Consider the following 288,358-nt stretch of genomic DNA (forward strand, 5'->3'; position numbering starts at 1 on the left):
AGGACTATGTCCTGAGGTAACCCTGTTGTGGCATGCACAGATGACAGTGGCCAGGGATGATAGAACAATTTTTGAGAGAGGTGTTGAGAGCCTTTGAACCAAACTGTAAACCCTGTATAGGACAGAAACCACTTCAAGCCAGGGGGTGCTGCAGTACCCCCCGTACCCCAAGTTCCAGCACCTATGGCAGGGACCAGCAACTGTCTACAGTAAAAGTGATGAAGGTGGCTAAATGGGGCACGAGGAAATTATTAGAAGCAGATATTTGCAAAGACCAGTTTGTTGATGAAATCCAACCTGTGAGGATGGAGAATAATGCAAAAGATTATTCATTAATCTGGACATGACCATCCAGATTAGAATTGAAAAACAGAAAGATTTAAAAAATCTAACACAACCACACAGCCTTAATTCTGTCCTTTATGGTAATGGGAACATCATGCTGCCTTACCTGCCCCTATCAATAATGTGTCTTTCTTTATGCCCATCACAATTCCAGATCAGGGCCCCTATTAATGCAGTCCTACAGGACCCTCGGTGCAGCAGCTTTGACACAAGGATTGTCAACTCCTGGAGCCAGGGACTGTCTCTTTATTAGGCTTTGTAGAGTACAAAGGGTTCAGGAGTAATTGCAGCTAGCTGGCAGACATCATGCAGGGCACATAGAGCTGCCTCTCCTCTTCGTTTCAGCCACACAATCACCATTCAAATGGCTAACAACTAGAGCTGTGCACTGAACGGAAATTTTGTTGTGTGAAGGATTTTGAAATGTTAAAATTTTTGAGTCATTTGAAACATTTTGAAAGATTCAAAATGTTCAGTTTTCAGTCTGTAATTCTTTGAAAATTGACCCAAACCCATTTCATTTTGGATTGATCAAACGGCTTCATTTTGATTTTGATTTGCTATTAGTATCTTCTTTGTCCTCCTGTACCCTCAGGTGCCTAGACATCCACCAGTTTCTGCCATTTATTTCAGACTCGTGCTGGTCTGTTCAGGCTTCTGAGTGTCATGTTGATGAGTTTGGTTTCTTTCTCTAGGGTTCTGTGTTATGGTTCTCTAGGTTACCCGCATTTTCCTGGTGGTGTCCATATTATCGCTTTCCATGGAAGTCGTGTTGGTGGCATCCTTAAAGTGTGTCCTAAACAAGTCCATTATTGTTGTCTTACCCCACTCCCACAAGAGCGAGACGATAAGGTGCTGGCATCCCTAGGGGGCAGAGTTAAGGTTGTGTTGTGTGTTAAGCAGCAGCTTAACTGAGCACTTCCTGTGTTTGGTGAGCCTGTGGCTTGCTTTTTCCTGCCACACTACCATCCCTTCTGGGGAGATCTTACCTGAACATTTCTTGGTTTGGTACTGTTTGAGCATGCGGCTCTGAAGTCCCACGGTTCAGAAGGGGATAGAGAGGAGGCAGCCCTATTGTGCCGCTGCAACCATCTTCGCACCATCTCAGTGAAGTTGTTAATGAATTCAGGCTGGTAGAGGGCTGTGGTTTCACACCCACTCACCTATGTATCATCTATGCAAGCACAGGTGGGCAGATGTTACAGGTGAACACACGCATTCACCCTCTGACACACTGCATTGCAACATGGAAGAAGAACCCTGGCACAAGTTTAGGGCTATTGTAACCCACTAGTGAGCATGTGTTACAGGCCCTGGGTTATACTAGCATCAACGAACTGGTGAGCATGCCCCAGACCTTAGGCTGCAGGTGAGCACAAATAGTCTGTAAGGGGCCATGAGGATTCCTGAAGCCAGCTTGATCCCTACCTTTTTTCAGCACTGTTTCAAACACACTGTCCCATTTCTGGCAGCAGTTGTTGGGAGTGATGGAGCCAGTTCAGGTTTGTGGAGTTCCCCAGCCTTGCACAGAACCAGCAGGGAACTACCTAATTTGCCATTAGTCCCCACATAGAGCTAAGGAGGATTCATAGTGGGACCTGTGACGTTAGCGCTGACAGCAGCATGGCTCCCCCTGGGATAAGAGATCCACATAGGAGACAATAATAGAATATGTCATTGTGCATGGCACCACAGTAGAACAGCTGTAATTGAACTGACATTGATAACTACCTGCTGTATGGCTTGGCAGAGGTCTCAGGTATGTAAATACAGACATCCTTGCTTTGTGCTGATGCCGAACAGCAGGTGTACAGACATTGATGGGGGAGGCTGGATCAAGTGCCTCCAATGCTTCCTTTTGGAGCGGGGAACCACATTAGAATATGGGCAATTTACCTGGGGGCAGTGAAACAGAGAGCTTCGTGCTCCACAAAGTCCTCTCTGTCCCTTCACCCCAGAGTCTCACTACGCCATGCTTATACTCAGGCCCTCTCTGAGGTCCAGAGAGGCCCAGGCCACTTCAAGCTTTGGAGGCCCTAGCCATAATAAAAATAAAAAATGATGACACATGAAAACAAAATAAGGTACCAAAAAAAGTGACAGGTTTCAGAGTAACAGCCGTGTTAGTCTGTATTCGCAAAAAGAAAAGGAGGACTTGTGGCACCTTAGAGACTAACCAATTTATTTGAGCATAAGCTTTCGTGAGCTACAGCTCACTTCATGATGAAGTATGCATCTGATGAAGTGAGCTGTAGCTCACGAAAGCTTATGCTCAAATAAGTTGGTTAGTCTCTAAGGTGCCACAAGTACTCCTTTTCTTTTTGCAAAAAAAGTGAGACTTTTTTATTTAACAAATGCTTTTCTAGCCTTTTTCTGGGCAAATGCACTAATTATTGGGGAAAAATCTAGCTTTTGTGCAATGTCACAGTTGATATTAAGCATGGCAAGCCCATTCAAAAGCTCATAGTTGAACAGTGATAGCTCTTTACCTGCTTAAATTTGCAGCTCTAAGCTGAAAGAGTGTGTCACATTTTGGTCCGATAGGGATGCGCATAAAAACAAGTTTAGAAACGTGTCAAATGCCAAAAAATTAATAAGTGTCTAAATTTGAGGCCCCCTTTGAGCTTGAGGCCCGGGCCAAGTGGCCCTCCTGCCCCTCCACCCCCCGATTGGCCCTGTCTATACTACAGCTCTGACCTCATCAGCAGCACACAGTTATCTGACAGAGACATCAGCACTCTAACATGGAGGTTTGTTTGCAATGTCACTAAGACAGCATAGTTATGAGTTAGTATCAGGAAACTGCACTACAGTCTAGGTCATATTAGGGTTATGACTTGCATTACAGAAGCTCCTAACAGCCCTGTTATGTTCATAGCGTGCATACAAAGTGTTAAGAAACCCCCCCACCCCCAAATACCCTTCCTGGAAGGTTGCAACATAACTTTATTTCTAAGAATCCAGAACTCTTCCCCACAACAACAAAACACAGAGAGAAAACAGGCTGTTCTCCAAGGCAGAGAGGCACCACTCACCCCACCTTGCTCCAGATCGCACACTTCACAACAGAGCCCCCTTGCCTGCAAGCAGGGCCAGGAAACCCCTTAAAATGTAAAGTGAGAGCCTGTAATTGTAACACAGTTTTCATTACACCACAGGTCTTAACTGAGATCAGGACCCAACGTGCTAGGCACTGTACATACATGTAGTGAGAGAGAGTCCCTGCCCCAGAGCACATACACTCTAAATATCCGAGACACACAAAAGGGTGGGGGAAAGGAAGTATTATTACCACCATTTATGGAGAACTGATCAACAGAAGATCAAGTGATTGCCCAAAGTCAAACAGGAACTCTCTGTGGTAGTAGGGCTGACTTTAATGGCTGAGCTTCCTAGACAGAGAGTCTGGGTAAGGCACTGTGAAGTTCTTGTTGTTATGCAACACCTGTGCATAGCAGAAAGTGCTACCATGCTGATCTGATACTGTTCGACCCCACTTTGCACAGGTGTCAATGAAGACACAAGGTGCAATGCAGGGGACAGGAACACAGGGCTGCAGAGAGCCTGAAAGAGCAGTTGAAAAAAGCACAGTGCCTGACCCTAAAAGAAACCTGAGGAGAGGTCAGTGATGCAGGCTGAAAATAGTACCCTTGGTGCTGTGAACAAAAGAAGCTGTTTCCATCTATTTGATTCCTTCTGCATTCAGAGACACAGGGCTTTGTACATTCTTTGTAAATAGACAAAACTGCTTCCAAGAAAATACATCACTGTCACCGATTTCTCCTCCTAACTGGAAAACCCTACTAGGTCCCCCTCCCTCCTCCATGTTGGTTAGTTATTCAGGTCAAAGGGGCAACACTGGTTTCTCACAGTGTGATCAGACACAAGTGACACATTGCAGTCATTAGAGTAGCAGCTGTGTTAGTCTGTATCCGCAAAAAGAACAGGAGGGCTTGTGGCACCTTAGAGACTAACAAATTTATTTGAGCATAAGCTTTTGTGAGCTACAGCTTGCTTCATCAGATGCATTCGGTGGACTGCATCCGATAAAGTAAGCTGTAGCTCACAAAAGCTTATGCTCAAATAAATGTTAGTCTCTAAGGTGCCACAAGTCCTCCTTTTCACATTGCAGTCATGTTACAATGGAGGCTGCTACACAGAATGAGATATACATGAACAAACAACATTTCCGCTGCAGTACAAAGGCACAGGAAGCCTATAATTCTGGAAACATTAGCAATGTGTTCTCTACCTCTCCCTGCTATGCACATTATATGATGCTTCTCCACCACAGACAGATGACAAACCAGCCACGTGGCTCTCCAGTTGCTACCTAGCTCTGGAGATGGGTCAAAGCCATTAAAACTGAAGTGCAAGGGTGTTTGGTTCTAGTGTTTTCATTTAATCTGCTATGAAGAGAAAGGTATAAGATAGTTATAATGACTTCTAAGCCAGTTTAATGAATTGGGGGGCCTAATTCATGATTTTTGAATATTTGAAATTGGCAACACTGTCTCAGCTGGTGTAAATTGGTGTGCCTTCATTAAAGTCAATTAAGTTATGCCAATTTGCATCAACTGAGAATCCATCCCCATATCTATTATGCAAGCTATGCGAGGATAGTCAATGCTCATGTTTCTGGCTATAAACTATTTTGGATTTTTCCTTGGTACTGCATTGCACGAGTGATATGAATTGTGTGTGTGTGTGTGGGGGGGGGGGAATTGTGTATCAGGTTTTCTAAAGCCTGGAGATCCCTGGGGACAGGATATCAAGAGATGCTCCAGCTGAGCTGACCCGATATTAGCCACCAACACCACACGCACGACTGCATGCTCCATTGCAGGGCGTGCAGGAGGGCAGCCTGCGGCCTCCAGCTTTCCAAAATCGGATCTTTAATATCCCTAGGGAAATGTGTTTATTAGTTTAAAAAAATGCACCATTGCAACGGTGCTTGAGGAGGGTTGTGCTGTAGTAACCCAGACACGCACAGAGATCTATTCAATTAACACGGCCACTCCAATGCCCCCAGCAGTCTCGCCCCACACCCTCGAGAGAGGCCAGCCTGCCGCAGCTCCCCGCCCCAGAGCAGGCTCCAGCGATCTCTGCAGCGCCCCCCGGGCCCTCGCACGCTGCAATACGCACGAGCCTGGAATCTCCAGGCGGCCCTCAGCTGGGGCTGTCCGTGGCGGTGCCTGATCAAAATACGCCCAGACCATCGACATGGGGCCAGGTTTCCCCAGGGAGCGCTGAGGAGGAGTAAAGGAGTGTGTTAACCACTGCGGGGGGGAGCCAAGGCCACCGGGGTGAGACGGCGCGGGATAGAGACAGGCAGTAGGAACGGCAGCCCCAGAGGAGACCCCCGACTCGCGGGCAGAGAGCAGCAAGCTGGGGCCTATGCGAGTGACGGGCGCAGGCGCAGAGCAGAGCAGCAGGACGGTTCGGTCCGGGCCGCAGAGAGCGCCATGGCGGAGTACGCAGGTAACGGGGTCGCGAGCGCCTGCCCGGGGGCTTCTGAGGTCTAGGGCCCCAGGGGGCCTCTCCTAGCCCGAGTGCGGCCCCCGGGCCGAGAGGAGGCAGCGCCCCGCCCCCCCCCCGCGGCCCGGAGGAGGCAGGGTCCCCGCTGCAGGCGGGCGGAGGGGGGCCCTGTCCGCCCCTGTGCCTGGCCTCGCCGGGGCTCCGGGCCGGGGTCCCGAGGCGCGGCTCCCGTCACCCGCCCCGCCGTGCTGGCACCGTGGCTCGGCCTCGCAGAGCCGGCGAGAGGGTCTCCCTTTGCTCGAGGGCTGTGGTGAGTTCTGGAGCCCGGACTCCGCGGTGCCTCCCTTGCCGTGGGCTCTCCCGTGATCTGTAACGGGGGGCGGGGCAGATTCCTGTTTTCTGCAACGATCCACTGTGGGGCCACGTTAGAGGCTTTCCCCAGAACGGACGAGTGAAGTGCAAGTGTGGCCCACAGCTTGGCGAGGGGTTGGTCTCTGTGGAGAACACAGCAATGTGCTCCGGCAGATTATCCTTACACAGAGAAGCGCAGCGTGAGGGGCTTGGAATGAGGCCTCTGTTGCCATTTCTCTGCTGATCCATTTGACTGATTTCTCTAGATAGAAATACTTTCCCATCTTTGGATCATCCCTTCATCTAGTTCTTTTCTTATCCCCTTCACGTCCTTAGGGTCTGTAGATCTCCCTTATTCCACTCCTTGGCTTTCTATGGGTTTTTTTTTTAAAACAAAAAACTACAAATAACTGTGCACACCTCTCATAAAAACTAGTCTGGGCTAAATTTGACAGTCACACAGCAGTAGCTCTGTTTCCTGTTTATGTATTACATCCAATTTCTTTGCTATTGCTGGACCATGCTTGTAACTTGGCTGCTCTTTAGGGTGGTAAGGCAGTGTTGGTATGGCCCTCTGCACTGAACAAATATGTAGAAAATTATGTTTTAATGATAACAGACATATAATTCATTTCAGTGGATGATATGTTAATCCTGCTGCTGAGGTGCAAGCATAGATGGATGCCATGAAAAATGATTAAATGTGCAGCTGTTTTGATGACTGATTTGATTTGATCTTTCTCCTTAAGATTGTGATAGGGAGACAGTACTGTCACCTGAAGTCCAATGGTGGGTTAATTATTTGTGTGGTAGTTCAGTGTGCTCTCAACATAATTTTTTTTAGTACTGCAATGATTATCTGTAACTTACAATGGAAAAATTAAAATGCATTTGCTATTTTTTCCATGCTGTCATTCTCTTCTACGTATCTCAGTCTTCTCTCTCTCCTTTCAGAGTCAGGTAGATAAGATTGGCACTTCATGCTAAGAACATAAGAATGGCCATACTGGGTCAGACCAGTGATCCATCTAGCCCAGTATTCTGTCTTCTGATGGTGGCTAGTGCCAGATGCTTCAGAGGGAATGAACAGAACAGGGCAATTTCAAGTGATACATCGCTTGTCATCCAGTCCCAGCTTCTGGCACTTGAGGGTTTAGGGACCCCATGGGATTGTGTCCCTGACCATCTTGGCTAATAGCCATTGATGGACCTATCCTCCATGAACTTCTCTAATTCTTTTTTTAATCTCTCCTCTTATGAAAGCTGTTTCATACTCCTAATAATTTTTTTGCCTTTCTCTGCACCTTTCCCACTTCTGATATATCTTTTTTTTGAAATGGGGTGACTGGAACTGCAGGCAGTATTCAAGATTGGGCATACTTTGGGTTTACATAGTGACATAATTATATTTTCTGTCTCCTTATCTATCCCTTTCCTAATGGTTCCTAACATTCTGTTAGCTTGTTTGACTGCCACTGCATTGTGTGGGCATTTTCAGAGAACTATGCATGATGACTCTAAGATCTTTCTTGAGTGGTAACAGCTAATTTAGATTCCATTATTTTGTATGTATAGTTGGAATTATTTTATCCAGTGTGCATTTATCAGCATTGAATTTCATCTGCCATTTTGTCACCCAGTTTTGTGAGATCCCTTTGTAACTCTTTGCAGTCAGCTTTGGACTTAACTGTCTTGAGTAATTTTGTATCGTTTGCATATCTTGCCGCCTCACTGTTCGTCCCCTGTTCCAGATCACTTATGAATGTGTTGGAACATCACAGATCCTTGGGGGACCCTGCTATTTACCCTTCTCAACTTGTAAAAACTGATAATTTAGTCCTATCTCTTTTTTTTAACCAGTTAGTGATCCATGAAAGAACCTTCCCTCTCATTCCATGACAGCTTAGTTTGCTTAAGAGCCTTTGGGACCTTGTCAACAGCTTTCTGAAAGCCAAAGTACACTGTATCCACTGGAAGAAGAAAAAGAGTACTTGTGGCACCTTAGAGACTAACAAATTTATTTGAGCATAAGCTTTCGTGAGCTACAGCTCACTTCATCGTATTCACTGGATCACCCTTGTGTGCATATTTGTTGACTTCCTCAAAGAATTTTGATAGGTTGCTGGTTTTGGTAATTAAATATTCATGGTAAATAGGACCAATGGCCTGTGATGGGATATTAGATGGGGTGGGATCTGAGTTACCCAGGAAAGAATTTTCTGTAGTATCTGGCTGGTGAATCTTGCCCATATGCTCAGGGTTTAGCTGATCACCATATTTGGGGTCGTGAAGGAATTTTCCTCCAGGGCAGATTGGAAGAGGCCCTGGAGGTTTTTCGCCTTCCTCTGTAGCGTGGGGCACGGGTAACTTGCTGGAGGATTCTCTGCTCCTTGAAGTCTTTAAACCACGATTTGAGGACTTCAATAGCTCAGATATAGGTGAGAGGTTTTTCGCAGGAGTGGTGGGTGAAATTCTGTGGCCTGTGTTGTGCAGGAGGTCAGACTAGATGATCACAATGGTCCCTTCTGACCTAAATCTCTATGAATCTGTGACATGATTTCCTTTTATAAAAGCCATGTTGATTTTTCCCCACCATATTATGTTCATCTGTGTGTCTGATAATTCTATTCTTTACTAGTTTCAACCAGTTTCCCTGGTCCTGAAGTTAGGCTTATGGGCCTGTAATTGCCAGGATCGCCTCTGGAGCCTTTTTAAAAAATTGGTGTTATATTAACTATCCTCCAGTCATCTGGTACAGAGGCTTAAGTCGACCTATGTTAGATTGACTTAACAGCCACTGCAGTAGTTACTGCAGTGGCAGATGTCCATGGTACCCTCCTGTCCGCAGTGCTTGTCCTCACCAGATCACTTCCACCGACTGAAGAGGGGCAGCATATGTGTGTGTGTGGGGGCAGGGACAGCTCCACACTGGGAGCCCAGCTGTTCTCCAGGGCTTCTCGCCTCCACCCTCCTAGCCGGGAGCTGGGGGCATTGGGCAGCCACCCAGGGCCTCTCGCCTCCAGCAGGTAGATCCTCACCGGGAGTCCATTTGGTTTCCATGCTCCCGGTGGGGAGCTGGGACCCTGGGGGGCAGCAGGGCTCCTGGCGAGGAGTTGACAGCAGCCTGATTGGGGAGGCCAGGTGTTGAATGACAGCCGACAGCCCATATATAAGGAATGCAATATTGCCCTAACTACACTGACATAAGCCCTATGCCTCTCAGTGTAGTAGGGTACTTACATCAGCTGGAGTAAGGCTGTAATGTAGGCACTGATATAGTTAGGTCGACGTAAGCTGCCTTATGTCGACCTAACTCTGTAGTGTGGACCATGTCTAATTCTTTCAGTAGAATTATTCATAAAAGGTAAAGAAATGTGGGGGTGGAGTTTTATTGCACCTGACAAAACAGAAGTACCTGTAATCCAATGGTTTGAGGCGCTAGTGGCATGTTCTCTTTTTGGAGGGTTATGCTGGTTATGAAAACTACAGTTTCTTCTGTGTATAGATAGTACCAAAACTCTATTCATGCATGTTTTCTTTTTTGTTCTTCCTCACCCACTCAACATGGAGAAGCATAACTTCCTCCTAGCGTTGCTTCTCTCCTAACTAAGCACCTTGGATAATGTGTGTGCCATTGAAATAGCCTATATTTTTGGTGTTGGGGAAGGTAACGCTGGGCAGCTCTCTGTATTCTGTGATCTGAAACCTGCATTGAGTATATGCTTTACTCTTTCTCCTGCTTAGTACAGAGTCTGGCCGCATGTCTGTGCAGATGCACAATTAAAATGTTAGGAGTTCGAGAGCTCAGAGAAATGGAGTGTGTGATGGGGGTCGATCCTTGTCTGGAAACTAAACACTTTGAGTCTTGGTGGTAGATATTCCCTCTGGGAGAATGGAGACAGGGACACCTATGGTCAGGATCAGCCAAAGAACACAAGTACTGCCCCCAGAAATCACTCATCTTCCAGGGATTGAAGAATTAAAAAAACAAAACAAAAAAAAATACACTTCCCCCAACAATGCCAAAAAAAGAGGGGGAGGGCTCCTTGTGGAATGCCAGATAAGCCATTCTGCTACTGACTGGGCTAAAACTGAACCTGCTCCCTGAAACTTGTCACTTGTACTTCCCGGGTTCACTTTTAATTTTTTCTTGCAGTGGTTTGGGTGTCAGTGTGTGCATTACTAGGAATTGTAGGCCCTATGTGTTTTGGGTGCTAAACTGTGTATGAGGACCGATTTAAGGACTGTTCTTAAACACGCGCTAGCCTCTATGGCCTGAGACAAAACCTTCTGTTAAAAGAAAAACCAGTGCTACGCAGAGATCTAATTTAGAACATGGTCCTGACAAGGCTTTTATTCCAGCCAAACTGTAGTAAAAAGAAACTGTATTGTAGGTAAGCTGTATAGGAAGGGATCTTATAGTGAGCCCCTGAAGTGACTTGATATAGTGAACACAGGGCAGGGAGTTAGTGACACGATCAGGACTTTGGGCAAGTAACTTAGTCTCATTTTCCCCATCTGTAAAATGGGGAGAATGTGCGCTGTATGAGAATGGATTGATGTTCATAATATGTTTTGAACATGTAAATCTGTATGTAAGTGCTTGATTGTGCAGTTCTGGCATGAATATATGTAAACTTTGCAGAATTAACTTGGGAGATCTCATTTACTCGAGACACCTCGTGCCTCTAAATTCCAGGGAGAGGTTTGGGTTTCTAAAAAGCTGAATAGTTGACCAGCTTCTTGCTGGTACATGAGTGATCTCTTGCTGTAAAGCCTTTCAGCTGTCAGACTGGGTGTCAGCTTGACTACCATGCTGGGAGGGAATGAATCACTTAAGTATTGCCTTCTCTCTGGACCAACACCTGCTTAACAGCAACCCTAATGAGGGCTGAATAAGATTACCACTGAGCACTTCCTTGGGTGTTCAGTGGGGATAATCAGAGCTGACTTTCACTAGTTGGGGTAAGTAGAGCCCTAATGTAATTGGGAGTGGCACACTCTCTCTGCAGAAGAGAGGGGATATAAAATGGGTATCCATGGACAAATATATAGGGACTATAGGTTAATGAATACCTTACAACTAAAGTTATGATGAATTAAGCCTTTTCTGCTTTAGACTATCCAGGAATAGATCACAGGCTCCTCAAATGTATTTATTCTAGTAGCTTTTTGAATACTTCATTGCAAATACTTAAAATTCGAGCAGTGCTGGTTACTTGTGGCTGGTTAGATAATTCATAATATTGTTCTTGTTCCTGACTCCCTGAATGTGCAAGTACTTATGCATGTGAATCTTAAAATTGTTCCTGTTAAGTTAGACCTTGGTGGTTTGAGTAACAGAATCATAGAAACGTAGAGTTGGAAAGCACCTCAAGAAGTCAAGTCCATGTCCCTGCGCTGAGGCAGGACCAAGTAAACCTAGACCATCTCTGATAGGTGTTTGTATAACATGCGCTGCCCTCCTCACTGTACTCCATATCTGACAGAAGCATGGAGCTTGCACAACTCTGCACTATTGTTAAGTGTTGCACATGATTCTCTGGTATTTGCAGAGCTGTAAGAATAATCGAATCAGCGGGGAACATGAGAGTTTCTTGGAGGATAGGCTGCTGTGGGATGTAGTGAGAACCAGTTCAAAGTTACTGGTGCCATTTACAGAGCAGCTGAAGATGGTGGAGTGCTATTTCTAGGTCTGAGAAACAAGCACTGACTGGTGGGATCGCATCGTAATGCAGGCTTGGGGTGACGAGCAGTGGCTGCAGAACTTTCAGATGTGCAAGGCCGCATTCCTGGATCTGTATACCAAGCTCATCCCAGCTCTGCAGCGTAGGGCACTGAAATGAGAGCTGCACTGACAGAGAAGAAGCAAGTGGTGATCGCACTGTGGAAATTTGCACTGCCAGATTGCTTCTGGTAGCAATGAGAAATCATTTTGGAGTTGAAAAATCCACTGTCGGGGCCATTGTCCTGAAAGTGTTCAGGGCCATTAATAGTCACTTGCTACATGGGACTGTGACTTGTGGCAATGTGCAGAACACAGTGGATGGATTTGCAGCATTGTGGTGACAGACGGTGCACACATCCCTATTTTGGCACCAGACCACTTTGCCACAGAGTACATAACAGTGCTCCCTTCCTACGGTTATGCAAGCATTGGTGGATCACAAGGAATGCTTCACCGACATCAGTGTTGGCTGGTTAGAGAAGGTGCATGACATTCACATCTTTAAGAGCACAGGACTGTTCAGAAAGCTACAAGGAAGGACTTTCTTTCCCAACTAGCAGATTACCATAGGTGATGATGAAATGCCAGTAGTGATCCTAGTAGACTCAGCTTATCCCTTGTTCCCTGGCTCATGAAGCCATACACCAGCCACCTTGAGAACACCAAGGAAAGATGTAACTACTGGTTCAGCAGGTGCAGAATGACAGTTGAATGCGCTTTGGTAGATTGAAGGGATGTTGGTATTTACTCTCAAGATTGGATTTCAGTGAGAAAAATATCCCAGTGGTTATAGCCAGGGCCCTATCAAATTCTTGGCCATGAAAAACGTGTTACAGACCGTGAAATCTAGTTTCCCCTCCTGAAATCTGGTCTTTTGTGTGCTTTTACCCTATACTACACAGATTTCACGGTGGAGACCAGCATTTCTCAAATTGGGGGTTCTGACCTAAAAGGGAATTGCAGGGGGGTGTCACAAGGTTATTTTAGTGGGGTCACGGTATTGCCACCCTTACTTCTGTGCTGCCTTCAGAGCTGGGCAACCGGAGAGCGGTGGCCGTTGGCCAGGCGCCCAGCTCTGAAGGCAGTGCCCTGCCAGCAGCAGCGCAGAAGTAAGGGTGGCAATGCCATATCATGCCATCCTTACTTCTGTGGTGCTGCTGGCAGCAGTTCTGCCTTCAGAGCTGAGCTCCTGGCCTGCAACTGGCGCTCTCCAGCTGCCCACCTCTGAAGGCAGCAGCACTCCCAGTAGCAGCACAGAAGTAAGGGTAGCAGTATTGCAGATCCCTCCCTACAATAACCTTGGGACCCCCCCCCAACTCCTTTTTGGGTCAGGACCCCTACAATTACACCTCCTTGAAATTTCAGATTTAAATAGGTGAAATCATGAAATTTACAGTTTTTAAAATCCTATGACTATGAAATTGATCAAAATGGACAGTGAATTTGGTAGGTCCCAGTTAGAGCTGCCTGGTGTCCTGGATAATGTGTGTGAAGCAAAGGGGGAAAAGTTGCTGCTGGGGCAAAGGGTCGAGATGGAGTAGCTGTCTGCAGTGTTTGAGCAGCCAGATACAAGGAACTTATACGGCTCAGGGAGGCTTTGAAAGAGCATTTAAGCAGCAAGCCACAGTAATGAGTTGTGGTGTACTGTGCTCTACCTGGCCCTGCTGTTTTGGGGCCTGTTAAGAATTGTGTGGCACTTGGTGTACATCTGTGAATATACCACTGTCAGTGCACCTATGATATCAAATGCTATACATTTGATATTACACTGTTTGCCACTGATCCTATGAGTTGTTACACTGTACAGTAACAAGTGGGTGATTTCAAAACTGCTTGGCACTCTGCAGCATATATTTGTGAACTAATAAAAATGAATTATTTTCCAAATAATAGAATTTTATTCAGTAATAGAACCAGTGCAAAGAAAAGTCTGTGGAATTTAAAAGCAAATACATTAAAAACTTATGTTCTGTTCCATTAATTTATTAACAATGTGAAAGAACATTCATGGCCATTTTATATCCACATACAGCAACTGTGGCATTCACAGATCAGTGTATGTGAAGCGTTGGTTGTCCTTTAATGTCACCCAGGTGGAATGTTGGGTAGGGAAGAGGCCCCTGAAAACACCTGGTATGTAGGGGTGTGTGCGTGCACATTGCAATTAGGTTCTCCATGGCCTGCAAAGCAGGTGAGCCCAGGATTGTTGAACCTGTAGGTCCACAAGAGTCTGCAGCATCTGTTTGCTGCCAGTGAAGCCCCATTATGTCCTGGTACATATCCCTCTCCTTTTCGTACTGGGACCCCTGGGCCTTTCTCTTGTCCACTCTTTTTCCTTCTCTGGGGTATCTGCAACGTTCACCTTCCAAACTCTTTGCTCATGGTGTGACACAGCTTGGAGACTCTCCCTGAACATATCTTCTTTTTCCTCCATATTTGGCTTAGATGTTCAATGGGTGTGTAGGGGGAAACCCTTAAGGCTGCAATGGCAAAAGCTGCAGATAAAACACAGAGCTATAGTTCCAATGGAAAATGAAAGCTAAGATTCAGAACTCTTTCCTTGTTCCCGCGATGTTTTAAACAAGACAGGTTTATTGACACTTCTGCTTTGGAGTGCTTGGGCAAGCCACTGCTCTCAGGACCAGCCATGGTGAGTATGGCTCTCCAGTGGTGAGGAAAACAAGGAGGCAAATGCTTGGTTGTATGAAACTAAGAGTATAGGGTATTGGTACTGAATACTAGCACCACATTCTGCAGGCAGTGATGATTTTAGCTGATATTTCACTCCTGAAAGTAACAAAGGCACAGAAAGCACAAGTGCTGGTGGTGTCCCAAAGTTGCCCAGGCCTGTATGCTGCTAGTCTGTGTGCTGCAATGGTGCCTGCTGAGGTTAGCACTGACTAGTGTGGGAGAAGTGTCCTATGGTAGAGGAAGAAATAAGGCTGCCATCCTAGAAATGTTTGGGAGAGGATTGCAGAGTACCTCTGTCATAAATATAAAGGGAAGGGTAACCACCTTTCTGTATACAGTGCTATAAAATCCCTCCTGGCCAGAGGCAAGACCCTTTCACCTGTAAAGGGTTAAGAAGTTAAGGTACCCTCACTGGCACCTGACCCAAAATGACCAATGAGGGGACAAGATACTTTCAAATCTGGAGTGGGGGTGGGCGGGGATGGGAAACAAAGGGTTCTGTCTGTGTGATGCTTTTGTTGGGAACAGATCAGAAATGCAAGCCTTCCAACTCCTGTTAAATTAGTAAGTAATCTAGCTAGAAAATGCGTTAGATTTCCTTTTGTTTAATGGCTGGTAAAATAAGCTGTGCTGGAGGGAATGTATATTCCTGTTTTTGTGACTTTTTGTAACTTAAGGTTTTGCCTAAAGGGATTCTCTGTGTTTTGAATCTGATTACCCTGTAAGGTATTTACTGTCCTGATTTTACAGAGGTGATTCTTTTACCTTTTCTTTAATTAAAATTCTTCTTTTAAGAACCTGATTGATTTTTCATTGTTCTTAAGATCCAAGGGTTTGGGTCTGTGTTCACCTGTACCAATTGGTGAGGATTCTTATCAAGCCTTCCCCAGGAAAGGTGGTGTAGGGCTTGGGGGCATATTTTGGGGGAAGACGTCTCCAAGTGGACTCTTTCTCTGTTCTTTGTTTAAAACTCTTGATGGTGGCAGCGTACTGTTCAAGGACAAGGCAAAGTTTGTACCTTGAGGAAGTTTTTAACCTAAGCTGGTAAGAATAATCTTATGGGGTCTTTCATGCAGGTCCCCACATCTGTACCCCAGAGTTCAGAGTGGGGAAGGAACCTTGACAACCTCCATGGAAGTTTCATCAAGATCTCTCAGGAGGATTCAAGGGACATCTCTGTACATAGACAAAATGCTCTGCATAGCGCCCCCCCCTTATCTAACTTTACAGGGGAATGAAAAACAAATAACAGCGCTACCTCTTTGTTGTACCACTACCTCTTCTAGTACTAGTAAATTAATGAAAAGTCAATGGCTGTGTCCTGTTAAGTTGGGGGTGTCATCACTGTAATGTACACACTTACACAGTGTTCCTTTCCCTGTATCAGGCTCGCCCGTTCTCGACTGACTGGAGTGCGGTGGAGTCTCAAACAGGTCCTAACTTGTGGCATAGCAGGACCCCCATGTTGCATGTCCCCCATCATCTTTGCTGCTCATGCCAGGGCCTCATGGCTTGGGCTCCCTGAAAGTATCTGTGGTGGTGTGCCGGGTGATGGTGGGATCTCTGCCAAATATGGCTTGTAGCTCTTTGTAAAAATGACAGGTCTGCGGCTCAGCACCGGATTGACTGTTGACCTCCCTAGCCTTCTGATATGCCTGATTGTAGTTCCTTCCCTTTCACGTGGCACTGTTGCTGGTCCCTGTTGTACCCCATCTCCTGAGCAATCTGCTCGTAGATGTCCATGTTTCTACGGTTGGTCCATAGCCGTGCTTGCAAAGCTGCTTCTCTCCACAGGCCCAGGAGATCCAATATCTCCTGTTTACTCCAAGCGGAAGTGCGCCTGGAGCACATAGCCAGCCTGATCAGCTGAGGAGTTTTATGCAACAATGGAGAGCTGCTGGGTGTGCCTGCCAACTGGAACAATCAAGAAAAGGCACTTCAGAAATTCACAGGGCTTTAAAGGGGAAGGGGGGACCTTCTGGTCTCCATGACTTGTGGGCAGTGGAGTTCACAATTGTGACCAGAGCAGTCAGTGTCAGTCATTGTGGGACAGCTGCTGAAGGACTGTTAGGGTCAAGCTAAGTAAAGCAGTGTTTATACTCACACTGTGTGGACCTCAGTACACTGACCATGGCTCAGCGCCCCTTATGGAGTTGGTGTTACTATGTTACTATAACAAGATGCTTACATGGGTAGGAGACAAATTTTAAGTGTAGACACATGTGCAGCTAGGTTGATGCAAGGTGGCTTATGTTGACCTAACTTTGTAGTGTAGACCAGGCCTCAATCTTGTTTGTTGCAAATTAAGCCCATTACTACTTGTCCTACCTCAAGTGGATATGGAGAACACCCTTTTATAACAACCCTTAATGTATTTGAAGATTATCAGGTGCTCTCTTAGCTTTCTTTTCTCAAGACTAAACATGCCCAGTTTTTTCAACCTTTTCTTATAGGTCAGATTTTTCTGGACCTTTCATAATTTTTGTTGCTCTCCTCTGGACTCACCAATTTGTCCTCTTTCCTAAAGTGTGGCGCCCATAATTGGACACAGTACTCAGCTGAGGCTCAACCATGCTGAGAAGAGAGGAACAATTACCTCCTGTGTTTTCCACATGACACTCCTGTTAGTGGACCCCAGAATTTTAGCTTTTTTTCTCAGCTTCATCACGTTCATATTTGTGGTCTACTATAACCCCCAGATCTTTTTCAGCAGTACACTTAGCCTGTTGTTCCCATTTTGTAGTTGTGCATTCGATCTTTTTTCTTCCTAAGTGTAGGACTGTACACTTGTCATTATTGAATTTAATTTAGTTGATTTCAGACCAATTCTCCAATTTGCCAACATCATTCTTCAAAATACTTGCAACTCCTCCCATCTTGGTATCATCAAATTTGATAAGTGTACTCTCTGCTCAATCATCCATGTCATTAATGAAATAGAGTGATACTGGACCTGGGACATACCCCGTGGGTCGCCACTAGATACATCCCCCAAATTTGACAGAGAACCATTGATAACTACTCTTTGAGTACGGTTTTTCAGCTAGTTGTGATTCCCCTTATAGTTATTTCATCTAGACCACATTTCCCCTGTTTGCTTGTGAGACTGTCATGTATGACTGTCAAAACCCTTACAAAAATCAAGATATATCACATCTACTGCTTCTCCCAATCCACCAGGCCAGTAACCTTGTCAAAGAAGGCAGTTAGATTAATTTGGGAATAATTTGTTCTTGACAAATCCATGCTGGCTATTCCCATAACCCCATTATCCTCTTGGTGCTTAAATGTTGTTCATGGGAGCAAGTAGAAAGAATGTGAGCATGATTGGCGTGGATTCACTAATGAGCATGAGCGACTGTGGAAAACCATTTGTATTTGCTTAGCTCTGATGTGTTGGGTGGCTCAGACCCTGAGGGTATTGCAGGAACTCTAGGGTAGGAGACTCGAACGCGTTGCCTGGAGATCATAGAAAGGAACAGTGAATTGTTGAGTGCAGTGAGAATGTCAAGGCAGTTTTTTGTGCGCCTCTGACTCGGTTGTAAAGTTAAACTTAGTTATCCTAACAGCTGTGAAGGTTTCAGAGGAGTCACTGTTCCTGGAATGACTAACAAGACTGGCTGACAAGCCAGATGAGAGTGACTGTAAGGATTGCAATCTGTAAAGATGACAGTGCACCATCTTAGCCAAGGAGTCAATGAAAGATGAGTCAGAGGTGAATGAGATCAGCAGGTCTGGAAGAAGCAGAATGCCATTGTGAGAAGGGGAAGCACAGACAATGAAATGTTGGTGTATGGCAGTTAATAACTTGCTGTCAGTACCTGGCAATCTACTCCTCTTGGTCAAGAGCAGATAACTGTAGTTTCCTTGAGGAAAAAGAGAAAATCGGGTGGGGATTTGGTGTGCTTGCTGTGTCCCTGCCTCAGACTATTGCTTAAGAGTCTAGGCAGAGTTGGACACTTCTAAAATACTCTTGTAACTAGATAAGAAATTGTGTGTCAAAGATCACAAGAAAATAAGTATTTCACCTTTTAGTAAAAGAAAGGTGATATGGCTAAGATGACCGAAGTCCCCATGGGACACTCTCATAGCTGCATCGGACTTGGGTGGGTGGGGAACAAGGTGGAAAAGACTACTTGTTACTATTAACAGCTGATCCACCAGCCAGGGAAGGTGGAATCCATGCCCAAGACTAATGCATAGTTCTAATTCCTTTGGTCAGAGCTCTTTTATGTTTTGAATCTTGGTGTCTCAATAAAGCAACCCAATATAGTCTCACTACCCCTCAGGGTCGTATGTTAGCATTTATCTCTAGGACTTCACAGCCCTACCCAGCTGAGGTTTCTCTCCAGCCAGCTCCTGCTCCCTGTAGGTGTCTTGTCATGCTTTCCACTTGACAGGTACAGAGACCGCCCCCTTCCTCTGGCTGCTTCTCTGCCTGAGAGAGAGAAGCCTTATGAGATTGCCTTTAGGCACATAACTAGGAGCAAACACGTGACCTACAACTACAGCTCTCAGCCTTAAAGGGCACAACGGCTGTACCATGTGCTTCAATACACTGCAGTCCATTGGCGGAAATAGTGATGTTTGCGTATACTTTATATAACGGTTAAGCTTGTAACGTGCTTTGGGGGGTACATGAGGACAAAAATTGCTATATAAGTAGCAATAAGATTCATGTTGTGCATATGATATGGAGCAGTTTAGAAGGATTCAGGGAGAGCTGCAGAGCACTGACTTGCCACAATGGTTTTACTGCCTGCTATCGTACCATATGTTTGCATGGATAGGAATGAAAAGTGAGTGTCTGAGCAGGGAGAAGAGCAGTGACTTAGCTGCTCCACTCCCTGTGAGCTGTGCTACCAGCTCACTTCTGTGAACACTTACCCTGGGGAGGAGCTAACTAATACTTAGCTTCTATAATGACGTTCATCTGAGGATCTCAACAGGCTTGACAAAGGTTAACAGCCCTTCTGCACCTCTGTCATATAGGTAAGTATTATCTTATTAACTAACTATGGCCCATGGACACAGCTGGAAGCAGGAATAAAAACTTGGGAGTCAGATTTCTATTTCTTGGCTCTAACCACTAGAAAATACTGACATGTAAAACAAACAACTTAGTAATTGCGAGGCCTGAAAATAAGCTTATTAGTTTTACTGATAAAATAACCCCCACCTCCCTGCTCTCTGCTGGACAGTACTCTCTCTCCTCTCCACCACACCCTCCCAGGATCAGCACCCCATGCTTTCTCCAGGAATAATCTAAAACGCTGATGATGTGCTGTCTGCTGGGATGGAGATGAATGGGCTGCCTCCTCTTTCATCACTATTAAAATGCACCCTCCCGCTGGTGGCCTGGGGAGAATGTTGCGTATGAGTCTGGAATCTGTTCCCAGCTGTTGCTGGAGGAGCAGGTACCCAAACATGGCTGGGAACGTCTTAATCTTCATTATGACCTCACTCTGTTTTGGCAGGAAACCATGTTCTTTGTGGGCGTGTTTTGGCTTTTTCATGCAGCCCCATCTTCCCTCCTCATCCCCGCTCCCCTAGCCAGGAAATCCCATCCTTCTCTTCTAGTTTTAGCCAAGGGAATGTGTTTATCTTGTTTATCTTCTCAGCTTCTTTGTCCCACTAGTCCCCCTACAACTACAGTTTCTATTCCTGCCTGGCTCAGCTCAGCCCTTCTTCCCTCTGACACAAAGAGAGAACCATGCAGCTTAGTGTTTGAAGGAAGAAGGATCTTTAGGACAAGCCGTTATAAACCAAGAACGTGTTTACTCTGCATGATCATTAGAACCCCTTGCACTTCTCTAAGAGGAGGGGCTTGTCCTGTTGTCCTTGGTCACATGTTTCCTTTGCCCTTTTGTGCCTTGGCTGCTTGCCATCCCCTTCAGCTGTGCTGTATAAATGTAGTTATGAAGCACTGTGGGATGAAAGGTGCTGTATAAATACTCTCATTAGCCCTGTGGAGAGATCTGCTGCCTGTGCCTTCCTTTTTCCCTTTACCAGCACTGCACCTTGTGTGTATTGTTTCAGCAAGATACTGACAAGGAGTCAGAACCAGGACTAGTACTCTAATCCTACCATTTGACTTGCTATGTGATCTTGGGTAAGTCTCAAAATCCTCTTTCTCTATCCATTTCCCCTATCAGTAAACTGAAAATATATCCTCCTTTCTAAAGTACTTTGAGATCCTTGGATGACAAATTCTATCTAGAGCTATGTATTCTAGCTTGAGCTGCTTAGATTGCTCACTGGGGCTGCTGCTGATCTGTTGAAGGGAGGAGTGCAACTTAGTATTCTGGTTGGCCACCCTCTCCATTCAGATGCCTTCTCAAAACATGCTGCTTTCACATGGTTTTATTATGATAATCCAAGGAAGGCAATCCTATATTTATGTATAAACACTGTCATTTTGAGATTGTCCCATATCTGATCCATCAGTGTATTTTGTCTGATCTGAATGTGTGTGTCTGGCTTAGACTGTCTCTGCCTGAAGGATTTACAGTCTTTCTCATTGTAGTATAGTGTGCATGCTGTCATCATTCAGAGTTTAGCTACACATGGCTTGAATTTCATGTTGCATGATTGGGATCTCTGCTGTCAGAATGCTGCATTAGAAGATGCATACTACGTTTGGGGTTGGGGGACTTTTTAATGGACCCATGTGTGTGGAGAGGAGATGGTACATGGATGGGCTCAAGATGAGTGTTTCAGCAATGTGTCCAAATGCCACAAAGGCATCTTTCTCTGACCTCCACCCCAGCTTTCGCTTTTCTAAGATCTTAAGAAGTTGCTGAGAGAAACTGAGTTTCACTGTTGCTTTTTACCTCCTCCCCAAGGGCTTTCTTTGCAGTACCTGAATCTGTGTGAAATTGACTCTGGGTTTGCAGCTGCTGAGCAAAGGAATGACGAGCAGGACTGCAGAGCAGACTTGGTAGAATTCTCGCACTTTAGGTGCAGACAGGAAAGCAAGAAGCAACCTGGCAAAGGAGAGATTCCCATGATCCCATCCTCAGTTCAGATGTGAAGCTCTTTTCAATCATCACAGTCCCTCTCACATGCCGTCAGCCTTATGCTGAACCACTTTTCCAGATGTGCCTATTAGACAGATGTGATTTCCCCTTGGGAAGCAAAATTAGATTCTGTTCCTTGTCTTCCATTACTTCCCACACAACCCCTGTGCGGTGATCTTTGTAAAGTGTACTTGCTGACACCACCTTCCAAATCTCTTTGGACAGTTTCAGCTGAGCATACACATTAGTAGGAAAACCAACTGCTCTAGTCTTTCCCCATGGAATCCTTTGCTTTCCCTCTAGCCTCCCACACTGCACGAAGGGACTGGGTTTTTTTACGACTTTGTTAGAATTTGAGCCAGTGACACAGATAACAGCTGGCCTTTGGGAAAGAGAAGCATTGACCAGGAAGTTAGTCCAAATCCATCTCCTTGTCGATGCAGGCTTGCCTCCCTATTGTACATTTTTTTAATGTTTTATCTAATGTTATGTACTAGTTGGTGGTGTTTCCATATTTCCCCGGGAGACTGTAGTGCAGCCTGAGATCTCAGTGTGAGGAACTCCTAATACTAAACCATGTTAAAACAATGCCATGATTGTCAGTGTACAGTAGATCGGGAGCAAATAAGTGACTCGGTGTATAAGGAGAATTGGTGTTGGCCTCTCTAGCACATTACTCTAATCCCAACTATTTTTCTTTTTTCTTTTTAAAGCTTTATCTTCACGTTACAGAACAGTGTTGGGAATCCTGCTCACCTGAGGAGCTGCAGGAAAAAGTTCTAGGAGTGCTTCTGATTGCTGCTATCCCTAGGTCCCTGCCTGCCAGCCGCTATGTACTGTCTTCAGTGGTTACTGCCTGTCCTCCTCATTCCTAAGCCCCTCAACCCGGCTTTATGGTTCAGTCACTCAATGTTCATGGGCTTCTATCTGCTGAGTTTCCTTCTGGAGCGGAAGCCATGCACAATCTGTGCCTTGGTCTTCCTGGCAGCCTTGTTTCTAATCTGCTACAGCTGCTGGGGGAACTGCTTCTTGTATCACTGCAGTGGCTCCCAGCTGCCTGAGTCTGCTCATGATCCCAGTATAGTTGGTACCTAAAAGTTCCTCCAGCTTGCTGCCAGCTCTGGTTTTGCTTTTAAAGAGGGGAGTGGGGGGTTGGGGGGAGGGCGGGCTTGCTAGGCATGTGACTGGACTACAAGCAGCCTGTTTTCTATAACGTGTGTGGACTACTGCGGCAAATTCCTGACCAGCCCTCCCACTTTGCATATGATATTTGATGTCAGTTGTTTACTGTGTGAATTCTGGCACTGCTACCTGCTTTTAGAAGCAGAAGAGTTTTATGTTTTCCCTTCCCTTATTTCTGGGAATGTACACTGGCCCTCCCCTCTGAGAAGTGGTAGAAGAAGGACCTGCCCAGCTGTTGCGTGGTGGTCATCTGTGTTCGTCTCTCAATTGTCTGTATAAGGCCACAGCTGTCTCTGTGGGAGCCTTGGCCCACCAATTCTGCTGAAGCAGTTAGAAGAGTTTCCATGTTGCTGTTTGCGGGGAAGCTAGTTGTCTTTGCACTGCTGTTCAAGGGGACTTGCAACAGCTAACAGATGCCCTTAGCTGAAAGCTGCTGGAGCCAGAGACTGCGGAGTCATCTCCTCCTGCTCATCATGCCAAATTGAAAACTGTGCACAGCGCCAAGTGTTTTCTGAACTACTTGCATTCTCCCAGGTCATAACTGAAAAAACTTTGAGTTGTCATGATGCTGCTTTTAAAGCGCTTCTCACAGGCATCAAAGCCTGCCTCTCTCTGCTGGATTTCCAGTTTGAGGTCTTGACTCTTTGGATACAAAGCATGCTCTGCTGTGGTGTTTGGGGTTATTTTAATTTCACTGTTAGTTTAAAACTGTCAGCGTTCCTAGCTGAAATGATGAGGAGAGAACAGGGAGGGAGGATTCAAAGTTTTTTAGTAAGCATGATGTGGGGTGGTTCAAAATAGCAAATGGTTGTATCCATTTAACTGACAGTGTTTGCAGGCCGGGGCTGTCTGTGCATTTTCTTTTGTCCTAAGCAAACCAGCCACTGGGAATGTGCAATGGAGGGAGGGAGCAATAAATGGATAGTGAGCAGTCCTGGGATCTCTGTTCTCTCCTGGCAGGCTGGTTTTGGGGAGCCTAAGGGAGGTTTCCCTAGTGGCACTTGCTGTACTGCTTTCTTTCCTGCTCATCTGTTCCAATGCATAGCAGAAGCTCCCAGAGGGAATGGTGTTCCTTGCTGTGGCAAATGTTTGCTTGTGAGAAACTTAACCAGTTCTTGAAATACACTGGGTCTATAAACTTTCAAAGTTATGTTCCTGTCTCCACACAAGCATCTACTGGAGAACAGCAGAAATGGTTGCTGTTCTCTCACAGGACGTTAGAACTAAAACCAGCTGTGAAACTTCCAGACCATTGTATTGTTTGTTCACTGCACAGCTGTTAATGTTCAATAAAGCTTTATAAACTTTGGTCTATGGACTTGTGCCAGTTGTGATTCATTCACTACCCCTGGACTAAGGCATCTGAATGAGTAATGTTTTCTGACCTTTTCTGCCCCACTCCACATTCTGTTCGCAAAACCTCCAAAAAAGTGGTTCAGGAGTCTACGCCAAGGTTTGTCGTATGACACACAGCTCCCCAAACACTGGTGCTTTCCATTGATTGATGTTGATTCAGGTTGTAGGGTTTAAACTGTTTTACACGTGGCTTTGGGACCTCATCCAAGTTGCAGCCCTGAACTCTGTGTGCGTATGTTTGCTTTGACCTGCCCTTAGAGCTTGAAATCTAATATTCAGGATATGGGCACATTAGCAAAAGTGAGACCTGTAATTCATGACATGCAGCACCACTGGTGGAAGTTGTAGTGAAGAGAGGTCTCTGGTACCTTCACTTGAAGAGTTTGATGACAAGTGGAGGCAATGCCTGAAACTGCCATCCCCGAGTACTTTCTGCATCATAGCGTCCATAGCTGTTACCGCCCCTGGAGCTGTGCTGGGGGTGAAGTGATAAGGGCCAATTTTGCCAATGTAGACTCAAGGTCAGTCAGCACTGTGGAGGCAACACAGCTTCCAGCAAGAGGGGTCAAAAAGTGTGGTGAGTGAGTGTGTTGGCACTCTCTCTTTAAAATATGATTCATTCCCCCACCAGGCTTGTCCAAAGGTACAGTGTGGGGCTTTGAGTTATAGAGGTCTGGAGTCATAGTGCGGTAGTGTAGACTAGCCCTACATCAGTGCAGCTGCAGCACATCTGGTGAAGATACACTCTCCCCTTGGCATAGTTACTCCACCTCCATGAGAGGCAGAAACTATGGTGTCGGGCCAACATAGTTATGATGCTCTCCCATCAACAGTGTGGTGGAGACACTGCTTTAAGTCTGTATAACTTACATCGCTCGGGGGGGGAAGAGGTGGCTTTTTAAAACCCAGAGCCAGGTAAGTTACATCTACTTAAGTGGTAGTGTAGACAGGCCCATAGCAAAAGCTGAAATGAAACTAACTTTCAAAACTTCAGTCTCTTCAAAAATGTAAAGGGAATGACATGAGTGAAATATACCTGGCCTCAGACATTCTGAAATTAATTGCAAAGCACTGAGATCCCTTCCTTTTCACCGGTTTAAAAGAGTCCATAGAAATTATACTTGCCCAACTTACTTAAAAAAAAAAAAATCTCAAAAGCAAGAGTGAGAACACTTCAGCAGTGAGTGCCTGAGTAAGGAGAGTTGTCTTCCAACTAAAAGTCCACAAGCATGGCAGGGAGATCTTAAAGTTGGTCATACAGCAGAGAGTAATGGACTTTGAGACAGGAGCCATGATGGCTCAGGGGATAAGGTAGAATAGTAGAGATGCTCTCAACAATGTGTTTGTTTCAGTTCAGGTCAGTAGACTTATGAGCTGAGAGAAGTTCTGTGAGCTGTATGACATGAGCTGTTGGTTCTTACCCAGGTTGCAAAAGGAAAAGTGTCCGTATCTCACATCCTTCACATTTGATACTGTTGTTGACAGCAGTCTCATCAAATAGGACAGGGAGACTGAAGTACTTTTGCTTCCTAAAGTGTGATCCCTTCCAGTTGAAAATCAAGGTATGTTGGCAAAGCACCAAGAAGGATTTTTCAAAATTGCTCACCTGTACCTGTCCGGTTACCAGAGGATTGCAGTTCTTGGAACCACCAGTCTGACTCCTTTATAGTAATAACTTCACCTACATGAAGCTAAGCTGCAAGGCTGCAGCATGATTATGCCAGCACTACCAATTTAAAGTATCCTCCTGACTAACACAAGGTACCGGGGCCCCTTCTCATTGGTGAGGTAAAAGAACCCTGCCACCATCACCTGTTCCATATGCAGATACTCCAAGGGGGCATAGTGCATCTGTCCTCTGATTGCAGGACTGCGCTGTTGCATTCTCCTGCCATAATCTTATGCTAGCTCACTTATATCTAACTGGCCAAATGAAGACATAACACTGTTGCCCCGGGAGTTGTGTTCTGCTTAGTGAGTAAATCTTGATAGGAAACAGGCCTAGTACTAGTGAAATGCCTGCCGTTAGGCAGTTATGATGTGAAGTGAATGAAAACCAATGCTTTTGCTCTGGAAATAATAATTCTAGCTGTGATTGCATTAGACCATGTAACTTTTTAAAAAAAAATACTTGGATGGTCTTTGCTAACTATGGCCAGTTTCACTCTGGGACTTACTTAAATATTTGTAACGTTAAAGCCTTCTCTTGCACTCGAACATGCACAATCTTAAGGGCACACAGGATTTGGCCATTGTTTTGCCATAGCTCACTGCACAGCTGGTTCACAATAGTTCCTTCATACAATTTTGAATACAATAGCAGGTGAGACAGCTGTGAATTTCTTCATTCTAAGACTAGATCAGACTTGAATCAAATATTTAAAAATTAGGTTCTGACCATGCAGCACTATAGATCTGTGTGTGCATGAGTTGGGGTGATGCTAAAATTATACTTTGAGTCCCAACCCAAAGCTGTTTACAGTTATATATTCCTCCCTCAGGTACTTACAGGGTCCCCATTACCATAGTATCTCAGTCCTTTACAGTCTGTAGCGTACTTAGCCTCACCACATCCCTGTGAGGGTGTAGGGAAGTATTATCCTTTTTTACAGATGGGACACCAAAGCACTAAGGCCCAGATCCTCAAAGATATTTAAATACCTAAATATCTGAGGATTTGGGCCTAAGTCAAGGTCAAGAAAATCTATAGCACAGCAGAGAATTAAACCGGTGTCTTCAGAGTCCCATGCCCTAACCACTAGTCAGACCCTCTTTCCTCACTGTAGACCACCACCAAAGTCCAGCCCTGGGTGGAAGGTCTACCAACCAGCCCACCACACTGTATAGAACAGTGAGGCTTGAGATATGGAGGATACCAACTCAAACCCCTAAACCATAGGGTCTTTCCTTTCTATACACAGCTGACCAGATCTGTGTAAGGGTTCTTCTGAATCCAGTAGCACTGATCTAATTTAAGATGCCTATAAGAAACCATTTTATTCAGAGGGACAAGCTATTTTCCATATTCTCTTAAGAACTCCTTAGCTGCCAGTGAATGCCATATGCCAGGGAGAGCTGAAATGATAGTGAAATGATAGACAAGGTAAGTCTCCCTCTGTCTCTCTGCCATATACTTGTATATATTGTCCATGTACACATGCATGCACATGCTCTCCCCGCAAAAAAAACCCAAAAACCCACTAGGCTAGCCCTGGAGACATGGATTGAGAGTTTATGGTTATAGTACCATTCTAACATTGCAGTACACAACTGGGCCACTGTGTGGCAAACATTTTCTTTAATATTTGTATTTTGGATTATTATCCTTGTAGCCTTTAATTTTAATGTAAAGTTAATTTAATAATGTATTAAAACACTGTGGGTTTGGCTGTGGTTGCTACGGTTTCAAGGTCAGAATGAAAGTCATATTAGCTACTTGCTTCAGATTTAGAGTCCCTGGGATCACAAAGACCAAGGATAGTGACCACACACAGATTTCACAAGTACAAAGTCTAGTCTGTTTTACAAGTTTATTAAATCTTCAATTAAAGTTATGATTACCCAAGCATAGAGAAAAGGAGTACTTGTGGCACCTTAGAGACTAACCAGTGAAGTGAGCTGTAGCTCACGAAAGCTTATGCTCAAATAAATTGGTTAGTCTCTAAGGTGCCACAAGTCCTCCTTTTCTTTTTCCAAGCATAGAGGAATTCTATGAAAACCTATGCACAAGTTACAAATCTAGTCATACTCACATCCTTAAGGATGTTCTAAGGTCTGATGGCTGCCTTGCCAATTGATCATCAGGAGGGGAATGGGTCCTGCTGAAGTTTTCCCATAGGGAACTCCATTTTCCCCTTCTGGGTACCCTCTTTTTCTAATGTGATTCTGAATATACCTCATTAGCATTTATGCATACAGTGCACTCTGCAGTTAGGGCATGTGTAGAAAAATGTGACTATGGATATCTTGTAAGCAAAAAATTACTCTTTAATTTTCATAATACCACGACAACTTGCACTATGACCTTGTGCAAGTCTGTGCCCCAATTCGCCACTATCTGTAAAACAGGGATAATTTATCTTACAGGAGCCTTGTCTGGCTTATTTCACCCCTTGGACACCATCTGGAGTTCCATGGATGGAAGGAGCTATAGCAGAGCAAGTGGTTTAGGACTTGCAATGTAAGGGTATGTCTACACTACGAAATTAGGTCGAATTTATAGAAGTCGGTTTTTTAGAAATCGTTTTTATATATTCGGGTGTGTGTGTCCCCACAGAAAATGCTCTAAGTGCATTTAGTGCATTAACTCGGCGGAGTGCTTCCACAGTACCGAGGCTAGAGTCGACTTCCGGAGCGTTGCACTGTGGGTAGCTATCCCACAGTTCCCGCAGTCTCCACTGCCCATTGGAATTCTGGGTTGAGATCCCAATGCCTGATGGGGCTAAAACATTGTCGTGGGTGGTTCTGGGTACATATCGTCAGGCCCCAGTTCCCTCCCTCCCTCCGTGAAAGCAGCAGTAGACAATTGTTTTGTGCCTTTTTTCTTGAGTTAGCTGTGCAGACGCCATACCACGGCAAGAATGGAGCCCGCTCAGCTCACTGTCACCGTATGTCTCCTGGGTGCTGGCAGACATGGTACTGCATTGCTACACAGCAGCAGCAACCCATTGCCTTGTGGCAGCAGATGATACAATAGGACTGGTAGCCGTCATCATCGTGTCCAAGGTGCTCCTGGCCACATCGGCCAGGAGCGCCTGGGCAGACATGGGTGCAGGGACTACATTAGAAGTGACTTGACCAGGTCATTCTCTTTAGTCCTGCAGTCAGTCCTATTGAACCATCTGATGGTGAGCAGGCAGGCGATACGGATTACTAGCAGTCCTATTGTACCATCTTCTGCCAACCAGCCATGAGATGTGGATGGCTTGCAGTCCTTCTGTAGTGTCTGCTGCCAGCCAAAGATGTAAAAGATAGATGGAGTGGCTCAAAAGAAGAAATAGACCAGATTTGTTTTGTACTCATTTGCTTCCCCCCTGCCGCCGTCTAGGGGACTCATTCCTCTAGGTCACACTGGAATCACTCACAGAGAAGGTGCAGCGAGGTAAATCTAGCCATGTATCAATCAGAGGCCAGACCAACCTGCTTGTTCCAATAAGAACAATTACTTAGGTGCACCATTTCTTATTGGAACCCTCCTTGAAGTCCTGCCTGAAATACTCCTTAATGTAAAGCCACCTCCTTTGTTGATTTTAATTCCCTGTAAGCCATGTCGTCAGTCACCCCTCCCAGTCAGAGGAACAACTGACAATCGTTCCGTGCCTTTTTTCTGTGCGGATGCCATACCAAGGCAAGCATAGAGGCCGCTCAGCTCACTTTGGCAATTAGGAGCACATTAAACACCACACGCATTATCCAGCAGTATATGCAGCACCAGAACCTGGCAGAGCGATACCGGGCGAGGAGGCGACGTCAGCGCGATCACATAAGTGATCAGGACATGGACACAGAGTTCTCTGAAAGCATGGGCCCTGCCAATGCATGCATCATGGTGCTAACGGGGCAGGTTCATGCGGTGGAACGCCGATTCTGGGCTCAAAACAAGCACAGACTGGTGGGACCGCATAGTGTTGTGGGTCTGGGACGATTCCCAGTGGCTGCGAAACTTTCGCATGCGTAAGGGCACTTTCATAGAACTTTGACTTGCTTTCCCCTGCCCTGAAGGACATGAATGCCAAGATGAGAGCAGACCTCACAGTTGAGAAATGAGTGGCGATAGCCCTGTGGAAGCTTGCAACGCGAGACAGTTTGTGGAGTAAGGAAATTGATTTTAAGAGCCCTTTAAGTCGAAAAAAAGAGCTTCATCATGTGGATGGGTGCAGGTTTACATCGATTTAACGCTGCTAAATTTGACCTAAAGTCCTAGTGTAGACCAGGGCTAAGACTTGACATGTGCTCCAGCAGCCTGCTAAGCACACAGTGAATAGAGAATCTTGAACCATTCCTTTACCCCCAAAGACACTGGCGTGAACTTCATAGAGAAGCTGTGAGTTTTCCCTATGCTCTTCTTCCTAATCTCCACCAGCCACGTTGCTTTCAATTTGATTGGGGGATTATATTGACAAGCTAATCTGCCCTTTGGCTCTGCTTGCAGTTGTGACTGGGGGTGCAGGAAATAGAGAATGGCAGGCAGCCACTTTGACTTGGGGCCAAAGTCCCAGGGGAGGAAAGAAACAGGAAGACTCTGGAAGGGGCAGTCTATAAGAGCATTGCTAGTTCACTTGCTTTCACTTTTCTGTTTTCGCTATGTTCTTCCAATGCGGAAAGCTAGTTTTGAAAGTGTAGCACAGTGGTGCGGCTTTGCTCATCCTGTTCCTATGGTGAGAGCCTGGTGAATGGACAGATCAAAACAATCCTAACTGCTCTGCTCTCCTAGTAGTGACTATATTGATATTCCCCAGAAAGGGAAATCCAGACTGCTTTCACATGACAAGGCTCTAAGGGGCATTGCTAACAGTTGAGTTAAAAATGGGTCTTAATGGCAGGTAGGCCAATGAGTTAAGTGTTCTGGAATGGAGGTTGCAGCTGGAGAGAGATGACTTCGTGATTGAAGCAATTGCTTTACACTGTGCCCTGGTGTGAAGTCAGACCTCCATTTGATTCAATGGAGTGACAAAGATATAACAGAGCAAAACTTAGATTGTATTTCTTTTTCCCTTCCAGCCAGTTAAATTCTCTCTGTATTGCCCCCTGTACTTGTATCTTGCTGTGACTTTTGTGGTCTTGGGGGTCAGGATCAAGGTGAGAGGAGCTTGCATGGCACCTGGCTAGGTTGATGCTTCAGCCTCCATCTCCTCCACTCCAACGAGGATGAAATTCAGCATTAATTTTTTTAGAACAAACTGATTAATTGTCTACTAGATCTTCTCCTTGAAATCTGTCCCTTTTAAGTAGGAGTGTTGCGGAGTCCTGCTTACTGCATCTGCTAAGAGTATTATCATGTTCAGCTCCTCCGTGAGAACCACTCATCCTGGCAGTCTCTTCTCTGAAATTGCTCAGCAGACTGGAAAGCTCAGCTGACATCTGCCCCCAAATACAAGTATTTTAAAGATAAATGGACTTGTGCTGAAAGGGGGAAAAAATCCAACTCTGAAATCCCAGGGTGTTATTCCAAAGCATCAGGGGCCACTAGGGGTGTGTGGTTATGGAAACATGAATTTCCCATTCTTGTGCTTTGCTCAGCAAAGCTGGCATCTCTACCACCAGAGAGACTGTTTCTCGTTAGTGAGTTATGACTAGCATCCTACCAAATTCATGGTCCATTATGGTCAATTTCACAGTCACAGGATTTTAAAAATCATAAATTTCATGATTTCAGATATTTAAATCTGAAATTTCATGGTGTTGTAACTGTAGGAGTCCTGACTCAAAAAAGGGTTGCAAGGTTATTGTAGGGGCATTGTGGTATTGCCACCCTTACTTCTATGCTGCCGGTGTTGCTTTCAGAGCTGGGGGCCCACCTAGTAGCCACCGCTCTCCGGCCACCGAGCTCGGAAAGCAGCACAGAAGTAAGGGTGGCAATACGGTGAACTCCCTACAATAACCTTGCGACCCTCCTCGCAACCCCCTTTTGGGTTGGGACGCCCAGTTTGAGAAACACTGGTCTCCCCTGTGAAATGTGTGTAGTATAGGGTAAAAGTACACCCCAGATCAGATTTCACAGGGGAGACCAGATTTCACGGTTTGAGGCATTTTTCATGGCCGTGAATTTGGTAGGGCCCTAGCTATGACAGTGACAACCTTTTGGCCTCCTGAGAAAGGCAGGTTTCATTCCTTGTCAGGCTATGCTCACGGCTCCCTATTTGTCCTTTACTAATAAGCAGAAAAGAGATGCACAGCGGGCACTGGAAAGATACCTTCAAAAAGAGCTGAGGTGCTGTAACTTAGTAAATGGAACGGAACTGAACTCAGGAATGCGGGCTCCATGTTCCTGCTAACCAGGCTTGCAGCACAGCCATTGTGTTAACCAGTCTTTTAAAAATGCTTTCCTGCTACTGCTACAAAAGTCAAAAGGCATCCCAGAATCCTCAGTGCAATCCGTGATGCTTTCCTGGATATCCCCAGCCAAGCAAGTAGCACGGAGTATGTCATAAATATAAAGGGAAGGGTAAACCCCTTTGAAATCCCTCCTGGCCAGGGGAAAGCTCCTCTCACCTGTAAAGGGTTAAGAAGCTAAAGGTAACCTCGCTGGCACCTGACCAAAATGACCAATGAGGAGACAAGATACTTTCAAAAGCTGGGAGGAGGGAGAGAAACAAAGGGTTTGTGTGTCTGTCTGTAGTCGTCTTGGCCGGGGACAGAACAGGAATGGAGTCTTAGAACTTTTAGTAAGTAATCTAGCTAGGTATGTGTTAGATTATGATTTCTTTAAATGGCTGAGAAAAGAATTGTGCTGAATAGAATAACTATTTCTGTCTGTGTATCTTTTTTGTAACTTAAGGTTTTGCCTAGAGGGGTTCTCTATGTTTTTGAATCTAATTACCCTGTAAGATATATACCATCCTGATTTTACAGGGGGGATTTCTTTATTTCTATTTACTTCTATTTTTTATTAAAAGTCTTCTTGTAAAACACTGAATGCTTTTTCATTGTTCTCAGATCCAAGGGTTTGGGTCTGTGGTCACCTATGCAAATTGGTGAGGCTTTTTATCCAACATTTCCCAGGAAAGGGGGAGTGCAAGTGTTGGGAGGATTGTTCATTGTTCTTAAGATCCAAGGGTCTGGGTCTGTAGTCACCTAGGCAAATTGGTGAGGCTTTTTACCAAACCTTGTCCAGGAAGTGGGGTGCAAGGTTTTGGGAAGTATTTTGGGGGGAAGGACGCGTCCAAACAGCTCTTCCCCAGTAACCAGTATTAGTTTGGTGGTGGTAGCGGCCATTCCAAGGATAACGGGGGTAATATTTGTTACCTTGGGGAAGTTTTGACCTAAGCTGGTAAAGATAAGCTTAGGAGGTTTTTCATGCAGGTCCCCACATCTGTACCCTAGAGTTCAGAGTGGGGGAGGAACCTTGACAGAGTATCTCGTGAGTGGGGTGAGAATTGCACAAGTATTAGCTGAAGAGTACTCTGTACATCCTGCCTTAGGAAAGGTGGGACCACTCAGTGAAGAAACCTGGGCGGAACTCAAGTTCCTTTTTTGCTCTGCCGGTCACCTCTAAGGGTAGTATTTACACAGAGCTTTGGGGGAACTGAATCAGGGAATTAGAACTTTTGCCCGTCTACGAATCAGGCTCAGTAGTATCAAACTGCTGATTTTATGAACTCAACTGTGCCACTTCTAATGCCATCCTTCCAAGAGTCAAGCACGAGTGGTAGATTGTAGAGGGAGGTTTCAAGTGGTCAGGCATCTCCTATGTATGTGGCTGGCTTACGCATTAGCCTGTAATGTAGTTAGTGCAAACTGTCAACTGGTTACGGGGCTTCTCCTGTCTGGTGCGCTTTCGCTCCTCTCAGCACCGCTGCCTCGCTGCCACTGGCTAGGAGTTCAGAATGTAGAGCGTGGGAGCGATATTTTGACTTTCCTCTGCCCTCATTCTCCCTGTATTTGTGTAACTCTCAAATCCCATGCCTAGATTACAAAGAGATCAGGGGAGAAGCAAGTGCATGAAACAAACAGTGAGATTAATTCCTTTAGGAGCCTACAGTGTGTAATCCCCCAAGGCGCATCTGCCAGTCCGAGTGAGGCTTAGCCAAAGCAAGTCTGGCAGCTATGAGGAATTCCTGCTGGGATCTCTCTAGCTGGGGGGAGGGGAAGGCAGAGTGGGGTGACTGGCTGCAGCTTGACAGAAGGATGCTGTGGGCCTGATTTACACCCACCTATGCTTCATACAGGGTTTCAACAGTATCCCAGCCCGCTTGGTGATACACGCAACAGCGTCTCTTCTCCAGACTGCCCAGAGTCCAGCAATTCCATATGTTGTCCTACCAGCATAGCCATGGTTTCTGCCCCGCCCAAATCCAGCAGTCCTATGTGAGCCCTCCGCAGACCTCTCAGTATCTCCCTTTACCTGGTAGGAGTGCCTTGCAGCAGAGAGAAGCAAATCCTCTGGGCTCCCGTGACTCTCCCCTTGAGAGATGGGCTGGATTGTGAGGCAAAGAATAGGTCTCCTTTGATTCTTGATGTTGGTACATTTCCAGAGGGTGGGGTTGGGGCACATCTCCCCTGCCTGAGGGGGTGGCAGAACAGGACTCCTGGCTTCCTATCTGTACCAGCCTCTGGGATGGGCTAGGGGAGGTGTCACGCCGAATGGGAAGCAAAATAAACTGCTTGGCTCCCTTTCAGTGCAGCAGCAACTTGGTCTAATTTCCTCTCCTCCTGGTCTGCTGCTGGAGTGGGGATTCTGGGATAGGTCATGCAGGTACCCTGGGGGCACTACTGGGGGAATCCAAGAAGGGAGTGCCCTCGGTCTAGCAGCCAGGTGCACCCAACAGAGGGCTGACGCTTCCAAGGAGCAGAGGAGGCCTTAATGTTTTTGGATGGATTGCAAAGTGGTCTTTTGCAGATTCCCAATCCCCAACGGCACTAGTTCCTGCCCACCCTGCTCATGTCCCAGTGGACATGGCTGGCCTAGGGAGAAGTTAGGTTTGGGATGTATCCCAAGGCATCATCTCCCTACCGGACTCATTTTCCTTTAGAAATGGGAGCGTTGGAGAGAGGTTGTGGCTGCGTTGCTCCTAGGATATTAGAGAGACAAACTCTCTCACCAACAAGAGTTGGCCCAATAAAAGATATTCCCCCACCCCCCTTGTTGCTCTAGAGCTGGAGAGAGTCTGTTCAGTCCCTGCCCGCCTCCTGCTGCAACAGTGGAGCCCAGGCAGCAGACTCCATTCAGTCCTAGCAAGCAGCTCACCAGTTAGGTTTTCAAGGCACTTTACAAGGGAAAGATGTAACAAAGAGCCCAGGGTTTCCTCCAGCGGTGCCCCCTCCAGCTCCTCGGTGCCCAGGGAGCATGTGGACAGCCGCTTGGTGGACAGCTTCATGTCAGTTTGAGCGCAGAGAAAATTTCTGCTATGGAAACACGCACAGACTGGCATCCCCGTAGCATGGCCCCTGTCCTCTTAGGAGCTGGGGGGGTTACTGAAACAATCCCAGGAATTCTTGGGGAGCATTTGTGGAGGTATCACTCTGAATTTTGGCCTGCAGCTTTTGCCTCAATATTATGAGCCAGGCCCCTTTGCTTCCCCCCCCGCCAACCCCATACAAGCATCACTAGCAGATATCTCGTGGAGGTGAGAGGTAACTAGAAGTGTGTGAGTACAACTGGCAGCCACATTTTGGTCATGTTCCCTGCTGCTGCTAGTGCCAGGTCACGTCAGGCGCTGCAGCCGGAGCGGGGAGGAGGTTGCTGTGACAGCAACATTTACTTTTTCACAGTGTGAGAAATTTCAGGATGACTCTGCTGCTGGCCGAGCCCCCTGGCGCAGCTCCTTCCCCAAACTAGGAGAGGCAGGTGATTGCGAATGAGGAACCTAGTTCCTCCGTGCAGATCTTGGCTCAAAGAAGTGGGGTTATGTCATCTCCTGTGTGACACTTGCTGGGCTGAGTCTACACGGATGGTGGCGTGTGGAGGATAGACCCTGTGGGCCCCCCAGCATGGGTATAAATAGCAGTGTAGAGGGTGAGGCACTGCTTAGGTGAGTGAAAATGCTCCAGAACTTTGTGGTATACACCTTACATGGCTCTCTCCCCTGTCAAGCAGGGCCACTCCTGGCTACAGTGCTATTTGTCGCAGTGTAGTGTCCCGCTGCCTGGCCTTTGCCAAAGCCTTCCTCAGCCACATGTAGCTGTACCCTGCAGTGAGCATGGACGCAGCCCGCTCTTCAGTGTGGTGCGTAGCTATGTGCATGCTACACACCGCCAGTGGAGACAAGGCCTTAGAAGCAGCTTCAAGCCCAAAAGGCATTCTAGGCAGCACCCTCTGGTAAGAAGAGCCATGCTTCTTGATAAAATAACACTTGATTGTTCATATGCTCCATTAGGCTGGGACACTTCCTCATTCACTAGAAACAGAGGAGAGACTCCCTGGGCCCCCGGATTATTCTCTACTCAGCGGCACTGCACTCTGCCTAGTGTCCTTAACTGTATCAGTCCCCAGGCCAGATTCTCAGGAGAACTCAGCACGCCCCTTGTCACCAGAACAGGTGGCCAGACTTTCAGATGAGCCCAGCACAGCAGGTGCTGAACGCTCTTGAAGAATCTAGCCCCAGTTGAGGATGCGGTGAAGCACTTGTGCTGGCTATCCAGTTCAGATTAAGAACTGGGGCCTTTTGTTTTGTAAATGGCACCTGCAGAAGGCATAGGTTTAAAAAAGCAGCCTTCACCTCACCTAGTGAAGTGAGCCTAAACACTAGTTCGTATCCAGGGAGGTTGTGGAATCCCTCTCATTGGAGGCTTTTAAGAACATGTTGGACAAACCCAGCAGGCCTGGTCTAGGTTTACTTGGTCTTGCCTCAGTGCAGGGAGCTGGACTAGATGGTCTCAAGCTCCCTACCAGCCCCACCTGTCTAGGATTCCATAATGTAGTAAGAGGGCAAATGGAAATGGTTGGTGGTCGTTTTGCCCCACCCAGGGGTGAATCAATGTATGTAATTAACCAGTCATTCATTTAGCATTTCCTCCTTCTTTGGTGTTTGTTAGATCTGAGATATAAATATTTTCTCTAGACAGCGGTGGAGCAGGGAGTCTCATCGATGCTTATGCCCAGATTTACAGAAGTGCACAGCAGCAACAGAAACTCTTCCTGACGCTTGAGGCCCATTAGAGCTGCTGAAGGCTGTTGAAAGCCTGACTGGTAGTGTGAGAGCAATATTGGCTGCTGCCCTTGTGCTACAGCTCTGATGATGCTTGTTAACAGGCACAGTTAAAAGCTTCCAAAGCAAAATCCTATAACCACACCTAGTGAATTAGACGGCAAAAAGCCTCCTATTTAACAGTCTAAATGTCCTGGCTATGTGCCCCACATTCTCCCTGTAGTCACACAGCCCCTGTGCATAACCATTCCAAAAGGGAAAACTGAGGCCAGAAATCCTCTTTAGCTTTTGAGTAGAAACAAAGCTGCTAGTTAAGGAATCAGCCTGGATGTCAGAGGCTTACAGAAGACGGTTGCTGCTGAGAAATATTCCCTTTCATTTCATGAATTGCTTTAACGGGAGGTATACTACAAAACATTAAACATTTAAAAAGACAAGACTGTCTCACTTACCAAACATAACAGATCAGAGAAGCAGATGGCAGGAGACAGGCCGCCGACGCTCAGAAAATTCATATTTGCAAACATACTAATTCCTCTATTGTTCACCCCTGGGCCTTGTCATCAGGCATCAGTCTGCCCTTAAATGGACTTTTCCTATGGGTGGGCCTGGTATCAATTGTCCAATCTGTTTGATGCCAATCAGATCCCTTTTAATTACCCTAATTAAGCAGGCCTGTCACTTATCAGATTGCTGATCAAGTGGATTCATGATCGCATGCCTTCCCGCTACACACACACACACCCCCCCCACTAACAGCTAGTCTTTTTGCAATAAGGCTTTTGCCAGTTTCTACTTTTTGATTCACTTTCAAAAATCAAAGGAGCCTGGACTGACGTGGAGAAGACAGGCTGGCCACCCAGGGTGGAGCTGACCGTGTGTCTGCCAACCAGGCACCAAACTGCCTTCCTCATAACACCATTTTAAAAAGATTACTGTTTTTATGAATAAGCTGGTTTCTGATTACACTTTTTTCCCTCACCCCAGGAAATGAGCAATGGATGGTCAGTAACAGGAACATAAGAGTGGCTGGAACAGATTGAATGCTGGGCCATCGAGTACAGTACCCACCTCAAAACCCATAGTCCATTAGGCTAGGTGTGCAATGTGCATCAGAGGTGAAATGAGTCTGTGTGTGCCTTCTAGCTGGGGGCGGGGGAGGGCTCAAAACTCTTAGACACTGGGGTCAGAATTAGTATCACCATATTATAATTGGTGATGCAGAGTCACAGGCTAAGTAACCTGCCCAGGATCACAGAGTGAATTAGTGGCGGAGCCAGGTCTCCTAATGCCCAGTCCCCTGCTCTAATCATTAGAGAAAACTTCTCTTCACTTGTTTAGTTCTATTCTTTATTAGTGCTGATAAAATTACCCAGCCACTTTCTAAACCCTGCCCCAGTGGTTGACACAGACACCCTTCGTTGCAGCAGCCCTGGAATAGACACTGTGGTCTAAATGCAGCACTAAATTTGCAGCGTCCTAGCACAGTCCTAGGGGCTTGACAGACAGGGGTTCAGTGACGCACGCACCTTCCTTTTTGTGTTGCAATGTTGTCCCTGGGTGGGGTTGGGGTGAGAGAAGGATGGTGTGTGAAGGGAGTGGGGCAGGGGTGTGTGTGGGAAGGGTCGGGGGAGAGGCCACTGTCTCTGGGAGGTGGCTAATCCCTGTGATTGGAACTGGACTCTCCCACAGCCTGAGTGAGTAGTCTACCCATAGGGGACAAAAGAATGATTCACATTTAAGCCAGCACCCTCTTCAAAACCCTTCCTCTCACGGGGTGGGATAGAACCAGGATATCCAACAGCTCAGCTACGGAGCCTAACCACTATGCTACCTAGGGGTTCTCACACTCAGAATGTGCTTTGGCCTTTTAATAGTTTATTAAAGCGAAACAGAATCAACAGGCCAGAAGGAAACCACTCTTCCAAGCCCTTCTCATCAGGCACAAAGAAGACTTGAACCAGGGTACTAACAGCCCAGGGGAGGGCCCTAACCACTGGGTGACAGAGTGCTTCTGACATTTAACATCTCAATTTGGCGAGTTAGTTAAGTAGAGCAGCTTCAACAAGAAAGCCTGAGGGAGCCCCACCTCAGAAAAACCTCAAAGTGCAGCAATTAAACCATTCACTTGAGCTGTAAGAGAACACTGCTTAAATCCCAGCTCCGCAAAGAGCAGGGGGTGTGACCCAAATGCTCCTATAGTCTAGGTGAGTACCCAAAATGCTGGACTATAGTGGGATTCTTACACTCTCTGTGGCCCAATGAATGTGTAATTTTTTTTTTTATTAAAGAGGAACAGCTTCAATAAGAGATGAACACCCAATATCAGCATACCCTTGCTGTTAGTGATTTGGGTATTCACGTGAAAGAGTGCAGACCCTTAGTCACAGCCCTTCTCACCAAGCATAGGAGGAACTGAACCAGGATTTCCGCCCCCATCTCCCAAACCTTACCAAGGGCTAGAGAGGAGGCAGGGCCTAGGCTGAAGGGAATGGCAGTTAGTGTCAATTCTACCTTGTTCAGCATTGTCCCTGGCTGCAGACCAGTAGGAGGGAAGGTGGCAGGGGTGCTGGGATGTGCAAGGGGTGGTAATTCCCAGGTCATAGCCCAGCTCTTGCCAGAAAATGTCAGCAGCTCCCGTCTGCCAGCCCCCATATCTCCCTGCTCCCAGCACTGCTGGCATCTCTCTTCCTGCCACAAAAATTGCCTTCCACTGGTCTCCCCTCTTGCTCTCTCCACTGTCTCTAGCTCCTGTCTCTCCTGTCCCTAGTGGCTGGGTTCCAACTCTTGGTCGTTCTGCAGTAACATTCCCCGCACACCCTCCCTCCTCCCCCCCCGGCCACCCTCGTGAGGCAGGATCCAAACTGCTATTTCTCTTGCTAGAGCCACAAGATTTGCTTCCTTGTGGGAAAACAATTTCTTGTCTTGTAAATGGCTCCTGGTTTTTGACTGACTAGGCAAGTCGCCAACAGCTGTAATTGACTCAGAAGGAGCCCAGGTAGTTAGCCCAGAAACTCCATAGAAAGAAGCCTCCAACAGCTTCCCATCCTTCCCCCCTAAGCCTTGACTGTCCAGCCCCACTTCCCCTACAGCTGCCACGCCGTCCCTTTCCATGAACTACCCAGTGAGGAGAGGCTTATAAACAAGAGACCCCTGTACTAGCTGTTATAATGTGCAATGATTGTTGCGGAAATATTTCTGTGAGCCATTAAACTGTTACAATGGAAGCTGCAGGGAATCCCTGGCTGCCTTTCCAGGGTGAGAATTTTACCAGGGATAGAATCTCAGGGCCCGGGCCCAGCAAGAATAACCTCACCCACAAAGTAAAAGGAGAGCTTTTTCAGTGGCTGGGTTCTGTTCAGCCCAATGTGGGAGACCACTGAGAAAGGAAGACGCATTTATGGATCTGGTTAAAGCCTCCAGCTGCCCCACTGGCTTCCTTGGGGCCAGGGAGGGGGAGAGGTAGAGGGGCAGTTCTTTTACTTTGTGGGTGAGGTTATTCTTGCTGGGCCCGGGCCCTGCAATTCTATCCCTGGCAAGAGCAGCATGATCCAGTGCCTTGACTGTATTTTGGGTGCCACCGAGCAAAGGCAGGGCCGCAGCATAAGGAGAAAAGGGGAAGCTGCGATTCTTTGTACAAAAATGGGATGGTTGTTTCAGACAGTTCCTCAGGCCCGAGGGCTCTAGCTCAGGGGAGAGAAAGCTCCGACATGTTTCCATTGGCGGCCATGCCTGCCTGGGGGATTTCTCGACGTCCAGGTGCAGTGGTACAGGCCCCTCATGGAGTGGCGATCAGATCCCAGCCCTTCCGCACTGTGGCCACTGACTGCACTGGGAGCAAAGCAGGCCTAGTACTGCTAGCGGCTCTCATGAGGGTTACCCCAGTTTGAAGCCGGGGAGAACTGCACCAGTGCAAACAGCAGCTTGGCCTGTCGGCACTAGGGCTTCACACTGGTGCAGTTGCAGTGATGGCTGTGACTGGCTCAGACTGGTGCCCTGGGGAAGTGGAAACTAGCTCGTGAGACATAGAGCCTTTCAAATCCACCGCCATCTCCACAGCTTATCCCTGCAAGCACCACTGGGAGGAGGGGCCGAGGACTGGACAGGCCGCAGAGCCTGGACTTCCATCTTATCACCAGATGCTCCTCCTGAACACGGGTAAGGTGGGTAGAGTATGGGTCAGCTTGGGTTGCCACTGCCCAGGCTCCCCCAGCTCTGGGGCTGGAAAGGAGGGTCTCAGAATCAGGTCCCCAGGCGCCTCTCACTAGCCTGAAATTCACATGGGGGGGGAAAAGAAAATATCAAATCTGCTAAAGGAAAAGCAACAAATAACCGACCTGGCAGCCATTCAGCGATTGCAGGGCTCCGAAAATAAAGGCAGGAGCCTGAAGCTAACCACCCTCCCTGATGGCCCTGGCACAAGTGCGGGGATCTTGGTGTCCATAGCACAGAGGAGGCTGCGTGCTGCAAACACAAGGGAGACTGGCAGGGAAGCGGGATCGGAGCAAAGAGTTAGAATCTTGTTTTATTCACACAAAAAAGGCTGCAGTGACTGGAAGAAGCCTGTACAGTGCTAAGGAACTCATCATGAAAAGCCTTCTCTTGGCACAGGGGTTGGTCCCAATCCCAGCCATTAGCATAGGTGTGTTCGATTTAATTATAATGCTAGTGGAATGCCTCAACTCGTCAGAGGAGTTTCCCCAATGTGTGGTCCTACTTCCCCTGCTAGATGTATTGGTGTGGCTGAGAAGGGACTGCAGAGAACAGGGTGCCAGCTAAGCACGTGGCAGGCACCAGAAAAGGTCTGTACAAGTCCCCCCATGGGAAACATCGCCGGCTGAACGGGAGGCAAAAGGTTGTGCTAGCTGGTGGGAGTGAAACCTGGACTGCCCAGCGAGGCAAGAGAGTGGAGCCTGTTGGTGGGTAAAAGATCCCACAGATTAACACAAACATCTAATCTTAAAGGACACCAGATGAGAGGGGAGCAAAGGCAAACAGAAGGGAAGTCTAGGCAGTAGGGTGACGAGCACCCACCCCCTGGAGCAACCATCGCTGGGCTTGCTGCCTCATTATCTTGTCAGAAGGTAATTGGATCCCAGGGTTTATTGTACAATAGCGCAGATTAGCTCACCGGCCATCCTGGCCCAGGGTAATCTTGTTACAGGATTACACAGCCACGTGTGAGTCCCGCCCAATTGGCTGATGGATACACAAGGATCACTCCTAGAGGGGGGAATGGCAGAGGGGAACTTTCTCTGCAACATCTTGGCAGACCTGTAGTTTTCACAAGAGTCTGATGCATCAGGAGCGTCCAGGGTCTCAGGCCCAGAGCACGCGGCTGCGAATGGACTGCTCTGCACCGAGTACCACCAGCCTTTTCTGCCCTGCACAGACCACAAGCAAGGCTGCGAGTCAGTCACGGCTTCTGTGATTTTACGTGACCTCTGCAACTCCAGCCCCGGGGGGCGGGGCTTGGGCTTCTGTGATTTATTGTTCACTGCCTGCATCTCGTCCCTGACTTTTACTAAAAATACCCCTCACAAAAAATCTTAGCTTTGGTGATGATCAGTCCCTGGCCACCAGGGGGCAGCAGGGGAGCAAACCGTGAGCACTGTATCGATGACACCTGGGCCCCTAACCAAATGGGGATTTTCACAACAAAGCAGAGCTCAGGACATGCCTTCTCTTATAGGTAGGGTTGCCAATTCCTGTATTCTCGTATTCCTGGAGGTTTTAGCACATGACAATTTTAAATTAAATGTTAATCTTTAAATCCTGGACACTCTAGGCCAACCCTGGAGGGTTGGCAACCCTAAATTCATAGGCCTTAGGTCACCCCTTCCAGTGCATGCAAGAGGCACATGCACCAACCGTTTGCAACAGCGCAAATCCAGGGGATGGCTCAGGCGCAAATCCAGGGGATGGCTCAGGGTATAAAGATCAGAGCTGAAATACCTTGAATCGCTAGCAATGTAAATGCCATCAGGGCTCATCCAGCTCCGCCTTCCCTGGCATTACTGTAAATTGCACTAGACTGATGAAGCAGTTGCATGTGGAGATTAAGGATCATCCAAACCAGGGTCAACTGCAAAGTTCATCTGTTTGGAGCAGTACCTGCAAACTGATAAATTTTGCCGTTGATCCCGGTTTCTAAAGTCAATGTCTCCAGCCCCCTTTTCCATGCCAGGAAAATTCACATGCAGCTGTGATCAGGCTAGTGTGACTCTTATTATCTGGCAGGACAAAGCCACTAGATGCATGAGTTACTGTAGCAAGCTAAGTAGCACAGATCTGCTTGTGTACACCTTGTGTACATTAACATACATGTGACTTGCTGTCTTCAGTCAGCAGTCTTGTTGGGGTGCTACAGGGAGCAGCAGCTGGAGGTTAGCTGCAAACCAATCATTCCCTCATCTGCATTCTATTGTGACATGGCCAGCAGGACGGCCTGTGCTCACCCACTGAAGAAGTAACGCAGATGGGAAGAGATGCTAAAATAAGCAGCAAGAGCCTCTGGCATGGAGCACATCAAGCATGTTGTTTATTTTAAAGGAAAACCAGCTCCATCCAAATGTGTCGGGGGAGGGAAGATTCCCCTATCAAGATCCAGCTTCTTTCCAAAGCTTCAATATACACCCATGTCCCCATTATCAGCTGGAAGAACTATAAATCAGTGAGGGATGTGATTATCTGCAGGCTGTGCATCCAGGATGAAGCAGCTACTAGTGTTAAGGTCCAGCTCCAACCTGCATTAACATTTAGATGACACAAAAAGAAACCCAGTTTTGTAGGAGCAGTGCTAGTCAGCCCTCTCCTTTTTCCTGTAGAGCAGCAAAAGGAATTGAGATTCAGTTTGCTGGTAGATCCAGCTGCTTTAATATTTGTACATAATAACCCAGCTCCACTGCTAGTAGACTCCAGGGACTTCACATTACCCTACGCACGGAGCTTGTCTATTATATGATAGAGCAGAGTTAATTTTTGCATGCCTTCTGGAAGCCCATTCCTAGCAGGGCAGAGGGATTCACTAAGGCTGTCCACTCCCCCAGGGGTTCATTTGCAAGGAAGGAGTTCTTGTCTCAGCAGACTGTGATGGATTCCAGAGGGCTGAGTGTCGCTGGCTAGAGACATGCTGTTGAGAAGGGCACTGGCTAATAGTCTGATGGGCCGTGGTAGTATAATGCCTGGTAGAACTTGCTTCCTTGAAAATTTAAGCTGATGGATTGTGGGGGGGGGGGGGGGAATGGAGGTTACCTAAAGAGAGCGCTATTGTGGGCCAGAGGCCAGCTACCCAAGTAGTGTAGAACATCCTAGCTCCATTAAGGTCAATAATAGATATACCAATGAGTGCCAGCTAAAGTCTGGCCCGAGATCTGTAAGAGGTGCTCAGATATTACAGGGCGGCGCTCATGTTTGTTACAGGACGTGCAGTGGCATGGAAGGCTCCCCACTAGTGCACACACAAAAAGCCGATCTTTTCATTCATACACAAGATACAACGCTTTTTTAGTGAGGTCTGTGTGTTTAATCAGACAAACTGCAAAGTATTTACACCAATATCAGAGTTTCAAAGAACCCCCGTGTCCCCCTCCACAAATCTGGGGACTTGAGGTTTTTCCAAAAAGTTTTATTATTTAAAAAAAAAAAAAGGAGGGGGGGAAGAACTAGATAGTTAGACACTCAAAAGGCAGTGGGGTGGGGAGCAGGGAAGAGAGGCAGATTACTTTGTTCTCTGCATAGTCAGCAGCCGGAGATTTTACAAAACACTGTTAACAAGTTACAATAGCAGAAGAATACCTTCTACGGTGTTATTTATTTCCCTGAATCAATGCAAAAGAGCATCAGACTCATTAGGTAAAGAGATTCCTCTTCAGTTTATTGGCTTAAAAAGTAAAATTGGCAAAACACACTGGTGCGAGAGGACAGTCTCCCCATCCTGCTGTCTCCAGGGTATTAGTGGGTTCCAACGCCAGTATCCAGCCCTGAGACATGAGAGGACCTAGGGTTTGTCATGTCCACACATAGGAGGGTTACCCTGCTCTACCATACTCGAGATCATGCACAGTGGAGAAGGGTTTACTCTGAACCTGGGACAAAAAAAGAATTGAAGGAATCCTGCTCTATTCTTCTTCAAAGCTCGCCAAAGACAGGGAACAACAGCATCCCGTGTTCACTTACATTATTGATAGTCATTATTGCTACACCAGCTGTGGTAAAATCAGACAGAGCTGGAAACAACCAGTATTCAAGTCATTCCGTTCCCCCATCTTTCTTTGAAAAACGTACATATTGAAAAAAAGTCTTTTCGGGCTGTACAGCTGCCGTTGCCTCCCCTCCCCAGCTCCCGCCAGCCTGCTGGGTTTCAGCATATTCCAATTTTTGTTTCTGGAGCAACGATTTCTTCTTGGTGGTAGGTGTGTAAAGTTATATCAATTATACAAGCATCACTGGCACAACACACGCTTAATGTCCCCTCCCCCACATACACTTTCTCTGCATGTTAGAAACCTTACCAAAAATGGGGACGGGAACCTGATCTCGCTAGAAATGAGGATTTCTCCCCAACTGCTCAACGTCGGCAAAAAGACACAGAACCTGACAAAGGGAGCGCGAGTCCTGGCTCATGAATGCAGCAATCTCGCCACAGCAACTTTTATGCTGTGCAGAAAAACTAAAAGGTCCAAGTCCAAAATTCATTTAAAAGACTACAGAAGATTAACCTTCTTCCAACCAAGAAAGGTAGGAACTTTTCTTGGAGAGGAGTGGAAACTCAGCTTTTTCGAGAGAGAAGGAGAGAACCAGGTTTAATAAATTAAGAGTGAGATGCAGGGCTGGGTTTGCGTTTTCATCAGTCCCATTTTCCCTGAGCTCCTAGGGGGGAAAAAAAAGAAAAAAAAATGCCTAAAAGGAAGATTCTTGTTTGGGTCACAGCATTTCTGGGAGAAAAGGAACCACCCCTTCCACCATGCCCAGGTTTGGAAGAGAATGGCCGTAAAGCTAAATTTCTAGCTGCATTTAAGGGGACAGGTTGGGAAGTCACAATGATCTCATCCCTCTGCACCTGCTTCTCCCCTGCTGGACTGGGAGGGTTTTATTCTGAGAGGCCAAGGCTGGGGCCACTTCAGTTAATGGGAGTTGTGCCCTGGATTTCCGTGGGGCCTGTACATGGCTGCAAGAGCTCAGGAGAAGGCGGCTTCCAAAAGAGTCTATAAGCCAGGGTGGAGTCACACGCCACCTAATTTTCTGACCCTAATGATTTTTAATCACAAAGTCATACCAGCAATACAGACCAGATACGTGAGTTAAAGATGATCTATAAATACCAGCACGGTTAGACTATCTCCCAAGGTTGCTTGCATTGTAGTATGACCAGCAGAGGTAGAGGGGACTGAAGGACAGATCCCATTGAAGCCAACAGGAGTTTTGGCACAGATGGCTGCGGAAGGAGGATTTAGCTCACATGCAGCCAGTCATCTCCATGAATGCCCCATGACACTTCTCTCACCCCACTAGCTTCACCTGGGGGATTCACCACTGCTGCTAAGACATTTCTGCAACTTGCGACTGTGATACACAAGGACCTGGCACATGGTGGTGGTTTGGCTCAATTGCCCTAAAGATGGGGAACAATCCCAACATTGGAAAAGCATTAGGGTCATGGAGGAAGAAAATGTATGGAAAAATACCAAACCCCATTTTGCTGCAGACCCCATCCTACAGGCTGGGGTGGTCGGGGGGGGGGGGGCGGCACATCAGAATCAAATCACTTGCTTCCACTTCCAATGTCATGCGTAGCTGGGCCTCCTGCTTTTCAAGGTTTTTTTTTATCCCATGTGCTTCTGAGATTTCACTCTCCCCAGCTGGCATTTCTGCAGGGGAAGGATTTGTGCCTGCCCAGCACTCCTTACCACCCCCCCAGAAAAGAAGAAGTTCTCCTCCGCATCAAGAATGGGCATCTGAGCCAGACCAAACCCAGCCTTGGGCAGAATGGATCATTTCGAGCCATGATGCCAGCCTACAATTCTGGAGTCACTCTCAGCCAGCGTGCCAAAGCGCCCCACAGGGCAGATGCCACCTAAAGGAAGCAATTAGGAGAGCACCTGTTTGGGACAGCTAAACTCTTTGAATAATGCATGGACTAAGTGGGCCACACGTTGGGCTTAGAGCACGGTCCCTCAGTTGCCAAAGGGATTTGGTCCGTGGGGATTTTTGGCACACTGAAGAGCATCCAAAAATACAGACAAAAACAAGCGAGTGATGACAATAACCAAAGCCTTGCGGGCAAATGGCAAAGAATTCCAGTTACATCCAATTGCAGACACGAGCGTTACCTTAGAAAAAACACATGCAACTAATTCAACAGGCGAGTCGAGGGCTATGTACAAAACCAGGCTATTTTACAGCTCGTTAGACATTCTCCCTTTTAAGAAGCCATTACCCCACAGAAAGCTGCTGGGCTTCCCCAGTTGAACAGCGTAACTTTGCTACAAAGAGGCAATTGAAATAGGGCTTCGGTGGCTGCTTGGGTTTTCTAGTTTGTTTAAAGAATCACCCATTATGAGGGGAAGGCAGGAGCGAGATCGGTCATTGAAAACGGTCAAACTCAGAAGCATTTCCAGCCCCTGTATGTGGCATAGGAGAGGGCAGTCCTGCGGCCCCCTTCTGCCACCCCACCGAGCACCCTCCCTTCGAGAGGTTGGCCAAGCGCATCTCGGTCCTGCTCCAAGGACGGGCCCACACCACATGGGGCTTTATGACTGGAACTCATTTAGAACGAGGAAATCCTTAAGGAGAGAGCAGATGGGACCTCGCCTGGCGTATTTGGAGACCTGGGCCGAAGACCAGCCAGCTGTCTTGGCCAAGGATGGGGCAGTGTCTCTCGCATTCTCTCCTGTCTTTGGCACAGCACCTGCCCATTAATGACACTTTGCCCACATGGGCACCATTTGCTATTCCACCCACCTCCCCGTCTCTCTCATTCGGACATTCCAGGTCCACCTCAAAGAGGGCTAAAAGCAGCGTGGAGCCTTTCTTCTGCAGCCAAATGAGAAGTGGGCCTGCTGTTCCTTTGGCAGGGCTTTGGCCTCACCTCCAAAACGGGGGTGCACACTGCCAGCACGCAGCTGCATTAGGGCACCTTACTAACAGGGAGGGAGCCCCATGACATTCTGGAGTTCACGAGAGTTGAGGTTTCCTCCCTCCTTCCACCACTGAAGAGAGTGGTCCTTTTGCTTAGCACAGTCACTGAAAGGCCAGGCTCATTCTCCATTTTAACACTTCCCGCTGTAGATCTCAGCACAGCAGTCCTCCCTTGTCCATTTGGGACCAGTATCTGAGACACAGATCATTCATTTGCAGTGTTGTCCTAGAGTGCAACTAATGACCTGCATTCAAGTGCTGGGCCAGCCCAGCTCTTACTGCCCTGCATACAATCCATCCATCTGCCTGTCAGCTAAAAGCAGATGGAGAGTTATCTCTTGACCCGTGGCTACTGTAATCTCTCCTGCACCATGACTAACTTGGCTGTAAATAGCCTATTAGCTTCTCTGTCAGGGTAAGGGTCACCAGAAAACTCCCCTTGACAGCAGCTTGAGCTAGAACTGGTGTCTGAATCTGCCTTCCACCAGATCTCTCCACCTGAGGAGACAGCAGGAGAGAAGAGATGATCAGCAGTGATCTGGCAAGAAGGGATTCCTTAGAGATTTTAACAACTATATACACACAGGGCAAAGCTTGCAAACTTAAGTCTGCTGTTTATTCACAAGCCTGATGAAAAAATACAACCAGCCACTTGTGTGTTAGCTGCTGTCAAGGCAGCCTCTGCTACCTGGCTGCATAAATACAAGCATGGAAGCCACACATGCACCATCAGAGAGCGTTAACTGGGAGCAACAAGCTGTTTGCTGAAGAAAGTACATAGGATCCAATCCCACAGAGTGCTGAGCAACCTGAGCTCCCAAGGATTTCAGTGGGAAGTGAGGGCTCTTAGCACCTCACGGAATCAGGCCCTTCCTCCTCCCTTTCCCCACCAAGGCTTAGAATAGAGATTTTGCAGGATTTCTGCATTCAGGGGCCCAAGGCCAGCTTGCAGCAAGGGCACAACTAGGCCAGACACCAATACACAATGAGGCAAGGAGGTTGCTTCCCTACCTTACCATGCTGCACACAGAGCAGGTACAAAGATCTCACCAGGATTCCAGAAGATCTCAGCTCTAGCTGCTGAAGAATGGGGTTGAGTAGAAGCCCTGAACTAGTGATCTTCCCCATGGGAGCCCTTTCCCAGACCCTCACCTGCACCCAGAGAAAACAGCCATGGAAGCTGGGCTAAAGCAGGAGACTCCACAGTTTTAACTTTTAGGCAGGGTCTGGAGTTTAGGTGATGCCCCCTGTAGCTCAAGACCTATTATGGAGTGAAGATGGAGGGGAAGGCCCCTCTGCTCTCAGGCAGAATGGAGACTTCACCTCTACCCCAAATGCATCCATAAGTAGTTCTTGAAACCATGCCCCCATGGAATGGGTGATGCTCTCCCAAGCTCAGCAGCCTGCGGAGGATAAGACAATGGGGCATGGCCAGGGCCCCAATTCCCTAGGTAAGCCAGCTCCACATCAGGCCTTGATTCAGACAAAAAGAGCCCTTTGCTGGGCAGAGGCTTTCCTGACTGTGGCAGAGCTGGCATGAACACCAAAGTGTCCCAAGAGTGACCGACCCTGCTTCTCTGGCACTATAAACCTTGGAGTAAACTAAGATGCAACTGAATGAGTGGAATGAGGAGAGGTAGGGAGGGTCTGGCTAGGTGTTCTCCACATGTGCTGCTTAGGGTGGTGGCTGGAAGACCAGGGGTACTTCATTGAAGAATACCCCTCAAACAATAGGGGGTTGGCAGCAAGGGTAGGAAGAAGGAGGGGTATCCTGCCCCATTGGCATTTGCCTTAGTGTGTCTCTAAGAAGTAGTCATCTAGATTAAAGGTTCCCTTTGCTGGGTCAGATGAGACTGGAAGACAGAAACCTGCAGCTCATGATCTAACATGGTCCTGAAACAAGTCAGAAGTCACTAGCACCATGAGCAGCAACACTGAACCCCAATGCAGCTGCATGTGCAACTCAGCCATGAAGTCCTTCTAGCTCTCCAGTAGAACCTCGCCCAGGGAGAAAAAGTCACCTCAAGAGCCTCCAGGTCTATATGGCACAGTCAGCATCCCTGATCCAAACTCACTTGTGCCTGGGACCTGCAGCAAGGCAAGGGGGCTGGGGCTGGTGTCTCAATGCCACAGCCTTGCACACCAGCAGGATGGGGCAGTGGAGACTGAGTCATGCGAGCACTGAAATGTGAATGTCCTCTCTGGAAGAGTCTCTCAGTCTGAAACCACAAACACTCCTGTACCGAACTGCAGACAAGTCTGCTCTGGGAACAGGCGTAGGGAGCAGAGAGGTATGGGGGAACCTTGTGCTGGTTTAAAAGAAAAAAGAGAAAGGCTGGAAGCTGCATGATCGGAGATTGAAAGGTGTCCATCTGTAGCACTAGCATCCAGTCCCAGCAGATCCAAGCGTTCCAGTGAGGAAGTCTAGGTCATTGTTAGACAGAGGTTGTCTAATGCCTTTCATTGCACTTCAGAACTACTAGGAGGAAGACCCCTGAAGGTCCCTCCAGCTTCTGCACAAACCTTCCCTCCTGGGTTTCTTCTGGAAAGGCTCCTTCTCCAACCCCCAGTCACTGCACACAGCCAATTCCCTTCAGACTCATCTCCAGGTCAAATGACCACACTTTGTTAAACACAGACCATAAATCAGTAATTAGTGATCAGGAGAACCCAGCCCCCCTCCACCTTGCGGGGCTAAAAAGCACCTAGTGCCACCCTCTGGGAGAAGGGCTAGTCACCAGAACCAGACTCTGCAAGGAGTTCCTGAGATGCCGCGTGTCTTGTGACATGTGCGTGGACACACCAGGAGGAGAGCAAGGTCTTTGGCACCAGGAGCCATCCCCAGGTCTATAGGTTCTCGCCTGGCTGGTACTGGGGCTCTGTCGACGTGAAGTAGTCCTCCAAGAAAGCCTGCAGGTACTCGAAGGTGGGCCTTTCCTCTGGGTCCTTCCTCCAACACTGGCACATCAGATCGTGCAGCGATTCGGGGCACTCTGGAGGACAGGGCATCCGGTAGCCACGTTCCACCTGGTCCAGCACTTCCCGGTTAACCATACCTGATAGCCAAGAGAGGGAATAGTGAGACATACCAAGGCTAGCTGACTTGACTAAAATCATGTAGCTAGTCTGTGACAGAGCTAGGAACTGAACCTTGATCTTCTGCTAGCTAGATCTTCCTCAGCCCTAAATACAGCCAGTCACTCACTCCAAGCATGAATGGGAGGAGAACTTGATCCAAGGCAGGCGGTGTGGGGCTTGACTCAAGGCTCAGAGAACGTCTTCTTCCAAGTACAAGATCCCCTCAGGTCTTTCCCACCATGGGGAAGGCCTCATTATCCACCCCCATCCCTAATCAGTGGCAGAAACCCCACAGCAAGTTTCTCCATTGAGGAGAGGAGCCTAGGAGTCACCATGGCAACTTAGACAGAACACTACTCCATAGATCAGCTGGGATCTGCCACAGCCGGAGCGGATATCAGAGCCTGCAGTGGCCAGCGACTGCATAGGACCTCTTGGTGTCTACAGTCGGTACCTACTCTTACCTGGGTATGGCACTCTGCCCTTAGTGGTCAGCTCAGTCAAGAGGATTCCAAAGGACCAGACATCTGACTTGATCGTAAACCTGCCATACAAAGCAGCTTCCGGGGCTGTCCACTTAATGGGGAACTTGGCACCTAAGCAACAGAGATAGAAAATAAGATTCAGATGCAATCACCCTGTATGTCCACTAGAGGAGCCTACACGTGGAGAACGGAGGGATAGTGATACCACAATGGGTGTGAGCTGAGAGCTACTCTAGGTGGGAGGTTTCACCAGCCGGACTTGCAGACCTCCATTCAGAGGACTAGGCTACAGAACTAGCACTGGAGAAAAGTAATGTCTGCCCCATCTGCAGTCCGTGGCACTAGTGATTGTGATTGCTTCCCCTCTCACCCCTTACAGGGACAGCAAGTACCTTATTAAGTTTCATACCTAGGCGGGGACAGAGCCTGCATCAGGAGTAAGTCTGAGCATAAGATGGGGTCCCAAGTCCCATCCCCTTCACTTTTCAATAGCACCAGCAGGGAAGGGTGGGTAGAAGCAGGTGAACGGGAGTTAAAGTGCTGGTTTAAAAGTACACAATATGGAGCAGCAGGGTCACACCATACACATCCGAGTACAGGAGTGAGACTGCAGACTCCTGAGGAGTGCTGGATCAAGAGCCCTGCACAGCTGTGTCCCTCAACACCTGCAGTCTGAGCTGTAGCTGTGCAGACTCCCTCACCGGCTTGGGACAAGGGATACTTCAGCCTTCATGCCCTGTTTAAGTACTTGGCACCTCTGCAGAGGCCACCCGTGCCAATGGGGCAATCTGCAGGGAACCAGACAGGCCCACAAACAGTGGCTGGAAGGAAACAATTTTGAGTCATTCCTGAGCTGGGCTGGGCTGGACTTGAACCTAGGAGCACATACCAATGGCTTGTGCCACCTTGCGCTCACCTGCCCTGCTCTGCAATGCTAAGCAGTTTGGGCCTCACTCATTTCCATTTTCCACAGCTTCCTTTGACACCCGCACATAAAGGCAATGCGCACCCTCCCACTCCCCATACCTTGCCTGGCTGTGTATTCGTTGTCCTCAATCAGCCGGGCCAAGCCGAAGTCGGCTACCTTGCACACCAGGTTTTCCCCCACCAGGATGTTGGCAGCTCGGAGATCCCGATGGACGTAGTTCATCCTCTCCACATATGCCATTCCAGATGCGATCTGTAGCCCACACATGGGACAGTGCGCAGAGAACGTTAGATGCTACAGGACACAGTTTGCCCAAACACTAGACCTCACAACTGTGCTCATGTGAATGCAGAGCTGCTTGCAGCTGCACTCTGGGCATGGTAAACAGTTGGCACTCCAGCAGCATCCTGGGAGGCTCTGGCTGAGGTGGAATGGAGGTGGTAAAGTGGCAACCCAACATCAGCCCGGGGGCTGGGCCACACTGAGCTGATAGGACTTGGAAGGGTCTTGGAGTTATTTTGCAACACTTCGTCAGGCCAATGCAGGTTTGTGGCCATACATAAGACACCGATGGGGGAGAAACAAAAGCCTGGCAGTGATGAGGGATTTTCTTCTCCGAGATTCTATGTGAAATACCGCACAGAGCCCCAGACTGGGGTCCTTTTCTATAGCAGCCTTTTCTATAGCAGGTCAGGGCAGTAAAACCTGATAGGACCGGTCCAGTGGCAGGAGCCAAGCTAGGGACGATAGCTGCTTTTTGTTTCTGTGTATGCACCATAGACTCAGGGCTACAGATCTAGCACAGGATCCCTCACAGTTTTCCGGAGTACATCTCTAATTTGGTGACCCTCCAGAGCCCTATAAATCTGCTTAGGGCAGGCTGCTATTGACCTTTCACCACGGAGGTTGCCATAACACCAACAGCTGCTGGCAAAGACCCCAGAAGGTAGGCGATCCAAAGTCTAGCACTTTATGGCTCTGGCTGTGCCCTGACCAGCCAGTTCCCAGGCCTCGCTTGAGAGCGCAATTGTGGCAGAGAAACAGAAAGGAGATAAGGGCAAGTGGGACAGAGGCCCTCCCATTCTGAACAGATTCTTCCTCTCTTCCCCGCCCACCCTGCCCCCATGGGATTGCTGGCTTTGGATCAGGTTATCCCCAAATTCAGAGGACAAGGACATCTGAGGCAGCGCCTCAAACTCTGGAGGGCATTTCACTTTGGTGCTAGTAGATTCCTGTTGGCCTTGGATCACACTCATGAAGGCTAGTATGATGGTCCTGTCCTCTCTGGCAGCTGGAGCCCCACACCCTACCCAGACCAGGCCCGAAGTCCAAGGGCCACAGCAGCCAAGAAGATAAAAGGGAAATTCAAACTGCAGCTCTCCATTGAGCCAGACCCACCTGAGCTGCCATGTCCACCAGCTGGGGCAGCCGCAGATACTTGCCCATCTCCCCCTTCAGGAAATCCAGTAAGCTCCCTAGGGTGGAAAGGCACAACCATCAGCTGCAGTTAGGAAGGAGCAGACACCAGACTCTCGGCCACTTGATGGTGTTTGAGCAGAATAGCAAAGAGGTGTCCTCATGCAGCTGCCCTTGGAGTTAGGAGATGATGGGAAGGGGGTGGGGTGAGGAGTCTTGTGCTAAGCCAACCTGTAGCCACCTGGGATTTCATTGCTCTACATCCACTTGGAACACCATGGCAACAGTAAGGGCAGAATCCAAATTCTCCTGCTCCAAAAAGCACAGTCCCCTGCCTGCTGAGCTGAAGACCAATCTGTTAGCGGGATGGGGCCTATGACACATTGAGCAGCTCCGGTTCCATCCAGGAGAGGGCAGCAGAGTGGGAACATTGTGAGGCAGGAAGTTCCAGCCCAGAACTGGGTGTGGTTATTCCTCTCTTCACAACCTGTGCCCTCCCCCTCCTCAGTCAGCTCCCAAGCAGGCCGTTTCCTTACCCCTCTGCGCTCTAGTGGGCCCCAGCTCCCTTAACTCTATCCCTTCTAGTCGGGAACACTGCATATTGCCCATGGCAGATGCCGCCGGTAAATCTCCAACACGCCTCCTATGGAGGAATGGGTAAGACTGCTCAGCTGGCTAGGTCTCCACCTCCGCCCACTAGGATCCGGCTTTCCATGTATGGGAGCACTATGGAATCAGTCTTAGGGGAGAGATTCCTTCCAGCTCCCTCAGGTGGCTGCATCTTGCTGCTGCCGGTGGCCAGTGCAGCTTGCCCTACGCGCTTCTCTCTGCTCACACAGTAGGTTCAGTTTCAAATAGGAAGCAGTTCCTCAGTTATCAGAGCCTATGACTGCCCCAGCCCTATCCCCTGGGTGCCAGGCACTGACCTTTGCTCATGTACTCCGTTACAATGTAAATGGGCTCCTCTGACACCACCGCATACAGCTGAACCAGCTTCTCATGTCGGAGTTTCTTCATCACCTGGGCCTCCTGCAGAAATGCCTCTGGAGACATGGTGCCGGGTTTCAGAGTCTTTATGGCCACCCGGGTGGTGCCATTCCAGGTCCCTGGAGCAGAAGCCAGAGACAGTTTATGAAGCAGCCCCTGGCGGATTAGGCGCTGCCTTTACAGGCGCTCACCTAGCACCCCGCCTTCAGGGGCGTGGTGCCCAGCACCCAGTCACCCCAGCACAGCCGGATTATGCCATGACACACTATCAACAGGATGTGCAGGGATGATGCTGCACCAGGCGTGGAAGCCCAAGTGCATGAGCCTGACTAGCACAGGGAGAGCTGCGGACTTCACCGCGCCCCACCCGACTTCCAACACATCAGCATTCCTTGGCCAATGCTCAGTGCACTGGCCACAATCCACGGGTCTCTGCCGGTGCTAGAAGTTATTCCCTCCCATCCCATTTATACGGCCTATTTGGTGGGCAGAGATGCTCCCTCAGAGTGCCCTGGGGGGCACTTTCAGCGCTGGGGAAGCTTTGCATCACTCCAATGGTGGGAGACACCAGCCAGGAAGGAGAGATTACTCAAATCGCTGCAAGGAATAACGAAGGCTGAAATGCCTATTCTCTCATCCAGCCCTGGCTGTCAGAAATCCAGCTGGCTCATTAAGAAGTCAAGATGAGCAGACACTCCATGGCCCAGGCACCTGCTGCCGCTGCCGTAGGCGTGTGTGTTTGGAGGAATCCTTACCCATCCACACTTCTCCAAAGCAGCCTTGCCCCAGTTTCACCTCCAGTCGCAGAGACTCCCTGGGGATTTCCCAAGCATCCTTAGCAAGTCCTTGAGTTTGGGGCTTGGCAGTTGGGCACACGTTTGTGAGACGGTGGCACAAGCCATCAGCATGTTCTGGCAAGGGGGAAGATAGACAGGCATCGGGGGAGTTTAGATAGACGGCATCTTCACCAGAAGTCCTGCCAGCCTCAAAAGCTGCAGAGTCTGTTCTGATCATCATCCCTTTCCTTCTTACTTAAAATCCCATTATTTGGCTCTTCTCCATTTTATTTCAGTGGGAAGGGTGCCTGGGACCCTTTTGCCTAAAGTGCTACAATCCATGTGGAAGACAACATCCCCTGCCCACTTCAAATGGGGCCTGCCATTCACTGCTTACCTGCTAGGCATTTAGGCCATAGGTCTCTAGGGGGTTGTTCTCTGCATTGCAGATGGGAGGGAGAAAACGGTCTTCCTTCCTTGATAATTTCCCTCCTAACATCTAGTATCCGTCTCCCCTGCTGAGATGCGCCATCTCCTTAGGAGACAAGGGCTAGAGAGGAGGGAGCCTCACGTTTACTCATTCTATCTAAAATCACCAAGTCTCCTGGCATCCTGTATGTTTTCAGGGAAGTGGAAACAGACCTTTGGCTTCTCTTTTTGATTGCTCGACCTGCCAAAATGAAGGCCCAGGCCTCTCACCCCTACCACAATGCAGCCCTGGGGCTTTCTACACTGGGGATTTTTTTATTGGCAAAGTTACCCATCATTGCTAACAATGGTGCAGCTGCGTCAGTGGTAGCTTGGAAGGAAGCACTAAGATAGAAGAGATCAGCAGCCCGGTCTAAAAAACCTGATCAGAGCAAGTCTAGAGTGACACAGTGTTGAATACCAGAAGCTGCAGGAGCCTTGTCCACACCAGGGTCCCACCACTGCAGCCACTTAGGGAGCTGCACCAATCTTCTCCCCCCTCCCCATTGCCAAGAGGGAGGCAGACAGAGCCTCAATTCACATGCAAGGCGTACATCTCTGTGCCTCCGTACACCCCCCTCGGATGTCTCTATCTCCTTCTCCCACTCTCAATGCTGTGCTTTTACCAGGCTGTTCCACAGGTCCCATACACTCGCCCTAACCTCCAGCAGCCTCTCTCCCCTCCTTCAAACCCAACTCTTGGGGCAATACACCCTCTCCTCCATCACTACTAACCCACAGGCCCTGGTTTTCCTGAGTGGCTGTCCCAGGCCTGGCTACACTTTACTTTGCATAGGCCATAAAGGAATGCAGGGCAGGGAATGGGTTCAGCTGCATTCTGTACAAATGCAGGGCGCAAATACTGATCTCTCGACACCTACTGGAGTAATACGCCACCAGCTGCTGCAGGTTGTTGAACTGCGTGCGAGAGGTGATGTAGAAGCCACCACTGTCCAGCTTGCGGATCTTGTAGTGTTTCACGTTGAGCCCCTTGGCGTTGTCAAAGTCAGAGACCGAGAGGCAGTAGGCACCTGTGGGGAGAGCAAGTGCACCTCAGTCCTCCTGCCCTGGTTATGCCCAGGCCCTTGAGGGAACACTCCAAGAGCAGCGGGAAAATGACTGAGTAGGGTACATTAAAAGCGCATGTCTCCTTCCTCTGAGGTTTATAGAAAGGGAATGGTGGGGTCGGGGCCTGGGCAGGGGCACTCATGCTCTTTAGAGATGTAACTCGGTTGATGTGTCATTCTAAGACTGGGACAAGTTGAATAACTCTAAGGTAGCCAGTGTGACAGAGTAAGACAAGGGGAGAACCAATGCAAACAACTATTGGTTGCACGTTGCTTTCTCCCTGGTGCTGTACAGCCGCAGGGCATGGGAATACACACAGCCTTGCGTACAGTCCCATCCCGCTGGGAAGCCTTGATCCTGTGTCCCTGGAAGAGATTCTGGACATGCCAGTGCAACAGGACGGCAACTTCACAGCAGGACCATGGGGAGGGTTGGGGGAAATCGAAGTGTAGAGGCATCATGTCCTTTGAACAAAGCAGCAGGCAAGGCCAACTCCAGTTATGTTTGCTGAAGCAGTGAGGCTGTCAAGCGCCATAAGCTAACCAGTGTGGGATCAAGAGAATACTTGGAGATGGGAGACCACCACAGAACACCTAGACACTAAGGCAGTAATGCTGGTGATTTACTGCCCTGTCAGTGCCAAGCCAGTGTCCCAGCGTGGTGCTAGGATGCACTGTGGGGCTTGTCAGAGATGTCATGGATGAAACATAAGACCTGGCATTACGCCATCACAGGAGGTCCAACGGCAGTATAAGATGGGGTTATTCACCCTCAGTGTCTTGGGAGAAGTGTCAATTCGTGTGTTTACATTCCACCTCCCTAAATTCCCCCCTGCAGTTTCTCCTGGATACTGTTCCCTCACTTCCAGCAGTACTATACAGCAGTTTAGGAAAGGTGTTCCCAGATAGCACATTCCACCCCAGAGTTCCACAAGATCACACGTATCCATCACACCTACTCATATAGGTGTACCCCTGACTACTTCTCTGGCCCATACAGCACGTAATCTTTGTGGATTGGCTTAACAAGGCAGCAAAATGAGACTGGAGGGGAAGAAACGTGAAATGAGTAGCACCAAAATGAGGAGTACACAAAAGGGCAGGCACAAAAACCAGCCACTTCCCTTGAAATGGGGACATTGCTCTTCAGTGGAACGTACAGGGAGATGCACACTATTTTGGTGAGGTGTCTAGGATCAGCTGGCCCTGCCATCACCTCCCTGTGGGGAAGTGAGAGTAAGAGGAAAAAGGTGCCTCCCTGTGTGATTCCTGGATGCGGTATGAATAGGAAGAGACCCTGCTGGCTTACAGGAGCAAAGCTGCGAGGGGAAACAGCTGGCAAAAGGGAACATGACCTCTGGAGTCTTGCTAGGGCTGGTTGGGTTGGCAACAGGGCAAGCAGCCATGTGAGAGGAGCAAAGATGAATGCACGACTGGGGAAGGCTCCAGATAACAACAAAAGCAACAAAGGAGGAATCTGCCTCGGCAGGAACCAGCCGAGTCCCAATCACCAAAGAGGGGAATAGCTGGATTGTGGGAGCTGGAAGGGTGGGGAGGAGAGCGAGCAACCGGAGGGCTCCAAGCCCCCCCTTTCTGAGAGGAAGTAAGAATGTGCTGCGCTGCCATAGTACCTCAGATGGGTCATTGCTAGATACGAGCGTGACAGACCCCTCAGGCTAAAAATCATGTTTAAAGCCAATCTCAATTTTCTTCATCAGCTTCTCAAAGGAAGGGCCCAGATTAATTCCCAAACCCCAACCCCCTCCAGTTTTGGAGGGCATTGGATTCTGGAGCTCAGTGGGGGCTCCAGCTCAGCTCTTCATGCACCGGCCCAGCACTGCCATGTTTAGGCTGCCAACGCTTCAGGGGATGGCTGGTGCTTTATTCATATAAACTGTTTTCACTGGAATAAAAAAAAAAGAAAAAGAAAAAGATCATGCTGATTCTAAGAATTATTGAAGTGTTTTCAGGAGCTCCCAGACCTCCATTTGGGGTGAAAATTTGACCAGTGTCCTGTTCATTAACAGAAGCACCAACCCAAGTGTTCAAAAATGATGACTCAGCCCCCCCCCTGCAAGCCATAACATTTTTAAAAATAAAAAGAACCAAAAATCTATATGCCTTCTGATTCTTGAACCTTTGGGGGTGGGTGGACAGGTGGAATGGAGAGGAATCACATTTTCCAGTTTTTCTCCACAACCAGGAAGGGCTAATAAAACCACAAATGTTTAAACAAAATAACAACACCACATGACTCCAGGAGCTGGAGCTTCATTGTGAGTCTTGCAAGGGTGGGGCCTCAGGGCAGAGCAGGGGTGGAGTATCCACCCAGACAGGAGGAAGTCAGTGCCTGCGTTTCTTCTCACGCACTCCTACAAACAAGCCTGTGAATTAATCAAGCTATTATGGCTCCTATGGCCTGAGAGGGGAGAGTGTGCACGTGTTATTTCTATTTTTAAATGTCAGGGGGAAACGGGGGCTCCACCAGCACCCAGAATAGATGCGGGCACTCTAAGCAGGCAAGCAGGGTCAGTCCTGGTGAGGGAGCGGTTTGGACTCATTTCAGGGCAGAGAGGCCTCCACACACAAAAATAAAATTGGCAACTTGCATGACCTAGTGAGCTACTGGCAACCTGCTCAACAGACTTGTGCCATTGTGGAGCATCGAAAATCCGCCTCAATACAATCCAAACCAAGACGACTCTCAAGCAGTGAAATGTTCCAGGCTTCCTCTTTTTATTGGTTTAAATGGATTTTTTGCAGCAAGAGTCAGACAGACAGACTCCCTAGAGCAGGGGTGGGCAAACTACGGCCCACGGGCCGGATCCGGCCCCTCAGGGCTTTGGATCTGGCCTGTGGGATTGCCCCCCATGGTCCCTGGGGCTCCCGGAGCGGAGCGGCAAAGCATGGGGCCCCGGCAGGCAGATAGGGAGCCTGCCCTGGCCCTGGTGCGCGCCGCTGCCACCCTGGAGCCGCTTTAGGTAAGTGGCGCCGGGTTGGAGCCCGAACCCCTCCTGCACCCTGCCCCCCCAACTCCCTGCCCTAAGCCCCCTGCTGCACCCTGCACCCCAACCCCCTGCCCTGAGTCCCCGCTGCACCCCTCCTGCACCCCAACTCTCTGCCCTGAGCCCCATCACACCCTGCACCCTAACCACCTGCCCTGAGCCCCCTCCTCTGCCCCAATCCCTTGCCTGCACACTGCACCCCTTCTCACACCCCGCACTCCCTCCTGCACCCCAACCCCCTGCCCCGGACCTGCATACGATTTCCCCACCCAGATGTGGCCCGCAGCCCAAAAAGTTTGCCCACCCCTGCCCTAGAGCCCTGGCCTAATCCTTATTTGGGTGGTGACCCTCTGTTCACATAGGTTCACCCGGTCGTTGAAGTGGGGGAAGTTAGTCTGAACTTCCCCTCCTGAACATGCTTTCCTGGAACTTGGGAGATGCAGAGCCAGGAACTGAGCTGCTGCAGACATCTCATGTGACCTTGATCAACTCCCTGGGCCTCAGTTCTGACTCTGCAAAATGGGGATAATCTCCCTTCTTCTAATTCTTTAAAGGCTAAAGCCTTCCCATGTTGTTTGTACAGTGCCTGCCACACAGCCCTTGTGCAAGGCTTGGGCAAGATCTCGAGGCACTACAAGCATGATGACTGCGTAGCATTGCCACCTTCCACCCCAGAGATGAGTGCACAACGGAGGAGGGGGAAGGGAGCCTGCTACACATAGGCTGACTTGGGCTACGCCGCGAAGAAAAGCCATGGAGATGTTGCAGCTCTGGCAGGAGATCGGGCTTTGAAGCCTAGGGATGGGGGTAGCTCCAGCCCACGTCTACACAGTTAATTTTTAATTCAGTGACCTGACCCCCCACGAGCCAGAGTCTGACCCAGGCTCCGAGACTCTCTGTGTAGACTCTCGCTGAGCTAGCTGCAGCAGCACAAGCAGCAATGAGCAGTGGCACGGGCTAGCTGCGAGGGGGACAAACCCGCTCCGGACCCCATGGGTACGAACTCAGGGCAGCTCGCCCGTGTTTCCACGGCTACACTACTTCTCGCGCACTAGCTCAATGAGAGCCAGGGTGAGCATGTCGACGCGCCCAGCTCCAAGCACGGACGGAGCCTACACCTGAAGCACATGGGACTCCATCTAGATGGGAGGTTGCTACGTAAGTTACTATATACCCCTTTTATACCAGTCCTAAACTTCACCATCCCACCCACCATCTTCAGAACATCTCACGTCAGCATGCAGAGAGCTGTTTGGGGCCTTGGATTGCACGCTCCAAACCAGCTTGGAGACAGCACCAGAATCCACTCATGTCAGAGACACAACATTCAGCCCCCCCTCCCCAGTTATCTTAACTAAATACCCCACCCCCAAGTCTCAATCTCTGTCTGACTCAGAGCAATTATGCTGCTTGCACTGAGTGCACCCAGGTCAGAGCAAAGCTGATGAAATCTTAGCAAGCACAAGCATGCAGGGCAGATGTAATTCACAGCCAGGCTCTCTGCCGATGCAGAGGCCACTGCTGCCCGGATATAGGCTAGCCTGCTCCGCCCCGCAGCCAGGTCCTCACACAGTCTCCATGAAGCAGCTCAAGCTCAACAGCCCCTGGCACAATAGGAAGGAGGGAACGGCAGAGTTCCCCGTTGCTATTGGTTACCCAGCTATTCCCAGCTCAGTGACCCAGTTTCTGCACAGTTCTCCTGGAGGGGAAAAAAAATAAAAGAGGCGAGCACAAGATCGGAGACTGTTTACACCAGACTTTTCAATCCCACCCAGCTCTCAGCCAATCGGCTGGGGAAAGAGTCGGGGGAACCGCCCATTGGAACAGGCTGGCTGAGCAGGGACAAATTAAAAGCGCAAGGGTTAAAAGCAAGGTGGTCACCGATTAAGGGTCACCTTGATACAGGACAAGGATTCTGGGTGTACTGCAGACAGGCTGCCCATCCAGGCATAGGATAGGGGGCACTTTAGGGGTTGTGCGCACAGAGAAGTGGGGGCCTCTCAGCAACTCCAGCTAGCATCTCCCCATTCTATCTTTGTGAGAGGAAGCGCAGAGCCTGGGGAGACGCCTGGACCCAGCAGACTGGCCACCCCACTGCCTTGTGCCTCCAGATCCTGACAGGAGCACCGTATAGGGATGGTTCTCCAAGACTTAACCACCCCATAGGCCTTCATCATGGACCTAAGCGCCTGCCGGGGATCCAATTACCTTTGGTGGTTTCACTCTCCCTGACCAGGAAGGTTCCTCGGGGGTTCTCAGAATTGAGCAGGAGCCGCTCCGACTCCCGGCGAGTGATCTTGCCAAAATACCACCTGGAAGAGCAAGCAACAGATCAGCACAAGGAAAACCCCCTGGATTTAGACCCTCTTCATTAGTGCTACCACGTTTTAAAGAGGGATGCCCCAACATCCCCTCCCCCACAGCACTGATTGCTAGAACCAAGGGTTGCATTAACAGCCAGAGGCATTCGTCAGAGTTCTCAAATCCCAACAGCCAGGGATCTATTCGGAAAGATATAATTAGGTAAACAGCAAAAGCCTCTCCCCTCCCACCCCTCCAGAGCAATTCTGTGTCATAGGCAGTCACTTGTCTTTTTTAATTCAGGCGTCCCCCAGGCATCCCAGCCTAGTGTTACTCCAAGAACTCTGCCCCCCGCCAGATGTGGAGCAGAAAGCGGGTGTTATTTTCACAGCACAGTGCAGGCTGCATGAGTGCCTGCAGCAGTGTTCAGATGGGAGTCTGTGTGATTTGGGGTTAGCCCTGTCTAGCCTTCCAGCATGGTGTGTGCAACCCGTCAGGGTAGATTTACATAAAAATTAGTGGTGCAGCCAATTGCACATGCCTAATTTGCACAGACCACGAGCGTGATTGCATACACAAATAGGGCCACTGCGGGTGCAAATGTGCCTATTGGCATGCTGCCCCTAATTTGCATAAGCAAATTAGTCAACATCTTGCATATGCAATTAAATGCCTATTTGGTCTAGGAAAAAAAAAAATCAGATTCTTTAGGGCCACATCTACTACACAGGCCATCCCTGGGCAGTTGCTCAAGACGGGTTTCACTGTATATGGCACAAAAACATATCTAGTCTTAACATTTGGCTTTGAGCATGTCTGAGGAAAACAACAAAATGTTTAACAGAGTGGCAACCTCAGAAAGCCCAAAGGCCTTTAGGAGGCTACAAAACATGTCGGAAAAAAATATACTTGGCAGGCTGTTTGCATTGTTCTTTTAAACCGTCTAAAAAGATTTCAATTACTCTTCAGCCTGGATGGAGTCTGAGGGTGCGACATAGTTACTGGGGATGTAGCCCGTTTGTCCTGTCGTGAGGGAGTGAGCCAGCCACCAGTCTCCTTCCCTGGAAGAGAAATAAAGAGAGACAGACATTCAAAAAGAGGAACTTCTCTAGCATCTGTCAACCAAGAGTGGACTCCCTGGGCTGGAGGTATTGCCAACAGGCAACCCAGCCCTTTCAGGGAGGTCACTGGCACCAGGGTTATTTCCAAGCTAGTTCTTCTGGATTGTTTTGCTTAGGTCACTGTTGGGTGCCCACAGCTTTACTGAACTGGGAGATGTTCAGAGACCCAAAGCTACAATCAGATTGGATTGAAACTGGATTTAGAGTCAACAGGGCAAGGGACAAGCTCTCGAAGGTTCAGGGCGAGTTAGTTCAGGTTGGGGGCTGGGGGCTGTGAGCCCTACTATATGTCCACCTTCCCATGTTTCCTGTGGTCATTAGTAGGGTTGCCGAGTCTCCAGGATTGTCCTGGAGTCTCCAGGAATTAAAGATGAATCTTTTTAATTAAAGATTGTTGTGTGATGAAACCTCCAGGAATACATCCAACCAAAACTGGCAACCCTACATTACAGATGAGCAGAGGAATTTGTTAGGCCACAGAAAGCATCACTCTTTGCTCTCAATATTATTTTTACCATCAACTACAACTGCTCCCCATGACAGTCACTAGAAATTCACCTTGAAGTACCCTCTCCAAGGGACCATTAGAACCCCTGGGGGCAATAGCCAAGCTGGCAGGGGAACTAATAACAGAGCTTTGCTCACAAAGGGCTGAGTCTAAGGTGCCGAGCACCTGCAATTCCCATCAACACGGGCGGGGGGGGGGGGGAGAGGATTTACAGTTGCTCAGCACCTTGATTTGGCCCTTGTTCTTTTGGGCTTGGATTTACTGCACGAAGCAAGAGGCAGAGTGCAGAACCCTCAACAGGCAGAGCTTTGGAAAGGGGTCTGTCCCTCCACAGCCACAAGAATCTAAGCATTTGCTTAGATATAGTCACTGACCATCATGACAGCCATGGCACCAAGTGCTCTAGGAAATATATTGGCAACAAGGGTCAAATTGCTCCGGTATCAGGGCACCCCAAGTTAATTCAGAAATGCCATTTGACCAGAGATTCCAGTGCGGATACCACGTTGATCCCATAAGGCATGCGATGGCCACGGTCACTGTGCGATCACTCTCACATACACACTCCACAGGTAATAGCCTTTTAAATAAGGAAACTCCTTACTTAAAAAGGCACATCAGATACCCATTGAAAATACCTTTGGAGCCATCTGAATTTGAACCAATTCTGTCTGAAGTGTGAAGCATTGGAAATCCCAGAGAGCAGAAAGAACAGGGAAGCAGAGAAGGAAAAGAAAAAGAAAAAGAAAAAAGCAGAATGACTGTGATAATAAAAAAAAAGTGTGCCAGAAAAGACGGCCAAACAAAGGAGACTTGTTTGTTATATGCAAATCACATAAAAGCAACAAGGAGGAAGAGAGGAAAAAAGGGGAGGGACAGAGCGTGAAAAATAAATGATTGAGGCATGAACGTCACTTAGCAGGGCTTGAATGGCACTGCCATTTATTTTGGCGGCAAAACTCCTTTTGAATTCAGTGGGGAAAGGACGGTCATGATTGGCGTCAGGTTTCATGTAATCTCTCCCTATCAGTGATCCTGTATGAGGCGCTTACATGATTTGGTGAGGGGCTCTTCCAGCAGAAGTGGATCCAGGCACAGGTGCCGACTCTGTTCTGTGGGGAGAACCCACGGAAAAAATAGAGGGTGCTCAGCACCCACCAGCCACAGCTGTTTGGCACAAGATTGGCAGCTTGGGGAAGGGCAGAGAACAGCAAGCTGGGGCCAGGAAAAAGCGGAGCGAGGGCAGGGATGGAGCAGGGGATGTGGCCTCGTGGGAGGGGCCGGAGCAACCCTGGGGAAAAGTAAAAGTCGGTGCCTATGGATCCATGCTTAAGTATTGGGCTGCACGGGGAGCTCAGAGCTATTGCGGTGTTATCCCAGGAGTCACCTTAAGAAGCTGTCTCGGAGCTCAGTTATTCATGTGGCCGTGCACAAGTTGCTGGTGCAGCCCTGGTGAGATGCAGTACCCTAAGCTTTATGTGAAGTGAGCAAGAGGGAAGAGGTGAGGAGCAGGCTCCTGCTCCATGTGGTACGCGCTCCTCTCTCTCTAAAGAACTAACCCTGAAAGCACTCCAAATGTCAAGGTGGTTTGGAATGTCTTTATCTTGCAGAATTTCACAAGTGAAGCCACGGCTGCTGGGTAGGCAAACCCTCCATGTGGATTTGAGAATACATTTCCTCAGAACAGAGGTGTCTCAGACTCCACCAAGCTGTTTCATAGACTGCGATGACAGCACGAACTCCCCCAAAAGACCACCTCCCTGCACTTTGAAAGGAACGAGCGTGTGTACCCTTAACACAGTGTATACACAGATCAGATGGCACATGGCAGCCTTGGAAAATGGACAGGAAAATTTTCCAATCCAGACACAAAGCTCAAATGTTCCTAACTGCATGAGCAAAAGTGCATCATTTGCCCATGGGATTATGCATAGCCATTTACATGTACAATTACTGCTACAGTGCACACAGGCTTAGTGACTAGATGTAGAAGTTGTTAAAATCTATTTTAAAAAGTGTACTTGCTCATCTGCACCAGGAGGATTGATCCAGTGTATATGCCCACAAAAGTGTTACTTGCCCCAAGTACAATTTTACAAGGCTGGAATTTGAGAAGAGTCTATACAGATTGTTCTGGTTCATCACTTTAGGGTCTAAGCACATCTAGGGGCTCTGAGATGGATAACGGGATAGTCAAGCCCACCATCTTGTCACAATAAAGTACGGCTGTCACTTCCATTAGCAGCGATCTCTTGGGATAAGCAGACTGGTGAAGTGAGAAAACAAATCCAGGGCAACGACTTTGTCGCACCAGTTCCCAGATTTTCACTGGGGTGTCTCGGGGGATTCTTGTAAGTGGGTCACAAGCAGAAAGGAGTGCCCGAAGACTGGGGAAGTTTTGTTCTATGGGAGATGGCAGTCATATATTACAGAGACTGTTCTATCAGAGTCAGATGGGAGAGAGGAAGGAAGAGCCTGCGTCTAATTTACTGTGACTGCAGGATAAACAAATCTACAAAGAACTCTGCAGATTCCTGATAAGGGTCTTGAGATACTTTACCAGAGGATTCATATTTTCAGAACAAATAAATAAATATTTAGTTTCAAATAAATGGATAACTTCAGGGTTTTTTTAAAGGCACATTTTAAGAGATGGTCTGAGCTTAACAAAAAGACACCCAACCACACATCTTCCAAATCTGAACTCTCTGCCTCAAACCCTGGGGAAATTCAGATCCCCTGCTAGTCCCTCCCTGCACAATGGCCTAACCCAAAACCTGGATCCAGATCCCTCAGCCTTTGGTAGCTCAGGCCATCTCATGACCCATTTTACAGGTGTTTTCACTCTGTATAATGGGGAAATATTGTGCACCTGCAGATGCACCAATACTGCCCCATTAGCAAGCACATCTATTTAGAAGGCCAATGTAGTGCACGCTGCCCAATGAGATCTTGGGCAAGTCACTTTCTCTCTGTGCCCCACCTGCAAAATGGGGAGATTAGCACTGCCCTGTCTCTCAGGGGTGTGGCATACACATACACTGAAGGTTGTGAGGGGCTTGGATAACACTGGAATGGGGGCCAAATAAGTAACTAAGATAGATACCAACAGTGCATTCTGGGAAACTCAGGTCAACTATGCCATCCTGCCTCAGCAGAGGCTACAGTGCCAGAGGAGATGCATGTAGAGCAAGACAGGGGACAATGCACTTTGGGAGCTCTTTCTAAAGAGAGCTGGGAGACCCAGGCAAACTGCTTACACACCCGTGATCGGGATCCTGTCTCCGCTGCAACACTAGGATGTTGGCAGATGGTGGCATCCTACCAAACTGTTGCCTAAGTAGGTAGGTATGCTGCCAGTGGGCCACTCTGAAGAGAGATCCCTCTCCATGGAAAGGCATGGGGAATAGCTCAAGGGATTCCACAGCTCCCCCTGTGCTAAGCTGATGCGCCAGCCATGGGTCCGTGCTGTACTGAATCCATTACAGAGGGGACAGACACTGGGGAACAAGGATGAACAAGAGCTGGCTGAAAAGAGAAACTGAGACGGGAAATTCTGAGCTTTCAAAATCTGGTTTCATCCCACATTGGGACAAACAAACCAACCCACCCCAAAATCTGATTTTTAACTCCCCATGAAACAAAAATATCCCAAAATGTTTAATTTCGATAAAGGTTGAAATGTGTTTTTTATTGTTTCAATTATATGATAGTTTGAGTAAAAATGTTTAAATCTAAATAAAATATTTAGATAATGTTTTTTGACAGGGAAACTAACAAAAAAAAACCAACACATTTTGCAAGAGCGATTCGATTTCATCGACTCGGCATTTTCCAATGGAGAACTGTTCCGTCAGATAAATTTTTGACCAGCTCTAACAAATGAGCAGGGTAAACCTCAATCTTTCCAGCCTAGCCAATGTGACAGGAAAGTCCAGCTTTGCTGTCTGTCTGTCATGGAGACAATGATGTCAAGTGATTCTAGCTGTATCAAGGTTCCTTAACTGGGCCCCTGTCCCAGGTTACGCCTTGGGTATGCTGCAGCCAAGATTCCTAGAAGTGACTTCTCCTCATGAAGGCCTCAATATCTGAGGCAGATCAGAGGCGTGACTTTTCAGGAAGTGCTGAGCTCCCACCCTCTGAAAACTTTACGAACGTCTTCCTCCCCCCTCCCTCCAAAAATGGAGGCAGCCAAAGTCCCTAGCCACTTTTGTAAATCTTGACCTGTTAATTTAAGCTGCCTTGTAACCAGGTTAGGGATGACAGTGTCATCAGTTATAGCCATGGTACAGAATGGGGCCTGAGTCTCAGAGACCTGCAGCTGAACTGTGAGGTGCTGGCGATCCTGATCGGTAGTTTTGGTTCAGCTCACTATACAGTTAGATTGGAAGCTCCTTGGGGCAGGGGCTCTGTTTGTTGTGTGTTTGTACAGCACCTAGCACAACAGGTCCATGGACAGGGCTCCTAGGTGCTATGAGAACACAAATTATTCTGGCAGTTCTGAACCGGGGCGGATTTCTAACCACATCAAGTTTGGGAGATCCAATTATTCATATGGGGGTGGGGGTGGGGGGTTGTTTGGGGGCCATCTCTACAGTGCGGATCATGAGCATTTTAAAATGGTCCAGTCAGCCCTGACATTAGCCTCTCATTGGGGTGTGAGAAGTGGAGTGGGGCAGCTCTCGTTACCAAGTTGCTGTGCTATTCCCCAGTGACTTTGACGGACCCGCACACCTTTTATATGAGCTTTGGCTATAGGCCACCAAAGCTCAGGAGGCAGAGGAGAGGCCTTGCCACTTACCACCTTCCCAGCTTTGCAAAGGTGTAGTCACCTCCTGGCTCGCCACCCGAGTCCCTCCTCTTTAACCGAAGGATGGGAGACACTTGGCTGTTTCATTCCACAGAGGTCTACGCAATAGTTCTCTCTCACTCCAAGCCTATGGCTCCTTCTCAAGTTTAACTGAGTCGAAACAAGATCAGCGACTCCAGAAGAAAAGTGCTGAAGACACTGAGCTCTGTGTGGTTTCGAAGCAAACCCATAAACCAACTCAGATTGACTCAAAACCAGGCGTGGGCGGGAGTTTGTAACCTACCTCAACCAGAAGCATTTCCTGAGAGGTTACATGACTCTAGTTCCAATACCAAAGGGCCTGGATGTATCGCTAGGCAGGATTTTCCATCTGCCACATATTTCTCTAATGATACTTCGCAAAAGGAAAACAAAATGACTAGGTTTTGGGCTAACTGCATTCAGAACATGTGGCTAGAATGCCAGCTCCACTGCATGGTCAGCGAGAACGCATGACAAGGTGGGTGGTTATCCCAGGAATGTCTGCACATCTCAGTGTGTTAGGCAGAAGATTAAGTGTTTTCAATCATTCAACACGTGTAGGTTAGTCACTCCCAGGGGTGAAAGTGAGCCAGTACGGGCCGATACTGTGTACCGGTAAGAACCAGCACCACATTAAAGTGCTGCCCTTTTGCCTCCCCTGTCGGCGGCCCTGCTGGTAGGAGGCGGAGGGGGGAGGGAAGGGGCAGCGATGTTAAAGCTTTAACGTCGCTGCCCCTTCCCCCACCCTGTCAGCAGCCCTGCCAGTAGTGTCCGTACTGGCAGGGCCGCCTACAGGGGAGGCAAAAGTGGCAGGGACATTAAAGCGTTGCCACGGCAAAGGGCCATGCAGCGCTTTAACGTCCCTGCCCCTTTTGCCCCCTGGCCACCGACGGGCGGGGGGGGCCCCAAAGGGAGCACCTACCCTGGGGCCGGCGATTTAAAAGGGCCCAGGGCTCCAGATGCTGCTACTGCGGCAGCAGCATCCGGAGCCCTGGGCCCTTTAAATCAACACGGGAGCCCTGGGCAGCATGGGCCAGGCAGCCCCTTCCGCTGGAGGCCCTGCCCCTTCTGGGGGCCAGAGCCACCCCAGCCCTGTACTGGTAAGTGTCCTCAGTTACTTTCACCCCTGGTCACTCCCCTAACAGCACTGCATGAAGCTGCTTTCTAAAGATGGTTTTTTCCTCTGATAAAGTGAAGGTCACAGCAATGCGGTTACACTGGATACTGTGGGGTATGTAGCTTGAAACGGAGATCTTTTCTCCTGCATAGTGCACCTTAGGATTTCCAAGCACTCTACCTGGCCTGCAGAGATAGCCATTTTGTTCTCAGAGTCCCTGCAGCATGTACAAAGGAGACACACATACTTTGGAATAGTGAGCAAATGTAATTCAGATGGAAAGCAGAGTTGCCTTTTGTGCACGGGAGTAGGGGGAACCTCTCACAGACATTTGCACAATCCAAAATCCCCAATAGGCAGATTCCTCCTTTTAGGGTACTCATTAGAAACCAAAGCTAGCATTAGTACAAAATTAAGATTCCAAAAGTCAAACGTTCAAAAAGGGGTCAGGAAACTCCCAAAGTTGAGGTTTCTTCTGCAACACTGAACTTAGCCACTTCACACATTAGAGAGAGATTTTATGGCTTGAGTTAATAACCAAAAACACACAGGAGTTGGGAACTGAAAAATTCCATTTGGGCAACACCACACAAGTAACATAGCAGTAGAAACCTCACAGTCAGGGAATTATTGGACCTGCCAGTGCTTGATGTTGCAATCTTTAAGTGTTTCCTTCACATTTTAAATTTCCTTAGTTTTAAGAAAGTGGCAGGGGAAAGTGTAAGAACCCGGACAGATGCGTCTCCCACAGCACAACCTTTGCCAGAAGAGCATGCACATTCCTTGAAGCATGGCTATTTGGTCGGCGCACCGTAAGAGCTCTGAAACGTATCTACTGATAAGCTTGTCTGTGCATGCACACTTATTAAAAAGCACACACTTGGTTCCAACGAAGAACAAATTCAACACCTCTCCTTCTGCAGCCCTTTGCACTATCCTACTTCCAACTGCATGTGACATGCAGTGTAAAGAGCTGGCAAGAATGCCACTGGGGGAGCTGAGGAGATGAAGGGGTGCAGCACCAGGAATTTCAGAGAGGCAGGGTGGAAGCAGTCCCCACTCTGTCCTGCCTGCCTCCCCCATTGCCATTAGAAAGATTGGTGCACTGGTGGCTTGGATGAATGGGAGAAACAAAAAAGGGGGAGAGAAAACAAACAGGTAGGAAGTGCTTTGTTGGGAAGGGATGGGGGAAGAAGGTGCCAGACCTGGATGAGAAGAGGGGACTGAATTCAGACCACCGCAGTATTGGCACACAGATCTAGGCAGGGCTATTCAGTAGATAGAAGATGAACCTATAAAAGCTCCACTGGGGGGAAAAACAAAACAAAGGGATCCAAGTGCAACTGTGACCAGGGACCATAAATGGACCACGAAGCAACCCCCTCCCCAGCTGCCCTTTAGCCCACCCGGGAAGGAAGTTGGCTTTAAACAAAAAAGTAAAAACAGATACACACCTGACATCCACTTTTCTCCTAAATGAAAGCATGTTGTGCAGGAGAGAAAGAGACAGGGCTTAGATTAGAGGTACCGCACAGGCGCTGGTGCTGCTGAACTGGGAAAGAAGTGTGCGTGGAGAGATCTCACAAGGCAATCAAAAAGGATTTGAGATCCTGTGGCCTCAGTTGAGGCTGTCAGCCAGAAGCAGGGAAGCACAATAAACCCCCGAGAGGTGTGATTTATTTAAAGACTGGGGAGGCTGATGCCACTAGGCAGAGGAGAGATTTGGCAGCCAAGGGGCACCACGAGTAACAGGACAATACTTCCCAATGGGGGTTTGTTTTGGGGAGTGGTGGTGGTGGGGCAGATTCACCCTAGAGAGAACCCTCTGGTTCACCCTAGAGCCTGGCCCCAACACTAGGTCAAACTAAAGGTGATCCTGACGATGCATCTTTCAATAAGAACCTCTAGGTCTGGCTCACCCCAGGAAGCATCTAACCTTTCGCTCTGCCACAGACACCTTAGATGCTCCGAGCAGCCAGAGAAACAACCAACAATCCCTCTCCACAGCGTCAACAGCAGAGGGCCGTTTCCTAGCTTACGGAGGGGAACTGTGAAGTGATCCGAGCACAGAACTCGGAGCCAGGGACTCCCGAGTCAGATGCCTGCTCCCTCTGTGGCCCTGGGCACGTCACTTAACCTCTGTGTGTCTCGCTTTGAGGGGACTGCAGTGACTTTAGTGATAGTTCTAAGGGGAGACGCCACTTGCATTCAACCAGGGGGCCCTTTGCATGCTCGCTGCTCACCTCCCGGTGCTTCCCAGCACCCTTTTGCTGGTCCCCTCCTGGACCTTCCCAGAGCTCAGACTGCCTGAACATCTCACAGCTCAAGATAGGCCTCCTCTAGCTCCAGAACACCAACCCCGCCCTAGCACTGCGGAGAGCAGGCCAGATGCAGGACCCAGCTCTAGTAAGAGAGGGGGACTAACTCAGTAACCCCCAGGATTTCCCAAATGCCTCATTCTGCTGCCCAGCTCCCGCAGCGCAGGCTGCCTGGGTAAATGCAGTTCCCTTGGCACCTAAACCCCGGAAGGCGTCACATCAAGACACAGAGGGCTTCACAATCTTCCCAGTGGATCCTCCGGCAGGGCGAGCAGGTGTCTGTTACCCACTTCCATGGGAGATCCTCTGCATGGACCGTAGAATGCCTGTCAAACCATCTGAGGTGCATTCACTGCCTCTGCCCCGAGATACACATCACATCCAGTCCTCAAGGGGTGGGCAGGACGCTGGGGACTGAGACCCAGCGGCACCATTATGTCACAGAGCAGGGGAGAACCCACCACATGACTCCAGTCACAGGTATGCTCCTTAGAGCAGGTCAGCTTCCCTTCACTACCTCCTTGAAGGGAGGGACTGGAGCCTCTCTAGCGCTCTGGGCAGCGCTGCAGGGAACCATACCAGCCCTCCCCAGTCCTGGGACGGAGGGCTAGGGAGGTAAGAAGGGAGGCTGCTTGAATGGGGCAAGTTGGAGGATCCCACTAGCTGCCCCTCACCACCTAGTGCTGCATGGGCTGCTCCATGGCCCCGAAGCTCCCTATCTGGCAGCAGCCCCAGAGGCAGAGACAGCAGCTCGTGGTACTCTTGATAAATCCCCTGGGTCTAGCTCAGGGGCCCTTCGCTGGCACAGGAGGCACAGCCCACCCCTCTGCAGCTGGACAGGCAGACAGCCACACTACCAGGCTTTGGGAAGGGAAGGATCCCAGAGGAACCACGTGCAAACCCCAGGCAACAGACATGACCAGTCGGGGCTTAAACATAGAAGAAAGAGGAGAAGCAAGAGGGAGAAGAGCAGTTTTGAGGCAGGAATGTTACCAGCGGGGCTCCCCTGAGCAGGAAGGGTCGGAACCTCTCCAAGGGAGATGCCAGCCCAAGCAGCAGAGGTGTCCCCAGCCCAGCGAGCAGGCAGACGCACTTACGTGTTGTTGACAATTTGGAGGCGCTCCCCTTTCTTGAAGGAAAGGTCTGTTTCCGTCCGTGACTCGTAGTCGTAGAGGGCCACAAAGGTGGTGACTCCGCCTGAAACAGACCCAAACTCATCCTGTTAGCCACACTCCCGCTCCAGGAAGCATTTGCTCCCCCATGGCAATTAGCCATGAGCCGTGCTCGGCACAGCCTCTGCTTTCCTCATGGCATTTGCAAGGCTGGATTCTCCACTGCAGCCTTCCTCACAGCTGGCAAAAATGGCACCGACCCATCATACGGCCCCCACCAGCCTAAGGCTCAGGGTCCAGCACTCCCGCGAGACAGTTCTTCCTCATCTAGCACATGGCTCCCTTCTAACAGCCTCCCTCCCCCAGAACCTCCAGCTGCTCCTCCCGCTCTGGCAGGTCAGAGCTGACGTCATACTGACCAGCTAAAGCCCCCGAGCGCTGCGGGGACGTGACTGTGTCGGACGTATTGAAGCCTCCGAAGAGCTTTGGCTCAGCAGCCATGCTCCCGAAGGAGCGGGTGGGGGTCCGATGGGGGTCGGGGACAGGCGTCTTGCTGGGTGTTTGAGAGGAAGGGTAGCCGCCATGGTGGGCATTCTCAGCAGATTCCAGGCTGCGTCTCCTCTGGCTGGGGTCTTTGGGTTTGCTCTTGCTGCTCCCCATGGTCCAAAACTGGAGGAGAAGACAGTGGGGTTAAGCAGATCCCTGTGGTCTGGGTGACACAAACGTCTACCCGCTAGGGTCTGGACGGACTCCTCCAGACCCCTTGTGTACTGGCCAACCAACCACTGTTCAGCTGGCAAACCTCCCATCACGACCACCCGGGGATGGGCTCCACCTCATTATATTCAGGTACAGTCTCCCACTTCTCTGTATTAGCTAGTGAAATAGACTCAATGCACTTAGTAAGCGATATTTCAAGTACCAAAGAGAAGCACACTCAATAGCATTGCAGTAGAATGAATTATGCAGAGCACGTGCCTTTCACAAGTAACCAACTAGACAGACTAGCCTAGCCACAAAGATCAGGTCCAGAGTCCAGAAGCGTTCCGACTCCTCTGTACTACATGGAGATCATTCTCCACCCAGCACTGCCAAGCAGCCATCTCTAGGGGGGATGATGCATCAGCAAACACAGAAGAACGCTACAGAAGATCCAATTTCACACTGCAGCAAGCACTTCGACTAAGCTGAACGTACTTACCAGAGTTCAAATTTGGCCCGTGCAATAATAGGACTAGGCACCCCAGGAATTCTATGGGAAATTTAAGGCCTACAAGCAATCAGGACCTCAGGTAGAGGATCCGAAGACCATCTGCCCTAGCTCAGCTAAGGGAAAAAACAAGTGCTGGGCTCCAACATTAGACAGCTCTGAACTCTGCTGCTCCCCTCGGACCACCCCCACTCAGCGTGAAGTGTTCAGACACCAACTCCCTTGTGGGCCCACTTTCCCGAGTGCATCCCCTCACACACACGCCCAGCAGAGGGCCTGCGGGTCCCATCATGGTTGTGCATTACTCTTTGGGAAAACTGGACATTGGGAGCAGATTCAGAATGGTCAGCTGATGTCTAAGGTTCACCATTTCCTTTGGGGGCAGGTAGGATAGCCAGCGCCCACTGCTCATAGGGTACCAGACAGGCACTGGGGAGGTGCGTCTCTAAATCCTAGAGCCATTCAAGATGTGCTACCACCATTGGCTTCCAAAATAAGCCTTTTCCATAATCCTCCTTTGACTTTCCTCTCCCACAAAAAGAAAAGGAGGACTAGTGGCACCTTAGAGACGAACCAATTTAGTTGAACATAAGCTTTTGATGAAGTGAGCTGTAGCTCACGAAAGTTTATGCTCAAACAAATTGGTTCGTCTCTAAGGTGCCACTAGTCCTCCTTTTCTTTTTGCGAATACAGACTAACACAGCTGCTACCCTGAAACCTCTCCCACAAAGGTCGTCTGAACAGCAAGGAAGTTTCCGTTTCAGAGAGGCAGCCCAGCATTCTGAAAGCAGGACTCACAAGACCACGGGGGCGTCACTGACACTTCACCAGGACGACAGCCACCCCACATTGCAACAGCCGCCTTGTGATCCGACAAGAACGTTACGTGGGACACAGCAGAGGGAAGTAATCGCATCCAGCAGGAGACTGTTGCATACAAACACTACATTCAGTGTCCCTATTAGGGGACAGGCAGGAGCAGGCTGGAACAATTTGTATGATGGGGGTGCTGAGAGCCATGGAACCAAACTGTAAACCCTGTATATGATGGAAACCACTTCAAGCCAGGGGGTGTGGAGCACCCCCAGCGCTTTTTGTTCCAGCACCTATGGGCAGGAAGAGAGGAGTCAGATCATCTTACACAAGTTATAACCACATCAGAAGTTCAGACACAAGTGCTGGATCATCACTGGAAAGATGGGATTTTAAACATCCCGAAAGATTGTGGGAGACACCCTACTACCCATAAGTAGCCCATGGGATGCAACAGTTGAGTATTAACACACACACTGCATGCAGATGTGGTTGCCCCATCTCAAAGATATATTGGAATTGGAAAAGGTTCAGAAAAGGGCAACAAAAATGATTAGGGGTATGGAACAGCTGCCATATGAGGAGAGATTAACAAGACTGGTACTTTTCAGCTTGGAAAAGAGAGACAACTGGGGGGGGGGATATGCTTGAGGTCTATAAAATCATGACTGGTGTGGAGAAAGTAAATAAGGAAGAGTTATTTAATCCTTCTCATAGCACAAGAACTAGGGGTCACCAAATAAAATTGATAAGCAGTAGGTTTAAAACAAACAAAAGGAAATATTTTTTTCACACAATGCACAGTCAACCTGTGGAACTCCTCGCCAGAGGATGTTGTGAAGGCCAAGACTATAACAGGGTTCAAAAAAGAACTAGATGAATTCATGGAGGATAGGTCCATCAATGGCTATTAGCTAGGATGGGCAGGGATGGTATCCCTAGCCTCTGTTTGCCAGAAGCTGGGTATGGGCAACAAGGAACGGATCACTTGATGATTACCTGTTCTGTTCATTCCCTCTGGGGCACCTGTCATTGGCCACTGTCAGAAGACAGGATACTAGGCTAGATGGACCTTTGGTCTGACCCAGTATGGCCATTCTTATATTCTTATGCAACACACACAGAGTTCCGATTCTGAGCATTTTAGGTAGTTAGTAGCTAAGCTCCGTGTGTGTGTGATATATTTATATATATATATATATAAATAATATTGTGTGTGATATTATATATATATATATATATATATATATATATAAATAAATACAACATTTTTCAACTCAAGATCACATTCTATAAATACGTTCTAAATAGCGATATACATGAAAGAAGGGAATTATTTTGGTCTCTGAAGATGGCAGGATACATAGCAATGTCCTGAAGCTACAGAAGGAAGTATTTAGGCTAGTTCATTTTGGGGGAGAGGGGCAGTTCTTAATAAGTTGAGCAGTTGTGCAAGGGCCAGAGAAGATGGCAGATACACGTGTGGGGCAGAAATCTGAGAGCAGGTTAGATGAAGCAGTGCAGGAGGAAGTTGCAAGGGATTCTGCAAAATGCACGGGGCCAGGTTGGAAGCCCAGAATGATCTTTTCTGAGCAAACTTCTCTCTGACAGAAGCTTAAAGGGTGTGAGCCAACAAGTTCAAGTCTACACTGTGATGGTCATGTCAAGACAGAGAAATTAGATAAAAACAAAAATACTCTGGCTGGAAGGTTGCAACGTAACACTACTTTATTCCTTAGAATTCAGAAATAACGCTCAAGAACCTAAACAGAGAAAACGGGCTACTCCCTCAAGGTAGCCACGCACAACTCAGTGCACCTTGCTTTAAAACAGACTGATGCCAATCAGCTGCACCTTTGCAGTCACATGCTTTGCTACAGAGCTCCCTAACCTGCAAGCAGGGTCAGGAACCCTGTCCATCTCCCTTCTCTTAAAGTGACAGCTTGCAATTCCAGCACTGTCTGGAATACACCACACACCTATACAGAGCCAAGGAGGTTCTGAGACAGTGTTCCAGTTGAGGAACCTCATCTCCACTTATGATTTCTGCAAAGTGGGATCAGATAGGCGTGGGTGTATGGGCCTTTGCTTTAGGGAGCTACCTACCCCTTAAATGGAAAATCCTTCCTCCTAATGGAATGAGTTCTGCTTCTGTAAGCCCCATGTCTTTATTATTAGATCTTGTCTTCAAAATAAACTCCTTTGTTTCTGAAAAAGCTGAGGTCGTCTGCTCACTTCCAACCTCTAGATCCAGGGAGCATAATTGTTTTTCTACAAAACCAAAAACCACTCACTTACACATTATTAACCTTTACTATCCTGAATAGCTCCATTGAAATCAATGGAGCTACTCCAATGGAGCTACTCAGGGTAGTAAAGTGGAGCGTACATGTAAACATTTGCAGGATCGGGGCCCTCATCCATAGCTAAAGAACCAGGAGTCAGGAGACCAGAGTTTTCTTTTGGACTCGGACACTGGGAGACCTTGGGCAGGTCACTTCTCCTCAGTTTTTCCTCCCCATCTGGGAAGTGAGGGTAGTATTTCTTTACTTCAAACATTAAGCTGTGCAAAGTGCTTGGACCCCTCAGGCTGAAGGCACAACAGGAACACAAAACAGAATCCTTGGGCAGGCCAAGAGACTTCCGTGGCAATGGCATCTCACAAGGGAGGCAAAGTCATGGCTTGCCTGTGCATGGAGGAAAAACAGGAGCCAGAGACCAAGGGAATAAGGGTCTTTTAAAAATAAATCATGCAGAAGAGCAATACAGAAAATATGATCTAGGAGACTGCTGTTCCTCATACTCTGGAATACTTGTTAATAACAATCGGACAGGGAAAGACAGAAACATTCCCTCTTGCCCCCAGTTCAGCCTTTTATTTTTTCCTACCTTTGTCTCAGGTGATTCAGGTCTCCCGCCACGTGTTCCCGTTACTAGATTCTGCCCTGCTAAATTCCATCTATGCGCAAAGGGAGGAGACGACACGCGCAATGCAGGACAGGGACTAACCACACGGCTCGTTTTCCACCATTACATGGGCAGTCACAGTACCCAAGTCAGCTCAGAATTTCCCCTGGAAACAACACTTCCCCAAACGGAAAAAGACAGAGTCTCGTAACATGGTCTGTGCATAAGAGCAGGGATTTTTCCTAATCATTCTGAGTCACTTTCTTTTGGCCTGGTGAGCGAGCAGGCGAGCATCTGAAAGACAGACATAATGGGCCTAACTTAACCGTGCCGTAATGCAATGCAGTGTCCCCTTTTCAGAGTCCCATAAGAGCCTAGTGTCAGAGTATTTCACTAGGACTTCCCCAGATCAGTGTGTAGTGGGAGGAGAAGACAGACAATGGGCCAAATTCTCTCTTCCTCTGCTGAAATCACTTACACTAGCTGTGAACTTGGTCCAGAGAGAATGACTCCTGGGAAAGACAATGGGCAACGGGTGTAGGAGGTGGGACTGACACTGTACTGCTCACACAGCAATTGGGTCCCCACAGGCGCTCATGGGTACATCACCACCACAACTCATTGAAATGGGTTTCAGAAAAGGGCCAGGCTTTTTACATGAGTAAGATCCGCCCCTGCAGTTGCACTAGTTAAAATACAGTTGAACAAGACCAATCATCCCCTTGCTTCAGGAGCCAACCCCCCACCTTGCGTCAGAGAACTGGTGTATGGGGGGTGGGGCGTGGAGAGGGGAAAGAGGCAGGTCTTCGTCTAAAGCACCCAGCAATGGCCACTCCGACACGTTAGACCCACGGTTACTTGTCACCTCTTGAGACACTTTCTGATCTGCTTAGGCCCCAAACAGGCAGCAGGAGTTTTGATGCCCTTGTTTCAGACTCCTGGGGGTGTTTCTCCTCCACCCCATCCATTCACAAGTGGGGCACACTACAGCAACCTTACTCTCAAGAGAGTCCTTGTCTATCTTCAGGGACTTCATTGGGAGAGAGTCCCCCCGAACTTTCCCTTCCCACACCCACTTTGAACCACTGCCCCCACGTCACGAGCCCCGCCAGCAGGCTCCAGCTGAGAAAGCCGCCATGCTGGGCTGGCGTACCTTGGAGCCTATGTCAGGAAGTTGCCTAGGAGAGCAAGAAGCTAGCTGCAGCACACTAGCCAGTGTGGAAGGGTATCCGGCGTCTCCAAGTCAGGGACTATCCAGGCCAAGAGTCTAGGACACAAATTAGCCTCTAGAGGGAGGGCTCCACCCCGAGCACCTTTCACAAGTGCACAGTTTGTGCCTTGGCTTAGAGTCCTAAGTGCTGGAAACCCCCATCCCTCCACGGGTTTACCCCTTTGAAAAAGGGGTCCCACAGACTCGTGCTGAACCACAGCCGGCACTGCTTTGATGAGGCCTAATTTGGCCTCGCACTCATGTGGGCTTCTAGGGCTTTGGCTGCAGAGACAGGACGCACAGACCAAAAAAGGAAGTGTCGTAGGGCTCTGCCTTTCGTTCTACTGCTCGGCTGGAGAGAGGGAAACAACGGCACATACGGGGCCACTGGCCAGGAGGCACAGAAGAAAAGTCAGTCAGACAGCAGGCTCAGAGTGGGGCAGAATTCAGTGGTGTGGTGGGGGAGAGGTGAACAGCTCAGACCTGTCCTGGGTCCTTCTTCCTTTACTTACACTACATACTTCCCAAGGTCTCCTCTGCCCCGTGTTCGATCCCATCCCCCATGCCACCAGCTCAACTCCCCTTACAGCTAGCCCACCCTCCCATCCCCCATTCCTCTCCTCCCAAGAAACCTCCACCAGTTACACTCTGTAGGATCACAGCATAGATAGGGAAGGGCCATCAGATCAAAGTACCAGCAGCAACTGATACAGTGAGCCTCAACATTCCTTGGATGCCCACTGGCTTCTAAGCAGGCCCAGTGCCCACTGTAAGGTAGTGCCCCAACGTCACTCTTCCCTGCTGGAGATGCTGCCAAAAACATTTTTCTTCCTTCCCTCCCTGTGCGAAATAGAAGTCATGCTGAGTCATCGAATCAACCTTTGGAGAAAGAGCTGTGCCTCTGAAAGAGCGAGAGGCAACACCCACCCTCCAGCTAATGGTGGCCCACCAAGAGCTGGCTGTGGGCAATCAGTAGCCACACTGGCAGAAACCTGACTGCCAATAGCTGGAGGTAGCCACGCTTCCACGCTCAGGCAAAGACAGGGTTAAAATTCCAACCTCTGCCTACAATCCAGGAGGAAGCAGCAGCAGTGTTGTGAAAGCCAGCTGTACAAGGAGATCTCCAGCCACCCCCTTCTGATAAAACCAGGAGGGTCAATGCCTATTCGTTAGTCTAGCAAAGGAATTTGTATTGCTAAAAAGAGTGGCACAGGGGAGGCCTGGGGGAAAGGAGTTATTAATGACCTGTCAGGGAATGTGCTGTGTGCAAAGGTCTCGGAGTTAAGGAGAGATCAGACGCACTCTGCCAGGCGGGGGAGAGAAAGAATGAGCCACGAAAGAGAAGGGAGTAAAGACAGGCTGCAGGGAGGAAGGAGAGAATACAGTTGAATCTACTGCCTGTTAGCCTAGAGCCTCCCGGAGGCTGGCTCCTCCGCTCCCTCCCACAGCTAGTTCCAGCTCTTCCAGCCTTGTTAAATGAGTTACTGGGCTTAAAGGAAGCTACCAAGCTGAGAAGCTTGTAATATCAGCCCCAGCAGGAAACACATATTGGACACTTCCCTGGAGAGCCTTTAGTCCTAGCCACAAGATCAGAACTGTGCCAACTTCAGTGTGGTTGCAGCTAAACATGGCTGCTTTCACCTCATGAGAGAGGCCTTTTGCCTTGTGAGTATGGCAGGAGACAAACATCTGCACAGCACCACGGTCTCTGCACTGGTACCAGTAGTTTTCCAGGCTCCCACTACGCTACGAAGGAGATCTGCTTGGAACATGGGTCCAAGCTTCAGGTGCAAGAAGGAAGCTGCCTAAATCATCATCCCCAAAGCCGTTACTACAGCCTACCTGTATTGTGGTAGCACCTTGGAGTCCCAATCCTGACGCGAAGCCCAGTGCACACTGCACCGTACCACATATGAACAAAAAAGATGGTTCCTACCCCAGAGAATTACAGCCTGTCTCATATGGGTTCCAAACCACGTGCAGAGCCATACAACAAGGACACAGAGAAGCAGATTGTGTGGGGAGAGAGGGAACAAAGTGTTGTCACTTTTCAGGAGAGGGACCAGAATCTGTTGACTTGTACATTTCCTGCCTCTCACGCCCATCCTCCCCCAAAACAAAAACCCTCTTGCTTTTCACATCATTTCCCCCAGTTTAAAAAAACAAAACAAACAATGGTAGCGCTACATTGTCATGGGGAAAAACGTATTTGTGGTTCCAGTTCACATCTGGTTTGTGAGCAATTAGGATCTCACAGAATCTTTAATGTGAAAGCCCCCCATCCCCTCTCCATACAAAGGTGAAGTGCAAAAGCAGCCAGCATTCGCAAACGCTTGCTCCTGGCTGATTAGACACGGTAGAATAAGGCAGGCTTTTCCGCAGCTGGATTAGCACAGAAGGCAAGTTCAGGCCTGCTGGAGCTCTCTGATGATTTCAGCTCAAGGGAAGAAATCACAATGGATGAGTTTGAGGCCATTGGTGGGATGAGTTTAAGGCCTCAGCTGTGTCTCCAACAGGCCAGTTAGAACTAAAAGCATCATGCCCAGTTTAGCACAGTCAGTTATGTCTGCTCTGGAAGCACCAGCTGATATGAAGACAAACCAAACCAATAGCTGCACTTTTCTCCACACAGCTTCCATAGGGCAGCAGCCCATTGCACTCGGCACCGAACCACACATATTACTCTGGCAGGACCGGGTTATGTGCGTCATTCCCACGCACGCTGCACTGTACCTGACCTGGGACCTAGCTAAAGTCCACCCCGCTAAAGGTGCCTATTGCCTCGGGATCTAAGTGCCTCTAAGTAGAAGATTTCGCTTTCACTTTGTGATCTGTTCAACAGTCACTGCAGAACTCTCAGACCCTCTTCTCCCCTCTGCCCAAAAAGGAAAAGGGTCTTACCTCAATGTGTCCAGCTACAGCCTTTCTACAGGGGTGGAGTGGCTGTATGTGAAGTCACCTCAGCTCTTCAGGAATCTGAGACACAAATAAAGTGAAAGGTTACCACAGAGTTCTCAACATGCTGCTCACTGCATGCCCCATAGGCAGTGATGCTTCCTGGGCACCTTCCCAGCACAGATAGCCCCAAGCTTGCAGCTTTCAGTACTCCAGCTTGAGATCAGTTTCACACCTCCTCCCTTCACCCCCGCCCTCCCATGAAGGGGGCTTCCCATCAGCCTCCCCATCTGGCCAAGAGGAGCTTATGGGAAGGGCTAATCAAAGCCAGGGAGGCTGTGATCTCCACCCTCCTCACCTTCCCCAAGAACTTTCTAGCTTGGTGGGTCTCTGAAGTCCACAACAGCCAGCCAACTTCTGCCTCTCTGATCAGTCATGTGTAAAGAGGGGACGATTCTCCGCTCCACTTCATCAAGATCAACAGGGTAAGGAAGGGGAGGTTGTCTGTGGCAGCCCAGGGCTACCCAACGCAAGCGTCTGCCTGAATGGGTGTCTGCATTGTCACCAGTGTAAGAAACTGCTCCCTGCATGAGCCAGGTGGGCCAGCGCAGTACCCAGAGCTGCTGGGTCTCTTCAGAGGAACTGTGGGTTTCATCTCAGAGCGTTTAGACACAGATCCGACCCCACCCCGCAACTAGCCTACACAGAGCAGCCTGAGCAGCCCTGTGCACGGATGCAGGTTTCCTACTGGGCAGGCTGGGCAAGGACATCATAGTGCTTGTGAGAGATGCCGCAAGTCCTGCCCCCAGAGAGAGCACAGGTAGCAGCAGAGCAGATAGGCCCAATATGCCATCCCAAACCCCTGGGTGAACTGGAGGCTCAGGTCTTAACTGGTTTCTACCACCTAGCTTCCATTTGTTGACCATGCTCAGGCTCTTGGACCCCTTTCGGCTGAATTTATTCTAGTTTGAAAGCAAATCCTTTCAGAAGTGTCACCAGTACTCTCACAGACATGGTGTGTGTCCAATCTCATCATTTCCACAAAGGTCACTCCCTGGAGTAGTCATTAGTTGGAATTCCACTTTCAGGGAGTTATTCCTCTAATCCTCACCCCCCAACAGGGGCACAAAGAGTTAAAAAAATAAATAAATCCACAAGTCACTCATTTTGTACTTCTATAGCAGCTTTCAGAAGATCTCAAAGCACCACACACCTCTTCAATCCACAGGAGAGGAGGGGGGATATACAGAGAATATTTAAGCTACCCTGAAATGCAGCCACTTCTGGGGTGAACACAGCAGCTATAACAATGCTCAACAATTTAAAACTTAGTGGAGGTACAACACCACTACCTATATGAAAATTTAGGGGAAACTCAGACTATAACTACTGAATTTGGGGTTTAGCTAGGGCAACATCTTTACTCAAAGTGCTATGGGATCTTTTGCCATGAGAAAATGGCCAGGCCCATGATTTCACATTTCATCCAAATGACAAAACCTGTATAAAAAAAAAACTAGTGTAGACAAAGCCAGGAAGTGCCATTTATGTTAGCAATGGCGAGTGCACTAGAATAGATCAGTCACTGGTGTATTTAACTTGGCTCAGAGCTGGGCTCAATACCAGTGGCTGCCTGTATGTTTTACCTGGGAACTCCCACTAGCAGAGCTGCACAGGTCAAAGGTTTTAGAAAGAATCAGTGTAGACAAGGACCAAATGAGAGCACACAGTGATCCTGAGCATCTAAGATTGCCTTTGAGATCTTCCATAAAAGACCTGACCCAGCCCCCGCTTAGCTGGAGAATTAAAAGGATCCCAAGACAAGGGGGTATGGCAAAGGCTAAAGTCGGGGGATTTTTGTTTTTGTTTTTTAATATTCTGTTGCACTGGGGTGGATATGAAAAAAAAAAAGGATTTTATTGCCAGGATCTATGCAGACCCAGCCAACCAAACATCTCCTCCCAGTCCCACTGGGGTATTTTGGCTGGCAGTTTGAGTACGTTGGTTAACATGCTGCAGATGCTCTACAGTGCAGTTTGATATCTCTCCCTCCTCCCTGCTAATAAGTTTTGACACTATTTTTAGTGAGGTTGATTAGGATAACAAGCAGCATTTGATTGACAGCTCTCTAAGACAAGAACAGTTTGTAATTTGTACTTGACTAATATTTGCTAGAAATAATTGCACAGCAGGATGCATGGATTTCAAGTTAGTGTCTCAACTCAGGATTGCAGTACATACAAATAAGATTCCCTTCCCACATCCATACTCCACTGCAGTTGACAGGTCTTCGGAGGCTGCATCCCTTGGCTCTGTCTGATTCCGTTAGAGCCACAGTGAAGTTCTGGAAAGGGAAACTTCCTAGTTGCACTTTTTTTGGCTGATGCTTAGTATTTTATTTTTAAAGACAGTATTACAGTTTCACTGTATTTAGCAAGATGGTTGACTAGTCTGAATCACATTACAAAAAACCCTCATGGCTTGAGCTGATCAGCGTGTCGGATCTGATGACGTGCCACCAGTGAATGAGGTGATATTAAAAAAATTCCACCAAGACACCGAAGAAAAAGCATCCATGGGAAAAGAGATGGATTACAGGTCTGGTCGGGAAGATAGGCAAGGTAGTAACAATTCAGGCACTGGACTAGGACTCTAAAGATTTGGAGTGAAGTCCTAGCGCCACTGAAGTCAGTTGGGCCAGGATTTCATCCTGGGTTCTATACCCATCTCTGCCACTGACCTGCTGTGTGACCTCTTGCAAGTTACTTCCCCTCAGTTTCATACCCTCCTACCCTGCGTCTCTTGTCTGGATTGGTAACTCTTTGGGGCAGGGGCTGCCCCACACCAAGTCCATTCAGTGCCTCTAGGTGCTCCTGTGGTACACAATATTACTAAGGGTGAGAGGACGGCAAAGGAAGGAAAAAAGTTACAGTAGAGAATATTGAAAACCCTAGACGAGCTGAACAACACCTCCCACCCCAGCACTGCTGAAGCCTCTACATGAGTACATAAGTATTGCCTACACTAGCTTTCCATGGTCTCTCTTTGTTTGGCATCAGCCACAGTGGGAAGTGTTTGCGAAGTTTGTCTAGCATAGACCAGGCTAATCATGTTCTGGAAGCGGACATCCTTAGTGCCTCTAACTCCTGGGTTAGGTGGGCTCACTCCAGGGCAGATGGTAACACCTTTTCAGAATTTCCCTCTTACTAGCATTGCACTGTCCACTCTTTACAGGTCAGGTTGGAGGTGTGGAAACAAATTTTTGCACCATCCTGTCTGGGGATTTCGAGAAATTATGGACTCTTCTTTAGGCTCAGAGGAAGCCAGTGTACAGAATATTGCTTTGTGTATCTATGGTGCCAAGTGACAAAAGCCCATCCCAAGATCTCAAAGCACTGGAAAAAGTTCCCCCTCCCCCTTTTTTTAAAAAACAGAAGGGGAAACAGAGGCAGTGAAATTACTTGCCCAAGGTCACACACTACATCAATGGCAGAGTTGGGTTCAGATCAGCACCCACGGCCCTTGAATTCAGCCCAGCAGCTGTCCACTAGACCATGCCACAGATGTAAACTGGTCTATGTTGAACTTGAAAGACCTCCATTCTAATTAGGGATGGTTGATAGGCAGAGCAATACTAACAAATAATGCACGCACGTCCCTAGCACCTTCCACCCAAGGATCTTAAGCACTTCAAACTAGCGGATTAGTCACCACCACCAGGTTTAAGCACGATCCACATTTTACACAGAAATCTACTGAGGCACAGACAGGTTAAGAGACTTGCCCAATATCACAGTAAAGCAGTGATGGCGCCGGGATTAGAACAGGCAGTAGCCCAACTTGAGTCTCATGCTCTAACCAGACAGACAACCATGCTACCATCCTGCCTGGCATTAAGACATCAGAGCCTGCTCTGCCCATCTTTACTCTGCCAAACAGTGGCAGCTTGCAATCCCCTATTCAAGAGGCTTAAAACAGCCAGCTCCCATAGACACTGTTGGAGGAGCAGGAGGGAAGCGAGATACCAAGTAGCGAAGGAGTTCATGATCCATGAGAATTGCCCTTTCCTTGGAGCTCTGTAGCATTTTCCAGCAGCCAAGAGGAACATTTCCCTAACGTCCAGTTCCAGGTTTTCACCACAGCTCTTCCCTCCATCCACTACCCTCCGCCCACCCCAAGCTGTGGCACTGATTAAGACCAAACAGGGGGGAGGGAGCTGGAGGGGGAAGCAATGGATAAGCTGAGACATGCAATTCCTGCCCTCAGGAGACAGACCAAGACAGATCTTAGCAAATGGCCTCCACGCCCCCCCCAAAAAAAGCAATTAAAAACAAGGCACTCCACTGCGTAGTTCAGCTTGGTTCAGATCATGGTGCTTAGACAGCACTTCCTCCTGCCCTCCCCCTGGCTTCATCCATGGCAAATCTGGAAGGCTGTGGGGTTGTTAATTGAATGAGCCACAGGACGTGAAAAGAAAGCGTTGGCATATGGAGAGTAAAAATTAACTGTCTGGGAACGCCTCCAGACCTGGCCAGCGCTGCTTCCACTCCTTTGGATCGGCCAGCCCAGAGGCCCCGGAGCGGCTGGCGTTTCGGTTTGTGCTCTGCATCCCATCTGCAAGCCCATCACCGCATTTGTTCTAGAGAGATTCCGTACACGTGGCATGGAGCTTCCCGCCAAGGAGATGGACGCACTGAGCTGTATTGTGCGCTCCCCTCCGACAGGCTATGGGAGCAATGGTTATAGCCCCAGGAAGGAGAAATGGTGGAGAGGGTGAGAAAAAGAGCACTTTGAAGTGAAGATCTCACTAGCAAATCCATGGCCATTAGCTAGGTGTGTTGTGGTAGCACTTAGGAGCCTCAGTCATGGTCCAGGACCTGCACAAACATGAACAAGGCAGTCTCCACCCCAGAGAGCTTGCAAGAGACCCCAGGTGGATGCAGACACAGCGGAACCTAGAAGTTCTGGTGTGCAGCATGCGGATAACGGTCACCAGTGGGGTCAAAGCTTCCTGCTCCAAAGCAGTACCCCTGCCACCTGAACCTAGGGGAATCTCCACTAGCTGGTAACAGAATGGGGCCTATGGCACAGTCAAGAGGGCAGCAGTCTGCACTCACACACTACAGCATGTATTCATCATGGGGCGAGAGGCTGGCTAGGTGCCTACGGGTCTCATCTGGTGCCTCCTACAGAGCCCACAGGGAAGAGAGAATTTCCCGTACAAGTTGAGAGCCACCCCACGGTGGAGCAATGAAAGGGAGAGTCTCCCAGCAGTTTATACTGACCCAGGATCTCCTGCCCTGAATTTCCCCTGGAGCTGCTACTCCACGAGTTTAAAAGGGGCAAGAGAATGACCCCAGTGACTTACATCTCCCTTGGCAGAGTGACACTTCACCAGCTGCAGCCCGAGGAAATCCAGCTGCATTGAAGCCAGCCTGTCTCCTTGAGAAAGACTCGCCCGCCCACCACTCCCAAGTAGAGAGGCTCCTTGTACCCAAATATCTCAAGGCCAGAGTGCTATCAGTGTGGCTTTTACAGCTTTCCAGACTGGTGGTGGAGGGGAAACAGTCTCCTTTCCAGAAGGGCTAAGGAGGAGAGAGAGAGAGACAGACAGACCATGTTACCAGACCAAGATCTGGAGATACCACATTCTTGTTTCTCTTACAGGAAAGCAGAGGCCTTGGGAAATAGTGTCATCAAAGCAAAAGTCCCAAAGCACTAGGAATGGTGGGGATTAGGCCCCATAAAGGATGGGATCATGCTCCTCCCTTTGGGGTACTGTACCTAGAGCAGCTAAGCTTACTGTACCTAAGAGGCCGGGGGCGTGAATCCTAGCACTAAAAGAACAGGAGGACTTGTGGCACCTTAGAGACTAACCAATTTATTTGAGCATGAGCTTTCGTGAGCTACAGCATCCGATGAAGTGAGCTGTAGCTCACGAAAGCTCATGCTCAAATAAATTGGTTAGTCTCTAAGGTGCCACAAGTCCTCCTGTTCTTTTTGCGAATACAGACTAACACGGCTGTTACTCTGAATCCTAGCACTAGTATGCGGATCCTATGCATAACATGAAAACCCTCTCCCCTCATTACTGGCAAGTGCAACCTGTGCCTTCAGCCTATGCAGAACTGAAGCTTTCTGCTAACCAAAAGTCCATGTTTCTAGCCCCCAAGGGTTGCCAGAGACACTTTATATATGGGAGCCAGGTGTGAACGGATGTAGCATTGCCTTCCTGAATCAGCAGATAAGCAGCTCTAGTGCCTCTACTGCAGCCTGGGAAAGCTCTGAGCAGCAGCAGAGTGAAACCTTACCAATGTCTTGCTGTTGTCATGGCTGCTATTCAGAAGAACCCTGTAGGCAAAGGGTCAGTTCCACTTGAAACTAAACACCCAGCAGTAGCTAAAGCAGGCACTGGAGATGACCTCTAAAATGCCACGGCATTAGCAAAGACACCGCCTATTACAGCAGCCAGGGAGTGCGAAATAGAGATGGAGAAACCCTCTGCCCTCCCCAGGGCTGAGGAGATCAGGGAATGAGACCACCCTCAACCTTTCCAGTTGTTGGGAGACAGTGGGCGGAGAGGAAGTTTTTGAGTTAGCACACACTTGCTAGCCCCGAAGAGGATGGAGCCCCCAGTCAGGGTCCAGGGCCAGCACCCTGGTAAGAACTGCAGCATCTCCAGAGGTGAAAGTAAGCCGGAATGCCCCGGCACAGCGTACCGGTAAGAGCCCGTGCGCCGTACCGGGACCGCCTTTCCCAGAGGGCAGTTTAAAGCCCTGGGGTAGCAGCGGTGGCAGCGGCGCTGTGGCGGGGATTTAAAGGGCCCCAGAGCTCCAGCCCCCACTACCCTCCCCCACCGGGTCCCTTTAAATCCCCGCCTGAGCCCTGCTTCCCGAGCCCTGGGGTAGCAGTGGCAGGGATTTAAATGGCCCTGGAGCTCCAGCCTCCGCTACCCCAAGGCTTGGGCAGTAGGGCTCAGGCGGGGATTTAAAGGGCTCAGGGCTCCAGCAGAGCCCCAGGCCCTTTAAAGCTGTGCCAGAGCCCAGAGGTACCGGTGGCAGCCGGGAGCCCCCAGGGCTTCTCAGTGATTTAAAGGGCCCAGGGCGCCGCCGCGGTAGTGGCAGCCTGAGCCCTGGGCCCTTTAAATCGCCCCCGAGCCCCGGGGCTCCCAGCCGCCTCTGCAGCGGGTAGCTTGGGGGTGATTTAAAGGGCCCCGGGCTCCCAGCCACCACTACCACAGCTGGAGCCCTGGCCCTTTAAATCAAGATTTAAAGGGCCTGGGGATTTAAGGCCCTGCCTCTTCCGGTTGAGGCCACGCCCCCTGCTCAGGACTCCGGCATACCGGTAAGTCCTCTAACTTACTTTCACCCCTGAGGATCTCCCTCTTGCCCACAGCTTTTTTGTGAGGGGATGGAGAGAAAAGAGAGACTTCTCACAAAGGCAGAGATTGCCTCTGGATAGAGCTGGCTGGGAATTTGACAAACTCCTCTTCACTGAAAAGTGTCAATTCTTCCACACTGAAATTGACCCTGTTTCACAAACAAACCATCAGGTGACTTGGAAACTTTTTGGAAAGGAAAACGTCAAAATGGGAGGCTTTGACAGCTTGGTTTTCTAGTGAATGACTTCATTTTGAAACTTCAGTAAATTAGACTAAAAAATAAAAGCAGAGATGTTTTTATTGATCCAAATTAAAAGCTTATTTTTGGATTTTCAGTGTGAGGTTGAGAGTTTGTGTCTCAAATTTGAATGGTTTCAGATATCTCAAGATGTTCACAGGATGGGAAAATAATTTCTAGCCCAGCTCTACCCCTGTACAGTAGGCTCTGGCTAATAGGAGCAGCTTCAGCTCTTTGGTTAACTGATGTCTGGGAAGTTTTGAGCACTGATCAGCTGGCTGTAATGCTAAAGTCACATGCTGGAATACTAAAATTCGAGCAGTTACATCCCCCTGTCGCCACATCCCTGGGATGGGAGATGCGGAAAGAGAACAGAGTGCGTGACTACTAGTTAGGCCCTGTTCAGAGCCTAATTCTGAAGGCAAGTACAGACAGTCAAACTGAGACAGGCTTTCCCTTCAATGGTTTGCAATACCAGAGGTTAATAAATGCCTCTGCCGCATGCCAGACTAAGAAGGGAGTTTTTAGGCTGGCAAGAGGGACAGAGGGGACTATGGCTATATTACACTACAAGTGCTATGTAGACATTTCCTACACCGCAGAAGGAGGTTTTTACGGTCACTGTCAGTAATCCAGCTCCCTCAGTGGCCATGGCTAGATGAGTGGAAGAATTCTTCCATTGATCTAGCCACATCTACGCTGGGGTCCCGGGGTAGCATAGCTCTGGCTCTCTGGGGTGTGAATTTCCCCACCCCAAGGAATGCCATAGCTAGGTTGATCTAAATTTTAAGTGTAGTCCAGGTCTCCATGGAAGAGCGAGTGAAAGTACAAGTCTTACAAGTCAGAGTCTGAGGCAACAGATTGGGGGCAGGGCGGGGGGAATGGTATTTCTCACCCACACTCTCAGCATGCAAGAACTATGCAAGAGAGAGTTCCAAATGTTGCTTGGCTGATCTCTTCTGTTCCATCCCTAAATCTTGAACTTTTGCCTGTTTGGGTCTCAGTCTTCGCAGAAGAGGCCAGAAGAGAGAATTGCCTGGAGCAACTCTAGCCTGTCAAAGTGGACAGTGTGTAATTAAAGGGCAGGATTTCCGATTACAGGTTGGCATGGTGCCAATCCCCCCAGTGTAGCTCTTACAACATCCAAGGCAGTGGCTCCAAGGCAAGAGACATTTTTAGGTCTTCTGGTCTTGCAGGCCATTTGTTAGGGGGAAGTGTTGCAACTGGAAACTTGCTATCCTGTTCCAGAATGCAGTTGGGGTTAACAGCTTTCAGCATCAGTCCCTAACATTTCAGGGTCTCTCACCTGCCATGAAGACATCCGAGTGCTTGGAGTCAAAGACATTGGATGGTTCTCAACTAAATGCTTGTATCTAAGCTGCTGCCAAGACCTTTGGGCAAGTTTAGATCCACACTTTGCAGCCCATAACCAGGGGAAGGGCCACACCAGCCCCATCACAGTAAGAGACAAAACCGCATGATAGGTCAAAGGGTTCTCATGCCAGAGTCATCTGTAGAGTGGGTTGTTCCCAACCTCTCGTGCATCATCATGATGGCTAGCTCAGTCCAACAGGAAGGATAGGCCAATAGTTAATTTGCTGCCTGGGTCTTGGAGACCTGGTTCAATTACCTGCTCCACGACAGACTTCCGACGTAGCCTTGGACAAGTCATTTAGTCTCGGTGTCTCAGTTTCCCAAAATGGGGAGGACTAGCACTGCCCTGCCTCCCAGGGGTATTGTGGGGATAACCGCATTATAGATTGTGAGGCCCTCAGTTACTTTGATGATAGAGGCCACGCAAGTACCATAAATAGAAGATCACATTGCCTCACTAGGCACACGGGGCTGATGAGACTCCACTCTGACCTTGTCAACTGACTGGCAGGGATGCAAATCTGTGCCAAGAAACATTACAAACCACGTCATGATGTTCACAGCATGGCCAACCCCAGGCATTCAAAAAATTCATGAGTCAGGCCCCAAAATACCACAAGGTGTTTAGAGGAAAAATTGCTTCTTTCTCTTTGCACGCTACAGACTCAGACCCGAAGGCACTCAGGGCACATACCAGCTTTTCTCCAAAACCATAACGGGCTAGAAACTTTATTTTTCAAATGCAAGGTGATTCGGGGAGACTCTGCTGACTCCAGGAGCTAGGGCTTAAAGAACACACCAAACATTACAAGGCTCACAAAGCCGCAAAGGTGGGCCACAGGGAGTTAAACAGCCAGCTTCCTTATGAACCCCACCATTCCCTGTGCTGCTGCCTGGAGCGAGAGCTCTGCTTTCGGTAATGTTCAGCAGTTACCCAGCGAAGATGCGAGTGAAGGAACTCCATTCATTAGTCATTCCTGGCAATGCAGCTTTCCTCCCCCATCCCTCTTAATCCAGCTAAAATTTCTCCAAGATAAAAGAAATAGACAGGGTGGGGGAATATGGTAAATTACGCTCCTGGAGCTGTCTCACCTCCCACAAGACCCAGACTAGTGTATTAAAGACCCAGACCCCACCCACCAGTCCTGTCAGCTCCTGTTAAATTTAAAACCATCTTAATGAAAGCTACATAGCCAAACCTAGCAGGGGCCAATGGGTTATGGAAAGGGATAATTAAAATTAAACAAGCAAATTCACTCTATCCCCTTCCCCACAGAGGGAGAAAGAGGGGCATTCAGAAATGGGAAGGAATTAAATGCCTTAAAAAAATAAGACTGAAGATTGAATCAAGAGTTTTGGATGCTTTATCTGACTAAGCAAACCATGAGCACAAACACACACAAATCTGCATAATCAGGCAGCAACAGATTGGAATCTTCCTCTATTGCATGAGCAGGTGTCGTCTTTGTAGGTTCTGGGCCAATCCTGGCAGTTATTTTGGCTTGTCAAGTAAGTTATGAAACTACTTGCCTAGGCAGGCAGGGTTCCATGTAAGTTATCTGTAAACACCCAGCACTGACTGCAATTGGCAGAGACCCAAGTGAAAACAAGAGGCAGGGAAACATGCACTATCCTAGTCTGGAGGAGGGTTCCTTTCCCAGCAGGAATTTGTGGAATGAGAGTCTCAAAGCATGGGCCAGGTGCGTAAGACTCAGAGGGAGAGGAAAGGGCTTTGAGGGGCTCATAGGAATTTTATTGTATGCAATATTGCCAAGCCCATACAAGCAAAGATTATTAGCTCAGACCCTAAAGGTCATGACATTTAAAAAACCTGGGGGATGCTTTCTGCTTTTTGAGCCCTTAGGGGTTAGAATCCTAGTAGGGACGGCAAGGGGCATCTAGTCTAACCCCCTGCCAAGTTGCAGGATTTGTTGTGTCTAAACCATTCAAGACAGATGGCTATTCAGCCTCTTTTTGAAAACCTCCAGTGAAGGAGCTTCCATAACTTCCCTAGGCAGTTTGTTCCAGGGTTATGTTTTGAGCTTTACTCCACAACCATGCAGGCTAGAATTTTTAGGGGTTTGGGGGCGGGGGGGAAGAGGCAGGAATACAAGATTCTCATATCCCATGACTCCAGGAGCTGGGTGTTTTTTGTTGGTTTGTTTGTTTGTGTTTAAGAGCTCTGGGTGGCTGGGGCTTGCACAGAAGGGCTGTGCACACCTGGGAAGCAAGGATAAAGGGGACAGCTGGAGCCCCGCCATCGCATTCCCTCCCCGCCCCCCCAAAAAAACCACAGTTGGGAGAGAGGGGAAGAAATATCTTCAGCCTCTCACTCGAGGTAGGGGGCAGCATCGCTTCCTGTCACAGTGTCAGGGCAGCTGACGCAGGCCCAGGTTACAGTGACAGCCGTCTGTCACTGCCTCTGTTTCTTTCCCCCCTGGCTCCCAGCCCTGGGAAGGGATCTGGCAGCTGCAGATACAGGGGAGGGACCAATCGGCTCTCTTGCTGAGCCACAACGTCTGCTTGCAAAAATCCCAGACGTTGCCTCTTATTTGAAAAAGCCACCCAGCCAGAGGATCAAAAAAGAGGCAATGTCCAGGAAAACCCATATGTACAGTAACCCTACCCAATCCCTTTATGTCTGAAAAAAATCAAGCCCCTTTACAAGGAACCTGAAGTTGGGTCCCCAAAGTAATTTTTGAAAATTTAGGCCAGGGGTTATAAACCCCACAAGTGCCAAGGAGGGTCACGTAACCAGGGAAGCTGCTGTACTGTGCACAGCTGTTTGGAGAGCTCACAACTACTACACTCGGAGCAGAACGCTCGGCGAGAGAACTTGTCAGGATTGGCGAACACCGAGCACACACCCTGGCACGCCTGTGCCTTTCTCCTATGTTAAACACAGCGTTACATACCATCTTGATATTTGAGACATAATCTTGAGTGACGAGTGGCTGATTCCCACCTCAGACACCTGACTCACCAGCTTTTTAAAAACAGGCCTTGCCCAGACTTGCCGATTCCTCCTTGTACTTCATGCTGCAATCAGCCATAGGGGTCAAAAAAAAGATAGTGGGTAAATACAACTGACCCCAAAACTCTGGGGCAGAGGGGAACCACTCCCTACCCCCAGATTATTCCCAGTGGTGGAGAAAGCCAGACGGACATTAATGCTACCCCAGCTCTGTCAACACACCTTTGTAACGGGCCCATCCCCATCCCTGGGCAGAGCTAGCCAGTCTTGCTACACTGGAGATCCAGTTACATTAGGAAAATTATGTGCTGCGGACAATGGTTGTCAGCCACCGACACCCTGCTTACCCATCCCCTCAGGCGGGTGCTGAAAGCAGCCTCTAAATTGCTACTGTAGACATAACCAATCCCTTCTCAGAGAGCATTCACCGCCGCCGCCACACAAAGTCCATTGAAGAGCGCACAGAGATCGAGCCTATCCACGCTAGCCCCTGCAAGGAGAGCCTTTGCTAATGAACAGTCAACATCAAGCTACTTTTCTAGCACAGGCAGGGCATGAAGCCACTGGGGTTGGCTTGAGGCAGAGAACCACTGTGCACTAAGGAAGCCTTCCCTTTCATGTTGGTCTTACTCAGGGATTTGAATTCAGATCTGTAGAAGCAGAAGGCTAGTGTATCAGCCTTGTTTATCCAGTCCCACTCAAGGAGAGAAACTGATATTCTGCAGTCCTTTATAGTCACCACACAAATCATGGTTCTTCCCTCTGACCCGCAGCGACCGTTTGCCTCCTTTGTCTTTTGGTAGGCTTGCCCGAGCTCCTTAACTTTCACGCAGCACTGCTGTGTCTCCCTGCTATAGCCTCTGTCCAACACGCCCCGAGAGATTTTGGCAAATATATTTGCATTTCTTCTTTTGGATCAGAGTTCTGCCTGCATGGATTCTTCTCCCCATACAGCGATCAGATCCAGGGTCTCCCTTGAGCTCCAGCATGGACCGAGTTTGCAATTCTGGGACTGCATGGTCACCTATGCTGCTGAGTTCGCCATGCTGACCAAACAGGAAATGAAATTCAAAAGTTCCCGGGGCTTTTCCTGTGCACCTGGCTAGTGCATTGGAGTCAAAAGTGCTGTCCAGAGTGGTCACAATGGAGGACTCTGGGATAGCTCCCGGAGGCCAATACCATCGATTTGCGTCCACACTACCCCAAATTCGACCCAGCAAGGTCGATTTTAGTGCTACTCCCCTCGTCAGGGAGATGTACAGAAGTTGATTTTAAGAGCCCTTTAGGTCAATGGAACGGGGTTGGTTCTGTGGACAGGGTCATTTTTAAATGACCTAACGCAGCTAAATTTGACCTAACCCCATAGTGTAGACCAGGCCTCAGTCAATAGTCACCCTCGCCTTTAGAAGCAGCCCTCTTGCCACTGTTAAGTGCATACATGCAGATTAGAGATCACAGGAGATTCCATGACAGCTAGAAAACAAGCCTTCCTGGAATTGCTTCCAACATACCCAAGTACCTCCAACCCTCACTTAGAGTAGTCACAGAGTCTCTCCCCCTCCTCATAAGGGCCACCATACTGGTCGGACCAATGGTCCTTCTAGCTCAGTATCCTGCCTTCTGACAAAGGCTCATGCCAGATGTTTCAGAGGGAATGAACAGAACAGGGCAATGGAGTGACCCATCCTATCATCCAGTCCCAGTTTTGGCAGTCAGAGGCTAGAGACGCTCAGACTGTGGGATTGAATCCCTGAGCATCTTGGCTAGTAGCCATTGATGGACCTATCCTCCGTGAACTTATCTAATTCTCTTTTGAGCCCTTTGGCCTTCATAACACCCCATGGCAATGAGTTTCACAGTTTGACTGTGTGTTGCAAGGAGAAGTACTTCCTTATGTTTGTTTTAAGACTGCTGCCTATTAATTTCACCAAGTGACCCCTGGTTCTTGTGTTATGTGAAGGGGTAAATAACATTTCCCTATTCACTTTCTCTGCACCAGTCATGGTTTTATAGACCTCTATCATATTTCCCCCCCCACCCCAACCCCCTTAGTTATCACTTTTCCAAGCTGAACAGTCTCTGTCTTTTTAATCTCTCCTCACAGGGAAGCTGTCCCATACCAGTAAGTCATTTGTTGCCCTTCTCTGTACCTTTAATAATTCCAATATATTTTTCTGAGATGGGGCAACCAGAAACACATGCAATATTCATGATATGGGTGTACCATGGATTTACACAGTGGCATTATGATATTTTGTGTCTTATTAGCTATCCCTTTCCCAATGGTTCCTAACATGGTTAGCTTGTTTGACTGCCACTGTACATTGTGGATAGTTCTCTGAAAATATCCACTCAATGACTCCAAGATCTCTTTATTGAGCTGTAACAGTTAAATTAGACACCATCAGTTTGTATGTATAGTTGGAATTACGTTTTCCCAATGTGTATTACTTTGCACTTATCAACATTGAATTTCATCTGCCGTTTTGTCGCCCAGTCTCCCACTTTAGTGAGATCCCTTTGTAACTCTTCACAGTCAGCTTTGGACATGGCTATCTTGAATAACTTTGCCACCTCACGGTTCATAAATGGTCTGGAAAAGGGGTGAATATGGTGAACAGCACTGGTCCCAGTACAGATCCTTTGGGGACTTTGCTATTTACCTCTCCATTGTGAAAACTGACCATTTATTCCTGCCCTTTGTTTCCAGTCTTTAACTGGATGGTGATTAGTGAGAGGACTTCCCCTCTTATCCCATGACTGCTTAGTTTGCTTAAGAGCCTTTGGTGAGGAACCTTGTAAGGCTTTCTGAAAGTTCAGGTATGCTATATCCCCTGGACCACCCTTATCCACATGCTTGATGATTCCCTGAAAGAATTCTAATAGATTGGTGACGCATAATTTCCCTTTACAAAAGCCATATTGACTCTTCCGACACATCATGTTCATCTGTGTGCCTGATAAATCTGTTTTTCACTGTAGTTTCAGTCAATTTGTTTAGCACTGAAGTTAGGCTTACCAGCTTGTAACTACCAGGATCGCCTCTGGAGCCTTAAAAAAAAAAACAAAAACAAAAAACCCCCCACAATATTACATTAGCTATCCTCCAATCATCTGGTACAGAGACTGATTTAAGTGATAGGTTACAGCAGTTGTGCAATTTCATATGTGAGTTCCTTCAGAACTCTTGGGTGAATCCCACCTGGTCCTGGTGACTTATTACTGTTGAATTTCTCTCCTTTCAACAGAGTTCAGAGAGATGGATGGAACACTGGTGCTAAAGAGCAATGAAATAGTGGAAGCTAGGCCCTTGTGCCACTCAATGGCTCTTTGTGTGCACTTAACAAGGGGCTTGAAGATGGAAGATTTGATGCAATGGTTTTTGAAGGGGGAAGAGAGGCCCCTAAGGTCTCTATGTGCCAAGGTGCCAAGACTGAGCCCCTCATACTCTGTAGAGGATCAAGTCAGTGATCACTAAAGGGAATCCAAGGAGCTGGCTGTTGCCTAGACAGAGCTGCCTCCTTGCTCCCGCGTTTGCAGGGAAAGAAGCCATGAACTCTGCCCGATTTCAGTTCTACCAGGTCAGGCAACACTAACGCATTTTCCCAGCAAACTGCCAGGCTACACTGAAACGGCCCCCTGGGTGTTTCCCAGAGACTGTGTTTCCCTCCAGAGGGCTGTGTGCTGGCAAAGCAGTCTATGTGTAACACTGACAGACCCCAGTTGTCGGCGGGTGGGATCGAACCTAGGACCTCTGGAGCTATATGCATGAGCCTCTACTACATGAGCTAAAAGCCATACGGCCCTTAGCTGAGGCTATAGAGCAGACTCACTCTCTAAGTGGTCTCATGGGCCAGAACACCACACCCAGCATGTGTGTGGGTTACATATGCGAAGTGCACGCAGCCATGCAAGTTCTTTGCAGACACCAGCTAATCTAACCCACACAACACCCACATACGTGAGCCAGACACAACTAGATACCACCTAGGTGAGGAAGGTTAAGAGTAGGTGACGAGATAGAGGGAGGAGAGAGAAGAGGCTTTGCAGGGTGAGACAGTTACTAGGCATGGATTTTTGGAGGGTAGGAAAGGTGGGGAGTGGGAATTTCCCCCATCATCAAGCCAAGCAGTCTTTGGGCTTGAACCAGGAAGGCTGTAAAGTCACAAGCTTTGCTCAGAGTTCCAGGTCTGGACACACAACTGAACAATTTCAGCACAAAGCCAGGTGAAACTCAGCCACTTTGGCCAAGCCAGGAGTCGTTTTAGGGGTCTGAAGTGAAACCTGCCAGCCTGCCCAGTGATCCACAAGGATCTGAGTTTCACCTGCCTCATGACATTTTAAAGCAGACCCAGTTTCCTGCATTTCACTATGAAAACATTTTGCAGGGCTCTCTGCAAAGCCCAGCTGCCTGGGAACAGCTGACGGGCCAGCAAAGCTATCTTTAAAGAGCATCATCTCAGGAGACAGGCTTTAACAGCCAGGAGTGGGAAGCTATAAACCTGTCTAAGAGCAGCTCTGGAATGCCAGGAACAGAAGCGGCCCATTCAGACCACCAGAGAGCACAGACGCCGGAGGAAAAGCAGTGGGCCCGGGCCCTGCACTCAGGATCCTCTAATATGTAGCTACGTTTAGAAAAACCTCCATTTTGTTCTTGTTTCTCTTCTAGCCATTTCCTTTCCCCAGTTTTTGCCTTCCTAATAATGAGCTCCCATTCCCCATGTCTTCACGCCTCCAGGGCCTACCCAGCTCCTGTCACACCTCAAGCAGATGGTGCATGCCAGTAATGCCAGGGGTGCCACAAGTTTTCCAGGAAGAACAAGTGTGTGACTGGAAAACATACACAAACCTAGAGGAAAAGCAGGAAATGTGACCTGGGACCTTTAGCCCCAATGACATGTTGGTTACTGCAGGTCATTAGTCTAGTGCCTGAGGGGAGGGTTGAGGGCAGATGGCTTTAGAGCCTTTGTAACTGAGATTTTCATACCCAGTTGGTGGTGATTTGGACAGAGGAGGTGTCTCACCTCTGCTTCAAGTTCCAACCCTGTCACATTAGGTGAAAGAGCTAGAGAAGCATCAGTGGGCTCGAAACAGTCTCTGATCTGGCTAGGCAAGGATTCCCCCAGTGCAAGAGCTGCAGTGGACAGCCTTCCAAGGATGTCCTTGCAAGCCTTGGCCTAGGGAACTGCAGCACTGTTGAGATTCTGAGCAGCTGAGTCCTTAGGGCAGTCCAGGAGTAGTCCACACCGCACACAGGACACCCCTATTTCTCAGATACCAATGGGCACTCTTGTTGGCAGGGTTAGAGGCCACAGGTAGGCTAGGTTCTGGATTTGGGGCTTTCCTCTCCACTAGGCAGTCCTTATAGGGCAGGGCGAAGGTGCACAGATGGGTTGTGTCTGGGGAGGGAGCCCTCCCAACACCTGTTCAAAGAGAAAACCACAGATCTCAGGACTCAGATTTTGGCACTCTGTTCCCTTTAGAAAAGTGGTTCTCAAGCTTATTTGATCAGGCTCCCCTGTGGCTGCAGTCATTCAGCCCCTCCCCCCAAAGTACATATACCCCCACCCAGCTCTGAAGGCAGTGCCATGCCAGCGCCCCGTTGCCACCCTTACTTCTGCGCTGCTGCTGCCACCCTGGGGCAGATACCCTCCCGGTGAGGGACGGTGGGGCTCTGGCTGTCCCATGTATCCTGGCCTCCCAGGTGTGCAAAGTCCTTCTGTATAAACCCCGGACACCCAGAGCTCCTAAAAAAAAACCAAACCATGCACACACCTTATGCCTCCCTGGACACATTCCAGTGCCTCCCTTGAGAGGCCCACCCCATAGTCTGAGAACAGCTGTTTTAGAAGAAGGAATCTCCTGGTCACCATTCACACCAGACAGAGCACACTTCCTTGGTGAGGCGCCCCATCCCCCTCTCCCCAGAGTGGAGAAGCGGCACAGATAGCAGACCCAGGTTTTGGCACTTTCCACTAGCAGGCCCATGAGCTTTCCCAGCCCTTGTGGAAACACGCCCATCAGCAGGCTCTGGAACCATGCCCAGGGCACCTTTAGAAAGTCTGTCCACTCAAGGTCGAGAGAGGAAAGAAGAACATCAGTGCAAGCTTTGAGTTGAATACTGGTCCTCATGGCACATGGGGAAACTGCTGAAGCCCCAATGAGTTGTTACTGTATTTTACATGCTTGAGTGAGGTCACAGACATTCACCTGAAGTGGGGAGAGGGCTGGGGAGCAAATCCAGATGCAAGTTCCAAGCAAAGTGAGTTCAGTCATCTCAGCCCAGCCCAGAGCAGACACCCCATACCCCCCCAAACTTCACCAGCCAAAATGGGGTTATGCAAGATCCAGGGACCTTTCCTTCCTGCCACTTCTCCAGTCCTTCAGGTCAGGGGGCCACCTGCAAGAAAGACAGCACAGGGAAGTGTGCACTGCAGCTCAGTCAGCTGCACCACCAGGCCTGGGGATTTCAAAATAAAACAGAAGCACTTCCAGTTTCTGGCCATGGCAGTCTCTTCTCTGTCAGCGGCACTAGTATGCCAAGCAAGAATCTCACATGTGTGTGAAAAGCCAAGAGAAGTAACTCCATTCAATGCAACCCACATCATTTTGCTGGTGTCCACTGATGATGATTAGCATAACAATCATCTCACTGCACTCTAGTGCTCCCCCCATCTGTATCCAGGTGCTGTCTCATCTTAGGCGCAGGCTGTCAGCTCTTTGGGGGCAGAAACGGTCTTTTTGTTCTGTGCTAGGTACCGTACAGACACAAGGGGGTTCCGATCCCCAGTTAATGCCTCTTGGTGGTACTGTAACAATATTCCCTCCCTAGGAAGGGTGTTCAATTGCAGAGACCTCTTCTGCCCCTTTGCTCCTCCCAGGGAGCTGTGTGAACTGCGAAGCCTGAGAGCTTATAGCAGCCAGCCACACATTGAAATCAAACCCTGAATCACCTTGATCCAACACACGAGCGTAACTCTCTGTCGCTAGTAAAAAGTGACCTCATTTACTCCGTGCAGGCAGACCAGCTTCTCTCTAATTCACCAGTTCAAGCCTTCTTATCCCTCTCCTTTCATTTTAATGAAGCTTTTGTTGAGTGGAATGCATTCAGAGGGCAGGAAAGAGCTCCTTGAAGGCTGCACTTGATATTTTGAGGCCCTCATAGACAAGCTCTGTGGAGGAATCCTGCTGTGAGCAAATCTGGAGCATCTCCTCTTGCTGAAGGGCCGGACAATAGGGCTTTCTTTCCCCTTGTTTACCGCAGAAGATTAAAAGAAAAGCCGGGGAGGGGGGAAACCCACTCTGTCCTTCCCCTCCTCCCAGCATGCGGGCTTTGATCTCTGAGCTGGAATACAGAATTGAAAGGCAGGCCATAACGCTACTAATGTACACCGCTCAGCTAAACCCAGATTTCATTCATGCCACCTTAGAGATCCCCTCTCCCCCATTAATGGTAGCCATCATTGCTGCTTTCTTGGCAAGGGTTCCCATAACTCCTCCTCCACCCCCTAAGGGAACCCCCATCAAGCAGGCTTGGCACAGCCCCATTTACACTCACTCTCAGGAAGGCAGAGAGACTAGAGCACAAGCCAGTTCGCCTGGCCTGGCAAGCCAACCAAAAGCAGCATGGTGAGCTCACCCCGTGCAGTTGCACCCCAGGAAAATTCTGACCAGCTCACTTCCAGCAAGTCAGAGTCATTAAGAGATGGAAGAGCCCTAATGGAGCAAGCTAGCCTCTTCCTTGAAGGGGGCATCTCCACTAGCAAGTTGATGCTTAGCCAGCTGAAATAAATAAGTCTCATGTACTTCTAGCATGCTGCATGTTTAAAGCCCTTCGCAAACAAACGGTCTTCGCAGCCCTCCTGTGAGGCAGGTGAATACGGCACCATCCTCCTTTCACAGATGGAGGAAGAGGTTTGTGGCCTGGCTTAGGACCGGGCTGAGCACCTGCAGAGACTCACCATGGACCATATTGAGCCAGCAGCAGCGTTGGAACAAGAAGCCCGACTCTCCATGCCCCGGCCTTGTGCTCTGAACACTGGACTATGCTCCCTCACAGAATGCCACCTCGAAGCTCCAGCCATCCCTGAACCTGGGGGTCTTTCGAGGTTCACTCCATTAGGTTTTTATGGCACACCCATCGCTATGGCACCCGATTCCCTTCGGCCCCCACCCGTTTCCATGGGGAACCCGCTGGGTGACCAAAGCCCTAGTTGAACTAACAATATTCCCCCTCCCACAAAGCCTATGGAATCTACAGGGAGGATCCAAGGGGCCTGTGCTCCTTAGTGCAAAAGCAATTTAGCCGCTTGCTCCTTGGGCATTTCATGGTTCTCTTTGCTAGAGCCCTGTGCACAAATTCATCTCTCCCTTTGCTCCAGCCTCGGAAGAGTCCAATGCTTGATTCCCTTCCCCCCACCCCCGAATCCGCTTTCTCTCTTCCCCTCTCAGGAGTCAGGGTCAGAAAGGCTGGAGGGGCCTGCGAGGTGCTGCTGAGAGCCGGATCAGGAATGGATCCGCTCTTGGAGTTCACCTTGCCCTGCTGCATAGGCAAATGGAGCTCGACTGTCAATGGTAAATTAAAGCTCTCAATGCACAGAGGGACACTTTGCTGACTAGCCCTGCTTGGCAGCTGGCACCTTCTGTTTCACTTCGGTTTGCTGTGAGGAGCAGCTGTGCTGCTGCACCCATTCCTGCGCCTCTAGCAGGGTTCCCTTGCCCTCGTGTTGTATTTCCGCTGGTGACTCGCCCTTCCTCACCCCGCGGCCGCCAGCGACAAGGCGTATCACTCCTGTTTGGAGCCCGCTCTCGCTCTGCTCATGTCAGCACAAAGCTGCTCAGAGCTCCCTTTGATTCCTGCTAGTTGGCACCTGCGATGTGAGATCTTGACCCTATGAACAGAAAACGTTCTCCACGCCCTAGTGGGGAATCTGGTAGGGTTCAGAAGTCGCCTGTCTCTGCGGTGACCTCTATTTGGATCGGTCACCTGCTAATGGCGAATGCAGCGCTCTTATAGTGCGGTGCATGTGCAGCGTAGCACCTTTGAGATTCTTTGCGTGCTTTCTGCTGATGGGTGGCCTTGTAATCCTTATACAGAGGGGGAAACTGAGGCAGCGAGGTCACTTATCTGGGCCAAGGCCACACAGCAGGAGAGGCAAATAGAGACGTGACTTGCATTAAACCCACATGACACAGAGGATAGAGTGCTCCGAGAACAACTTCCCTATAGAATGGAATAGCCAATAACCGTATGTCCTTTTGGGATCATCTTTATCTCCGCTATCAGGTTTTGAAGAGTAAGTCCTATAGATCCCTATTGTCTTAATCCCTATTAAAGTCTATAGGGCCCTTCCATAAGGGATCAGCACACTTGTGATGTGTGTGCTCCCCCATCTCTGCATGCATGCCTCTAAGAGCTGGAGTTGCCAGCAGAGGATTTTGAAGCCTGCAGGAGTTCCTCTCCTTGTCAGACTGGCCTGGCTGGTTTCTGGTATTGGAATGCTTGGGCAGTGACATGGCCGGGTTCTTCCTCCCCCTCAAAGGATTCTCCTGCCTGGCTGAGCTGGTATCCTTGCTCTGGCACAAGGCTTTCAAGAATACGAAGTGGCTCCAATGATCTCTGGTGTGTCATTCCCTCTTGGCGCTTCACCTCTGCTCAAACAGGTAGAGAGCAGCACTTTGGCTGCCCACGGGTAATACTGTGGCCGAGTCACTTCCGCCCTCATTCGGAGTGTGTGCTCTCCACAGCTCTCAGGTGTAGGAAGGCATCTCAGACTGAAAGCAGATGCTTCCCCTGTAGGTTCCTGTCACTAACTCTGGGAGAGAGCTTGCCAGCATGTGGGTCTCAGCTCTGTCGAAGCAGCTGCAAGTGGAATTTGCTTCTCTCCTACAGCTGGGAACTAGTTAGCACTGGAAGGAAGTTTCTGCCTCAGGAACAGAAATCCACGCCGCTCCGCCTAGAAATCAGACTCCCGTTGCTAGGTTGCTAAGGTCAAGCTATAGTGTTGCATCTCCATGGGCCACATCACCACCCTAAGAATGGGATGGCTACATTTGGTTCTAGGCCCTGGCAAGCTGCCAATATTGCCCCTTACCCTGGGCAAAACTGGACTCTAGATGGACCATTGGTCTCGTCTGACCCACTATGGCCGTTCTTATCTACATCTAGTGCCTGATTCTTCAGTGTCTCTTCTATCCTATACATCCCTAGCCTCCAGAACACATCAGAGGAGCCAATATCATACCCAAGTGTAATTAACAGACAATTCTGGCAACTGATATGGGTGCAGTGAAGATTTGAATGGCAATGCAGTGCAGCACAGAGACCACCTAGTACCCTTAAGTGGCCACTGACTCTTTGCATAGTGATAGCAGAGAGAACACAGATCTTCCTGCTTCAAGAGGACAGGCCTCTGCCACTGAAACAAGGAGGAGAATCTCCACTAGCTGGTGGTAGTGTGAGGTCTATGGTAGAGCTTCACATATCCAGTTCAGACCCCTGTACAGGGCAGTGGTACACAGGCATAAACCAGCCAGTTTCAAATCAATATTGTACATGCAGAGAGAGAGAGAGAAAGGGAATCAGATCTAGGTGTTTGCAGGGGTGCTGGAACTAGGGGTGTTGCCGCATCCCCTGACTGGAAAAATACAGAGTTTACAGTTTGGTTCAATGGCTCTCAGCACCCCCACCGTACAAATTGTTCCAGCACCACTGGGTGTTTGTGTACAAAACTACATAAGCCAAGAATCCCCTGGCTGCAGACTTCAAGGGGGTTCCAGGCACGCAAGTGGCTGGGTAAGAGTGAACATCTTGCCCCTGATCTCATGGTAATATGGAGGTAACATTACAACACAGACAACACAATGATTGCCTATTTCAAGGCTGGAGCTAGTGAAATCAATTTGAGGAGCAGCATGAGCCAGTAGGTAGGGCAAGGAGACCCAAGTTTTATTCCCAGTACTGCCACCAGCCAGCTGTTCAACCTTCGGCCTGTCTCAGATGCTGCTTCTACGTTGCTTGTCTTGTTGATTTGGACAGTACGCTCTTTGGGATTGTCACATATGTATTTGTACAGCACCAAGCATAGAAGACCTGATCTTAGCTGGGGCCTATAGTCTCTGTTTTGCATTGTGTTTGTTGCCTGTATTTCCCCACATGTGCAGTATTTACTCCCTCAGACTCTGTATCAGGGAGAGATCTTTTCATATATTGCAACAATAGCACAGACGGACTTATCTGAGCTAGGTTTTCCGGCCCTGGTGGCGGTTTGTTTGTTAAGAGACAGCACAAGCTCAGGTGCATAGGCCATCCTGGCCCACCAGCACCTGCATCTCTAGCAGATCATGGTTGCTCCTAAGATGAGCAAATCAACATCCTGGTTGCATCAGATTCCTCGGAGCTGCTCTGGCTTAGAGAGCCTTGGGAGGCAAGAAGGCAGCGAAGGCTGTACCAGAGCGTGACCAGGCCAACCTCAGAGTAAGAGACAGTTGGACAAGCTGAGAGTTCGTTTCTTTTCCACCCCACCCCTCCTCCAAGATAGGTCAGCTCCATGAATTTCCCAAACACAAGACACTCAGGGCTACCGTGCCAGCCACAGCCATGAGTCAGCCAGTAGATGCTGTGGCAGGACCTACAGGAGATCCAGAGGTTCCAGCAGCACAGGGCTGCCTGGAACTGAAGAGAGGGAAGGGTTTCTCTGAGTGAAGTGAACAATCACTTAACCAGGACAGCTTTCACCAAACTGGCAATGGCAGCAGCTTGCTACATAGGGGCTGGCAACATGCTGGAACCTGTGGGGAGATGAGAGTTGCAGTGACAGGCTACAGACATGGCCTCTCTCCCTGACAGTCCCGGTATTTACGGCTTTCTGCACTAATCGGGACATGCTGTGACACGCTCACTGGCTAACAGGGCACCGGCGTGGGTGAGGAGTTTGTTAGACCACTCCCTCCATTGTGTCTCCTTCCATTTCTGCTGCCTTCGTTCATGGTGTCCTTTGTGCCCAGCACAGCCACACCTGCACCTCTTGGGCTTCCAAAAAACCCCTGCTGACCCATGAAGCTGTGCAAGGAGAAGGGCCACCGCCCATCCTGTTTGCTATGGCAAAGCAGGCACCGCAGGGCCGGGACTGGCTCTTTGATCTCTGTGCAGCACCATGCACGTCCTCTGCAGCCACTCTCCAGCCTGGAAGCTCTACTGTGCTCTCTGAAGAGAGAAAACTCCCTCCCCCCATGCACACCTCACAATATCAGCCAGTCTCCCAAGGGTTAATACTGCTGCCTCAGTTCTTCCCCCCCCAGTCTGCAGCTGAATGACAATGGGTCCTGGCAGGCCAGGAGTTGAGCTGCTCAAGCACTTGGAGGGAGGGCTGTGAATGCATTAAGATTCCCATCCCTCCTAGATTATGCCCTGGTATTCCTGATGAGCTCTAATGAGAGCACTTTGCCGCTAGCACTGCTGAAGGTGAACAAGGGCACCCAGGACTGTTTTGGTGCAGGGCAGACAAAGAGCAGCGTTCACTGGCGTTTCTCAAATACCTACAACAAACATTAACGCCAGTGAGGCTTCCCAGTCAGACTGCTAAAGTGCAGTTAAAATGAACCCTTATGGAGAAGTCTATACAAGGGCATAGGATTTTTAAGCCAGCCTATAATCGGGATCCAGTTTCCTCTCAGAGTCCACAGGATGGTTCTGGCTCATTTCTGTAGAGCCCTATTGGGTCAATCTCAATCCCCATCACAAATCAAGGGGATTTCTCCTTAAGGGAAGGGCCTAACTTATTGCAATCCCCTTCAAGGCTCAGGGATGGGAGGAGGGGTGCAACATGAAAGGCAGACAGAGACGTCTACTCAGCCACTGCAAACAGGGTCAAACCTGCCCTCCTTACGTGGCTGTTAGTACCCAACTCCGCAGCAAGAACAGTGCCAGATCTGCACCAGACTTTACAGAGAGGCAGCCGGGCAGCACAGCCTGGGAGATGCACGCTCTGAATCTCAGGAGCCGGCCGAGAAGCATACAGCTATTTCCCCTCATGCAGCAGGGTCCCCTGCCATAGGAAGAGGTCACAGAGCTTCCCCAGCATTACTTCTTCCCATCTCCCAAGGCTCAGCAAGTCGGCCCCCTCTAGACCTCTGCCAGGACATGCCTTCTTCTTTGACTCCACGCACTGCTCTGAAGTCACATGCCTTGGCAGCTGCGCCACCTGTGCTCGTCTCACCCAACGATCAGACATTTATCAAACCAGAGTGGCAGCGAGAGGGCCCCCTCCCGGGCCCTGTATTTCCACTCTGCCTGCTTTAGAACTCAATTGCCCATGACATTGGAGCATGAACCTAATCCCGCTTACAAGGGCTCTCCTAGCCCCACACACTCGCTCAGCCCCCTCCAGGCTGGACATCAGCCACCAGCACAGACCTTTGTCTGGTCAAACCGGTCTGAGGCTCTGCTGGGGGGAAGAGGTGGGAGGAGGAGAAGCAGCCTGTCCATATAAATCAGATTGGCTCCAGAGAGGTGTAGTAGAACAAGGCTACAAGCAGCAAGCAGGCTGTACCCACAGGAAACCCTCAGTCCCACTTGCTTGGGGCTGTCATTTGCCATCAGAGGCTTCCATAGCTTCTGCCGCGTCAGAGGGTTGCACAGAGGATCCTGGTGCAAGGCTGGAATAGGCAGAGGAGGACAACACTGCATATGGCTGTGTTCTAGCCCCAGTCACCTCAGTACCACTATCCACCCTCACTCATTCTTTGCTGTAGTCCCAGGTCTCATGAGTAGAACAGATTCCATCCCCCGCACAGACGTCATGGAAGCACCCTATGCAATGCCAAGCATTTCTAGAGCTTCGTCAGTAGGCATCGAAGTACTTCTGAGATGGCAGGTACTAACCGTATTTCACAGATGGGGAAATGAGACACAAAGTGAAGTTAAGTGACTTGGCCACAGTCACAAACACAAGCAGTGACATAGCCAGGAATTAGAAGCGAGGTCTCCTGGTCCAGTGTCCCATCTTCCTACAATCATTTTCTGGGGGAAGTGAGATTCAAGCCCACCAGTAGGAATTCTACAACAGACAAATGCTCAAGGGCTGTAGCTGTTTCTATAAAGTCAATTGGTTTCCTGCCGATTAGAGTTTTTCCTGTTGCATTTCCCTGACACACAGCCAGCCAGGGCTCAAAGCACCCAGTACTCAGACTTTAAGGTCAGAAGGGACCATCATGATCATCTAGTCTGACCTTCTGCACGTTGCAGACCACAGAACCTTGCCCACCCACTCCTATAACAGACCCCTAACCTCTGGCTGAGTTACTGAAATCCTCAAATCATGGTTTATAGACTTCAAGTTACACAGAATCCACTATTTACACCTGTGCCACATGCTGCAGAGGAAGGAGGAAAACCCCAGGGCCGAACATGAGAGAACGGGAATAAAGCAGGACAGGGACAGAGGCATATGGGTTTCACTTCTAATGCATGTTTCATGTTGTACAGGCCCAGTTTCATGCTGGCCCGCATGAGGAGAGGGCATAGCCACGCACAGCAGAACGGAGAATGATTCCACAGTTTGCAGACGTCGAGGACACATTTCTGCACTCCCCACGTTTTGATTCACAAGAGTTTCAGAGTCTGACAAATGCAAAGTAAAACTCATTTGCAGCTGCCTCAGTTCATTGCTTCTACATTCCAGCCACAGACCAGCAGTCATGCAGTGTCAGTGAGAAACCACAAGCTGAGAAGGAGACATGCAGTGTGGAAGCTATTTCTGTAGCGTGCAGTCAGGTTTTCGCCCATTTGTTTGCACAGCACAGCAAGCCTCGGGCCAGTAAAGTTTACAGTCACGGAAATGAGACCATAATAGGTCAAACATGAGACAGGGCTGAGAAATTTAGAGCCAGCCTCCAGAATTTTCCTACAGTACTAGAGGAAAATCAGGGAGTAAATATTGCACAACTGAAGTCACAAGCAAGAAGAGAAAATGACCCAGCAAAACCTAAGCGGGAGACAAACTCAGTATCACAAGAGATCAGAACTTTCACCTTTGTCAACCCCAAAACAAGCTCCTCCCCAAGGATATCTGAGCACTAGCATGCCTCTTATTGAGAGAAGAGCTGACATTTTCCTTTGCAGTTCCCCTTGGACAGGACACCAGGAGCCAGCTACCATACTTGCCTTGGGGAGAACCATTTACATTACGGAATTTGTAACCTGCAAGGTTAGGGCATAGAAGCAAGTTGGACTAATCTTTACTGAACAAGTCCCTGGAGCTAACCAACCTGCCCATAACATACATGGCACCAGGGAAAGGAACATCTTCCCTCCCCTCAAAATAACATCAGGGCCCCATCTTCAGTTCAGTTAGGATTTAGAACCCCTCAAGCCCCAGAATCTCCGTCTGCCTCCTATCCCAATTCATCCCAGAGTGGGAATAGCAGCAAGAACTAGTCGGCTAAGACTGGTCATACAGGAGCAATGCTAATTACAGCTATCTCAGTGCATCTTGTCATGAAACCAAGAGAGATCTGAGCTGAGACATTCAGACCCTCAGACTTCAAGGGGCGGGTTTCAAATTGGAGACCCGGTGTTTTCTCCTCCAGATGCTCTATGGCATTGTGTTTCCTCTCCATATGCTGTTGCCCCACAGCAACCCCGTCCTCAACTGGTCCGAAGAAACAACCTCAAACAATCGTCACGGACGGCTATTCCAGTTCCAGGCTTCCTCAGTTTCTGGCCTCTCACTTGGGATAGGTCTCAGGCTCCCCAAGACCAGTGGTGAAGAGGAAGGAGCACCAATGTCCTGCATGCAGGATTAGTTTAACCAGACTCCCGTTTGGAGCAGAAGTCTCCCCAAGCACGATGTTTTGTAGGTCCCTCCACAGGATAGCTGGTCACCTAAATGCCTGATCCTGCAGGGCACTGGGACCCTCCCAACTAGGGGCTCTGCTCCCATTGACTTCAGTGGAAGCTGAGGGTGCTAAGCAGCTTGGCTCCCTGGGGCATTGGGACCCCATTCTGCAGAGGACTCAATAAAAATGGACACCTGCTTTTCTCTTTCTAGAATCACAGTTCACTGCATTGGCCCCATCACATGGGGTGGCCATATCCCTGCTTTACGCTAAGCCAGAAACACAGTAACATTTGCAGCATCACACCCTGGGAGCCAGGAATCTGCCTGGTTTAATTAAAGAGATTTGGCAAATGGAACAAGAGCCAGACAGGAAGCAAGCACAGGCCAGCTGGTTCTCCCAAAGGGGATATTCATCCTTAGCCTTTATCTGCAAAGCACTTCACAAACATTAATGAATTAAGTCTCACCATGCCTCTGGATCATCCCCATATTACTCATGGGGAAGCTGAAGGCAAAGAGGTTATAAATGGCCTCAAGGGAATTTGGTGGCAGAGGTGGATTTACACCCCAGGAGTTTCTGTTTCCCAGCCTTGTGCTCAGACCATGCTCTCTCAAAATACCTCCCAGAATGTGTTTTCAAACCACATTTTGAACATTAGAATCTGCAGCCCAGTCAGTTTGCGGCACAGAGTAAAGGCCCGATCCTGAAATAAGATCTTCACCACATCGGCTGCATCTGTGCAGTCTCAGCTGAAGGTAACGGAGCTCTGCCTATTGCAGGATTAGGGCCTTGATGTAGGTCTGGGCATCTAGGTAAAACCCCTGGGAAAATGCGGTGAAGAGCAGCAACTAGATGACATGCAGCTGCATTTCAGAGTTGAATCTCAACTAATTTCTCCCTCCCACACAAAAGAAAGAAATCTACATGTGATTTTACTACAGTGCCCCAGGCTTACTCTTCTCTTCTAGGGAGACCTTGGAGGCTTCTAGTTATTTTGTGGTTCTGTGCCATTTAAAAAAATTAAAGACAAGAGTAATTATTTTTGTAAAGTTTGGTTTAAATAGCACCACATGCTTTAAAATTTTTGCTCCCAGGCAGACTTTTGCTAGCAAATTTCAGCCTGGAGGGATTTTTGTTTTGTTTAGCTAAATGACCCAAAGTTATAAGTCTCAGAAAACAGGGCTTTATTGGAATGGAAACATTGACAATTTTAACTAGAGCAGCATGAATAGCATTAGCAGAGACAGTTATTTCCATGTTAAGTGATTTAAGCTCATATTTCATTTACAAGCATCAACTTAAATGAATCTGCCTCTTCCCTGTTAAAAACAAACAAACACAAACAACACAGCAACTTGGGTGGAGGTACCTCATGTGCTTTCTTCACTGAGCATGGAGGGGAAGGTTGGGGTGGCAAAACGGGCAAGGCGGGGCAGGGAAGAACTTGTTTCACTCTGGGATGTTCTGCACCCGAGTAAGTGAAATGCATCGGAAGAATATCCAACTGGGTTCTATGAAACGAGACACCGCATGTTGAGGAAGTGAGGTCATATGGGAAATTGTTCCATGAGATAAAAAGGAACATGTTAAAAATCAGGCCATAAGACAGACAGTACAGGAAACAATAGTGCTTTAGATAGGCTTTCAAACATCCCCAGAATGCCAAAAATACAGACCTTTATAGAAACGACACTGCCTTTTTGTGTTAAGCACTCAGAGGAAGCAGACTAAGGAACTGAAGTCGTCCACTTCAGTCTATGGTTCGCCCCAAACTCAAAACATTATTTGCATTTGTGGGTAGTTAAGAGAGACTTGGGCCCAGTGGTTCTATTCTAGATCATGTTCAGAGAGTTTTACCAATGACTTCAAAGTCCAGGCTTAATCCCATCATTAGCCCTAGCTCCCACCAGGAACAGTGCAATCAGAGACTGGGCAGCTCTCAGCCATCCCCCTCCAGCCACACTTCTGCCAATACACAAATGGGCAGCAACAGCCACAGCTTCTCCAGCTCCAGCTGCCATGGAGCAGGTTTCATTCTGCTATTCAGAGGCTGCTCAATCAAGTCCAACTGGGGAGCCACTGTGGTAAGTGGACAAGTGCCCACTAAGGCCTGGTCGGGCCCACCTGGAAACAAGCGAGGCTTCAGGCATCAAGTGCTGCCGTGGCAGCGACAACAGCATCACTTTCACATGCTATTACATTTCAACACGTGTCCACCAGCAAAGGCCACCACACGCTTTAGTACAAGAGAGGTGACTGTGCCTATTAAACGCAGATTTCGTTTCACACGCTTAGACCTTTGAACATACACCCCTTCCTGTGTAACCAGGCTACAGAAATTAACGACGCCGCTCCTCTGGTTTGTCTCACCAGCCACGCTTCCCATGCACATTGGTCATTTCTAACTGATACCCCCTTTCTAGGTCTCAAAAGAGAAACTTTAACCTCCAGGTGTGTATCTAGGTACTTGCTGGGCCCCCACCACCAGCATACCTGGGCAGCTCATCAAGTTTTAGAGCTGCTTTTGAGGCAACTCTCCTGATTCTGCACAGCACCCTGGCATTTTGCAAGCCCACCATGCCTGCCTAGTGTAAGGCAATCCATGGGCAGGGCATACCATATCTTTCTCTTAAGTCCGGCACATGGCCACACACAAATCAGCCTCCTAAAATGTCAGGCTGATCCACTATTTCAGCAGCAGCCACAGACTAAGTGGAACTGCAAGAGAAATTCCCTTACCTGCCTCCCTTGCTCACAACTTGGAAGCAGATTCCAACTCCAACCGCCTACAGTTCAAAGCGGTTTGGCTCAGGCCATCTTTTTGTTTAACATCCATAATCATTAAAGGCCTGAGTGCAGAGTGGCCAAAACTCTCATCAGGCTGGATCCTCAGTTGGTGAAAAATGGTATAGCTCCATTGACTTCAATGTCTCCAAGGTTCTAGCCCTGCTTGTTTTGGGGATCTTGGTGAGTCTGTCACTATAGATCAGCTAAGGATCCGGCCCATTGACTAACAAGTTGTCGGTGCTGAGCAATTCTCAGGACCAAGTCCCCAAACTTAAACATGACATATTTATATTTAATTGCCACTGCTTTGTTGTCTTCTTCTGCACCTCCCCCAAACACAGGTAATTGCACTGGGATCATCAGACATCCCATACAATTTTGGGGGGCCCCCCTTCAGCAAAGGTGAACTTCATAATGTACTTGAATGCTTTGATGAATGAGGGCCATAGACATTTATAGAGCTATCACCTGCTGAAGGGGAACTCCAGGCTTGGCAGATAGGACATGAATGGCTTTCCAATACAGTATTTGAAAAGAAATTAAAAAACAAAATCTTTGGTTGCTTCTATACTGAAGAAGTTGGTAAGTGGTTACCTGCACTGGTATGGACCACCATGAAGGCTGTGGTGTAGACAGGATGCAGGCATTTCACCATCATGTCCCCTAATCTAGCTCACAGAGTAGCTGCAAGACATGCCTGAATTCTGTCCATGCTACAGCTTCTACTCTTGGAAACACTGGGACAGGTGTATGTGTTGGTGGTGCGGGGGTGGGGGGTGGGGGGGAGGTAGAAGGGGGAACCACCAACAAGCTTTGCATGCTTTTCCAGTGTAGGCAAGGTCTTAGACAGCACTTCTTGGAGGTTCTCAAGTTGTTTTACTAGTGTGGGTCAGGTTTGTTATCGCCCCCACCAGCAGCACTTTGTAGGTGGCACAAAGTGCCTCACCCATGATCCCATAGTAAGTAGGGCTAGAATCCTAGAGACTTCCAAGCACAGCAGCCAGGCTGAGTTCTCCACCCTGCAGCTCCCACACACAAGCCCAGCATGACGGGGAGCATTCAGAAAGCTAACACTCACTGGCAGCAGACAGGCCTGCCCAAAAAGAAAGCCAACCCACACACCTCCAGGTGAGCATTCTGCCGCATGAGCCAAGAGCAGCTACCTGCTTCAAGCCAGCAGAGGCAAACTTTACCAGGGATTTGTTGCATTGTGGGATGACCTAAAATACCCTTCACGGTCTGGTGGGTCATCTGCCGTTTAGCTGTTTTGAGGAACAGGTAAAATAGTTAGCCACCTCTTTTGGGGAAGGAGAACACACACACACACCACAATCACTGACCATCTTCTTTCTTTATGAATGTAGACTACTGGGTGGCTGTTCCTAGTCTATTCTAGTACAAAGAGACTGTGTGAGACAATTCTGGGTTCCCAATGCAGCCTATTCCCCCAAGGACAGTCACCCACCACAGGACAAGAAACTAACAAATGGGCTTCTAAATCCCTAGGTTTTATAAAAATGGAAACCTATTTGGGAGGGCTTAACATCTGCTGGTCTCTAGGTAAAAATACCCCCAACAAAGCTAGGGTAAGTCATTGCACAAGTACTCTGGGATGGGGAGGGGAAGAAATGGGGGAGCCAAGGGAGTGATCCACAGGAAGAGACAGGAGCAGGTTCTCATTCGTTTTTTGCAGAAAGCCATACAGAAGTTCGCTGGTAGACACCACACAGTACCAGGAACATCCAACAGAAGAGGCACCTCACGCCTTGCCAGTGCCAAGATGTATTAAGCACCTCCTGACTGCCCCTTCCATTGGGTCCACTAACATCTTCTTCCAGCAGGTACAAATAAGCAAACCAAGATCACAGCTGGAATTCTTACAGTGTCTCAGAATGATAAAGCAGAGCATGGGCACCACCCACATCCCATACTCCCAGGATAGCTGGGGAGTAAAACAACAACAAAAGCCAATTGAAGTTTGCCAGCTCTGACCCCAGGTGTCTGGCTTCAGAAGAAGGACCTAGGACTCTGTGGAGCTTGAAAGCTTATCTCTTTCGCCAACAGAAGTTGGTCCAATAAAATATATTACCTCCCCCACCTTGTGTACCTAGGACTACAGTGGTTAGCATGGCAGCAACTGATTACTACAGACATGGTCTGAATTATAAAACCTAGCGTGTTACTTTCTTTTTTATATAGGTGTTCTACCAACCTGAAGAAGCAGAAGTTACAGGGCTGGTAAGTAATAAACGGCTTCCCAGTCTTCCACAAAACAAACACTAGTTAAGACAGGACCAGGTTAGAAGGACAGAGGGAGAAAGAAAGAAAGAGTGAGGAGCAGAGCTTCTCCTACACTCCCTGAAGTGATGTAAACACACAAACCCCCAAAGAGCAGCTGCGTGGTTTAAAAAAGAAAAAAATCCCACTGAAATTAATATTTAACAAATAGTAAACGCGAAATGGATCAGAAGACATCAAAGCAACCGAGGTATTAATATTTCATGTTTTGGCCTACATACAGCTCCTGCTCCCCCCCGCCCGGCTTCCCCCAGTGATTTGATTAAATGAACTACAGAAAGTCTTCAGCTAGACAGAGAAGCCCCGACGTTTCAGTCAGCCCTACACCGCCACCACCACAAAAGAAAGTGAGGGGGCTCTGAACAAGTCACACACCCCCCCCCCCCGGCCGCATCACCCTCCCTTTCCAGCCCCACCAGACAATACCTTTCGCGTTTAGCTGCTTCAGCTAGTGCATCCTCAGCCGAAAGGAAGCAGCCCCCCGGTGCCACACACAGGCAGGAATCGCTGCGGTTTGTTGTTCAGAGGCGAAGCGTAACGCGCCTACACGACCCCGCAAATACCACCAAGGCGGGAGCTGAACAAAGCTCCGGGGCCGCTTCATCCCCGGGTTAGTCAAGATCCCCGAGCGGATCACCGGGCAGCCGCTACCGCACAGCGGGCTGCAGCCGGGCGGTTTCTTACCTTGCCTCTCCGCGGGAAAAAACACCCCGAGCCCGGCGGCTCCGTCGCTCTGCTCCGCTCCGCTCCGCTCCTTCCCCCCGCATGCAAAGCCCTGGGCGGCTCGCAGGCTCCCAGGCCCCAGCGGTTACAGGACTCGCCCGCGCCGCTGCCAGACACCATCGCGGAGCGGCCGAGAGCCGGGCAGCCGCGCCGGGGGCACACGGCTCATGGTTGACGCGCCCAGACAGACACAAAAAACCCGGCTCTGGCTTTGTCTCTCTCGGGGGGCGGGGGAAGGGGCGGAATTAACCCCCTCGGCTGCTCAGTCCCCCAGCCCCTGCCCGGTGCGGCTGCGGCGCTAGCAAATGGCCAGAGAGACGGCTCGTAACTCGGAGCCGTGATGTCAGCAGCGGTTCACGCCCGCCTGCGGCTGAGACACCTTCTCCCCACAGTGATTCATGCCGCTGCCTGCTTGGATTCAGCATCGGGGGCCAGGCTAGGCCACCGCTGTAGCCCTCCCCCCGCTCGGGCTCTCACGGCCGGGGCGGCTCCTGGCCGCGGCCCCTGGCCCCTGGCCCCTGACCCTCCTCCTCCTCCTCCTCCTCCTCCTCCTCTCGCTGCTGCTTCTGCGGCTACCACCCCCAAACGTTAGCATCGATTCTTATTTATTTGCAAATGCTCCCCTCCCCCAACCCACCCCAAAAGGGGGAATATGGCAGCAAACCGGAAACAGATTAAGGAAAAAGAACCAGCCCTTCCCCCTTGATATGTTCTTCTTCTTCTTTTTTTAATAAGGAAAAAAAGGGCTCCGGGCGCTCTGCCAGCGGCTGGAAACTGGCAACGTCCCGATCGAAGCGGCGACGTTTGCAAGCCAGGGCTGGACGTCGCTTTTCTATGGGGAGAATACGGAGCTCCCGTCCCCAACCCCCGCCGCAGCTAGATGGGTGGCGGGGCTGGAGCTGCCGCGGCTAAGAGGCTCGGAACAGCCCGCCGCGCTGGGGCGAGCTCTGCACAGCCCCCAGCGCAGCTGCATCTCTCCTGGCTCTCCAGGGCTGGAGGGAAACCCCGGGACTGCTCGCCTCTCAGGGTCCCCGGAGTGCAAGTATTATTGTTGTTTATTTATTGTACTCCCGTAGCAACTAGGAGACCCCGTCATCATGAACCGGGGCCCTCATTGCACTCAGAGCTGGAAAAACAGAACAAAAAGACTGTCCCTGCCCCAAAGAGCTTCCCTGGTGAATATGAGCTGTGCCAGACTAAACCCATGCAGGAGGCCTGTGTGTTTGCCCATGTGCTTGCCTCTAAGTAGCCTTTTAGAGCACAAATAAAGAGTTGTGTTTAAAAAAAAATCCAGTCCGTAGGTTCCCTAAGATGTCTAGGGGCACCCAAGTAATTACTGAGCAAATCCTGTGTCCCAGAAGTGCTTCCTGTGGGGGTATTCCTGGGCTTTCTGTGGCACCCATCTGAGCCCATCACAAGCAGGAATGAGAAGGCCTGGAATTGTTATTATAAGGCCTCAAACAAGTTTAGGGTCTAGAGACAGTCCTTTCCTCTAAGAGTTTGCAATTGAAACATATAAGGCTGACAAGGGAGGAGAAATGAGGACAAAGAAGGAAAGTGACTTGTCCAAGGTCACACAGCAGACCGGGGCTAGAACTCCTAACTCCCAGTTCTATGATGTAGTTACTAGATCATACTACCTCCCCTGAAAGGGCCTCAGCTACCTGTTCCCCAAAAGGGTGTGGGTGGAGGTTCTGCTTAGACTTTTACATTAGCATTCCAAATGGTATCTGGTTTTTAACACAGAAGGGCAACTGGAGAACTACGCTGTTGACGATATCCCATAAAACTGGAATCTGATTAATGGAGAAGAGAAGTGATTTTCATGCAGTCTGTTTAAAATTCCTTGGTTTTTATTATTTATTTTATTAGTTAACTCTGACACCAAAAAACAGTTGGAAGAAAAGCTCTTTTGTTACTTACTCCAGCCCTTTCAGTTAAGAACTGAGAGAGATCTAAAGCCATGTCTGCATCCTCCAAGAAAGACCTTCAACAAAAGAGGGAAAACCAGCTTTGATGCTCCTGATATTTCTAAAGTAAAAAACAAAATCTCTCCTCTAGAAACTAGCATGGAAAAATAAACAACCTTTCAGGCCTTCTTGATGCAACATAGAGAAATGGAAAAGAAGACCAGCCCTAACTGTATGTTATTTTGCAGCTACCTTTAAGGTAGCCAGGGAGTCTAACCGCACCATATTTGAAGCAGTAGTAATGGTACATATCTGAGTGATCTCTAAGACCACTGCTTTAATAGTCTTGTAAGTCTCGCTCTGTCTCCACTTTATTCTCTTTCCCCACTCACCTGGGATCAGGATTTAAAGAACCTGGAGACCTCATTGCATCCCAGGAGGCTGTGGTCTATCAGTTAAAGGTCGAGCTATCTTTGTGACTCCACAGGGGGAAATCATAAATTGCTCCATAACCAAATTCACAGGCTTGAGTAAACACTGAGACTGCATTCCCCTCTCTGCTCACGTGGCCCCTTTAGGTCACTGTTTGGGGAGGTTGGTAAATCACTGGTGGGAAAGACCCCTGCAGACAGGCAAACCAGCTTCCTCTTGGCCCTGGAGAAATGGCCTTTTTGGAGCCAGGCAGAAACATTCAGTAGATCAACATGAGGAAGTGCAGGGCTGAATGTACAGTGAGAACAGAAGTGGAATTGAAATAGGATTCCACCCACACAGCTTAATACCTTTTCTCTTTTAAATGCCCATGCAATCTTCTCAAAGAGGGAAATTTTTCAGCATCTCACCCCAGCCACTAATTGGCACTAATTTATAGATGCAAATTTGCCCAGCTGAGGGTATTGGCAACCATGAGGTCTCCCACACAAGCCAAAACATGGACACATCAAACGATTATTTATATGTACTTTGAGAAAGATACTTGGATTGACAGAGCAGGAGTCCAGATTCCTCTCGTTCTATACAGAAGAACAGATACAGCTCAGGAGAGTAAGCTTTTTCCCTGATAACTTGTCCTTGTGCCTTGCTACTGACCCGGACATACTGTTGTTATTGAGGATCCTGGGAGCTCTTTGAATTCAAGCACTGACATTACAATGATGGTATCTACCTACTTTACTGAGCATGTCCCTGCTGCATGATTATCTATACAGTGCTGACTAACCCCTCCTTCAACAGTTCCCTCCAATCTTTCCCTGTCATATCCAAGGAAGAAATTGGGTCCAGTACTTAAACCACACTTGTAGATTTTCTTGAACCATTAAATCAAAGGCAGAATAAAACAATCTGTTGTCTGTAGCAAACAGCACCTCATGTCCGTAAATCCCATGGAACTCTGAAGTAGTTTGATTTTTAAAAAATCACAGTACTTCAGGCAGGAGCTGACACTTGGAGAAAGTTGGAAACGTTAAAGCATTCCATATACCTCCATGGCTGATTTTTTTCTTTTTCTTTATTGAAAAAGCATTTCCTGTGACACAGCAGGAGGCTTACAAGCCTGTGAGTCACAAGGAACAAGGAGTCATACCGAAAGCTAATTCCATTATCTGAGTGCCCAGCACATAGTCACTTGGAGCTACGAGCAGCTGTTCATTTGATTAAGTTCCTTATCAGTTTATCATTGGAGCACGCTGTCTGCAATCTCAGTTAATAGTTTTTGATCATGGCCATACCGAGGATAGGCCCCCGCCTTTTCACCGACAAGGGCTGGCTCCCTTACATGGCCTTTAATTCCTGGATGTCTACTAGGCACTGATGCACAGGTAATATTTAGTTATTTGCCTAGTTCACAGGGTTGCTGTGAGGACCAGAGCCGTAAAGCAATTTGAACATGAGAAGCACTGCACAAGTGTGCTTATTACTGGATAGCAACTGTTACTTCGCTACCTGAAAGCCAACCAACAACCAGATTTATAAAGAGTTTTGGGTTGGGTTTTTTTTGGCTAGGATCATATATGCTGTGCTAATGCCAGCCACCACCTCCCCTAGTTCACTGATGCAGGAGTTGATGACCAGGGGTTCCTTTATCTTTTGGTGACAGACTGTTAGGCTACTATGGGTGCCACTAGCAAGTATGAAAGTTAGGTGCTGTGAGATCTGAATGATGAATTCTTGGCTGGGATCGGGAGTGTTGGTATCTTGTCAACGCCCCTCCTATGATAAACCCTTAACCACTATGGTGATTATCATTAGGGCCATATAAATACCAAGCTAGATAGGATTTTGTCTACATACATTTCAGTTTCTAAATATCTTGGATACAGGTGCAGATATGCCATTGTGATAGCAGGCTCTCCATTCTCCACATTCCCTCCAGCATAAGCCGTGGCTATGATTCCTTTTCATCTCCCCGTCACATCTTTCTGAATTTTTGGTAACAAAAGGCTGTAGGTTAAGTCTGGCCATTTTTAAGGACCAGATTGGGAGTCCCCGTCTTCTCACTGCTCAGACATGTAGTTCCAATGAAGTCAATGGGAGCAAGTAACTGCTTGTCAGCAAGAGTGAGGGATTCACCCTCAGGCCCAATATGAAGTGGAGTTTGTACAGTCAGGTCTTTTAAGGGATGCTGATCCAATGTAATGGAGAGCCCTTTGGATAGATGAATTTTATTTTCTCTTTTGTAGCCAAATCTGTTACTATAGGGTGTGTTGTAATCACAAAACTCTCCACTTCTGGGAGCTGTTCAGTGTTGCTCAAAGGAGAATAGCAAAGGGTTCTTCTGTCCCATTTAACATGCAATAACCCAGTTTATGTTATGATGAGGGTGATGACGTGTAGATTTAAACATTTGCAAATATATACATTCTGAAATCAATCCACTCCTCCTTCTCTGACTTGCTAAAGCTCCGATTCAGGAACACAACATAGGCACAAGAGCACTTAAACACAAAGCATTGATATTAATGGAACTTAAGCATGTGCTTAAAGCTAAGCATGTGCTTCAGTGCGTTCCTGAATCAGTCTCAAGAGCAGTGGCTTCCCTTGGAGCTGTTCATGCCCCTGCTAGCACCAAATGTCAAGCATTTTTGTTTGCTTTCCATCCTGCTCAAAATGTTTTTCTTGGTCCTTTTAAAATCTAAACATAGATTCTGTTACTAATTGGGGACCCTCAGCTCTTATTTGAACTTTTTTTATTCTCAAATGATTCTTCTGTTCACCTTTATCTGGTGCCAATAAAATTCACAGTTGCGAAAGCCTAAGGAGGGGAAATTGGGCATACCAAGAGGTTTAAATTGACACAGAAAAGAGGCACTTTCAACTTGAATGTAAAAACCAAACAACCAGACTATCTAATTGAAAACAATTCCACTTTCTGACAGGTCCCATTTATAAGAGCATGTCCTGATTTTTTTGTTAATAATTTCTTTAAAAACGTGTAAGTGTTTTTTTGCTCCCCTGCTGGTGTTTATACAAGTCTTTTCCCCAAGAGAGAAACTGATGAAGAGTGAAACTGACTATACACAAAGTGCTGTCAACTGCACAAAATAAACAAGCAGAAAACTACAGAAAAATATATGTATTCTAATGTATTTCTGTTTTCTCCTCCTAGGTGTTACTTATAACCACTAATTGTAGGTGAATATATTTTTCCGACAGAAATTTGAGTGGCAAGGTGAAACGGCCATTTAACATTCATCTAAACAGGTTTTCATCACTTATTTTTAAGCCCTCTGTTTGACCTGAAGTGCATAGCATCTCTCTTATACACACTACACCTAAGAACCATGCTCTTTCCATGCAGGAGGAGCCCTCAAGATCAGGAGTGAACTAGAGAGCATAGATATGCGAGCTTTCTTCACTCATTGTATAAAGTGAGTAAGAGGAAGCCCACTGAGTCCTGAGCTCTTAATCCATAGCTGTGGATTTACACAGTGCATCTATTCTACTCGAGCCAGATTAATTTTTAAGCATCTTGGCAAATTTTAAAGCTTTGGTAGTGTGGATCCAGTTCCTTGGGCTGGTTGTGTTTTGCTCAGTGCAAAGTCCAGACAGCTCTGCACAAATTGTGATGATTATTTAGAGTGTGATAGTGTCCGAGATGCTGGGCAGACATTGAGATAGACACAGTCCTTGCTCCGAGGAGTTTACACTCTACAGCCCTGATCCTACAAAGACTCATGCACATGCTTCACTTTTAGCCCATGAGTAGTTCTACTGAAGCCAAGCTGAGCTGGTGAGTAGCTGGGCTTGTCTACATGGGAAATTGACTGGACTAGCTTCTGCGGAACATGCTCCACAATTTCTCAGTGTGAACTCTTATTCTGTTCAGTTTCCTCACATGGACATGAGCTATGTTTGCAGGCTGAGGGCTTAAAAAGACAAAGGACAAGGGATTACAACACAGAAGCAAAGGGCTCAAGGAGATGGTTGATATACACTTGTTAGTTCCCTTTTTACTTTTGTATATAATATAGAAATAAAGCATCCCCCATGACCCTGTACTTCACTTTTATTGGTTTGCTGCTGTCTTGCAGGCATTGCAGTAGAAATGGGTCTTTAAGAGCAAAGTGAATGATGAGGTGGCGGTGGCTATGTGGGGCACGCCCGGAAGGCGTAGGATGAAGGAGGCTATCATGAGCTTCAGTGGCATGACAGCCCACGATACTCTTTCTAATGTCATTAGCAGTACTTACAGGTGGGAAAGCAGTAAGGGCCATTACCCTCAACAATGATGTTTCACCCGGCAATATCAATTAGAGCCGGTGGAAAATTTTCCAGTGGAACATTTTCCATCAGAAAATCCTGAATCCACAAAATCGAAATGTTTTGTGAGCCTGTCGATTTCACTCACATTTTTTGATGGGAAAGTATCAAAACATTTTGTTTCACTAAGGCCAAACCAATTAATCTGGTCTTTTCCCTGACACATTACAATAGCATATATATGTCAAAATGATAGTCAAACCTAAACATTTCCATCGGATCAAAATGAAATATTGCAGCTTGCACAAAATTCAGAGATTTTGATTTTTTCTATCCTAATTTGAGACAAAATCAAGCCCATGAAAGTTTATGCTCTAATAAATTTGTTAGTCTCTAAGGTGCCACAAGCACGCCTTTTTCTTTTTGCAGATACAGACTAACACGGCTGCTACTCTGGAACCTGTCAGAATTTCCTGTGGGCCAGAAGTTTTATTATTTATTTATTTATTTATTTTGACCAGCTTTAATATTGCTAGAGAAGAGCAATACCAAAGCCTCAAGGAAATGTTATGGGCCAGATCTTCACCCCTTCTGGCTGATTTGCGAACAGTGAGGCTCAGGAGTCCTCTGGTGCTGGAATTGCAGGGTGGCACAAAGATGGGGAAGCCAGCCTCCATGACCTTCACCTCCAGCATAATGGATGTGGTCTAGAGTGCACTGAGCTCCGGCAATCCTCAGACAGCAGAGCCATCCAAGGCATGGTTCCTATCAGTACAGTGCTGCTCTAAGTTATGGTAGTGGCCGTGTCAGGGAGCAAGAGAGTGGGTTAAAGCCAACGTCCCTCCCATGCTGGGTATTGTGCCAAATGCAGAACAGGCAGGATGTTGTCCCAGAACTATTGTATATTGCTCCTTCGAGCTTGGGATGGGTTGAGGAGACTAGATTCTGGTTCTGTAAAATTGAAACCAGGTGTGGTTTGGATCCATGGCTACTTTCATCTAAGCTACAGTTTGGGGTGGAGGGAGGAGATATCATTCCAGCTTTGCCCCATTGCTCTTCTGAACCCAGCACAAATATCACACATCTGAACTGGTGCATAATCCATGCATCTCCCCACAAGAGTTTTTATCAAGGGACAAACAGACGTGTATTTCAGCCACTCAAACCAGTCAGATCCAAGGGATTGGGAGTAACGGCGCCACAGGGAACACAGCCTCAGGGAACTTTCTCTACACAAACCCCAATAGCAACAGTAGATCCTTGCTGCGATAACATCCATCAATTAGTAGATGAGCTGATTAAACAGTTGCCCTCTGAAAGGAGGAGAAATGTGTGATAAAAGGCTCCATATACAAGACTCAGCTCTGTGACTGAACCAGCTCCAGCAAAGTGCACAAATAACAACAGGAAGTTGTCCAATTTAGGACTTGAGTCAGCATTAGTCTAGTCACAGAGTTAGGGAGCAGCTTTGTACTCTAACTGCACAGTGATCTCACAGGATTCATTGCACTGAATTCTGCTGGTAGACTGAGGGGTATGTTGTAAGACAGGAGGTTAGAATGGACCTCACAGCAGCTGGGAGCCAGAACGCAGTAGTAATGTAAGCAGGAGAGAGGCATGGCCTAGGCACAAGTCTTGGAGCCAGGAACTCCTGGGTGCTAATTCCCACTTGGACAATGACTCTGCAATTGGGGGAAAATCCTAATTTCCTTCTTTGACAAGGTTACTGATGGGGAGAACGCAGGAGATGGCATATAGCTTGATTTTAGTAAGGCTTTTGACACAGTCTCACATGACATTCTCATAAGCAAACATGGTCTAGATTAAATTACTAAAAGGTGGGTGCCAAACTGGTTGAAAGACCGTACTCAAAGAGTATTTATCAATGGTTTGCTGTCTAACTGGGAGGCTGTATCTAGTGGGGTCCCACAGGAGTCTGTCCTGGGTTCAGTACCATTCAGTATTTTCATTAATGACTTGGATAATGGAGAATATGCTTGCAGATGCCACGAAGCTGGGAGGATTTGCAAGCACAGTGGAAGACAGGCTTAGAATTCAAAATGACTTTGACAACTTGGAGAATTGGTCAGAATGCAACAAGAAGAAATTCAATAAAGACAATGCAAAATGCTATACTCAGGATGGAAAAATCAACTGCACAGCAGTAAAACAGGGAGTAACTGGCTAGGCGGCACTACTGCTGAGAAGGATCTGGGGGTCAGAGTGGGTCACAAATTGAATATGAGCCAACAATGTGGTGCAGCAGCGAATATCATTCTAGGCTGCATTAACAGGAGTGTCGTATGAAGACACAGGAGGTAATTGTCCCGCTCTACTTGGCATTGATGAGGCCTCAGCTGGAGTACAATGTCCAATTCTGGGACACACTTTAAGAAGAGGTGGACAAACTGGACACAGTCCAGAGGAGAGCAACAAATATGCTGAAAGGTTTAGAAAACCTGACCGATGAGAAAAGGTTTAAAAGAACTGGGCATGTTTAGTCTTGAGAAAAGAAGATGGGGAGAGGGGGTCTGATAGTCTGTAAATATGTTAAGGGCTTTTATAAAGAGGACAGTGATCAATTGTTCTCCATGGCAACTAAAGGTAAGACACGAAGTAATCAGCTTAATCTGCAGCAAAGACAATTTCTGTTAGATATTTGGAAAAAGCTTCTAACTACAAGGGTGTTTAAGCTCTGGAATAGGCTTCCAAGGGAGGTTGTGGAATTCCCATCTTTGAACATTTTTAAGGACAGGTTAGACAAACACCTGTCAAGGATGGTCTAGGTGTACTTGGTCCTTCATCAGTGCAGGGACCTGGACTAGAATCAGTATTTCTCAGCGCTGGGTCCATGGACCAGCATTGGTCCTGTAGCTCTCCTTGACAGTTTAGGAAGGCAGCAATCCGGTCCCTGATATGAAAAGGTTGAGAAACACTGGTTTAGATGACCTCTCAAGGTCTCTTCCAGCTCTAATATCTATGAGTCTATGAAGTCACTTAGCTTCCCTGTGCCCCAGTTAGTGAAACTGGGGTGCTGATACCCCCTCACAGTGGGGCCATGAGGCTTAATGAGCTATTTGGACAGCACTTTGACAATGGAAAGTGCTAGTTATCATAAGGGCATTTAGGATCAATGGGACTACTTGCAAATTCAGGTACCACTCAGCATGAATAGGGGTGGCACAATCTGGCTCTCAGAGTAAAGTCCTGGCTAAGCAATAACCGTGAGTTGGAGGATGGTAGTGGGAACGTAACAGTTAACATATATTGGATGGGTGGAGACATCAAGAGGGGGAGAGGAGTTAATTAGGATAATGCAAGGAAGGTTAAACTAGGAGGAATGGCATGAAAGTGGGATTCAAAATGGAGGTGAATATCAGGGAAACTTTGAGTTGGTGGGAGGTATTAGACTGTAAAACAGTCTCCCGAGGGAAGAACTTGGAGCCCCATCACTTTTGGGACATTTCAGTCTAGATGGTGGTCAAAATATTAGCAATGTACAATAGGGAATGATTCAGCAGTGGCCCCTGGAAGAGACAAGATCACTAACCTTGTCTTTTCCCTGTCTCCTTTCTTGTGTCTCCTCATTTCCGCATGTGTACCACCTCCAGGCCTAGCACATCCCAGCATTTGAGTCATATTTTTACCTTCTTAGCAGCAGAAATGTAGGCGGGGAAATAATCCCAGGCCATACCTTTGGATAGGGAAGGGGGCGGATCTGGGCAGACATCAGTATTCTTCAAAGATGGCTCCAGGCAGTTCATTTCCTATCAGTGGGGAAGCTCACCAGGGTGTATCTGAGGCGAACAGAAGTGTGTGCATTAAAATGAAAGTAAATTAGGTCTGAATAAGATTAATAGGGATTTAACTGAACTGTGCGAACAGAGACTTCGGTCATGAGCTACTTATTAGCCAGCCTCAAGGGATTGTGCTACTTGTACTGGAGAAGTACAAGGATGTATTGTTGGTGTAATACCTGCGTTCAAAGGGACAGCAGCCGCTGCAGCTCTCAAATGAGGGGAGGAAGCTAGGATGGATTTGCTCTAATACAACCAAATGGCAAATAAAAAACAATCCCAACTCACAAATGTATTTCTACAAAACACAGACCTGCCCGATGGAGTGAAGGGAACTCAGCAACCACAATTAACTGAGGGCATCCAGCTGCCACTTCCTGGGCTTTGGGCTGCCAGGACACTCTGGTGCTGACTAGGGCTCTGCGCAGAGATCGATATTGGGATTCAGACTTTTGGACCAATATTCCTATCTGAAGGCAGGCTCTAAAAGTTTCCTTTACATAAAACAACAGTGACTTAGTCAGGTCTTCAGCTCTCTTTGGGAGGGTAACGACAAACCCACCACAAGGAAAGACTTCAGGGATTAAAGGATTTACCACATAAATGCAGTTGTTCTTTGTACCCTTTCTCTTAGCTTTTCTGCTGAGGATTTGAGCGGTGATGGTCACCAGAACCTTGCCTGAACTACCTATTTCCATCCAACTCAATGAACCGCCATCAGCCAGTACTATACTTCAGCCACTATTAAACTGGTCTAGATTCAAACCAGGGACCTAGAGGCAAAAATCCCCATTATCAATCTACTCAGCCATCCGATCCCCAGTCAGTATCATTAACAAGCAGTATTTTAATCATTACTACACCTTCCCTAGAGCTCTCAGAGCAAAAATATCCCATGAGACACAAATTAATTTAGTCATGGTATTGTTTCCTTTCTCGGGGGGAATGTATATTAAAGGACCGTTTGCCATCTTTCAAAAGGAGCTCAACACAAACATCTACAGTACCTTACAGTACCAATTAACGAATTCCTTACAGGTGAGGGGATCTGAGCAGCTTTTTTCTAACAGTCAGACCATTCTTATGACGAACATTATTTATGCCCCTACCCACTCACTCCCAAATCAATGGCTATTTTCACACTGAATGCTCAAGAGGAGGCAGCAAAGTCTAAAAAGTCCGTCACTGCATTTTCCCAGTTGTCTTTATTACATACACAGTTCAAGAGAAGTTAAAATACAACACATATTGTATTACTCATCTGTGAGCAGAGACTATATGTTTAGCTAATCAGAGGGCTGAACTACATTACTCTAAGGAATAGACTGGAACCTCATCTATTTTTAAAAAACAACCAACTAAATATTCACGATTCCTGTTTACCAAAGAGTGACTAAAATTCGGACTGGCAATAAAATGATGGGTTGACATGGAGGCCTGTCATTTCAGGGCAATGGCCATACAATCCCCATTAACTAGCATGCTATTTAGGATGCAACACAGCCTCTGCCTTTCCAGCTATGTGCATGTTACCACCAAATACTTTGTGCTTCTGTTATAACAAATCAAAAAACCCATCAAATCACAAGAAGCGGGACTGCTTCATTGGGCTAGGACACATGACCAGTGCTGATCTGTCCTCATTTTAAAAAGAATGGCAAACCCTAACTGCACCTACATTGGGACAGCAACAATTATTTTCATTCCCTTGGAATCTCTGGGCAGGAATATGGAGCAAAACAAGGAATTTGTGGCCTACAAAGATCACTGTTCTCTATCATCTGTTTCATAACATTTCTTTGCTGCATCGAGAGATCATTCTAGCTCTGGAGTTGGGGTAGAGGGTGGGTGGGGTCTTCTTTTGTCTATTAGTGTTTCATTCGGTACTCTGTTGAAAACTGTCTGTAGAACAAATGAAGAGTGAATTCACAGAAGGATTCTCCAAGTCAGGTTTTAACCACCACTAATGTGCTTCCAGCAACCAATGACAGTGACATTCTGTGTAAGCAGGGAGGCAGAGCATCTGGGACAGTACCTACAGCACAGCTGAGAAGTGATCAGAAGTTTGAGTCAGACCCCTCTGAGTCCAAAAAAACCCCAGAAACACAAAAAGGAACAGATGGTTCAGTCTCTCTCTTCAGCAGTGGTAATCTGTAGAAGTGCAAACATATTGTTTTGCTTACGTTGTAGACCAAATGCAGTGTAATATCTGATACCCACTCACAGGCATCAGTCCTGCAACTGGATCCTTCCTGTGTCCATTAACATCACTAAGATGCAGCATAGTGGCAGGGATCTGCCCACGTGGATCTGACTGCAGGACTGAGGCATTAATCAATAGAACACTTTCCTTCAAAGCAGATCCTAGTGCTGCTCTGAATTCTGAATGCATTTAAGCAGTGGTTCTCATACTAATGACCCACTAGTGATCAAACAAGCTGGCATGTGAGCTCTCATCAGGGGGTAGTGCTGCCCTATTGAGGCTCTGCTGCTGTATCACCATGTATGTTTCTAATCCTTTCCAGCCACATTTAAATCTAACATTAGGTCTCTGGCCTCAAAGTGAGAGCCTGGAGGTGCATGGCTATACAGCAACACACACCATCATCTATGCTGTGTTTCATAGCGAGCTTATTGTCCTGTGGATTTTGCATTGCCTCCTTTCCCCAGGGCAGGATAATAGCTGACTTCAGAAGGAGTTCAGTGAGAGGAGACACAGGATACCATGCTAGGCAAAGCTGCATGCACACCCAAAATTTGCCTAAGAGCATTATAGATGGGAGGTCTGATAGAATGATTTCCATGCTTTGCTAGCAGCAGAACGTGGTACATAGAGTTTCTGTTTGTTGTGGACAGACAGTTTGCAAAACTCCTAACCTCTCTGCTGCTGCTTCCTAGAATGGAACATCTCTGTATTTTTAAGAGCCCAGTAATCACCTAGTCCTTGCATTTTTTCAGCCCTTCTGACCATAGAAAGTTGCGGTTTCCACATTTTTTTCTTTCAGGTTGGAAGCAGAGGGGAAAGGTGTTTCCATGACTAGAGTGGCTAAAGAAAGCAGTCCCAGAGTGGTAGCGATAGGGGCAAGTGAAAGCCCTGAGCTGGGCGACTCTGGACTCAGGGGACTTATTACCTAAGGAGAATTTTTTTTTTTAAAAAACGTAACAAAGCCAAACTAAGCCATAAAATGCAGTGATGTATTTTAGATGTAACAACAATACAAGTGAATATAAAGCTGGGTGGTGTGATGTCCTTGATCCATCGGTCTTTAAAAGAATGACGTAGAAAAAGGTCTCCTCAGTGGCACAACACATGCCCCCCATTCCATGCCCTCACTTCACATCCCAGCCAGCAGGGAGGAGATGCAAGTGTAAGCTTTCCCTCCCCATCGGAGGTGAGATGATCCATGCTGACTAGGACAGTTAAATTAACCATCTGGCTGTGTGCAGTCCACTTGTCTTTAATGCTCCTTTACAAGGCCTTTTATCTCTTTTTCTTGGTTTCCTTCTTGGGTTTCTTGCTCAGCTGCGGAGCAGCCCCCTTTGGCTTCTTCACCACCTCTGAACTTTTAGACTCAAAACTGTCAGAGTCCTACAACAGTCAATTAAGAAAGGAACAGTCAGTAATGTTTTCAGGCATGAGATTTGTATTTCACATCTCATCCCAGTTCAGAATCTGAGTATCTATACCAAAAGGAGCAAGCAACTAATGTAAGGCCTTGTCAACACACACATTGCACCTGTTGGTTTAAACCTAGTCACATTGGTTTAAACATGCAGTCTGTAAATTACTGATGCAAGCTAACCCCTTGTTATCCAGATTTAATTTGATTTAGGAGTATCTATCTTGTTTCTTACACTGGTTTAAAATCATACACTGTTACTGATGCAACTCTGGGTATAGACCAGACCTCAGAAGCCAAGCAGAACCACATTCCATTACCAGTGAATTTGTTACACCCTTTAGGGAACACTTGGAGGAGGAAGAACAAAAGGACGGAGGGCAGGAAACAGAGAAGTGAAAATAAAAAAAATTCCAAATGGGAAGAACAGAAAAAGAATTCTGAAATCAGCTGAACATGTGCTGAAACATTCAACAGGGATTTTGCAAAAAGAAAAACATCATCATGCATCATACATCATCAGACAACCCCCACTCCTCCAAAAAAACAAAAACAAACCAGCAGCAGGAATTTAAAGCTCAGAGTTTGTAATCAAGCCCCCAGATCTAGGAGAGAAGTTAGAGACAAAGCTCTCTTCACCTGGACTAAGAAGGATAGCTTAGAGACATCCCAATCTCTTCCTTCAAGGGAGATGATAGATAACATTTCTATTATGGGAACCAAACTCTAGTCATCTTGGAAAAATGCAAGGGAGCAGAGCCAGTCTCATCCCAGAAGGCACACACATGCAGATTGCCTCGTTTCATTAGATGAGTTTGGACATAAATATTGCTTATGCTTCTACGTTTCTATCAATCAATATGTGCCAACTGGAAAAGGACACACAAAAATGGCAGAGAAAGATGTGTTAGTTTTAAGCTTCCAAGAGAGAGTTACAGATAATGCAGGGGGAGGGGAGTAGCTGACAGTATCCTTTTGATCAATGAGCTTGGTTCAAATGTTTCTCAAGTTACAATGAGCTTGGTTCAAATGGTTCTTAAGTTGCTGCGCTATTACTATCCATATCTTTGTGGCCTTCCAAGGGAGGAGTCTTGGCTGGCTTGCTGAAGGATGTAATCAGTGCATGGGGAGCTGGGAAACAGTACAGCAATACTGTGGAGAAATAGAGCACTATGCAGCTCCTATTCAGGGACACAGAGTTCACTGCTGCCATATGATGATCACTGCTGCCTTCTAATGTTCAAAGCAAGGTAGTCTTCAAAGCCTGAAGCCTCCTCAAGTGCAGGAGGCTGTTCTGAATTCTACACAGACTCAAGCAGTTGGTGTCACTCCCATGACCAGAGACATCTAATTCTTGTTTATTAGCTTGTAAATTGATCATATGGGACTTGTCTGCAGCTTCTCTAAGAGGGCAGCATATGTGTGTTGAAAATTTAAACACAGCATGTGCACACCAAGGGATGGTTCCTTAAGCATTACAACTCTCATTCAGTGCCTGGCTTTCAGCTCCTTATGACAAAGTGTGAACTCTCCTTATTGTTCACTTTCAAAGTTCAGGCCATTAAACGTTCCCCCCCAAACATAACAGGATCAAGAAAATGAAAGAAACCACATCTCCCTTCAAGCTGCAGCTTGCTCTCACATACATACACACAAACACACCTTGAGCAGGTTCGGCATCTTCCATCTTAGAAATATATCTAAAGATACTTTACATTCAATGCATTATTGCGGTGTTCCAGGCTTCAGACACACGAAGTAGAGTTAATATTGTGATAAAGATACCCCTCATCCTTTCACAACAAGGATCAGATTTTCTAAACCAGGGGTTGGCAACCTTTGAGAAGTGGTGTGCCAAGTCTTCATTTATTTACTGTAATTTAAGGTTTTGCATGCCAGGGGTCGGCGGCTGGAACCCCAGACTGGCAGTGGGCTGAGCGGGGCCGGCAGATGGAACCCCAGACTGGCAGTGGGGGCAGCAGACAGAACCCCAGATCGGCAGCAGACTGAGCTGCTCAGCCCGCTGCCAACTCTGGGTTCCGTCCATCCAGGCTGGCAGCAGGCTGAGTGGGGCCGGCGGCCGGGACCCCGGCTGGCAGCAGAGTGCCACTAAAAATCAGCTCGCATGCCACCTTTGGCACACATGCCGCAGGTTGCCGACCCCTGTTCTAAACAAATCTATTACCAGCAGTAAAGAGAACAAAACTTCCCAAGTTAAGTTGTTCCAGTAAATACTGGCCTCCACCCTACACATCAAGACAAATACATATACATAAAATCACTATGTATTGCGGTCTGATTGCCATCAGGAAAAGTTGGTGTAACGACTAAAGACCCTACAAATACATGGGTTACCAAGTGCATTTGAATCTTGTTCTATCAGAACAGCCAGTTGGACTTTGATCACTCCAGTTTAGCCCATATTTTACATTTTAACTCCATCTCACGTTTGCTTTGTGCCCTGTAGTTTACATTATCATCCCCCACTTGTGCGGACTACAGCCAGGTGGCCTTCCACATGTCTGCACAGAGGTGGGAGTCAGTCCTGAGAGCTGTGTTGCTGGTGTCAGCAAACACCGGGAAATTCAGCTGTATCACATGCAGCGCTACCCTTTATCAAGGATTATGAAAAGGCAGACTCTACTGAGGGTACGCCTTGATTGGCTTCTTGACCAACAGGGTAAAGAATGGACAAGACCAATACTAATATGGCAATGTAGATTTGAGACTGAAGTCACCCCTTTGTCTGTGTGCTGGAAGAAACTGGGAGCAATGCAGAGGCAAGGACACTTAGCCCACATGAAAAGTGCTGCTCCCTTGTGCTGATGCTCAGAGAAGCCCTGGCAGGCTCAGCTGTTCCCACCTTCTGTGGCTGGGGAGTGGGTTGCAGTGACGTGGGACTGTTAAGGCGGAAGAGAGGGAAAGGGATCCTCGCAGAAAAGACAGGAAATGCACTGAACTACAGAATTGCTGATCAACCATTAGGTTCTGGCTACCACCACTCGATTGTGCCCACTCATGCTGGCACTGCAGAGAGCAACTTACTGTCTTATGGGACTTTGAAATTGGGAGGATTATGGCCAGGACACAGATCAGCTGGAAAATGGCTCCAAAAAAGAGTCCATAGCGCAGCAGGTTCTCCATGAATGTGGGCTCTGGGACTTCAGGGGGAGAGAAATCCAGCTCGGCAGCCATGGCAGAAGCTCCTTCCTCCTTCATGAACACTCTCAAGAAGTCAGTTTCTACAGTGAAATAATGACAGAAGATTGTTTACTTTGAGGCATAGTTTCTAGAATTCAGTCAATTTTATTTTCCATTAAAAAACAACCTCACAGAATAAATGATGTTGGTGCCTCTAAAGGCATTGTCATGCTTCAGAGTCAATAACAAGGAGGGGACTGAAATTCACACTTCAGACGCCTTAATCTTTTGCAAGCTGCTGACCAGAATAGCCTTCCAATGACCAGAATAGCTTGCTTATGGGTGGGAGGAGGCTAAACAAATTGCCACGTATGTGCTGGCCATACAGTGATAGCGGGAAAGCAATGAGCAAGTATATATTTACCCCTGAAATGGAACATGTGATTGGACATTTATTACTACTTACATTTTGCATCACAGGAGAGCGTGCAGGTCTCAACCATGAACACAGCCCCATTGTACTAGACTCTGTACATACACATAGCAAAACAGTCCATGCCCTGAAAAGCGTACTAGCTAAATAGACAACACAGAGTATTATTATCCCCATTTGACAGATAGGCCCTGATCCAGCAAAGCACTTAACATGTGAGTTGACCCATAAAGTCAGTGGGACTACTCACATGCTTAAGTGCTTGGCTGAACTGAGACCTCTGTGACTTGTCCAAGGTCACACAGGAAGATTGTGGTGGAGATGGGAATCGAAGTTGGCTAGATTGTCGGGCTCAACAGGTAGTGATCAATGGCTCCATATCTAGTTGGCAGCCGGTAGTTAGCGGAGTGCCCCAAGGGTCGGTCCTGGGGCCGGTTTTGTTCAATATCTTCATTAATGATCTGGAGGATGGTGTGGATTGCACCCTCAGCAAGTTTGCAGATGACACTAAACTGGGAGGAGAGGTAGATACTCTGGAGGGTAGGGATAGGATACAGAGGGACCTAGACAAATTGGAGGATTGGGCCAAAAGAAAACTGATGAGGTTGAACAAGGACAAGTGCAGAGTCCTGCACTTAGGACGGAAGAATCCCATGCACCGCTACAGACTAGGGACCGAATGGCTAGGCAGCAGTTCTGCAGAGAAAGACGTAGGGGTGACAGTGGACAAGAAGCTGGATATGAGTCAACAGTGTGCCCTTGTTCGAGGGACGTGATCGTTCCCCTCTATTCGACATTGGTGAGGCCTCATCTGGAGTACTGTGTCCAGTTTTGGGCCCCACACTACAAGAAGGATGTGGAAAAATTGGAAAGAGTCCAGCGAAGGGCAACAAAAATGATTAGGGGTCTGGAACACATGACTTATGAGGAGAGGCTGAGGGAACTGGGATTGTTTAGTCTACGGAAGAGAAGAATGAGGGGGGATTTGATAGCTGCTTTTAACTACCTGAAAGGTGGATCCAAAGAGGATGGTTCTAGACTGTTCTCAGTGGTAGAAGAGGACAGGACAAGGAGTAATGGTCTCAAGTTGCAGTGGGGGAGATTTAGGTTGGATATTAGGAAAAACTTTTTCACTAGGAGGGTGGTGAAACACTGGAATGCGTTACCTAGGGAGGTGGTAGAATCTCCTTCCTTAGAAGTTTTTAAGGTCAGGCTTGACAAAGCCCTGGCTCGGATGACTTAGTTGGGGATTGGTCCTGCTCTGGGCAGGGGGTTGGACCAGATGACCTCCAGAGGTCCCTTCCAACTCTGATATTCTATGATTCTATGATCTCCTGAATCCCAGCTGGGTGCTTAAACCACAAGACCATTCTTCCTCTCCTTAAATTTTATTCCAAATCATTTGTTAATGGAGAAGCCTATTCATTTTGTGAATCAGGGAAACAGCTTTCTATAATAATGATTAAGTCTCTTGCCAGAATTGCTTGATAAATTCAGAGGCTGCACCTGCCATGGTAGTCACAAGAGTGAAGCTTAAGTGATATGAGATGCTATCAGCACCCTGAGAGGCATGCTCACAGTTTTCCTATTTCTACTCGGCAGAGCTGATTTAACGACATCCCGTTATGCTGACATACAACATTAAAGGGGCAAGGTCAACTTAAAAGGTTCCCATGTCCATAGACATGTGCAGGATCAGGGTCTAAAACAGTAGGACCGGTGATTTATTGGCTTGTGCACACAACATTTTCCTGTCCCCAATGTTAAGGCAGTTTGTTTGCGGGATTTCGCTATAGGTGTGTTTTAGTTAGATAGTTATCCCCAAAGCAACCTCTGTGTTTGTCTGACTGGGAGAGATATGACAAAAGAGTAAATGGCTTCTTTAAACTCTGTTTAAAATACAAGAGGCCAGTCCTTCAGCTGGATCTGCCCTCAGAGCAGGGCTGATGGGGCTCTACACAGGCACCTATGCAGATCCAAATGCAGGACTAAGTCCAAGGTGGTGTCAAGCAAGCATGCTCAGAAGTAATTTTTTTCAACTTTCTTATTTTAAAATCACCACGCAAACCAAGCAAAGTCATCAATTCTTAGTGAAGAACTGAGGCAGGGAAAATTTTAAACTTCAGTTATTTTGTTATCTGGCTTTGTTTAAAAAAGAAAAAAAAAGTTAGAACTTATTTTTTTTTTAAAGATTGTATTCCCTGCCCTCATCCTTCTCATCAAATTGAAAAACAGCAAAAAGGATTTTTGCTCAAGCTTTCAACAAACAACAATAACTTTTTTTATTTTTAAACACACTTCCACTAACCCCCACTGATACGTCAACCTACCAAAAATATATGTGCAAAAATAAACCAAAAAAGGGAACTGATACATACAGTGTGAAAATAGAGAACTCCTGATCTCATACAGCACAAATCTCCCTTCCATCCCTACTTATCTATTTCATATCTCATTGAGGCTTAGGGAAGTTTTCTAAAAATTTCCCCGGGGTGTTAGCAGCATCAGGAGCCCGAGTGTAGAAAGCATATCAGCTGCCACCACCATTTTAAGCACTGTGCCACTAGATCTGCTCAGAGCAGATCTAATTTATACAGTTAAAAAAATAAAAAAATCCCACCATAGAAAAGTTTTCTAGTGTAGATAAGGCTCCTGCATCTAACATAAAGCCCAAACCTGCAAACATTTACGTTTATACATGCATTTAACTTTACACACATTAGTACTCCCAGAGGGTCTAAGTTAAATACACGTATAAGTCTTTGCAGGATCAGGGCCTTACTGCTTGGCAGAACACTTCCAGCCCTTTGTCTTCACTGCAAAAAAAGTGAGTCTTTACACCAAATGTAAAGCCTTTACTTTACACCAAGTCTTTACCTCAGTGTAAAATCCTAGTGAAGACAAGGCACAGTAGTTTTTATCTCAAAACGCCAGTCAAGCTAAACCCTAGCGAGCCATGGGGTTGACTTCAACTAGCTACATCAAGTAGCTACATCAAGGTAAAAACTAGCTGTGCCTTGTCTCATAAGAACGGCCATACCGGTCAGACCAAAGGTCCATCTAGCCCAGTATCCTGTTTTCAGACATTGGCCAATGCCAGGTGCCCCAGAGGGAATGAACAGAACAGGTCATCATCAAGCGATCCACTCTCTGTTGCCCATTCTCAGCCTTTGGCAAACAGAGGCTAGGGACACCATCCCTGCCCATCCTGGCTAATAGCCATTGATGGACCTATCCTCCATGAACTTGTCTCCACGAGGATTTTACATCAAGCTAGCTATCTCAATGTAAAAAACACACTATTTTTGTAGAAGTGAAGACATAGGCACAGAGTTGTAACCCTGAAGCTAACAAGGAACTAGTCACACATAGTGGATTTTAAAGTAGGGATTGGGGGACTGGAAGTAGTGGATACCATGGGCTTAATCTGGCACCCACTGAAGTCAATGGAAGGTATAACAATTGACTTCACTGAGTGCAGGATCAGGCCCTGTGCCCAGTGGTTAAGAGTTTTCAGAATCAGGACCACAGGTTATGAGCTCTACAGAGGAGGGAATGAATTTGACTGTCATTTTATGATGTTTGTATAGTGCCTAAAATAAGGGGGAGGAGGACAATCCCTCATTTGGGGCCTACCACAATATAGCTATACAGCACCACGCACACCAAAACCACTAAGAAACAATGCATCATACATCCATCTATGGGTAAAGACAAAGAATGACAGTGTCAGAGCAAAAGGTGAATGTTTCCAGTGATCTGGCCAGATCTGGGTATCTGAAGCTAGTCAGTAGGCCCCTCAATAGAAACAGCCTGAATTTCAAGGGTGTTGGGAGCCAGCAGCTTCCATTGGCTTCCATGGGATTTCAAGGTGCTCCGCTCTTCTGAAAATGAGACCACTTCTATTTACAGCTATGGGTTTAGGGGCCTAACTTTAGGTACCCATGTTTGACAGTTTTGGCCTGGGACTTTAATGGAAACAGCTAAGCAGCCTTGTAGCTGAGTGACATCCTTCACGTTCAGGGTGTCTATTCAGTCTTTGATAAAGTCGGTTAAGAGGACACCTGGTCCCAGGCAGATTATAAAGAAGAAACGAAGCAAGGGGATTCATTTGGTGCATGTTTTCAATTGTGAGCCATGCACGGGGTGGGCGGGAGGATTCCCATTAACCTGATGAGACTTCTCCTGTCTATAATAAACAAAGGGGAGACATTTTCCAGTCCCCCAATCCCTACTTTAAAAACAAAAATCACTTCCTGATTTAGCTGTGGTGACTCAGACCCCTTCCTTATTCCGTTCTCCTACCAGGCACAGCGCTCTCCTCTGCACCCCCAGCTGCACAAAAACCTTTCTGAGCATCCTGAGTTTGTATCTCACCCTCCCAACCTGTCCTGAGCACCCCCACCATCCCTACATTCCTACCCTGATCCTCTGACCCCCATCCCATCCTCTGAGCCCCCCTCATCCCTACCCTGATCCTCTGACCCGCGTCCCATCCTCTGAGCCCCTCATCCCTACCCCGATCCTCTGAGCCCCGTCCCATCCTCTGAGCCCCCCTTCATCCCTACCCCGATCCTCTGAGCCCCATCCCATCCTCTGAGCCCCCCTCATCCCTACCCCGATCCTCTGAGCCCCGTCCCATCCTCTGAGCCCCCCTCATCCCTACCCCGATCCTCTGAGCCCCGTCCCATCCTCTGAGCCCCCCTCATCCCTACCCCGATCCTCTGACCCCCGTCCCATCCTCTGAGCCCCCCTCATCCCTACCACGATCCTCTGAGCCCCCCATTCCTACCCTGATCCTCTGAGCCCCATCCCATCCTCTGAGCCCCCCTCATCCCTACCCTGATCCTCTGAGCCCCCCCATCCCTACCCTGATCCTCTAAGCCCCCCCATCGTCTGAGCCCCCCTCATCCCCACCCCAATCATCTGACCCCCGCCCCATCGTCTGAGCCCCCCTTCATCCCTACCCTGATCCTCTGACCCGTGTCCCATCCTCTGAGCCCCCCTCATCCCTGTCCCATCCTCTGAGCCCATCCCATCCTCTGAGCCCCCCTCATCCCTACCCTGATCCTCTGACCCTGTCCCATCCTCTGAGCCCCCCCCATCCCTACCCTGATCCTCTGACCCCCGCCCCATCCTCTGAGCCCCTCATCCCTACCCCGATCCTCTGAGCCCCCCCATTCCTACTCCGATCCTCTGAGCCCCATCCCATCCTCTGAGCCCCCCTCATCCCTACCCTGATCCTCTGACCCCCGCCCCATCCTCTGAGCCCCTCATCCCTACCCCGATCCTCTGAGCCCCCCCATTCCTACCCCGATCCTCTGAGCCCCATCCCATCCTCTGAGCCCCCCTCATCCCTACCCTGATCCTCTGACCCCCGCCCCATCCTCTGAGCCCCTCATCCCTACCCCGATCCTCTGAGCCCCCCCATTCCTACCCCGATCCTCTGAGCCCCATCCCATCCTCTGAGCCCCCCTCATCCCTACCCTGATCCTCTGAGCCCCGTCCCATCCTCTGAGCCCCTCATCCCTACCCCGATCCTCTGACCCCCACCCCATCCTCTGAGCCCCTCATCCCTACCCCGATCCTCTGACCCCCACCCCATCCTCTGAGCCCCCCCTCATCCCCACTCCGATCCTCTGACCCCCACCCCATCCTCTGAGCCTCTCCTCATTCCCACCCCGATCCTCTGACCCCCGTCCCATCCTCTGAGCCCCCCATCCACCTCCCCGATCCTCTGACCCCCGTCCCATCCTCTGAGCCCCTTCACACTCCCCCTCCCTCCCGATCCCCCACCCCCGCGCCTCTCACCTCCCGCGCCAGCGGCCAGGCCTCGCCGCCCGGGAAGTGATTCCTCCCAGCGCCGCAGGAAGCGCTTCCTCCCTCCCCTCCCGTAGCAACCAGCTCCGGGCCGGCGTTGCTAGGGACCTCCCACACCCCGCCGCGCCGCATGTGACCCGCCCCCCGCCGCGAGCCTTGTTGGCGTTTAACTGCTTTGTGACGCCGCAGCCACCAGCGGGGAGCGGGGCCGCGCGCTCAGCGCACAGACCCCGGCCGGTCCTTACCCCGGGCCCGGCGCTGCTCTGCCCGGACCGAGTCTGCAGGGTGGAGCTGGGCCCGTGCTGCCGCGCTCAGAGCCCGAGCCGCCGCGCTCAGAGCCCGAGCCACGTACAGGGGTCGGACTCAACTGGGGCCCCCGATCCTGCAGCCAGCCCCCCAGGGGGCAAGGGCGGGGTTGTGTGCGCCAGTGCTATTCCAAGAGTGGGGTGTTTTAAAAGGAGATCTTTGAGCCCGCTCTCTCCTCCACCCTTGTCCTGGCCCTCGACGTCCCGCAGACTCAGGCACTGTTGCAGGGGTGGCTCCTTTACGTGGGGCTCGCGGAGCCCCATCCCACTGCCCCCCATTCTCCACCTATCAGACTGGGGCAGGTGGCGCTCAGGCCTTCTGCCCTGTGGGGATGGGGAGGGTCATGGGGCTTCAGCCCCAAGGCAGGCACCTGCTGGGGCTCGGGGCTTCAGCAGAAGTGGGGCTGAAGCCCCAAACCGCAGCAGGCGCTCGCCGCATGGCTGAAGTCTGGAGCTGTGGCAGGTGCACCCAGCTCTCGAGCTTCCGCAGATTATCGTATGTGGCTCAGAGGGTGAGTACGTTTGGCCACCCCTGTACTATAGAATCATAGAATATCAGGGTTGGAAGGGACCCCAGAAGGTCATCTAGTCCAACCCCCTGCTCAAAGCAGGACCAATTCCCAATTAAATCATCCCAGCCAGGGCTTTGTCAAGCCTGACCTTAAAAACCTCTAAGGAAGGAGATTCTACCACCTCCCTAGGTAAGGAGGACACCAGAGAACCGGAATAGAACAAAGGGTTTAACTCTGTCTCATAAACATACTATGCGAAATCTAAGTGGGGTCCTAATTATCCCCCCCTTCCCTTTGTTTTGGGGTTATTTTTCTTTCTTCCTACTCCTAATTCCTGGTCCCTCCTCTTTCTTCCCTCTCATAGGTTTGCTCAGGTGATGCAGCAGCCTGTCTCCTTTAGATTTATCATCTCCACCCAATTGTTCCGCTTCTGCAATCCCTTATCTCACCGTTAAAATATTTAGCTGTCATTTAAGTTTATTTCTACTGTTTGCTTCAGTGGCCTCAGGCAATTTATTCCAGATGTGTCTTGTTCTGTATATAATTGGCACCCTGTTTAATGCTACTTTCCTGATTTTCAGAAAGCAGATGGTTTTGGAAACCCCTTCTAGTCTGGCTCTGTCTTATATCAAACCCTTTCATAAGTCTGAATACGCAGGTAAAGTCACTTTGAAGTCCCTCTGCTTCTTCACATTCAAATAGGACCACTATCTCAAGACTTCTCTTTTCAACCATGCATTCAGCCTGAACGCTGTACATTGAGGCCAGCTGTGGAGCAGTACCATCCAGAAGGGCACATTTCCAAATATCAGGTCCAAAATAGCTTGTGATTCTGTTGTCTGTATTCAACAAACTGCCTAAGGAAGAAATCTTGTACAGTGCTGCCTCCTCAATCTACATGTTCCCCTCAAGATTGTTGTGTTATCTAAATATATATGAATAATTAACACAGGCCACCCTCCCATCTATGATCAATCACCTGACTTTTCCCTTTTCACAGGCTTCTTTTTACCTGTAATTTTCCTGAGCTTGTCTCCTTAAAGTGCTTTGGCACAACCATTATGAATTGCACATCAGTCTGTGCTGCGTCCAAGGAATCTCTCTGTCATTTAGTTGCCCAGATTCAGGGCCCAATCATGAAAGGTAAGGGGGGGAAAAAACAACAACTTTTTCGCTTCTTTGTCACGTATAAAAAGTCTGAAAGATTTTTCTTTTTCTCCCTATTTTTTACCTTTGAAATATCAGTAATGTCAAATCTAGTTTTCCTTGTTTTGTTTTTTTTTCCTTCTGAGAACTCACTGACTATCCTAAATGGGTGTGGGGAGTTTTCTGAGCCCTGTGAAGGGTCAGACAACTGAGTCTGTAATAAATGACTGCTTGTCAAGTGTTTTGAGTTCAATAGGTGTTAGTAAAAACAGGCAAATAAAAATCACTTCCTCCCTCATGTAACAGGTTTCACTTATTTGTTACCTGAGATGTCATAGTCCTACTAGTTCTCTGGTTTTCCATAGAGATATCCATGTTAAAAAGGGTATATAGGACACCTGGATGTATAACGTGAAAAACATTTAGGAAAAAAATCCCTACCTTAGAAACAATTCTGGGAACTGACATCACCCATGGCTGCTTACATTTAGAGTTGAACTGGGGAGGGCAGTGAGATCTGCCACTATTGACCCAAAACACTGAATTAAAAAAATCATCTCTGGGACCGAGAAATCCTTTTACCAATAATTCTGTGGAAATGGAGATCAAGGAATGTCCTGGCAAAGGTGGCCAGATGACATTCCTGACTGAGAGAAGACTCAGGGTCAGGTTGTTAGCTGGTGTAAAGATACCAAATCTATTGAATTCAATAGAGCTCTGCAGATTTACACCACCTGAGAATCTGGCTCTCAGAATCAGAAATTTCTGGCTAAAGGGAGCAAAATACACTATTGTTTGCTTATGTTCAGCCTGATGCAAACAGGTATTACAGGCAAAAGGTCTTTTTTCCAAAAAAGAATTCAACTAGATGTTTTGAAATATCAAATGGAAGTCAACGTGACTCAGAAAACCAAAGTTTACCTTTCCAGGTCTTGCATTTATAACAAGAATCACCACTCTGGATTTATATAATCCCTTTCATCCAAGGATTTGAAAGCCGCATAAAAACTAAAACTCACAACTAGATGATTATCCCAATTCTACCAGTGGAGAAACTCGGCACAGGAACTTGTTTATTCAAGGCCTAAATCCCATTTTTAAAAGTGAGTTATGCCCACAGGACCCTACATCTCATTAAAAGTCAGTAGGACTTGGGCTCCTCAATACCTAACAGCCAGCTCCTCAAAGATATTTAGGTACCTGACTCCCCACTGAGTTCAACTGGGAATTAGACACCTAAATACCTTTGATTGAGGATCTGGGCCTAAGTCACTTTTGGAAATAGGATTTAGGCTCCTAAATTCACTTAGGTACTTTTAGAAACTTTAACCTGGATCTCCTGCCCTAACAATTTCCATGGGATCTTCATGTTCCCATATCACCTTAATACCATCAGAGCTCTCTCTGGTAACAGCATTTCAGATGCCTATAGAGGGAGATCTCTGAGCAGAGGCAGCTATATACAGCTTCCACACTTTATACCAATGTCTGCTTCTCCTCCCCCAGCATTTTGCCATGGCAAAATATCAAGACAACAGCTGCAGGTTTTGGAAAGGCCCCATCCACTCCGTAAGCTAGCAGCCTGACACTTCAGTAGAAACCCAGACATTGAATAGAACCCACCAATTGAAGTGTATTTTAAAAATATAGAAAAAGGAGGGCATTTATCAGATTGAATATACTGTGTGAATGATGGCTTAGCAAAGTCTTGGGAAATTTGAGAGGATTCTCTGTCCATAAACTTGACTTTTACTTTTCAGATACTTTTCAGACACTTAAATAGCACCTTTCATCTGAGGCTCTCAAAGCACGGCTGCTACTCTGAAACCTTTCCAAAGATGGGTATTCAGATCTGCATTTTTACAGATGGGGAAACTGAGGCACAACACGGTTATGCCAACATCTTGAAAAACAGCCTTTGATTTGGGAGGGGGCTCTATTTCTGGTTCCCTAGCCTGAGACCTTTGGGGCCTGATTTTTAAACAGGCTGAGTACCCACAGCTCCCATTGACTTTCAGTTTGTATATGAGGTTGTCAGTGCCTCTGAAAACTACGATCCGAGGCCTTTCAATCTGGGTTCCCAAAATCTGAGAAACACAAAATCAGAGGCCAGTTTTGAAAACATGGGCAAGGTTACAGAGCAAGAGGAGCTCAGATCCCCTAGCTCCCCATCCAGTGCTGGACTAGGACCTGTCAGCTTTTTGGAAAATTATCTCTCAAAATTGCAATAAGAATGAAAAAAGAAAAGGAGTACTAGTGGCATCTTAGAGACTAACAAATTTATTGAGCATAAGCTTTCGTGAGCTACAGCTCATTTCATCAGCTGCATTCAGTGGAAAATACAGTGGGGAGATGAAGTGAGCTGTAGCTCACGAAAGCTTATGCTCAATAAATTTGTTAGTCTCTAAGGTGCCACAAGTCCTCCTGTTCTTTTTGCGAATACAGACTAACACGGCTGCTACTCTGAAACCTGTCAATAAGAATGAAGAGTCAAGTACAATTCTTGATCATCTGAGAAGCATTGCCAGGACCTGAATTTTCTCTCCTTCCCTGAGGAGGAGAGGATACATGCAATGAGTCATTTTGAGAGGCTGAAATACAGAACTGACTGTAGAATACTGACATCTGCTGGCCAATGCTGGGGGCATTTCACCCACCTGCTGGTGAAACATTTCTGTGATTCCATCAGAAAATAAACAGAACCAGACAGGCACAAGCACTAAAAATGGCATCTCGCTCACACTGCCACATCAGGGCTCCTGACAGATTCACATCATGCAGGCTGGTGCCACTTGCTCTATTGTGGTCGAAGTGATATCTTAACATGTGAAGATTAAGCAGGCTTTTCAAACAGGCTTTTAAATGTATGAGACAGTCCTTCATTTTGCTAGCCCCTTCTTTTACTTTTTGCATGCCACCAATTTATTCTGTCAGGTTTTAATCTGATACATTGTTTCACATTCATGATTACAAACGCAAAGTATATGGCCAAGAGCTTGGCTGCTTCTCTTCCATGGTGACCCTTTTCTAAGGAGATTATTTTCTTAAATACTTGTATTCACTGTGCTCCAGCCCCAAATTCATCAAGGGAAATATATTGGTGTTCTAAGCATCAAATCTGGAGATTCCAAGGATCCACAGCCACCAAATCCTGGCCCTTTATCCTTCCAAAGTAGAGAAACGGAGTCCAGTACAATTTACCAAGGATTTTTTTTTAATTAAAAAAAATACATCCTGCTTGCTGTGCTTAGACATTACAGATTCTATGGCTCCTCTGGAAGAACAGGGGATGTTTCCCAATGGCCCTCACCAATATTTCTTTTCCCTCCTTTTGTTCTTGTGTGCTGGGTTGTTGCCATGTCCCGTCCCCCCACCAAGAAGTGCCGCATTGCTACATTCCAATGGCTTGTGAAGAACTTTAGACTCCCTTGGATTAAACGTAGTATATAAATACCAATTCATTAGAAACATAATTAAATTCTTGATGATGTGCAATAGCTCTACCATTTGTACTCATATGTAAGATGAGAAATGGATGCTAAAATAGGTCTCCCAGTCAGCTTAATGGGTGCTTTTTAGGCTAACAAGTCATTTGTGGTAACTTAATTGCCTCACTAACTGATGAAAAGAAAAACCACATGGGGTTTGGAAAGTCCTGAGCTGCTGCATAGGAGGTAATGGGGATCAGAGGAGACATGAGCCAACTGCCACGTTCAGGAAAGCTTTGGGGAGGCTGGAGAAAAGGCTAGGACAGTTGGAGATAGCAACAAGGTCCAGGGAAGTTTTTTCTGGCCTTTTAGCTGAATACCCAATGGAGTTAGTTTTAACATCACTAAGTGGGGGGAGGGGGGTCATCTACCATGTAGGTAAAATAATCTGGGAGCATATATGGTACATAGGGAGTGAACAGCAACTATTTTTTAAAAACATGGCATGAAGGACGTAGGTGGCAAGGCTAAAGGGGAATCAATATCTAGGGAATTGCATCAGGATTTTCAGGCTCTGCCCTTTGTCAATGAAGAACAGGAAATAGAACATAATTGCAGCAGGTGTCTGCCTCACACTGTGGGCTACAATCAGACTGGGTGTAAGCAAATGCAACTTCAAACTTCAGCAGAATTTCAGTCAGAAAGGGAACCAGATCCTCTACCAGTGTAAACTGGTGTAGAACCATTAATCCTTGAGGGGGCCATTTAGGGATATGGGGAAAATTGGGGATTTGTCCTGCTTTGAGCAGGGGGTTGGACTAGATGACCTCCTGAGGTCCCTTCCAATCCTGATATTCTATGATTCTATGACCTGAGCCAATTTACACCAGCTGAGTTGGCCCATTGTGTACAGGAAGTAATATATCCCGTAATACCCACCTAGCCTGACTGCTGAATTATGGGAGGTAAGTTGCCACATCAATTACATTGTGCTCTGGGGTTGGCTGTAACTCTAATGAAATGAAGGAGATCAAGAGAAAGAGAGAGGTGGGGCAAGAGGGGAAAAGTTCTAGGTACAAATGAAATCATACGACTGCAGACATACACCATACAACTCTCTCTAAAACTACTTATCAGGAAAAAAATACATTAATACCTCTGTCACATTTAATGGCCAAATTTTCACCCACTGAAACAAAAGGAAAAGCTTCTGTTGACTTCAGTGCTTGCAGGATTGATTCCTAAACCCCTTAAGCAGGGGTTTTCCTATAGGTCTGTGCAGTGCCAGATCCGCCTTTGCCACATCCGCCGCCTTTGCCACTATTTTAGTTAAACACTAAAACAGTGATCATAAAATGCTCTCAGTGATGAGCGTCCACTGACTGCAGCAGGGATGAATGCAGGTCAAGCTCTGAACCAGATCACACCCCTTCATAGGCTGTGGGGGATTAAGGCAAAATGCACAGATCCTTGAGATCCAAGCCCCTGTTTGGATAAGCCCCAGCTCAGGAGCAAAGCCAGAACTTCAGGCAACAATACAGATCACAGCCAGTTGTATCCAGGCACCTACTGCAGCCTGCAGTGTCTAGCCAGAGGGTAAGACCAAGGATTCAGGAAAGGGTGTTTAGGCTGACTCCTTTCAGTTCTGGGAACATGGAAGGGATTCTGAGTACAAGCTGGGACAGGAAGTGCGGGTAATATAAGAGCGACTGCCTTTATATTGTTTGTTTAAAGACGCCTAAACGGCATGAAGGGAACATGCTCAGAGACCCTGTATGTTTGTTTTACTTTGTTTGGAACCTGTACATGAATCTGAAATCTTGAGGGGGTTGCTTATTGCTTAACTTGGGCTCCCAGCTGGGTCCAGCTGTGCAGAATAAGACAATGGGATTTTTAAAACCTTCCTTGGAAAGCAGTTGGGATCTGAAATAAAAACAGAGGCTAAGCCCCCAGTCCGAAATGCTTGGTGGATAACTAATAGTATGGCAGTTAAACAGATAACACCCTTCATAAGCATGGATTCTCCTTGTGCAGAGGGTCAGTGTACAAGTCAGTTATCTGCAGCAGCTTGGTCTCAGGCAATAGGCAAGGCTGATATGAAACTCCCTCATAAAATAGAATGGTTGAGAAGCACAAATAAATACCTTGAGACAGCTGATAACTGCTCCAGAGTGGTACAGGGCTTAACAAAATAGTGATTCGTGTGAGAGACAGGGATGCGTAGCACCAATTCACAGCCGGGGAAAAACAATTTGTGCTGAAAAATTGGTGCTACCAGCCTCACCCATGAAAGAGCAGGAGGTTGTGTTTCGGAAACGCTGGCAATGAAGGTAGAGCTGAACGATCCCATTGCAGTGCTGAAAGACAGCACACAGCTGCGTGGCCCAGCACATTGATTTTTAAAGCTCCGCTGTGTGGTATTCAGAACATTTCCCTTATTTGGTGTTAAGACAACAGGAATATCTATATCCAAATGTCTGATTTGCACAGCAGACCTTTTCCTCCTGAACAGGTTTGAGTGGAGACTTCTTTAACTCAGATCTGGAATAAAGAGAATAATTCTTCCTGGGGCTCTTCCCACAGTTGCTGTGCACCTGAATCACATTTTAAGAAATATTTTTATTTTCATAGATCCCAAGGCCAGAAGGGACCATGATGATAGTCTGGTCTGATCTCCTGTCTAACTCAGGCCAGAGAACTTCCCCAAAATAATTCCTAGAGCAAAGCTTTTAGAAAAACCATCCAGTCTTGATTTAAAAATGGTCAGGAATAGAGAGTCCACCACATACCCTGGTAAATTGTTCCAATGGTTAATTACTCTCACTTAAAAAATGTGTGCCTTATTTCCTGTCTGAATTTGTCTATCTTCAACTTCCAGCCATTGGATCATGTTAGACCTTTCTTTGCTACACTGAAGAGCCCATTGTTAAATATTTGTTTCCTTTATAGCTACTTACAGACTAATCAAATCACCACTTAATCTTCTCTTTAGCTTAACAAAGAGAATGAGCTCCTTGAGTTTATCACTACAGGGCATGTTTTCTAATCCTTTAATCATTCTCATGGCTCTTCTCTGAACCCTCTCCAATTTATCAACATCTTTCTTGAACTGTGGACACCAGAACTGGACACAGCATTCCAGCAGCGGTTGCACCAATGCCAAATACAGAGGTAAAATAAACTCTCTATTCCATCTCGAGATTCCCATGTTTAATTATCAGGTTCGCATTTGTCCTTTTGGCCACATCATCACACTGGGAGCTCGTGTTCAGCTGATTATTCACCAAACCCCCAAATCTTTTTCAGAGGCCCTGTTTCTCAGGATAGTCTCCCTCATCTTATAAGTATGGCCTGCATTCTTTGTTCCTAGACGTAGACATTTACACTAAGTCATATTAAAACACCATTTGTGTGCTCCCAGCTTACCAAGCAACCCAGATTGCTCTGAATCAGTGACCTGTCCTCTTGATTATTTACCACTTTTCTTCTATGGCATTAATAAAATGTTAAGTAGCCTAGGGCCAGGAAGGGATCCCAGCAGGACCCCACTAGGAACACCCCTTCAATGATGATTCCCCATTTACAGTTACATTTTGAGACCTATCAACCAGCTTTTAATCCATTTAATGTATCTCATGTTAATTTTGTATCTTTCTAGTTTTTTTTTTTTAATCAAAAAGTCATGCAGTACCAAGTCAAAAGCCTTACAGAAGTGCAAGTATATTACATAGATCCCCTTTAGGGACAGATCCTGTTTAGGCCATGGGAGCCTTTCACTGATTTCACTGGGAGTTGGATTGGGCCCATGTCATCGGTTTGACCGTCGTAGGAATGGAAGCATTATATTTATCTACAGAGCAGGTACAGCCCAGGCAGTGGCAATGCAAGCTTTCCTCACACCACCCTGCCAATGTGCATCAACCCTGACAGAGGGACCACCTCTAAGAGCGACAGAGGAGTTTAGTCCTTGCCCTCTACCATGGCTGCAAGAGAAGACTGAGGATTAGTGTCTATTGGGATGGTGTGTTTTGAGAGGAGGCTGCTGAGCCACTAGGAAAGAGACCACTGAGTAGAGTTAGGCCAACACTGAATGCTTTTGAAAATCCCCTCCTTCCATACCAGAGACGACCAAGTGGGACATCTTGTCCTGCATCCTGTCTGACAGTAGCCAGAACACAGCTGCTCCAGAGGTGCAAGAAACTCTGCAGGAGGCAGCTCTGGGATAACCTGACCCATAGAAAGTTTCCTCCTAACACCCAAAATAGCTGGAGGTTGGCTTATGGTCTGAAGAAGGAGGGGTTAGATTCCTTCCAATCTTTTGGTAGTAACACTTTTCTAGTCTGGGTTCACACTGGTCGTGGAGGAAGGAAAGTCTTGTTACCAGCCCCCAGAGCCATCCAGTTCCCTCCAAAATGAGGCTTCATAAAAAGCATTTCCCTAACAGTTCCTACAGGAATGGAACAGGCCACCGGAGACCAAAATGGAGGGATGACATGGCAAATGGAGCAGGACCTCTGATTTTTTACAGTGCACATGCACAGAGCAAGGTTCTCCAGAAAGATGCTTTGCTTGCCTGGCGTGAGGCTGTGATGTTTGCGAGGGACTGAAGCATGAACTGCCCTGCTAACGACAGCAGGTACCAACAACAAAGGAGAAGGAGGAAAAGCCTGATAATCGGGAGGAAAAGAAAAAGGCCAAGAGATAAACCTTCCTACAAAGGCAGCAGGAGAGAATATTAATGGTTAACCTTCCCCCATTGTGGGTTACAAGGAAAAATGACATTTTAAAGGGAAGAGAAGTTTACCTTGTAAAGCTAATTGGTCATTCATTGTGTCAAATTATTGTTGTTATTCTATATCTGTAAGATAAAGGGAAAGCATGCAAATCATCCTCAAAGTGCAGGCATAACCCCCCCCCCCTTACCTCCCACCTCCCTGCCTGCAGCCTCATCCGCTAAAAGAGGGGATGCTAAACACAGCCCTTTGAACAACTGGAGGGTAATTGATCCTCTGACGTTGAGAAGCCCACAGAACTCTTAAGGGTGCACAGGTATAAAAAGAGAAGGTGCACCTCTTGCAGCAGGACGACTACCACGGTAGTTGGGGACATCTGAACAAGTCTTGGTCCCAGTCCACTGGGACCCTGCACAGGTAAAGAACTAAGGAGGAAGGAACCCAGTCCAGTTCGTTGAAGCAACAAAAGCTATCAAGAGAGCGAGAGAGAAAGAAGCTGTATTTTTAACAGGGAAAGGAAATCACGTAGAGAGCTGGAAAGATCCCATTTCCTCAGGGAACGGTAAGTTTGATCCTTTGCATGTGTGTTTTAACAAGATACTTGCTATTTGGAAACTGGGGACAATTCAATTACACTAAAGCACAATCAGATTTGGCATTTATCAGCAGCCTCAGTACTAATCTCAAAGGGCTTTGTAGCTTAAGTTATAGACTGAAACAATTATTAGTAACTGAAGTGTCTGATACATGTAAATCTACAAAGTAATGTTATAGAACAGCTTTGCAAAACAGTTTGGAAATTTATGAGCCCAGGCACAGAACCTGCTTCCTGCTCTTACAACATTCATGAAAGCCACCACAAAACCAATAATTTACTCATCCATTAATAACTATTTAGTCGAGCCAACCAAAGGGATGAATAGAAATTTGAAAGACTTACGGGCAACACAAATCCAATTACAGGATAGCAGAGGAAGCAATTGGAAATATCTTTGTACTTTTAATTGCAAGATAGTACGGTATAAAAGTCAACCTTATCAGACTGCAGGAGTGATTAAGGTTTCATTGCATCCCCACAGCAGTATTTTCAGGACTGATTAGACATGTATCCCAGACACAGTAAGGAACAGAAGGAGTGATCGAGCTAATCGATCCATCAGTATTTTCACAAACACTGCAACATTGAAATTTCATGAGGGGGTGTTGGGAGGGTGTTGTGCTTTATCTTTTACAATAACATTAAATGCTTTTCATCTTAAAATTTATTAATTCCCCTGCCCCCCACTGCTAGAATGGAAAGCAGAGAAGTGAAATTAACCCTCCAGGGCTGTCAACTTGGCCATGTTCAGAGTGTGAAACTTAAACATTCTTCTGTTCACCCTCTGAAATAATGCCCACACTTGTGAAGGCGAGCAGGACTTCAGGTTCAGTATCCTTTGTGTATGGGGTGGGAAAAAGATCAAAGGGGAGAGGACCAAGGGGACAGAAATGAAGGGATGAGAGAGAGCGAGAAAGAATGGAAGAGTGGAGAGGGGAAAGAGAAGATAAGGAAGGTAAAAACAGATGAGGAGAGAAAAAGGAAAATCAAAAAAGCGTCTTTAAGAAACTAATAGGGTCAGAGAGGTGCGGAATAAAGATTTCAAAAGGGATAAAAATAGTCTGGAGGAACACCTGGCACTGAAAAAAAGAGGAGCTGGGTATAGAGTGAAAGTGGGGATAATCATGTGTGGCGGGGTGTCTTACCCTAGGAATACAAACGGGAAGGAAGGGGAAAGCAAAGGGCTATATTCTCCCCTGGTTGCACTTGTGCAACCCCATTGCCATGCTCTCACAGTGGTTTGGCTGTTCATAATATAAAGAACATTGATTGACACTGTCCCAGACTTGGGTGCTAACGCTCCTTTTGGAGTGTATAGATCACCCTCATTTTCTTTATCAGAAGTGGATGGATATAATTTAGGATTCATGTTGGGGTATCAGGGAGGGGGGCATGCTTCCTCCAGAAAACAGCAGTGTAAACCTAAAACCAAAAGCCTTATAATTCTGTCCCACAGGAGTAAGTCCCTGATTCGGTTCTCTGGCATTCTGAGAGTCTTCATGGGGCTGACATGATGGTTTCTAAGAGGCAAGAATTCTTTGGAAGGTGGATTCAGTCCCCTCTTTTGCCAACAGTCAGTTCTGTTCTAAAGTTAGGTCAAGCTGCTTCACTTCCAAAAGAACAACAGATGGAAACAGTGCTGAAGGCTGACCCAGCCTGCAGGTTTGAAGTGTAAGCAGCTGTAAACTGGGAAACCAGAAAGCAGGCTGAGGAACTGTTTACAGTAATTAATAGTGCCATCCTGCTCCCTGGGAATCTGATTCTGCTCTCACTGAAGTCAGTGGGGGCTTAAGTTTGGGGCAAGGACTGTCTTTGTGTTCTGTGTTTACACAGCACCTGCCACAATGTGTTCTGGTTCATAACTTGGACTCAGACACTACAATAATAAACAAACATCAATAGCAGAGAGATCAGATCCTATGCCCAGAATACCTTCCTACTCATTTTTCCCCAAACAACTTTCCTCTCCTCAGTCAAATAGCTCCTTAAAACACAATTCGTCCATGAGGATCTTCACCCCTTTGTGTCTATCAAAAGCACAAATACACCCAACGCTGCTGTGTGTCATCACCGTGTTCTCAGATTTCAATTTTGAGCACCTGGGCCCAGGGATCATGTCTGTGCAGTGCCACATGCACTTATGGCACTCCATCAATGATCAACAGTAGAAACAACGCCCTGTCCTTAGGGATAGACAAACCTGCCTGTGCTGGTCAGATATGCAGCCCAGCCTTGCAGACCTGGATCACGTTCACACAACTCTCCACTGAATCTTCGAGGTTCACTCTCCTTCGCCCACACGGTCCTTGGTATTATTTTGCATTTCCATTTCATCTCTCATCCCTTATCATTTTCATGTGCAGTTAGATTCCTTCTCCTTCACTGTCAGCCTCCTGCTGCCGGTTTGATCCTTTCAGGCACTGGAAGAGAGGAAGGATGCCTTTGTGCCTATGGCACAGGGACAGGAGATCTGGGGTCTATCCCTGAATTTGTAAGCAGGTGATAAACAAGCCATTTAGGGCTTGACAGAGGCATGTAGGTGCTGCAGCCTGTTGTGGGCAGCACAGAGGAGTATAGCCCGGTTGGAGCTCTGCAGGAAGGTCTGACGGACCTAGCACAGTATGTCCCAGAGGGCAGGAGGAACTCTGCTGCTGCTCCACCCATGGAAAGGGCACAGCATCCTCTCCTCCTGCAGATGCCAGTGCAGAGACAGGAATAGCCCCATTCCTCAAATCCTCCTGCTCCCCACTGGTCATTGTGTCTCTTTCTACATACAGCTCTGCACCTTCCTTCATTCCTCTGCTTGGAACAACTTCCCCCTCCCCGTGTGCCATGCACCCTCCTTGTTCTTCTTCAGATCCCTTTTCACTCACAGCAGCTCCTTACCTGTATTTTCTTGCTGACAATCACTCCAGGCTCTCTTGTGTCTTGGACGAATACCCTCCATATGAGATCTGTCCCAGTGAGCCTGAAAGCTTCTGAAGTCAGGACTGTGGCTTCTTATGCACTTTGCCGGCTGTTGTCTAGGCTCACAGCTCTAGAAATAAATATGTATTTGTATTTTTACTAAACTACAATAAAATAGCAACCATCTGGTATTCCGGAGCCCTGGGCAACAGATTAAACACACGCACAAGTGCATAAAAAGACCTGTCAGTTACTTCTGATCAAATAAAATAACCCAGCAACATTGTAACTAAACTAATCAACTTCCCCCACAGAATTCCCACCAATGCCACACCCAGCTCTACCCAACCTGTGATTGACACCTAATTAGTTTTGTTTTTGTTTTCTTCAAAAAAAGTAAGCATTTTTCCATTTTGGAATATTTTTGACAACAAATTTCCATCCAAATGATAACATTTTGCAAACATTTTCATTTTGATCACAAAGGTGCTTTTCACCGGAAAAAAGATTTGATGGAAATTTTTCTACCAGCTCTAATTTCCACAAATAAAAGCACAGAGTTCAGTTCACTTTGGTCCATGGACTTGGATTATTCCTCTTCCCAAGTATCCAGACAGCTGCTAAACAATCATGAAAGTGTTCACCTATCCTGAAACATTCATAAGAACGGCCATACTGGGTCAGACCAAAGGTCCATCCAGCCCAGTATCCTGTCTGCCGACAGTGGCCAATGCCAGGTGCCCCAGAGGGAATGAACAGAACAGGTAATCATCAAGTGATCCGTCCGCTGTCACCCATTCCCAGCTTCTGGCAAACAGAGGCTAGGGACACCATCCCTGCCCATACTGCCTTTGGTGAGAGACCTTGTCAAAGGCTTTCTAAAAATCTAAATACACTATATCCACCAGATCCCCTTGTCCACATGGAATGTTATCGCTCCAGAAATATGTTACTTGTTTTCTCGTGTCAGGTGTTGCAGTCATCCATTACGGGAGGAGAACCAGATACTATGCAACTAAGATGACCAACTGCACAACACAAGTAGTGTGTCGGCAGATGCTAGGCTTATGCGCTAGAACCCAGGACACCTTCCTAATTCTGCCTGTGACCTTGGGTGAATCACTCTACTTACCAGGGCCTCTTTTACCCCCTCCGACCCTTTGTCCATCTTGTCTATTTAGCCTGTAAGCTCTTTGGGGCAGGGACTGTCTCTCACTGTGTTTATACAGCACTTGATGCAAAGGAGCGCCAATCTCAGTTGAGGCCCCTAGGTGCTCCTGTAATCCAAACAGCTCCTCAGAGGGTGAAAGTTAGTTGTGCAAACTATCAGGCAAATATTTACAAAGAGCAAATCCATTCAGAGGAAAATCAGGATTGGGTTCACTAGCCCGAAAAAAGAGCTCAGCTCCTAACAAAGTAGTTCAAGCAGTTCTAATTAGGACAATCCCACACTCCCTGCTTCCGGTCTCTGACTCGTCTGGGTAAAACATGCTCCAGAGGAGGCTGGTGAGAGCGGAAGGGCCTGGCGAGAGGGAAGTATGTTCTGATCCCAGCTCACAGGCAGGGGTTTATGGATTCCAGGCCGGCATTTGTATCACCCGCACCATTCCTGGAAATGGGCTCTAGAGTCTGGCCATCAGTCACCAAAGGCAGGGAATCAACTTGCTGGGACAGCGTTCCAGGCAGAGACAGGCATTGGAAGAGGCTTCTTTGTTGAGACGGTGGCTGTTAATTGGGTATTTATATGATAAATACCATGCAATGCCAAGACACTGACATGCCGAGTCCGCTGTCTTGCAAGGTAAAGTATGTCGGGTATTATAAATATAGGCTGCACAGGGTGATTTCTCTCCCATTGATGCCGATGACACAGGGATGCAACGATTTGAGTCTGACTGAGAAAATGGAGATGTAGCTGAGAGCTCCCATGCACATTCAAGAAGCTTTCTCCCAACTCACTGGCAGTGGTGTGCTCAGAGCCCCCAAATGCTGTGTGCGAGGTCAGGAGACACTGGCTGTTACCATCACTGATTTGGATTTCTCTTGATTTCAGGTCACTCCAGAAGGGTGAAGGATGCTGCACAGGGCCATCTTCCTCCTGTTCCTCCATTTAGTCATGTGCTCCATCTCTTCTCCTCTCTATCCAGCTCTCAGGTAGGCTCAAGCCCCTTAACTTCCTGCCTGCCCAAAGATTTCCCCCCATCCCTCTGACTTCACTCCTATTCTCTGGCCTGGGCATTTTGTGGATTTTTGTACCAGGCTCATGACACTGCAGGCAGGATTTTCCAAGTCCCCCCTCCCCCCGCTCTGACAGCACATTCCATACTGTCCGGCAAAGCTCTCTGCTTTTTCAGTCTCCTCACCACCACAAGCTGTGGCAGTTCTTAATCCTGACTAGCAACATCCTCTGCTATTTCAGTCCAGGGCTCCAGGGCCCCCAGGCAACTCTGTCAGCTCACCTCACTCCTGACCTGCGGCGCCCAGTGCTATTTCTGTCCTGATCTCTGCCCCTTGCCTGTAGCCCTGTCAGCTCACCTCAGTCCTGACCCACACCTCCTCCTGCTGTTTCCATCTGGAGTGCCTCCCACACATGGCTCTGGCAGTTCAAGTCAGTCGTGACCTGCAGCCCCTCCTGCTATACCGGGGCTGAACGTCTTCTGTGCCAACCCTGCAGGTTGTGCCAAGTTGTCTTGTTTAAACATTACTTTATGCTTCAGTGAGAACAAGCTTTTCCTCCTCCGCATTCCTCTGGCTGGGACGAGAAAGCGGAGCCTGCAAAGTCTCCATGAGCAGCTGTTTACATGGCTATTATGGGACCCACAGCTTTCTGATTCATCTGGGTCCTTGGCTCACTGAAGACGCATGGCACAATGTAGAGTCCAGTATTCACACCCTGCCCACGCTTTGTTGATGGGCGTGCAGTCAGGAGGTGGTATAATGGACCATACTGGTTTGCTGTCATTGTTAACATACCTTGTGTCTGACAACATGAAGGTAAACATAAGGCTTTTGAGGAGAAAACTGGATGCAGTCAAAACAAGGGACAGCCAGGGTCAAACGCCCCAAACAGTTTTAAAGCTAAATATGTAAGTTCAGGGCTGGTGATAGCAGCCAGGGAAGTAGCCCTGGAGCCTAAGTCCTCTGTTTACTCACAGAACAAGTACACGAACCACAGCACAAACAGCTTACCCACTCACTGCCACAGCAACAGACCCCAGGTCGACCTAGAGTTCAGACTCCACTGAGATGGCCAACTGGGGAACCAATGGGGTAGCAATAGACACTTGCTTGTACGGTGCTCCGATACCACAGGGCTGGGTGCAGGATAAAAATCCATATAGAGCCAGTGGACAATGCCTAGAATCACAAGCTCCTACATATGAGCCAAACTGTCATCAGATAGTAATTGTTTTTTGTTGCTACCAAGCCATGCTGGATTTGAACTGGTGACCTAGAGTGGACTATCTCTATAGTTCATTAGCAGTTCCCCAAGTCATCAGGCAACATCTCTCTCTCACTCCTCTGACATTATTAAGGTTGCAAAGTCAAGCACTCAAAAGTTAGGGTTGCCAGTGTAGCTTTAACGTGGCCCCACTGTGCGTATTCATTAAGTGCTCACAAACTATTTTTTCCATGTTAGCTTCCTCCTATGGGCTTGCTGTCCAAGTCTCGATTGCTGTTCCCCCTACTCCCAACCTCTTCCACTCCTCTCACCCAGTCCCTTTGCCCAGCCAGTCCAAGTTCTCCCCCACACCAAACTTCTTGTCAGGGCCGTCTCTCCTACCCCTGTTGAGCCCCTACGCCGGTTCCTAGTCCCAGTCCAAAGCCAGTGCCAGACTTCATCCATCTAGTCTCAGTCCCTGCCCCCATGTCCTCCACTGGTTCCCAGTCTCAATCTCCTTGCCCAGCTAGTTCATTTGTCTCTCCTACTCTCTTGCCCCAATCTACTCCTTCCCCCAGTCTGGCTTTTGTCCCTTCTGCATTTGAATTGGACAGCTTCTTCCTCTGTGCTGGCTGGATGCCAGCAGGGGGATCACTGAAAACACATGAGAGATGGACTCCCTGCTCTCAGTCCCAGTGCCTGGCTGCACCCCAGCACCTGGGAGCAGCCATTACAGGAAAAGGAAAGTCCTTCTGAGCCCCGCATAGCCCTGGGCTGAAACAGGCTCCGCGCTCGCCAACACTTAAAATGCTACAGGGCACAGTTGCGCCATTGCAGCTGATCTGCTGCAGTGCTTCAGTGTAGACACTTCCTACAGCGATGGGAGGGATTCTCCCATTGGCGCAGGCAACTCTTCTCCCTGTGAGGTGGTAGCTGGGTGGATGGAAGAATTCTTCCATCGACCTAGCACTGCCTACACAGGGATTTAGCTCAGCTTAACTATCCACTCAGGAGTGTGGATTTTTCACACCTCTGACTGATGTAGTTAAACCAACCTAATTTTCTAGTGTAGACCAGGCCTCAGTCACTCTGTGGGGACGGCACATGGGCAGTCTGGTCATACACAGGAGCAGCGAGGGGCTGGAGCGTGCTTAGCGAGGACAATCTTTGGTGATTTTAGTTGCTCAAATCAAAGAGGTCTCTGATCATTTCCAAACCCCTGTTTTTCAAATGCTTATAACTTGGCCAACTTTGAGTGGATTTTTATGGGAAGGCAAAAGACACATCCCTGACACAAAGGCCACCCCCTTGCCAAATTTTGAGTCCCTGCTCCAAAGTACAGGGGTGCTAGGACACTTTAAAGGAAAGGTCTCACAAATTTTTTTACACAGGAAAACCACATTTTGCCCTAGCCTCTTCCTTGGAAATAGCTGAATTATTTTGGTTAAATTTTTCAAAACAATTCAGCCTGGCAAGGAAAATTTCAGCCTAAATGGTTGAAGTTTGGCAAAATTATAAAAAATTTAAAACAGGGTCTTATAATGGGCGGTGTTGAGCAACCATAACAATATAGATGGCACAGCCAGACTTTCCTTTAATTAAAAAGTTGTAAGTAAGGTTAACTGTCTTTGCTTCTTCTGTATTATTGTCCACTTGCATTGAAGTGAGAGGTATAGGAGCTTTGGTATTATATGGATTGAAGGGATGTACTAAGGCCTCCCTGTAATTCATTTAAGTATCTCTCTGCCACCTGTTGAAATTATCTTATTTTTGTAAGTTCACAAATCAGTATATCTATGAAACTGAGTGCAGTTGGACTCCGGAGCAAACATTCACATTTTCCCCATGGAAAATGCTTTAGGCTTTGCTTTCAAAAACTGGCACAGGGAGAACCCAATTGGCTATGTTTTGCCTGGGTATGTTGGCATTTTGGAGAGGGGGAACTGTCTGCTGCTTTGTGCCTGGGACTTCTATGTTTCTAATCTCGAAAGGTGCCTAGCATATTGGTATAAGTAGCATCTGGGCAGCTTCCAGATCTGGAGGACAGTAATAGAAAGACAACCTGTGCCATCTCCCTGAGACAGGGAAGGGAAGAAAAGAGAGAATACAAGCCGTACCGAGGTGAACCCAGCAAGTGCTACTTAAGGACTGCTGGTGGTTGGCCCAGTGGAGAAGGCTATGGTGATGGGGGTGGGGGAGATGGTGAGGATTGCAGTTTGGCTGTGCTCAGTGCGGCTGGCTCATTCTTACAGGTACAATCCACTGCCCATCTCTAGCAAGGCAGTGAGCTTTCAGCTACAGGATGGCAGTCCTGTGCAGAGCAACAATCTCTCTGTGGAGGAGCAGCAGCAAGAGGAGGAGGGTTTTCTAGCCAACCCCGCTGAAAAGAGGTAGGTGCCTCATTCTACAATCCCAACACACAAAGGGAGCCTCAGTTAACTTCTTCCTACACTGCAGCCCATGAGGGAAACAGCAAGAGGATTTGAGGGCACTTGAGGGTATTTTGCAGAAATTACCAGTGAGGATTGGGTTCTAGGTCTGATAGAAGTTTTTCCAGCCAAACTGTTTTTTGATGGAAAATTGGGTTTTTGATTAAAGTAAGTTTTTTGCAAAAATTGTCTGCTTTCTGTAGGAGATATTAAAAACCCAAACATTTGAAAATTGAAAAGCTTTCACCTGAAAATGGAAAAGTTTCATAGATTCACAGATATTAAGGTCAGAAGGGACCATTATGATCATCTAGTCTGACCTCCTGCACAATGCAGGCCACAGAATCTCACCCACCCACTCCTGCAATAAACCTCTCACCTATGTCTGAGCTATTGAAATCCTCAAATCATGGTTTAAAGACTTCAAGGTGCAGAGAATCCTCCAGCAAGTGACCCATGCTATAGCAGAAGGCAAAAAAACCCCAGGGCCCCTTCCAATATCCCCTGGAGGAAAATTCCTTCCCGACCCCAAATATGGAGATCAGCTGAACTTTGAGCATGTGAGCAAGATTCACCAGCCAGATACCCAGGAAAGAATTCTCTGTAGTAACTCAGATCCCACCCTATCTAACATCCCATCACTGGCAATTAGGCCTATTTACCATGAATAGTTAAAGATCAATTAATTGCCAAAATCATGTTATTCCATTCAATTTGGAAAGGCAGCTAAGGTGCCTCCTGGGAGTTGTAGTAGGGCTGCCTCTTGGTCTCACTCTCTACTGGACAACATACATCTCCCATGATGCACTGTGGTGACTCAGCAAGAAAGGAGATCATGGTGCATTATGGGAGATTTAGCTCAGCCACCAAGACCTGCCCACAGAAAAGAAAGGGGGCATAACGCACCTAAAAGACAACTCCCACAAGACACTGCAGCACCATTTCCATAGAAATGTCCAGTCACCTCTTTTTTTTTTTTTTTGGCAGGGAGGGGGCGGTTTTGGCCAAGGTTTTTCAGGTTTTAATATTTTGCCAAAAAGTCTAACCATTTTCCAGCCACCTTCATTGATTTCTCTAGTGGTTTAAACACACAGGAATCAAACTGAAAACGGCCATGCTCTGTGGCTCCCTGGACTGTGGCAACTTAGGTCAGGAACAGAATAATTTTAAGTCCAATTGAGGGAAGGGTAGGTAGGAAGCGTGTAATCATGCACACAGAAATTTGATCAAGATGCTTGGAATTATCACCCCAACTCTTGCCAGAAGTCCTACAGCATTTTTACTGAGCTGATGTGAGCAACAGCACAGTTGCACATTCCTGCTGATAGACATCACCAGCGGCACAGAGCTTGCTCCCAGCACACTGCCTCACTGGTCCAGCACTAATGCAGGCAGATCTGAAAGTGCCGGTATCTTCCTTAAAAGGTCTCCCCCGCCTGGTGCTGACTCGACAAAACCTTGCTGTAGTGGATGAAGTCTGTGCTCATAGCCAGACAATGTGTAGTCAGCGGGCTGTGTTTTCTCTCCACTCTTTTAAGGCTGTCTCCCTACACCTGAGTCAGTCACCTGGGGAAGGGGTTAACTCTTCCAACCTTTCCAAAGAGACAGTTATTGACCGATAGCAAAATGAGGCAAGATCAATACTCCTTTCCTGCCCTATTTCATGCAAGCAGCAATTCTGCAGAGCTCCAGGCATCTCTGGGAATTGTAGCAGCATCTGTTCACCTCCAAAACATTCACAAATTTATCCTCACAGCACCCCCATCAGGCACGGAAGTATAGTTAGTCCTGTTTAAGCAAGTGGGGGAACTGAGGCAGACAAGAGCCATGGGGTTGGGTTGGTGGATTCATCCCTGTCCTGGTGCAGAGCCAGGATGTGGGGACTGAGGGGGAGGCTTGCACCTCCCCTCTCCTGAGACTTCCGGGACCCAGATCCCAGTGAACATTAGAGCACCTCTGAGGGCTTCTCTGAAACTCATGTCCCAGCTGCATTCACTCCTAACGGTCCCATGGCATTGCTGGGGAATAGCCAGGGCATAAGAACATCCTAGCCACCCCCCACTTCCCCAGCCCAGCCTCCTCCCTGCCCCCCCCCCCAAACTTTTAGGCCCTTTACAACATTTTTTATTTAAATGTGAAGCCACTTTTCCCCAGCAGTTCCTGATTGGTTGGTAGATTTTTCCTGCTGTTTCCATGTCAGGACTTTTTAAAAAACAATTGCTTTACTGCTGGAGAAAAAAAAAAGTCAGATACTGGGATTCTGGGATGGTTGTTTGGCCCTTAATCAACTCCCCTCTCAGCACTATCAGATGTGAATTTTTTTTGGTATTTTTGAAGTTGATTTCTTACCAAAAGGGTGGATTATCCAGGGTGTTTTATGCATCCAGCATCTGTCTCTCATCTTTAGGATGCAGCGCCATGCTGATGCCATATTCACTGACCACTACCGAAAGGTCCTGGGGCAGATCTCTGCCCGGAAGATCTTACAAACCATTATAGGCAAACGGCTGGGGTAAGACCACTTTTCCTGTTTGTCTATTGTTACCGAGTTAGGACTTTGCGTGTCACACCAGGTAATTTCTTCCATGCACATGGCTCAAGTAGAAATCTTTCCATCCAGTCTGATGGAATCATCATCTCTCCTAGTCACATTAATTTCTCACTGTTTCACCAGTACAAGAACAAGCCTCTTCCCCTTTGGTCTAAGAGAGCCCTGCATCCCCATATTTTGTAATGATCCCCACAATCACAGTTTTCTTTGGGCATTGTATTTAATCCTTTCCTTCCCAACCTATTAGCTTCAGGGTTATTCTTAACCTCCACCGCCTTAGGAACCAGCTAGAACCTTTGTGTGAAACATTAACTGCTATTGCTCACTGAAAGAAAGAAACTTGGCTTCACCCTGCCCCAAAGCAGGGAGGTGTGGGAAATCAAAATCCACATTGCTGCTCCCCCAGCTTTGACCACATACACTAGTGTTGCTAAACAAGACAGGAGACCCTTGTCAACTGCAGCTCATCATTGGTCTCCCACTCGACCAACCCCATTCCTACTCAAGAGACTGAGCAATGAGCTCAGTTATTTCATCTTAGCAATGGATGGGCAAATGATTTGCAAATCAGAAGTAAGATGCTGCAACAACCTGATCCATCAGGCAATAGCTAAGCCATCCCTGCAAGTGCAGCAGGTTCCCCATCCTTCCAGCAAGAGATGGAGAAACTGTTTGTAAAAAACCTGTCTGCAGAGAGCCATTCTAGCAGCCCATTCTTGTTCTTTGCATAACCGAAGCAGCGAACGCAGCCCAGGAGAAGGGGAGCATGAATTTTTGACCAGACGTCAGTCTGAGAGCATCTTGATGGACAGCCGCTACCACCAGCAGATGGTATTAAGGAATTTCTTGGGAGCCATATTGCATAATCAAAGGTAGGTAGAAAGCTTTACCTTGAAATGTAGGGCCCTATAATCCTAACCCCATTTCAGTCAACAGGAGTTTTGCTGTACACTTCAATGGGAGTGGGAATAGGTCCTTATTCCTATCTGACTTATGCGGGTGAAAAGATGGCAGTAGGTAATATTCCTCCAGTATATTCCTGGTCAGAATAAAGCTTCTACTGTGCATCAAAGCCTGCATCTTTCTTTCCAATAAGCATAGCACAGCTGCATTGGGGGAAACTTGGATGGAGCCTCCCCTCTACAGCATGGCTGATACTAGTCCTGTACCTCATCAACTTGTCTCTTCTCCCAACTCTATTTTCTGAGAGCAATCACAATAGTGAGTTGCTTTCCACACAGAATTATGTCAGAACCTACCCAGCTCTCTCCTCTTATTCAGGCCTCAGGATGTCAACAGTGAGCATGTAGAGGACTTTACCAACACCCTGGCCAAGCTCATGAAACTGTAAATCTCTCTCCTTTCTCCCCACTGTGCTCTGGTGAGTACCAATCCCTAGCTGCTGAGCTCTGTGCAACATCCTGCTTTTGCAGTGCTCTGTAGTGGAAAAAGAAAGGCTTAAGACAAGCGTTACTGTGCAGATAGATGATTAAGCTTCCATCTCACCACGGACAGTGCCCACTGAAGGCAATGAGTGGTGAGTTCTTGTGTACGAAAAACATGGATTTAGAGCCTAACTTTAGTTTGAAAATGATGGCCATGAAGACCGGTACTGTTTAGAAGAACTGTTTCAAAATCAACTGCTTCCATGAATGGAGGGCTACAGCAAACTTGGGCACCCTCCTTACCCACCTCGCTTCCCTTCAATTCTTTCGCCTGATTTACTTACGTCTGACTCTTGCAGCCAAGTGATGACAGCTCTGGCGAGCCTGTGGTTGACGTCTCACACATTTGTTATGTCTTTACTCACAAACAGCTGCCTCATAATTTTCTTTTTTTCCCTTCCGCACAGGAGTCATTCAGAGATCATGGACCCGGCTGTAGAGTAAACAACCCACAGCAGCAAAGAGAAGATCCTGGACATGAACAGCTGTAATTCATGCATATTCTTCTTGGAACCTAGAGACTTTTCCTAAAGGAATAAGATTGTTTTAAAAGTTACTATGCCCAGGTTAATTTTAATCAGTCCTTAAATTAATTTCTCCCTACTTCCCTTCAGGTGTACTTGACCAAACAGATCTCTCACTGTTATCTGCTACTGGTCTGTACCCTGGATAGGGCTACTCAATCCTGTGCACACCTCGCCCAGGGTAGAGATTTGATTATCTACAATCGCAACATAAAATTTTTGAATCAAATGCTATCGAAAAATCTGCTGAGTTACCACTCTGTCTGAAAGTTTGTTCACTCAATAAACATGCAGGCTACTAAAAACTACTTTCTGGTATCCACATAGATTTAGTCTATACATTGATTTGACTCTTCCCCCTTATGGATACACGTCCAATGGAGATCAGACCAAGCATTACATGACTGCACACTAATGAACAATTTATTTTTTCTTAAGAAAACATACACATACACAATGTACTGGAAACAGCACTGGCCTCAAACATGGCTATTTTGTCCTGTCCAGAACTCTTGCAGCAGGGTTGAACTTACCAGCAAGTCCAGCCTGGGGTTGGTTTGGTATAAATGAGACTCCTGTGCATCATCAGAGGGGAATTTCAGATTGTACTGGTCAATATATTTTAACTTTCATGATGGAGCATTATTAATTCTACTCCTAACTCCATTGCAACATTATTTCCCACATTTAGGGTGATGTCTGTAATACTCCTCACTGCCCTTTAGAAGGGGAAATATTTTAGTATGTTCCCAGTGCCACAAAACCCCTCTCTACAGTGTCCGAGAGGCAGAACAAGAACATTATTCTGCTTCCTACTCTGGCATCATGACACTCCTACTACTACTGAAGTTATGCCTTCAGATGATATGTAAATAATTCCGGGTGGGTTTCGCTTTTCCATCATCACAGCAGAAATAAAAGTTGTTCTGAATAAACCTGTCCAACAGCAAGTCAAGATTTCTCCTTGTCTCTTGAGATGTGCCTGTTTCTTGGTCATGAGCTACATTTTCTGTCCAATGCCCATTAAGGACCCAGTGTTTGCCAACTGGTTTTGCAGGGGCTAATTCTAACAGCTGTGCTAGACTATTAAAAGAGCACATGGTGGTATCTGCACTTGCCAACTCTAGGCACAGGTATAATTTTGTACATACGAGTGGAGATGAGGTCTTTGTAGAGGTCTCATTATATTAGACCTTTACCAAGGTCAAATTTGGGTTGGAGAATCTTTTCTCTGCTTTTCTTCATGGCCCTCTGCTCAGCACAGTTCATGAGGTGACATATGAAAATGGGGTCTAGCCTACATGCCTGAAAGCGAATGTTTATATCACACATCGTGGACACAAAGAGCTAAATATCTGAAACTGGCTTCAACTCGGCCTCTAGTTTTGTGGGAACAATTTTTCCCTTCCAACTAATAGCAGCCACATTCCACTGTGGGCATTAATGGCAGACAGCTAAATTATCACCCACATGTGCAATCAAGGAGGTAGGAAGCTAAAGCCTATCAATCATCTGTTCCCAGTTATGGATGTAACTGATGGTGGATGCAAGTTTACATTTCCCATCTATAAATGTAGACGAGGACCACCCTGATCCTTGGTGTAGTTCCATGTAAGTCAGTTGAGGTACTACGGAGTGTTTCCTTGAGCCATCCTGCCCTCTGGTAGCTGAGTGTCTCCTGGACCCTTGGTCCTACGGCTGCAGCAATAGGCGACAGCTGCAAGAAGGGAAACTGAAGAGTTCAGGCAGAGTACTAACATTAAACAAACCATATATATTTTCAAAACAGGAAAGGTGTCTCAAAAATAAATAAATAAATAAATAAATAAATAAATAAATAAAAGCAGGGTTCAATTTATTCCTATGCTAGGAGTTGTCGATTGAAGAGGAAGGATGGAGATAAAACTCCACCCAAACCTGTTTTCCAATTCCATGTTCTCACAAAAAGGTGAAAATAATGGAGCTAAAAGACCAGTGTGATAAGTCACGACGGGGGTGTGGATTGCTAGGGCACCACTCAGGTATTTAAAAGCTTCTAACCTTTGGCCTTCCAGTGCACTCAGACTGGGCTCCAATGGCCCAGGAATATATAGCCAGAGTGGCTTAGTGTTTAACCAGTCCTTCAGACTTCAAAACAAATCCATCAGACATCGCTATGTAACAGCCAGCGAGCCCACTGCAGACTCCTGATATTCATTTAATTTATCAGAAAAACACTCTCTCTGTCTCACTCACACACACACACACAGAAATTAATCTACTATAAAAAGACACAAAACAAAGAAATGACCCTTGAAGTGGCAAGGTCTGTACCCAGTATTGGAATGGAAACAGAGCTAGGCTAACAAAACTGCTGATGGCAGAGCTTTAGGCTGAACATCCCTCCCTGGAGTTTCATTGATGCTGCATGGGACCCATTAAAAATAATTAATAATTGAGAGTAAAAGGGAGGATGCACTTTAGTCTTCATGTTTCAGCACCATGGACAGTTTCTTCCCCAGTTTAGGCACAGAACTGGCTCTTGACTCTTGGTTCTAGGATCAGGGAATCTAACATTAATACAAACAAACAGAGGCTCTGTCTACACAGCCTTCCAGTGCAAGCAGCAGGACACTGGAATAGAATAGGGCGAGGCCAAGGAAGGACCTGAAAGCAAGTGCCAGGCAAACTGCAGGAGCAGCAGCATGAAAAGATGCTTCACACAACATAATGCCTTGCCTAGAATAAAGACATTATGGGCTAAGCAAAGCTAGCGAAAACATGTTTCACTCTCAAACGGAACCCAATGTTACATCACAGCCTCTGAAGCAGCTGGGAATAAAACACTGAACCCTTCTTTCCTCTCATCATCCTCTTTATTCCACAAGGGGGGAAAATGTCAGAATTACAAAATTTGCATTGTCAGAATTTAAACACTTGGATTGGGGATGGGGGTGGGAGGGGGGGAGAGGGAGGGAAGAAAAGACATGGGCTTTGCTGATTTAATTCCAAAATTGCTCAAACAGCCACTAAAAACAAATGAGGGTAAACATTAAAAAAAGAAAAAAGTATAACCACAATTCTCTTGACTTCATAAAAAAAATTCTTTTCTGCCTTCCAACTTCTGGCCTTTGGACTGTTTCTTGGCCACTTTTCTGTATAGATTTGAGTTTTTTCCCTCCTATTTCATCCATTCTTCCGGTACTAATGTGTCCTGAAAGGAAAGAGAAATCCGAACAAAATTAACATTTTCAATGCAAGGTTGAAATTCCTTGCTCATTAAGTTTCCCATGCTCTTTTGAAGGAAGATATGGGATTTCTTTTTACATGGCAAAGATGTAATAAACTGTATCATAACATAGCAAGGCGGGGACAAACAGAAGGAACAGTGAAATGTCCAGAAAACGCAAAGGTGGATTACTGGCAAATGGCAGAGGTGACCAGCCTTGCAAAACAAAAACTGAATTAAAAAATGGTGGCTGAGTGCAAAGCTTTCAACAGGCTTTGCCCAATTCTTAAACTTACCAAGAAACTGCTGGTTTATGCAATTAGAATGAGTGGGTTTGGCTCTTAAAAGGAAGAATTAAAATGTCTTCTCCAAATTAACACCCACCTCCATGTGAACTGAAGAGTAAAGCCTGAGCCAAGAGAAATCTAACACATACATGACAAACCCATGTCCTGAGAAGGGACAAGACCCAAGGTGCTGCACACCTGCAGGATTCACTGACTTCAATTAGAGCTTTGGGTGCTCAGCACTTTTGCACGTACACCGAACTCTGTTACAGGAAAGTGCAAACTGATGCATTCTTGGAGTATCAGAGCAACCCTGGCTGTGGTTTTTGAGGGGCTGCATTTAGCTCTGGCTAAGGGAGAAGTGTTCAAAGGGGACACAGTGCCATTCCTTGCCTACTACACACTGGGGCACCAAGAATTTAATGTTACGAACATTCACCAGCCAGACAAACTGACACTAAGCTCACATATGGTCATCAAGCCAATACCTCTCTAGTTATATCCGCTTTTTTGTATGTGCAGTCCAAGGTTCAAAAGCACCCACGAGGGAGTGGAGAGGTTGTGATTGGGGTGTCTTGAAAGGGTCTGAAAAGGGACATGAGGCCAAATCTTCAATGTTGTGGACACTAAATGTACTCATGCACATATAACTGCCCTCACAAAGCACACTTGATACAGATCGGGCAATTACAAACGTAAACAGGAATTTGTACTCACAAGTAACAGTGCTTTGGTTTAAGGATACAGTGACCTGTGCCCATACTTTTGCATATAAAATTTAGTCCCCTCTTTGAAAATTTGAATCCTGGGTCCTAGTTATGTGTGCCTAGAGCACTGGGTAGGTACAACTGTATATACTTCAAAACAATCAAATAGAAGCTTGAGAGATCTTTCAACAGTGTATTCTGCAAGGGTTTCAATTCTATCAGATAAATGGTATTACAGTCTGATTCTCTCTCTTTTCTCACTCTCAGCCCGGAAAGAATGCACAGTGTAGGAGAAATGAAGGATATCACACAGGCACAGAAACAAGAGACACGCAGAAAGACCGGCAGCATGCTGGGCAGTCTGACCCCCACAGGACTATTGCATGGTAAATCCAACGTGGACATGGTAAATGAGAACCTTCCCCACTCCAAATTAACAGCAGAAATGAAGGGCTTTATACTGGGAAAGTGATGTGGGGGAGATCTGAAAATGATTTCATATACGGAAGGGACTGACCTCTGATGCAGAAAGCCAGGAAGGGATTTTCATAGTTTTTTGGGAGTTTTGTTTTTTAACTGTATCTCCTTCCTCAAGGATGGCCATGGCTGAAGAGGGGACAGCGGACATGGGGGCCAGGGCTCTGAGGTGGCATGGAACATTCTCTCTCGCAGGTGCCTGGCTGGCTGGCTTTGGCTCACATGCTCCAGGTCTAACTGCTCGCCATGTGGGGTCAGGAAGGAATTTGGGTTTTTTCTCCACCTTCCTCTGCAGTGTGGAGGGCAAGTCACTTGAAGGATTATCTGGCTGTATCTTATTTATTTTCCTACCATTACACAGGCCATGAGCACTGGTGCACCTTGGTCCTGCCTGTGGCACATAACAGTCTAGTCTCCTGTGGGCTGTAATGCTTTGGCCTAATTTGGGTTGCTGGGTTTAGTGTGTGGGTGCTGGGAGGTGTTGGTGGCCTGTGATATACAGGCAGTCAACTAGATGTAGCAGTCCCTTCTGGCCATAAACTCTATGATGCCACAGTGGGAGCCATCAAATCTAGTCTGATTTGATACTTGTATAAATCACGGCTTGGGTCACAAGTCAAAAGAGGTGGGTGGTCTGGCCTTGCTGCTACTGGATATCTGATTACCCACTCCTCAAAGCCACACCCAGTTCAGCCTGACTGGCAAGTCTCTGGTAAAGATGCCCAGGAATGAAATAGCAGAAACAGTGCAGGTCAGGACCAGGGAAATGACAGCTGTGTGAGAGAAGTTTGTACAGCGAATACTTTCACTACACTCACCTCTAGACGACATTCTCCATTCATTTAGAGGCATGATAACCCCGCCACGCCCCCCCCCCCCCCGGTTTCCATGGTTAATTTAGCTTTTGTTTCATTGTTGTATAGAATCCTTAGGCCCACAATAAAAAAAGCACGTGTGTTTGTATATGTATGTGTCACATAAACTTGGGAGAATGAAGGCTTCACACAGAAGTCATTTTCTCTTAATGCACGTAGATAACAGAACATTTAAAGACAGCTGTAATACACCCCCACCCCAGATTCAAAGCCGTACGTGACAGGTTGGAAAGTGGCTTCAGCTAAGATTTCTTTTGGCTGAGGAGCAAGCGAGCGATGAGAATGAAATGAAGCAGCCAGAATGCCTGGGAAAGGCAAATTCCAGAAGAGCCCTTACTTCTAGGAAGAGCAACCCCCTTTTACCGCAGTGTTCTATACTTTGCCAACCTACTGCTCTGTTCTGCAGCAATCCTGCCGAAAGGAAAGAGGGAAAAGATTCAGAGGACAGTGAGGAGGAGAGCAGCCCGGCTCCAGGAACTGGAGCAGATGAAAGAAAATGCAAAAAGTAAAACCAGGGCTTCCAATACCTTCAATAAAGACACAGGGGTGGGCCAAACATTACTGTTGCTACCTCTCCTGCACGGCCCACACCAGGAGAGTGGCTTTGACTCAAAGTCTGTGTCAGATAGCCTATGTCAGATACTCAGAGCAATGGCTAACAACAAGGGTTACACTGGGGTGGTAGTAAGCCAACAAAAGATGCATTTTAGCAGCTTATTCTCATATGAGAACCTGAAGAGAGGCCACCTCCACCGTTAGGTGGAAGTACTATTTTAAAGTTGGCATTTTGGTAAAAGCTCTTATTTGTCACAACCAATGAAACTATATGGCTCAACATGGAGAGGCTGTTGAGAGGGGTAGGGAGTAAGCCATCCCCCATTTATCTGCTAACAGAAGCCCTGGTAGAGCTGAAACAGTCAGATAAGCTTCAATGAATCTCCTTTCCCTGATTCTCAAGATTTCTTAATATAGACACCAACAATTTCTGGTTTTACTTTTACCATTTATATTTATCGTCTTAGCAAGATGCAAACTTCAGACTAACAACTGAAATACAGGAATGACAAAATACAGCTCCATCAGAAAAGAACTCTTGCTAGAGAACTCTATGCAAAGAAGGAGAGGGGAAATACCATATTGAGCATCCCGAGCATGGCTGGAAAATGCTGCTTTGAGAAGGGACTGAGCTCTGTTAATCTAGCTGATTATCTTTGCCCAGCTGCAGTATCTGAATACTGCTTATTTTTAAAGGCAATAAATCAGTATAAAGTTACTGAAAATACTATTTTTCTCTCAGGTTTTATGGTTCAGATTGCTTTGTAAAAAATGTGTAAACATGCATGTGCAAACTCCTTCCAGGGGACTATCAAGGGCAAGGTAAGAAAAAGAGAACAAGTTTGACTAAAAACATGTCAAGGGGTAAGCCCAGCAGCCAGGCATTGCACTAGCAAGACAGGGATCAAAGCCTGACTCTTTAAATTAGACTCAAAGTGACAGCACTTGAGTCTGGCAATTGAGGGGACCTGAGGCTCTGAGAAAGAAAATGGCTGAGATTCAGTCTGTAGTGATGCTGGGGTCAGGGAGCAAAAACCTGAAGGCAGCCTAAGTGCATGTGTGTTTGCAAGATGACTTTGCAGTAGCGAGGTATGTATGAGAAGGATCTACGGATACTCTGATTAGAGGGCCAAGGATACATCTACAGGGTCAGGACAACTAACTAAGCTTTAGATTTATGTTCTTATAAAGGTTTGCTTCCACTAGGAAGGTTTGTGCAGATGGGTAAGCCACAGGGAAGAATGAAAGCAATTGTGCAGGCTAGGGACGGTCTTGCATAGGACATCAGGAATGTAGCTGGTTACATGCTCACATTTCCAACTTTCTTGGGAAGTGTGGTCTTTATAATAGTGGGGAAGGGAGGGAAATTCCACATGTACAGCAAGTTAGAACAGTGGTCTCATGGCTGATGACTTTTAAAGGCCAATCCAACAGGAGTCTTTCCAGTGGCTTTAATGGGAATTGAATCAACCCTATACCAGTACAGGAAGTCAAAGCAACATCCCCTTCACCACAAAAGCATTTACCCAGTAAGTGGAGCTGTGGAAGGTTGAAACTTCAGAGTACCCTTACAATGCAAGTTACTGTAAATGTTTGATGTAAAGCATCCACAGAGTTTAATACACCATGGAGTGAACACTCTTCAGAGCATGTGCTTTGTTGTAAGTACAGTTTTTCCAAGGAAAGCGTTATGGCCGAGACTTTCAAACCTGGATACCTCAGATCTCTAGGCTCCCAAGTCTGCATTTAGGCATCTAAATGAGCGGGCTGGCTCTCACAAGTGCTAAGCCACCAACAGCTTCAGTGAAATCCTTAGAATCATAGACGTATGGTGCCTAAAACAGTTCTCCAGCTGAGGTCTCACCAATGCTGAATAGAGCCATACAAATACCTCCCGTGTCTTACATACGACTCTCCTGTTAATACAATCCAGAAAGATATTAGCCTTTTTTGCAACTGCATTACACTGTTGGCTCATATTCAATGTCATCCACTATAACCCCCAAATCCTTTTCTGCAGTACTACCGCCTAGCCAGTTATTCCTCATTTTGTAGTTGTACATCTGATTTTTCCTTCCTAAATGAAGTATTCTGCACTTGTTTTACTGAATTTCATCTCGTTGATTTCAGACCAATTCTCTAATTTGTCAAGGTCATTTTGAATTCTAATCCTGTCCTCCTAAGTGCTTGTGGCTTGGTGTCATTCACAAAATTTTCTACACATACTGTCCACTCCATTATCCAAGTGATTAATGAAAATATTGAATAGTACCAGACACGAGAGAGACCCACCATGTGGGGCCGCACTAGACGCGGCCTCCCAGTTTGACAGCGAACCTCTGATCACTACTCTGAGTAGTCTCTCAATTAGTTTTGTACCCACCTTATATTTCATCTACACCACACTTCCCTAGTTTGTGTATGAGAATGTCATGTGGGATTGTGTCAAAAGCAATACTAAAAATCAAGATATATCGCGTCTACTGCTCCCCCCATCCACCAGGCCGGTAACCCTGTCCAAGAAGGAAATTAGGTTGGTTTGGCATGATTTGTTCTGGACAAATCCATGCCGGCTATTCCTTATAACCCTACTATCCGCCATGCTTACTGCTGGCTGTTCTGCACTTCTGAGAAACAGCCCATTCATTTAGGTGCCTTAATTTAGGCCCCAAGTTGAAAAGTCTTGGCCTATGAGGAAAACCCATGTTCTGTCAATGCCAAAGGAAAAGCACAAACTCCATCTCAAAATTCAAAGTATTTGATCAATTCATTGAGCTGCTTTATAATCCACTCTCCTCAAAACCCTACAGCTGGTAATTCTCCAGTGACAGCCACCCCCACTGCAAGCAGCTAGACTACTTGCTATTTAGCACTCCATCAGGTGTTTGTGCTGAAAATGGCCAGTGGAACATGGCAGAGCTGCCCGCTTCTAAATATGACAGGAACTGGAAACTAGTTACTTGGTGCTCAGCACTAGATCATCTGCTGATGTCCAACATGGCCGTCTTCCTTCCCCTGGCTTTTTGGAAACCAGACCCTACACAGTTACAGCCACCTCCCTTCCTCTTACCTCTTTACTGCTTTCTGGGCCAACATTCTGTTGCCTGCCAGGAATGTGACACTGCCCAAGATGGCCAGGTACTTCAGAGTCTGGAACATGTTAAGTTGAGTCCAATAGACATACATGAGCCCCAACATGGCTATGAAGAGATAAGACAGGAAGTCTCATTTTAAAGCAAGACCCTAGTTAAAACTGCTCATGGCACTAGACTAGACAAATCACACACTGTGCTGCCACCCCTAAGCCTTGGATTCCAGTCTCTCCCTGGCACCTTGGCCCAGGAGAACCAGAGGGCCTCTGCAGTCAGTTCCATGGGAACAAGGGCCTTGTGCCATTGTGGGTGATGAAAGAGTAGCACTGGTGAGTTATGTCTAATTCTCTTCAAATGGAAGATTGGTGGATGCAATAAGAACATCTGAGTGTGTTAGAGGAGGAGGATCTTCCAGGGTTCTGTGAGGGACCAAAAAACAAATGAGAACTCGGAGCTCTCAGAGAAAACTAGGTCCCATCCATTCCTGACCAGGACAAGTTGGTCTACAGTGTGTGCGTGTGTGTATAAATAGACTCAGGAAGGAGTACAGGGAGATCCCATAGGCCTTCGTCCCCACTCCACTGCCACAAAAAAATTCCCCATCTACCAAAGGGTGAACACACAACAAAAATAGTGACCTCTGATATGAAGAGTGCTATTAAGTGTAGGTAAGTGGTGTGCAAGAGGAGCCCAGTATAATGACAGCTGTTATAAGCAGATGGACAAAACAAGTTTATCACCATATTAACAATTCTGAAAGGCAGAAAGAGGAAAACGAGAGAGAAATGTTATGCTATTAAGTCATTACAGTTAATAGGTTGTGAGTCCATTTATCATCAGAGTACTCATCTGTAAAGTCCATGTGGGAAGGAGGTCATACAAAGCAGAGAGCATCTGACACTTACCAGCATGTCCCAGGTGAAAGATAATGGTGCTGGGAGCAAAGCTGAAATTGGAGATGTTGGCACCAATCTTTATCCACTGAAAGAAAAAAATAAAACCCCAATCACAATGGCTTTATTAGACACCAGCTTTTATTTGTCATCAGTTAACCACAAAGTTCTTCAATATGCCTTTTAAACTGGAGTTACTTCAAATGCATCAATTAAAATGGCCAAGACTGCAAAACCAACATGTTTGTTACTGCTTGTCCACAGGAGGAAACAGCCTGGAGTAGTTGCTGTGGGAGAGCGACTACAGAACCGCTATTCCACAATAGCTCCCCACACCGCACTAACAGTGTCTTTGTGTGGTGTAGCTTTCATTCACACCTGAGTTTATTTCACAACAGCTTCCTCGTGTAGACAAGCCCTTAAACAGTGGTCAACCCAAGATACCATCTCGCTTCTGCCAAGCTGTTAAGGCAGAAGACACTGCTCCTAGTTGCGATAACAAATCTGTTTCTGATTTCATGAAAGCAGCCAGTCAGTTAGTATTTCTTTAAGAGTTAGATACCAGCTATCTTGGAGTCTGCAGGATCTCACAAGTATTTTGCTAAACAAAGCCTCCAAACCCATCCTTCTCTCAGAAAAATCTGATGTGCCTTGAATTCATATGAATAAAACTGGTAAAAGTGAACATGATGTTCTGTTACTGAACCCAGGATGAAACTAGCTACAGTTCTAGAAGAAATAAAAGGTTATGAATGACCATGTAATAATGTCAGTTTGAAGGGAGTAGAAGAGACGATGAAAAGGAGAATCATCGCTGAGGGGGCGTTGGGTAAGTCATCAACAAGTGCACCATGGATTCTGAAGGTAACTGGACACGGCTCTATCTGATTGCCCCCCAGCCTTCAGAAGAGGAGAGGTTGCATTTGGAACACACTATGAGGTAAGGGTGAGGGTTCAAAGAGGAGCCATATGTTTTTCCCACCAAATCAGGTATAATTTAACTTGATGAGCAGAGAGATTGTAAAGTATAGTAAGCAAGTTCTAAAGTGGTGTTTAATTGATGACAGGTGCTTGGCTGATGCTGTACATTTCAGCTCCAGCAATAGGGACTCAAATGCTGATTAGGTTCACAAGAGGGAATCAATCTGGTGGTCTCTCAGCCTCTTTTAGCATGTCCACATCACAAAAAATCGCCATGCAGTTTGGTATGACTGTCTTTGTTCTAGAAGAATCTAAACCTGGAACAGCAGGGGCAACTGAGGTCAGAACTGAGAATGTCAGCAGAGCCACGTGGGAGAAGCTTAAACTGTACAATGCCTCATCCTAATCAGTGCTATTAGTTTTCTAACTGGAGCATAAACAATTTAGGGACAGGGAGTTAGAACTGACAAGCTAGTCCAACCCTTTGCACATAGATTGGGACCAGAGTAGCTCCATTAATTTGCTTGTAACATCCCATTTCCATAATGCCCTGTCTTGTTAACATCAGGCTCCTCCTAAGGACTGGAGAGAAGCTATATCTGTCAACAAGTAATGCTAGTGAGTGAGGCAAGAAAGCCTCTCACTTGATGCCTGGGAATCAAAACTGCACTTCTACCAAGGCCAAGGAACTTTATTACATTTTCTTTAACCTGTTCAGTGCCTTAAGATGATTTGCTGGGAGACCAGCATAGAATGAAACAGAACCAGAGAGTTATCTGAGTTAGAAGGGACCGCTAGAAAGTCATTGCTCTTCCCTCTGTATCAAAGCAAGACTGGATTACTCCTAACCAGAGAATAGGTAAGAGGTGTGGCTGAAGTTGTTTACTGTGCTAGTTTTGGGTTGTGGGCAGAAGAGAAATTCTATATGGAATCTATTCAACTTACCAGAATTAAGAGCAAAAACAGCGGGGAGAGGATCAAGGCTGTGAATGTGTTGGATACCACTGTAGGAGGCCTCTTTTCAGGTTCCCTGAACAGGTGCTGTAGAGAGAAGTCCTTTTAGAAGCACTTCACAAGAATAGCTTTCACCTCAACAGTTTCTGTCCTGGTCACAGGTCCCACACACTAATTTTGATTGGGGTGGCCCCTTTAAGTATCAAAGGCCCTCTCCATGTCTTTCTTGTGAAAGTGTCTCCCTCCTCCAAAACGTAATCCCTTGCTTTCTTGCGATGTCAATTTTCCCTTGTAGTCTGTAAAACAGGGAATCTCCTTCTACTCAGCATGCATCATGGATGCTACTCCATGAGCTGACCTGAAGGGAGAGTGTGTGAGAGAGAGAGAAAGATCAATCTTTAGGAGCTGGAAGCTTTCGTTGGTCTCCATTTGATGAAGCATAGAAAGTGTGATCTCTAACAAAACTATGTGTTCCCATTGCTCAGATCTGGATCTCCTCAATGATGGCACAATATTTTGTTGCCACACCACTGGGACACAGAGCTTATTTCTGCCTACTGATAAGTAATGCAAGCCCCTATCCACCAAGAAGTTATTTTTGTTTTCCTCCAATGGGCATCACTAACATGGTGACGATGCTCTCATATGGAAGGCTACGTTTTAAGACGGTCACTGATAAGGGTAAAAGTGAAACTGGGTATCAAAAATAGAATTCATTCCCATCTTTTGAGCTGTACCTGGATTTCTGGCTTGGGAATGAAAAGCTTCTTTGACTGGACTGTGGATGGAGTCTCTTCCTCTGGGAATTTGATAACAACATCAGCCTGAAATGGAATTGAACAAACTTACAAAGCCATGACCCTGGTGTATGATCTATAAAGACTATTACACCCCCCCTTCACACACCCCCCCGAGACAGATTCCCCAACATAATGAAAGCATTAAAGACGACTAAGAAATTCAGCCACACTACAACGAACAACTTACCACACAGACCTACTGAATTGCATTTTAAACTGACATTTCCTTTTCTGAACAGGGAAGGGAATGCCCTTCATTTAGCACTATACAGCTGGATATGTTCAAATCCCAGCTGGTACACACAAGTTACTTCCAGGGAAGGCTTGCCTCTGAGCCTATGCCCAGTCAGTACAAGACTGATCTCAGAGAGCCTGTTCCATGGCTGCTCAACCATGATACCCAGAACTGAAAAGTCATTCTAGTCTTGCTTTTGCACTGATTCAGTATGTATATATTATATTTTTTAAAACCAAGAGTCTACATATGCCATCAAAGGAAGCAAGATCAGCCACACAAAACTACAGCATTTGTCTCTTTATTCTTCTAGGCGTCTATTATTGCGTCTCGCTACACTGTCAGTGATCCCACAACCATGTCACTGCACAGTCGGCAACATACCACATTCCACAGGATTGGATTTTCCAGAGTGGCATCTCCAATTATCAAGTAAAGGGTGTAGGTACCAGAGGCAGAATCAAACTCTGTCTTTCTCTCAGCAGTGTCCAGTTCAAACTTGTACACATTCTTGCTGTCTGGTTCTGCGACAAACACCACCTCCTGCCCAGTCTTTGGGTTGTGAAGACGGACAAATGTCTGAGAAGGAAAGTGATAATGGCTTAATACTTAGAGAGAGATTTTCATCACAGGAAGAAATCTTGGTTTTGACACAAATGAGGCAGGCAAGTATTCATATTTTACAGATGGGGAAACTGAGGCACATGGTAGCAAGTGATTTGCCTAAAGTTAGTGACTCAGTGGCAGAGCTAGAAATAGAATTCACGAGTCCTGACTACTGGGCACCTTACTGAATCGCTTCAGCACAATCCTTCCCAATGTAGCCACACTCTAATACAGGAACCAGAGCAGTCCACAAAGTCTCTTGGGTGCCAGGCATTTCCTGCTGTGGCTGCAATTAGCTCTACGTGCAATGTTCTACGATCGACACATGCCTGGTCTATGGACCACGAGGTTGCTACATCGAATGCAACCCTTAGGCATCAGAGTTTCAGGGAACATTCTGTGTCCAAGGTAGAAATGCACTTTTACAGCACAGGATGAAACTTCCTCCTCTCTGTATTTGTTTCTCTAAATAAGCCATGAAGTAAAGCTTAGCAGAGGCTTATTTAAAATGAAACAAAATAAGAGAACTAGATTCACTCTGTTCAGATCCAATCTTATTTCCCTCCCTTTTGGGTGCACAAAGTATTTATCTACAATTTTCCTATCACAATTTGTTTCAAACACAGACAACAGGATGGTTTTCAAACCTAAGAAAGCTTTTCAAAGAGCAACTGCTGCCTAAGATGCCTCAAGAGGCAGCATCCAGATGACAGGATAACTACATAAATTCATTCTGACCTGGTGAGGGATGAGCTCAGCTCCACTGTTCACATCCACCAGCTGGAAGGACAAGGCAAAATTCTGATGGCTGTCAGCTGTGAATGATCCTTTGGCTTTGGCTGGATAAGCTACCCTAGGGAGGAGGCGGCGGAATAAAAAAATGATTAGAGATGGTTTTCCAACAGAGTGTTTGGAGTGACTGACATGCAAGTCGTCTGGCTAACAGTGTCATGATTTACTCATGGGGGACTTACTGCAGATTACTTGATAAAACAGACCATCAGTTCAGAGAATTAAAATGGATCTCTGTTCCATCACTACCCTCCCACAAAACTGAGGGGGGAAAAAGTAATGATTTAGCATGATTTATTTCTGCAAGCTATTTGTATAGTGTGTATTTTAAGGGGAAAAATATTGGATTTAAAGAAACCCCACAAAAAATGATTTACAGTTAGGGCTGTGCAAATAATGGATTTCTTGGTTTGCTGGCAGTTCAAAAAAACCAACAACCCTGAAAACTAAATTTCCAGAAAAGTGAAAAGTAAAAAAAAATTTGGTTTGGGTGAAACGAAACTATTTGTTTGACCAGAAACAAAATGTTTCGTTTGCATTTTAAAAATATAAAATTGAAGAAAAATTCAAAATGAAAATTTACCACCCCCAACTCAATGTTTTGGAAATGACAAAACAAGAGGTTTTAACTTCCAGAATTTTTTGGCTGAAACAATTTGGCAAAACATTTCAGAGTCGCCGAATCTGCATTTTTCCCTGAAAATAAAGTTTCAGCTGACAAGTTTCACCCAGCTCTATTTGCAGTAGCATGACCCTACACCACACATTCATCTCAGAGGTTCCTCTAGATGAAATCTGCCAATACCACGAGCACTTAAGCCATTATTTTAACTAGTTATATCTGCTAACTTGAGCATTGTCAATATGAAATAGCTGCATAGAAATAACTGAGGGCTTGTCTAGCTTCTGTCATCACTTTCTTCAGTTAAAAAAAGCCACTTCCCCCCAGTGAGCTCTCAAGGATTTGTGAGTTGAAAGGAGAAGGCACAGATACACTTCTGATGATGTTTAGAAACAAAAGACTACTTGAGCTTCCATAGCAGAAGATTAGGAGGTACTGAGCAGTGGCCTCAGCTCAATATTGTTATTTACCAGTGCATCTCACACACTATTGCCTTACCTTGTAGTTTTTGGTGCAATGCTTTGATCCTTATCCACAGTAGAAAGATCCACATTTGTAATGCCAACTTCTGTGGAGACCTTTACTTTCAACTGCAGCCAAGCATAATAGGGAAATTAACAGTACACGTACACAGACAGTTCATGCCAGCGTTTTCCTTTATAAGTCTAGAAATCCCCCTTACTCCCAGATGCTTAAGAGGTAATCAAAAACAGGTTTGAAATACCCCCTTTGCCAGAATTTGGGGGTGGGGTAGAGAGGAAAGAAGGGCAGAAACAAATCTGACCAGGACTGATCATTCATTAAGAATATACTCCCATACCAACCCCTGCACTCATGCGCCAACAATCCAGACCTCACACTGAGATCAGTAAAGTACAGCTTGTCTATTATGGTCAGGTGGTTACTTGACCCTTTTTAGATAACAGTACCCCTCTTCAAAGGGCAGGATAGGAAGATGGTTCAGGCAACTAGATCCCACTATAAGTTTTTTAAAATTAATGGAAACTATGCATGTTACTCTGCTCGCAGTTTTTAAAATACATTTCTACCTTTCTCAGTTCCTATTAATATCTAGCCAACAAGTCTGATAGTAACCTGCTATACTTTTCTTGCCTTAGACCTCTGGTAGGTCTTTCTACACAATCTCCTACCACCAGGCAAAGCCAAAGGACTCAGAAATGCAACTGGCCTCTACTTCGATTTAGCAAATTCTCCTTTATGATTAAAGTCAAGTTATTATTTGTACTGCCGTGGTCCCAAGGAGCCCCAGTCACAGACCAGGACCCTGCTGTGCTAGGTGCTGTACAAATAGAACAGCCCCTGCCCCAAGAGTTGACAATCCAAGTAATCAAACAAATCAAGTGGGATTTACATCCAGCTTCCTCCCAATCATAAATAGTCACTACAGAGTAGAGCTTTTAATTAGCACATTTGTTCTCCTCACATAAGAATGGCCACACTGGGTCAGAGCTCTGGTCCATCTAGCCCAGTATCCTGTCTTCCAACAGTGGTCAATACAAAGTGCTTCAGAGGGAATGATCAGAACAGGCAGTCATTGAGTGATCCATCCCCTGTCGTCCAGTCCTAGCTCCTGGCAGTCACAGGCTAGGGACACTCAGAGTGTGGAGTTGCATCCCTGATCACATTGGCTAATAGCCATTGATGGACCTATCCTCCATGAACTTCTAGAATTCTTTTTTGAACCCTGTTATAATTTTGGCCTTCACATCATCTTATAAAAGCATTCCTTGGAGAGTTAAAAATCTGTTCATTGCCAAGATGATTTCCCAGCATGTACTACGGTTTGTTACTGTATGGTTGCTCATGAGCGCCAGACCCTGCTACACAAGCGAATTTTTTTACATAAAGAACTTTATTTGCACTGTTCGAAGTGAAAAAAAGATTGGCTCTGCCAATCTTGACTGTTTCTTTACAGCTGAGAATTAGAGATTTCAATAGGGATGTTACCCATAAGATTTCTCCTTGTTAGTGGATCCTGCCCCAAACTAGCCAGAGAACAGAACTTCATATAGGTTCTAGGACAGGAACAAAGGAAGTGAGAATCCGATCCACTTCCAGTTTTAAAGGCAACTGAGAGCACCTCAGTGCTATTCTGTAAAGTTCCCTTTACTGACTATTACACACAAGCCCATCTCACAAATATTTTAATGCCAGGAAATGCAGTCTTTCCACATGGAGTAATAACCCTGCAGTTTAGCTCATTACAGTCAAAAACTACTGTGCATTAGGGACAATTAATGGTAATGACAGCCTCCGAACACACAGCTCCCCCACAGCCCTCCCTGCTAACAATGAGTCTTATTATTAGGAGACAATCACACAAAGCCATGGGCATTAATGCATTCCCCCTGGCGCCACATGCCTCTAGAGAGTTTAAGCGAGACCATCAATCCCTTCCTGACACTCTAAGTGCGATTATTACTACAATTACAATGCCAATTTGATATGCATGGCAGAGGCCAGCACTTGTAAATAAGTGTCCTCCTCCCTGCCATTCTGTGCCGACTGAACGGTAAGATTTTAAATGCTAATTTTTTCATTAGCAGCAACTGAGGGCAAAAAGTTAACCCCCCAGAATACACATCATCACTTGAGGAGAGTGACAATTGTTCCCAACTGTCACCACTGCAGTGACTTTGTGAATGGAACGTTCTCCCTGGAGCAAATCTGGAGAAAAAGTAGAATCCCAAACATTTATTCACAACTACATTTCCTTGAACAACAGGTAGCGGGTGACTGTTTCTACTAGCAGAGGTGTGTTTGAACAAGCGCTTTTTAATTTGCACCCACAACTTGACTCTCTCAGTCTTGCTCTGACACGAACCGAACATCCATGTCTCCCTCTTTTCAGGATGAAAGGAACATAAATTTGACTGTAGATGTAGAGTACATACAAAGACAAAAAAAGATCAACTACTTAATTTTCAAGTTATATAAGGAACTGTGTAACATGGCTCTTTAACCACATCCTGAAGTTTATGGGCTCAAATTCTGAACAGCTTGGAGAACCAACATTTCTAGTGAGTTTTTCCCTTATTTCATACTAATAGATGTTATGCAAACAGTTGCTTTACATCGCCAACATTACTAATCTTTGCTCTGTATCTGATGTACAAATATTACCTATTAAGTGATTAATAATCAGTGAAATAACTAATTGATCCCCTTCCTTGCCCCCTCCAGATCTAGTTTCTGATCCTGAGGCAAAGCCATAACAATAATAATACCCAACTCTTAGACCGTACTTTGCATCAGTAGATTTCCAGGCTCTTTATGCCCATTTTACACAAAGGGAAACAAACAGGTGAAGCGACTTGCCCCAAGGTCACAGAGCAGGCCAGTGGCAGAGGAATTCACACCCCTCTGCCCCCAGTTTCCTGACTCTGAGCCCCAAGCTCAACCCCCTTAGGCTAAATCAAAGTCTGTTGCTTTGCAGAAGATTGTGATGGCACACATTCAGTACAATGGGACAGATCTTCATATGGTCTAAATTAAAAGTAGTTCCATTGAATAAACACTTCACAATTAGACAGCAATCAAAACACACGCACCTCAACTTTGTTTGCAATTAATCGACTGTCACCATCAACGCTGATGGAGAAATCATAATATCCACTGGCAGGTTTGACATTCATGAAGTTCAGCTCAAAGATGTCTCTGTGACAACAAGAGCAGAGATATAAAGAACAGAAAACACATGCTCTACAATACCCATATGGGAAACTTGTGCAACTATACAGAAGTGAAAGACTCCAAAGAGCAAGGTATACTAGATTTTCCTCTACTACAGCTTACAAGTATCTGAGAGAAGCAGCATATAAAAATTGAAAAATATTAGCATGAATACAGCATTTCTGGGTGAGAAGAGACTTTCACCCTTCCAAAAATAAAGATATCTTCTACATTTAAGTCTGATATTTTCTAGGTACGCTACATTGTAGTTTTATTACAGCATTTTTTCTTGTAGGCAAAGACGTACGAGATGCTCTATCTACAGCAACTGCAATGGTTAACGGTCATGAGCAGAGGAACAGTAAGTTTATAACAGAGTGGATGTACACAGTAAAATGGAGGTCAGGAATGATCATTTCTTTTGAAGGTGGGGCAACTTCATCTCACCCTCACAAACCCTTGCTAGATGAGTCTGAATGGATAGATTATGGCAGTAACCCCAAACGTGGTTGTTTAGAGCACCATATGTGGCTCTCATTAAGTCCACATCCCAGGTGCAAGTCTGGTGTCAGAGCAAACAGTTAGGATAAGCATATACCACACTACCCAAAATAAGTAAAGCAGTCCTAAGCAGACAGCTCAGTACTGCCAAAATCATTCTTCATCCATCCAAGGAGTTAGGGAAAGAGGAGAAGCACCATATGTTCCCTCCCAGCAGTCAGAAATATTGTTGGGAGGGGAGAATTGCATCAGTGGGGAAATGACATGTGGCAATGATTCAGTATCATTACTAAAGAGCACTCTAAAAGTCACTACGCTCACCAAAAAATCATTATTGTGTCTTGAGTATTCCATCATTTAAGAAGCGTTTCTTTCTTATGAGAGGCAGAGAAGAGGGGAAAAAATCCACTATTATAATAATAGAGGTTGCTCCTTTATGTCAAACAGCAGAAACAGGTTTGTTCCTTACCCTGAAATGGCAAACGGCATCTGGTGAAGGACAGTGGCTTTGGTAGAAGCAGACTTGGCATGGTCTAGCTTCACAGCTGCTTGAGTCAGTGGCTGTGACATGACATTGGTCACTTGCAGCTAGAAAGAGAAAACGTGATTAGTAAGAGTACGATTCACATTTCTGGGAAGGCTACCCCTCAGGGAGCTAATTCTTGGAAGACGGAGAAGCATCCAAAGACAACTCACTTGTAGGAATCCCCTGCCCTCTACTACTATTCCCCATGATTTGATTGACAAACATGTCAAGTTTGAAACACAGCATCCTCAATCTACCTAGTTCCTTATGATGCCTTCATATCATGATCAGAAACATTATTAATTCTCCTAATAAAAGCAATTACACGGAACACTGTGGTGCTTTTTGTGGTAGTGTCTCTGCTTAATCCCCAGTACACAGGGGTCCATAAGACTCATTTCACATAGGTACTAAATGTGGGTTTTAGGAATTAAGTATGCACTTGAGCCCTGGTGCCAGAAGTGAAAGGAGTTATCCAATGCACTAAGGCTTCCCATCCCTGTAACACTGCAGATTGAGCCAAGAAGATTATGGACAAATGCAAGTCTAGGAGCTCACCCTGAGAATGGGTTGATGATGAGACACAGCTGCTGGCCCATCAGGGACGACGATGATGGGCAAGTGATAGCGGTTCTGGGATAAAGAACCTGCAGCACAAGCCACGCTGAAGGCCTCAGAGAGTGTCTCAAAGTTCTTCTTGCTAAAAATTGCATTCATCAGCTGGATTATCTGATCCTGAAACAAAGAGGAACCAATCATGTCAGCCAAACATGGGGGGGTGGCGGGTAAGGAAGGAGAGGGAGGGCCACTTTCCCCAACATTTGAGAAGGGCCCAGCCTAACAAAGTGCTAAAAACCTCCTTGTGCAGGAATAGAAGCTTTGACTTATACGCCGGTGATTTTACCTTAGATCTCTCTGCAGATATGATTGGCAAAATAGTCTCATACAAATACAAATATAGTACCCAACAGCCACAAGATTGATGTTTCTTTTATTTTAAATTCATTTTGTTTAAACTATTATTAGGTCAGCCCTATAACAATGGAAGGTTAGTTACCTATACTTCGACTGGGTTGAACCTTAGAATCATAGAATATCAGGGTTGGAAGGGACCTCAGGAGGTCATCTAGTCCAACCCCCTGCTCAAAGCAGGACCAATCCCCAATTAAATCATCCCAGCCAGGGCTTTGTCAAGCCTGACCTTAAAAACTTCTAAGGAAGGAGATTCTACCACCTCCCCAGGCAACTCATTCCAGTGTTTCACCACCCTCCTAGTGAAAAAGTTTTTCCTAATATCCAACCTAAACCTCCCCCACTGCAACTTGAGACCATTACTCCTTGTCCTGTCCTCTTCTACCACTGAGAATAGTCTAGAACCATCCTCTCTGGAACCACCTCTCAGGTAGTTGAAAGCAGCTATCAAATCCCCCCTCATTCTTCTCTTCTGCAGACTAAAGATTCTTAGACTAAAGACTTAGGATTCTTGTTCTTGGGTCTAGAGTTCCCAGCACAAGACACGAGGGTGAAGCCTGAATAAATAAAGAATCTTTAGAATTCCTATTTGTTTCAAAATATAAGGCTACCCCTTGATATAAGCACAGGCATTGGGGCCAACTTTGGATATGAAAATGGCATTGTACTCAAAGCCAATAAGAGGCCTGTATATACACCTCACGTCCCAGAGTGTCCGCCCAATATCCGAGGAATGTATAGTTTGTTTATCATTACAAAACCGGACCAAAACCACCCGCCACAGTCACCTCCTAAACAATCTCCTTTTAGTTTTCTCAAACACATTTAAAGTTCCTCTAATTGCTCAGTTTCCACTGTGTTCATATCTACTGATGTCTCATTTTTCTCATGTTTGCACCTACTGATGGTCAGTGGACATGAGACCCCAACTGAAGGCACCCAGATGGAAGCATCAGATCCTCTATTACGTGCCAATTTCACCAAGTGATCTTCTCCAGAACAGAGCATCTTGAGGGATCGGGGACTTAATCGTCAACAGATACATTGGTTTAACACCATGAAAACGGTAAGGGGAGTTGTTTTAAATATTATAAACCCGCTAAACTTTAAAATAACTTGGGTGGCTTTCTGAAAAAGAGGTATTTTCCCCATTCAGTTAAAGTCATCCAACAAAAGAGCTCCTGACAGTCTGATTTAGAATCAACGCTAAACAATTTTCTCTAATTGGACCAATTTATTTTTTTCTGTCTTGGGACTCTGACAGTCTGAAATGTGCGACTGTGTTCACCAGAACCTCGGTGTCAAAAGCGACATCCAAATTACTCCAGCATCAAGTCTGTTGGCAGCAGCATGAAAAAGGGCCAAGAATGAACTCAGATTCCGTACACAGGCGTCATGCTCAACCCCCTCCATTGCTGCTATTACCTGAATGATGCACCAAGTGGCTCAGCATAGCTTCTTTTTTGAGGTCCTTACATAAAGCAGGTTATAATAGTACATTGAGGTTCAGTGAACTGTACCCTAAAAGACACTAAGTAAATGATCCTGCAGAGGGCTCGCAATAATGATTTCTATTAGGGCTGTCGATTAATTGCAGTTAACTCACGCGATTAACTAAAAAAAAAATTAATCGCGATGAATTGCACTGTTAAACAACAGAATTCCAACTGAAATTTATTAACTATTTTTGGATGTTTTTCTACATTTTCAAATATATTGACTTCAATTACAACACAGAATACAAAGCGTACAGTGATCATTTTATATTATTTTTTATTACAAATATTTGCACTGTAAAAATGATAAACAAAATAAAGAGTATTTTTCAATTCACCTCATACAAGTGCTGTAGTGCAATCTCTATCGTGAAAGTGTAACTTACAAATGTAGATTTTTTTTGTTACATAACTGCACTCAAAACCAAAACCCTTTTACACTTTAGAGCCTACAAGTCCACTCAGTCCTTCTTCTTGTTCAGCCAACTGCTAATACAAACAAGTTTGTTTACATTTACAGGAGATAATGCTGCCGGCTTCTTATTTACAATGTCTCCTGCAAGTGAGAACAGACGTTCGGAAGGCACTTTTGTAGCCAGCATTGCAAGGTATGTACGTGCCAGATATGCTAAACATTTGTATGCACCCTCATGCTTTGGCCACCATTCCAGAGGACATGCATGCTTCCATGCTGATGACGTTCATTCTGCCATCTATTTCTTTTTATAGCAGTCTCAGATGATGACCCAGCACACGTACATTTTAAGAACACTTTCACTGCAGATCTGACAAAATGCAAAGAAGGTACCAATGTGAGATTTCTAAGGATATATACAGCAGTCGACCCTGGGTTTAAGAACCTGAAGTGCCTTCCAAAACCTGAGAGGGATGAGATGTGGAGCATGCTTTCAGATGTCTTAAAAGAGCAACACTCTGAGGCGGAAATTACAGAATCCGAATCACCAAAAAAGAAAATCAATCTTCTGCTGGTGGCACCTGACTCAGAAGATGAAAATGAACATGTGTCAGTCTGCACCACTGTGAATCGTTATAGAGCAGAACCTGTCATCAGCATGGACGCGCGTCCTCTGGAATGGTGGTTGAAACATGAAGTGACGTATGAATCTTTAGCACATCTGGCATGTAAATATCTTGCACCGCCACCTATGACAGTGCCATGCAAACGCCTATTCTCACTTTCAGGTGACATTGTAAATAAGAAGCAGGCAGCATTATCTCCTGCAAATGTAAACAAACTTGTTTGTCTTAGTGATTGGCTGAACAAGAAGTAGGATTGAGTGGACTTGTAGGCGCTAAAGTTTTAGATTGTTTTGTTTTTGAATGCAGGTTTTTTTGTACATAATTCTATATTTGTAAGTTCAACTTTCATGATAGAGATTGCATTACAGTACTTGTAATGGGGGAACTGAAAAATACTATTTCTTTTGTTTTTTTTATAGAGCAAATATTTGTAATGAAAAATAAATATGAAGTGAGCACTGTACACTTTGTATTCGGTGCTGTAATTGAAATCAATATATTTGAAAATGTAGAAAACATTTTTTAATCACAATTAATTTTTTTTAATCACTTGACAGCCCTAATTTCTATCTACTCTCGCTATGTACATATTTCTGTTCTGCCTACTGATGCTCATAGTGTCGGAGAACCAAACTTTTGTGCTTAGATTCATGTCCTAAGAGTACATTATTGGAAGACTACTTCCCTCCCGGGTATATTTCTCTGTAGAAATCAGGTAGACCTCTCCATTTAAGGAGTCACAAACTAAGGTGTTTGGTTTCAGAGTGCTATATGAAATGTGAAATATAGGGAACAGCCGCCAAAACACTGGGTTCTTTTTTCAATCTATTTCAACAAATTCCCTCAATAAACAGAAAATCTAGGATGCAACTGCCTTTTCCTTTGGTAAATTTGAGAATAATTCTTTATATCTGTGGTACTTAAGACCAACTTTCCTCCTGGCTGGTAGTTAAATAATGGGCGCTTGCATAGTTCCCTTTTACCAGCTTCCTATGGGTCAAATTCTGATCTCAGTTACACATGATGCTTACACCTTTTAATGATCTCCAGATACAATAATTAATGTTCTTTCACAAGTGGTTTTTTACCAGCTACTATACCCTCTGGATCATAGGATCTGGTACATACCTCCTTCATCGCTGGCTCTGTACCCACATGGTCTGACAGTCCATAAGTAGCAGCAACAAATAATGCAGTAGTCTCAAGTCCTTCTTCAAACTGCAGATATACCCCACCTAGGTCATCCAAGCGGGCAACAAGGTCCTGGCAGCAACAAGAGAGAAAAACTGTATGAAAAGTAAAGACAAGTACCACTGACAGCAGAACTACTGAGATTAATTCCATCTATTACACATACATTCATGGAGTATTTGTATTGGGATCACTATGAGAATTTTTTCTACTGTAATCTGAACAACCTTTATAGCTATGAAAATATCCAAAACACAAGACCTGGTAGTAATGAGGGACTTTAACTACCCAGATATCTGTTGGAAAACTAGTATGGCAAAATAAAAGGATGTCCAGTAAGTGACTGGAATATACTGAGGATAACTTGTCATTTCTGAAGGTAGAGGAAGTAACTAGTGGGACAGTCATTTTAGACATGATTGTGACTAACATGGAGGAATTGGTTGTAAATCTGAAGGTTGAAGGTATTTTGGGTGAAAACAATCATGAAGTGAGATTTCAAGATTTTAAGAAAAGAAAGGAGTGAGAGCTGCAGAACAAGGCCAAAGCAGACTTTAAACTCAGACCTGTTAGGTAAGGTCTCCTGGGAAGAAAATCTAAGGGAAAGGAGAGCTGACAGTTTCTCAAAGAGACAATATTAAAAGGCACAACAGCAAACTATCTCAATGAGAAGAAAAGATAGGAATGGTAAGAGGTCAATATAGCTCCATTAGGAGCTCTTTAATAACCTGAATATTAAAAGGATTCCTACAAAAAATAGAAACATGGACAAATTGCTAAGGGTGAACATATAAAAGAATAGCAAAAACGTCTATAGACAAAATTAGAAAGGCTAAGATATAAAAGGCAATAAGAAGAGGTTCTTTAAATACATTAGGCACAAAAGACAGACAAAGGGAAGTGTAGGTCCTCTACTTAGCAGGGAAGGAGAGCTAATAATGGACAACATCAAGTAGTCATTTAATGCCTATTTTGCATAACTCTTCACTAAAAGGTAAACTGTGACTAGATACTCAATATAAGTACTATTAACAACAAGGGGGAGAAGGAACACAAGCCAAAGTAGGAAAAACAGGGTTAAAGAATATTTAGATAAGTTAGATGTATTCAAGTTGGCAGGGCCTGATGAAATTAATCCTTTGGCACTTAAAGAAGTAGCTGAAACAATCTTGGAATGATTGCAATTATCTTTGAGAACTCAAGGTGGACAGGTGAGGTCTCAGGGGACTGGAGAAAGACAAACACAGTACCTCTCTTTAAAAAGGGGAACAAAGAGGACCCAAAGAAATACAGATTAGTCAGCCTAACTTTGATACCTGAAAAGATACTGGAACATATTATTAAGCAATCAGTTTGTATGCACCAAGAGGATAATAGGGTTATAAGTCAGAGACAACATAGATTTGTCAAGAACAAATCATGCCAAAGCAACTTAATTTCTTTCTTTGACAGGGTTACTGGCCTGGTGGATGGGGTAGAGAGAGAAACAGAGACAGAACATATCTTGATTTTAATAAGGCTTTTGACACAGTCATACATGATATTCTCATAAGCATTCTAGGGAAATATGATCTAGATTAAATAGCTATAAAGTGAGTCACAACTGGTTGAAAGACCATACTCAAAGAGTAATTATTCATGGTTTGCTGTCAAACTTGGGGGATGTATCTAGTGGTGTTTTGCAGAGCTCAGCTTTTCATTAATGACTTGGATGATGGGAGTGCAGGGTACTCTTATAAAATCCGCACATCACACCAAGCTCGGAGAAGTTGCAAGCACTTTGGAGGACAGGACTAGAATTCAAAACAACGTTGACAAACTGGAGAATTGGTCTGAAATCAACAAGATGAAATTAAATAAAGACAAGTGCAAAGTACTACACTTAGGAAAGAAAAATCAAATGCACATCCCCAAAATGAGGAATAATTGGCTAGGCAGTAGTACTGTAGAAAAGGGCGTTATAGTGGATGACAAACTGAATATGAGCCAACAATGTAATGCAGTTGCAAAAAAGACTAATATCATTCTGGGTTGTATTAACAGGAGTGTCGTATGTAAGACACAGGAGGTATTTGAATGGCTCTATTGGACATTGGTGAGGCCCCAGCTGGAGTACTGTGTGTCAAATGCTGGGCACCATACTATAAGAAAGAGGTGGACAAATTGGAGAGAGTGCAGAGGAGAGCAACAAATGTGATAAAAAGTTTAGAAAACCTAATCTATGAGGAAATGTTGAAAATGGGGCTTGATAACAGTCTTCAAATATGTTAAGGGCTATTAGAAGCAGCACAGTGATCAACTGTTCTCCATGTCCACTGAAGGCAGGACAAGTAGTAATGGGCTTAATCTGCAGCAAGGGAGATTTAGCTTAGATACCAGAAAAAACTCTCTTATTATAGGGATAGGTAAGCAGTGGAATAGGTATCCAAGGCAGGCTGGGGAATCCCCGACATTGGAGGTTTTCAAAGAAAAGTTAGAGAAATACCCATTAGGGATGGTCTAATATACTTGGTCCAGCCTCAACATAGGGAGCTGGACCAGATGATGTCTTAATATCCCTTCCAGTCCTACATTATTAGGACCGTGTGAAAATATTCTTGCATCGTTTTGAGAAAAAAACAGAAGTAGTAAATAAAGGCATTAATTGGCTTGAACCACCCTAGTAATTTTCTGGGTTTAATATGAATTTAAGGTCACTTTTGTTAGAGCTAGAGTCCACATACTTGTTCAACCTTATTCACAGGGAAGAATTCTGCTTTGAAAGGAGTTTTCGAACAAACTCCAGCACTGCAGGGTAGGAGGGAGTTAGCCAATGCTGTATTCTAAAACAATCTTTCAGAGCTGCAGATTTCTAAAGACTGCCTCAGCAATTTAAGAATAAAGCAAGTTCCTACCTCTATCTCCTCCACAATGCCATTCAGGTCTGCCTGCTGGGACAAGTAAGATGCTGTCTGTAATGCCTGAATGGTTCTGGAACAATGAAAATCAAAGCAGGGATGAGCAAGTAGTGTGTGATTTTACCCGTTTAAAAGCATAACATTGTTAAAACCAAAGCAATTACACAGTTTGAATTACAGTTGAAATGGAAAACACAGGCAGATAGTACATTCCGTCAGTCGATTTGGGAATGTGGAGGGGGCGCTCAGGGGGCAATAGAAACCTGAAGACGTACACGGGAAACTGAATATTTAATTTCAGCTATGTCAAGTAAAGGGACACTTTTGGGTTAAGGAAAATGCATGTATAAAAAAAATACTGTACTTGCATTACTGATAAATCCTTAAGTCAATTTTTTTGCATTTCAGTGCTTAAGGATTTCCAGAGACTATAAGAATCCAGAAGTCCCAGAGACGATAAGAATCCAGAAGTTTGGACGGGCACAACTGCTATCAACACTTGTGAAAATGAGAACACCTGTATCAGTCCCTAAATATGGATTTGGGGCCTGACATTAGGAACTTACGTTTGAAAGTCTGGGCCCTACCATTATTCAAAGTAAATTACAGTGTTAAAATTACAGTGATCACTCTCGGGGTGTAACAGTTTTCACAAACCCCCTCTTCCCCTTTTTAAAGATGGATGTTCAGGTCTCTACTTTCTTGCTACCACTTATCTGTACTACACAAAATTACTCAGCATATTTTTAAAAACGAGCAGAAAATTGCTTAGAGCTGGGTGTGGGAAAAGGAATGGGTGTAATTACAAGCAAAGTATACAAAGATTGGGTCAAGACTCTCAATCAAATGTACTTTTCTGACAGGATGTTTAATAGTAAATGTCCATTTTGGTCATGATTCGCAAGTTATTCACTGGCAAAGTGAGTGCTTATTACACATAGGATCTGGTTTTCTTGAGTACATTTCCTGCCTAATAAGCAAACTAAAACACCGATTGACACGAGTGTCAAACAAACTGCACTGATGTTATAATACTGGCAGGACAGAGCTTCTTATTTAGAGCCTCAGTTGGATGCTCAAAACACAGAAATTGCTCTTGTGGAGCACACCTTGTGAGATAATATTGTCAAATCACTGCCAATCAGTGGAGGAAACTTCAGAGGTCTGAGCCATCAACGGTCCCAATACTACAATCTGCTGACGTGCTGATCTCCCGTTGTCTGTCAGTGGGAGTTGAGGGTCTTAGCACCTATAAAGCTTTCTCTCTTCTTCCCCACCTTCTTAGGAACAGCTGCATTCTCTTTCCAAGCTCATCAACTCGAATAAAGCTATTAAATTCTTCTGATGCTAAATATCACAATGCTTGTGTCACCAGACAAAGGATTCCCCCCCCCATTAGCTCTCTCGACCTGTGAGCAGATTGAGGCAGAACAAGCCAGATTCTACAGAGATCAAAACAAATGAACTTTTTTTTTTTTTTAAAAAAGCCAGTCAGTTTCTTCTAAGTTCATTGTTCTTAAACTAAAATGAAAATATTAAAAACTGGTTTGCAAAACCTGAAGGTGAACAATTAAGGGAAGAGAGCATATTTTCACCCGCTCATTCACAAGCATTTTATTCTCCCAAGCAATAGACATTGGAGTGGATAGAAGTCACCGCTGGAAATACAGTGTCTAATTCACTAAATCTGCATTATAAAAAAACCCCATACATGTGCAAGTGCCCTTCACTTTAAAAGAAGCCATCTTTACAAAGGATGAATATGCAGCTGAGTGAATTGTTTTATTTTGTGCAAAACTTACGCCAGGACGTTCTCTTCCTTGCTAAGACGAGAAGTGAGGGCACTAAGTGCTTCCTGGGATGCTAGAGGAAGCCCAAAGCCACTCAGGGCTCCGACGGCATGGAAGATCTGGTTGACTGAGGAATCCTCACTGACAGCTGCAAGAAGCAGCTCTCCGGTCTCATTTGAAATGGCAACCTGAGACAGAACACACAGAAAATGTAAGACCATGTTTAAATTAATCTGTCCTCAAGAATGAACGGGTGCTCCACATTTGACCTAAGAATGGGCAGAATTTGGTAGAGGGAAAAGGTCCTCTGTCATTTGTCATCTTTTAGGTTAAATAATAAAAATCATATTTGTATTGCAATGGCATCCAGGAGCACCAGTCACAGACCAGGCCACGCTGTGGTAGGTGCTGTACACAGAACAAAAATATGGTCCTTGTCCCTAAGTGCTTATAAAGTATAATGTGACCAGTTTTAGTGATTCCTATCAAAAAGATAGTGGCTCCTTTTTGGCTATGTAATAACTCACCAAGAGGAGCCCAAACAACATGAGGACTACCCTCCACCCCAAAAGAGGCTGGCTCTGCTTCAGATACCATATCCGCTATCTGTTCATGCATGCAGTTTGCTTGGTCAAGGCATTAGGGGTGGAGGGTCAGGCAGCAACCTTCACAACCCTGAGATCCTCTGACATCAGGAATGATGTGGAGGGGAATTTGCGTTGATAAAAGGGGGTGACCGTCCAGGGGCAGAAGGGATATCTGCAGGATGACCACCAGTGTTGCCACGTGGCAAAAAGATACAGAGTAACTTGATGGTGAGGACTGTATAGCAATGGGGGCAGGTATAGTCAGGTTTGGGTTGTATGTGAATTTTGAACATATTAAAGAACATTTTGTAACAAGACACATACCTAACTTAGCAATCAAGTGGTCTTATGCATGCATGAGTATTGTGACACAGTCTTTAATTATATGACCACATAATACTTTTCTACAGGGCCCGCTGCTGTATTCAGTACACAGGATGGACACACAAGGGGGCAGAATTAAGGTTGCACTGGTCACTCTAAATCTGGCATTTTCTAACTTTAAATTGCAAAATCAAGCATGCAATGTTATGTTAATGTAGTTTTTGAATGTACAAATTATAAGGCCCTCAAAGCTATGCCCCTGCATGAAAATGCTGATGGTGCTGAGGTAAAAAAAAGCCATATTGCTCTCTACCTCATTAAAACTCAAGGTGAGGTGAAGAAAGTAAATTTTTGTCCAAATGTTCAGAATTGTTCAGGATCAAAATACTTGTTTATATATCAACTTCTACTTCCCCCTGCTGTTAGTATCCTGCAAGGTGGCTGTGTTTTTGTTGTATTTTATATGTATGATTTATTAAATGCCTGGGGATCCTCTAGGAAAAGGTGATTTTATATCATAGTCTTGATCCTAGAGGATCCCAAAATACTTTGTAATCCATAAAATAAAACACAACCACTTTACAGCATGCTAACACAAGATGAAGAAGTCGTTTTGGCCAAGAACAAGAGCAAATGTTGAAACTACTATAATTAGGGGCTTGAACTCACCTCACATCCAGACAGAGCCTGACTGGCTTGTGCAGCATAGAAAAGGGAATCGACACTATTGGGATCCATGTTAGACTTGATGAAGTTACATGCAGCCTGTGCAGAAAGAGAAGTCAATTTATGATTTGAGTCACGCCTCTTGCCACTAAAAATGGAGTTCAGTGACACTCTAAGAAGACCTTAAACACTCTTTGCAAAGGAGACAACTACATGCAATTCACTTCATTCTTGTATTGACCAAAAACCCAAAGTAGGAAAACACACTCTAGAAAGCCCAGTGATGAAATCATTTGCATGTTGTCTGCAATTCAAATGAATGCTGAATTAAAATTGTGTCCAATTTTACTAACCATATTGGACTTAAAATGTATTTAGCAGAGCCACCCCTTCAAGGACAGAGGAAATCCATGTGAATGGTGATTTTACAGATTAAAACACAGTTGATCAGTAAATTTAACATGAAATGGTTAACAGATGACAATCCAGACTTCCAAAAATAAACAGGAAGGAAATCAGCTCAACAGATACAAACTTGAAGTTAAGCAATATGAATTTTTCTCTGCATCCTATGACAAGTTTCTCACTGACAGACTAAAGGGATAAGCAGAGGTCAGATCATTATGATAAGGCACATAAGTTAAAAATAGGAGAGAGTTTTCAACCATTTGTAGATGTTATATGAATAGCTGCTCCTTGAATAACTGGAGAGAAAGTCTGTCACAGGGTTTGGATACATTTATTCTACTGGATGAAGCTAAACACTACATAGTATTTTTGAGTATCAAAATATTACTACTATTTGGCTAGCATTTTGTTACTACTTAAATAACTGGTTAAACAAAAAATTAGGTAAGTTCACGGAGGACAGGTCCATCAATGCCTTTTAGCCAAACTGGTCAGGGATGCAACCCCATGCTCTGGGTGTCCCTAAATCTCTGTCAGAAGCTGGGACTGGACAATTTGGGTTGGCTCATTTGACAATTGCCTTGTTCCTATTGCCTCTGAAGCGTCTGAAACCAGGCTCTGTTTCAAGGGGTCCTCCAAGCAGGGCTGGCATTAGACTTGCTGGGGCCCAGGTCAGAAAGCCAAAGCCTCACCGCCTTAGCGACCTAGTTTCACAGGGCCCCCCGAGCAACTGCCCTGCTTGCTACCCCCAACCCTGGCCCTTATATGCAGAAAAACAGTTGTGGCCCAGGTGGGCTGTGGAGTTTTTATAGCATGCTGGGGAGGCCTCAAAAAGAAAAAGGCTGAGAACCCCTGGGCTACATGGACCATTAGTCTGGCCCAGTATGGCCGTTCTTATCACTCTTAACCATGAAAAAGTATAAGACCTAGAAAAAATAAGTAGAAAAATCACACATACTGAACACATATTGACAGTAAGCAAATGCTACGCTACTGCTGACAAAATGGAGAGAGTTCAGAGAACAGCAACACTATCATTAATGGGCTAGAGGAACTATTTATGAGGAAGGATTGAAATAGATAACTATGTATAGCTTAACTAGGTGACATCTGAGTAGGGTGATGTGATATCTACTCGTGTTTAAAAGATGTAAACGCTAAAGATATCGAGGAATTATTCGTAGTAGGAAAAGAGCGTAAAGATGCTAGGAGCTTAGGACATATTCGTGATACACGCTCTAGAAATATATCTGTATTATAGCCAAGGGCAACAGGAGAAAATTATGTGGGAGTTTTTCCACTATACTCGCTAAAAAAAACAACTAGAAATGGGACAGGAGCACAGAGCAAATTCCAACTTAACAACTGCAAAGTGGTCATCTGATTTCAATGAAAGTGAAACATTTTGAGTAAACCAGCATGACAAAAAGCCATTCCCCACAGCTGAGAAGCAATGACAAAGTGAGTTGAAAGGTATGCTAATACAAGCTAATGTAGTAAAATGAATGGTCTTGTCAGTATTGACGTTTTATGAGTAGTAACTACAGTATTAGCTTATTAGCAACGCCTCAGTTGTCAGCAAAACATTGCTATTATCCAGCAGTTGCCAATAAGCAGAAGACAGGTTTGCAAGGCTGCAGCCAGGGAAGAAAGTGCTGGGATGGTGCCTCTCCTGGCTACATCCCTGCAAAATTGCGTGGAGAGCACAGTAAGAGGTACCACGCAGCATGAGCATTCAAGCTGCAGCTCTTCTCCCTTTTACTGCCCTGCCACTTGCTCCCCTTGCAGCCTACAGACCCTTACCTCCTGTGAGGTCCTTGTGTGCTTGCATGCTTGTTGCCAGTACCAAACCCCATTAAGAATAAAGTAAATGGCATGGGACCGATTCCCAGCAAAGTGTTGCTAATCTGTTAATATCTGGGTTGTTATTAAGCATGATCTACTGTAGAGGAAAATGTAGCTGTGCGTTTTCCCGAATAAAATGCAATATAGTAATATGGTATGGTAGGGGTAAAATTCACAGTAATCAGTGTTACTGATCACAGATCAACAAAATGCTGCACTTCTTGTATTATATTTTTTTCCACAATACAACACAATAGCTCAAGAAATGCCAAGAAAAATCAGATACTTAGCTTGAAAGAAGACCAATAATTAATATTAGTAAGTTATTTCAGGCACCGTTCTAATGTTACTGCTTTTGGAAACACTTAGTGCAACAGGAAGTACCTAACCAAGTTACTCATATGCAGAAATGCTTCCAACTGGTCTCCAAACCTAGGATTTGACAACATATGAAAAAGATCTCATGACAAAAAAGGGTGAGAGGGTGAGAAGTGAATTTTTTTTGACTATACAATTTATTGCAGCATCTCCTCACTTGTTCATCAGATACTTGCACTCCTAGCTTGCTGAGTCCTACAATGGCGTAAAAAGCAGCTTCTAAATCATTGAATGGGCGGTCCAAGGAAGCTTTCAGTCTCTCCACATCACGCCTTGTGAGATAATGGGTAGGTGTCAGGGCTCGGATGCTGGCCACAACCATTAAAACCAAGAGGAAGAGGGTGTGTGAACCTGAAAAAAGAAAGATGCTATTGAGCAGAGTGCATTTTGTTTCATTAACAGAAGGCATGTTTGGCATTAGTGAATAGTTGGCATTGCTGGACTAGCAATGTGGTCCACCCAACTTGAAAACACTTCAAATGGAAATACCTATTCTGGCCCATCAACTCCACAGAACTGAGCAGGAGAACTTAGTTTGAAGGCCACTTTTGGTCTCTCACTCCTCTGGATGGCACAGGCTAGGAGCACTGCAGAGGTGATACTCTCTCAGATCCCTAGTGACAACCCACAGCAGCCTCTGAATAGTTCTGACACTCTGAATAGTGACCAGTAAAACTGTTCAAGTCAGAAGTGGCGACATAAGGCTTTGCAAGAATATTATAGACACGTGAAAGACAATACTTAAGGTGCAGGATCACCCAGGAGTCCCCTGTGAGCAATTTAGGGAGCTAAAGACTTGACTTGGTTCCTAGGTAACCAAAAGGGCTCCCAAGGGGGGAAAGCTGGTCAGAGGGCAGCTGGGGAAACTAAGTGCAGGAAAGATTTCAGTGTGGGATTGCACCCCGACTGCACAATTGTGCTCTGCTGACCTGTATTTTCCACTGCCAGATGGGAAAATCGCCAAGGGCACTACTAGAAATAGACAGTGCTAGACAGTCCAATTCTGGCAGCCCTGTGGGAAAAGGCAAGGGGAAAAGAATGACAAGGGGTGGGACGACTGCATAAAAAGAGAGAACAGAGAAAGAGGATCAGGTCGGGCTCAGGGCTTTTGACCTAATTTTCAAAACAATCAATGGATCAAGCCCCAAAGACATTAAAGACCAATTTCAATCTATGAGCCAGTGTGACTGCCCTGCTCGCCTGGGACAGCGCAGGTCACCGAGCCCTGGGTAAGGGCGGGACCGAAAGCAAGCTCGGGGGAAGGGAGCCGCCCAGGGAACGAACTGCCAGAGGAGCCCGAGCAAGTCCCGAGCCTGACCATCCGCAGGGAACCCGCGACGCCTCCCTCCTCCAGCACCACGACACAACCGACACCCGGAACCCCTCGTGGCTAGGTCAGCCCCCGGCCGCTTGAAGGGGGGGGCCACAAAAACTCCCCGGGCCGGGAGATAACGGATCCCCCAAGCCCGCCCCCCAGGGCTGGGGCTCCCACACGCCCCCTGCACCGGGCAGACCAGCCGCCCTAGGGCCGGGGCACGGCGGGGCCCGGGCCGCTTCCCTGGGCGGCCACACAGCGCTCGGGCGGGGCGGCCGCGTACCGGCCCGGGAGCGCTCCTCCCCAGACCGTGTGGCCCGGGCCCCCACCTGAGGGAGCGGGATCACCCCGGACAGGCGGAACCATCTCGCTCTGCAGGGGCAGCTGCCCTGAGGGGAGGGGGAGGCTGCTCCTTACCCGGGGCCGCCATTCTCCCCCTGGCCGCCTCACCAAGGGAAGGAGAAACGTGTCTGCTTCCGCCCAGGGCGCCGGCCCATACCACCCGGCTCCGCAGGGAGGGGCGAGCGTAGAAGGGACGCGGAAGGAGTCAAACGGCAATGAGCGCTAGTGCATTAACCCTTCTCGTCCCTCCCGAACGGGGAACAAGCACAACCCGCCCTGGGGGTGGGCGCGGAGCTGAGACAATTCCAAAGTATCCCCCCGGTGAGGCCGCGTGGTTCACTCCTCCCGGTTCGCTGGGGGGGCGGGGCTCTGGCTGGGATGTGTATTTCGCTGATTGGTTGAATGCCCAGCCACTCAAATTAAGGGAGGCAGGTTTAAAGGGGCAGTTGGAGGAAAAATTGAAACTCGCGGAGAGCAATCGTTAGAGCAGGGGTGGGGAAACTACGGCCCAGGGACCACATCCAGCCCTCCAGATGTTTTATTGTGGCCCTCAAGCTCTCGCCGTGAAGCGGGGTCTGGGGCTTGCCCTGTTCCAGCCAGGGAGCGGGGTCAGGGGCTTGCCCCACTCTGCGCAGCTCCTGGAAGCAGAGGCATGTCCCCCTCTCCGGCTCCTATGCTTAGGGGCAGCCAGGGGGCTCCGCACACTGCCCCTGCAGCTCCCATTGGCCATGAACTGCGGCCAATGGGAGCTGAAGGGCAGCGCCTGCAGACAGGGCAGTGCACAGAGTCACCTGGCTGTGCCTCTGCATGGGAGCCAGAGGGGGTTCATGGCGCTGCTTTTGGGAGCTGCTTGAGGTAAGCGCTACATGGAGCCTGCACCTCTGACTCCCCCCCCCCCCACTGCAACCCCAGCCCTAATTCCCCTCCCACCCTGAAAAGTCCTCAGTCCCAGCCCGGAGCACCCTCCTGCACCCCTAACCCCTCATCCCCAGCCCCACCCCAGAGCCCGCAGGCAGATCCCTTACCCCCACCCCGGCACCCCAACCCCCTGCCCCAGTCCGAAACCCACTCCTACACCCTGAACTCTTCATTTCTGGCCCCAGCCCAGCTGAAGCCTTCATCCCCTCCCGCACCCCAACCCCCAGTGTCATGAGCATTCATGGCCCACCATACAATTTCCATACCCAGATGTGGCCCTCAGGCCACAAAGTTTGCCCACCCCTGGGCTAGAGCTTTCCCTGCTGCCCCCAGGACCAGGCCTGCTGGGGATTCCTGTCCAAAGAGGATCTAGCCAAGTCCCAACACTGGGGCTGCCCATGGCAGCAGGTGGCTCTTTGCCCCAGGCAGGGGTGCTAGGCTGAGCTGTGCAGCATGGTGGAGGTGGCTGCTGAGTCCTCGGTGAAACTGAGCCTGCAGGGGCTGCTCTCGATGATGCAGCCATTCCCGGGTTAAAGTTCAAACTAGCATGTGTTAACAAATGGAGTTAAAGCAAAACCTCACCCTCAATAGGCTGCTGCGGCTCTCGCTGGCACTCCCCCCAGCATAACCCCGGGGGTTAGGAATCACAAGCCTTAAATGCTCAAAAATCATGAGCCAGACCCCTTCCCCAAGTTCTGGATTTTGCTGAGAAATCACAAGCTTTATAAAAATAATAAATGATGGGTTCTTTCTGTTTGCCTTCTGGTTTCTGAGCACTCTGGGTGCCCTTGCTTCACGTCTTCTGGCCTTTTTCTGCAGCACCCGAGGGTTAGAAACTTGCTTAAAAAAAAAAAAAGGCAAAGCTGTTATTTTCATGCATTCTCTTGCTTCCAGCAACAAGGACTTTAAAAAAAATCCTCAAATATCATGAGGCTCATCATAAAGTTGTGAGAGGGGGTGAAGACTGCCTCAGCATGTGGGGGACATGGAGGGGTAGATTCAGCGACAGTTGCAGCAGAGAGATGGAGCGGAGGGTAAAGGGGGGTTCAGGGACCATAGCATTGGAAAGAGCTGAGGACTGCTGAAGGGAGATGAAGTTTCTTGGCAGGGGCCTGCAGCATCATAGATCTGGCAGCAATGAGATGGGGACAGAGAAAGGTCAAGAACCACCAAAAGGTAGTGTGGGAATGCAGAGATTATTGGGATGAGGACTAATGCAGGGACCACTGCATGGATCAGCATCGTCAGAGCCGTCCCTTAGGTTGGGTGAATTGGGGCGACCACTCTGGGCCCCGTGCTTTGAGGGACCCCATGGGCCAGTGCAATTGGCTGGCCCGGTCGGTCCCGGAAGACGAATCCGTCACTTCCGCCCTGGGCCCTGCACCCCACTAGGGACAACCCTGAGCATCATACATCGGTGAAATAATTAATGGCATAGAGAAGGGAGATTTCTCTTCAACTTCTCTCATAGTACAAGAACACGGGGACATTAAATGAAACTGAAAGGAGGAAAATCTAAGCTGATGAAAGGAAATACTTTTGCATGCGGGGATGCTGGAACTAGGGGTGCTGGGTGTACAGCTGCACCCCCTGATTGAAGTGGTTTCCACTATATACAGGGATTAGAATTTTGTTCAATGGCTCTCAGCACCCCCACTATAAAAATTGTTCCAATGCCCCTGTTTGCGCGACTAGTTTGTGGAACTCATTGTCACAAGATATGATTGAGGACAAGAGCTTAGTATGGATCAAAGAGGGACCAGCCATTTATATGGATAAAAGGAATATCCAGCGTTAGAATAACAACGATTAAAACCAGAGTAGTTTGGGAAGGCGTATAACCCCCATGCTTGAGGCATAAGCCAGCCTCTAACTGTGGAGAGCTAGGAGGAAACTGCCTCTGGAAGTAGATTAGTCCATCAGTGCTTACGACAGAATTTCTCACCCCTTCCTCTGACACTGCTGGTCCTGGCCGCTGTGGTGACATGATACTGGACCAGACAGACCACTGGTTTGATCCTGTACGGTGTGTTCCCTTCACCTGGCGGAGTGGTCTCTCCGGGTCACGCTAGAGGCTCGTTGCTGGGACGGTGGGGGGCAGTTGCATTGCTGCTACTCTAGCACATTTTTCTGCCAATAAAAACAGGAGGTTTTTGGGGCTGTCAAGCCAACTAATTACAGCACTTAAAAGTCATTTGGCACCTTAGAGACTAACAAATTATGCTCAGATAAATGGGTTAGGCTCTAAGGTGCCACAAGTCCTCCTTTTCTTTTTGCGGATACAGACTAACACGGCTGCTACTCTGAAACCTGTCATGAAAAGTAATTGTTTGACTGGCAAAGAAAGAAAGTTTGATTCTTCATCTGCCCTGCAGAGGGTGCTGGAATCTTATATTTTGTTGTTGTTGTTTCCCAAGCTATTCACAGACCTGCTGTTCAAAATCCAGTTTCACATGTTCCTTCAACTTAGGAGGCATCTACACTGAAACAATCAGATTCCAGAGGCTATTACTCTCTCTACTGCGGATGATGATTTTGCTCATTTAGAAAACAACAGCCCTGAAGTTATTCAAGCGTGAAAAACAGCCACTGGGAAGGCAGTGCCCTTCTTTTCATAACTTTTTTCTTATCTACTTTTCTTCTGCCTCACATATTGTTCACACTATTGGACTGAGTTGAGAGACTGGCTTCCTGAAGGGTTCTCACCAGCCACTGGGATGTAATGCCCTTTTCTTGACTTTGGTGGGTTAAGAATATGCAGTATAATTAAGATGTCAGTGGAAGAACTGACATGATTCCTCTCTCACCAAATCAGGCCCAAAGTTCCTGGGGAAGCTGACACAATCTGGGAATGTCAGCTGTTCTTGTTGCAACTCTCTGCTAACTGGTCCCCTGCAATTAATCTACCATTAGACCAGGCTATAACCTCTTAACTTAAATTGAGTCCATCAGCCCTTAAGCTCCAGGGCTTTCAGTCTCCTGCCTGTTGCCTCTCTACCATCCCAAGCCTTTCTGCCTCCCTTTTCCCTTGCTGTTCTCCCCCTCTTTATAGCTGGGCTTGTTTTCCTTATTGATCCCAGCTGTGGGTGCATGTCTCCACACTTGGCAGTTCTGGCAGCTGCGGGGGGGTGGGGGGATGGTAGTGCAGGGTGATCAGCCTGATTGCCTGTAAACAGGGAAGACTCTCCGCTCCCTTCTGTCCTTGCCCAGTATGGGGCTTGTAAACCCCATTGCAGGGGGTTATACTTAGAAAAAGGGACATTGTCAAATTCCATATTTATTCCCTCTTGACTGCAGCACACAACCTTGCCCAGTAGAAGCTGAGCGTTTCCAGCATCCTACATTCCTGGGATTTGAGAAGTAAGCTGTGTTCTTTCCACTTTTACTGAATCAGTTTTAGGTCTTTTCAAAGTGCCTGTCATGGTGCTATCTAAGCACTGATGGTAATAAAGATGACTCTGTGGTTAGGCACCAGCTGAGAAAGTGCAAAATCTCAACTTTGAGATGGAGTCATTTTTAATAAAGCCCATTATGGCAACTTGATAGCTTGATAGGGAATGGGATATAAAACATTTTATCTCTATGTCGCTGGTTCAACCCCCCACTAAGTCAGTAGATATCCAGATTTAGCATCTGCTGGTTGCTCACTAGACTGTGTGAAATGTGGTGGCTGTCTCAGCTCCATTTTTAATGATAGGTGTCCACAATTACAAAATTTACTCACTGAGCAACAGCCTTGCTGGTAGTCTCAGCACTCAGGGCACAGACTGGATGGCCATGCAGACAGATCTACCTTCTTGCACTGGGAGTTGGTTGCTCCAGATGAGGGTTGAGACCCATTAGCAGGGGGTAGAATAGGTATATCTGCAGTGTGTCTGCCTCCTTTGTGGCTGCACAGAGAACTTCAGTCTGTTTCACCAACTACACTTACCCACACACATTTATTAAAAATATGAACCCCCGTAAAGTTTGCCAGAGCTCAGATCCTGTGCTGGTCCCAGGTGGTTAGAAAATCTTCGATGGAACCATTTTCCGTCAGAAAATGCAGCTCCACTGAAATCAAAACGCTGACAGAAATTGGACCAATTTTGCCAAAATTTTGCTTCAGAGGAAAAAAAAAAAACCTCGGGGAAAAAAAAGTTCCTATGATGTGGAAACGTCCAACTTTGTTAGAACAAAACATTGTGATTTCTAACTTAGAAATGACTTTTTGTTCCGAAGTTTTTGAATTTTGTATTTATATTATAATATACAATTTTAAAAACTCCAATGAACTATTGTGATTTTGTCAAAACTAATGTTCTAATCTATCCAAACAAATTTCATTTTAAAAAAAATTCTTTTTTTAATGGAGAATTTAGAAATGTTCAGGTTTCATTCCGAATTGCATCAAAACCAAATTTCGAAATCTTGAAAGCCTTTGTGAAATGGAATTTCCATTCTCCCCACAGCTCTAAGTAGACGTGCAAAGAGCTTGGAGTCTAATTATAGCCCCAAGTGGACATTTGTCCAAATCACAAAACTACCATAAAAATTCACAATGAATGACAGCCTCTCCTTTCTTTGAGCCCACATCTGGACCAGCAGTAATGCCACAAGTTGCAGGAGATATGGGGATTCATTGGTAGGATTGTGCAATGAGCCCAAAATATCACCGGTAAAGTCTGAGGTGCATTGGCAGATAGCGCCTGTGTGAAGCTTGCAGAGTGCCTCTTTGTACCCTGCCTGATGCTATCCAGTGCTGTTGTGTGCATGGAAATTAATTCAACATTTCCCCAAAGCTTCTGAGGTCATTTGAAAGCTTCAGGCTGCAACACTCACTACCTATCCTCAGCCAGGCCTCTGAGTTTGATGAGACTTGAGCTTTGAAACCAGCAGTAGCACCAGGAGGAAGACATCAATGTCTCCTTGAAACCCATTTCCTATTCTTGCAGTCCAGCAACATCTCTTCTCTGGGCAAAAATGCCAAATGTGCTTATGGCCCATGCATGTGAGGGGATAAAAAAATTCCACAGTTGAGTTCTTCCACCCGTCACAAATCGAAAGGAGCCTTTTATGAGATGAGAGAGAAAAAACCAAAGGCCACTTGTGCAATTAAGTGCCTTAAATGCAGCTTTTATTTCTATTTAATGGGATGGCTATTGCATATAAAATAAGTGCCAGATGATTGTTAAAACTTTATTTACTAAGTTTTAATAACTGTGCACTTGATCTGTATCCTATTACAGAGCTGCTAAACCTCATTATGGAATAGCTGCAGAGCCCTGCACACAAATTAAGCTTTCAATTTGGTCCTTGATGAGGTCATACCCATGTCAATAATGCCCAGTAAGCGCATTGGGTCTCAGTGTGTATAAATTCCACTTCATAATAGCAATGAAACTCCCTGCATGGTGCATATGGAGGGTATTATTGTTCTGTTTGGGTAGTTAAAGTCATTCTGCCTCATGCTTTATGCCATCACCCAAGGTCTTCTCCTTTCGCATGGCTTGGGTAGGTAGCAACAGCTACAAATTTTTATCAAAGTTTGATAGCCAGCACATTGCTGCATGTCATGGCCACTTTGTGCTGACTAAACCAGCATGCCAAACCCCAGGGGAATACCTCTGATGCAGGAGGCACTCTGGGAGCTTCAGACACATAAAGGGTCTATAGCTCATCTTCCTCAGAGGGCCCCATCTAAGCGGGTATTCTAGTGCAAGCATGAGCATGGATGGGGTAGTCCTGTCCCCTGGCAATTCTGCACAGCTACATTGAACCTTAGGAGCCATTGACCCCCAGGGCTCAAGTTTGAGCAGCCCTCTGGGCTGTTCAAATGCATGACAGAGATTGACTTTGCCCCCAGCAGCCCCTGAACACGGGAGGTGCAAGCCTTTGGTCCCTGCACTGGCCCTAGCACCAGTTCAGGGATGAATCTGCCCCACTTATTTCACTGGGAGATTTGCCTGAGTAATGATTGCAGGACTGGTCCCCAAATCCTTTGGAATGTGTCATTTTATAGCCCCTCTCCCCTTTCTCTGGCAGTGGGTCAGGCAGCAAGCAGTCCATGTTTGGTAAAAGCCACTAACAATTCCTCTTTTAGGCTCCATAATTCAAGTCCTGTGAAAGAATGTCAGCCTGCTTCCCCCCCTTCACCCAGCGCCCCTTCCGGCATTAAAGGCGCTATGACGGCACAAAGAGCATGCAGCTGACATTGCTGCTGAGGCCAGTGAGCTTCCACAGGACAGGCTCCTTTAAATGCTAAAGTACCTTCTCAGCCTGCCGGCAAATGGATTTTCAAGACACCCCCATTTTCCAGGGTGCTATTGCCTGTGAAATTCACCAGACCGATTCTGGACTGGCCTTCCTTAGTGGGTTTTCAGTACCAGAAGCAGTTGCCCTAAAGCGGTGGGGAGTGCAGGGGTGTAGAAAGAGAGGGAAAAAAAACCTTTTCTCCCCACTTTGCAATGTAAAGGGTTATGAAAGACACCTTTTGTTCCAATGCAGCCCTAATGATCGGCTGATATAGTTCATGTTACTAAACCTATTTTCCTGGGGAGTGTACCTTTTTCTAGGCCAACAAGAGTTTTATTGCACTGGCCTGAATCTGCTTTCCTTATTATGACACTGGGAAAGCTCTCCATGATGAATCCCAGCTGGGGATTTTTTTTTTTTAATTAAATTGTTCTGTTTTTTTTAAATTCTGTTTGGCCCCCTGGACTGTATAGGGAGAATCGAATCCGCTAACGACACCAGGATCCCTGCACCCGATGCCTCCATCACCGATTCCCTTACTTGTGCTGGAAACTAAGTGCCTTGTGTGAGCGTCAGACATGCAAGGATGCTCAGAGGGGGAGGAGCCAATGCCATGTGCTACAGTGATCCCTGTTGGAAGAGAAGTAACTGTGAGGCCTTTCAGAACAAGAGCTCCTACAGCAATTTTGTATAATGACCCATGCTGAGCAGCTGAGAGTTACTCTAGTCAATCCAGCACCCTACTCCTAGAACTCTCCTTAAAGTGACTCCTGCCGGGAGAAGCTAGAACTGGAAAAGATCGGAAACCTTTACTGCTTAGTGCTTCCAGCACACACCCTACCCTCCCTTATAGCCAACTAGTACTTCTATGCTGCCCTCTACGGGGATCCCCATGAGATACATTGGGACTGGATTAGCTGTGAGCTCCCTGCAGCCAGTGCTCTCATACCATTAGCTTGAGTGATGTAATGAGTTCTTGGTCTGATCCCACCCAGCAGGAGCTCTTTGCATTTCCCGGAAAGATCACTACAGCAGGCTATGGGAAAGGAGCTGTGATCTTATCCAACCTTCCCTGTGTTCAGGACGATAAATGAGGAGTTGGAAGCGGGGACAGGAAGTCATTCAGAGACTCGAACAGATGGGATGTGTTTGCTCTGTTCCCATCGCACGTGTTGAAACTCGCCGCTCAGGCTGATGTCAGATGCAGGACGCTGTCTCAAAGTGCTTCACTAATTTGATTCTTTTTTCTGATGGAGGGTACAGAGGGAGAGTGGGGAGGAGAATGGAAAGAGAATCAGATTCACACTGGATACAGCAACTTTGAGGGCTCCTTCCCAGATCCCTCCCTCTCTCTTCTACTAATGAATTAACCTGGTCTCATTCTTTTTCTGGCACCCGCTTGCTGGTCTTGTGAGCTGTGGCAGCTTGGCCTGGTATTGCTATTATTTCCCAGTGCAGGATCATGCCAGCTGGCACTTCCATTCACTGCAAGGGCTGGCAAGGTGGTGGTAGCACCAAGGTGGTGAGTTTAATAACCATTGAGGGTTTTCCAGCCTGCCATGTAGAACATGTGCACGAGTGTCTCCTGATGACTCACTGCTTACTGATTAAGTGTTAAGTTATTTTCCTGGCCACGACACTTCCACAGTTAGAATTAGCTCTGTCTGTAAGCGGCAAAATTACTGCCTAAGATGGCTGCTGTTCTACTCACACTCCAGAACTATAGCAAGGTTGCCGTCACTTCTTATTAGCCCCGGTGGGAACCTTTCAGCCTTACAAGGGGTTAAGGAAATCAGATGTGTGTGTGCACAAGTGCATTTCGTACTTGCATTTGCCCTGGGAAGGTTGCTGAAGTTGAAACATTAAGCCCAGTGCCAGAGAGAAACCTGTGTCAACACAGCCAGTGTGCAATCCATGCCAGACAAAGACTTGGGCCAACTCAGCCATTAAGCAGCCAAAGCTCGGGAATAGCCAGTGCCAGAGCCCCTTGACATTCAGAGCCAAATGGAAACTAATTCCTCTGCACCCACTGTCCAGCCGGAGCCAAGGTGATGTGCCATCACACGTCTGGCAAGAGCAGCTGCCAACACAGCTCTCATGCAGTAAGAGCCAGACAGAAACCGGTGCAGCCCCTCTGCTTTTGTTATCAAGTGGAGGATACTCTAAAGCAGCCACTCTGCACCCACTGTCAAGCAGAAGCTGCTACCCATGCTCAATGCAAAGATTTACTTTAGCCACCAAGCGAGCCCTTCCTCCCTCCCAGATGCAGGCCTGCCGCCCACCGTCATAAAAGGGAGCCGTGTCTCCGACTCTGATGCCCGTTGCTTGTCTTTCCAAGCAGGGTCCTGGAGGGTGGAACGAGGCAGGAATGAGATCAGAAAGCGCCAGGGCCCTTGTGATTCCTCTGTGACAGGGTCCACTTCTCTTCAAGGGTGGTGCTGCTGAGGGGTCACCAGGGTGAGGGGGGCTGGAATCCCAGCAATGCAGACGGCCAGAATGGCTTTCAGATCGGATAATAGGAAGAAAGGATTTATTGTTTCCATGGCCTGTAACCTGTCTGGAGGCACGAGCCTCTCTCACAGAGAGGCCTAGAACAGAGAGGGCTGGGATAAAACTCACAGCAGCAGACTACATCCTCAGCTGGTGTAAGTCAGCATAGCCCTGTGGCTTCCATAGAGCTGAGCTGACGTACAGTAGCCAGGGAGGATCTGGCTCAGTTTCTTATGTTGAGGAAAGCTAAAGGCAATACCAATGGCCTCCGTGGCTCACCAGCAGGTGTGCACCAGCCCATGCTCTTTAGCTTTAGGTAGGAGTTCTGCAGGGGTCTGAAAATTTCCCCCATTGCAGAGGTTTTATTTTATGGTGGGGGGCAGGAGAGGGCAGGGAGATTAAGGGAAAGGACAACAACATGAAGAGTTACTTTAAAACAGAGCCCCCACTGGGGCAGGGGAAGCTACATGCAGAGCACTGTCAGCAGTTCTGAGTCTCCCTGTAATGGGGACCTTACCTTCTCCCGTGTGAATTCAGCTGGTGCCTCCATTTCCTCTGGCTGATCGGGTAGTGCAGCTCTCTTGCTAAACTGTCTCTTCTTTTGGGAAGAAAACTTTAAACACAGGCCAATGGCATAAAATGGGAAGGAAAGTCCATCCTGCTCTGGCCACCAGCTGTTTCCCAAGGGCCCAGGAACTTTTACCCCTCCACCCAGGGTAGTGTAGGGGAGCATCCTCTCACCCAGTGATACAAGCTCTGGCCCCCAGCAGAGGGAGGAAACATCTGGTCTTGTTCTCCAAGCCCCTCCTCTTCTATTTGCCCCTCCTCCTCCACTTGGTCCTAGAGCGCCACCCTTTCTAGTATCCACGCATCAGCAGTTTCACAATCCAGAAACTTCCCCTCCTCCATCCAACCAGCACTTAATCCATCCCCTTCACCAGCCACCCAGGATCAGGAAAGACCCACAACCTCTAGACTCCTAAGGTCCCTTGATACTGAGGAAAAGGATCTGACAGACAACAGGCCCCCTTCCCAGCAATCCTTGCCAGCCTCCGACTCCCACAATCCCTCTGGACTGTGAGGTCACATAAGTTCGCTGTTCTGGGTGGAAGCCAGCAGCCTAGCAAAGCTAGGCCTGGAGCCTATTGAGAAGGTCACCATGCCCTGTGACAATCTTTGATAAAAAGTTAGTAGCTATAAAGTACCAGGTGGAATGTAACAGGTGTTAAGACCCTGCCGCCTTGTTGAAAAGCAGTGTCACTTCCCACTGTAGTTACCCAAAAATAGCTTCTACCAGCTGACACTAAAGCCCTGTCCACAGGGCAACTGTACCCAAGTCAGGGGCCCGTGTTGTAGCATGGCTGTTCTGTGACCTGGTTAAAAACATACTGTAGATAGAACCAACTGTGACTGAGTTAAAGTGTCAGACTATTCAAATGATAGGCAAAGTCCCAGGATTGACCAAAGTTTTAGTTTAGGGGACATGGTTAGGTCCGGATTACACTACACCTCTTAGCCATATCTCCTGACATGGACCCCTGAATTATAAGTACATTTATCCCCCTACTCTCTAGGCTGGCTTTGAGGGATCCATCCAGAATAAGTAATACTATACCTAGCTCTTAAAGAGCGGTAAATCGCAAAACACTTCACAAAGGAGGCCAGTATCATTATACCTTTTTTACAGATGGGGAAATTGGGGCACAGAGAAATGAAATGACTTGCCCAAGGTCACTCAGCAGTCTAGTGGCAGATCCAAGAAGAGAAGCCAGATCTCTTGAGTCCCAAGTTCCCAGTGCGCTACCCCCTACACCACACTGCCTCCAAGGTGGCCCCCACTGGGAGCCTCCCTCAAAGGAGTGGGATGAAACACCTCAAACTTGGACCATGGCTGAAATTAGCCCAGAGCCACCAACATCTCCTTTTTCCATGGTGAGTGTTTGCCCAGCCCTGTTTACTGCAAGCAAGGGGGTGGGGGAAGAGACAGAACGTAGCTCCCTAGGAGGCACCTCAAAGAAGATTCCCATTCAGAGGGTCACATCCTGACCTCAGTTACACAAGTGTAACCTTGTTGGACCTCAGTTGCATTTGGGCAGCCCCATGAAAAGTAACAATTTGCACCAAAGTAACTGCAAGCAAATGTGGCTCAAAGGGGCTGAGTACGTAGCCTGTATTTCTGTTGGTGAAGCTGACTTTACTGGGACTGCTCATCCGAGTCAGTGCTCAACAACTCAAGCAAGCTTTGTGTAATCGGGGCCCTGGTTGATTGGCTGCACGTTTCTGGGTGAATTCCCTGCTTTGAGCACACCGCAAATGGGCCAACGTTCAACCCTCCATTCATCAGCCCCCCGCTTCTAAAGCTTTCCCCTTTGTTCAAAGACATCAGCCTCCCTGCTAGTAACCGTTGCCCTGAGCATTGCACATCAGTGCTGTCTTCCAGATAACCTGCTAACATCTGCTGTACATCTGCACCACTGACTAATGAAATGTGGCACAGCAGAGAGGGAGGAGGGACTTTTGTTGTCCCTCCACCCCCCCCTTTCCCCACTGCATGTAAACATCACACGCATGCTGATGCTCAGACCTTGCTACAGGCCCATTACCCTTGCCAGGAGCTTCGTGTGGCAGCCTGTTTTTGGCATTCCCAGCTCACCTCCCGAGAGGAGAGGGGCCATGCAGACAGGTAGACGGCCTTTGGCTTCAGCCACTAGGCAAGAGGCTCCTGTTTTGAGCCAGAATGCCAAGTCGGATGTGCTTTGGCAGCCTCCCCTCCTGGACGCTTGTGAAAGAATCTGACAGAGGGGCGGATGATTGAAAAAATAAATAAAGGTTTGGAGTGATCAAAGGGAAACCAACTCCATTCCCATCTGGAGGAATTCTGGAGAGGGTGGGTATTGGAGAAAGGAACTTGCTGGTAGAATCAGATGCTTTCCTGCATGCACACTACAAGCTGTTTTTGCTGAAATCCTGCCTCCGACCACCGTGGCCTGGCTCCATGAGGCCAAATTTTGGGTTGGTCCCTGATTTTGAACATCCCCTTTTTGCCCACCTAAACGGGACACCTGCCCAAGTGGATGTGCACTTCTTTAGTGTGTGCAGGCCCTGTATCTGCACACACTAAAGGTATTAGTACCCATTGCAGCAGGGCATGGCGGGGGTAAAAGACATTATACTGGTGTATTGACTGCATCTCTGCTCATTACATAACAATCCAGAGCAGGTGGAGAACCAGGGGTCCAGGTTGCTCCGTTTGTCCAGTTTGCCCCCCTGTGAATGCAGAGGCTCCAAAAAACAGATACCCCCGTGGCAAGATGTATGAACTACTGGAATAAGAACACCCAGGGGAGCAATCCGACTTGAGGATCCCTAAGTGAGGTGATTAAGCAATGTGAAGACTCGTGCCCGCTGGGGCTGAGAACGTCACACTCACTGCAGCTCAGGCCTCAGGCAGATTGATCCAGTGCTAGCACAGCTGGCAGGGCTGTGTTTATTTATCCAGTAGGCCACCCAGCCTCCTCTCAGATTCCAGTTGTGATTTACAAGGTCTCGTGCCAGTGCCCAGTTACATGAGTTCGGAGAGGACTGTGACTTTTGACCTTCCCGTGCACGTGTTGAGGCTGGAGACTGATATATGAGCCAATTACACTGACAAACCTGTATTTAACGGATGGGGCTGCTGAACAAATTGAACTCCCGTATCCAGGCTGCATTTTCCATCATCATTTCAGGATTCAGTTGTCTGCTGACATTCTGCTTGGCTGATTTTCAACTACCTTTTCTCTCAGAGTATGCCACACTCTGAAGGGTGTCTCACAGTCTAGACCCACACCTTGCACTTATCTAGCTTCTATTTGCATCAATAATCTCCTATCAGACTCACTGATTCAGGAAATTGAGGGGATAGAAAACATTGTCTCTCTTGAAAAAACTCTTCCCAGCTATTTTTCAGCTTCCTGCCTCCTTAATTTTCTCACAACCCTCTCTCTCTAGTTCTCCATCCTCCCAGATGTGAGGTGTGTATGGTTCTGAATATCCTCCCGCCCTAGCTCAGTGTAACAACCTATGAGCTGCATGTGGCTCTCAAGGGTTCTAGGAAGCCTCCTCCTCCCATTGTCCATCCATGCTGGCAATTTGAGACCCAGGCTTGGGCTTGCACCAGCTTTTGCTCTGCCTGCAGGCTCATAGGAGCTGAAGAGCACAGGCAGAGATGCTAAAGGCTCCCATGACATCTTGAAAAGAGCCATTGTGCAAATACAAGGAAAACAAACACGTGAAGACTAAAACCAAAACCAGCAGGGAGTTGCCCTTCTGACATTAGACCCCACAAGCCACCCTTTCAGTCCTGGCCTTCAGATTTGCACACCCAATTTCACTGCACAAGGGTGAGCACTCAACCTGTATACATCCTATGTGCACATGAGCCTCCATTCCACACTTTTGTGACCAACTACCCAATCAGGGTAACTAAGTGTGCAAATCAGGCACATAAGTTTGCATGCACAGTTGAGGAGAATAGGCCCTGAAGCACACAGGCCCTCAGTTTCCCCTTTCTTGGGGGGGAATAACAGTCATCAGGTTGCTGTGAGCCTTAATTCACAGACATTTGCAAATGCTTCAAGAGCTTCAGCCTGAAGGGGCTTTGGGTTTGCAAAGTGGCATTGTGTTTTGGTTATTAAAATAGGCAGGCAAGGGGAATGTGCCTGGGAGGGTGTGATCCTGGCTTTGCAGATCCTTGTGTGCATCATCCGTGGCATGCATGCGGATCGGGGAACACCAAGGAGGGAGGGACATTGCCCTGTTTCCTGCCGATTCTCAAACCCAGCCTGTGACATGGATGACTTCTTTTCCATCAGAAAGGAATTCTTGCTCTGCCCCATTCATCAGAGATCAGCTGGCAGCTCAGCAGGAGCGGGGAAATTGAAACCAGTTTTTGCAGCCTTTGCCTAGCATCTCTTCTCTTTAGCTTGCAGAGTGCAGGCCTCTGGGAGATGGATTTGCTATCTGGAGGCAGCAGCTCCACAGAGCCTGGCTGGCTATGAGAGCAGCAGCATGAAACAGGGAGAGCTCACGTGTGCCCTGGGTATGTGTGTCCATGTACAATGTCTGTGGGTGCACAGGGGTTTTGCTCATATACTGTAGAGTATGTGGGCCTTGTTTGTTCTCATTTCCCCTGGGTAGTCTCATTTCCGCGCAGTAACAGGGGGGCATCTCTCTGTTCACCTCCCATACAGAGGGCCAAGGCCCATGAGTGCAAATGAGAATCAGCCCTGTATATTGGAGTGTGCTGGGCCCCATCTGTGGTGTCTGAGGCAAAGGTATCACCACAGGGAGGTATGGATCTGTAGAATGATCGCTCAGACTTGTAGGACCTAACCTTAAGCTCTCTTCTGGCCCCATGTAAGATGGGACCTGTTTCGATCATGTCTGCCTGAGCGCAACTTGTCCAGGACAGAGGCAGTTGTTGAAAGCTTGACTTTTTTTTTTTTTTAAAATCTAAGCAGAGCCCAGCAAAGGAAGTGGCAGATTGCAGTTCTGGAGACTCACTTCCTCCTGTTCTAGCCAAAGATGATCTTCAGTGTCATAACAGACTGAGCAGACTGTTATGAGAAAAGCAATGTGATTGCCCTCCCTTCTGAGGGGAGCAGACAAGGGCTAACCAGAAAAGAGAGGGCCTCAGAACTCACTCCCACCTGTTTGGTTCTGTGCGACAGGTAGAGAGCACTACAGGTCTCCATAGTTCTCCAGCGCAGTGGTTCTTAGCTGAAGAATCACTACTCTGATGCACAACATGAAGCCAGATGACAGAGGCTGAGAAGTTCTCTGCAGAGTTTAAAAACTTTCATTAAAGAATAGAAAGGATTCTCTGATGGTGCTTTAGGCCTGCATTCTGACTCTTGGTCTCAGCTTCCTAGCAGGAGACAGACTGGAATTCCTCTAGCTCTCAGAGATTTGTGGCCTTTCTGGGTATGAGGAGTTCAGATCCATTCAGAGACCCAAGGGTAAGAGTCTAGTCAAACGATATCTTCAGCAAAGCAAATTACTGAGGAGTAAGTGTCTCCTGTAGACTTCCCTGGAGGCTGCAAAGAAAATGTTCTGTATGTAAACAACTGCAGTAATCAGATTAATTGACTATATAGCTAGAGGGAAATGTGTAATTCCAGAAGGAACATATATACATTCTTAAATGCATCAAGATCCTGTTTTTCAAACAGTGGTGGATGTGCTTTTGAAAATGTTCAGGTACCATCCTACTTTGCACATACATCAGTGCATATGCAGGCACAAATCCCTAATCTGCACATGCATCTGGCACACAAATCCCCAGTTAGTACATGCCCACACAGTTGATCATGCACAAAGCAAATGTGCATTTATGTACTCACAAACACCAATCAGCTGACTTTGGATCAGGCCCTGAGTGTATCTTTTGGTAAAAAAAAAAAAAAAAAAAAATCTGAATTACACCACTTTGGATTGGCAGAAAGAGTGTAAAGCCCTATTCTGGGATGGAACATAAAGGATTCTGGAATATGGGCCAGGGGAAGAATAAATGGAATGGTTTGGGGACTGGTAGATGGGAAAAGGTTCTCTTAGCATATGCGCAATGTGCCTCAGATGGCCCGCTGGTTGGGTCATTAGCTTCCCCGGCCCAGACGAAGTACTGAGGGGAGTGTGACATGAACACTGATTCATGTCCCCCCTCCCACCGGGAAAAGGCTGCTCTGGTGTGTGTGTGTGTGTGGGGGGGTGTCAGGGGCCCAGACATTGGAAAAGTTAGGATTCCCCTGGCGTCTAGTAGAAAAGAGTGAAGCACATCCTCACTTGGAGACAATGTGCTCTTTGCAATGGCCCTATTCCCCACTGGGTCTCCTCCCCTACCCTCACCACACAGCCAAGTCATGTGGCCTGTTTGCGGACATCCTCCTCTCCGAATATTAAAATTCCAAGTGGTGTCAGCAGCAGCAGGTTCAGGCAGGCTCATGAATGCTTTCAAGAGCTGTCCCAGTCTCCAACAAAATGCTAAACAGACGTGCTGGAAATCAGAGGGATTTAGAGCCAGAAAACCAAGAAAGGAATGAGTTCGGGATTTGTGCTAGATCCACTAAAACTCAGTATCCGACAGTGGCTGAAATCCTCTAGCCCCAATGGCCTGGGACTCCCAAACATAACATCTTAGCACAGCTGCTCGAGAAAGTACTTACAACCTTGCCCTGCTAGGGATTGTGGGTAATTTGGTACAGAGCCTTTTCTTGGCTTGGGTGAGCAAGAGTTACTGTACTTTGTTGCCTCAGACTTGCTAAAGACAAGGAGTGTTAATAAATACTCCCTGCACCTTCAGCACCCCAGGAGTCACTCAAAGATCAGAAGAGATGCACTGCAAGAGCCAGCAAATGATGTTAACTTAGAACAATATTGTTCTACAGACTGAGGAGGTGGCTGTTCTGTACTGCTCGGAGTTCCCATTTGCAGACCTTGTGGACAAAGTGTTTTCAGGAAGGATCTGAGTGAAGAAGGTGGGAGGGTGACAAACAGGCAGGGGGAGGAGGCTGCAAGCATGGAAGCTGCTAAAATGAGATTCAGAGACTAGAGCAGAGAGGCATCCATTGGTGGAGCGAAGGGAAGTGAGCAGGAACATGAGCAGAGCTGTTCAAAGCCAAGAGTCCTATGCGTGGTTCACTAGGCAAAGGGGCAGTAGGTGTAAGGGATTTGCACAGGGAGTGGTGTGGTCCAGGCCAAATAGCAGGGAATGCAGGTGATTCTGGCTTCTACTTTGTGGAGGGTGAGTGAGATGGGAAACAAGGAGGATGTTGCAGTTGCCAAGGTAGGAGACAGCCACGACATGGACAGATATTTTAGCTGAAGGGATGGATTTTTTATATGCTCATCCAAGGATGTCAAGGCATTGACCCATTGATTCATGAAACCTCAGACAATTCTCACCATTGTGCAGACAGGTAAACTGAGGCAAAGATTAAGTGGCTTGCCCAAGGTTGCCCAGTGAGGTGGAAGCCAAGCCAGGAATAAAACATGTCTGCTGACTCCCAAATCTTCTCTCTAGCCACTACACCACTCTGCCTCTCACAAGGTTATTTACTGAGTAGTTGGTCCCATGCAGGCATGGGGTGTCACTGAGCAAATATCCCCCTGAGGTTGAGTGGGTCTCTTATGGAGCTCTCCAAGGCCCAGGAGGCAGGAGCCCCATACAACTCAGGAGCCAAACCTTGGTTTCTCAAATGGTAGCACCAAGGGGCACGGCTAGGCCACTGGACGAGCCCAGCCCATAAATCTGATTGCTAATAAGAACATTCCCAACATTAGCCTAGACAGCCTATATAAAGAGGGACTGCATCAGTGAGTCAGAAATAGGATGTGACACCTTTCACCACCCCCTTTCACCATGAGCCCTCTGGCCAAGTCACACAGTCAAAACAAATGGACCCCTTCAGGGGTAGCAATGAGTTCAGTAAACTCTGTGCCCTCACCAGGGTCTTCAGCCCCTTCTCTGGGCCCTTTAAATCAAGCCCTTCACTTGTCCCCTTCTCAGAGTTAGGTCACTTCACCAGCCCCCCTACAACTCTAGGTCCAGCCCAGGGACCCTATAAACAGCAGCCTCGTGCTGCTGCTTCCCTGGGCCTGTTCCCACCCTGTCCCTTTACCCATTACCTTAGGGCTAGTCTCATGGCCTCTCTCTCCCAGGGTAAATAAATGCTGTCCTTTGAGCTCCTGTTACCAGCAAGAAGCACCCTTCCTCAGCCAGGAACTACCCTACTCAGCCCCTGCAGCTCCTTTTATCTGAGCCTTCTGGGCTCCGATTGGCTGCCTCCATGGGAGGCCCCACCATTGCTGCTCCTTTCCTGGGGTAGGGTGTAGTAGGACTGCAAGGCCTCCAGGAGGAGGCCACGAAGGGCTGGTGCATCCCATCACACCATCTCACAGCTTTCTGTGGCCTCTGTGCAGTGAGTTGGTGGGTCCTAATTCAGTGCCTAGTGCAGTGGTCCCCAAACTGTGGGGTGTGCCCCTTCAGGGGGCACAGAGGAACATTCAGGGCATGGCAGGGACTGGTCCAGCCCACACAGGGGGTGGGGAGGGAGGGCCAGCCAGTCCCGCTCTGTCCCCAGCTGCAGCCATGGCCTTGGCCCCTGGCTCCTGGCCCAGCCACGGCCCCAGCTACCGGTCTCGACTGTGGTCAGCCCCCTGGCCTCTGCCCCCAGCTGTGGCCTCAGCCCCGCCCCCAGCCTTGGCTCCCAGCCCCGACTACAGCCGTGCTCCCAGCCATGACTCCAGCCTTGACTGTGGCAAGGTAAAAAGTTTGGGGACCACCAGCCTAGTGGATTGGTATCTACGTCCCAGAGCCCCCTGCCATTATTGGTACTGATTCTGGCAGTCGAGAGGCCAAGGAGTGAGTAGACTATGGAAACTGAACTCCCTTCTTGCTGCTGATGGTCCTTCCATGGTAGTGCTGTGGCCGTGGCCTGTGCCATACTTGGGGGTCTGTGAACAGCAGGGCTGACCAAGTACAACAGATAAGACTTTTTCCTGGTTGTGTCCCTAGCCCCAGTGCAGCAAAGCCACGTGCTTAAATCCCCGTGGCTTCACGGAGATTTAAAGCCGTGCTGAATCAGTGCTCTCTTAAGAGCCATAGTGCTCCTACCCAATGACTATTTCCTAAGAAGTCTCTTCACAGTTCCCAACCTTGCCCATTGCCCCCACACTATTACCAAGGGAATGGAAACTGGCACGGAAAAACATTAATAACAATGGTGAGTGAGGATAGAGTGAGCGCGCATATGCGGGGAACCCGACATAAAACTGTTGCAGGTGGTAAAAATCCCTGCCTGGCTTGTAATATTTCCCTTCTGCTCCGGCTTTGCTAAAGTCCATAAACAAGGGAAAGGTCCCTAGGGAGCCCTTACAGAAACTATGAAAAATAATTAAAATAAAATAAAATAAATAAATGTGAGGAGATTGAAAAAATAAACTCCGTCTGCATGAGCTTTGGCTGCCTCCCCCATGAGACAGCCCCAGAATTAGAAACAAAAGATGCTTTGCTGAAGGAGAATAGAGACTCCCAGCCTAGTGAGCAGGAAGGTTTCCAGCCACAGCAGCTGTATTCAGCCCCCAACACATTTCTTCCTGGCTGGGACTCTGGGGCAGCCCAATCCAGTTCATGGTTCCTGCATATAGAATCATACAATATCAGGTTTGGAAGGGACCTCAGGAGGTCATCTAGTCCAACCCCCTGCTCAAAGCTGGACCAATCCCCAACTAAATCATCCCAGTCAGGGCTTTATCTGGCCTGACCTTAAAAATATCTAAGGAAGGAGATTCCACCACCTCCCTAGATAACACATTCCAGTGTTTTACCACCCTCCTATTGAAAGAGTTTTTCCTAATATCCAACCTAAACCTCCCCCACTGCAACTTGAGACCATTACTCCTTGTCTACCACTTAGAATAGTCTAGAACCATCCTCTTTGGAACCACCTCTCAGGTAGTTGAAAGCAGCTATCAAATCCTCCCTCATTCTTCTCTTCCGAAGACTAAACAATCCCAGTTCCCTCAGCCTCTCCTCATAAGTCATGTGTTCCAGTCCCCTAATCATTTTTGTTGCTCTCCGCTGGACATTTTCCAATTTTTCCACATCCTTCTTGTAGTGTGGGGCCCAAAACTGGACACAGGAGAGCCATTGGCCTTCTTGGCAACAAGGGCACACTGTTGACTCATATCCAGCTTCTCGTCTGCTGTAACCCCTAGGTCCTTTTCTGCAGAACTGCTGCCGAGCCATTCGGTCCCTAGTCTGCAGCGGTGCATGGGATTCTTCCATCCTAAGTGCAGGACTCTGCACTTGTCCTTGTTGAATCTCATCAGATTTCTTTTGGCCCAATCCTCTAATTTGTCTAGGGCCCTCTGTATCCTATTCCTACTCTCCAGCGTATCTACCTCTCCTCCCAGTTTAGTGTCATCTCCAAACTTGCTGAGGGTGCAATCCACACCTTCCTCCAGATCATTTATGAAGATATTGAACAAAACCGGTCCGAGGACCGACCCTTGGGGCACTCCACTTGATACTGGCTGCCAACTAGACATGGAGCCATTGATCACTACCCGTTGAGCCCGACAATCTAGCCAACTTTCTATCCATCTTATAGTCCATTCATCCAGCCCATACTTCCTTAACTTGCTGGCAAGACTACTGTGGGAGACTGTCAAAAGCTTTGCTAAAGTCAAGGAACAATACGTCCACCGCTTTCCCCTCATCCACAGAGCCATATCCCTTGCATGCCTTTGTATCTCCTGCTTTTACATGGTATAACCCATTCTGTATTTGCACGGACATGGCCACAGATACTGTCATGGCATGACAAATACAACATAGACCTGTGGTATGTCTTTATTCAGCTCTGGCTACCTCCGAGGACATGGATATCCCACTAGTGGAAAGTCCACCTTCAGGGAGTTTGCAGTGGCACAAAGCACCTGCAAACTCTATTCGGCTAAGGGGCACAGCGATTGCCATCAGAGCCTCTCAAATGGGCAATCCGTGCCAGGAAAAGGGCATGGTCCAGGTGCCCATGCAATGCACTGGGTTTAGTGCATCTGATAGGCCATCCACCTCTGCCAGCAGGACTCCAGGTGCAGCTTGAAGCAGCTTTCCCCTGCTGGAGTTCCCTAGGGGAGGGGAGTGATGCAAGTGCTGCCTGGCTTTCCTTGGAGGGTGAATCCCTTGCGGAGCAGAAGCCACCACTGGTGCAGAGGGTAGTTGCAACCTCCTAAGCCAGTGGGGATGAATCAAACCCAAAGGGCCAAATTCAGGTACAGCTCCACCAACTCCAGGAGTAAGAGCTTCTATTTAAATAGTGCCAATGAGTCTAGATCATTCTTACATGGAGAAAAAGAGCCAAGAAATCAGGACACTCCAGGACTTTCATCTGGTGGAGTTTCTGCCTAATCACTCCATTGCCAACCCCTCATCCCCATGGAGCAGGCAAGGGTTCATGCCAGCCCTCCTCCCTTGTAGGTGATCCAAGGTCTGCACAGCTCTCAGGAGACCAGCACCTCTGCACAATTCCCCACAGCATCATGGCTCCGTCCTGTGATGCACTCACCAGTCACTGCCCCTGAGCATCCCTTCCGGGAGGGAGTCATTGAGCAGAGGTGCCACCAGCACAGGGAAATGCTGGCAGAGTCACATTATCTTATGTGTCCCAGTCTCTCATGTCTGAGGAGGATGGTGTGGAGGAAAATGGCCCATCCCCAGGCTGCTGCACTGAGAACCCTGACCCCACAGTGCACCTGTAGAGCGGGATTTTGTGGGGTGGGAGAAAGGGAAACAATGCAGCTGAGCCACTGAAGTCCCCTCCCCACCCTAGGGATGTCAATTCTAGTTTCCTCCTGTGCATGGAGGCAGGTCAGACCCATTGCATTTGCCTGAGAAATATTCTGTAGAGCCATGCCATGCTAGCAAAGGATCTGGTACTGCTCCTGCTGACATCTACAGAAAAGCTCCCATTGATTTCAGTGATAGATGGTATTCCTCTGTCTGAATCAACACTGAACTGCGCAATGAGAAGGAAAACTTGGGGGTCATTAAGGATCCCAAGCACTCACTGCAGGAGTGGGGTGTTAAGTAGTGATAAAATACGGCATTCTCCCTTCGTTCCATTATTAATGGAATAAAATGGCACGAGATCAACTTTTTGCTATGAATAAATTCATGTTCCTCCCAGCTATTGAATAATCTGCTACCCTGGGAGGGTCCATAAAGGCATCTTTCCATTCTCAGAGACGTTGGGGTATATCCACAGCAGAAGCAACTGGCTCAAGTGTCAGTCTCGCAAGTGTAGTTAGAGCTGTTCCAGCCTCATTCCCTGGCTCCAACAAAATGCTGAAGAGGCACTGTGGAAATTTCAGGGACTGGGAGCCAAGCACTGACCAGGAAGGAAAATTATGGGGGGGATTCATGCAAATTCACCTAAGGCTCAGTAACCAACAGCTGCAGAGCTCCCCAAACCACCAGTGATTTGAAGACTCCAACAAAACACTTTATCACAGCTGCTTTGTTCCAGAACTTTCTGGTTGTAAATTAGAGGTAAGAGCCTAATATTACACTTGGATTTTCCAAAGACCCTGGAGAAGGCAGAAGTGTGTGATCTTCCAGGAGACACCGAAGAAGAACGTAGGATTGATTGGAGTCATAGGGCCAGATCCTCAACTGGTGTAAATCAGCATTGCTCCAGTGTAATCAATGGAACTACATCAGTTTACACCAGTGAAAGAACCAGCCCACATAAAATGGGTTGCAAAAGACCTATTGATTATTTGGTCACCCTTGTCTCCTTACTACCCCATCAGTGTGAGATCACTTCTACCCGGCAGCTGGTCAAATAGGAAAAAAAAGTGATTTGGTTAATATTAGTGAATAAAAGTCTCAAATTCAGTTTCCTTTGATTCTAGGAGTTTGATATGCAATTTTTATTCATGAATATTCCACCAGCAGCTGTTCACAGAAGTGTCTGTGAATCGCAAAAGTTTTATAAATTTTACATGAACAATGCTTGTGGAAACTGGAACTGGAAACTGGGTTACTCACTAATCATTATTCTTTTGTTTAATAATGTTTGTCATCCAAACAGGGAGCAAAAATGTGACTTATGAGACCAATCACACAACATGAACAACAAATGTCAGAGAGAAAATGGAGTGAACAGCTTATAAACAACCCCTATGCTGAAAATTGTTCACCCAGCAAATACATGCAAATAAACACATTCAAGGAAAATCAGGACCAGTTCATGAAAAATTCACTCATCATAAAAGGGGCTACATTGTTAGGGCCAGATAGTGATCATGTTACTCCAACTGATGAACAGTTATTCACATGAGGAGTCCCACTGAAGTCAATGGAGTCAATTATGTAAGTCACTGCTCACCGGTGTGAATAAAGGATTCATAATTTGGCCCCCATTGTATATTACTCTTAACTAATAGTTCAACGAGCTCCATTTTTGAATGTTTGCCCAATGCCATTTTCAGTGTCTCAAAAGTAGTGCATCTCAAGAGAGTATCCAACAGCCTCATAGATATTACCGTTAGTAATTTTTTTTTCTGTAAATAAGCCTCTCTCCCTCCCCCACCCCGCGCCTTTCCCCCTCTATCAGGTAGAGATGCACAAACAGGCCTGGCCCTTGCAAAATGAATTTAATAAATCACACACACACATACATGCACACATGTTACCTGACAGTCTGAGAGGTTATTGTGTAAATCCATGAGGCTGCATTTCCAGAGCTCACCAGGCATATGCTGCTACACAGGTATGTGAGTGCCATCTTGCTCTGGTACAGTATCCCAGTCCACAGCAGCTGCCTGCCTACCTGCTCCATTAAAAGGCCCAGGACAAGTCCGCCTGAGGAGTTATAGGCCGCATACCTGTGCGTATGAACTCAGGTTCCCATTTTAGGCAATGGTATCAGTATCTGGGGATAGTGCCAGACTGTGCGGGTCGGAGAGCATCATTGCAGCTGTGTAGTGCCTAGTGTGACAGCACTGAGAAACGCCCCCATTGCTGTGTGCGGTGAGGGGAACGATATGGTGTCATTAAAATTAGCATCAGGTGATGGCTTCATGACTGTCAAGTCTTCACCCAAATACACCAGTTGGGTTTGTCATGAGTGTGAGGTGTTTGTTTTGCAGCACAACAGGAGAATAAATCAAACGTGGAGCTCCTCTGCTTGTCCTTAGTTTCTCCTATGGCTTCTGCTCCATTCATAAATAAAAATGATATAGCAATTTCCATCAGTAGATCTCAAAGTGCTTTACAAAGGAGGTCAGTGTGAGTATTTTGCAGATTGGGAAGCTGAGGCACAGAGGGGCAGTGACTTGCCCAAGGTCACCCAGGTGGCCAGGGGCCAATCTGGGACTAGAACGCAGGCCTTCTGCGGTTCAGTCCATTGCTCTATGCCTAGATAACTTGATCTCTCCCAATCAGCTTCCATGCACTCCCACAAACCCTTTAAGGCAGCTCATTTAGGAGATCACATCTCCTGTAAAACTTTTATTTTCTAAGATACAAAAGAAAACAGAGCCAGTGATTCATACTATTGGGCATGGAGGTTAAGGGAGAAGTGAGGTTGACAAGGTATCAGAACTGTGCCATCAGATTTCTCGAGGTCTATACCACGCTGTGCAGCACAGAAGAGACCTGCTCTGCCCAATGGAACTTTCAGGGCTAGCAGAAACCTCCAGGCCTCTTCAAACATGCTGAGGAGAATGTGGCTTGTTCTCACCTCTTCTTGCTCATGGCTTTGAGAATCCAACTCAGGCATCGTCGCCATTTCACTAGCATTAGAAGAGAAACTGGTCCGCTATAAAGTTCTGGAAGACACACACACACAATTATCTCTTATGCAGAAATTTTCAATGTATCCTCCTCTATTGTCTATTGTTACCCCCAAATCTATTCCCATTCAGCCCAAAAATCCACTCCACATTCTTCTCCTTCTTATTCCAAGTGAATGAACAGACTGCTGGAGTCCTTTACCGCTCTGACCCTAAGGCCCATTTCATTTTCTCCTGGGATGGATAATGACAAGCAAATGCCGGCCTGGATTTCTGCATACACCAGGTACTTCTCGGAGGCTGCTGCTTCTTCATTCGCTGCCCTCCCGCCGCCCCCCACCCCGAGGCCAGTCCCACTTTTAAAAGAGACATATCTTCTGCAAAATATTCATCCCCTCTTGTGTGTGTTTGTATAAGAGGGGACTGTATCTGACATCTCAGCACCTAGATGCTAGGATGACAAGAGCTGTATAAATATAGAAGAGATAGAAATTCAGCCCAGACAGAAAACTTTAAGAACTACCCACAAATTACCTATGATATCTTAGGGTTTTACACTATCACTCGTCACTGTAGTGTCTGGGCTTATTTCCACGGCTGCAACTCAACTGGAGTCACTCGGTGTGACTGATCCGAGAATTTGGTCTTGTGACTGTATACTTGTTGTTGAAGTTTTCAAGCACAACAGGGAAGGGCCCGCAAAGCGTGACCTTCCTATTACGTCTGCACATGATTTCTTCCCTTCCCCGGCCTGGATTTGAAATACACCCCTGAAAGCCTGCAAAGCTGAATGCGCAGGGCCAGTTTTTGAGCTCAGTCATGCCAGAGAAGCTCCACTGAAGTGTAACTGAGATCAGACTCTGGCCCACTCTCCCTAACAGGAACCCGCAGGGAGGTGTCACAAGCCGCTTAGTTGCAATTTGGCAGCTCTCAGGATAACCCCACCTGCTTGTCTTCTGCATAGGTCATGGCCCAGCGATAGTAAAGGTTGGGAAGGTAGGGACTTTCCCACACACTGTTGTGCTAATGTATTGTACCACAGCCATCTCAGAGATGAGGGGAGGGAGGGAGAGGCAACTCTGAGATGCACATTATCTCCAGGCCCAGCTTCAATCATATTTCTCCATCAAAGTATTTCAACCTTTCTAAGCGGGGGGTGGGGGAGGGGAGGGAGAGGGAGAGGCAGAGGGGGACAGACAGAGAGGCTGACTCCTAGAATTAGCAGGGAGGTTGTGCATGAACTTTCAGACAGGCTGGGGTTTCCCCTTCCCTCCTAATGCAACTCAACCTTGACCTGGAGGGACCTTCTGCACAGGGGAGAGATGACATTAATCTCACTGCTCAGTCAACCTTGAGCTCTCTTTTAAGTGCCCGGTGTGACACAGGCTGCTTCCCAGGGCTGGAGTCCTGTTCACGGTGGGTTGTGCTTTGAGCATTCCCGCTTTTACACTCTCCAGTTTTATTTTGCTTGTAACCTGCCCAGCAGAAAAATGTGGAACCCCACCGGGTTCCTGTCCCCACCATCACCACCCCCAAGCAGAAATGCATAGCAAAGGAATCGCAAGCAAAACCACTGCACTGAGGCTGCCCAGGAAAAAAGGTGTTTGGGGTTTCAACTGGGTCATGTAATGAGAAATCAGAGTGAGAAAAGCACTATCAGGTCATCTAGATTACTCCCTCCCCTGCCACCCCACAGTGCTCCTTCCACTACATTCTCTCGTCCCGTTTTCAATGGCCCAAGCAATGCAGCGCCCATCACTTCCCTTGGGAAGTAGTGCACAGCTGGACAGATCTCACTGTTAGGGAATGTTTTCTGATATTCACCCTAAATTGCTGCATTCTTAATTTCATTCCATTACCCCTTGTGTCATACCTGTTTCCAGCACCCCATTGGGAGCCCCCTAGAAATGTGTCATATGTGCCATATGCTAGGGGTTGTGGAAGTGGGGTGGGGGTTGGGGGGGAAATTGAGGCATCAGGAGAGCTGCAGAGTTGTGCAAATATTTGCTTTGGTTTTGGTTCATGTGGAATCACAACCCCGAGTTCAGGGTTGAGTCTGAATCCTAAAACTCCAAGCATAACTCAAGCAAAACCACAGAGAGTCACCTGCTTTTGAATTGAAACTTTTGCAAAACTGCAATCCGCCCTCCATTATAAACAGGATCCAGGTTCAACTGAAAAGGTGGTGGGACTCAGAGAAGCTTTGGATGAACCTGGGCTGGTTTTGGACTTCCGAGGAACTGGCTTGCATAGCAAGAGTCTTCGCATTGGTAGGAACTTGTGAGTCCTCTCCCACCACAGTAGCAGGAGATAGCAGGGAAAATAGATCTGGGTTCAACCAAATCCCGGGATTTAACCCTTCCAATATGGATCCAAACACTCCCAGAACAGACCCCTACCCCAACATGTATCTGAACTCTCCCAGATCAGAACCCCTCCTTCTTCTGGATCTGAACACTCCTGGATCAGATTCAGAACCCCTCTCACTGTGGATCCAAAATTTGCTCTTCCCCCTTCTGAACCAAAACCACCCTCTGATTTGAATCGCCTTCATTCTGCAGCTTGGACTCCTTCAGGGAGGAAAGCAGAAAGCAGCAAGCTTGAACTCCCTTTCCCTGCTTCGGGATATAAACTTGGTTTCACAACTTGCATTCTCGGAACAGAGAGCTGTTGTGAAGATAAATAATCTGTTCTCCTTGTGGGCTGACACTGATAATAAACCATGTGTGGAACACATGGGCCAGCAGAGACACGTGCTTAGAACTACACAACCGACACTCTCTTTCTGCAGAAGATGTAATTCTTTCTTTCTGGGATATTGGGCACTGGCAGAGAAATTGATCTACGGATACCACTGCAGGACTGCCTGCTCCCCACAGCTCTTTTGAACCATCCACCTGTAGCACAGGAAGCTGGATGCTGTGCCTGGATTCTCTCTGCAGGCTCCAAGAATGTACCTACCCCGGGACCCCTGCATGCACTCTTGCTGGTATGCAAGAGGAATTCAGGCTCAATGCTGATTTCAACTAAGGCATTGAACCCAGATCTTCTGAGGCAGAAAGCTGCAGTGTTAACCCGCTGAAATCTCTTCTGTTCTGCTCCTTAAATGGTGGTTTACAGGGAATGTCACCAAGGTGCCTGATCCCCACCATCATGGGCTGAAATGGAACTGCCCAGGGATTGCTAGTAGGGGTCACTCACCACCTGTCAGGGCTTTCAAGGGCAGGCACAAGGCAGGGTTAGTGCTGGAATGAAGGCGACATTTGTCAGACGGGTTTTTCTTTAGCAACTTACAATTGTAGCCTTTAAAACTCTCTCTGTGCTGCTGTTCCCATTGGGTGTCCATGGGTTGGGCTGCCTCTGCTCCATGGCCCTCTCCCTACTCTCCTGCTCCATTGCCATGCATCCGACTGCTCCTGCCTTGTGTGTCATCAATTCTGCTCCCTTTCCTTGGGTTGTGTCCTTTGTAACTCCATTGACGCGTCATGACAATTCCACTCCATTTCCATGCGCCAGGCCTCTCCCACTCTGGGTCTGGGTCCCTTTGCTCCTGCCTTGCTTCTAAGTACCCTGCCCTGTTGCTCCTCTCACTGTCTCTGTGTGCCATTGCTCTGTCAGCCTGCCCTGCCATTCTTCCCCCACTTCTGTGGGTCCTGCTGCCCTAGCCCCCTTTCAGTGTGCCTTGATGCTCCCACTGGCTCCAATGCAGTCCTTCCCACCACCCCAGCTCCTTTTCCATCTCCCACTTTCCCTGAGTTCTTCAGGTGATTTTGTCCCTCTTCTCTTAGTGCTGAAGGCCCAGTATAGCTGAGCCTGTCCTCGCAGCCCAGTGCAGGCTGTGCGTTGTACTTCTCTCATTTGGGGTAGCAGACAGATGTAGGGCTATGTCAGCCAAATCTGGGACCACATGCCCACCTGTTCAACTGGGTTTCAGAGCTGCAAGGCCCAGGATCCAGTTTTCCACCTGCTTCTCCCCCTTCCCTGCCTGCCGCAGACTCCTTGGCTGTGGGACTAGGGGCTGAGTGGTCCAGAAGGGAGTAAGGGCTGGGTCTGTGGTGCCTCTGGAAGGAGTTAGAGGGATCATGGCCAGAAGTTTCGTCTTAGACAGGACGTCGTTTCCCAGTTGGGACTGGGAAAAAGGGGAAGACGCTCTGAACCTACTAGGGAGTCATGCTCTCCCCAGAGCGCTCAGTCAGTACAGAGCAGCCCATCTTCCCTCCCCACGCAGCAATTCACCTCCCCCTCACATTTCAGCTCAGCCCTGGCGGGGTGAGGCCCCGTTGGCTGACGCTGCCCTTACTCTCCACCACCCGGAAATTGTTGGTTTTGGTTCAACCAAAAGCCGAAAGAGGAGCCAGTGACTAGACCGCCTGGGCAGCGCTGCCCCACAGCGAGTCCAGACTTATGAGAGTTTGTTCAGGAGTTCACCCAAGTCAAAAGGGAGTGTTAGGCAAAGTCTCTCCGTTGGAGAGGTAGCCGCGCCAGCAAACCCTTCGCCTGCTTTTTAATCTTAAATCACATCAAATCATCTTTGACCGTTTATTGTTTCTGGGCGGGCTCCAGCTCCAAGCAAGATAGAAGCCAGAGCCCCCTGCTTGCAGCCCCCACACTTTCCAGCGCTGAAAGCCTCCCTTCCAGCAGCTCTCAGGGCCTGAGTGGGAGCATGGCCATGCCAGCCCCACAGCAAAGTGAGGGCAGACAGACAGGCACAGCCAGCATGCTCCAGAGCGAGGAATGGCTCTGTGATTGTTTCCACATATGGAGCCCAGTTCCAGATGGCGGTGACACCACTGGGGTCGGTGTGGAAGGCCTTGGGTGTACTTAGCTCCTGTTGACAGGGGTGGGGCACTGGAAAGACATGACAAGTTGCTTGAACTGACGTGTTCCTCCTCAAGCTTAGAATGTTTGAGGACAACGTGATTTTTAAGCAGAGAATGATCCCCCGGCTGGTAGGGCTGTTCAGGGTGCCAGGTTCTCGGGGAGGGGCCTTGTCCTTTTCCCTATGTCTAAAGCAGCTGAGCTGCTGCTGGTGCCAGACAAATCACACAGACCCCAGAGATACCCATACTAGCAGTGCAGCTAGCCCTCAGCATCAGGCACTTCCATCAGTGGGCAAGCGAGGGGCACAGGAGGAAAGAGGGAATCTCAGAGCCCTGGGGGGAGAGGCACCAACTTTGTCAAAGAGTAAAAACTGTCAGACAAAACTGCTGCTGAGATACAGTTTAGACAAATGCAACAACGATCAAGAGCTCAAAACCCAGCTCTCCGATGGGCGGGGGGCTTGGCTGACTAGGTGATTTTACATGATCCACTGCAAACAGAGGCAGTATTGTCTAGTGGTTAGAGAAAAGGACTAGCAGTCAGAAGACCTGCGCTCTCACCGTGACTCACTGCGTGGCCTTAGGCAAATCGCTTAGCTTCTCTCTGTGCCTCAGTTTCACCATTTAAAAACGAGAAGGATCATTAGAGCAGGGCAAATACTGTGTCGTGAATCATGTAGGACCAGCTCCTCATATGGTATTTAGGGACCTAACTCACCTTGATATTAATGGGAGTTAGGCGCTTACAGATTTTTGAGGAGCTGGGCCTCAGCCTACAGATTTCACCTCTTTTTCTGTGTGTGAACTATCCGCGAGCAGCTTATGATTGATTGCAAAGAGCAAAACGAGTCACCAAGTCATTCCCACTAATAACGATTAATCATAGATCACCAGGGAGCAGCTTGTCGACAGTATTCACTGTTCAAGCTGTGCTGATTAGTTTTGATTGGATAAAGAGGTCACATAGTAGGTTCCTGTTCTCTGACTGGAAGAATGCAACTCTTAGGCCTAGTCTACACCTAAAAGTTAGATTGATCTAGCTACATTGCTCAGGGCTGTGAAAAATTCCATGCCCTGTGTGATGTAGTTAGGCTAACCTAATCGCCACTGTAAATGCAACTAGGTCAACCAAAGACTTCGTCAGTCAACCTAGCTACCATCTCTGAAAGGCGGATTATGTACGTCAATGTAGACACCCTTTCCGTCAATGTAGGAAGCATCTACATTCCAGCAGCACAGCTGCTTCCCCCTAGCTGTGCCACTGCAGTGTAGATATACCCTGAGGGCCAGGAGTGAATGCTGGAAAGTTTTACTCCAAGTTTTCTTTCCCCTACCGTTTTACCCATATCCATTGAAATAGCCTGGTGTTCAGCTGGTGTCAATCAGCATAGCTCCACCAACTTGAATAGAGCTCCACTCACTTACCCCAAGGGAGGACTGGCCCTAAATTTGACATTTGCACTAGCATCCCTGCTGGTAAGTGGATCTATTCGCAGAGAGTGAACACACGGCAGGGAGGTGGACCCAATCCAAACCAACCCGCTCAAAGGTTTGATCCAACACAATGCTTCCTTGCTGTCTAATAATAAGGGTATTAATACTTACTTCTCCTTTAGGAAGGGCTCTGAGACCTGTGGCTATAGGATACTATTTAATTGCAAGGGGTTATCAATATTTGTGTTTACGGAAGAGCCGGGCTAAGAGTTCACCCTGCAGACTGGCATCAGTCTGAGAACCCAGTCGGGCTCCAAACAAATGGTGGAGTTTCTTCCTCCTCCTGCCACATGCCTCTCTCCAGCTTTCCTTCTGGATGGCTCGGAACTCGACAAAGATGCTCAGTACTTAATTCAGACCAGCCCTATGCCGCTGCAGCAAAATGGTTACAGGTGCTGCTGGCCTGGAACAGTCCAGTGAAACTTCTAAAGAAAGCATCCTGGTGGAGTCTAAGGAGAAGCAGCAATGGGAGGTCTATGATCCTCTCCTCCCCCACTATGCCCTACCCTGGTGCAAATGGCACCAGCTTCCTCAGATACACCTGGAGACAATAGAGTTCAAGGTGCATTTGAGAATTTCCTGGCGAAGGCCACAGCTGGGTTCTGGCTTCCATCAAGCAGGCTGTGATCTTGAGCCAACAAGATAATGGGAGGCATAAACAGAGCTCAAGGTGCTACCAGTTTGCAAAGAGATGGAGGAGCATTCAATGAGATCCTTATGATATATGCATTCTTGGACTGGCCTGGGTAATGGCTTGAGCAGTATGAGACGAAAGACGGCGCAGTGGTTAGGGCACAAGCCTAGGATTTCACAGACGTGCCTTCAAGTCCCTGCTCTACCACAGATGTCTCATATGTAAGTCACTTAGGGTATGTCAACATAGCAACTAAACACCCGCAGCTGGCCTGGGTCAGCTGACTGGGGCATATGGGGAGGGTCCCAGAGCCCAGGCTCCAGCCTGAATGTCTACACAGCAATTTTTAGCCCCGCGAGCCTGAGTCAGCTGACCCAGGCCAGCTGCAGCCATGCGCAGGTCTTTTACTCCAGTGTGGACATGGAGACTCAATTTGCCATCTGGGAAATGGGGATGATAGCACTACCCTAGCTCAGAGGGGCGTTCTAAGGCTGAACATATTAAAGATTGAGAGGTGCTCAAATATGACAGTAACAGGGGCCAGATAAGTATCTGAGATAGAGAGTAAACACCAGAAAGTAACAAGGAGTCTGGTGGCACCTTAAAGACTAACAGATTTATTTGGGCATAAACTTTTGCGGGTAAAAAACCCACTTATAGAAGTGGGTTTTTCACCCACAAAAGCTTATGCCCAAATAAAACTGTTAATCTTTAAGGTGCCACCGGACTCCTTATTGTTTTTGTGGATACAGACTAACACGACTACCCGTGGCTACTTGTCACCAGAAAGTAAACACCTGAAATACTTGGCTAACAACAAATACGTATCCCCACCCTCTGAGAGCAGACGTGTCAAGGTTCCATCTCATCTGCCGTCTTGTCTTATGCAGATGCCAGCGCTGGGGGCAGCAGAGAAACAGCCTGAAGGGGCTGATGCTCTGCTCACTGACTCTTAGGAGTAAGGCCTCTGAAGACAGTGGGCCTGATTCTCTACTGCCTTGCCCAGTGTGCTCCAATAATTTCTGCCAGGGCAAAGTGGCTGCACAAGGCTAACAAATCAGAGTGGTGGTGGTGCTCTGTGCCTGCTTTGCATTGGGGTCAGCAACAACACAAGCAGCAGGGCAGCGGAGAGCCAGGTCCCGCGGTGCACAGCCGAGAGAAGAATCGGGCCCTGCCACTTCTAAATGGGACAGTCACCTTCTGACATGAGATAGCATCTTCTCCACATCTATGGAGGTAAACACTCTACTGGGACATGGGATTTACCATCACAGACCAGAGCAGAGCTTAATAGAGCCACTAAGTCTCTCATCCTCCCTCTAATACACCCGATTCTGCTGAGGAAGGGGAAACCCCTTACTCCATGCAGTCAATTGTGCAATTCTGTATGGGGGAAGATCGGGGTGGGGTGGGGGGGGTGGCTGGTTGTTTCCTGAACCTGGGAGTGATCAGCTCATGCCCTGAGACGTGATGACATTTGATTACCCTTCCCTTAGCCTGCAAAACCACAAAAATTGTGGCTTGTCATAAACGTATCCAGCTCTATGCCAATCAAGTCTCACTGCTGGAGTCTGTGATTAGATTATGCAATCTAATCTAGCGTATAAACTTGTAAAGTAATTTATATGACTGTCAGTTACCCATGTCTCCTAAATTCAAAATAGACACAGAAGCCTAGATACACAATACAAAGGGTCAGGGCAGAGGAGTAAGATATGCCCCATAGTCTCAGCATTTCAGATCCAAACTACTAACATTACAGGCTGATGAGACACCAAGTATCACACCCCCTGCCCCCTCCATTTCAATACTCGCTGCATCATCACATGCTCAGCTGTTACCTGGAATTGTTACTGTGAGAGAGGATGTTATGTTGGCACCTCCTGTGACTGGAAAACAGAAAAGGTTCCCTTCCCTGCTCCCAGTCATTACCTTTGTCAAGAGGTCATGGCTAAAAAGAGCAATGAACTCCGTGAGGGGACAGGGGCTGGGAGAGGACCAAGGAGTGTGCACACTTTTACTGCTACACTGTTTGGGAAGACCCACCCCACAGCAGGAGAGAACAAATTAATGAGACTATATGAGCAGGAAAACATAGCCCCATCCTCTCTGCCCAGCCCCTATGCATTCGTTAGTAGTAGTAAATATCACAGTATTCCCTGCAGTCCCAGCTGAGATCCAAGCCCCAGTATGCTCAGGGCAGTACAGACACCCACCGAGAGAAAGTCTCAATCCTGAAGAACGTACAGTCTAAACAGACAAAACATGGGAGGGGGAAAAGAGAGGTTCAGAGAGGAGAAGTGACTTGTCCTAAGTCACCCAGCAGATTAGAGCCAGAATCAGGAAGAGAAGCCAGGTCTCCTGACTCCCAGTCCAGTGCCCTAGCCACGAGACTGCATTGCTGCTTCTGGAGCCTATTCAGGGGACAGATTTCTAGCCATTTCCACTTCCGTCATTGAAGGCTTGACGCAAATACAAGATCTTGATCCACGGCATCCTCTCACAAGCTTTCGGTACGTCTGATGGCAATGTCGAAGGCAGTATTTCTGAATCACAGCCAGCACGCTTGCATGTGGAAGGAAGAGCAGCACTGAGCTTGCATGGGGAAGGAAGAGCCCATGAGCTGCATTGCACGCAGAAGAGATCAAGAAGACGACAGGAAAAAACATGTCTAGGCTGCAAGCTACCTACCACCAGATGGCACTGCAGACAAATCACCTGCCTCTAAGGCAACCCACATATTTCAAAGGACATTGCTAAGTACTGTCTGGAGCTTTGGATTGTCAACTCTCCATTGTTTGTTAGTTGAACTATTACACTATACCCGTCATGCTATTACAAGGAGTTGGTCGGTTTCATAGCAGATCATGCTGTGTGTATTAAAATTAAAGGCCACCCAAAGGTGTCCCTTTGTTCCTAATCTTTCTAATTGGTCATATGATGTGATTATCTGTGCTAAGGGTGCACATGGGACAAGATATTTGGGTTCAGAAATCTGACATGTGGGGCCCAATTTTGTTCCCAGTTATGTATGCATGGTTCCCATTCATTTCCATGGTGTTCACTGGTGGTAGAGTCTTTCTCTATTTCTTTGAGAGAGAGACAGACAGAATTTGCCTCTATTTTTGCCCTCCCTCTCCCCCTCCCCCCGCCCCCAAGTGTGCGTAAAGTCAGCCGGAGATTTCAACACAAGTCTGCACAGGACTGGTGTATTGGGCATGTCAGGGATGTGGCCTGGAGTGGGCGTAGTAGTCAGAAAACTGTTGTGGGCTGTAGAATAGCCCTGAGGCTACTGCATGTTACCTGGGGGCTGATTCAGCTCCAGGGGCCTACAAGTCAGTTTTGAGCTGTAGCTGTGTTAAGTGGAGCTCTGGCACATGCTCGGATCTGGTCTAGAGAGCACTGAAACCCACATTATTTGTGGTGCTTGGCATCTGTATTCAGGCACAGCCCTGACACCATGGACATCTCATCATTTGCAAAACATATTCCAGCAAAATGTTACACCCAGGCCTTCTGGTTCCCGGAATATACTGATATTTACCATTACCAAGGCAAAGAAATGCCAAAAGTTGGAAGCCTCGGGTATCCGGAAATTACTTGCCTTGTACCATTGTAGCTATGCTGCAGCTACAGATTAACTACTACTGCGATCTCTTGCATGGTATGCAGAGGGACACAGGGTAACTTCCAGCAGCAGTGGCAACAGCTCCGCTCTTACCAGCTGATCCTTTGGGTCTCCCCAGTAGAGGGGAGCAGAGGGATCCCAATCTCAACTACAAAAAGAAAAGGAGGACTTGTGGCACCTTAGAGACTAACCAATTTATTTGAGCATGAGCTTTCGTGAGCTACGGCTCACTTCATCGGTTGCATCCGATGAAGTGAGCTGTAGCTCACGAAAGCTGATGCTCAGATAAATTGGTTAGTCTCTAAGGTGCCACAAGTCCTCCTTTTCTTTTTGCGAATACAGACGAACACGGCTGTTACTCTGAAATCTCAACTACAGTAACCTCAGGATGAACATACACAGGCCCAGCTCCCACACAGAGGTCTTTTCCAAAGGGGACACATTTAATGGTCGGGACAGACCAATTCTTGCATCACAGTAGTTCTGCCTCATGACAAAATGTTGCGTCGGCCCGTCTCAGTGTCATAGGGATGATGCAGCAAAGGCTCTGAAACTTAGGTTAGTGCCATCTAATGTCCTGCAGGAGAGGTTTGCAGACCCAGGATCATCCTCAATGAAATCCTAGAGCAATGGATGTAGGGGGAAACAATTCCAGACCCTGCTTGTTGATTCAGTTTTCCATTTTTCCTCATTTTCCATTCCTGTCTCTTGTTCCCTCTCTCCCTCACTTTCCATTTTCTCTGGAGCTGAAAACCCAATAACTGGGAACCCTCCAGTCACTACAATATTTTTTTCCTTCTTCCCCAAACTCTCCAACCCCCATTTCATCTTCAGTCACAAAGTCCCTTGTTTTTCCACAGGATTCCAATGCAATACCCCTGCAGGCATTTTCCACTACAGAAGAAACTTCATACAATGGCAAAAATGCATAGAATTCAGTCTATTCTGTTCTCTTACCTTTCAGTGACCTTTCGTGAGGTCCCCACCCCATTTCACGCCCCAGGAGAGCTTCCTGACAACCTACCATAGATGGACAGCTGCAGAACAAGACACAAAAGTGCACAAGGGAAGAAAAAGAAAGAAAGAACCAGCTAAATACAAATATGAGCAGGATATTTTATTTACACAGCAAACCCCTCCCCCCTCCCCACGTTTAGGTGCAGAACTTGGCATTATGCACTTAGAAGAACATTTCTGAGCAGCTTACGATAGAAATCAGCTCGCCTCAAACTGTTGTGGCCCAAGGACTCTCTGCTCAGGAATGTGACCCTCTAATCCCAGTGGGAACCCAGGCTCCTAGGGGGATGCAGAGTTTTAAGTCCTCATTTTTCATATTTGGCCAGAAGATTGAGGCCATTGCCCGTTTGGAGAGATCCACGGCTGACACTGATCTCAGTCAGCTATTCTGTCTCAAGTGCATCATGTTGCCATGGTGTGATCTCCACGGTGGAGTCACCTATCTCCACACTAGACACCGTTGGCCTATTCTAGAAACAGCTCATTTCATCTCAGCAAGGAAGCAGACTCTGGGAGCGGTCCTGCATTTTGCATTTAGAAATGAGGCACTAGGAGGGGGAGGAGTTCCTGTCCTGACCGTAGAGAGGAAGGCGTAGGTCGTTGCTGCAGTGCTGGGGGTTCTTTGCTGGTTCCAAACCTTAACCACCCCATAGAAGAATTGTCCACTGGAGAAACATGGAGTCTCCTACCCCTTTATGGAAGAACTCTGCCACCTCAACTGGATTATCATATAACTGCTCTCGTGGTGCTTCGTGCTCCTGGTATCTGGTCCTTAAGATTAGAGCCCTGCAAATCCGTGGGTATCCACGGGTATCCCCAAACCATTTTTGCGGATCACAGCACAGATGTGGATACAAATTTGATATCCGCACAGGGCTCTGAAGTGCACGCTCACCCGAACGGAGTGGCTGTCTCTCTGAATCAGGCAGCAGCATGCTGGGCATTCTGGCAGTTGTAGTCCCTAGCTTGTTTGGAGGGAGGAGGTAAACTACATCTCCCAGAAGGGAGTGAGTCAAGCGCCATTTTGAAGGTGGGATTGTTCTTAAATAGGGTGACCAGACAGCAAGTGTGAAACATCGGGACAGGTCATGGGGGGTAATAGGTGCCTATATAAGAAAAAGACCCAAAAATCGGGACTGTCCCTATAAAATCGGGACATCTGGTCACCCTAACTTTAAATGAGGAGGCGGCAATGGCTGCATGCATTAGAGCTGCCGCAACTGTGTAGGGTTGGGGAAGAAGGTGCAGCAGGGGAGGAGCTGGTGGTAGGGCAGGAGGTCTCTGGGGAGCAGTGGGGCTGTGGGGGAGGTTGGGGGCTTGACGCAGCCCTCCGTCACTGCTGCACAGTGACCTGTAGAGCCCTGCAAATCTGCAGATATCTGTGGATATCAGTATCCCCGGATGCGGAGATCTGCAGAAAATTTTTGCAGATTGCGGATCAGATGCGGATACACCTTTTTGTATCCGCGCAGGGTTCTGCTTAAGATGCCTCCAGATATGAAGGAAAGATATAAGAGGCCAATATTTCTCTGTCAGTCTTTAATAACCTGATCAAAAAGGAACCCTCCAAAAAGTGGAAACATGGTTAATTGTAAGGATGAGTACACAGGAGTAGCACAGGCACATAGGGACAAAGTCAGAAAGGCTGAGGCACAAAATGAATAACACCTAGGAAGAGACATAAAAGGCAATCAGAAGAGATTCTATAAATACATTAGGGGCAAGTGAAAGATGAAGGAAAAGTGTAGGGCCTCTACTTAGCAGGGAAGGAGAGCTAATAACTTATGGCATCAAGAAGGCTGAGGTGTTTAATGTCTATTTTGCATCAATCTGCACTAAAAAGGTAAATTGTGACTAGAGACTTAACACTGTTAATATTAAGAACAAGGAGAAAAGAACCCAAACCAAAATAGGAAAGACAGGGTAAAGAATATTTAGATAAGGTAGTGGTTTTCAAGTCAGCAGGGCCTGATCAAATTCACCCTCGGGTACTTAAGGAACTAGCTGAAGCAAACGCAGAACTATGAGCAATTATCTTTGAGAACTCATAGAGGATGGGTAAGGTCCCAGAGGGCTTGAGACGGGCAAACATAGTACCTATCTTTACAAAGGGAAACAAAGAGGACCCAGGGAACTGTAGACCAGTCAACCTAACTTCGATACCTGAAAAGATACCGGAACAAATTACTAAACAATCAATTTATAAGCACCAATATGATAATAGGGTTATAAGGAATAGTCCGTAAGGGTTTGTCAAGAATAAATCATGCCAAACCAACCAAATTTCCTTCTTTGACAGGGTTACTGACCTAGTGGATGGGGGGAAGCAGTAGACATGATATATCTTGATTTTAGTAAGGCTTTTGACACAGTCCCACATGACATTCTCGTAAGTAAATTAAGGAAATGTGCTCTAGATTAAACTACTATAAGGTGTGTGCACAACTGGTTGAAAGACCATACTCAAAAAGTAGTTATCAATGGATCACTGTCAAGCTGGGAGGATATATCTAATGGGGTCCCGCAGGGGTCAGTGCTGGGTCTGGTACTTTTCAACATTTTCATTAATGACTTGGATAATGGAACAGAGCGTATGCTTATAAAATTTGTAGATGACACCAAGCTGGGAGGGGTTGCAATCACTTTGGAGTGCAGGATTAGAATTCAAAATAACATTGACAGACAACTGACAATTGGAGAATTGTTCTGAAATCAACAAGATGAAATTCAATAAAGACCAGTGCTACACTTAAGAAGGAAAATTTAAATGCACAACTTAAAAATGGGGACTATCTGGCGAGGCAGTAGTACTGCTGAAAATGGTCTGGGGGTTGTAGTGGATCACAAATTGAATATATGTCAGCCATGTGATGCAGTTGCAAAAAATGGCTATTATCATTCCCAGGTGTATAAACAGGAATGTTGTCTTTAAGACACAGAGATAATTGTCCCACTCTACTCTGTACTTTTGAAGCTTCAGCTGGAGTATTGTGTCCAGTTCTGGATTCCACACTTTAAGAAAGATGTGGACAAATTGGAGAGAGCATCCAGAGGAGAGCAACCAAAATGATAAAAGGTTCAGGAACCTTGACTATGAAGAAAGGTTAAAAAAAACTAGGCATTTTTAGTTTTGAGAAAAGAAGATTGTGGATAACAGTTTTCAAATATTTTAAGCACTGTTATCCAGAGGGTGGGGATCGGTTGTTCTCCATGTCCACTGAAGGTAGGACAAGAAGTAATGGGTTTAATCTGCCGCGGGGAGATTTAGGTTAGACAGGAGGGAAACATTTCTAATGATAAGGACAGTTAAGCACTGGAACAGGCTTCCCAGGAGCTGGTGGAACCTTCATTGGAGGTTTTTAGGAATAAGTTGGACAAACAACTGCCACCAACCTAGGGATGGTCTAGGGTTATTTGGCCTCACCTCAGCTCAAGAGGTTGGACAAGATGACATTTTGAGGTTTCTTCCAGACCTCCATTTCTATGCTTCTGTGTGTCCCGGGGCCTGGTACATCACCCCAAAAGGATCCAGCCCCAGGAAACCATAGCACAGAGGCTATAATGGAACACAGGGAGGAAGGGGTTAACAGAACAGCCTCTCCAGAGGCAGAATGCACTAGGCATGGGTTCAGTGGGCCAAGCCCTGCTTCTACTGATGTCAATGGGAGCAACACTGGGCTCAGTGGAGAATGATAAAACACACCCAACACCAACGGGCTCCAAATTCAGAGCTTGAAACGGAGATGGGCTCATGCCTCAACAATTCACTCCAAAACCCTGATCAGGCATACTCAACCTGGGGGGGAAAGGGAGCTGATTTGGCCCAATCTGAGAGAGGGGCCATTTGCAAAGGCTTGATCTTAGTTCAGACCCAGTGTTTGGGGCTGGCTGGATCTGGGTGGCAGATTGGTTCCAGGCTGTCTCTGAAAGGAAACACAACTGCAGTGGAAAGGAGCGTGATGGGTTGTGCCCGTCACCTATTTCCAAGTCCTCTGCCGCTCCCAACTACTGCCTTGTCCTGGAAATGCCACTATTCTCCAGTGTTGATGGGGAGGTGGGAAGTGAGTGGTGGAAGTGGGAAGCCCTCCTTCTCCTCCTCCAGAAAAACCACTGGTTTATTCTGAAATGCCACCATTCCAGGAAGTTGCTTAGGCAAGCCATTACAGTGTGAAATGATCCCTGGGGACAGTCCTTGTTGCTGAAAGTAAAGGGAGACCCTCACTTCCCTGAAGCCTTCTTAAAAATATCTTGGTTTCTTCAGTCTGATGATCAACCCTCTAAGGCAGAATAAAGGGAATAGCAGAGAAGCTCTCGGGATAGGTATTGTGCATGCAGATCCCATGCAAGTCTCTTTCCCACCTCCTTCTGTCCTGGCAATGACCTTAACTGTAACCTGGGAGGCTAACCCATTCATAACAGCAAGAGTTAATTCAGGCTCTGTGCTAGCTCAGCCTTGGGCCTCCCACTAAGCCAAATTTGGAACTGAGGGAATCACATAGGTTAACTCCCCATAGGGGCGCGGAAGAGGGATGGAGGCAGCCCAGAGTAAGCATGTGTCAGTGGGGTACTGTCTCCTACAGGCGGTCTTGGGGTCAGCAAGGTTCAGGGCTCTGCTAATGCTCTTTACATTCCAGCAACTAAGACTGGAAAATGATGGAAGCTCTCATACAGCTGGGAGGAGTTGGGCATGTAGGTTCGATCATTCTCCGGCCAGAGAAGAATACTCTCAACTTGCAGCAATTTCCAGACACAACAAAGGGGACAAAGCGGGTTTTTAATTGTATGATGTTAGCACTCAGCAAAGGTGCTGCATTGAGGGCACGGCAAACTAGAGTTCTGTATTTTGCCATAGAACAAGGAGAGCTTGTTTAGCAGCAAGGCAAACTTCCCGACTCTGTGTCTCGGCCCTGATCAGGAGGTACTAGTTCTAGGGATGACAGAGAAGCTGAATCTCCATGGCCAAGGGGCTCCACTGAGTCTTGTGCTCAGTTTAAGCTCGGTCTGGGGCCCTGGACTGCCATGTGTTCAGGTCCATGTGCAAGGTACATTGGCAGGGCACTAGCGAGGCATGGTGGAGCCCGTTTGAATCCTGCTGCTGCAGAACTGAGCAGACACTCTGCTGCCAGCTTCCTAGAAGGTCCTTCTAGGAGATTTGGGGGGTTCCAGGACTAGAGATGGGCTGCCCAGCCCCCTCTCCCCATGCATAGCCCAAGAAGTGGATGGTGGCCAGCTAGCTAATTGTTGATGTCACTGTTTCTTCTGCTCCACCAGAAGGCAGAACAAGGCAAAGGGGGGAGCATGAGCCTGTTGGAAGGAAGGGGTCACTCAGCACTGACCCAGGTTCCCAGCCAGGCTCCTGAAAAGCTTGCACAGTTCTCTCTACAGGAAGGTAGCCCTTGTCTTCTGCTTCCAGCATGGCTGAAGTGTCAGCTCTTTGTAGCCAAAGTGTGTGGAGTAGGTTCCACTTGGTCTAAGGTCCAATATTTCCCTTCATAGCACCATGCTGCACGCATGTGCAACCACACACAGTGGCCTGCTTGAGGGCCAATGCCTGGGTGTGCTGTTCTGCACCGGTTAGGCGCAATGCACCAAAACCCACCGAGAAAAATGACTCCAGTAATGGGAAAAACCATTAAACCCTAAATTAACTGCGCTGATTGGTCAATAGCCATCTCTGGTTACACGGGAATGTACCTCTGCCCCTATCCTACCCGTGAGAGATCAGCCTATTAAATTGCTACAGCCCCCCCGGACCAAGCAGTGCCATGTAACGTTCAACAGCTTAAACAAGACATGTTGGCTCTGCCTTGAGTGCACGGTGCTTTCTAATGTGAAATTCCTGGACAATAAATACGAATGCAACGATGCACAACAGCAGCCAGGCCACCAGGTCTCTGTGCACAACTGAGCTGCATGGGGCTGAGTGGAAAGATCTTTCCACGGGGATGGGGTTGCAGTCAGCATGTTTCCTATCACCTCAGTCTGGGAGGAGTGGATAGTTGTATGGCGGGGCCCCATGCTGTGCCACTGTTCTGTGATGTGCCTCCCCTTCAGCTCTGTCTGCCACGGGGGGAGATGGGGTGGATTGGAAGATGTGTGGCCTTCTCTTCCAGTCCCTTGGGTTGTAGCCTTTTAGTGGTAGTGGGCACAATCCCGGTGTTTTAACCAGAAGGCAAAAGGAGAAACATCTGGCAGTAACTGGCACCATCGCTGGCAGTGTCAGGACGGAAGCCAAGCTTTCCTCTGAGCCCGAGAGGTGATCCGCCCAGTGTATCCGGAGATACACGGACAAGGCAGTGTGAGGAAGCCTACACTGTGAACACCCGTGGCCTGCCTGAGCAGAGACACCATCAGCATCTCTGTCGAGCATGCCCTGACTCATCCAGCTGGGCAAGGGCCCCCCTTCAGATAAACAGGAAACTGAACGGGACAGATGCTCTGATCTGTTTTCTTTGAGAATGTTTTACAACATGAGCCAGATGAAATGAAAGAACAGGCGAGCGGTAAACAAGCTAATTAGAGCATCTCCCTGGGGTCCTGTCAGTCAGCATCAGCTACAGTCAACACCTCCCTTGTCAACCAGAGAACTGCCAGGCCGTTCCTGCCTTGTGGGAGGAGAGTGTTAATAGCTTTCAGGTGCTCCAGCAAGGCCGACAGGGAGAGGGCTTGCAGAATACACACAGGCACGCATGCAAAAACGTGTCCATCATAAGGTCACCTACTATGGTTTCAATCTCCACTTTCTAAGACACCTCTTCCCATACCATGCTAATTTCTTGGCTTCCCAACACTGAGAGAGACAGTTTAATGCGCTGTTGAAAAATACGCTTCCTAAAGAAGCAAAGTTAGGCCTTGGCCAGAAACAAACAAGGAGCAGCAAGAAGCCAGACACAATCAATTGAACTGCATATGAGATTTCCAAAGACCATTTCCTACCAGGTTTTTTTCTCTCCCTCTTCTTCCCACTTTTCAATGCTTGAGTTGAAGCCTAATGCTGAGCCAGCAGCACACCTGTGTCTAAACCTAGAGTGCTCATGCCACATTTCCCAGTGGAAGAGAGGTTGAAGAATTCAATAGAGAAATTAAGTCAGGGTGGATCAATGCCAGCATTGCAGGGTACAGCTACAATTGGGAAGGGATTTCCACAGATTGGTCCAAACTTCCCAGTGACAATCCTACATCCCAGAGACGGTGTACTGAATTCAGCTTGCCAGTGGGAGGAGAGGAGACGTGGGAGGATGAGCCATTGTCCTATATGAAATTGAAGGTTACTGATGAGACGTTGGCTGCCTAATGTAGGTGAGTTGGGATAAAACCAGGAAACTGGTTAGTGACCGTATTCTGGACCAACAAACCAAATAAACAGCCATTGGATTGCTGAGTGACAAACAGGGCCACCAAGCAGGCAACAAAACAAAGAGCCAGCCGTGTACCAAGCAGCCCAACCAGCCAGCCAGCAGATGTATTCAATTAGCCCAAGGGCCAATATCCAACCAAACCTCAGGATAGCCAGCAAAAACAGACAATAGATGACTTGTTCCATCCAACAACGGAGTTAATAACAAAAATGTGCAGTGAACGAATGAGCAGCCAAAAAATCTGCGCCAGCCGCTCAGTAAGTCAATTAACCAATAACCCACATAATCAAGCACTTAACTAGAGCTGAGCAAATAATTCAGTAGGAGTTATTTATCTGACAAATTTGGTCTTTTTCTACTCAGGACATATCTGCAGGCAGATGGCAATTCCCTTAAATAGATTTTCCATGAGTATCTTTTTGACTTGTTTACTCTATAGATTAATGGCAAGAACTTAAAATTTGAACTGTGTTGGTTAGTTGTGATCGGTCAGGTAAATTACATGACATGGCTTCTGTTCTCTGATTGGATAAGCATCATTTTGCCGGTCAACCTCAATCACTGAAATGTTTGCAGAAAGAGAACATGACTGAAGCAAATGGATATTAGCAGCAATTCACCTAGTTCTACAGCTGAGACATGAGTTAATCAACCAGGATATAATAACTATGCTGTTCAAATAAAGAGTCAAGCAAACTGTAAATGGACTCGCTAGCTGACTAATTAACCAACCAGTGAACAAGTCATTCCAATAAACAGCCCATCACACAGTCAGGAAGAATGAAGGAGGACAGTTTTGTAGTTCAAATATAGGAGCTCTGGGTTCAGTTCAGTTCTATAGAGCTCTGCTATAGACTTCCCGGGTAGCCTTGGGAAAGTCACTTCATCCCTCGTCTGCGAAGTGGGGATAAACAGCACTTCCTTCTCCCCACTTTCTGTCTGTCTTGTCTATTTAGGGTGTAAGTTCTTTGGGGCAGTGGTTGCTTCTGACTGGGTTTGTACTGTGCTTGGCACAATGGGGTCCTGATCTTGGCTGGTGCTCATAGGCACCACCATGATATAAATAATAATAAAACTGTAAAAGAACTGAACCCCCAACTAAATAACCAACCAGTGAATAAGTAGCCCAAGTGAATAAACACCTGAGCAAAGAACAAGTAAACAGGCAGTGAATTAGCAAATAGTTATCCAGAGGGTGGGGATCGGTTGTTCTCCATGTCCACTGAAGGTAGGACAAGAAGTAATGGGTTTAATCTGCCGCGGGGAGATTTTGGTTAGACAGGAGGGAAACATTTCTAATGATAAGGACAGTTAAGCACTGGAACAGGCTTCCCAGGAGCTGGTGGAACCTTCATTGGAGGTTTTTAGGAATAAGTTGGACAAACAACTGCCACCAACCTAGGGATGGTCTAGGGTTATTTGGCCTCACCTCAGCTCAAGAGGTTGGACAAGATGACATTTTGAGGTTTCTTCCAGACCTCCATTTCTATGCTTCTGTGTGTCCCGGGGCCTGGTACATCACCCCAAAAGGATCCAGCCCCAGGAAACCATAGCACAGAGGCTATAATGGAACACAGGGAGGAAGGGGTTAACAGAACAGCCTCTCCAGAGGCAGAATGCACTAGGCATGGGTTCAGTGGGCCAAGCCCTGCTTCTACTGATGTCAATGGGAGCAACACTGGGCTCAGTGGAGAATGACAAAACACACCCAACACCAACGGGCTCCAAATTCAGAGCTTGAAACGGAGATGGGCTCATGCCTCAACAATTCACTCCAGAACAAGTTAGGCTTTTTAGATATATATGATTTTTAACCTCATGGCATTCCTTTATCCAGGCAACTAGCAGAAGAAAGATAACCAGCCAACAGAAAATCTAATGCACAATGTAGTTCTCCCCTGGGAACCAGCTAATCCAACCATCAGTCAAAACCTAAGCCACCATGCAGCATTTCATTATTTGAAGAGGTAGCTCGGAGCGCATCAGAGCAGAGTGGAGGCTGCATTGCTTGTCTCCACAAACCTCTGAGAAAAGGCCTATCTGAATGGGAGAAGTGTGCAGCTCTGGACTGGGGTCACTGCCGTTTTATGTTTGGAGTGGGGATGAGGCTTCCTCCATACAAGACATGCCACTCGTCACATAAACCAGTGGGCCAAATTCAACCCTTCTGTGAACAAGAGCAGTGCTGACCTGTGCATACTAGAGTTGAATTGGACTCATTATGGATGACGTTCATGTTCTGAACTGAGCCCGAGGCCCTATTCCAGGATGGGGCTTTTTCTAAAGTAGTGGAAAGAGGACTTCCTACTATTACTAATACCTAGCTGACAGCACTTATCAGTAGGACTAAAAGCACTTTACAAAGGACGTCAGTATCCTTATCCTCATTGTACAGATAAGGGAAATTGAAGCACAGGGAGATGAAGTGACTTGTCCAAGATCACAGATTGGTTAGGAAGGGAAACTAGCTGCTCGGGCAAGTTGACCTAGTACAGACTATGGGCCAGGATTGCTTTTCCGCATGCTCCCATGATTAAGGAAAAGTTTTGCATTATTTCACTGTTCTGAAAGAGAGCAGTGGGGCATCTCATGTCAGACACCTGCAATTTCTGTTCAGCATTTTTTGGGTGGATCTGTGCTCTGTGGCATCCATGTTGCCAAACCATATTGTCAATCGCTTTGCCACTGCCTGTGGCACCCGGTATCACAGGCAAAATGCATCCAGCAGGGGCAACATCATCCCCAAAGTACCAATGCTCTAGTGGAGTATCAGAGGAATGCCTCCATCTTCTGCCTCTTTCGAGCTTAGCAGGGATTATCAGAGAATAATAAAAACGGTACTTAGCTCACGCCAACCACCAGCTGATGCAAATGACCCGGAAGGCACCTGATTTTTTCCCCGTTCTTCATGAATCTGGTTTTGAGTTTCATGTTCAAACAAAATCAAAATCTCGAGGCCAAGCTCAGCTAAAACCCATCGCGTTTCAGCATTAAGAGCAAATAAAACCCTGGATTTCACATCATTTCAACACAAAGCTGTAAATCAACCCATGATTGGCTTGAATCTTGGCCAAGGTTTGACTGAAAGGTTCATGAACCTTAAAGAATCTTTTGATGAGCCTGGTCTAAGATTTGAGTTTATAATGAAACCCAAAACCAGTTGAGCTTTGTAAGTTTCATGTAGTTTCCGGTTTTTCACACGGCTGTATGGACATAGCTATATTGACATAAATCTAGAGTTATTTTCAAGTCAGTAGAATTACTCTGGATTTATGCTGGCATAACAGAAACCAGTCTTACCCTGGAAAAAGATTATTTTTAATCTTTGCTTTCTGTCTTGGTAGAACTCACCACGTAAGAGTTCCCAACCGCCGTTCAGATTGTAGAAATGGAGATGCTGATAGAGTGCCATTCATGGAATTTATCTGGAATATCCAGGTTTCACCATCTGTGTGAGAAAAAAAGAAAACTCAAAACCTCAGGCTTTAATTGATCAAGCTAACTTAAAATCTGGGAGTCACAATGAAGCAAGACCAAGTGTATGCCCCCCGCTGCATGAGTGATCCTCATCCCTGCTGGGTCTGGAGTGTATTAATACCTGCATGGCTTCACCCAAAATATTCATTAATGAGGCTTTCTCCTGGGCCATGAGTCTGCCACAAGGGACAGAAAACCAGCATGCTTCATCCACAAAAATAGGAAGGCCAATAAACTGAGGGTTTTTAAAATACAGATGTGCCAAACTAAACCAGAGGGCTGCAGGGTGTCCTGGCTTTCCGAAGGCTTGGTAAATGTTATTACTACTGTATTTGTGCATCACCCCAGCTCCAAGGGTGGCAAGTCAGAGTTTGTGCTTCACAGAGAAGTGCTATGGAATATGAAGGGCCAGATTCTCCTCTCATTCACACTAGCCTGATAGAAGTAAGCAGTGTAACTCCTTCGACAGGAGAGGCATTGGCAATGGAGTTACACAGATATGAAATGGCTGTAAGTGAGAGGGAAATCAGGCTCACAATGTAAAGGCCCTAGGAATCACAGGGATCTGTAATACAAAATGAGTTTGAACCCAGTGGGCCAAATGCTGATCTCACTTACACCTGGGTAATGTCAGCCATTTCAATGAAGTTGCATTAATGAATTGCCTGCAGTAGAGTTATTCCGGATATACGCTGGAGCAGTATTTGGCTCAGTCCCAGCTGCTGTTCACTCCTGTGCCAAGTTTTCCCTGCAGTAAGACATTAAAGAGCAGGAATACAGTGTGTTTGCTTACTTTGAATAAAAATTTCTGACTGTAAAGGTTAAAGTACTGGAAGGAAGCTGGAGCTGTTTATTTACCCATGGGCCTGTCACAGCCCAAGAGGCGTGATGTGAGCACAGCTGTCCCATCCCACTGCACTCAACCTGTGCCCAAACTAAACTCCAGTGCTCTCCAGAGCACAAACAGGCGGCTTTCCTACACACCCATTCCAGCCGAGCGACTCATCACTTTCTCTTCTCACCACCATCCTTGCAGATACCAGAGGGGTCCCAGACTAAGCGTGGGCTGCCAGATCCCCCTGCCTTCATTTAGATCTTACAATCACTCAGCAAGTTGAGTTGCTTTTGTGGTCCCTTCATGTAGGGGAGAGAGGGTTTCCATGAATAGGGTGCCCTGGCCACTCCACGCAGAAGATGAGTGCATCAGTTTGCCATGCTCCTAATCCCATTCCAGGCCAAGAATCGCAAAGCCATTCACTCATTACGGGTGATGACCCTCTTCTCATGCGCATGTCTGAGAAGAGAATCAGGCACTATGAGCTAGTCATAAGGGCAACTAGGTCTAGCCTCATTTTTCTGATTATTGAATTAAAGGGAAGATAACTTATCCCATGGCAGCCTACATGTTGTCCTCCAGTATGGATGCACTGAGGCATCACAAATGCGGACCAGTTGTCAGCATATGAAAGCCACCACTGCAATCACTACTCATTGGTCCCTTCGTTGGCAGTCTCCACAAAGAGGCCAAGCAATGAATGGACCGTGGAGAAGTGAGCTCCTCTCCTGCTCCTGGGGAAGTATCAGAGAAGTTAACTGCTGATGCCCATGCAGTACCTGTTCTGTGGATAAACAGAGAGCTTCAGTTTCCAGAGAATCAGGCCAGCACCAAACACGGACCCTAATGCTCTAGGCTTTGTTTAGTGTATGAAACAGAAAAATAAGAGTTGGGACTTCTGGGTTCTGTTGCCAGCTAGGACTCTGATTCACTGTGTGCCCTTGGGCATGTCATTTAACCTCTCACTGCCTCTGTTTCCCTATCTGCATAATGGATCTAAATCACATCTACCTCATGAGAGATTTGAGGCTTAACTAGTGGGCATACCACAAAGGCCCTTGGGTGTTAGTAATTTTGGCCAAGTGACTGGTTGCCCTCAAGTGTTGGGTCTCTGCAGTGTGATTCAAATGGGGGTTGAAACAGGTTTTTGCAGGGCTGCCACAGAACGACACACAGCACTGTAGTTGCTCTGCAGGATGTGATGCCAGTTCCCACAGATTGTGTGAATTTGCCATAGTTTTTAGTTGATGCCATTGTACGTATGGTATCAACCTATGGCATAATATATTCTGGCTGCAGGTTCGGAGCAGTCTTTACAGTGTCCAGAGTTGTAGACAGGTGGTTACGGTTCAGTACTAGTTGTGCCTTTGATCTCTCTCAGTCTTTCTGTGGGTACCTTTTCAAGTGACAGGCCCTGTACCTTCACTTCTCTCAAGATGGGATTCCACAGCTCACTCCATTTTTAAGCAATGGCAACCATGATTACTTTGCAGGCTCAACTGTGTTTGGTCACCTGAATGGATTCTTTCTGCAGTTGTGACCAGTAGGTGACACAGTGACTCGGAGCAACCTCTTCAAAACCAAGTGTTATTTATTTATCCATAGGGACATAGCAATTAGAGAACTGGGTTCAAACAAAAAAGGACTACACATATAGCCGTACCTAAAGCTTACCATTTCCTTCAAGATTTGGGCAAGCCCAACTTATCCTAGGCACCACTACACTGGGGACAGGGCTCTGTCAGCTTTCTGCACATTCTGCCTCTCCACCTCTGTTCATCAGGGCTGTGCTTTTTAATAGTTCCAAAGTTTTTTGACATTTCCCACCTGAAGGTCCACCCCGCCATCCCAAGCTAAGGGATATGTGCAGCTTGGTCAAAACCAAATTTCAGATGCCCCGTGCAACAGTGTTGCCACCTCCAGAGTGCCCCTTCATGGCATGGGGGGGCGCTGTATCAGTTTCCCTTCACCAGTCTTTCAGAAGGAATCATGTGGCTCAGCCTTTGGGCTGGGTCACTCTGAGTATTCTGAAAGAGGGCTGAACTCTGAAAGTCCAAACTAAATACCATCTTCATCAATAGTCCCAACTTAGTTAACATAAACAAAAGGTCTTCTACCCCTCCTGGGCTTAACTCGCAGTTCTTCTCACTCTTATCAGAATGGTGAGACTCTCAGCTTTTTCCCTGCTGGGAATCCAAGAATAAGATAAACCAAAAAGTGCCTACCCCAGTCTCCAGCTGAGCCCAGCCCCCCCAAACCCTGAATGTCTGTTTTCCTGCTCTCTATCAAGTCACAACTCCCAGGGCTTCTTGCTCAGAGTATGACCTCCTCTCTGCCTGGGCAGGTCACTCCAAGCCTTCCCTTCCTGGAATCCTTTTCTCCCCTGCTATCTCAGGGTCTCCTACAGGAAACTTCTTGCTCTCTTCAGTTTCTGTAGCCATCTGCTGACCCACTCTTCCTTTCCACTCAGGCCCCTCTGAACTAAATATGGTAGAATCCCAATTGAGTCACATGACCACTGGTAACAGGACCTTCTTCATTCTCCCCAATGGGGGAGATGAACTAATTGCGTCACAGGTGGGACTTGGCCTATCTCTTCATAAAGGGGCCAGGAACCATGTGACACTCTGGCATCTGTATTGTCAGTTAAATACTGGTATCCAAAGCCATCGTCTGCCACGGGATGAGCTCAGATAAACAGAGGCACACATAATAGTCATAAAAATAAAATAGATCTCTCTCACATTTGTCAAAGGAGGTCCAGGCCGTGTAGTTACAACACTATGTCTGAAAGACTAAGAGGTACCATTTATTTCCGACTTGTCCTCTTGTCTAGATACACATACAATACTCACCTAGGGGTATTACATCGGCAGAAAGCCTGTGCTAGTCAATCATTTTCTACCACAATGATTTAGTGAGGATAGGACCTGCTGTCTCTCACAAACCTCCTTCTATCAGTCCTCCAGGACCCTGACAGATATTTTGACCTTATTCTATCCCTTTGTTCAAATTTCTGATCACCAGAGGTGACTTGAAACAGTTGTTATAGACTTGGGGTTTTTTTTAAAGCAGGTAACAAAAACTAAAGGAGGTTTTTCAATCCTCTCATTGGTCTCAGCTGTTGTAAGAGTGGTGTGTGAGGGTGTTCTCAGGGGTCGGCTGGACTAGGTGCACAGGGGAGCTCTGGAGAGGACTGGCATTTAGACTGAGCACAGAAAAATGCAGGAAAAAAATTCACAGGAAAATCCAGATCTTTTTTGTGAATATTTTTGCTGAAATTTCAAATGTTCAAAAAGCTCCAGCCACTTGAAAAATAGTAACAATTGTTTTGTGAAAATTTTTTGGAAAAAAAGTCTAAATTTTGAAGTTTTTTTGACAAGTCCTGTTCATTGGTATTTATCATCAAGCTAAGATGGCTGCCATTTGCTATAGCTCACCCTGGCATTATCTCCTGGTGCTGCAAATACTAAAGTAGCTTTCTAAATTGTAAGCTGTAATGCTTACTAGTCACCCCAGAAGTATGACTGCTTATTAGTCACCCCATCAGTCCCTGGGAGTAGTTTGCATGTTATATTTATAAAGTGCTTTAGGATCCTTTGGGATAAAAAGTACTACAGGCATGTAAATTATTACGTAAAACATTATTATCTAGCATCAGAAATTACTTCCCTAAGGCCCATTCTCTCTCTCTCACACTCACCCTCACTCATTCAGCTTCTTGATCCCTATCTGCTATTCTTTCCTTTTCTCTTCCAATCTCTTTTCCTCTTCCTCAGTCTCCCATATCTTCCTCTTCCAGTGCCAAATTCCCCACTGCTGAAAGCGGGTGGGAGCACACTGAAGAGGAGCTGCACTTGCTTGTGTCACACATTGACTAAGTGTGTTGTATCCCCCCTCTAATGGCTGGTCCACATGGAGGATGAGAGCCTACTACTGCTACAAGCTAATTGAGTTCTTCCTTTAACTCAAGGGGCAGAGATCTGTGCTTTGGAGATGTTTAGAACAGGTTGGGAACACGTACTACTGAAACCCCCATGTGTATAATAAGCGTTCCTCTGTCTGCACCATTACCCAGCACAGTGACATTTCCCTGCATTTCTGCCATTCTCCAAGGCAGTGCTCTTGAAAGGGGTATCAGTGAGTGACTAGTTTGTGTACTCACAGGTCTAATAGCAAAGAGGAGCACAAATCCCTGGATCCAAACACCACTGACCTTTACAGGTGTTTCGTCTGCTTCTGAGGTTTGTAGTTTGACCTCATCTCTAAATAGAAAAGAAAAATCAATTAAAATAAATTTTTCCGTATTGATATTACTAACCAGCACTTACATGGAAACTTTCATCCAAGGGGCACAAACTTTGCAAAAATGAGGGAATATTATTATCCCCATATTACAGATAGGGAAATCGAGGCAGAGAGATTAACCAATTTGCCCAATCAAGGAATTTATGGGGGTAAGTACGATCTGGAGGTGTTCAGGGCTGGAGTTATTTGGGGATGTAATGGGTGTTTTAAAAGGTACCAGGAATATTCCCATCCTTTCCCCTAGCTCTTGTCAAGAAGAAACTGAGTTCTAAAAGTAATTCTTATTACTCTCCTGCTTGTGAATCGTTTTCCAGATTTTGATTTCATTTTTTCCTGCTCAGTTTTGTGTACACATGCACAGAATTAGATTCTCTTCGTAGAATATACTCAGCCCATTCTCTACATTATGGGCCAAATTCTTCTGTCTGTTATTGTGGTGTAAATCTGGAATAACTATCAAAGTCAATGGAGTCACATGGGGCATACAACAGTGTAAAGGATGGTGGAATTTGGCCACTGGGAGCCAGACACAAAGGGGAAGATTTTATATTTGGGAAGAAAAATCATTGGCCTGGGATTGGAAGGCGATATCATTATTAAATGTGCATGTAGGTTTGGAATCCGGAAAGGACACTGTTTAACATAAGCTGACAAGTCAAGCAAGTATGCAAGAACATGATCTGGGACTTCCCAGGCAGACCTTGCTGGAGCCAGGGCCGACTCCAGGCACCAACGTTCCAAGCAGGTGCTTGGGGCGGCAGTTAGCAAGGCGCGGCAGTGTTTCTGCGGCGGTGGCAATTCGGTGGCAACTTCTCTGTTTCGCCCGCCATGGTGGCAAATCGGTGGCAGCATCTTCCTTTTGCCCTCCACGGGCAGTTTTTTCACTGCTTGGGTAGGCAAAAACTGTAGAGCTGGCCCTGGCTGGAGCTCTGAGGTGGCAGGCTGAAAGGGACATGGCTTTAGGCTGCGAGAATAAATGGAGGTTTTTCGGGTGTGCTTTAGGTGAATGGACCCAATTCTGTTCTAATTCCAGAGGAACACTGTTAATTTAAGTGAAGATGGTCCAAATTTACACCAGTGTAAAGAAAAACAGAATTTGATCCACTATCTTCCTGTGCAATTTTGTGCAAGTCTAGGTAACTAAAGGTGTTTTTAATTGACAATTTTCTTACTCTATCAATAATTTGCCATAGAATTCTGATAGGTCGCTCAATATGTTTAATCTAGCTATCGATCAATCGTCTGGTATCCTGTTAATTAGGGAGAGAAAAAACTGACTGGCCATAGCGAAGCAGAATCAGGAGTTGTGGGCTGAATACAAGGTGAGAAGTGAGAGGGGTTGTTATTCCTACCCGTACATAGTGCTGCGAGGAGGCTGGAGTGGAACAGTATGGGTATGGAGGGACTCAACCATGAAGGGTAGGCATTCTGGGTACAGGATCAGAGCTCAGTTTCTGAGACAGCCTATAAAACAGGAGGCATAAGCAAAACACTACTTCTACTGAACATCTTCTATATAAAGCTAAATAGAGAGAACATGGATGGTTGGTTTGGTAAAAATGAGTGTTCAGTAAAGATGGACAGGCAATGATATTATACAGATGCAAGTGAGAGCAGGATTTGGCCTGACAATAGGGAGCACAGAAGTCAGCCAGGGAGGTCTCGAGGTGTTGACATTTTTATTATAATCTAGAGCAAAGAAAATCTCACTCCACACACCCTGTATACACTTACCCTTCGAGGTCAAGTATTCTCTGTCAGCCTCTCAAAACACACACACACACAGCACCTCTCTCTCTCTCAGCTTAGCACTGTCGTCACTGATAATGTTTTACTCTTATAGCAAATGTAAAGGGATGGCAATAATTTTTTATTTTGAATAAAGGGTCATCAGCCTGAAAAGATTGAAAAACACTTGCCCTGTGTGTGCAATTACCCTTTCACACGCCATTAGGGCAATTGTGTTTGCGAAAAGAGTAACTGCACACACAAATGGCCGAAGCTGGGTATTTGCAAACACAATTATCTAGGCTGTGTATGCAGTCCCAATACCTCCATGCTTAAACTTTGTTGAAAAATCAATCTCTATAGGAATATTACACAACCCTTTATGCTTGCCTGTGATCTATGGTACACCAATAAAATGAGATATTTTGGGCAAAGGACTCCTAAAAATTTTATTGAAGTGCTAAGCAAAAGTAGATGCCTGAACTCTCTGCTAAAGTAATATTAGATTGAAAAAAATAGCTTTCAATCAAGGGAAACTCTGGGATCTGATAGGCTGCTGAATAATATTCATAAGCAATTTCTGCTCAAGTTATTCATCCATCGGATCATGTGTTGCTTAACTCTACTCTCAGCACAGAATTTTATCCTAAATGAAGCCATTGGTGCACTTTCATTTGGTAAAACTAACACAGATCCGCTTCCTTGTGCGTCACATAGAACTATTGCAAACTCCCTTGTAAGGCTCTTTGCTAAGATTTTTGGCTTGGAGAAGAGATGTGGTAGTGGTACACAAGGATCAGTTAGGATTTACTCCCAGCTGGAAGGATGTGGTGGCGATACTGTACTCTTGAAGCAGAGACAGCGGATGTTTGTCAAAAAGTAATCCAGAATCTGATGATATAATATAATGTTTCTCATCCTTTTTGGTACCAGGGCGTGGCTTGCTGCCTTCCTACACTGTGTCAGGGAGATCTCAGGGACCAATGCCAGCCCACGGACCGGTCATTGAGAAACATTGATATAATAAACACGACATGAGCACAGAATGCACCAAGTGGGGAAAAAATATACTAGAGACATAAAACACCCACTCTTTGGAAAACCTCCCAGTAACTTACACCAAAGTTCCTGGGTCTCAGGGAGTTGAGAATTTAGTCCCCTTCTGATCCCTTTGGCTTCCTGGCCATCAATGAGCTAGTATAGATGTACTGTTTTAATAGCGGGGCCTTTCTCAGCATGCTGTCTTCGGACAGCTAGGCTTTTAAATCTGGGAGACTGAAATAACTGCTACCCCACAATAGCCCTTTTGCTGATGACTTCAGGAGGTTTTCGCTCCTCTTCCTTCCACCTCAGAAGTAGTTTTGCTGTGGTTTACTGCAGGCTTTTCCCTTTCTCTCCCTCCTGAGAGCGCACAGCCTCCCACCAGCCATTCCAGAGCAGACAGGCTCCTCTGCATTCACCATGCACCACAAAGACATAATAATCAGGACTATAGTCTCTCCCTTGACAAGGGAAAGTTTGCGACTTCCTTGATTGGAAGCATTTGAATCATTAACATCTGTCAGTCCTTTTAACAGGTGGCCCATGTCCCCCGCTCAGTTACTCCTCCTTGACATCAATGGCACAAGGGTAACAGAAGAATTTGGCCTATTATGTTACCCCTTTCAACACAGTACATTCCGATGAGCTCCTCCGTTCAATAGCTACCCCCTTTGAGATGCAGCAGAGCGTGCAACAGGGCCTGGCCTGCGCCCTTGGATTCATGTCTCTTCCTGCTAATACTACATCATTTAGACCTTTCTTGGGGGGGTGATTCTCCAAGGCGAACACGTCTGAGTGTTTCAGAGGTCCCATGAAGCCCTGGCACAGAAGGACCACAGCTGCCATGGACTGAAATGCATTGGGCCCCTCTGGGACACACATGGATCCAATCTAGTATTGTTCTAAAGGGAAGAGGTGTGGTTTGTTTGGTGCTGTTATTTCAGGCCCTCGCTGCACAGTCCCCAACCCAGTGGCAATATTTCAAGAGCGTACAAAGACTGAGTACCCCAATGCTTGACATGTACACAGGAGAATAAGAGGTGGGGGGAGTTGTCTGGGGAAGGTTTGGGAAGGGAAGGCATTTCTAACTAGTTCAGACATTAGAAATTCCTACCCCCGCCCTCTGCTCATTCCCAAGCCCTAATTACCTCAGTGCTGCGAGGACCAGGCTGGCGCTGTTGGATCCAGGGGTCAGGCTGAGGGCCAGCAGTGCTCCAAAGACAGCAGTGATGTATTTTGACAGGTCTTAAGGACACCTGCTACTTTTGGAGACTTTTCTCTTTTGCTAGCGGACCTTAGAACAAGTGTGTGTGTTGACAGGGCAGATATCACTTGAGGGTGTTGAGGGGGAAGCAGGAGGGAAATCTCCAGAGAACATGTCAGGAAAGATTTTTCTTGGCTACTTATCCTATTATAACTGATAGACAACTTATCTAAATGGCAGAGTCCTCTCTCCTCAGTACTGGGGTCTACTTCACCGCACTCAGTTTGGTCAGTATTCTCTCTTTTATTCCATAAAAAGTATTTTCAAACCAATTGATAGTTTTAATTTGTGGAGATCACACATGCTTGGCCCTTGTGTTTGTCCTGGATGGCTTCCATTTTGAAAACCCTGTTGGCCTCCTATCTATCATTAGGTGCTTCCAGGACTCAGGCTTCCCCTCCCAGCCCTGTAATGCGTGGGAGGGCAAGCGTACCCCTGTGGAACGGAATGTAGGATGGAACGTAAGGAAGCAAAACAAATCACAACACCTACGTTTCCACTCTCCCCCCCCGCACCAGAGAGACAGAGGAACAAAGTGGTTCTGGCCTAAGAGACTACTGGGCTTGGCACTTGGGATAGAGGCTGGCAAAGCGAGGCTGACTGGAGCGGCTGCTGGTATATGCAATGGGTCAAATTCTGTTCTCTTACACCAATAATTACAGAGTGGGCCACAACTCTTCTGGTGTAAGTTTGCCTAGCTCCGTTGACTTCAATGGAGCTCTGCCTATTTACCCCAGCAGAGGATTTAGCCCAATGACTCCATTAATTTCAATGGAGTTACTCCAGATTGATGCCAGAGAGCACAGTGTGGCCCACTGATGTTTGTTTTCTGTATTTCTCTCCCCTCCTTTCCCCATTTTCTGTTCGTTTTTCATGCCTGGTTCCAGTTGTCACCTTGTTGGGTCATTGCACTTTCCTCTCCCCACTCTCTGCCCTCTTTTTACGGTCTCTCCCCTTAGCAGAACACAAACCCAGTAATGTTCAGGTTCTGGGGAGATTTTCAAACTCACTATGCTCCAGTGGATTCACAATCAGAGTCGGGAAGTCACTCGTCCCATGCCGCGATGCTGTGAAAGATCAGCCGCTGTAATTGACTTTGGTGTCCTCCTAGCCTGCTTTACAGGGGGCACTCTTTGGGCACAGGAGAAGTCTAAAATCGGTCCAGTGGCCCAGGACTGATGTGCTGTTTTGCGATGCCATTGGGGGTAAAACTAGCATATGTAAATCTACCCCAGCTTCACTCACACCTCGCCCTGCTCTGTAGACGCACCCTTAGTTACTCCTCCCTGTTCCTCTCAGGCTTTGTGTAGGGGAGGTAAATTTCACTCTGCTTTGGCCTATCCTGCCTCCTTTCACTGCCTGGGAGTTATGCAACTTCATCCATGAGTGTGTGTAAAGTGTCTTGAGCTGTGCAAGCAAGCCACATGGCTTAGAACACACAGCTTGTGAGACACGGAGTCAGACAGAAATCAGACACATCCCATCACTGATGTGTGTCAGGCCAGCAGTCAGGACAGTGGTGCAGTGATATGGTCAAATTCCATTATTCTGTTTTTTTCCTTACTTGAGACCAAACTCTATTCTCCATTACCCCAGTGTCAAGCTGGAGAAACCTCCCACTTCCAGCTTCAGGCCCAAGGTGTTTTAATGGTTCACAGCCTTGAGCCTGACCATCCCTGTTCTTCATTACCTCCTTGCAAATGCCTTTGGGGGTAGCTGGAAGGGCGCCCCTAGCATAGGTCAGGTGAGTGGGAGGGAAGCAGTGTAGGAATCAGAGCTGGCAGAGCTGGGGGGGATTTTGTTCCAGTGCCTTGGTTGGGCCTTTGTTTGTCCATTTCCATCCAGTGAAATAAACACTTTCACGTGTCACAATATCCTCCTCAGGCGGATGAGACTTGGGAGCCTTGTTTCTTATTTTGCCTTCCTTTCAGAGAGGCTGCAGCCTACAACCTGCCAGCACCTCACTCCCAGTGGCCCCACCCGCAGACCCCAACTGCAGGACACCACCCTTTCTTCCCTGCCTAAATGCTTTTGGATCCAGGTTTTCCTTAAAGACTTATCTTTACTTAGCACCGTTCGTCCTCATAGATCTCACGGAGCTATGCATTCTGTGCACGCAGGGCTCATGCCCCACCACTAACGTGCAGCCACCTCTGGGTTGAAACATAGCAGCTGCATAACAATGCACAGCAGCACTACACAGCAGGTTGAGACGTCAGGTATAGAAAAATCTGACATCCGTGAAACGACTGAGAGAATGAAGGAGCCTGAATTTAAATTAGATGAGGTGAAATGTGGCCAGGATGCCACAGCTAACACTCTACTCTTGTGGAAAATGCTGTGGCATCCTTAGTGGCTACAGATAGGCAGGCCCTCTGGTCTATGACTCATTTGGGGACAACACTCCCCAGAATTCATGCAGAACTTTCCCAGAGACCCTCTTCCCTTTTCTCCAGTCCCAGAGACGGCCTTTGTCAGAAAGGGGTGTTTAACTTTTGGTCCCATTGATTCTCCTTACAGACGTGGCAGTCACTCCATACTGTACTGGCAAGTACAGCGGAGCTTGTTTTTGTGTTTCCTGCCTCTGCAGACAGAGAACTCAGAGCTGACCAAATATGCAACTCCAACGACACATGACCCGGTGTTGGTCTCTGCTTTGCTAGCCAGCCAGGAAAGATCAGCAGCGACGCCCAGGCTGTGGTATTTCTGAGCCCCTTGGGGCACTGTAAATTCCTCGGAACTTATCAAGACAGGTGTTGCCAAGAGAATCACCAGCACAGTAGCACGAGACAGAGAGAACATGCAAGGGAAAGCTGCCCAGGGCTAACCAGGGCATTAGCCGCCCCAGAAGGCTTGGGAAAAATCCGATCTTCTCTCAGCCAGGCTCTGAAGGCCCGAGTTGTCTGTTACTTACAGTTGTATAAATCAGAAGACACTCCATAGCCTGGTGTAAAGCCCGCATACGTGGAAGGAGAATCAGCCCTCCCATCTGTGTGTAAATAACTCGAGCTGCCATGGTTTATTAACGCATCGCACATGCACCGGGGAGAACTCAGGAAAACCTCTAGGGCCTGATTCTGGTCTCACTTGACACCAGTTTTACCTCTGTGTAATTTCATTGGCCATAACTAAGCTACCACTGATTTACACCAGCATGAGATCAGAAACCAGGCCCCTTGATTCTCTGGGGAAGATCTATCCCCAGCTGCTGTCCCTGACCAGTGGGTAACACATGGAGAACTTATAACTTAGCTAGAAAAGACAGACAAAGGCTGGGAGAAAAAACCAAGGCACAGAGAGGGAAAGTGACTTGCTCGAGATCATGCAGCAGGACAGTGGCAGAGCACTTCTGAAAATCTGGTCCTTATTTAGGTGCCCCAAAAGGTAGTTTTTAGAGCTTCATTTCAAGGCACCACAAAGGATCTCCTGGTCTCCGCTTCTCTCCCCTCCCCTTTTAAATCCTGTAATCTGGCAGATCCCATCAGTAAAATGTAAAGAACAGCCATCTCATGGCAGAAAGACACATGAGTCCCTGTCGTGGTTGCAAAGTGGCTGCCACAGGCTCAGGCAATTAGTAGCCTAATTCTACCAACAGCTGACCCTAGCTGCAGGAGGCCAACCCTGCTCCTGTGTGACCGGATGCTTTCGCAGCAGCTCAGCTAGTTTTACATTGTAAATAAAAATAAAATAAAAACACTCTCATTTGTGAATCAAAGAAAAGGGCGTCTCCTTTCCACCCTCCCTGCGTGGCTTGAAAGCTTCCAAAGCCAGTTCTAAGTCCCAGCCAAAGTTACAGTAGCCAAAGTTTCCTTGGAAAGCGCTAGTATCAGGGAAGACTGAAAGGAGGTGCTTGCACTAGTTAGTGTAGATAGCCATTGTCCTGCCAGCTACCCCCTCAGCTCGGCCTGCAGTAGCTCTGCGGTTTTGTAACAAGCCACGCTCGCTGAGGCTTGTTAGTGCTGATTGCAGAGCAACTGATTCCTGCAGACCTTTTCCTTGATAGCAATTTGCATGGTTCTGTCCAGGCTGGGCCAAATTTAGACACATGCTTTTAAGCCAGGTCTCTCTCAGGGAAGGCTCTAGTTCAAATACAGTGGCAGTGTAAATAGTGATGTAAATTACATGTTGTGTCTAATTTGCCAAAATCCAGTGGTGGGCAGCAGTGTAACTTGCATTTGGTGGCGGTGGAAAACGAGAGTAATTTACATGGTGCGACCCTGATTCTGATCTCACTGGTTGTAAATTGGTGTGATCCCCTTTACTTCAAAGGAGCGAGGCCCGATTATCAGTGGTGTAAGGGAGATCAGGATTGGGTCCAGCAGGGGTGGATGAGAGGGAGTTGTAGTAGGGAGAGCAACTATCAGGAGGGGAGACGATCAAGCACCCCATCACACATACTCTTATCTTACACGCTCCTCTTCATTGCTTTTCCTGCTGCCCCCACTTCTGATCCCCTTGGCATCCAAATGACACTTGTTCTGCAGGCTTATTCATAGGATGCAATCCAGTTTGCTCACACAAGTTCAGAGAAATGTTCAAAGTAACATGAAGAAACAGTGCAACGAAGGCGCTTTGAGCCACTAGCGACATGTGAGGTGTGTAAGGTTTGAGGCAGGAGGTGCTGGAGTCTTGCATCCCTGAACTCCACAGCTCTGAGCCTGTGTGCTGGCTATGGTGGATGCACATAGTCTCACAGCACCTCTCGGGGTGAAAGCCTAGCCCCACTGAAGTCAGCAGGAGTTTTGCCATTGACACCAGTGTGGCCAGGATTTCACCCTGAGTGTTCATGGCTCAGATCTGGCTTCCATTGAAGCCAATGGAAAAAAATATCCTATTGAGCCAACAGTGCAGAACTGGGTTGAACCCCAAGGACAAATGAGGTCTCTGTAATAGAGCTCATGAAACTGCCACAGTAAAAATCTTTGCTCTCAGAGTCCTCTCCTGGACCATTGAGAGCACCACAAAAACTTCCTACATCTCAGTCTGTTTGGCTAATGAAACTAGACCAGTCAGTTTCTGGCTCATTTGGATTCATTTAAGATTTTGTGCCCACCCCTTCCCCCTGGGGGCCTAAATGGAATGACAGCATCTGGTTACAGGGATGCCTGTTAAAGGACAGAGTTCTGGCTGGTTCATTGGATGAGCTGTAGCTCACGAAAGCTTACGCTCAAATAAATTGGTTAGTCTCTAAGGTGCCACAAGTACTCCTTTTCTTTTTGTGAATATAGACTAACACGGCTGTTACTCTGAAACTTGTCAAGGAAATACATTTCCTATGGAGCACCAAAAGACCAGTGGCCTCCTGCACAGCTGCACGCCAAAGGGACACAAGTTGGGTGCTACAGACTTCCGGCTGGGATTTCCAAAGGCACCTAAGGGAGTTAAATGCTCCTCCCCCATAGAAAGTCAATAGAATTGGGGTGCTTTTGAAATCAGAGTCCCTGCCTGCCAGCTAGCCCCACCCCCATCACTCACACATGGCAGGTTTGTGCTGTATGACACTATGCCGGTTATTCTGGGATGGAAAATGCTTCCAGTTGTTGCCTAGAACCAGAGGATTTTCCTAGGCTTATGCAGAAGTCTATCAGAATGTTGTATTTTGTTCACATGACTAGATACTTACAGAGCTCTGCTGCCAATGAAAAATAGAGGAGGTCCAGAGGTCAGTGGGGAGGACCCCCTCCCCAATATTTAGATTGTCTGGGGAATCGCTAGAGGGTGCTTGCAGTTCCTGAAATGCAATTAGTTCAGAACCATCATAGAATCGCTGCAGCACTCCAGGGGATGCCATAAATAATATATGCACTCTGGCCCACCGTCCCCTCCCATGCTTTGCATAAAACAGATCTCGTGCTGCTCTCAAGCCCTGAAGTACACAAATGCTCGTCACACATAGTCGCAGTCTCTCTTTGTCCAACATATGGCAGCAACTCTCTGCCAAAATACAAGAAAGAAAGGAAGCTATAAAAGGAGTGTGCAATTGGAATGGAGCTTCGGAATGGAAGCTTAGCCCAGTCTCTACTGGTTCGCCTCACTCATCCCTGTCATCTGCGTTCTGGATTAAGGTTCCTCCCACTGGGAATTCCAGCAGGCTGCTTCTGCACAGGGCCTTCAAAGAGGCGCTTCCTGGCTGAGCAGTGTTCCAGTCCAACCCAGCATGCTGATGCCAGAGCAGTGGCATGTGGCCAAGATAAGGAGAGCCCAGTGGGCCAGAAAGAAGAGAGGAGAATCTTTTTGAGCTGTATAGCTGTCTCATGTTCCTCCATGTCTTATCACTGGAATAACTTTCTCCTCTTAACCCATAGTGCTGAGGTTCAGTGTGCATGTGTGCGTGGATGGGCCGCCACTTCTTATCTCTGGAATAACATTCCCCTCTTAATCCCCAGTGCTGCCATTTGTCTGTGTAGCCATCTGTGCTGCATGCTCATCCATTTCTTATTTCAGTCACCTCTTAACCCAGAGTGCTGTAGTTTGGTGGTGGGGGCGGGCATGGTTGAGAGTATGTTGAAGTACTCCAGCTGCTCCAGCTTCCATCCAAGAGGTTCCAGATGTTGGAGGAGCTGTGCACAGCTGTTGGCCAGGAGCTGCTAAAAGAGGGGGACGACAAAAAAAAAACAACCCCCACTTCCACACTTAAGATTGTGATGGGTTCGGTCACAGAGATCCCATTGGGACTGTCACCTGATGTGTTGAAATTACCTCTGAGCCTGTTTTCTTCACTAGCTTGGGACTTCAGAACCCTACCTTGTTGAGCCAGACACACTAGCCTGCTGCAACACAGACCCAGGGTCTGAACCACACCCCCAAAGCTGCAGACTTAACTGAAAACAGCTTAGCAAGTACTCCTGTCTCCAGCACTCAGACACGCAGTTCCCAATGGGATCCAAACCCCAAATAAATCCGTTTTACTCTGTATAAAGCTTATACAGGGTAAACTCATAAATTGTCCACCCTCTATAACACTGATAAAGAGATATGCACAGCTGTTTGCTCCCCCAGGTATTAATCACTTACTCTGGGTTTACTAATAAACAGAAGTGATTTTATTAAGTATAAAAAGTAGGATTTAAGTGGTTCCAAGTAATTACAGACAGAACAAAGTAAGTTACCAAGCAAAATAAAACTAAACACGCAGGTCTAAGCATAATACATTAAGAAACTGATACAGGTAATATCTCACCCTCAGAGATGTTCCAATAAGCTTCTTTCACAGACTAGACTCCTTCCTAGTCTGGGCCCAATCCTTTTCCCTGGTACAGTCTTTGTTAGTTCCAGCTCAGATGGTAACTAGGGGATGTCTCATGACTGGCAGCCCCCTTTGTTCTGTTCCACCCCCTTTTATAGATTTGGCACAAGGCAGGAACCTTTTGTCTCTCTGGATCCCCACCCCTCCTTCTAAATGGAAAAGCACCAGGATTAAGATGGATTCCAGTTCAGGTGACATGATCACATGTCACTGTAAGACCTCCTTCTTCATTACCAAGGAGCTAGCCAACAGTACACAGGAAGGCTTGCAGCTAAACAAAGCCATTCACAACCAATTGTCCTAGTCACTGAGAGCCATCAAGATTCCAAGCCACCATTAATGGCCTACACTTTGCATAGTTACAATAGGACTTCAGAGTAATACTTCATATTTCTAACTTCAGATACAAGAATGACACATTCATAGAAATAGGATGAACACGCTCTGTAAATCATAAGCTTTGTAATGATACCTTACAAGAGACCTTTTGCATAAAGCATATTCCAGCTACAGTATATTCACACTTATAAACATATTTTTATAAAACATATGGAGTGCAACGTCACAAAGATATTCAGAAATTCCCTTCTTCCCTCAGAGCCACTGGGCATCCCATCGATAGAAGGAACTGCCCTCAGCCACACAATTGTTTGACATTTCAATGTTAGGCCCTCAGAAGCTGATCTAAGAGTCACAGACTCCAATGAGAGACTGCTGAATTGGAATTAATTTGCAAACTGGATACAATTAACTTAGGCTTGAATAAACACTGGGAGTGGATGTGTCATTACACAAAGTAAAACTATTTCCCCATGTTTATTCTCCCCCCCTCCTCCCCACTGTTCCTCACATATTCTTGTCAACTGCTGGAAATAGCCCACCTTGATTACCACTACAAAAGGTTCCGCCCCCCTCCCCCCCACGCTCTCCTGCTGGTAATAGCTCACCTTACCTGATCACTCTTGTTACAGTGTGTATGGTAACACCCATTGTTTCATGTTCTCTGTGTATATAAAATCTCCCCACTGTATTTTCCACTGAATGCATCCGATGAAGTGAGCTGTAGCTCACGAAAGCTTATGCTCAAATAAATTTGTTAGTCTCTAAGGTGCCACAAGTACTCCTTTTCTTTTTGCGGATACAGACTAACATGGCTGTTACTCTGAAACAAGTGAGGATAGGTCACTGGCCTCAGCTTGGCTTCTAAGGAGAGACAAGCAGCTGGCAAGCTTTGCTTCAGAGTAGCCTGGGTCTGAATGGGATAGTGGTTAGGACTGCTCATGTGCAGAAAGCATTATTGGGATCTGGGATGCTTGACTTCCCTTTCACCCATCAGACCAGAGTTGAGGTTGTACACCAAGGGGGCCCTGACATCACCAGTTCAGGGGATTAGGGGTTGTTACACTGGTCTGAGTAAAGCGATAAGGGGAACACAAGCCCTTCCTTTCTCCCTATACATGAACAGCTGCTCTCTGGGGCCAAGGACAACATTATATCCTGGAGGTGTAAGCTCACTCTAAGCGAACCAGCCTTCAGGGGTGGGGCAAAGGGTATGGGACAGATGAGGCCTGCCACCTCTAATCCCTTATGGCATGCTGCCACCTTTGCCATGTTCCCTGGTCCAGCTGGCTCAGGATGGGGTATTCCTGGCCCACTAGAGTCTCCTTCACAAGCCGTCTCATGAGAAACTGTATATCCATTTAGAGGGAACATCTGCCAGCAGAGAGATTCAACTCAATGTATTTCGGCATCTTTAACCAATATTAATGGCACACCAACTCCTTAGAAATGCCACATTTGCTTCATTCTACAAGCAGCTGTACAGACGCAGGCCTGGCCAATGCACAGTTTTCCTTCCGTATAATTATTGGTTTGGGAGTGGGTTTTTGGCCATGTCTACACTACACAGTCTTGGCTGGTATAGGTATACCAGCAGAGCCCCCTAGTGGAGATGCAGTGTAAGGAGGCAGGAGGAGATCTGACAGTATAGCTACACCACCTCCCTGAATGCCGAGAGAAATACTCTTCTGTCAGCATAGTTGTGGGGGGTTGCCAGACAATCTAGATCACCTAGGATGTGTGTATTTATTTCCCCCCCCCCCACAGTCCTTTTAGATATAGCTATGCCAGCAATGTTTTGTAGAGTAGACAAGGCCTTTTACTGACACAGTTCTATTGGTACAACCCCTCCTGTGGCTTTATATTTATAGAGCTTACCCTCCTTCCCATACCCATGACTATACCAGTCTAAGAACACTTGTACCAATGTAGGTGCATCCACACTGAGGAGGGTTGGACCACTGAACTACATAGGTATCAGTAAAGCGGTACAGTGTATGTATTTAGATAAGCTTCCTGGATACAGTAGCAGTAGGTGCTCCAGATGGCCCAGTGTGAACTGGTGGTTTGTGGGAGAAGCATTCCACACTGCAAGCCGTCCCCACTCAGCCACAGCGGCTAAACGAGCAACTGACCTCAATGCCTGATGCTTTGCACACCATTTATTTTTTAAAGTTACTTGTACAACAAGCAGGGCAGCTCCCCAGCAGAGTGTTTTGCTGTGGGGCTCCTGCACGATTCTGCAGGCAGGGAAGGAGTGGGTGGCAAATTCCCCATCCACGGACTCCTGGGATACACAGAGCCCTGACTTTCTCGCCTTTTGTCAATTGCAATGAAATTTAAAGATCGGTCCTTACTCTTCCTCCCCACGTCTACAAGCCAGGCTTAATTTTTAACCCCAGTTAACTTAAAAAAACAAACGAAACCAAACAGACCCAAAGCCCAGTCTCTTCTTTCTGACATTGTTACTCGTTTTTCTCTCTCATCCCCCCCCCGCCCACTTTTTCCCCCCACTTGCAAACTCTTTGTTAAGCATCGGTGACTCCTGTAACCCAGACACAGCAATGGAATGTGTTTTGTCTCCCCTCCCCATCCTCCTCTTGGGAGGAATTTGATGGACTCTCCCAGTTCCCAATCAGCTGGAAAAAAAGGATTAAACTCCACTTTGAGTTTAGACAAACAGGTGCTGCTGCAGCTCACAAAGCTGCCTCTTGCTTGTCCCCATCTCCCCTCCCCTCCCCATTCTTACTTCTCCTTCTCTCTGCCCCTGCCTTCTGCAGGGAGGAGGAGAACCATCTCCAAGGCTAGCCCACTGTTATAACTCACTCAGTGAAGGAAAGGGGCAAGGTCTCTCAATGCCACAGAGGTTTCATTCTTTCCTTCAGCTGCTAAACACCCAGACAATTCTACCCCTTTAAGTGATTCTGTCCCTCCCTCGCTTTTCAATCAGCACTGGAAAAATTGTCTGAGTTTCGCATGTAACCAGACACAAGCCCTCCACCTGCACCCTCCCTGCTCCACATTCTCAGCTGGAGAATCAAAGTGGGGCTTGTGAATGAAAACCTAAGCCCTCAGTTGGCCTATGTGACTGGGATTTTGTTTGGCTCAAGGGAAGAAATTAGAGATTCTGGTATTGTCTGAAAATGAAAACCTCCCTGAACAATCTGATGGGAAGCCGAGTTCAATCACTTTGCAGTCCCTTCATACTGAGTTTGGTGCAAAGCACTGTGGTGGGGTAACCTCAGCAGGAATTTCAGAAACTGCTTGTGCTTGCCCTGTGTCTGAATGGCTAGTGGTCGCACTAGGACAGGAGGGACTGAGTTTCAAGAGCAATACAGACAAATGAAAAGAAAAGAATGGGACAGATTCTCCGCCTTTCTCGCCGGTTTTACACTGATGTAATTCCATTGGCATCTCTGAAGTAACTCCTGAATCAAGGCAGGGTGACTGAGATCAGAATCTGTCTCAGGGTCTGTTAATACATATCTGGTATAATCAGCTGTGATGGGAAAGGAAATACAGGGAAAGCCCACAAAATTTATGAGGGTGTTTATTCAAAGATTTGATTGTCCTGAAGCTTTCCTGAGTGTGATGAGGTTTGTTTTTTTTTTAAAACTTTAGACTGTTCAGTATCTTCACCAATGATTGCCTCTTTTTCCTTAGTTTGGGTCTCTTGACCAGATGGAAATATCAATAATGAAATTTGCTGGGCATTAGTATCTGCTTGTCATGGCATAGGTATCTCTTCGTTGCCATCTTTCTGTGTTTTCACATCAATCTCATTTTTCAACAATTCATAAAGTTTGCTAAAAGGAGACATCTCATTTTCTCTTCTGTTAGATTTAGCTGTTCTGTATGTTGATTTAGGTGTTGCATGTTGTTTGGCTGGTACAACTCTGGAAATATCTTCCTCGGTGCTTTGCTTGTCATTTTCACCAAAATTTTGGCCTTCACATTCTATGATTTTATCAGAGGTATAAGGACTTTTAGATGTTGGGCTCTGTAATTCCACTTCTGCCACCTGCTGAACATGAAGAACCTGTAGGGTTTCATTTTTTGGCGTTCTAGAAAGTCTCTTTTTTGGCATTGATTGAGGCAGATATTCAAACCTGAAAGAACGATCAACAATAGTGATGAGTTGCTGGGAAGGAAGTTTCCTTAGCAGGAGTCAATACTATCAGCTTTAAACCTTTGCCTCTGAAAAGAAACCAGTTCCTGGGGACTCTGCTGTCATCAAACCAATGTGCCCAGAAAGTAATTTACAAGGTGGGACTGAGGTTATCCTGCAGAGGTACCAGGCAATTGGTGGTCAGAAGATAGGGAATCTGGCATGACATTAAGCCACCGATACCTCCCTTCATCAGAGGCTGTAAAAGCATCTTGACTTCCACCCTCCAGATTTACAAGTGTTTTTTACAAATGGAATCAGTGCATTTCTGAAGTCAGAAAAACCTGGTGATAGATCAGGTGAATAGCTCATATGAACGCATGGGCCATTCAGAGCAAAGTGGGGATGCAGCATGATACCCAGAAGCCCCGGCTGAAGAGCAGAGGGAATGCAAAGACAGACTGAGCTTTCAAGTAGCAACCTGAAAAGCTGAAGTCAGGGGCACAGTCCCATTGTCCCTCATTTGTATTCCTTTGCATCCCTTGTAGCAGAGGCTCTAAACCGTGTTATATGAACACATGCCCAACTGGACATGGGGATGTGAATTTGAATCTTCTTGGCACGAATGTGGCATCAAATCCATGCAACCTCACTTGTGCTGGATGGAAAAGCACAACAAGGTTTGTATTTGCATCTTCATTTACATATGCAAATGAGAGAATGATGGAAGGCAGCCTTCCCTAACTTTTAAAGGGCTGGTGAGGGGAATGGTGAGGTGAGAGGTTGTGTGGAGGCAAGATGTTTAAAGACAACATGAACTGAGAGATGGGCACCTACATTCTATATGATTGGTGCCCTAAAATGCTTTAGATAGTAGGTGGAGCAGACCAAGCAGCAGACAGAACAGGACCTAACACACAAGGCTGTAGCTGGATTTTCATTCAGCAGCAAATATATAACAATTGCTACATTTTTCTTCAATTACTGGCCTGTATTATAAAGTATTTTGGACAACTTGGCTATGAAAGACTTTCCAAATGAATTCTAGTCTGCGGATAGATTGACACACAGAGAGGTAGCAGATAAATCATAGGAACAAGGACAATAGTATATTGTTTGTATTGGGTTAGTGCAAATGATCAGGGTACCCATGTGCTAGATGGGCCTATTCAGCTTCCAAATATGAAGCTACAATTCTGGAAGTGTAAGCTTTTTGTGGGACAGATTTTCAAATGTAGTAGATGAACAAATTCCCCACCTGACTGGTACAAACAATTACTGCAATTGTATGTCCAGATCATACACAATACAAGCAGATGAATAGTTCTGGCCATTTATCTGGCAATTATTTGCTTACAAATTCCTAATTGCTTGGGTTCTTTGCAGATGCCACCAAAAAGCAAAATAAATGGGCAGCTTACTTGTTCAGTCCATTACTTTGCCAAATTCAGAGATAAAGACATTCCCTATATTACACCCAAAGGCTGGGGAGTGTGGGAGCCCATACCCAGTGGCCCCTATAAAAATGGAGAAAAGGTGGGGGAAAGTGAAATGGAAAAACCAAAACAAAGTATTGGATTTTGTTCTTAGCTTCTTCCCTCTTCTGTTTACTTTTGAACTAAATGACTAGGGCTGATCAAAAGTCGCAACTGTTTGAAGGAAAAACATAAATCAGACATGCAATAAAATGGCATTCTCATAATAAATCATAGTATTAGTATGGGTTTTGTTTCATTTTGATTATTTTTAATACCAGGTTTCTTTTTAAATCTACCTAAATACCATGACAGGGCATTGATTAGGAGTCCTACAACAGAGCACCATAAGTGGATTCTCAGCTGAATGCTCCCATGTGGTATGAATTATGACTTCTATCAATCTGGCCACGTATTAGTAATTTTCAGTAGCGTTAGCTTGTGAATTTCATTTGAAGAGCAGATTGCAGGTACTTTTCTCTCAGCAAGAGCACCTGATAATTTCTGAATTAGCATGGGTAAACAAACAACAATGCCTTCTTGGAACCCCATGACAAAACCCCCACTGACATCAGTGAGTGCAAGTTTAGGCCCCTCTTCACATGCTCCCTGAAACTGAGAAGTATGGATGTGACACGATAGTTATAACAACTATTTAAAAGTTATAGCTAGTGAGTGAAATTGTTTGACAGCAAAAATTCAAAGTTAGTGCCCTTAAAAAGGAGAGGAAGGATGGTCCAGTGGTTAGGGTGCCTACTTGGGGTTGGGAGGGGAGAGCTAGGGTCAAGTCCATCCTCTGCAACAGACTTCCTGTGTGACCTTGGCCAAGTCTCTTAGCCTTTCTGTGCTTCAAGTAAACTGGGGATAACAGCTCTGCCCAGCCTCAGAGGGATGAGCACAAATACATTAAAGACTGAGATGCTTAGATGGTAATGGGGGCCACAGGAGCACCACAGATAGAAAAATGTAGAAACAGGGGCCCATATTATGCCATCAGAGCCAGATCCTGAGCTGGTGTAAATTGGTGAAGTGACTAGAGTTATCTCAATTTACACCAGCTGAGGATCTGGCCTTCCATGTTGTATCAGAACTGCCCATTGCCAGCACAGGACAGCCAAAGTTTCACAGCAAAAATACTAGAGAGTTTTTTTATTTTTTCTGAAAGGCTGAAGAGAGGTAGCCTGAGTGGGAGTGTGACAGATGTTTTTGCCTCTTTGATCACACAGAAAGAATGAGACAGACTTAATTACCTGGGATAATCTCATTAAAAGGGAGAAAAAAAACCTTTGTTCCTGGCTTCCAGTCACTAACCACTAGATCATGTTGCCCCTCCCCAGCTGCGATGCGTCTTGACAATCTGAGACAAGCAGCCAATAAACAGGAGACAATAGCTTTCCTTTTTAAGACGCATTTTGAAGTACTGCAGTTTATTCCTCAAAAGAAGCTTGCCGTGCCATGGGCCCAACCCCTGGTCCAATAAATGGGAAGCAGGCTCAGTGCCTGCCAACTACTCTATTGCACAGGGTCAGGATGGAAAATAAGGAGAAGGAAAATCAGGATGGTCACTGGACTTCGAAAAAAAATCCTTTGCCAGGAAAAAAACCAAACATATTTTCCATCGTGTCCTAGACATGCAATTGGGGATGTGACAGCAATGGAAAGTAGATGGGATTAGGTAATATCCTATAAAGCAAGTAAATAAATACATAAATAAATGACACAATCAAGAAGAAAAAAAAAATCCCAAACCCTAACCGTGTGTGTGTAATAACCCTAAGCCCTCTGGGACTCATTAAAATGAAGAGATTGCTTTAAAAAGTATGTTGTCCCACTGTGTGCTGGAATGAAAAATGGGTTTTCTAAGCATGGCTAGAGATGCAGAGAGCAACAAAGAGCCTTTAAAAAACCCCCACAGTAAGTCCGATTTCCTTCTCTTCATCACATGGGCATTTGCCGTTCAAACCATAGGGCTGTGGTTTGAGGGAATAGTGGAGATTCTGTTATAGTGGGACAGGGCTGAGGATACAGAGGGTTGGGAGGCTAGGGGAAATGGAGTTTTCTTTTATAGGGCAGAGTAGGTCTGCTTGGTTTGGAGAGGGCTGTCGTCACATTTAAGGGAAAAGGGCTGCTAGAATGGGGCTACCAGATTTCTTGTTCTAGGGTATATTATTAATCATGACTCCAACGAGAAACTGCTGAGCTCGAATGAATATGCAAACTAGATACCATTAACTTGGGTTTGAATGGAGACTGGGAGTGGCTGGGTCATTACACATATTGAATCTATTTCCCCATGTTAAGTATCCTCACACCTTCTTGTCAACTGTCTAAATGGGCCATCTTGATTATCACTGCAAAAGTTTTTTTCTCCTGCTGATAATAGCTCATCTTAATCAATTAGCCTCTTACAGTTTGTATGGCAACTTCCACCTTCTCTGTATGATTATATCTATCTTCTTACTATTTGTTCCATTCTATGCATCCAATGAAGTAGGCTGTAGCCCATGAAATCTTATGCTCAGATAAATTTGTTAGTCTCTAAGGCGCCACAAGCCCTCCTGTTCTTATTATAATAGTGCCAGCTGAGATCGGGGCCCCATTCTGCTAGGCGCTGTACACAGAACAGTAGCTGTTGGTGTGCGGGAGATGTGCAGTCTGGGGCCTTGGGTTGGGGAAATTGTGTGTTATGGGGCATGGGATGATTGTGGCTGAGGGGATGTGGCAGCACATGCTACAATGGGAGGGGGCCTTGGCATCAGTTAAGTGAACGAGTAACTTCTCTCCAATTTACTGATGCTGCTCAGGGAAGCTCTGGGCACATTAAGTTTTGGCTAAGCCTCAAGGCCACATGTAGACGCTTTAAAAGCATCCGGGAGAAATGAAAGTGCTTTTCCCTTCTCATCCCTGTGCGAGATCTTTATTTATATTTATTTTAAATATTTATTTAAAACCCAGAGCCTGGGCTGGAAAGCAGGCAGGCGGCTGCTCAGGAGGAGAAGGGTGTCTTTGCAAAGCCAGCTTCTTGCAGCTGCAGCCAACTGTCTGCAGCATCTGTCTAGAATAAGTGCCGGGCTCTGTATTTCTCTTCTAATATTTAGGCCGTTTTTTTTTCTGTCTGCCCGGCAGCTCTTCCCTGTAATAAATCATCATCAGGGATGGTTATGATCCTTGCTGGAGAGATGGGAATCAGCTGCTATGCAGCCTGACCTCTCTTTATGAGAGGTGCCTTTCCGAAGAGGCTTCAGCTTCTTGGGGCTTAACCATGGCATCATTCCAATAATAATCCCTGACCCTACCCCAATCCTCCCTGCTTCACTCAGGCATCGGCCAGAGCCTGAAGCTCAGACGATGGAGGAGAAAGGGAGAGAGACCTCAGTCCCTTTGCAGAAGTCAGGAGTTAGAATTGGAGGGGGAGAACACAGACACAGTAAGGTCACAGAACGCCCTGCCAGCAGCTCCCTCTCTTTAATGTATAGCCTTGCTTGCAGCGGACCAAGGAAGAGCACTAAGGTGGGTGGCCCATGCACTCTTCTCAGGCTGGATCATGCCAGCGGCTGGCTGGGGCCATGTACACAGGTGGGACAGATTCCGATCTGACCTCTGCCGGTGTAAGCCAAGAGCTATGCCAGTGAAGACAAGGGAGTTGCATAAAACCAGCCCAAGAAGAAAAGTCAGCGTGAGATGTTCTCACAGTGGAGAAATGAACGAGCCTCAGAGGATACCCCGCTGGGCTGCAACGTCAGCGCTGATCCAGCTGCTATGTGATGCCCCAGCCTTAGAGCCAGTTTCACTAGGCTGGCTCCCTCCCCCACACTGGGAATCTTTGGTATCCTACTCTCCGGCCCCCATACAGGGAGCCTGTCTGAAGTGCATGGAGGGTGCGATCAGACTCCTGTTCCTGCCCTCTGCGGCTGTAGTCCCAGGGTTAGATCAGCTCAGCCAGGCCATAGGTTCTGGCCCTAATGTCAGTCCCACCTGATGACTTTGCTGCCCTTTTATTCCTGAGACCTATGTGGTGGAAGGGAGACCAGGATGGCTGGTCTTCGTCCCTTAATAGACTGGAAGCCTTGTCAGTGTGTGAGAGAAGCTTGAGCACTTCTCTGGATCGGCCTAGCATGCATTTTCCCTAAACAGTGTTTCATCTCTGGATGATTGCTGTACTGGGCAACCCACAGTATTTTCTGGTTGCCAGCGTGCCACATACACCAATTCCCACGGATTGCCATCCAACCCCCCCCAATGCCGGAGAACAATCAAGCTGATGTGAAAAGAGATACAGCAGGATGGAATTGATTGAATAGGAGTTACCAGCTGCTGGGCTTTTGTGCTTTAGCTCAGCCACATGGCAAGGCGCTCTGAGAAATCACAGCTGGGTTGGGAGGCTGCTCTGAAAAGCAGGAGGGAGCCTATCCCCACATGTACCCTCCAAGCTACAGGGCAAGGTCTGTGGAAGTGGCTCCATAAATAGAGGCTAGCTGATTGCGATGTGGGCTTTGTTCTGTCCCTCACCGAACAGTCTCAGAGATTGTTCTGTCAGTGGGATGGCAATGCATGCACCTGCTAAGGGTTTCACTCCTATGCTGTTGGCTTCAGCAGAATTACTCGTATCTTGTAGAAAGAGATCAGGCCACTGACATATAAATGTATTGATTGAGGGGGTATGTAAAGGGTCATTGAAGATCTATTAGAGCAGCGGTTTTCAAACTGTGGCCTAGGGCTTCAGCCCGAGCCCCACTGCCCGGGGCCAAAGCCCAAGGCTTCAGCCCTAGGCAGCAGGGCTCAGGTTATAGGCCCCCTGCCTAGGGCTGAAGCTCTTGGGTTTTGGCTTTGACCCCCCTGCCCAGGGCGGTGGGACTTCAGCAGATGCAGGCTTCAGTACCCCCTCCTGGGGTCATGTAGTAATTTTGGTTGGCCGAAAGGGGTTGGGGTGCAATGAAGTTTGAGAAGCCCTGCATTAGAGGGAAGGGGAAGGGTGAGGAGAAAGAATCTGTTTCTTCTGGTTCCCCCTCACCCCAAATCCAATCCTCCCCAGCAGTCCCGATCTCTTTGGTCTCAGAGACCCCAGTAAATGTATCAGGATAGCAACTGGTCGATCACATGCTGGTTCAGCCAGTCTCTCCTTAGAATGTCCCCTTTGTCCCTTGCTGATTATACACAATCCCATCCTCTCCTGTGAGGATTAGGGCTTTGGTGGAATTTCCTTTTTGCTGAAGAAAGAAGGATGGGGGTGGTGAGGGAGGAAAGGAGCAAGAATGCAAGAGTGGTATACAGGGCTTGAAACTGCCGTGCTTTTGTTTTCACTGTACTGAATGTAACAGTATGACTCACCACCAGAGCGCCCCCTCATGGATAGGTGTGGCATTGCAGGCCCTTTTCTTTGGTTGCATCTACCAAACAGCCATTTAGACCTGTTGTGGTCCACGTCTTCTGGTGGCCCAGCCCTCTGGCCTGGTCACAAAGTCCCATCCCTTCCAGGGTAAACCAAGAATCCAAAAAACAGTCCCCCAGCCTCACATTGGTTCTTCCTCCAGACTCCCAGTTCACTAGTCCCTACCCCTTTGTGTCAGGGGATTTCAATAGTCTATAGTCCTGGGGTCCAGAGGTTTCCTGCCCCTCTTCCTTAGCGGGCTAGTAGGGGAGCCCAGGGCCTCCCTGTCCCCTCAGTTCTGGGCCAGGGACCCTATAATGAGCAGCCAAGGCCTGACCACACAGACCCCTTGCTGCCCCCCTGGATCATTTGCTACCACCACCTGTCTTTCCCACAGGCCTTTCCCACAGTTTCATCCCAAGCTTACTGTATATCAGCCCTGCTCTCTCACAGCTTATTGCAGAGCATCTGATCACTTTCCACCACCCAGCTAGTTTTGCTGTAGCAAATTTTCTTTAGTCCCCGGCAGAGCAGCCCATGCAGGAGTCTTCTTGCTCCCTTGTTTCCTTTCATTCTAAAGCAAAAGTCCATCAGCACAGAGGACCCTGGGCCAGTGCATTTCTCCCAGCTTTCCTTCAAAACTACCTTCAGCTCCCAGTTGCAGGCCTGCCTACCTTCCTTCAGAGAGGCTCTGTCTGCCAGTAGCCCAATGCAGCTCCCTAGTTTCAGCCAGGCTTCTCTCTCTGAATGAGAGCCAGCAATCTGCTTAGCACCTAGCTGAGTGTGACAGGTTGGAACCCCACTTCCAGGGTGCCATCTGATGTGCTGGGGTCCCACTGAGCCCACCTGTCCCACCAGCTTGGGTTCCCCTTACTCTTGTGCTGCTGTGACAGACTCTCAAGCCCCCTTCCAGCACACAGACGGGTAGGGACACACCCAGCTGTAGAATCACACAGAGTCTGCAACCAGCTCTATGTGGGAGGACTCAGCTCAGGGATTGCCCAGCACTCAAGTGCACACACCCTTCTGGAGTGTAAACCCAAAATTATATTGCCTTGCACTAGGCAGAGATCTATACAGCGTAAGCTCATGAAGTTTGCCCCCTCTCTTAATGTGGAGGAACATATACACAGCTTTTTGCTCCCCCCATTATGAATTGCACAAACTGGGTTTTAGAATAAACAAAAGCAAGTTTATTAACTACAAAAGATAAAATTTAAGTGATTATAAGGGATAGCAAACAGAATAAAGCAGATTACTGAGCAAATACAACAGAACACACAAACTAGGTGTAATACATCAAAGAAATTGGCTACAAATAGTAATTTCTCACCCTAAATGTTTTATGCAGGTTGCAGAGTTTCTTGAAGGCAAACTGCACTGCTTGCAGCTCAGATCTCCAGTCATACCCTTCACAGGCTGATCTTTCTCACCTAGGCTCAGCCCCTGCCTCCCCCAGCTTAGGTCCTCTATTTCTTCAGGTGTTTTCAGCAGTCTTCCTTCTTTGGTGGGGAGGCAGTGGAGAAGAGCCTAGATTAACTCATTCCCCAGCCTTAAATAGGATTTGCATATGGTGGGAATCCTTTGTTTCCTAGTTTGACCCCCCAACCCCTTCCAGTGGAAAAATACCAGAAGTCCAAAATGATGTCCAGTACCAGGTGACACAATCACATGACCCTACAGTGTCAAAGCAGAACCCCAGGAAACTTCTCAGGAAGGAGGGAGATTAGTATCTTCAAAGTCCTATTGTCCTTTGTAATAGCCCATCCAGGCTGATTGCCTACTGTCTGATAGGCATTCCCCAGGTGCAAGCACTGTTGTAATTATTACATAGTCAATATTTCTAACTTCAGATACAGAAATGATACATGCATACAAATTGGATTATCACATCCAGTAAACCATAACTTTTCCAATGATACCTCACATGACCCATCTTGCATAAAACATAGCTTAGTTATGCCATATTCATATCATAGCAATATTTCTATGAAGGATACAGGGCATAATGTCACACTGGGTTCAGCCCTTTTAGCTCTCTCCCTCCAGGCTTGCACCTCTATTGCAGGTGTAGCAGGAGAGGGCTGACTGAGCCCACAGGCACCCATTAATTCCTTCTTGCCCAGTGTGGGATTTGTACACCCCCTCACATGCACCTTTCCATTCCCAAGGACTCTACAGAGAACACAGCCAGTCATAGCAGAAGAGTCCCCCACACAGTACTCTCTCCTGCAGACTTTGCTTTTGTTCTTTATTCTTGTTTCCTTTCATTCTAAAGCAAAAGTCCATTAGGGGATAAGGCTAAGGTTGACTGTGTATGGAAACAGCTGGGGAAGGAAAAGCAAAAAGTGGCCCTATAGCCCCAAATCTGTTTTACAGCACTTAAAGCTGAGGCTCCTCCAGAAGGGATTTCAGCCTCAAAGTTAGGCTAGAGAAGGAGGAGGAGCAAACTACTGCTCCTTGTGGGATGAGTGACCTATTAACCTCAAAACTAGCTCTACCAGTTGACTCTGGTTTGTGCTAAATGTTCCTGTTGCTCCCTGCCTCACAGTTACTGCTTTAACATTAAGTTGGACACGGTGGGGGAGGTAATATTTTTTATTGGAGCGCAGGTGAGAAAGACATTCCTTTAAACTCCACAGAGCTCTTCTTCGGGGCTGGGAAAGGTACTCAGAGCATCACAGCTAAATACAAGGTGGAATAGATTGTTAAGCGTGTGGAGTTAACATGTGTCCCAAGAAACCATTCAAAGTTAAGTGGGAAATTAATACTTCAACATGTGTTAACTCTTAATGCTTAACTAGTTTCACCTTGTATTTAGATGTGATGCTCTGAGTACCTTTGCCAGACCTGAAGATGAGCTCTGTGGAGCTGGAAAGCTTCTCTTTCACCCATAGAAGTTGGTCCAGTGAAAGATATTACCTCACCCACCTTGTCTTTCTCTTATTCCAGGACCACCAAAGCTATAACAAGACTGCAAATAACATTCAGCTGTAATATAAAACTGATCCCAGCCCTCCTGTTGTTCTGATCACTCTGCTCTGGTTTCGCAGGGCCAGGTGATGATACCCTGACTCACACTACGTAGTATTTGGCTGACTCCATTGATTTCAGTGAGACTTCTTGTGGTGTAAAGCACTATAATCCCATTGATGATACTAAAATTACTTACAGTGTAAGGTAGTGAATGGGATTATTTATGTAAAATAATCAGTGGGACTATATCGTATAGTAGGGTATGGCAATCTATCCCACTAACTTCAATGGAACTACTCTTGTGAGTAACTGTTCTTCAGCAATGTGAGTAAAGGATTCATAATCTGGCAGGTTTTCTCTCTCAAAGAGCTTGCAATCTAAATTAAAGACCATACATTTCAGACTGAGTTTGAAGGACTAAGTATCATGGTTTGTAATGGGGTCTTTTATATATACACACACGAGGCTTTGATGTCTCTGCCTCAGTTAAGGCTACGTTAAATCTTGGGACTGAGGTGCCTCTGTCCTAGAGCTAAGCATAGGGTTAGTATCAACTAATGTGTCTGCCAAGTTTTGCCTGTTTTTCTGGGTGCAGAATGTCTACAAATCATAGAATCATAGAGTATCAGGGTTGGAAGGGAACTCCGGAGGTCATCTAGTCCAACCCCCTGCTCAAAGCAGGACCAATCCCCAACTAAATCAATAGAGCATGATTCTCCCAAATTCATGTGTTATTCAACCAAACTCTTCACAACACTTTGTTGATGCTGCAGCTTGCTGTTTGAGACTTGAGCCATGTTGCTTAGTTATGAATGGCAATATGACACCTGGCTTTGTTTCTATTTTGTGATAGGATGCGAGTAATTTTTAGAAATGGATTTCTGGTGCAAAAGCTTGTGTTCACTTTGCCGTTCATGAATATTCACATTCACGAGCTTAACAGTTGCTATCCTTCAGCAGTAGCTATCCACCTTTGTAAATCTCAAGCTCACAAATGTTCATGGAAAACAACTAAAGTCAGGGACATAAATGTGGCTGAAGTGTATTAGTTTCGAAATGCAGACAAGCTTTTGCCAGGTTTTTTTGGTAGAATCTAACCAGTTCTACATCATCAAATGAATAGCTTCAGAGAAAAAAAACCCTGTTCTAGACTTGAATTATCCTGTCCTACAGAGCACTTGGTCATTAACTATTACTGAATGTCATTCCTCTGTTCATTTTTCTATATGTTTGTTTGTCCCATAGTTCAGTGATGTATCAATGCTACAGGTCCAGAATCTCCGGAGAATGTTTCAATCAGTATTTTTTTCCTTACTGGGATCCACCTCCCCTTGAAGCCTTCCAAACAGTCAGATGAACAGCCTTGAGAAGCCAGGAGAGATCATTTGGTTTATTTATATCTTTGGGCTTTCATCGGTGTAGTAGCTAAGCAGTCCTACATGGGTTTTAACATTTGCCACGAGATTTCTGCAACAGAGAATGCTGCCCAATGTTCTGCAGAATACATTGGTATGTTCTGCAAGTTTGCTCCATGACCTACTGCATGATAGTCAGTAATGCAGTATCATATTCAGGGGCTAAATGGTCTGATAGAAACTGTAGCGGTGATAAGCCGATTGCCTCTGTCAGTAAATACCTGAATGTACCTTTGTTCAGGTGTTTTCTGTGTTGCTTGTAGCACAGAACGACATGCCAGCTGCCTGAATAGTTCTAACTAGCTCAAACAATTTAGATAATGGCTAATGGCTTATAAATTTTATATAGTACACTTATAAAGTTTGCAGATGATACCAAGCTGGGAGGGGTTGCAAGTGCTTTAGAAGATCGGATTAAAATTCAAAACGATCTGGACAAACTGGAGAAATGGTCTGGAGTAAATAGAATGAAATTCAATAAGGACAAATGCAAAGTACTCCACTTAGGTAGCACACATATGAAATAGGAAATGACTGCCTCGGGAGGAGTACTGCAGAAAGGGATCCGGGGGTCATAGTGGATCACAAGGTAAATATGAGTCAACAGTGTAACACTGTTGCAAAAAAAGCAAACATCATTCTGGGATGTATTAGCAGGTGTTTTGTCAGCAAGACATGAGAAGTAATTCTTCTGCTCTACTCTGTGCTGATTAGGCCTCAACTGGAGTACTGGGTCCAGTTCTGGGTGCCACATTTTAGGAAAGATGAGGACAAATTGGAGAAAGTCTAGGGAAGAGCAACAAAAAATTATTAAAGGTCTAGTAAACGTTACCTATGAGGGAACATTGAAAAAACTGGGTTTGTTCAGTCTGGAGAAGAGAACACTGAGAAGGACATGATAACCGTTTTCAAGTACGTAAAAGGTTGTTACAAGGAGGAGGGAGAAAAATTCCCCCCTCCGCCTTACTATTGTAGCTCTGGATGTTGTTCTCCTTAATCTATTGTAGCTCTGGATGTTGTTCTCCTTAATCTCTGAGGATAGGACAAGAAGCAATGGGCTTAAATTGCAGCAAGGGCGGTTTAGGTTGGACATTAGGAAAAACTTCCTAACTGTCAGGGTGGTTAAGCACTGGTATAAATTGCCAAGGGAAGTTGTGGAATTTCCATTATTGGAGATTTTTAAGAGCGGGTTAGAAAAACATCTGTCAGGGATAGTCTAGATAATACTTGGTCTTGCCATGAGTGCAGGGGACTGGACTAGATGACCTCTCAAGGTCCTTTCCATTCCTATGATTCTATGATTCAGACCCATGGTCCAATCTAGTCTAGTCTCCTGTCTCTGACAGTGGCCAGTACCAGCTGCTTCAGAGGAAGATGCAAGAAACCTTGCATTAGGCAGTAATAGACTAACCTGTCCACAAGGAAAGGGGCTTCCTAGCCATTTACAGGGGTTTGCTTATGCTCTGAAGCCTGAGGAGTTCCCCCCTCCGCCTTACTATTGTAGCTCTGGATGTTGTTGATATCCTTTGAATAAAGGCAATGCAAATGGGAACTAATGAGCAAATAGCAGCAGACCATTCTGTTCCACAAGATGGCTGGGAAGAGCTTCTCTTTGGAGGTGCCTAGAGAACCACCAGCATGTTGTTCAAGCATCTGCATGTGCTCGCCTATGGGGCACTTCACCCTTCCCAGGGCCTTAGGCTTCAAAGGGATGAGTTCCCAATGACGTGCTTCTCTCTCTTCCTAAGTGACCGGCAGTAAATGGCACCTGGCTTTCCAGGCTGAAAATAAGTACGGTCGCCTCTCCGAAGTTTTGGCAGGAGGCACTGTTCATCTTCCCAGAACAGCTAATCATGGAGGAGGACCCTCTGCCGAAATAATGAAGGCAAAGGATCAAGAGACACTGACCGTCCAGATCCACAAAGGTAGTTAGACTCCATCAATGGAAGTTAGGACCCTAAGTACCTTTGCGGATCTGGGTCCAACTTCTGGTATCAGGTAGTGGATCTGATATTCACTGTACAAACCTACAGCCCCACTCTTTGCTTCTGCTCTGCTGAGATCTCATCTTCTTCTTGAGGGATACCTGTGACTCCCCTTGACTTCCCTAGAGTGGGGAAAAAAGGACCCCTGATTCTCCACTTGTCTCCTTCTTTGGGTCACAGATCTAGTCTTTAGCTCACTTGCCCTGATTCACAGACAGTCCTAGAGATGACCTATGCTGTTACTCCCCACAGGATTGTATGGGGAACTTTAAACAGAGCTACCCAACCAATAAGGAGAAGACCCAGTGGGGCAGGAAACAGGCATAATATCACCCTTTTAATACCATCTTGCTGTTGCTGAACAGACAGGAGTCTCGATACTTCTCCAACTAGCCAATTGCTTGCATCCTGAAATGGAGGTCACTAAGCCTGTGGGTAATAATGCCTCCGCTGGAGGGCAACAGAGACATCATGATCCCCAGAACCCTTGCCAACAAAGTGACGAGATGCGCATACCATAACGGATGGGGTCAGAGGAGGAAGAGGAATGGCCTCTACATCTTTGGGAACTCAAGGGCTCAAAGTTCTTGTTGTTGTCTAGGAGAATATAGAGTAGGATTTCCCCACTGACTTGCACTGGAGTGGTGGGTGCTTTGCTTCTCTGAAAGAATCCGGCCCTAGGGTCAACCCTTTCCAAAGCTTGGGTGTCTCCATTGTCAAGTTCCCAAGGTGAAGCACCTGGAGCCTGATTTGCAGAGGCACTGAGCATGAACGGCCCCAAATGGGAGCGAAGGGGGCTCAGCACCTCTGAAAATCAGACCCAAGTTAGGAATCCGAAAATAGAGGCACCCAATATGACACAGCCCTCTTGAAAACGTGGGCCTCAAAACCTTCTGCCGTGGTTCCCTCACATGTGAAATGGGCAGGGCACCTGTCTTCCTCACAAGGAGAGGCGTGTAGCCATTTATTTGAAATCAGTGGGACTGAGTCACCTGTCACAGCCCCACAGTCCCCGCCTCATCCTCTATCATTCCCTGGGTTTACTCACTCTGCTGTACCCCCAGCTGCTGCTGGGCTCTTAAGAAAGCCATTTCCATGACAGAGCCAGACCTGGCCTGCTTTCCAGTGAACAGCAATTTTTTCCATCCCTTGCCAATGCCAAAACAAGCTGGGCTTTTCCAATCATAGCCCTCTTTGTTGTGGTTTCCAGGACTTTGTTTGTTGGCAGCTTAAACCAGGGGCTAGTTGTAAAGTGGAATGTTACTGCTGTTTGAGTGGCTGAACATTGTCTCCCTTTGGGGCGGCTTTCACACACCTTCCCTTCCGCAGGAGGAGAACTACATCCTGAGCCCTCTCCTACTCCAGGCCCCTTCTGGGAGCCTAGGCCTTGTCTGCATATATGTGGGAGTGGGCATGAAGGAGAACCCTCCCCCCCCCCCATGAAAACTTTCCAGGGAAGAGGAGGAAGAAGAGATGTCAGGGGCTTCCCCACCAAGCTCTTCAGGAAATGAAGCTGTATTGTGCTGATGGATTGGAGAGGAAATCAGTTTTCCTGTTTTTCTGGAAGCCGGTCATGGGGATTTGGATTTTTGGAAATTCTCTCTGGAATTTCAGCCTTTGCACCCAGTTGCAGCCTGTCTGGGTCAGTAGGTGGCTGAAATACATTTTATTTTGGAGCTGGCAGTGGGGGAAAAAGAGATTAATGCCTTGATCCCTGGTTAGGATTTAGTCTCACTTTTCAGGTGTGTTTGAGGCACATACTACATGAGATTTGTGGGGATGGGCATGCCCAGCTTAGTTTCACAGCCACCGGTTAGGGGGCAGGGGAATGTTACATTCATTCTTTGTTTCTTCTTTCTCCTCTTTGCATGTTTCTCATTGCAACTGTGTCCACATGGATCTCAGATACTACAGCCGTGGGTGCCTTAGGTGAAAGACAGATAGACCCTGAGGAGGATACGGAGATGCATGCCAGGTTCCCAGAGAATAACTCAGTGATTGACTCACCCTGTACACCTGGGCGCAGTGAATGTAAATGCTGCTCTGATCCTGATCCCCATTCTGATCTGGTGGCATTTCACACTCGCTTTGCATTGGGAGCCGGTGCAGAGTTTCGGTGCTCAGCAGTGCCCTCAAATGGGGTCAGATTTGTCAAAAGAATCTAGCCCCCAGCAGCTCCCCTTGTGACCTCTATGCCTAGACAGCCAAAGGAGCTCGGCTCCCAACATGCACTCAGCGTACTGAGCTCGCTTGAAAAGCTGGCCCTGTTGTGGGTGCTGAGCCCTGCTGAAAAGTCTGGCCCACACAACTGCACAGGGCAGGGCAGGGCAATGGGGGGTTACCTATTGTCCAGTCGTCGAGCCCACCACTTCCTGCTCACCGGAGCAGAAGTCTGTCTTCTACAGCCATGGTCAAAGTTGTTATAGCCGTAGAACACTAAATGAAGTGGTTCCACCCCTTGCCTTACTGCAGACATATTTTAGGGGGCAGCACCCAGTGAATCAGTTACTTGCCATTGTCAAATCGTTGTGTTTTCCACCCCCAGGCCCCAGTCCTGGGGTGGAAAAGGCTGGGAGTCAGGGACTGGGAGTCAGGGACTCTGGGGTCTGGCTACACTGCAGCAGAAAGTGAGCCTCGAGCTAGCATACTAAAAAGAGCATTGCAGAGATTGGGCTTGAGAGCCTGAGATGCAACATCCACGCCACTGCTTTTAGGGCGCTCGCTCGAGCCCTGCTAGCCCGTGTCTGTCTACTTGGGTCGGGAGGTTGGCTTCCTGCTGCAGTGTGGACATACCCCGAGGGTCTAGCTCCAGCTCTGCCATTGGCTGACTGTGTCTGGCAAGTCACCGCCACCACTCTGTGCCTCAGTTTCCCCCCTCTATAAAATGCGGGTGATACTTCCCATCTATCGGACTCAAAGCACTTCAAAAAACTAGGGGAGTGCAATGCAAGTGCAAAGTGTGACTGTTATTTATAATGAATCAGATCCTGAGGTCTGTACTCGGGCAAAAATCCCAAGGAAGTCAGTGGAACTTTGCCCAGTGACACTAATTACTACAGAGGCATTGGCAAATAGGAGCAATTTTAGACTGTCAGGGAGGCTAAGGTCCAAGGAGGGAGCATGAAATACCAGGCTGGGACTGACCTGCCACTGTTGCATGAGACAAAGCTCTAAATCTCCTCTAGTGTCAGGCAGGGACAGGGGCCCCATGAGTCTGTTCATTGGCTTGCAGGAAATCATTAGCTAAAACAGCTCAGTATGGAACCATCCCCCCACCACAGATGAGAACTACTGTGGACCCAACTTTTATAGGGGACACTCGTGTGACCCCAGTGGTTAGGGTCAATGAGATCAGAGCCATCTCCAGCATGCCAGGCAGAGCAGGAAGCCATCTAGGGCAGCAAAATAAGAGAGTTAGTGCAGTGGAATATTGGCGGTGACCCCTTCTTGTCTGAATGGCTCTTTTACACGTTACAAAGCTGGACCACGTTCTTGTATTTGCACAGCTGCAGATTCACTCTGGGCAAGGTGCATTTGACACCGGTCTCTTTCTTTTGGGGCTTGGGAGATGTCCTGTGTTTGTAAACTTCTTATTTAGCCACTAGGAAAGATGAGTGCACTGAAGGCCAAATTCATCCTCTTCCTTTAATGGGAGGCTGAATTTGGCTGTAAGAGCTGTAGCATTCTGGCTAGTCTTGTTAAATCAAAAGATAACCTGTTTGGTTATAAATGGAAAGACTATCCGAGAACGAGGGTGGGCAAGGGGCACTACTTAGATTGAGCTGAGGACGTTGAGGCTGCCTTGGGCATGGAGATCTCTAGATTCCATTCCACACAGGCACAATCCCTTCCACTCGGAGATTCACCAGCAGCCATCCCTGGTGGAAGCTAAAAAAGTCTGCACCCATGCCAGGCAGGTAAAGGACTTCCTATAGCTGTTTATTTATGAAACAAGCAGGAAGCTGCACTGCTCTGGAGTCTGAGCTAGCCTAGTTCCACTATCTCCACATTTCTATTTCCATGGTGGTTTTTTTCCTGCCCCGTGAGCAAGCAACGGGCCAGGAGGAGGAAAGTGCAGAGATGGAGTTCTGAAGGTAACCTTCCTGACTCAGATCCACTGTGCTTCCTGTGGGTGGGGGGGCTCCAGATGTGAGGAAGAAAATATTACAAATAAAATGGGTCTTGCACAGATTGTAATCAAGAGCCTGAAGAGCTGCCTCGTGCCTGAGGGACAGGCTGTGGTTGTAAGAGGCAAAAAGGGGCTGTTTGTGTTCTCTCCAAATAATCCATTTCTGCGTCGGCAAGAAGGTTTCCTTGATAGGGGAATGTCACTGTCCTTCGTAACGCAAAGCTAGGAGACAAACAGCTGGGAAGCAAATGGGTCCTGGAGATAGGCTGAAGGGCCTAGAGGTAGTCATCTTGCTCTGTTTTCCTTCTTTTAGATCTCCCAGGCTTTTCATATATTTAATGTTGCTCTAGAAAGCGTTGAAAGCTGAATCCCATTCAAGGGCATTCAGCTGACCTGTGCCTATAGCCTCCACTGTATCACCTGCCCAGTTAGACAGTTCAGGCCAAACTGGCTTCCTGTTCATACATCAGACGTGTCAATTTCCTACCAAGAGAAGGGGGTGAAAGGAAAGAGGAGAACACCTACCTTTTCCTGCCCTAGTAACTCCCCTCCTTCCCTGATTGAAGGAACTGGGGGAGGTTTGCTCATGCAATGCTAGATAGCCTTGAGGCAAACCATGAGGGAGGGAGAGTGCATGTGTAGGTGGGCTGAACAGACACTGCTACCTAAACTCTCTGATTAGAGGTGCAGATACACCAGGGGAGCACTCATGGGGACACTGCTCGAAGAAGAATGTTAGCTTTGTTGCACAAAAGAGAAGCAAATTCCAGGTTGCGGGGAAGAGAAATGGCTTCCTAACATGGATGGCTAGCTTGGAACTGAGTTCCTCCTAGGCCAGAGCATGAGTTAAGAATGAATGGTGTTTGTCAATGTTAGTACACGTGTTTTCAACCTGAAGAGTGGCAGATGAGGACCATGTTCTTCGCCTTGTTAACACACTCATACTCAAATATCTGTGTCAATGTGGGACAAAGGGGACAGACAGCTCTATCCTCAGTATCTGACAGGGAGGATTTTGTGGATGATGGGTACAGAGACAGCTTCCTCTCAGCATGGGTCAGAGGGGATTCTTGGTTAAAGATATGTTTATTTGAAGTATGTTCTTCACCTACTAGATGACTCTGTGCACTGTATAGCACTCCAGATGGAGTTTAGCCCCTGGTAAACAAGGAAAGGCAAAGCTGGAACTCAAGCTATGTAGAGACCTGTTTGTTTGTGTCTGTCATTGTCCCTGTTTTCTTTAATACATGCCTCATGTTTAAGAAGGTCTGTGATTCCAAAGATCATGATACTGGGGGGATTAGGGTTTTAGAATCATAGGACTGGAAGGGACCTCGAGAGGTCATCTAGTCCAGTCCCCTGCCTCATGGCAGGACTAAGTATTATCTAGACTATTCCTGACAGGTGTTTGTCTAACCAGCTCTTAAAAATCTCCAGTTAGGAAGTTTTTCCTAATGTCCAACCTAAACCTCCCTTGCTGCAATTTAAGCTCATTGCTTCTTGTCCTATCCTCAAAGGTTAAGAAAAACAATTTTTCTCCCTCCTCCTTGTAACAACCTTTTACATACTTGAAAACTGTTATGTCCCCTCTCAATCTTATCTTCTCCAGACTAAACAAACCCAGTTTTTTCAATCTTCCCTCATAGGTCATGTTTTCTAGACCTTTAATCCTTTTTGTTGCTCTTCTCTGGATTTTCTCCAATTTGTCCACATCCTTCCTGAAATGTGGCACCCAGAACTGGACCCAATTCTCCAGTTGAGGCCTAATCAGCACAGCGTAAAGCGGAAGAATTACTTCTTGTGTCTTGCTTACAACACTTCTACTAATGCATTCAGAATGAGGTTTGCTTTTTTTACAATAGCATTACACTGTTGACTCATATCTAGCTTGTGGTCCACTATGACCCCCAGATCCCTTTCCCAGAGTGGAACACACAGGGACTCTGGGGATTAGAGGTAAAGTTGATCAAAAGATTCCTTATGAATTTAGCCCATTTTATGGCCACTGACTCACTCAAAAACCAATCCTGATTTCTGTGATTGTCTTTATTCATAAGTATTTACTAACTAATTCATAACCTATGGGTTGTTTGAAAGTTGTTCCTGGTGTGTGTTTGGTCACCAAAGCTACATGGTATTTTTTCTATTTCCTGATTAGATAACAGAATTTTTCTAACCAGAATACCAAATGCAGAAGAGAAATGAGTTTCTGGTTTGGATTTTGGCATGAATAAACCTTTGAGCTAAAATACGCATTCTTTCAGAAGTTGCAAATATTCTCCTGCTGTCAAGTGTTCATGCAGATATTCACAAATAATGGATAAAATGACCCCACACAACAGAGAGCAAGGAGAACTCACTGCTTATAGTCACAAATGAGCATTTGTACAATTTGTCTTTCCCACGAGATTCCTTAACTTGTAGTTCAATCTCTTATCATGCTGTATATTCCTAAGAGCTCCTTCTGCAGTCATAAGGGGTATTTTCAACAGTGGGCCCTCAATTCTGGAATTCAGTCTCAGCAGAAATATACATAAACCAATTCCTATTTGGAAAGCGTTGTCCAGACTTTCTGCTAACTGTTGGCCCCAGAATCCCTAGCATTACCCTGCTGCTCAGTTTTCCCTCCATATCTCGTTTCAATACAAGGTGGGAGGTGGTCGTATATTTGCTCTGGGTACTTGTGAATTATTGTTGTGCTTAATCGGAACCATATAAACTGCTCCCATATACTAGAGAGACAGGTCCCTCGTAAAGGTCTGCAAGAGTAATAAAAACTCATGGGTGTCACAACCCAGTAGGGCCAGCGGTGTCAACCACCCTTCCTTTCTTTATGGCTGGATGGGAAGGGGCATGGCAAACCATTCTCTTTTGTAGCATGGAAGAGGCTGAGAACCTCTATCACAATATCAAAACTGGCTAATGTGTACGATTGCCTCCTGCTGGGTAGAACCAGAACCAACCTACTGGGTGCCGTAAGGCCTGTTTGGCTCTCAGTCTAAGGGCATTGCCCTTTGGCTCAAGCGACTGGGGCTTGTGTTCATGGAGGCGGGGCTCAGCTGCCAGTGTACAGTCCTGAGGGGCCCTGGTGTGCAGTTTAGTGACAGCTGGGAAGTCCTGGCTGTAGCACAGAAGATTGAGCATTAGACTGGGACGTAGGCTATTCCTGGCTCTGCCGCTGGCCTGCTGTGTGAGGTTGGGTATATCACCTTGCTTCCCTGTGCCTCAGTTTCACCATTTGTAAAGTGGGTGTAACCTTGGCCGAGCGTTTTAAGACTGTTCACCCATAAACATTCTGTAAGAGCGTGGCACTATTATTTGTTAGATTAATAATAAAGCACTCTCCGTTTCAATTTGAGAACTTACTAAAATCGTTCCCTTGCTGGTGGCGTCCAGACAGCTCATGAGAGCACATTATAATCCCAGCTAAAGAACGGCAGGACAGGAGCCCTTATAAACAGAAATATTTCTCATTTGTCACACGGGCAGATCCCAGGAGCTGCTCCCATGAGACCTGATTGATCACACGGTAACAATTCTCCCTTGGTGCAGCAGCTCCAGAGTCACTGACTTTCCTGCTTGGACAAATAGAAAAGAATGGCACAAAAGCAGAGGAAAAAATAGCAAATATATGGCAGACAAATTTATCCGAATGCCTGTTTTTCCTCCAGCTTCTTCTATTTAGTCCCAGTCTTTCTTTGATATAATTGGTAGAAAATCAGCCACAACATGAGGTCAGTTTCCCAAATGCACAAGAATACAAATAAATAAATAAATAAATAATAAGGGAGCCAGAAATGTGATGTAGGAGAGAGAGGCCATTTAAGAACACAGAAAACAAACCAAACATGCTATTCAAAGGCTTTGCTCCCCCGTGGGCTGAGTTCTCCGCTCCTATCATTAAAGCACTTGTCTGGCCTGGAATCTGCTCCTTTAATGATAGGTTTTTTAATTTAAAAAAATAAATAAATAAAGGAGAAATAAAGCTCTTTTGTTTTCCAGCCTGGCAGCAGCTGGACAACATGTCCCAGGGTAATGGCTCCAAAGACTAAACTGAAAGCAGGCACCAATTTTACAACAAGGTTGAGCAAGGC

The 288,358-nt window shown here is 47.0% G+C and overlaps 5 protein-coding genes across 14 annotated transcripts; 2 read left to right on the forward strand and 3 right to left on the reverse strand.

Annotated features, from left to right (window-relative positions):
- The first annotated feature begins 5,686 nt into the window (after window positions 1–5,686).
- Window positions 5,687–24,108, forward strand: BLCAP (BLCAP apoptosis inducing factor). Of its 3 annotated transcripts, none has more exons than XM_084646061.1 (2): window positions 5,687–5,826; window positions 22,326–24,108. In XM_084646061.1, the coding sequence occupies exon 2, from the start codon at window positions 22,444–22,446 to the stop codon at window positions 22,705–22,707; it is 264 nt and encodes an 87-aa protein (XP_084502187.1). In that variant the 5' UTR covers window positions 5,687–5,826; window positions 22,326–22,443; the 3' UTR covers window positions 22,708–24,108. The 3 variants fall into 3 exon arrangements, 2 of the variants coding, with proteins under 2 accessions (XP_084502187.1, XP_084502188.1); XM_084646062.1 differs by lacking the exon at window positions 5,687–5,826 and adding an exon at window positions 5,867–6,133; XR_014713882.1 differs by lacking the exon at window positions 5,687–5,826 and adding an exon at window positions 18,773–20,705 and having other exon boundaries at window positions 22,326–22,444.
- Window positions 24,109–44,443: 20,335 nt separating this feature from the next.
- On the reverse strand, window positions 44,444–116,761 carry SRC (SRC proto-oncogene, non-receptor tyrosine kinase). Of its 3 annotated transcripts, none has more exons than XM_084645553.1 (14): window positions 116,225–116,761; window positions 82,655–82,729; window positions 74,033–74,282; window positions 73,599–73,698; window positions 71,638–71,655; window positions 63,569–63,667; window positions 62,514–62,617; window positions 57,115–57,264; window positions 55,745–55,900; window positions 54,929–55,108; window positions 53,985–54,061; window positions 52,685–52,838; window positions 51,638–51,769; window positions 44,444–51,151 (listed from the first exon to the last, which is right to left on the reverse strand). In XM_084645553.1, exons 3-14 carry the CDS (start codon window positions 74,271–74,273, stop codon window positions 50,943–50,945), a joined length of 1,620 nt encoding a protein of 539 aa, XP_084501679.1. In that variant the 5' UTR covers window positions 74,274–74,282; window positions 82,655–82,729; window positions 116,225–116,761; the 3' UTR covers window positions 44,444–50,942. The 3 variants fall into 3 exon arrangements, with proteins under 3 accessions (XP_084501679.1, XP_084501680.1, XP_084501681.1); XM_084645554.1 differs by lacking the exon at window positions 116,225–116,761 and adding an exon at window positions 83,007–83,710; XM_084645555.1 differs by lacking the exon at window positions 71,638–71,655 and having other exon boundaries at window positions 116,225–116,760.
- Window positions 116,762–129,842: 13,081 nt separating this feature from the next.
- MANBAL (mannosidase beta like) lies at window positions 129,843–139,765 on the reverse strand. Its single transcript, XM_084646063.1, has 3 exons — window positions 139,674–139,765; window positions 133,334–133,530; window positions 129,843–130,257 (listed from the first exon to the last, which is right to left on the reverse strand). The coding sequence occupies exons 2-3, from the start codon at window positions 133,505–133,507 to the stop codon at window positions 130,150–130,152; spliced, it is 282 nt and encodes a 93-aa protein (XP_084502189.1). The 5' UTR covers window positions 133,508–133,530; window positions 139,674–139,765; the 3' UTR covers window positions 129,843–130,149.
- Window positions 139,766–150,170: 10,405 nt separating this feature from the next.
- Window positions 150,171–164,518, forward strand: GHRH (growth hormone releasing hormone). Of its 3 annotated transcripts, none has more exons than XM_084646412.1 (7): window positions 150,171–150,368; window positions 155,365–155,465; window positions 158,946–159,083; window positions 161,530–161,634; window positions 162,411–162,545; window positions 162,955–163,054; window positions 163,526–164,518. In XM_084646412.1, exons 2-6 carry the CDS (start codon window positions 155,386–155,388, stop codon window positions 163,022–163,024), a joined length of 528 nt encoding a protein of 175 aa, XP_084502538.1. In that variant the 5' UTR covers window positions 150,171–150,368; window positions 155,365–155,385; the 3' UTR covers window positions 163,025–163,054; window positions 163,526–164,518. The 3 variants fall into 3 exon arrangements, with proteins under 3 accessions (XP_084502538.1, XP_084502539.1, XP_084502540.1); XM_084646413.1 differs by having other exon boundaries at window positions 162,414–162,545; XM_084646414.1 differs by lacking the exon at window positions 162,955–163,054.
- Window positions 164,519–166,491: 1,973 nt separating this feature from the next.
- Window positions 166,492–198,862, reverse strand: RPN2 (ribophorin II). Of its 4 annotated transcripts, none has more exons than XM_084645337.1 (18): window positions 198,626–198,755; window positions 197,139–197,332; window positions 194,354–194,449; window positions 192,786–192,961; window positions 190,981–191,056; window positions 188,024–188,158; window positions 183,945–184,121; window positions 183,330–183,448; window positions 182,239–182,344; window positions 179,165–179,256; window positions 177,991–178,105; window positions 177,031–177,225; window positions 176,349–176,435; window positions 175,603–175,698; window positions 173,749–173,824; window positions 172,822–172,951; window positions 169,534–169,607; window positions 166,492–166,835 (listed from the first exon to the last, which is right to left on the reverse strand). In XM_084645337.1, the coding sequence occupies exons 1-17, from the start codon at window positions 198,660–198,662 to the stop codon at window positions 169,556–169,558; spliced, it is 1,959 nt and encodes a 652-aa protein (XP_084501463.1). In that variant the 5' UTR covers window positions 198,663–198,755; the 3' UTR covers window positions 166,492–166,835; window positions 169,534–169,555. The 4 variants fall into 4 exon arrangements, with proteins under 4 accessions (XP_084501463.1, XP_084501464.1, XP_084501466.1 ...); XM_084645338.1 differs by having other exon boundaries at window positions 166,493–166,835; window positions 198,714–198,862; XM_084645340.1 differs by lacking the exon at window positions 198,626–198,755 and adding an exon at window positions 197,911–197,985 and having other exon boundaries at window positions 166,493–166,835.
- Window positions 198,863–288,358: the final 89,496 nt, after the last annotated feature.

Source organism: Lepidochelys olivacea (genome assembly GCF_965140295.1).
Source record: "Lepidochelys olivacea isolate rLepOli2 genome assembly, chromosome: 13".
NCBI classification, from domain to species: Eukaryota; Metazoa; Chordata; order Testudines; family Cheloniidae; genus Lepidochelys; species Lepidochelys olivacea.

Coding starts and splice junctions, on each gene's coding strand:
- SRC (XM_084645553.1), bottom strand. CDS start 74,273: ATGGGGAGCAGCAAGAGCAAACCCAAAGACCCCAGCCAGAGGAGACGC. Junction 55,109..55,744: donor CTTTGGAGAAGTGTGGATGG/GTAAGGATTCCT, acceptor CTTCTGCTCCAG/GGACCTGGAATGGCACCACC. Junction 51,152..51,637: donor GGGCAGAGTGCCATACCCAG/GTAAGAGTAGGT, acceptor CTTGGCTATCAG/GTATGGTTAACCGGGAAGTG.
- GHRH (XM_084646412.1), top strand. CDS start 155,386: ATGCTGCACAGGGCCATCTTCCTCCTGTTCCTCCATTTAGTCATGTGC. Junction 159,084..161,529: donor GCCAACCCCGCTGAAAAGAG/GTAGGTGCCTCA, acceptor TCTCATCTTTAG/GATGCAGCGCCATGCTGATG. Junction 162,546..162,954: donor GCCATATTGCATAATCAAAG/GTAGGTAGAAAG, acceptor CCTCTTATTCAG/GCCTCAGGATGTCAACAGTG.
- MANBAL (XM_084646063.1), bottom strand. CDS start 133,507: ATGAAGGAGGAAGGAGCTTCTGCCATGGCTGCCGAGCTGGATTTCTCT. Junction 130,258..133,333: donor TTTCAAAGTCCCATAAGACA/GTAAGTTGCTCT, acceptor TGACTGTTGTAG/GACTCTGACAGTTTTGAGTC.
- RPN2 (XM_084645337.1), bottom strand. CDS start 198,662: ATGGTTCCGCCTGTCCGGGGTGATCCCGCTCCCTCAG. Junction 184,122..188,023: donor CAGAGCCAGCGATGAAGGAG/GTATGTACCAGA, acceptor TCTTTGTTTCAG/GATCAGATAATCCAGCTGAT. Junction 176,436..177,030: donor ATCCAATCCTGTGGAATGTG/GTATGTTGCCGA, acceptor ATTCCATTTCAG/GCTGATGTTGTTATCAAATT.
- BLCAP (XM_084646061.1), top strand. CDS start 22,444: ATGTACTGTCTTCAGTGGTTACTGCCTGTCCTCCTCATTCCTAAGCCC.